The 288358-nt window shown below is 41.2% G+C and overlaps 4 protein-coding genes, 1 long non-coding RNA gene and 1 pseudogene across 10 annotated transcripts; 2 read left to right on the top strand and 4 right to left on the bottom strand.

Annotated features, from left to right (window-relative positions):
• Positions 1 to 99721: 99721 nt before the first annotated feature.
• LOC119254781 (60S ribosomal protein L23-like) lies at positions 99722 to 104201 on the bottom strand (annotated as a pseudogene).
• An 8535-nt stretch (positions 104202 to 112736) lies between these two features.
• Positions 112737 to 115215, top strand: DLX2 (distal-less homeobox 2). The gene is made up of 3 exons (XM_037521852.1): positions 112737 to 113495; positions 113994 to 114178; positions 114647 to 115215. Exons 1-3 carry the CDS (start codon positions 113102 to 113104, stop codon positions 115046 to 115048), a joined length of 981 nt encoding a protein of 326 aa, XP_037377749.1. The 5' UTR covers positions 112737 to 113101; the 3' UTR covers positions 115049 to 115215.
• Positions 115216 to 127301: 12086 nt separating this feature from the next.
• Positions 127302 to 130226, bottom strand: DLX1 (distal-less homeobox 1). Its single transcript, XM_037521851.1, has 3 exons — positions 129696 to 130226; positions 128856 to 129055; positions 127302 to 127724 (listed from the first exon to the last, which is right to left on the bottom strand). Exons 1-3 carry the CDS (start codon positions 130006 to 130008, stop codon positions 127470 to 127472), a joined length of 768 nt encoding a protein of 255 aa, XP_037377748.1. The 5' UTR covers positions 130009 to 130226; the 3' UTR covers positions 127302 to 127469.
• Positions 130227 to 134971: 4745 nt separating this feature from the next.
• On the bottom strand, positions 134972 to 211336 carry METAP1D (methionyl aminopeptidase type 1D, mitochondrial). 4 transcript variants are annotated; one of them, XM_054699856.1, is made up of 11 exons: positions 211231 to 211247; positions 161099 to 161190; positions 152955 to 153112; positions 150822 to 150971; positions 149392 to 149540; positions 148765 to 148807; positions 145150 to 145313; positions 137851 to 137948; positions 136515 to 136562; positions 135560 to 135638; positions 134972 to 135396 (listed from the first exon to the last, which is right to left on the bottom strand). In XM_054699856.1, the coding sequence occupies exons 2-11, from the start codon at positions 161163 to 161165 to the stop codon at positions 135318 to 135320; spliced, it is 1035 nt and encodes a 344-aa protein (XP_054555831.1). In that variant the 5' UTR covers positions 161166 to 161190; positions 211231 to 211247; the 3' UTR covers positions 134972 to 135317. The 4 variants fall into 4 exon arrangements, with proteins under 4 accessions (XP_054555831.1, XP_054555833.1, XP_054555832.1 ...); XM_054699858.1 differs by lacking the exon at positions 211231 to 211247 and adding an exon at positions 158710 to 158834 and having other exon boundaries at positions 161099 to 161138; XM_054699857.1 differs by lacking the exon at positions 161099 to 161190 and having other exon boundaries at positions 211231 to 211336.
• A 15014-nt stretch (positions 211337 to 226350) lies between these two features.
• Positions 226351 to 277817, bottom strand: HAT1 (histone acetyltransferase 1). 3 transcript variants are annotated; one of them, XM_037523536.2, is made up of 11 exons: positions 277744 to 277817; positions 275508 to 275612; positions 264512 to 264587; positions 259332 to 259452; positions 246651 to 246827; positions 246259 to 246380; positions 245654 to 245758; positions 245228 to 245334; positions 239101 to 239252; positions 236545 to 236661; positions 226351 to 226789 (listed from the first exon to the last, which is right to left on the bottom strand). In XM_037523536.2, exons 1-11 carry the CDS (start codon positions 277748 to 277750, stop codon positions 226622 to 226624), a joined length of 1257 nt encoding a protein of 418 aa, XP_037379433.1. In that variant the 5' UTR covers positions 277751 to 277817; the 3' UTR covers positions 226351 to 226621. The 3 variants fall into 3 exon arrangements, with proteins under 3 accessions (XP_037379433.1, XP_037379434.1, XP_037379436.1); XM_037523537.2 differs by lacking the exon at positions 277744 to 277817 and adding an exon at positions 277342 to 277576; XM_037523539.2 differs by lacking the exon at positions 277744 to 277817 and adding an exon at positions 277368 to 277576.
• A 129-nt stretch (positions 277818 to 277946) lies between these two features.
• LOC129146638 (uncharacterized) lies at positions 277947 to 279885 on the top strand. The gene is made up of 3 exons (XR_008553582.1): positions 277947 to 278261; positions 278640 to 278784; positions 279713 to 279885. It is a non-coding gene; the product is annotated as an uncharacterized LOC129146638 (long non-coding RNA).
• The last annotated feature ends 8473 nt before the right edge of the window (positions 279886 to 288358 follow it).

The following is a 288358-nucleotide window of genomic DNA, read 5'->3' as shown; positions in this document are numbered from 1 at the left end:
CTTCCTCTTTATAGTAATTTATATTTTCTCTTAAGTGTCCAAAAGGTATTTCATTTTCACATGTTCACCTACAAGAGTATCTTCTGTACTCTTCTAATTAAAAGGCTTTGTCTCCTGTGCAGGAGTTTTAGAAATCTTAGAACAAGCCCATTCCCAAACCCTGCTCCCAGCAACATGGTCTCCAACCACACCTGCCAGGGAAGTACCCTTCCTTTTAAATTACCCTTCCTTTTAAAATGTGTGTGCCTGGATAAGTTAGAAACTTGATAAGGAAGCTACTCTTGTCATCAAGATTGGGGCCCCTCTGGTGGCACAAGGAGTTAAGATGCAACCTATGAATCTATCTGCAGCCTCTACAGCACGAGGTCAATCCCCAGCCAGGGAGGTACCCACATGGCACAGCAGACCTCTCCTGTCTCACCTGCTGCTCCCCTCTGCAGTGTATTTCAGTCAATCTGCCTGTTCTGTTCCCCACTCTTGTCTCTGGTGAATCCTCTCATCCCCCCCCACCTCTGGCCTGTACCTCAGTTCTTGTATGTATAAATAAATAAATCTTTAAAAAAAAAAAAGAACTTAACAAGATTGTATTATTCAAAAACTGTAATGCTGCAGGGTTCTTGGGAGAGAGGTATAATATTGGTCCTAGCAGCTTTGTTTTTTTATGGAGGGCGAGGTCCTGAAGGAGGCAATGCTGTGGTTATTTTCACTTCCCCCTTTACAGATAATAAAAACAAATTGACTTATTTCTAATGCAAAATTTGTTTTTGCCATTAAGCCAGCATCTCCAAATCCGGTATTTCAGGGAACTACATACAAGAAGGTCAACTGTCATTGTCACATTTGGGACTGTCCATCATCACGGACATCATCACTGACCACCAACCTGGGTTTCTTGTCTCCCCTCCTAGTGATTTACAGGAAGAGTCAGAATTTACAGCAGGAGTTCAAGTTGGGGTCCTTGAGCCTCCTTGACATCACACACCAATTTGTTGTAGGATTAAGGCGAGACTGTATTATTTTTAGGGAAAGAATCCATAACTTTCCTCAGACACTAAAAGGATCAATGATCCGGCCCTGCCTCCAGCCCCAAAAGAAGATTAAGGACCTCTGTTACAGGAGAAAAACATCAAAACAAAAGTTAGTACAAATCTCAGGGAGATGCTGATATTTGAAACTAATGCTGAAATCCAAAACATTTTTCTTTACCACAAGAGCATTCTTTCTTTTAAGAAAATATGTGTATATGTACGTGATCAACAGCATTGCATTTAACTAGTTTGTAATATTTTAAACTGATAAATCTATTGAGAATTTCTGATTATTATTACATCATTAAAATAATGATTTAAGATTTACTTATTTAAAAGGACTTGTATTACAACACCAGAGGATTTTTTCAACCTTCCATTTTTGATGTGTCAGATCATTCGATGTTGAATAATACAATTGAGTGAGAATATTATTTTTGACCCAAAGTCATACTACTAAACAGAAAATATTGAACCGCACAGAAATCATCCTACCCCAAATTCATTTTGACCTTCTATTCCACCGCTATTTTTTAAAGCACTTGCTATATTTAGAAGTGCATTATTTATTACTTGAACTAAAGCAGTAATTTGATTCTGTTAATACAAAGAGAATGCCAAATCAACCAGCTTCCTGAATCAACAAAAATCACGACATCATTAAGAGTTACTTTAAATTTAAAAAGGCAGTTTTTCCTAAGCAAGTGGCTTCTCTGTCTGACCTTCACCTCACTTCCTTTATCCATCTTCTCCTGACATACCAGATGCTTTCATCTCATATATCTGTTACTTCAGGTATTTCCAGTCCTTGACACACCGCCCCACAGAAAAAACTAACTTTGGCAACTGAGTAGCCCTTTCTAGGTTGTAACTTTGAGAGAAAAAAACCTATACTTGGTTTGAGAGGAACTATAAATAGAATGACTTAGCCTTCAGATAGAGATGTTGTTCACATTGATAGCACACACTTCAGAATTCAAGCATTAACTTCCTTCAACACCACTCCTTGAAAAGGGTTACCTAAATTTACTACAAATAAAGGGGCAGAGTTTTCAGCAGGTAGAAATTCTTTTCATTTCTTAAAGGGTTGACTATGGATTTGGTTATTTGGGGTGTGTTTTTTTCCCTTCCATTCTTGCAGAAAAGGAATGTTGAAACTCCCTAAACCTCCCCAACCCTTGTGACCAGAGCAAAGCAGCCACCTGATGGTCAAAGCCAAAAATCTCACTTTTTTTGCTTCCCTTGCAGCTAGGCTTTACACCTATGACCCAAGCTCTGACAGTCAGATGTGCTTTCATAATCCTTCATTCAGGTGAGACCCATATGAGAAAGCCGCTGCGCAGAATCCTTTTCCTAGAAAGGATGGTAGTAGTGGCGCCCAGCTATTAGGGACAACAATGATGTGAGCTGTAATGTACAATCCAGGCCAGCATCAGAGGCCTGTACTGACTCACCCCATGGTGTTGCTCTGAGCATTATTCTGGCTTCCTGACCTCCAAGCCTGATTCTCTAGCTTTCCTGGATTTTTGAGACCATATTAACATTCTTTAATAAAGTCCTCTTTGTAATTATCCTTGACAGATAAAATGCCCACGAAGCCCTGCAGGATGTCTAGGCTCTGCTTTACATTGCATTGGCTGCATTCTCCCCTTCTCAAGGGCCTTTGCCCACCTCCTCCAATAAGTTCAGTTCTTTCCTGCCTCAGGCCTTCTCATGAGTTGTTCCCACAGTTGGGGATGCTCAGTCCTTGCTCTAACCCTGGGTCCCTCTTAAATTCAAAACATAGCTCAAAACAACACACACCTTTCTGGTACCCTATACTCACTCTGCATGATACTTATCACAATTGAAATTAAGTTGGTTAATTAATGTTTTTCTGCCCAAAGAGACTGTAATAATTATAACAATAATTAACATTTATTGAGCTCTTTCCAAATCCTAGGAAGCCTTCTGAGCACTTGATGTGGATGATCTCATTTAGTCCTCACTGCAATGCTGAGGTATTATTATAGCACTGATTTTACAAATGGAGAAAATGAGACTTAGAAGATTTTAATATATCCGAGGTCACTCAAGAAGTATGTTTTAGAGATAGGAAATCTGTCTCTAGTTCACACTCTTAAATCCATTTGTAGCCTCCATAGTAAGTGCCTGCTCCCCAGAAGTGCGACTTATGCTATGGGAGGGTGGGAAGAAAATATTATATTTTCTAGTATTATATATGTATAATCTAATATATGATATATATTTCCCCATATTTATGTATGTGTATCTATTATAGTAGTTATATTTATATTGTGTGGGCATTTTATAAGAAGCATAATGCATTTTATATGATGTACATAATGCATTTTATATGATGTACATATACATAATGATGTATATGATGTACATAATGAAGTGATATGATACACTACATAATATACAAATAAATAAAAACAGTGTAATAGGCTTGAGTTTTGTCCTTTAGAAGTGTTTGGAGAGCACCTCTCTCAGCTCTGTGAAAGTGGGACTTTTGCTCACCACTGTACCCCCAGCAGCTAGCAGAGACCTAACGCCTACGACCAATAACTATGCACTAACTGAACACAAGCAGTTCTAAGAGAAAGCAAGCCCCAGTGTCCCTCTATAAGTTCGGGTGCCCAGTATTGTGTATCTGTGAAGATTTCCTTGCTGACTCCTCAAATTCTGAATCTGAGACCAGTTTTTTTCCTCCATGCTTTTGGATTGCCCTCTTCCAGAAAGAATAATTTTCAGGTGAATAAGAGGCAGCAACAAGCAGCAGCCACTGGGTCAGCTTGTGGTTTCCCAGATTAGTTTGCACTGACCTATCGTCATCGACTGTGAAGCCTGGTGGAAACTGGTGGTGCAAGGTGCAGCATGGGGACATGCAGTGTCGCTGGTGGGAAGTCTGCACGCCCCAGTTCCTCTCTTCACCTCTGCTGACCTCCCACTCAAACTAATTTGAGCAACTCCTGTTCTGCAGTTATAATGAAGGTTCAGAAAGAGTTGGAGAGTGGGGGTGGATGGGGGGGGCAGTCATGCCTGAACGGGAAAGAAAGGTAATCAGACAACAGGACTTTTATCAAAGAGTGAAAGGCACCAACAATTTGAGCACAGGGGCCTTCTTCCTTCTCTGACAAAGCAGTGGTGAAAGTGAAATGCCATTGAATGGATTCTTCCTAAAATAAAAACAAATTAAAATCACCATCTAATGTGGGCGAAAAGATGAAACCAGCCAACCATGTGGGTGTGGGTTTCCCCCAGGGCCCTTGAAAGCACTGTTTTGGACATAGGGTCATACCCTATAAATGTTATTTTTCAGTCATTTCTAGAATTCTACATCAGTCTGTTTCTCAACAGGCACATGGGTTGTTTCTTCTTTAAAAATCTAAGAAATGGGAGGCTGGGTGGGGTGAAGGAGCAGCACAAAGCAGGCTACATAAGCATCAGACCTAGCCACCAGGGAACTTATGAGGTTGGAGGCCTCCAGGACAAGGGAGGAGAGTCCTGTGATGAGGCCAACAGCTGTACTTGTGGTCACAGGTGTGGGCCTGCACGGGGCAGACCCCATGAGGTCTGCTGACCTGTGGAAATCACTCCTGGAGCTAATGATGACTACAGACCAGGCCCCCACTGGCAGACTTGCCATCAGCAACCCCCTGAAACCCAGCCAATGGAGGGATGCAAACAGAGGACAGTCTCAGTCCATTGTGTTGTCTTCTTTAGACAGGAAGCAGCAATTAACTGCTGCACTGTGGAGCTGGGTGTTGATAAAGGCACTCGTGCAGCTGCAGCCCTCCTGTGTGTTCTAGAACAAACAAGCTACCCCTTCCAAGTCTTCTATGTGAAGAGACAACTCTGAAGTTGGCCTCCTCCACAGAGCCACCTGCCACACTCTTGAAGTACATATTTCCTTTATTTAAAACACACAAAATATCATGAAGACCTTCCATATATTTAAAAAGGTATTTTAAAGATATTTCCAAAAAGTTACATAAAATACATCTTAAAGAAATTTTCTCTCCAAATGTGTATTCAACATGCATAATCATCAATGCAGCAATCATTCAGTTAGAGCTTGCTATGAGCCAGATATTGTGCTAATTACATTGTGGGAATGTACAATGTAAAAAAGTACACACACACTCACACACGTCTACAAGAGGTTATCCTGTGAAGTTTGAACTGAAATATTAACCATCTAATCTTGACATCAAATAAATTAATTCATTAACAACCAAAATGATAGTAGGAAAATATCTGTGCTATTGTTGTCTACCCCATGGTTCCCATTCAAGTGTATTCATTTGAATCACTTTAGGAGCTTTTCAAAGTACAAATGCCAAAGTGCCACCTTAGACCCACTAAATCAGAATTTCTGTGAATGGGCCCCTTTGAAAATGCTCCCTAGTCATCTTGAAGTTTTTCACTGATTTAGACAATTGTGGCAGGAGCTGAACAGCTGAGACCCACATGTCATAGTTACCCACATGACACAGTTGGCTCTAAGCCAAATTCGTCATTTTTCATCACAACTAAACACGGTCACATTTAATGAGGAGAGGCTATGTGTGGTGGGGTGGGGGCACTCCCAGCCCAAGGGGGATCCAAAGCATGACAGACAACATGGCCTAGACATCCAGGGCAAGAAAGGACAAGGAGCCCAGGCAGGACACAGGGGCAGTGAGACAGGGAGGCTGCGTCCAGGGTTTCAGCAGGTGCCGCAGAAACAAAATCCATCCCAGGCCCACAGAGTGGCATGGGAAACCACAGACCATGGCCAGACCTTACTCACTAGAAAAAGGTCTCTAGTCTACCACTGGCTCAAGGACCAGTGGGGCAGACCCAATCAATGACATGCCCTAAAAGCCTGTACGTAGGCAAAGCAGGGGCCACCATTTCCCACATTAAACAATTAGATAAAAAAACAAAGGGATATTATTAGTGTCAGGGAAACCCACTTATTTAAAGTTGTTCATTTTTACACCAGAACAGGGTGAACAATAGTGAATGCTTATAAAATATTCCCTGTGGACACTGTTCTAAGTACCTTCAATGAAGGGACTCAGATGCCTACCATTAGATGCCTACTATTACTAGAAGTCCTTAAGTTGGAAGCCATGGTTCTCCATTAAGGCAGCTAAAGAAAGATAGTTTTAAAAAATCTTGTGCTCATCAATAGGATTCCCTGTTTCTGCTCTGGTGGCGTGACCCTGACCTTCCATTCACTGACTATTGGACATTCCAGCCATGCCACAGGTCAGCACCACACATGCCTGGGCCAGTGTTAACAAAGGAGGAGCAGCCCCAATCAAGGCAGCAACTATTGGCAAAGGACTACAAAGCAACTCTCTGCAGCAGAAACAATGTGAGTTCCCAATGTACATTTACATTTTCTAGTAGCCACATAAAACATAATGGGTGAAATTAACATATTTTATTTATCATATCATTAAAACATTATCATTGTAACATATCCATTTCAAAAAATTATTGGTGAACTATTTCGCATCTTTTTTGTTCATACTGTCTTTGAAATCCAGTGGTATTTTTCATTTACAGCACATCTCAATTTGAACTAGCTCTATTTTTCTTTTTTTAATTTTGTTGAGAAATAATTGATAATCACTGATAAATTTAATTATATATATTCAAAGTATACAATTAGCTACATCTCAAGTGCTCAATAGACACATGTGGCCAGTGGCTTCATAACTTTAGAGGAAGGTCAAAACTAGCTACAGGGGTCAATATCTAAAATCATCTCAGTGCTGACTTTGGAGTTCATAAGTTTCTTCTTTCTTCCCCTGATAAAAGTCATCTATAAAGTCCTCATCCTTAAAGATTAGGACTCTGACCCATGGCTTGAATGTCTTCTTTTTCAATCTGCACGATTATTTGGAATACATTCTTTATAGTTTACTAGTTGCTTATGCAGAAGCCTTTTTAAAATTGCCTAAAGCTAGTCCCATCAGGACTTCTTTGTTTGAGTCTTCTGGAATTTGGTGAATCAGGGCCTGTTAACCCTTCCTAGGCCCTTGTGGTACTTCCTACTTGCCCCACAGTCCTACAAAGAGGCCTTCAAGCTGTCCTATGAAGAGGCCCAGCCTGTCAAAAACCCAAGATTGTTGCTTTTGTGTATCCTGAAACCCCTTTGTTCTATTGGTCACACTATTTGCCTTTCTCTGCAATTTTTCTCCGTCTTTCCTGAAGTGCAAAGACCAGGGCAGCACCCCCAGTCCAGCTGTGGATGTTCACGGTGATTACATTAGGGACTTACACCTATTGCAATCATACCTGCCTTTCTCATGTTTCAACTCAGTAAGGAAATTACATCCCAGAAAGTGCCTGGGATCCTTCTTCCTTGGCCTAGTTATTTTTGAAAAACTAATTCTTTAAGAAGGCAAATCTGAATTCTAAAACCTCAGGCTTCAATAAGGAGTGGCCAGTATGACAGTTACTACCATGTACCAACTTGTCTAATATTTTAAACATAATTTGAGTGAGTAATATCCCCTGGGATAGGCCAGAAACTTAGTTCCTTCCCACCCCACCCAAATTTCCAAGGGTCTCAAAACAAGCTGTTTGCTTTAAATGTACTAGAATCTTCAAAGTCAAAACAAAGTGATCAGCAAAATACTTCCCTCCTGCTGCCCTAGCGGGTCTTGATGTAGAGACCTTGGAAGGGCCATTGATGTGAGCCTTAAGGTTTCAGTCTCAGCAGTCAAGTTTCATGCCAGTGCCTGGGAGGGAAAGAACTGTCAGGGTTCTGAGCAGGACTTGAAAAGAAAAACAGGGGATGACAGATGATGAAAAGAGAGAAATGGGAGTGGATGAGAAGGGAAGGGTAGGGGACAATCTCTGGAGTAGCAGGATTTGCACCAGAGAAAATATGGAAGGCAGGCCTTGAAGGGTTCCTTTCTGATGTGGGCTTACTCCCTGCAGATGTCCTTTCTTGTTTAAGTCTTTAAAATACTAAGCATGGAAAAGACAGAGAAGCTGGACAGGGAGAGGGGAAATGAGCTATTCCTCATCAGATTTCACCTCTTAAAAATGCTCCATGCCATTGAGGAATCAGCAATTTGATCTTATCTTTCAGCTCTGGGTCTCTATTTCCCCTTTTTCCCCACCTACTGTGGGGCCCAAGACTTTAATTATAGGGAAGGTGGAGATTTTGCATCTGTCTGGAAAGCAAGTCAGGCATTTTTTTCCTGCTCCTTTTAAATCCTGGGATTTTCCATCATTAGCCATCAAATGAATTCTTAAAGAGTTTCTTGCTAATCCCTGTCTAGTTGATTCTAGATACACACACACACACACACACCATATAGTTTCAGCAGGAGTAAACACCAGGTAGTACTTTATTGATGGCAGAAATTCTGAAACCTTTTATTCAAAGAGAAGGACATTTTGTGGGGTATTTCAAGTGATGAGGAGACAAGAAAGAAGGGAAGCAGTTCTCCGTGGGGACTCAAGGGCTGGGATCAACCATGCAGCTCACAGCCTCCCCTTCCCTAGCTGCTCCATCTGATTCATATTCATGATTCAGGCCATGATTTAAGGAGCTTTGGGGTCTAGGGACCTATCACCCCAGAGGGGTTGCAATAGAAGAATCCGTGGGGTGAGAAAGCAAATCACTTTTAAAAAGATGTTAAAAGAGGTCAGGTGACTTGTCACAAACCTTAAAGGCTCTATTTTCTGGTCAAGAAGTTATTCTTTCACCTTTTAGAGACTATTCACTTAGTCAGCAGGGACCTGATGATTTTAATATAATTTATTTGGCATATTAAATTCTTACCTTAAGGAGATCACCAACATACTTTATGGTTTTTACAGTTTTAAAATGTCCCATGCAGGAGGGTTCCAAGATCAGCAGCAATTGAAAAGTGGGTCATCAGCTTTGGAATGGATGTTTTCAAATGTGGTTACCCATTCTATGAATACTATTCAGACATGAAAAGATTGACATGCAACAATATGGGTGATGCTTGAGAACATCATGCTAAGTGAGGGCGGCTAGGAGGACCAGCTATTGTATATGGTCCCATCTACATGAATTATCCAAAATGGGCAAATCCAGATCGGGAGATGACAGGTAAATGGTTACCATGGGCTAAGGAGAGAGGAGGTGAGGAGTGGCTGCTGATGAACACAAGGCCAATTTTTGAGGTAATCAAAGTGTTTTGGGACTAGGTAACAGGGATGGTAGTACCACACTGTGAATGCACTAAATGTTACTAAGGTAAATTTGATGTCATGTGAAATTTACCACATTTTTTAAAAGAAGCTAATGTTTTTTAAAAAGTTTAAAAAAAGGAAATTTTAAAAAAAACAACCCATGCTCACCATCTTTAGCAGAGAGCTTCATCCCCTTCACTCCTGAGTTCAGCCTGAGATTTTGTGCTTTGTTAAAAAGCTTCCCTGAGTTAATTAACGACCAATTTTTCCCAATCAACCCTAAAAGGGAACTATTTGATTGGATGGGGCCAATGCCTTACAACTGACCTTGGTTTGTGTTAATCATCAAATTCTGCTGCTTCAATGCAAACCCACAGCCGCTTCCCACAAAGGCGAGGGACAGCAGTTGCACAGAGATTTTCTACAAACTAGGGAACAACTGGAAGATTTATTCACCCCAGGAATCTTCCTTCACTGAAACACAAAGGTGGTTGAAAGAACCTGAGCCTTTGCTTGTACTACTCCTTTGTGTAAATAAAAAAAGCATGTATAACCATGGAGCTAGAAACACTGCTAGACGCATAGATGCTTTTCAGGACAGAAATAGAAACTTCTTCCCTGGCGCAAGGGGACATGAGTTGTTATTTGTACTTTTAAAGGCCATTTAAGTTTTCTAAACATGTAATTATATTATTGATAATCTATTTCTATATATTTGCTGTAGAGTAAAGAAAATATCAGGCTTTTCTGCCCTTCCGCCATCAGGATAGATGATGGATCCTTGTCCTGAATGCATGCCTGATGGCGGGCACCTGGAATAGGGTGTGGGCATAGGTAGATGGGATTCAGCTGAGCTAAGACTGTGCTTTTAAGGGCGGCGTCACGGGGGGACGCCAGCAGCCCCAGCCAGCAGCAGCAGAACCTGAAGGAGAAGCCGACACAGAAGCAGAGAATACCAGAGAGCCCAGATAGAGTAAAGACTTGCTGGGGGCTGGGAGGCCTGCCAGCCTCCCAGCCCCCCAGCCAGCACCCCTGCCTGCCATATGCCTGGTGAACCCCAAATAAAAAACCTGCAAAACTACTGAGGACTCTGACTCCTCCTTTACCCGATCTGCATGGGATCAGAAAACCTGCACTGTATCCAGTCCTGCCCTTACAATTGGCGTATGTCGGCAAGATCCATGCAGACGGGTATTGGAGCCCTCCGAAGACCTGGAGGGACTAAGGAGAACAGACTTTGCCTGTGACGACGCTGGAGGCACCATGGCGGTATAGAAGATGGATACGTCCACGAGCTACAGGATGAGACCTGGCGTGAAGGAGACGCCCGAAAGGACCAGCCAACGACACCGGAAAGGACCAGCCAACGACACCGGATAGGACCAGCCAACGACACCGGAAAGGACCAGCCAATGACCCCTGAGGCAGCAGGCCATTGCTGAAGCAGGGAGAGGCCAATGGACTGATAGACTGATGAACTGATGATTTTGGACTGACAATCCCGCCAGAAGGCGGAGGACCTTAGCAGGTTATGTTTATTTTTTGAGAATCTGGGGGTGGCCAGTGGGCCTAGATGGCCAAAAGCAGCCTGTGTATGCCCAGTGGCCAGGTGGAGGAGAAAAGCCAACTAAGGTGGCAAAAGCTGGTACTGATGCTATGAGAAGCCCTAAAGCGGCTGTTAAGCAGCCTGGGTATGCTGAAGCCCTGTGAGTCTCGTAAAATCACCTATGGGTGATGCCCTGCTCATTCTTGAGTGAGGGTGAGGAGCTGAGGAGCCCGTCCTTGGGGGACGGGTGGGGAATGTGGCTTGGGGTGGAGCCCAAGCCAAATGCAAAGTTTGGATCCCCAACCCATGTGCTTGTGCAGTGGGTTGGCTTGAGAGCAGGGGTCTGTGAGTCGCATGGGTGGCCATGAAGGCCGAGTGTTGGAGCGACTGCAGACAGAAACCCTGAGGGTTGGCGATTACCCCCAACAGAATAAAATTGCCAATCCCAGAGCTAGTGCATCCTGGGGGTGGATGCTGTGTGTGCCTTGTACCGAGACTACAGCCAGAGAAGGCCAGGAAGCCTGACGGCTCCTGGTGTGATATAGTAGATGCCGTGAGTGATTCCCCTCCCTCGTATGAGCAGTGCCTTCGGCAGCAGATTTGGTGGCTCATCTGCTGGTACCAATAATTGTCTTTTGCACTAGGTTGGTGCCCTGCCTGGACTTAATTTGTGTTTTGTTGTATTTTGTTATATTTGATGTATTTGCTTTTGTGGGCCATGGCTGCATTGTTTGTTTGCTTAGAAAATTGTATATATGTATAGACTATATGGCAGAAAACCCTGAGGGGGTGGACTGTAGAGTAAAGAAAATATCAGGCTTTTCTGCCCTTCCGCCATCAGGATAGATGATGGATCCTTGTCCTGAATGCATGCCTGATGGCGGGCACCTGGAATAGGGTGTGGGCATAGGTAGATGGGATTCAGCTGAGCTAAGACTGTGCTTTTAAGGGCGGCGTCACGGGGGGACGCCAGCAGCCCCAGCCAGCAGCAGCAGAACCTGAAGGAGAAGCCGACACAGAAGCAGAGAATACCAGAGAGCCCAGATAGAGTAAAGACTTGCTGGGGGCTGGGAGGCCTGCCAGCCTCCCAGCCCCCCAGCCAGCACCCCTGCCTGCCATATGCCTGGTGAACCCCAAATAAAAAACCTGCAAAACTACTGAGGACTCTGACTCCTCCTTTACCCGATCTGCATGGGATCAGAAAACCTGCACTGTATCCAGTCCTGCCCTTACATTTGCATATAAAAAATACACAGATAAAATATTTAAAATGCCAGTTGGATCACTTGACTATCAACTGGATCTCACAAATTTAACTATTAGAAAACAGTCAGCTGAATCCAAACTGAGAAACGTTCTGCAAAACAACTCACTTGGACACTTCAAAAATGCCAGTGTACAAGGAATAAAAAAAAAGGTGCTGAGGAACTATCCCAGATTAAAAGATGTTAAAGAGATCTAGCAATAAATGCAATGCTTGAGGCTCAACTAGATCCTGGATCAGAAAAAAAAAAATTGTTTACAAATTTGATAAAGGACATTATTGGGAAATTTCAACTGGAATTATGTTTTCTTACTAGTACTCTATCAGTACTCAATGTTAAAATTCCTAGATATAATCATTGTAAAAGAATTGCTAGAGAAGACAGAAAAATGGCTTAGGAGATATATGCTGATATGGTGAAGTTTAACATGTCTACAATTAACTCGAGAGTGTGTGTGTGTGTGTGTGGAGAGAGAGAGAGAGAGAGAGAGAGAGAGAGCACACTAGCTTGAGAGAACAAATGTAGACTTCTTTGAATTTGTACCTTATTAGTGGACTTGAAAAGAGAAAAAGAAATTCTGATTTTTATCACACTAGTTGCAGCAACAATTAAAGAACAGGAAGCAGCTGTGTGAAGTTTAAGTCCTGGATTTTCAGTCCAGCTTCCTTTTCCCTTAATTTAATTACAAAACTGACTTTCCCAACAGAATGGCTTGCTCTTCCCAGGGACATCCATGCTTCCGAGGGAATCTAGGGCTGCTTCCACCTCTGCAAGTCATTCTGTGCCCAGGCAGAAACAAATCACTGGGAAAGGCTTTTTCCAAAAGGGCTATATTTTATCAGTCTACCAGATTCCCATTCCTACCCCAGTGATCCTTTCTTCACACACAAGTACACATGTGAACACATAAACACACTTTTTACTGTGCATAACTCTGATATTTCAGGGGCTTGATTAGACCTGCAGTAAATCAGACCTCTTTTGTAATTAACCGCATTTAACAGACATCTCTAGTTCATGGAGCAACCAGTTAGATTCTTTAGTTTTCAAAAAGGTAGGCTAACTTTGAATCTCAGGTTTGCCATTTAGCTGTTGTTTTCATTTGACCAATTACTTAACCTCCCTATGCCTCAATTTCTTCATCTCTAAAATGGAGTGGTAATAATCATTATCTGGTTGCAGAGTTAATAAGATTGTGCATGCATCCTGCCCATACATAGAAAGTACCATATAAATTAGTATAATTACTTAAAAAAAAAAATCTGTTGTTTTGAAGGATCTGACTCTAATGTATGAAAATCAAGGATCATTTTACGAAGTCACCTAAATCACAGAAAAAGGATTATTTAGTGAGGGGTTTAATTTTTCCTGAATGATTCACTATGAGCAAAATCATTGAAAAACAATACTTTTAAAGGGCAAACTTATTACACAATGACACTTCCAAGGTTTATTATTCCTAGTATTTAACTACTTATCTCTTCAATTTTAACACAAAGCTAATCATTAATATTAATATTATCGTATTCTAGAAGTAATTATTTTAAAAGCTTTTGCTGTAATAGCTGAAGCCAACCTGGCTATTCCCGGTACCAAAGAAGGTAAAAGTGTTTATTTTTTAGGACTGACATGAAAGAGATTGATTTTTGATGCCAAGAAATCACTTAGCATTCATGTGACTTCAACTTCACAGCATCTAGGAATATGTTTATCCTCAATCAAAATTCTTACTAGAGGCAAAATGTCAATACCTTCTCTTCTCTTGTGCCTTCCCTAACAAAACCTACAGAGAAGTTAGACAAGGTCACGACCTACTGCTCATCAGCACATTGAGGTCATAAAGTACCCATCAATGAGCTGGTAACCACTTCCAGTCCATTTCTTCTTGGCCTCTCTTGTTTGGTGGGTAGTAGCATACCCACCAGGTATACCAGGAACTCAGTTCCTTAGTTCCTACTAGAGGAACTAAGGCACAGAAGTGGAATGAGAAGGCTGGGATCAGAATAGCCAACAAAATAAAAATTAATGAAGACTCCAAGCTCATGCCCTATTGCCCATCATTCACTGTGTGAAATATGAAGGGTCAGTACAAGGTACTTTCCAAAAAGCCTCTTAACCAAATTTCATCTTGAGGGGTTGGGGAAGGTTGCAATCAGCCCTAAGTTCAGTATAAATGAAGATCAAGAATTTCTTATTTTTAAGCAGTTATCTAATAAACATAGAAAAGTGCAGACAGTGTTTTCAGAGCTTTACAAATGTTAACTAATTCTACCTATGTAATGATCTTATGTTATTTTCCCCATTTACAGATGAGGAAACTAAGGCTCTGAGAGATAAAATACCTTGCCAGAAGTCATGGAATGATCTCTAAAATGCACTATACAGCAAATCCACTTCGGTTACGAAAAAACTTCTAATGCGTGTGATAGAAATTGGCCTAGACAGATACACTGCAATCCTGTCTGTGTTAATTCTGGAGAGAAGAATAATAGGGTGGGAGAGAGAATGAGGACATTCATATTTTGTTCTTTTTACTTCTCTATCATTTGCATATTTTATAATGAGGATATTTCAGGCACTGTGAGTCATCATTTTTTACCTTAGAAAAAGCAAATAAAAGGCCAGTTCTAACAAAGCAACCACAGAAATGGGCTTTCCTTTGAAAGCACGTGGAGCTCTGTCTGTGGTTTATGGCTGCAGCACTTTCCATCAAACCTTCCAGGCAACATTTATTGCCACCTCCCAGGCACCATGCAGGGAGCTGTTGTGTTTGCCATCTCACTGGATCTTCACAGATGCCCATAAGGAGTGGATTCAAGTTTTTATACCATTTTTTTCAAAACATATTGGGAGTGGGAGCTCTTCAACTATAAAAATGGAAAAATGTATGCAGCACTTCCTGTAGCACTTTACGGATAGACCTTTTGCCATTTCATCCTCCTGAAATATAGGGAAGCAGGATGCTCAAAAGTTTATTATCCCCCCATCCATACACATGGAATCTATAGCTCAAAAGGAATAAATGACTCATCCAAGATCACAAACAAATTAGGAGTAAAAACCAGAAACAAGAACTAGGTCTCCTGATTCCCAATTAATATTCTTGCCATCATTCTTGGTCCAACTGGCACAATCCTTTCTACTGTCCTAATGCCAATACTTGGTCACAGAGTGACTGGATATTAGCTCTGGGAAAGACCTCAGGGATCCTCTAATCCAGTGACCCTAAGTACTGATGACTCATTAGAATCACCTGGAGAGCTTTTAAAATATTAAACTGTTAAGAGGCCTGCATCTCATGCCAGACATCTCATGCCAGACCAGTTAAACCAGAATCCATGAGGATTCGAGGTAGGGGTCAGACATCTATACTTTGTAAAGGCCCTTCAGAGAGTCTAATGAGTAGTCAGAACTGAGAACCAACAATTCAGCCTTTAGGCTGGCAAACAAATGTCATTTGAAATGCTAAGTCCAATTCATTGAAAGTAATTTGAGAAGGCTGTCAAAGAAGGAAGTGAGCTGGCATGTGGGCTAGGTAGGAGAAAGCTGTGAGCTATGAGCAGTGAGTGGTATCCACTGTGGGCACAAGAGGGGTGGGTATAGCACAAGGCCTTGTGTGGTTTACTACGGCAACAAAAACTAGTGGTAGAATCAAACCTAAACCTAGGTCTCCTAACATCTACGTCAGCCCTCCATTTGTTAATATAATCCAGAAGCTCCCAAACTGCTCCTGGCCACCAGGAGTGGCCTTATGCTTAACCTGACCATGCTACCACCACACACCAGCCATTCTGGATGCCTACACTCCTCACACAGAGTGTGAGGAGGTCCCTGAAATACACAGAGTCCACAGACACCAAGTGAACACCAGGGACTTCTGGGTAGCAACTGCTCCCATTGCTGCCACCATACAAAGTGACCTTAAAAAAACAGGAAGGTAATGCTGGGGTTGAGAGCTGTGGTCACAGCTTCACTGCATGACTACACCAGAGGAGGGGCTTCAAGAATGCCCAGAAACCAACCAAGCACCTCCTGCCTGCCCCCAGCACATTTGTCTTTCTCTGGCATCCAAATCACTCCCAGTCTTAGAAGCCTCTGTGTGTGTGCATGTGTGTGCATGTGTGAGTGTGTGTGTGTGTGTGTGACTCAGAAATCTGTCATAAAGGCCCCATGAATCACCTACTTCCTGACCAACACTCTGTGGAGACAGCTTCAGGATACACAAAAGCACAGGAAAAGAAGCTTTTGGCCAGGGGTAGGTTATATGCTTTCAGGAAACTGGTTACTCTTAATATATTAAAATACACACACACACACACACACACACACACACACACCTAAGCTAAAAGTCAACAATTTTAGTCTCTTCATTGAGATAATGCTCTTGCTATAATAGGTATTTTAAAAAGTTTTCATAGGAGCAAAATATGCATAACATAAAATCTGCCATTTTAACCATTTTTCAGTGTACAGTCCAGTGACATTAAGTACATTCACATTATGGTGCAACCTTCTATCTCCAGAATTTTGTATCCAATAAGCACCAACTTCCATTCTTTCTTGCTTGCCCTCAGCCCAAGTCACCACCATCCCCACTTTCTGTCTCTCTGAATTTGATTACATTATCCATAATGTTTTACTTTATTAATTGTTATATTTTTTCATGGGAAAAAAGTGTTTGGCTTCTTGGGGTCTAGTTCTTTCAGGATCCCCTAAATATAAATAAAGATGTTCCACTGAGTTTCTATTCCTGTTGGGCAGCTACAGATGGAGAAGCAGAGATTGGGGGAAGGGGTGATCCAATTGAACAAAGTAGTGAGTTTCCAGGCACCAAACCTACCACATTCTGGCTGCTCATACAAAGAGACCCCAGTTCCATAGAACCCAATGCTTCCCACAGGAGGGGTACAGGGACTTTGAAAAGCAACCAGCAAGTGAGCCAAGTCACATCTACAGGGTCTCTATCTTAGCAATTTTTCTAAAAAACCAATGAAAGGAGAGCAGGGTAAGCCATTACCACAATGTCTTTGACCCACACATTTAAGTGGTTGTTTATACTCTACCTCCAAATGCATCAGCAAACCAGCTCTGGCTCTGCAGCCCTCAGCAGGAAGGAGAGGCTGTGCCCACAGGCCTGCAGCAGCTTCCATTCACTGCCCCAGGGATAATCTCACAGAGTTTACTTCCTGCGCCTGTCTGCTGGCCTCAGACTGAGTGTGGATCACCCCTGCTTCCCCCTCAGTGTATAGGCTGTGGAGACTCAGAAAGGTTCACTTCTGATAAACCCTCATGGGGGTTTAGTCTAAGCAAAGGTTCTTAAGGGGGCCATGGACCCCTACCCCATAGCAACCATGACCCAAGAAAGTCAAGAATTTTGAGATTCATGAAATTTTTTTGAGTTCAAGGCAAGGAACCAACCAAGATGAGTAGTGTCAGGAACAAAAACATAACAGGTATAATCTCTACCCTCTAGAGCTTACAACCTGGACTCAGAACCCAGGTCTCCAGTAAGGGAGGCCTCCTGCTGGACATGGCATTCATACCCGCTGTGGGAAGGTGCCTGTGCACTTAGGCCCTTCCAGGCGGGCCAGCATCAGGCAATTTCTAGAGGACCAAAGAGACCATCAGGGCCTCCCCGGTGGCGCAGCGGTAGAGCGCTGGGTTGCGAAGCTGCCCGCAGCCTCCGAGGCGCCGGTTCGATCCCCAGCTGCTCCCCGGCCACCAGAGGAGGGTCCCACATGGCGCGCAAGCCTCTCCTGCCGCCCGCTGCTCCCCTCAGCAGTGTACTTCGGTCCTTCTGCCTGTTCTGCTCCCTGCTCTGGCTCTGGTGAATTCTCTCACCCTCCCGCACTTCTGACTGTACCCAGTGCATGTATAAACAAAACAAACAAACAAATAAATAAATACATAAAAACATGCCTCTATTTAAAAAAAAAAAAAAAGAGAGACCATCAGAGGCCTCGCATGCTGATTCATTTCCACACCTTGTTGAGCTCCACCCACAGAACAATATGCAGACGCATTTCAAGCAGTTCACAGAGTACCGCCCCGCTTACATCCTAAAGCAGCTACAAAGGAAATTAATGCTTTCCCCCAAAGGCTTTTATTTATATAAATGCAGATACAGAATAAATGTCTATCCCAATTTTCTAGTGTACCTTCCTGTATTATAGAGGCTGGAAAGCTAAAATCTGCTTTCTAGATTCCCTGGCAGCTATCTTTCCAGATGCAATTTGGAATCAGACATCCTGGCATCAGGCTTGAATTTAAGAAGTTAAGAAGGGAGAGGGGTTGGTATGAAGTATGCATTCTGCTGACACAGATCACAACTGGAGTCACAGGTCACTGGAGGCAACAGTTATAACCCCCCAAGTTACAATGAAGAGAGTAAGTTTATGCTTGGAAGCAGCATTTCTGGAAGGGGCTTCCTGCTTATGGTAGAAACAGATGCTGCCTTACAGGCAAGTTCTGGGACAGTCCTAGGACTCATCCCTCAGGCGAGTACTTACCTGAAACCTGCTCTATACTGCATCCCTTTCTGTTTCTGTTACCTGCACTGAACCCCATCTGATATATATGGGAAAGTGCTTCTGGAACTACAAACTGCTATGGAAATGTGAGTTACGGTTACTCATCAAGGTCCCAAACGGACCATGGAACTAGCTAATGGCTGTGGAATGTACAGTTCCAGGAAGGGCAGACAAGTAGCCACACTCTTGAGAACAGTGTTCCCAGGGCCAACAGCCATTTTAATCTAGAACCTACACCTGAAACATGGAGGTGTCTCTAAGTGTCATTTTAGAGTCTAATTTCCTTTCTGTAGACTTGTTTTTCCAAACCTGGAAAACAGGAACAGTCTGGAGTTTGCAGTGCACAGCATTTGAAGAGGGTTTTCTATTTTTTTTAACAGACACTTTGCAAACATATTTGTTGTTATTGTTTAAGGCAACCTGGGTTTACAACACTATATGTGTTTTAGGAATACAGGTTCATACTTCTTCAAATATATGTTACCAAACTACACCCACTCCCAAAGTGCCAATGACCCTCCACCGTGGTCCACTGGACTCACCCCACCTCCCCTCCTAGTAATCTCAGTTCTGTTGTTAGAATCCAAGTGTGTTTGTTTTGTTTTGTCTGTTCATATGCTTTGTTTCTTTATATTCCACATGTGAGTGAAATCATACAATATTTGTCTCACTTAAGCTTCCTCAAGTTCCATTCATATTATCAAAAATGGCAAGATTTCACCTTTTTTTTAATAGCTGTACACATGCCAAATCTTGACTTTTGTGAATAGTGCTACGTGGACATAAGGATGCATAATACTTTTTGAATTTGTGTTTTCATATTATTCAGGTAGTTACCTAGAAGTGGAATTGCTGGATGATATGGTAGAGATATTTTTAATTTTTTGAGGCCCACCAAACTGCTTTCCACACAGGTTGCACCCATTGACATTCCCACCAATAGTGTACAAGAGTTCTTTTATCCTGGGGAGGAATTTCCACAATTGAGCATTTCCTAAAATATAGCCAGGAAGGACTGACATTCCTTTATCAGGTGGAAATCTCATGAATCACTCTAAATGGCCCACACAAATCTCTGTGCTGCATCCTCGGTGCTTGCTCACTCTGCAGTCATTCCCAGCCAGGACAGGGAGGGCCAGAGAGGACCAGGGCTTTGCTCACTCCCCTCACAGTTTTCACCACACAGGGCAGACCATCTCTACACCTGGTTCTGCTAAGCCTGGCTGAGGTTATGGGGTGAGTCCCAACAGGATGACAGCATGAAGATCTTGCTTCTTCAGCACATTTTTTTCTCCAGCCGTCCACAAGCTTTGGCTCAGCAACAGAGAGCTCAGCTGGAATGCTCGGGGTGTGGCATCCATGAACCTAAATGGAAAACCTGAAGCACAGCGGCATTGTGGGTGAGACCGAACAAACATCACCTAAAGCAGCCTTGGGGATTCTGATTATTTCTCCATCTCATTTTACTACTTGTTAAAGGCTTGTGGCCATCACCTGCCAGGATGAAAGCAGCTCGGCTAAAGGAGAGGGGCTAAGGGAGACATTAAACTCTGGAGCTATGACTCGAGAAATGCAAGGGGAGAGAGCAAGAATAAATCATCATCAGATAAAACTTCATTTCTTGCTGTCCTATCTGAAAATCAACTTGCATTCCCTGTGAGCAGGAAATGTCCTTTTCTGATGGAACAAGGAGCTCATCTGTGTGCTGGGTGAAGTGGTACTCTGGGAGCAAGGTTTTGAACCCCCTCCTCAGACAGAGCTCAGCGCCCAGCCACCCTTGGGGAAGGGGTGGCTGAGCTGTAGGAAGCATTGCATTCACTGTTTTCACCTAGAGCGGTTCCAATCATATTTGTTTTACATGTTGGGCTTTGAGAATGATTTCCTTTGAAGATTTAATTTGAAAAAAGGGGTACACTGGGGTTTTTTCAAGAGAGAGCAAATTCCTAGAGCTGCGCGGGCATCAGAGGTGGAGTGTGGTTTAGGACTCGAATCTCAGCAGGAACCCTCCCTACTGGCCAGCACTAGGGTGGAAGGAAGTTGGGGGAGGGTGCTCAGGTCACATGTGAGCCACCCCGGGAATTTCAGGACGCAAGAGGGTGAAATCAAAGAGCTGAAGGATCTGCCTCAGTAGATGAAGACAGAGCCTGACAAATACAGTACTGAGGTTACTTTCCAGACAGCCCCAGAGGGTTGTGGCCTGGCCAATGCAGGCAACCAACACAGGATGCAGGGAATGATTTAAGACAAGAATATAAGAAAGGAGGCATGGCAGTACATGGTTAATGCTTTGACTTTGTCTACTTACACAGGCTGAAGTGCTGTCCTGGAGCTGAGGAAGAAAGGAGTCTGGTTCTGGGGTGGGGATGGGAGTGGGGGGTTGGCTAGGGAAGCTACTCAGAGGTGGTAAGCTCTGGCTGGCCCTGCAGGCCAAGAGATGAAAAGCTTCCAGGCACAGCCAATGGCCAGAGCTGAAAACCCTGAGGCAGATACGTGGGAGGCACTTTTAGGAAAAGTTAGAGGCCTTGCCAGCAAATTAGCCTAATCAGGAGTTGCATGTCAGCGATGAAGGATCCAGGGGAAGGGCTCCTACTAGAGCAGCTTCAGAACTACACTGTGCACCAGCATTCCTGGTGCTGAACTGGCTTAACTTCTCGGTGTTTCCATTCTTTGGTTAGCAAAATGAGGACAATGACATTTCCCATTTACCTGTAACTGTAAATTGTCTGAGAAAATTCATGTGCTGATGTCTGGGAAAATGTCTTCAGAGAGCATATAAAGCGTTTATAGTTGGTTTTCTAAAGCAGAACTAAAGTTTTCTGGGCAATAGAATCATAGACATACCCTTTAGAGATGCTCTGTCAAAACTGGGAGCTTTAATCATGAAAAAGTAACTCCACACATTCATACAACTCAAAAAATGTTGTGTACAATTTTCAGGGATTTTTGGAACCTGAAGTTCATCATGGGCCCCTTAATATTCATGGTGCCAGGTGAAGAAACTCCTGTTCAGAGAAACTATCAATGCTTTATAACTTTTTTGCCATTTTACAATGTATGGAAATATCCTGAACTGAATCATCAAAAGTGTCCTCAGTCTTTTTAATTATCAAGGAGTAAGATGAGATCAGAACACACACTTCAGTGGCTTAGATTCCAGCTCTGGAATGTTGTGCGTCTTCAGGTCAGTGATACAAAATGATCCAAGGCAATCTAGCCATTCAACAACCCTTCTAGATAGCTGGGGCCTGCCATCCACTGTGGCCTTTTAGTGAAGGGTGCCAGTGTTCTATTTCCTCCTACAAGAGCCTGCTGCCAGTGTTACATTTCAATGACAGCAAGTCTCAAGAGAGACACAGCGATATTTTTGGCAAACTGGACAGATACAATTACACAGGCAATAAAGGTGGGTGATGTTCCTACAAGACTGTAGGTGCAGGGGCCTCCCTGGTGGCACAAGGGGTTAAGACACAACTTATGAAGCTGTCCACAGCCTCTGCAGCATGAGTTTGATCCCTGGCCAGGGAGGTGACCCACATGGTGCAGCAGACCTCTCCTGTCTCACCTGCTACTCCCCTTAGCAGTGTATTTCAGTCAGTCCTCCTGTTCTGCTCCCCATGCTGTCTCTGGTGAATCCTCTCACCCCCCACACCTCTCGCCTGTACCCCAGTTCTTCTATACATAAATAAATAAATTTTAAAAAAAGACTGTAGGTGCACTTACAAGTAATTTGCATTGATGTTTTACTCAAGGCACCTATGCTATGAAGGTAGGATTGGCCAGTCTTCTTGTGGACCCAGGGACAAAGTCTTCCATTAATGTGGAGGTTCCAGAAGCAAGTGTTGGGCCATTGGGTTTGCCAAGCCTGCTCTGATAACTTGTTCCCACCAGAGCAGAAATGACTGTAGTTTTTCCCTTACAGCCTCTTTATGCCACTCATTTTTCCAATAAAAATCTATTTTCAATATCTCTTACATTAGTCAACAGAAGTGCTAATGATATTTGAAGGTCTTATCCACAGTCACCTAGAGTTTCTGATGGGATGCTTTAAATGTTAACTAACCATGGTGGGTGGAGGATGCAAATTTATCTCACACACACAACTGCATTATGCTGTTAATAATGAAATTATAAAAATAAATTATAGACAATATAACAAGTTACTTGACTTTCTTAGTTTACTCATTTCTATACTAAGAACAAAGTGCCTACCTCACTGTATTTTTTTTGAGAAATAAATGAGATACTAATAATAACACCTAACACTTATGAAGTACCAGTTGTTACCAGGCACACTGCTAAACCCTGTACGTAGATTACCCATTTCATATGTCTCCTTTTTACAAATGATGAAACTGGGGGGCATCCCTGTTGGCCTGGGGTTAAGTTCTCAGTGCTACCACTGTTCCCCTCAGCAGTATATTTCAGTGGATCTGCCTGCTCTGCTCCCCATGTCTCTGGTGAGTCCTCGTACCCCTGTAGCTCTGGCCTGCACCCCAGTTCTTCTACACAAAAATAATTAAAATAAATAAAAATCTTACAATAAAGGAATAATTCTTTTTAAAAAAGATGACTCTGAAGAGTTTAAGTAGCAACTAGATGAAGAAAAAGCATATTTAAAGACCGGGTGTTGTTTGCCAGATAGAAGGTACTTGACAAATGGTAGCTATTAGGTTTATTGTCAAAGTGATGAACTGTTATATTTGCCCCTAGAAATTTGGCTTTGGAACTTGACAAAAAACATTGCATATTTTAAACTTTGACGACCGAAATCAGACCCATAAATATTCTATTGGAGGAGAGGTTTCGCCACTTAATTCTATGATGTTTCCACAGTTGCACCTTAAGCGCCTTCCCACAGTAAATCATCTTTTAATGTTCCCCACACCACCCAATAAACTACAGTTTCTTAATTAAAGTGTAATAAAAAAAAATCATGCCAACAGGACTTCAGGAGCCTGGGTGTGCTGTGTTATGTTGTATTTGCCTCAGGTTTGGCATTGTGGTCTTCTCTGGACTCAGTTTCCTCATGTGCAGACAGGGCATTAATCTGGGTTGTCTGTACTGGTCTTTCCACTTCAACTGTCTAAGACCTACAATGAGCTATTTTTTTTCCTATGCCCTGGTTTTGGTTTTTATTTTAAACCTAACTGGGCTTCAACATATATAACAAAACTGGTTGATCAACTTTCTGGATTCCCTTCATGTAGCTCTATAAATAAGAGTCTTTATTTTTCTCTGAACAGATAGTTCTGCCTTTTGAATTTAACTTACAGATATATAAACAATATTAACTATTAAAGTATAGTTGTACTAGTGTAATAGTAAAAGACTGAATACAACCTAGCTTCCCACCTGTATTAGTTTGCTCAGGCTGTTGTAACAAAGCAACACAGTCTGGGTAATTTAAATAACATATATTTATTTTCTTATGATTCTGGTGGTGGGAAATCTAAGATCAAGAGTAGGCAAGGTTAGTTTTTTATGAGACTTTCTCCTTGACTTCAGATGACCATCTTCTCCCTGGGCCTTCACCTGGTCTTCCCTCTGTGTGTGTTTTTGTTCTAATCACCTCTTTTTACAGGGATACCATTCATATTGGATTAGGCCCACCCCCAACAATGTCATTTAACCTAATTACCTCTTTGAAGACCTTATCTCTAAACAGTCACTTCTGAGGCACTGAGAGTTAGGACTTCAGCCTACCAATTTCAGGGATACACAATTCAATCCATACCAATTTCAACAGAAAAACTGTTAAACAAATAATGCCACATTCACCCAACAACATACCATATTAGCTATTTTAAAATAAGATATCATTAAAGTCCTAAAATTATACATTCCCAAGATACTTATTAAGTAATGAAAAATTTAAGTATAGATTGGTATATAGTATATATGCACCACTCCTGTTTATGTTTAAAATGAGGAGGAAGGGGGCCTCCCTGGTGGCACAAGGGGTTAAGACACAACCTATGAAGCTGTCCACAGCCTCCGCAGCATGAGTTCGATCCCCAGCCAGGGAGCTTACCCACATGGTGCAGCAGACCTCTCCTGTCTCACCTGCTACTCCCCTCAGCAGTGTACTTCAGTCAGTCCTTCTGTTCTGCTCCCCATGCTGTCTCTGGTAAATCCTCTCACCCCCCACACTCTGGCATGTACCCCAGTTCTTGTATGCATAAATAAATAAATCTTTTTTAAAAATTAAAATTAAAATGAGGGGGAAAAGAGCACATGCACATATACATCATTGATGGTTGGTGCAAGGGCTGTCTTTGGAAGTCAAGTGAAAAATAACAAAAAGGAAAAAATAAACCCACCACATTGTCTCCAAAGAAAGATCCTAATGAACTGGGACAAAGGATTGAGAAAGTGATTTGATTTTTCACTTTAAACTTTCAATGTAGGGGCCGCCCTGGTGGCACAGGGAGTTAAAAGCACAGCACTGTAAAGCTATCTGCAGCCTCTGCAGCATGAGTTCTATCCCCAGCCTGCCAGGGAGCTACCCACATGGCACAGCAGACCTCTCCTGTCTTGCCCACTGCTCCCCTCAGCAGTGTATTTCAGTCAGTCTGCCTGTTCTGTTCCCCACTCTGTCTCTGGTGGATCCTCTCACCCACCTTCTCCCCACCCTGCACCTCTGGCCTGTACCCCAATTCTTGTATGCATAATTAAATAAATCTTTAAAAAAATCAAATAAAATAAACAAACTTTCAATGTAAATATATGTTTTGCCATAAATGCACTACCTAGTGTTTGAAAGTAAAAGAAATATGAAAAAGTAATTTAAATGATGGGAAAATTAAGGTTTCAAATGGTGCCTGAGGCACATTTAGGATTTTCCTACAAATTTCAAGCATGTTAAAGGGTTTTAGCTTTATCCTCAAGTACTTCCCCCACCCTTGAGTTATTTCTGCACAAATGCCTCTTCACCCTGTCTGTCTCCATGGCAGCTGACCGATGCTGCCCCTTTGTAGCTCCCATTCTCAGTCTCTCTCTCTCTCTCTCTCTCTCTCTCTCTCTCTCTCTCACACACACACACACACACACACACACCCCACATATATACATCCACAACACACACACACACACACACACTCTCATACTCACACAACAGAAGAGGTGGAACCTTCCAGAATTCTGGAGAACTTTGAGAGGCTTTACCTTGAGAGAGTTCCTGAATGCACCTTGTCAGGTTATTTCCCACTGCCAAGATGAAGGAAAAGGGGAGGCATTGGAAAAGAGAAACCATCACTCCAAATTGAATGGAAATGGAAGCGCTGCAAAGTAAATAGCTGAAAATTTCACAAGTGTCATTCACCATTCACAAAGACTGTTTTTAGACAACATAATAATCCACTACAACATTTATTCTGTCTGCGAGATTATTACAGCACAATTTTATCTTTCCATCTCCTGTGGCATAGTGTGATTTCTTTAGTAGGCATTCTTTGTCTTTCCCAAGTTTTGGGGTCAGACTAATCCAAAGGATGACTTGGGGAAATTGAAGGGGGTTGCTGGCAGCCTGAAAAATCACAAGAAGTTTCATGTGTTCAGCATCCCCCACACAACCTCCAGTGCGGCTGTCTAACCAGCCTTTTCCTTGGCATGACCTAGGCTATTTACTGTGCTCTGTCTCAGGCCTGGAATGTCGCCCCCTCTATCCTTTCCCCTCCCCTCTCTGAAGGTTCTGTTTCTTCCATGAAATCTTGCTTGACCACAGAATTTATATTGTTCTTTCTCTGATTTAAATCCCTAAGGTATAATCCAGTGAGTACTAATCAGCTCCCTACTGTGGCCTATTGTTGGGGTGGAAGGAACAGAGATCTAATCAAATTGATTCATTGGGGAGGAGGATAAAGAAGAATAAATTGGAATAAATATGAGGCAAGGCAGGAGACAGGGATATCACAGGATCTGATACTGAGCCATGCTACAACCCATTCTCCCAAGAACTGAGGCTTCTGGTCTTCTGGATTTGAAGTATCTTCACAGACACTAGTAGCAAAAACTCTCAAGCTTCCCTCTGCTATTACCCTCTATGTGTCGGATTCTTTCTCCGTCTCCACTGATTAGACCTTCTTCACTCTAAGATTCGTTAGTTTTTAACTTCAGCATGTGGGCCATGATTTGACTGGTTAAAGCCTTATAACTGCCATTTAGCAACTTTTCCCCTGCTACTAAAGGGCAGCATGTTTCAGTGCTTTGGACTTCAAATTTCCAAGTAAGAACACCTGTCCAGTTAAACTCTTGGGACCAAGCCATATAGGCCATAGCCTGCCAATGACTTGGTTGATCTTTGGTCATATGACCCTTCACTAGTTTGCAGAAGCTGAGAGAGTGAAAGTCTCTATGTGGCTGGTGACCGGTGATGTGACAGAGGGAGGGGGGGAAAGAGGCATCTACAATTATGCTTGGGGCCTCCCTGGTGGTGCAGAGTTAAGACGCAACCTATAAGGCTGTCCGCAGCCTCTGCAGCACAAGTTCAATCCCCAGCTGACCAGGGAGCAGACCTCTCCTGGCTCACCCACTGTTTCCCTCAGCAGTGTGTTTCAGTCAGTCTGCCTGTTCTGCTCCCCACTCTGTCTCTGGTGAATCTTCTTACCCCCCACACCTCTGGCCTGTACCCCAGTTCTTACATGCATAAATAAATAAATCTTTAAAAAAATAAAATAAAATAAAATTAAGCTTGACCTGTAATTTCTAAAAATGGTTATTTCTGGTAGAAGTTGTAGGCCAATTTCTACATGGGCCGTCTCCATGCCAGAATCAGAGTGGGGATGAAAGCAGAGCAATCTCTTGGAAATCCCTCAAGAACAGCTGAAGGGCCTTTGAAGGAAAGTCCACTTCTGGCAACTGGACAGGAGGGGACTTGTGCCATTACTATTTAAATATAAAATAAGGGCCTCCCCGGTGGCGCAGCGGTTGAGCACTGGGTTGCGAAGCTGCTGGTGACCTCTGCGGCGCCAGTTCTATCCCCGGCTGCTCCCCGGCCACCGGAGGAGGGTCCCACATAGCGCGCGGACCTCTCCTGCCGCCCGCTGCTCCCCTCAGCAGTGTACTTCGGTCCTTCTGCCTGCTCTGCTCCCCGCTCTGGCTCTGGTGAGTTCTCTCACCCTCCTGTGCTTCTGACTGTACCCAGTGCTTGTATAAACAAAACAAACAAACAAATAAATAACCATGCCTCTATAAATAAATAAATAAATAAATAAATATAAAATAAAACATATAATAGGTCACTTTTTGGAGCAGGCATGGGTTAATGAAGCCAGAAACATACAGGCCTGGTTATTCACAATTGACTGAAACATTACCCTTAATGTCATGGAGGCTGTGTTAGTTGGGAGCCTCCAAGAGGCTATATAGTGAAAGGTATATAAAAGAAGATTTCGCTCACACAAATATGAAAGCCAAGAAGTCCCGAAAGCTGGCCTCTACAAGGTGGAGAACCAGAAAAGCCTGTGGTGTAACTTAGTCCTAGTTCAAAGGCCAGAGAACTAAGGGGCCAATCATCTTAGTCATCGACGGAGTTTGAAAGCCCAAAAAGTAGGAGGCAGAAAATCAGTGTCCCAGCACAAGCAAAAAGCAGGTGTTCCCGTCCTTCACCTTTTTGTTCCATTCAGGTCCTCAACAGATTGGCTTTTATCTACAGCCTGGGAGAAGGTGATCTTCTTTATTCAGGTTAACAATTCCAATACCAACTTTAATGGTCAACTTAAAATAGCCTCTCAAATATATCCAAAAGAGATGTTTTGCCAACTGTATGGGCATCCCTTAGCCCAGGCAAGATGACACATGAAATGTACCATCTTGGAGCTCCATTGGGGAAGGAAGGCTGACATGTAAAGAAATGTGTTCCAAAACAGTACAAGGCATTGAAATAGCACAAAAGACAGAGTGAGTAATTGTCTAAGGGAAAGATTCCTCAGGGAAGCAAAGTTGTGACTAACAGGACTAACTCTGGCAGATGAGGAAAGCAAGACATGCAAGGAGGAGGGATGGAGACGGAGAAAGGCATGAAGAGGTGAGTGTAGAACGTTCCAGGTCAGTCATCATAAAATATGAAGTAAGTAGAAACAGGAGTAGAGGCTAGAGGGAGGTTTACAGAGAACAGAGCATGAAGATCTTTTACCTGAAAAGTAGAGTTTGAAAGCAGAGAGGTATATAAAGATGTTCCATTGAGGAAAATTACTATGGCAGAAATATGGAAGCCATATTAGATTGAGGAAAGATTAGAAGCAAGCAGATCAGTTATTTTGCTATTGAAACTTGAGCCAAGGCATTGGTGGGGGAGATAAAAAAGAGAATATGGATCAGGGAGATCAAGAATATAGAATAGACTTGGGGTGAGGAGTGGTAATGTATGTACAATTAACTCTCATGTCCACGGTGTGGAAAACACATATTATGCAGTTAGGTCTACCGTGGTTGTATGTACTGAACATGTATAAGCTTTTTTCCTTGCCACTATTCCCTAAATAATACAGTATAACAACTATACTTACACTATATTTACACTATATTAGGTATTATCAATAATCTAGAGATGATTTAAAGTATACGGAGAGATGTAGCTAAGTTATGTGAAAATATTGCTCTACGTTATATAAAGAACTTGAGTTTTTGTGGGGTCCTGGAACCAATCCCCAAAAAATGCCAAGGGATGACTGTAGTTTGCTACATGTTGAGTTTAAGATTCATCAGGGTTACCCAGGAAGGTATTTCCAATGTAGATTTTTAGACAGATGGTTCTGGAGTTAAGGAGAGAAGTCAGAGCTAGACATAGAAAATGGAAGTCTTGTTCATCTAAGTGAAGGCCAAAACCATGGGTCTGAAGGAAATCACTGAGGATGGAGGACAGGGATCACAGCAGAAGAAATAGGGAGATGGGGGCCTCTCCTGGTGGCGCAGGCGGTTGAGCACAGCGCTGTGAAGCTGTCCGCAGCCTCTGCAGTGCCAATTCAGTCCTGGCTGGCCGGCGAGAATCCCACATGGCACGGCAGACCTCTCCTGTCTCACCCGCTGCTCCCCTCAGCAGTGTATTTCATCAGTCTGCCTGTTCCATTCCCTGCTCTGTCTCTGGTGAATCCTCTCACCATCCCGCACATCTGGCCTGTACCCCAGTTCTTGTATAAATAAATAAATCTTTAAAAAAGAAAAAGAAAAAAAGAAATAGGGAGATGGAATAATGCTGCAATGGATCCTATGGTATCTTGTAACATTTTCTAAATGCTTCTCTCCCAACTCAATTAAACTCTCCATGTTATTTTTTTCCTTTATTGTCACAGTCCCCCACCTCTCTTTTCAGTTTCCCCCTACCCCTTTTTCCAGGCTACTGTGGGCCTTTGTGCAAGATAGTCAAGGACCCACCCTCAAGGCATTTTGCTTGACAAGCCAATATTCAATAAATTAGAAAAAAAAAGGATCCTTTCTTTGGATTGAGGCATCCTCATAGCAATGCAGAACCCAATAGTAAAGCCAGGTTTGATTCACTGGTCTTTTGAGCAATGCACTAAACTACTCAGCTACATAGGGCATTCCTGACCCCATTCATCCAGGTCTACACAACAAGATTCAAAATAAAGCCCATAAGAAGCATTTATAGAAGACTCATTAATGTCTTATGTTCCAAAATGTTTGAAAGCAGCGTTTATTTACTCTCTTTGCACCAGGGTGTGATCTGGCAATTTTTGCTAATGATGACTCTTCAAAACTCCTGCCCCCTCACCCTGGTTCTATTGGGTTGAGAAATAAAAACATCAGGTTAATCTCTCTCACACATTCAGGTCCTCATCTCTGATTCTAGTGAAGAAAGGCCACAGAACCCTCCCTTTCAAAAGATGACAGCTCAGAGATGCCAGCGACTTCATACCCTGTGGCTTTAGTTTGGCCTACTCCCAGCCACATGCCATGCCCACCCCAGGTCCCTTTCAAGCCTTTCTTCAAAGCAACCTCTGTCTTGCCTTTGTTCTCTGTCCTTTGGGGATGGTGTCTTTTTGAAAATTGATTTATATTATTATTGAATATAAGTGAAGCATTCTCTACCTTTGAGATCCAACAGTCACCTTATCTAAATGGATTTATTCATGCCGTGTATTGATGTGGAGTATGCATGTTATAACCCTTCAGGCAAAGTCCATGCTTCTGTAAAGGCTCCACCATGTTTAAAATTACAGTGTAAATAATTAGAGGTTTCATTTCACTGATAATATTAATAATAAATTTCTGATGTGCATTACACTCTCAAATGCCTGAGGTGGTTCTAAAACGGAAAAGATAGATTAGTGGGGACTTCAAAGAAGACAGAACATTGGAATCAGAAAACGCTGAAACTAAAAAAAAGAAAAATGCTGCTCTCAATTACATTGAAAGTATCATAGAAGATATTTGGAAACCAGTTTATTTTATTGGGTAGTCATCCTCACATGTAAATAAAAGAAATTCAACCATCCTCCTGCCAATTAAATTGCTTTCATTTTTCCATGCTCTCTTCTAATATTTGTCAATAGGAATATATAATTTGTTCATAGTTTTAATCATAGAGCCTGACTAATTTCACTAGGTTTTAAACCCTCTGATATGAAATTGATCTCAAGTCAATAAATAGGCATTGAGCATCTACTATTACTTAAATCACAGCCATGGGGAAGGTTGCCAGGCCAGTGTTGCCCTGTAGCTTGTTATCTCTTACACAAGTGTACCAGAGGCCAAAGGAATACAGAATGTGGAGAAGGAAGCTGCTAGGAAGCAATCCCACACTTAGGAGTGGGGAGTCATGGGCTCTGATTCTGTCTCTGTCACTAACCAGCTATGATGTTAGGCAAGTCTGCTTTCCTGATGGCCTCAGCTTCTCATCTACAGAATGAAGGAACTGAACTTGAGCAATGGTTTTTAAATGCTATTCCTGAGAGTACTATGAGAAGATGCTGGGATAAGAAGATGCAGTGGGACTGATCTCTGACCACTTCCCTGATATCAGAGAAGCTCTATCTTTGTTTTTCACACCAGGCCTCTGGGTGCAGCATGTCTAACAACAGGAGAGATCGTGTGCATTCAGGGCTCTCTCAAAGAAGCAAGGACATAGGTTCACCCTAGTTACCAACAATACAAGCTGCCAGAGTTCAGAGGAGCAGAAAGGAAAAGCTTTGTGGAGGAAGCAGAACTTGGGTGGACTTGGTGTAAAGAGGGAAAAAGAAAAATAGGAGAGCATTCTAGGAAAGGTATAGTAACATGTTCAAGCACCCGAAAGACAGGACCCACTTGGGCAGGAGTTGGGGAGGTTGGGGCAGGGGGAGGGAAGCACAGAGGAGAAGGTTGTGGAGTTGGATAGAAATAAGGGCCTGAGTGCCTGAAGACAAGCAGATAAATCAGAGTTGATGGGGGTAGGCTAAGCTATAAGATCTTCTAAAGATTTTTGAGCAAGGGAATGACATGCTGAAATTGGTGCATAAGAAAGATTAGTCTGTCAAGTTTTCACAAAGCAAACATTTCTGATGCTTGTAAGGTGCCTGCAGGCACTGAGAATACAAAGCTGGAAAAAGGCAGCCTGCCCTTGAGGAGCGTGGCAGAGGGGAATGCAAAATGGGTTGAAAGCAGAGAAAAGGAAGAGTTGGGGCTGAATTAAGGAAATGCCAGAAAGGAGAAGGAAGGGATGAGAAAGATGTTGCAAAATAAAAACAAAGAGGGCTTGGTGACTGGCTAAGTAAACTCAAGGAGGACACATAACGAAGGACTACACTTTTTAGTCCTGGATAGTCCTGGAGGGTAGTAGCTTCCTCTTCCTCTCGTGGGGTCACAGCTAGCGCACCTTTCCCAGCCTCCTATGCAGTTGGGTGTACCATGTAATTGACTTCTAATCAAAGACCTTCTGTGAACAGAAGATCTGATCCACAAAACCTCCCACAGGTGCTTCACCAGTCTCCTCCCCAGCCTCCTCCTGAATGAGGAGGGCTCTGAAGAAAGCCTGGATGATTACATGGAGGCTGCCTGGCAAATGGGAACCCACTTGGGCTTTACATGGCTTAAGGTGGTAAGTGACTGACATTCTCCAGCCATTTTATCAGTTAACATTTTATCTGTTAACTTATCCTGAGAATGAAACAATAGCAGTGCCACTTCAACAATAAATACAGAAAGTTGAGATGGTTTTAGAGGATGAGATAATAAATACGTTGTTTCATGTAGGGTCATTTTGCTTTGAAGTAATCTAAGACCTGACCTAAACTAATTTAAGGGGGGATGAAGGAGTTACCGGCAATACTTCTGACTTTAGACATAGCTTAGAAGGAAGTCTTTTTTATAATTATGAGTCTCACTGCAATTGGACCAACTTAGAACAGGTGCCCCACTTGGGAACCAATGAGAAAAGCCAGGGGTGTAGTGTCCCAGGTGTAGGGTGGAGTGGCAAGCTCCGCCCCAGGACTGGGAGAAACATTCAGCTCTAGCCAGAAGGATGGAGAAGATGCATTCCCATAGGGAAGTCAGGGTACAACTACTAAAGAAGTGAAAATGGATGTTGGATATTAAAAAATGGTGGAAATGCGGTACTTTTTGTTTTGGATATATCTAATTAATTGGAATGTCCAGATGGAGAGGACTTCGTAAATGGATTGAAAGATGAAGTTCAACTTTGAAGTCTAGGGTAGACTAGAACTAACTCGATGTGTAGTTTAATCCAGGCTGTATGAATAAGAAATTTCCTTCCTTTTTCTGATTCCCCAAATCAAAGATTGAAGCAGGAGAGAGGAAAGCAATCCTTTTCGGAGTCATCTGATAATATGGCTTCATTGTGCCCTGTGTCTGTCCTTTCTAGGGGGGCTTTATCTGAAAAGTTTAGAAAGCAAGAAATAAATTGAGGGGTGGAACTGAGGAACACAGAAGATAATACATAACTTGTGGAACTTTACTGCAAGTCACACTCCTGTAGTTTCATGTGTGTGTCTGTGTTTTAGGTTGGTTTTTTAGACTCAATCAATGAGGGCTGCCAGGTTGGGCAGCACAACTCTGGGAACCAGCTTTCACTGAGAATTCAGACAACATGAAATGGTGCCCTCTGGAGTTGTCTGCAACATAGCAGAGCTGCTTTCAGGAATTCTTCAGGTCAGAAAAGTCTTTACTAGACATGGAGAACCCTACTTCCATAGTTAGGAACATTCTAAAGCCTCCCTCACATTTTTTGTAATATGGCTCATCTTACATCAGGTATTTACTTACTATATCCTCTTACTTCTGGATCTTACTCACTGTATCCTCTTGATATTTCCTGCCCCCACAACTTCCCCCTTCGTTTGAGTCTGCCATCTTGGTTCTACTCTCTGTGACTGCCTATAAAAATTTTACTTACACCAAACATCCTCTGAGTTTAAGAACTTTCTTAAGGATTTAAGGTTGTTACTGAGGATGTAAGAATTACATTACATACTAGACAGCAAACAAGCTGATAAAAAAAATCTCCATTATTCTATTCTTCCCACAAACTCTTTTCGAAACCCGAAGCTACTATTTGACTTTCTCCTATAAATCTTTTTCTGCTCCAGTCTTTCAATATCTTCTATATAGTTTCTTTATATTAGAAAAATGTCATCTAGATTGTTAGGGTTTTTTTTTCATTTTTTAAAATTATGTTTATTGAGGTAACATTGGTTACTTCAATTTTGGTTACCTCAACACGGGTTACAATACACAGGTATGTTTTAGGGGTGTTATGGCTTCAAAAATAAGTCTTGAAAATAAGTTATATAACTCTTCCAACTTTGGTCTTTTTTTCAATATTGTTTTGACTATTCTAGATCCTTTGGAGTTCTATTTTCAATTTGTCAGCTTTAAAAATGTGAAGAAAAATAAACAGAATAACCAAAAACATGTTGTGAAATAACATCTTAGCAAAATCAAGGTTCCAATCTATGACTATTATACATGTCTCTCCATTTATTAAGATCTTTTAAAATGTCTTCAAACAGCATTTTGTAGTTTTCAGTGTTCAAGTTATACACATATTTTTCTGAACTTAACCCCAAATGTTTCATATTTTATGCTGTTATAAATGGTGCTTAATAAATTCTACTTCCACTTGCTCACAGACATCATATAGAAATATAATTGATTTTTATGTTATCTTGTATCTTGTATGCTTGCAAAATAGGATACAAAATACTATAATGACTTTGGACTGTTTGACAACTTCTTATAAAGTCAAACATACACTTGCCATATGACCTACAAGTTTCACTTTTAGGAAATGGAGACAGAAACATGCTCACGAAGATGGGTATGCAAATGTTTATAGTGGCTTTACTCACAATAGCCAAACTGAAAATAATATGTGTCCATCAACGGTGAATGGGTAAACAAATTGCAATATATCCATACCAAAGAATACTACCCACCAACAAAAAGGAACTAACTAGTAGTACATCCAACAAGAAGGAATAATCTCATGGATGAATTCCAAACTGAGTGTAAGAAGTCAGACAAAAGAGTGAATATTATATGATTCCATTTATATAGAACTCTAGAAACTACAAATTTAATATATAAAGATAGGGAAGGAGGGAGCAAAGTTGGGCAGTCACAACGTGGTATGGTGTGATTCTATACCTCTAAATCATATACAGGGTTGTAAACCAGTGTCACCTCAATTACATATATACGCACACAGACAAAGTAGATAAATGCTCTCCTGGAACAAGGGTTAGGGGGAAAGATGACTGTGAAAGGGTACAAGGGAACATTTTAGAAAGACAAAAGTTATGTGTGTTGATAATGATAAATAATGTTGCTTACACTTATCAAAACTCAGAGAATTGTGCTTCAAATTGAATGCATCTATTGTATATACATTTTACTTCTTAATGAGAAACTGAAACTTCTCGGGCTATCTTTTAGAAATCTTGAAGCATCATGCACCAAGAAAGAATTGAACTTCAAGAATATAACAGATAGGACAGAAAACAAGGAAGATTTCTTAAATTTCACTTGATTCTTAGCCTCTAGACTCTGTGCTGTCCAATAGAATGTACAATACATTAGCTACCGGTCATATGGGCTATTAAGCACTTTTGTGTGGCTGGTACAACTGAGAAACCAAATATTACATTTTATTTCATTTAAGTTATAATTCAAATTTAAACAGCCACGTGGAGCTGGTGGCACTGTGTTAGAGCAGAGGGAAAGGAACTGTGTCTCCTATGTCTCTATTCTCCTGTAATCTAATCTTGGGCCTGCTGATAGCTGTTTAATAATGGTGGGAAAAGAAAAAAGCAAAATAAGACCCAGGCAGCTCTCTTGCCTGCTTGTGACTGTGCAGATGCCTCTCTTTTTCTTTCTCTTTTTCCTAATAAACCTGTGCAGAGTGAGAGAGCGAGAGAGATAGAGAGCGAGAGAGAGAAAGAGAGAGAGAGACAGAGACAGAGACAGAGACAGAGATTCAAATAACCCAATCTATTCACTATAGCTGTGCCCAGAAATATAGAGAACAAAAATCCCAGACTTGGTCCCTTTGGTTCCTTTTCTGTTAAAATGAGGGTTTTATACACCACAGACTTCACACTGTAGTTGTGAGACTAAAATGAGAAAATGCAAGTAAGACTAACTTCAACTGCATAATGTGCAAATGGAAGATGCTGGCTGCATTAGCAATGTGGTGGCCACATCTGGCGCCACCCTGTGATTTTAAACTGAAGGATCAAGAAGGTCAGCTTAGGGCCTCCCGGAACCACAGCAAGAGACTGACTCTACACCTTGGTCCCGTTTTAGCTTTGACATGCTAATACTGCAATCTCCGAGGAGCATAAACCACCTGCGCCTCATAAACCTTTTGATTTACTTGCACACGTGCGACCTTCCCTATCCTGCGGCCACTTTACCAGTATTGATCTCTGATTGCAAGGGAGCACGCTTTGCAACCGCGTAGGAAATGATCATTGCTGCTGCGGTGGTGGTCTGCAAGGATAAAGGAGGTGGCGCTCACTGCCGGCAAATGAAAGAGAATCCCACAGTGAATCTCAGTCTCCAGCGAATCCAGGAATACAACCTGGAGTCCTCGTTTGCACTCTCCTCGGTTCAGAAGTTGTGCAGCTATCTCCAGTAACTGCTCGCTCCTCCCTCCGCGGCTGTCTTTTTGTCTTTGAAAGCCGGAGACCGACAATGGATTATTATCTGTGCATGCAGGTGTTGTTGAAGAGACCAATTTGTGAACAATGGCCCTTCCCACGTTGTCCAAACATAAAGATTGCTCCGCAGCTGTTATTTGCAGAACCTGTCACCGTTCGCGACGCTGCCACTGAGCCACCAGCTGTCCCGGAGCGCGCTTCGCCCGACGCCGCCCACCGCTGACAGCGCCGGCCCGGCCCTCCACTCCCGGGTGCCCGCCGCGGGGTGAAATGCCCCGGCGCCTGGCGCTTCGCGCTGTCCCGCTCCGCCCAGCAGACACAGCCAGCCTGGCCTGGTCTTGGCTTTGCCGGAGCAAGCTGGCAGTCTCCAAAGTTCTCTCCCCCAGATGCTCCCTTTCCATCCCATATTCACTGAGGAGTGAATCTCCAGAGGAGTTGCCTGTCGTGTCTGATACACACAAGCTTAAAGAACAGATATTCATTTGGACACGATTTTAAAGATGTGACTCAGATGTCAAGTGCAGATCTCCTTGCTCTGTAAGATTTGGGTAAAATTTGGACATAATTTGAGCCCCTCAATTCTGCGGTCTCAGAAGGTCCAAAGACCTGCCCCAGAGTCCGCTCAGCCCTAGAGTGTCTGGGGTCTTGCCACTCCATCCTTGTTTAGTTCTTCAAGGCAGCCCTTTCACTGGTTCCCAAAATAAATCTGCAAGCATGCAACAGAAAATTGAAAGATTTTCTCTGGGAAGGAGGGGATTCCTACAAGAAGAAAAGACACATCTTAAGGGGCGTGTTCAGCCATTCTCTCCATTCACTTCCCATTCCTACATTATGTTTCAACCTAGAGAGCTCCAAGTGCCCCTCACCCTGTTACACACACTGCGGCTCACCAATCTCCAGGCCCTTCCCCCGAGCATCACTACCCAGCTTCTGCCAAGGACCTTCCAATGCCAGGGCCCACGCTCCTTCGAGGAAGAAGCACTGTTTTCTTCCTCTGGTACAAAGACCTTCAGTTCCCGCTGGTATCCTGCTGGCGTCAGCATGTCTGCTGGACTGCCTATTTCTGAAAAAGTTCACTGGCCTCTGTTTTCTCATGTTGGGACGATTCACACTCAGAGACAGCAACCTAACCAAGACGCAGAATTTCATAATAGCATTCAGCCCTGAACTTCTAATAGCCATCTGATAAACAGCAGTTGCTGAATCTTGCAAGATGCAGCAGCCATGTTTGCTGGATAATATGACATGTTTATTCAGGCTAAATTCAAACAGTCTTAATCTTTTCTAAATCCTAATTGGTGACTTCATTTAAGTCTGTCTTGTGCAAAATTATAGAAATGAGCATATAAATATTATGCTCATGTAGGTTGCAATCATATCAATAGCTTACAGTAAAGAATATTTTAAGTCTGAGCTGAAAATGTTTTCTAAATTTATTCAAGCCAATTTCTAAGACCTCTGTAATCTCACGAATGGAGCCATAAAGGAAACTAAATAATTCCAGACCTCTTCATCACCCCACCCCATTACCATACTAATGATAATGCACTCTAAAGTGACCAGTCATGTACTCTGCAAAGTAACCTTAGGCCTACATTCCTAATTTGTAGTTAAATAAGAGGTGTATTAAAAGTCTAAAATATTCTATCATTCCTTCTCCTTTTACTTTCAACCAAGAAAGAAGACAAAGACCAATCCAAAAAAAAAAATGCTTCTTAAGTCCTGGGTTTATATAACATCTCATGGCTTGTTTTGGAATTTTAGTAAGGGTCTAAAGGGGAAAAAATGATTTAAAAGAAATTGTAAATTCACAAAGAGAACACTGAGAATTCAAGAAATTTCTCTGAGAATTATGTCCATCACCCTGTTATTCTGCAACCCGAAGGCAGCCATGCAGATTCACACTGGAGAGGAGATGAGCTTGAGGAATGAAAGGCAATCACATCTGATTCACATTGGTCCTCACTTTTGTGGTGTGTGGCCATTTCAAACAGGAACAAACCTGCGCCTGCAGGAAGGTTGTAGGCTGGCTAAGCGGCTCTTGATGAGCACGTCTTAGAGGTGGGGTTACACTGTCCCTGAGGCTGGGGAGGAGCGCAGCCCTGTGCATGTTAATAGGCTGGGTGGAAGAAGGCAAACCTCTTACCTCAGCACCACATTAGGCTGGGGAAATAAATACAAACTGGACACCATGCAAATATTTATCTTTGGGGACCTCCGAGAGACCTCTGAGAGACCTCTGGGAGAAGGAAAATAAATCTCTACATATGTTTACTCATAACAATTTCCAACTGGACCATCTAAATACAAGTCCAACATTTCATTAAGCAGACTACTTCAACAGCCACTGAGCCGTGTGAATACATTATCAATAAAGGCACAGACCCCCTTTTCAGGATGGATGGAGGCATAATGTTTTAATACATAATGTCCATCTCCCAAACTGATCCCTTTTCTGAGAGTCCAGAAAAAAGGAAGTTTGCTGAAGGATTTTATTTTCTTTTTCAATGGAGTTGTTTGTGGAGGGACTCCCATTATTATGGAATATATACCCATTTTATCAGTTTTGGGAAAACAGACATTTGAAAGAAAGGGGAAAGACTTGGATAAAGGATCTGGTATACTTTGTGCTCACCCTTGATGTACCCAAGAACAATGCTATGATTAGTGAGTCCAAGAACATTCACTGAACATGATAAAAAATGACTTCCACAGGGTCTGCTTCCTCATCTGGCTGGAAGAACAAAGCTAATGTTTTATGATGAGTTTGACTACAAGAAGGAAAACAGGGTGACCTCAGAGCATCCTACCCAACAAGGGGCCAGGGGAAGCTGAGAAAGCACTCACTTTTGGACAAGGTTCCCCAAAGGAATACACACACACACACACACACACACAAACACACACACAAAGCTTCCATACAATGTCTTGGTATAAAGAGAACAAGGAACTTACTCTCCAGGCTAAAGATTCTCCCACGTCATTAGTCACCCTTCCCTCCACCTCCTCCCAAGTCTTGCTGGCAACTGGGCTGGGCAATGACTCAGGAAGGCGGGCAGTGGGGAGAAGCTAGTTCACCCCAACAACTTAAAAAAAATTACTGAGATTCTTTCAAGTATAATTAACTCATAAACTTACTAGTCACCTGGAAAAAGAAGAAGGGGGTCAATGAGGGGTGCAGGCATGTGTTTGAGGCAGCATGGGAGAGGGGTGACATTTGGAGAACAGTTAGTGGAGAAATGACAGCCCCTGTTTTCATGAAAAAGGCTCTTGTAAATCAGGAAGCAGCATTCGGATAACCTCTGCATTTCTCCATCAGTCAATGTGCTGTGTGGGGCTCTTCTGAGCTCAGCAAAACCCTCACATCACTGACAAAACCGAGACCTGTTAGCACCAAATGTTACCCACAAGAGGAGGAAGTTCGCAGCATTGTGGAAAGTAGCTAGCTCTCTAGCAGAAAAGGACAGTTGGAAGCAATAGGGTAAATCCCAGGCCTGAATCCACAGTGAGAGCTGAGCACCTGGACACATCAAAGTCAGGCAGAGGAAAAATGCCACATTCTGCATCTTCAAGACTGAAAGAAATCTCCTTCTATATGGTGGACCAATATTTTTGTGTTCATATTATAATCAGCACATAAAAACCATAAATATTACATCTCATATTCTTACTGTTTTTCAGTTTACAAAAGGTGTCATTCACATTATTTGAGTCCTCCCAAGCACCAAGCACTACATTCCTATCCCTACTAGGGAAACTGAGTCCCCAAATGGTAAATGACTGGCTCCAGGCTGAGGAGCTATTAACTAACAGAAATAGGCACCTCACTCCCAATCTGGGGCTGCTCAACAGGAGAGACTTCTAGGACAAATCTTTCTTGTCTGTGTTCTTCTCCGAGTAGGATATCTAACTGACCATCTGAGAGATGACACAGGGCCAAGGAAAACTCCACCTCAAACCACCAGATTGTGTGTGTGTGGGGGGGGGGTAGCAGCTGTAACTGTTCTCTCTTTCTTGTCTTTGTGCATAAGGCAAAATGTCTCTGCCCTTAATCTCCACTACTCAGAAAGCAGGACAACAGCCTGTTCTTGCTAACCCCATTATAATCACATCGTAGAAAAACCTCAATATTTGCCACCCTCACGCCTGCCTGTCCCTTCGTGTCACAATTGGCTGCTCATACCAACTACCATGCCATGATTACCCCACAACAACACCCAAAGTGGAACCTGAGAGAGGAGAAGAGCCTCAGACCCTCAGCTCTCAATCATACTCATGCCCCAGACTACAGCACTCCCATTAGCATGATTTGCAATGACTTATTAACCAAACCCCACTGCTTCTGGCTCTTATTCAGGCCCAAATACAAAAGGAATGAGTAAAAGCTGTTTTCTCTGCAGCAGTATCTCACTTCCTTGGCAGGTGGCAGAGGGTGATATATGGAGTGCCTGGCATCTCCTCCCCCTCTTTGGAAAGGAATTCAGCACACACCACCCCTGTCAGCCAACCCACCAGCCAGCTGACTCTCCAGGACGCTGTGGCAGGCGAACAAGCAAGGCTCGCCTCAGCTGCCAGGTAGGGGAGAACAGGCTTGCGGAGGCCGGAGGCTGGGTGGGGCTGTGGTGCTCTGTCCTCTCCTGGGGCCTGTTCCCCCACAGCCACAGCCTGTATGGCTCACCTTCTATGCTCCAGCTCTCAAAGGAAGCGTCCCCCATCCATCTGTGTAATCAATAACATTAAAATGTCACTGGAACTTTCTCTTAATGTCCTTTCTAAAAAGCCTACCGGTTTCATTAAAGCTGCCCTTGATTGCAATACACACATCAGCACATTCCAATAGGCACATAGCTATCCTCATATATTACTCGAGAATCTTCTTCCAAATGCTGAAAGCTTAGCATGTCTTCTATATTTGCTGTCTTTGTGTTTTAAGGACTCTCTGGGCTTTCTACAGGGAAAGGCTGCTCACGCGTGGCCTCCCAGGCAGTCTGTTGGGGATGGAACTGTCTGACACTGGCTTTACAAGCAGGCACACGGTGTTCACTTAGATTTATTGTTAATGTGAAAAAATTTAGAGTAGAAGCTTATGAAATCATGAGCCCTAAGATCCTGCCTCCACCAGGAAAATGCAGTAGATCAGCTATTGATTATGGTGCCAAGAAACCCAGAGTCCTTCTAGAAGGAGCCCAGGAGGTCAGCCAGCCAGCTTTCAGCTGTCAAAAGGAAGTATGTATTACAGCCTATTGCCATGACATAAAGCAAGATTTAAGAGGGAAGATCCTTCTGACAAACATGGGTGGCATGGGGTATGATGTGGCAATGAGCACTGCCATTAGTCTAGCACTTGCCAAATAACGCACACTATCTGAAAACCTTGACTGTGTTAACTCATTTAACCCTCACTACAACCTTGTGAGGTAAATATCACTACCAGCCCCACTTCAGAGATGAGGAAATGGGCCCCAGATCCAATAACTAGCAAGCAGCAGTCCCAGGTTTTGAGCCCAGGTCCATGTAACAGTAAAGTTTCCTTGCTCTTACAGCCAACCATTTCCCAATTATACTAACCTTCACAGTGGATTTCTGATTTCATTCCCTGTTAGCAGGCTTCAAAATAAGAAGGCATTTTTGGTGCTGCTCCTTGGTAGGAAGCATGAGTTTCCCAGGCCGGGACTGTAGGATAAACTGCACCAGCAGATGAGTCTATGCCAGGCCACTTAGGCAGCTGGTCAAAGGTAGTGTACTTGGTCCTCTGAGAAGGAGCTGGTTTAAGAAGAGGATACACGAAACCCCCACCCTACCCCCAAATATTCTCCTTTAGCAATGAGGATGGAATGCAGGGGTGCTCTTAACCAGGTGATCGGCTCCTTTCTGGTTCCAAATACTTTTCTGCTACTCAGCTGATTTCTTTTTTTTAAAAGATTTATTTATTTATTATTTATACAAGCACTGGGTACAGTCAGAAGCGCAGGAGGGTGAGAGAATTCACCAGAGCCAGAGCGGGGAGCAGAGCAGGCAGAAGGACCGAAGTACACTGCTGAGGGGAGCAGCGGGCGGCAGGAGAGGTCTGCGCGTCATGTGGGACCCTCCTCTGGTGGCCGGGGAACAGCCGGGGATCGAACCGGTGCTGCAGAGGCTGCGGGCAGCTTCGCAACCCCGCGCTCAACCGCTGCGCCACTGGGGAGGTCCATCAGCTGATTTCTTGGGGTGGGCGCTCTTCCGTGTCACTTGGCTGTCACTAACCACCAGGAAATGAGCCCTCCTTTCCTCCCAGCATTTGCTATTCACTCCATCTCAGGTTACCAGGTTTGGTGGAAGTACAATTGCCAGATTGAGCAAAAAACAAACAAAATAAGACACCACCCCCCCAGTTAAATTTGAAATTCAGATAAACCATAATTTTTTAGTGTATATCCCATGCGATATTTATGAATACTTATTCAAAAATTTTTTGATTGTTTGTCTAAAATTCAGATTTAATCAGGGTCCACTATTTTAATTGACAATCTTACGTGTGCTCCCAATATAGAACTACTCTCTCAAAAAATAAGCATGCCAGTAAGGGTCAGAAACTACCACACAGATAGCAGTTGGGATATGCTGAGCCATCTAGGCCCTGATTTAAGACCCAGAGAATCTCTACTGTATTCAAGCCAGTAGCCCTCCCTGGAGGCTTGATGAGATTATCTTCCCAACAGGAGCAGCCTGAGCTAAGCAGATCCGATTCTTGTAGACCCCAAGAAAAGTAAGAGAGTCAATGTTAAGACTGATCTCTTTGGTTGCAAATGCAGAGCTGTATGTGGGTAAGTTCCTCTGCTAGAGACAGGGAAACCCCTTCCCTCTCCCACCTGCAGCATATTCTTAACAAAGTAGCTAAGATTTCTCCAGCTGAAACTCCTCTTTCACCAAGATCTGCTTGGGGGAGCAGATGGGAAGAATGGCAGTGACGTAGCCAAAAAAAATTATACTGGATGCCAGAGCAAGTTCACACTAGCAAATGCCAGCTCTGTCCAATGTTTTCATTTGTCAAGTGCAAGCATGTTGCTGAAATCAAGATGCCATTTCAAAACAAGATTCTGAGAGAACAGTGGGTTTCACTGGCATGGAATTCTTTCCCTTCTCTGCTCTACAGAGAAACAAAGGTCAACCTTTCCATATCACGGTCTATGGAAAAGCCTGCTTCCTTCTCTCTGAGAAATTAAGGACCCAACTTACCAGGAGAGCAGCCCTCACCAAGTTTCTGAAACTGAAATTTTCTATGACCTACCTGACGCTGATCCCTAAATCATCTGTACCACACACCCACAAAGCTGAAATCCAGATTTGTTAAAACTTTGGACCAACAGCCTGAAGCTGGCTTTCTCTAGGCAAGTCAAAACCCCCGGGCTACCCATATCTGTAAAAGGCAGTCTCCTCCAGATTCCGAACCTCTTGGTTCAGTGTATGTGAGCTCCAGGCCTGGGGAAAGATCAGGGTGACCTGTGATCTTGTCTAACCTTGGGGCAGTTACAGTTACACCTGTCTGAGTCCAAAATCTGTGATGAGTGGGGGAGCCTGTCCCTAAGAGAAGCCAAATGAGAACATCCAAGAGGATGTTTCACTTGAAAAAGCATACTTAACAGTATGCCATTTCATATTTGGAAATCTATTTTTTGTTTGTGCAATACAAACTACAGAAAAGCAAGCACAAACCTTTCTTGAAATTTGCAGGGACCAAATTTTCATATTTGGTAGTAACGAGAATAGCTAATATTTGAAAGTTACTTACCATGGCATTATGCTAGATACTTTACATGCATGATTTTGTTTATTCCTCAGCTGTTCCATGAGGTGGAACATTGCTATTGCCATTCACCCCCTTGCCAGGTAGGGAGACCCAGGCACATCCCAGAAGGGGACAGAGCTGTGGCTTGAATCTAAGCACTCTGACCAAAGTCAAACCCTCCCCCATCCCACCGCACCATGATCCAAGGATGAGAACCACCATGTAGGCCAAGCTCATGTTCAGCCACGGCCTCAGACTCCATGATTTTTGTCCCCAGCAACCTCCTAAAACTATACTAGCAATTAGAAAAAACAACTATAAAACCAAAGTTATTACCTTGTTCTTTTCCTACAGTGTTGTAGACTGCACAGGTGCTGGAGGGTATCAATAGGAGAATGTTAACTAAAAAGTATTTGCTGACATGGCTCTTTCTCGGTAAATCTTTAACAAAAAAGAAAACATCCAGAGAAGTCTAGAAAAAAATCAAGTTTGGCTGAAAATCACCAGCCACTAAAAGAAATCAGAATGTGATAGTTTTAGATCTGTGCCCTGAGTGAAGGAGGCACTAAACTAATGTTGTTCTGTTAAATTGGAGTAACTTTATAAAGAAGTTTAATTTCTCTCTCCCTACCCAGAACCTTTAAAGTGAACCTTGAAATGTTGTTTGTTTACTAGACAGACATGAAATGAATTCTGCCATGATGAAGTAGTTGCCATGCTATAATTGAGAAATTATAATTTATTTGGGAAATCTATATATTTTAAAAGGTAAATACGTGGGTATTAGTTTTCTATTGTGTAACAAATTACCACAGACGTATTCTCTCACAGTTCTAAAGGCCGAGAGTGGCTGGGTTTCTGCTCAGATCTCACTGGACTGATATCAAGGTATCATCCTGGACTGAGATTTTCATGTGGAGCTTACGGGCCTTTTCCAAATTCATTCAGATTGTTGGCAGAATTTGTCTCCTTGCAGTTTTAACAATGGGATCTCTGTATCCCCCGTGATTGCAGGCAAGCTGCTCTCAGCTGGGAGAGATCACCTCCATTCCCTGCTACACAGCCTCCACCTTCAAGCCAGCAATAGCATGCAGGGAGTGTTCTTCTTGTCCTGAAATATCTGTCCTCTGGAACTGGTCAGAGAAAGCTCACCTCATGATGTTAAGTCCACCAGGATAATTTCCTTTTTGTTTTATCATGTAACTTAATCACGGTATCTCATTGTAGTCACAGGTTCTGCCCATACTTAAGGAGAGGAAATCAGATGAGCTGGTGGGTCATGGGGAGAAGCTGGGATGGAGGGGGTGTCATCTTTGAATTCTTCCTGCCACAATATGTATCTATTTATGTAAAAAAAAAAAAGTTTTCTCAACCATTGCTGGCCCCTCTAGGGGTCATTGGGACATAGGATACTTAACATCATGAAGTGGTAAAAGAAGAACTCTCCTGGACAAATTACCCATAGGATACTCACTGAGAAACACTCAATTAAATGAAACAGAAAGAACTTTAAATTTTGGTGGAATGCCAGAGCCCTTGTTTGAGTAACAAAAGATCAATTAAAGACTGTTGTAGTTCCTCTTTTTTACTGATAGATTCCTCCCCATTCCCCAGCCAAGCCGAAGAGAAATTAAATGGATGGAAACTAAATGATATTTAGTTTCATGAAAGTGAAAGTCCAGTGACTCCCCCAAAAAGGGCTAGGCCCATTACTAAAAGAGGCAATTCTCTTTCCTTAATGTGATTTCAAACTAATCAATATTTACTTACCACTCTCATCTTCCATTAATGTCTACCCTTGGTAGATGTTTAAACTGAAAATGTCAACCAATGCAGGAACCAGCTGTCTACTGTTTCCAAAGGTGTCTATACTAAGTGAAATTTTGATTTTGAGTTTCATCTTTGTGGCTTAGCAAACTGAGGTTGGGAATGGGAGGAAGGGCACCATTATGTTAGAATGAGACAAACTCACTAAGAAAAATTGAAAATTGATAGGATAACAGTTGCCCCCAAAGTCCTGATTGAACAGGTGGGCTAAACCATGGATTGCTGAGCCCTGTTCCAGCATCCTGCCCAAACAATTTAGCTCACAGGATGACCAAATGCACCACACTAGACAAAACGCATTAGATCCATTAGATCCTGACTAATGATTATCTTACAATTAATCAAGAGGAAGGGCCTCCCTGGTGGCGCAAGGGGTTAAGCACCACACTATGAAGTGATTCCACAACCTCTGCAGCACACGTTCAATCCCTGGCCGGCCAGGGAGCAACCCACACAGAGAAATAGACCTCTTCTATCTCGCCCGCTACTCCCCTCAGCAGTGTATTTCAGTCAATCTGCCTGTTCTGTTCCCCACTCTGTCTCTGGTGAATCCCCCCACACCTCTGGCCTGTACCCCAGCTCTTGTATGTATAAATAAATAAATCTTTAAAAAAAAAAAAAAAGAGGAAAAGCCAAGAACCCCACAAGTGCAGTTGGATTATGACCCATTTGCGCTGCCCAGGCATAGCCCAACCCAAACAAGCCATGATGCAGCTCTCCTCTGCCCTGCTTGGGGGACCTAAACCTTTAATATCTCCTTCTAACTCCCCTGAAAGAGCCAGGCTAAATTCTCCTCTCCGGCACTGGTTCCCTTATGCTGGAGTCTCTAGTAAAACCTTACCAGTTCACCCAAAACTCTCTAGTGAATTCTTTTTCCTAGAGGGTCTCCGGACCCACACATATGTGGGAGTCTGTAACAAAAGGAGAGGAATTTGGGAATATAGGAAGGTGAGGGCAGGAGAGCAAAGTCCTTCCCACCTGGAGATTATCAAGAATTTGAGTAGGGTCTGAAGGATGAGAGAAGGTTTGCATTTTTGAGATAAGGCAAGGAGAAGTTTGGCAATACAGAGGAGAGCAGCTAGACCTGTAAGCTACTCTCCTCTGAATTGCCAAGCATCTCCCTGCCTTATCTCAAAAATGCAAACCTTCACATTCCAATAAAAATTTTTAAAAAGAGGGGAAAAAGGTATTGTGAACTTGAGTATGTACTCCTTTAAAAAAAAGAAACTCGAGCATGTTTGTAGACATGGGGAAATACTGCAAGAAGGATTCAGTGAAGAAGGAAAGAACAAAGATGCAGAGTACAGATCCAAGAGACAGAGGGCCACGCAGGGTCCCAGAGAGGCAGGAAGGGGTGGGATGTAAGATGAAATGGGAAGTCTTCACTGTGAACTTCTGCTTCTGTGATATGAGAGAGAAGAAAGAATAGTAAAAGTACAGACATCCTGCGGTGGGTAGGAAGCAAGAGTTAGGTCACGTGGCTCAGTCTCAGTGCGTGAAAGGCAAGTGCTCGGCCAGTGAGAGTTAAAGTGAAGAACACTTAGAAAGGGCCCAATATTTCTTGTAAATATAGCTATCCTGCCACGAGGAAAAAAGCTTTGGGAAATAATATGAGAAGTTAAAAAGGGCAAAAGCATCCATAACCAAGGAAGGCAGCTATAATTTACTGAGTTATTAGTATTAAAACCATGGCATTTAACCAAAAGGAAATGGAAATGGAGCAGAAGTGTTTTTAAAGCTCATGGGAAAGAGATGTGCAAGGAAGCCAATGGTCCAAAAGTTTCTGAAAGAGAGGCCCAGGATGCTGACTGCTCTACCTGTTTCTGGGAGGAAAATGTGTCTCCACAATTGAAGACGTGAGGGGTGGAGGGGAAATCTCCACCATAACCTGATGGGAGCAAAGCAAGTTCTGCTTACCCAATATTGCTTTGTCTGTAACCAATCAGGTGTGATAAGAAGAGTCATTGACCAATAAGTCAGCTCAATAAATAGTGAGGTCCACATTTAGAAGGAAATGATAGGATTTTTAGTGAAAATCTAGCTGCTTATTTTCTTATAAAAAGGAACAATTTTGTAATATACCAAGGCAATCTTAACTGAGTAAGGGGTCTGCGGATATACTGCAAAATGAAATCCGGTTTTCCTAAGTAAGTAGCCATAGCACAAGGAGGGTAAATACTTTACCTACTTCTGCTCAACAGTGATGTTCTGTCTCCATTTGTGTAAAGAGAACTTACAACTCTACCACTCCTTAAACAAACTTGGCCTAAATCCTTCAGATCTACTTGACAAACTAAGTTGTATTGCAGCTTGAGAATGGGGCTTTAGTTCTTACATTTTTTTAACAGATCAAAGACCCATTGGATATAATTGATTTCAGTCAGATGTGTGCTATTATTCAGTGAGAACTGGTGAGTCAAGATGACATTTATGCAAATGAATGGGGAATTTTTTGATGTACCAATTTTAAGGGGAAAAGTTATGTATGTACACCGTTGTCACATTGCATATTTTAAGTAACCAACAAGAGTTTGACATATTATCTACATTTCAAGTGTGTTATATCAAACTATGTAAAAGGAATGATGAGTAATTTGAGAAAGGTGCTGAGATTTGGCAAAGTCTGACAGTATTAAAGGCAACCGAGAAAGGGAACGAGATACACATCGTTTTAATAGATTCCATTTCTCAGGTTATCTAAGCAAAATCCAGGCCAGCTTTTCACAAAATCCTACCTAACATATGTCACAATGAAGGGTTGGCTGGCAGGCCTCTAACATACCCTAGAGAAATGTATTATGATTCAGGAATATTAAGGAAATGTACTATTCAGCAAGAATTCCATAGCTCTTCTTTAGATTAGAAAATTGAGCATGTTCAAGGCCATTAAGGATAGCTCCGAGCAAAACAAAAGTGAATCCTGGAACCCATGGGCTTAGAGACATGCCCCTCCTTCCAAACAAGATAGATTAAAAAAAAAGAAAAGTATTATTTTCTGTTGTACTTCAGCCCAGGAGCAAACGGTGGTGTGCTCTGTTTCATCCCTGCCACTCCATGTTTCATTAGGTGGTAGGAAGAGCAGAGCCACCTGGAGGCCAGCAGTGCGGGGGCACAGAGAGACTGCATGGGGGCAAAGGATAACAGTGCCCAGCAGAGCAGGAGCGGCCTGACCAACCATCCTGTGTGCCCAGGATGAAACGATCTCCTGGGGTGTGAGACTTTCAGCGCTAAAACCAGAGGAATCCCAGGCAAACTAGGATGCCGGTCACTTTAGCTGGAAGAGGGGAACCTGCAGGAGGGGGTCCTGGAAGGAACTGAGAGGGTCAAGGATATGACACAAGGATTTACCCCCCAAGATGTGCAGAGAACCAGGGTTTATTGTACCTTGCTTGATCCTTAGGAGATCTATACCACAGTTTGGTTCCCTAAGGGAGTGTCCTCACCTCTTCTCGCTGCCCTTGCCCATGTGCATTTCAAGAACGAAACAGTACATACACGCACTGGATAGCTTTAGGATAAATATATTTACAAGTTAGAAAATAAAAGAGTATGTTATAGGGTAACTACAAGTAAGGGAAGGTAAAAGGAACAAGCATTTCATTTCCTAGGCTCTGACTCAATTTTATTTTGATTAAAAAAATAATGTTTCTGGGCCTTCCCGGTGGCGCAGCGGTTGAGCGCTGGGTTGCGAAGCTGCCCGCGGCCTCTGCGGCCCTGGTTCGATCCCCGGCTGTTCCCCGGCCACCAGAGGAGGGTCCCACATGGCGCGCAGACCTCTCCTGCCGCCCGTTGCTCCCCTCAGCAGTGGACTTCGGTCCTTCTGCCTGCTCTGCTCCCCGCTCTGACTCTGGTGAATTCTCTCACCCTCCCGCGCTTCTGACTGTACCCACTGCTTGTATAAATAAATAATAAAAATAAATCTAATAAATACATAAATAAATCTTTAAAAAAATAATGTTTCTAATTATAAAAGTAATAATCCTCATTATAGGAGGGAAAACCAGTATACAAAAAAGGGGAGGAAAAGAATGTTCTACTCAGAAACAACCGCTCTTAACACCCAGGTTGATAAGACTTTGCAAGATGACCTGTGATCTTCAACCGTAGTAGCACAGTAGAATAACCTGGTAGGCTTTTTTAAAATAATAGAGCCTGGGAGACACCCCCAGAAATTTGATTTCATTGGCTTGGAGAGATCTGATTTCATTGGTCCAATATCGGTATTTCTTAAAGGTTCCCCCAGGGATTCTAAGATTTAGGGAAAGTTGTGAACCTCTAAGCCTTTTCAAATGTGTGACTCCTCCCCATTCACACCAACATGTATACACAAACATATGCACATACATTGTTTACATCATACCTGGCTCACTATTTTATTTCCTGTGCTTCACACTCAACAGTATATTATAAATGGCTTCCTGTGTCAACAAATCAATTGTGTAACACTTCATGCAATGGCGTGGTATTCCAATGTGTCTTAATTGATCCAATAAATTCCTACTATGGAATATTTTTATTATTTCCAATTTTTACTATCATGCCTGCATTGGGAATAATATTAAAGTTCTGGACTCCGGAGTTGGACTGCTTTAGTTTGAATCCCTGATTAGCTGAGGGTAATCTCCAACAAGTCTCTTATCCTATCGGTACCTCAGATTACGCACCTGTTAAGTGGGTAGTGATGCCAACATTTTAAATGAGATAATACATAAACAATACAAACCATGAGCTTAAAAAGCATTAGCTGGGGCCTCCCTCGTGGTGCAGGCAGTTGAATACAGTGCAGTGAAGCTGTCCGCAGCCTCTGCAGTGCCAGTTCAATCCCCGGCTGCCGGCGAGGGTCCCACATGGCGCGCAGACCTCTCCTGTCTCACCCACTGCTCCCCTCGGCAGTGTATTTCATCAGTCTGCCTGTTCTGTTCCCCACTCTGTCTCTGGTGAATCCTCTCACCCTCCCGCACATCTGGACTGTACCCCGGCTCTTGTATAAATAAAATAATAATAATAAATAATAATAATAATAAAGCATTAGCTATCTTGGGCCTCCCTGGTGGCGCAGCGGTAGAGTGCTGGGTTGCAAAGCTGCCCGCAGCCTCTGCAGTGCCGGTTCGATCCCCGGCTGCTCCCCGGCCACCAGAGGAGGGTCCCGCATGGCGCGCAGACCTCTCCTGCCGCCCGCTGCTCCCCTCAGCAGTGTACTTCGGTCCTTCTGCCTGCTCTGCTCCCCACTCTGACTCTGGTGAATTCTCTCACCCTTCCACGCTTCTGACTGTGCCCAGTGCTTGTATAAATAAATAAATAAATCTTTTTTAAAAATAAATTAATTTAATTTAATTAAATTTAAAAAAAAAAGCATTAGCTATCTTATGACAATTAATCTTTGCCCACTTTACAAATTATTTTCTTAGGATAAATACCCAGAAGTTGAATTTTGTGTCTAGCAAGAGCACATTTTTGAAGGTTGAAATATAATTATTAGGCCACACTTCTACAAAGTATAACTTGAGAGTCATGCAATTACCAGGGTATCTACTCTAGGAGTAAAAGATGACTTCGACCCTTTTTTCAACCCCTTACTCATGTCGCACCAGTTTAATGCCTTAAGTTCTTTATTCAGTTTTGATGTATAAATGTGCAGAATGGTCTGAAAATTTTGAAAATAAGGCATAACAGTCCCCGAAGAACTGCATTTGAAAAAGATGATCTCTGTAATTTGTATATAATTTATCTCCTAATAGCCTGGCCAAAAAAAAACAAAAAAAATGAGGTAACTCAGGGAAAAAAGAAAACATGGCACAAAACAGTCCGAAAAAATACTTAAGGGGAAAAATATCTTACTATTTGAAAAAGAGGGAATTAGCTATACTGGGAGATTATGAGATGGTCATTAGTTTCAAGCCTGAGCTTCCTAGCAACAAAAGTAAAAATAAAAACATTTCTGTCCCATTCCAGAATAAATGGGAGACACATACGTTTATCTAGAAATAAATAACTGTCTTCCTTGCACTAAATTCTTAGAATTACCACCACGAATTTTCTTATGTAAAAGCTACCAAGTAACATAACAAACAACGTAATTTGGCCAAAATTTGTTGACTGTGTTAAACTTTTTCATGTGACCATTTCTTATACAGACCTTTGAGAAAAAACAAGTGCATAGATTTGGTTACATTTTGATGATTTTTGGCTCCAGCATATACCACATATGTTGTTATTGGTGATCCTAAGTTTGGTGTTTCTCAAGTGTGAACTAAAGTGTGGTGTTAAAGTTGTTTACCCAAGTAGCACTGATGATGGTGCTCTATAGACCATTGTTTGAGATCCACTGAGGTTCCCTGTCCTCTTATCTTTCAAATACTAGGTGATTGTCCACTGCCTCAATTCAACAGAGATTTCTATGACAGAAGTCAGGCAGCAATCAACTCAAGGATATACTCTCTTTTGTTGCCTGAAAATCAGCATTCTGCAGGGCCGCTTGGAGAAAGAACCATTAAATTCGATCAACTAAGCTGAAAAGTTAGCCATCAGTAATAGAAATACTCTGATGGTTAATTTTATGTGTCAAGTCGACTAGGCCAGGAGTGCTCAGCCAGTTGATCAAGCATTGTTCTGGGTGTGTCTGTGAGGGTATTTTTCGGTAAGAATAAAATTTGAATCACATTGATTAAAGCAGGTTGCTCTTCCTATTGTGGGTGAGCCACATCCAATCAGTTGAGGGCTCAAACAGAACAAAAAATCTCTCCTCCTGGCTGCCTTGAGCACGGGCATCATTTTAGACATTTGCTTTTAGACTCAAACTGAAGCATCATCCACTCCTGGATCGCTAGCCTGCCAGCATTTGGACTGGACTACACCATTACCCTCCTGGGTCTCCAGCTTGCCCACTTGTCAGCCTCCATAATCATGTGAGCCAATTCCTTACAATAAATCCTTCTCTGTCTATATATATCCTATTGGTTCTATTTCTCTGGAGAACCTGACTAATGCAAAAACTAATGAGCCTTTCTTGGATTTTCACACAGACTGAGCCCAGAGGTAGTATGGGGAAATTCTCATTAATAAACCTTCGTGATCCATCCACCTCCAGTCAAAGGTTTCTATGGCAACCTGAGTTCCAAAGCAAGGCCCAGGCCACATTTTCACAAACTGCAGCTAGATGAGTGGAAATAAGTAACCCCTTGTGATCAACCAAGAATAATAAAAGACTAACACCAGTGCCTGAGTTGAATTAATTTACCAAGATTTAGGACTATGGGATGCTGAGCACACCCATTTCCTCTACCTCGGAGATCACCTAATATCTTGAGGTCAAAGCAACATTTTCACACCATTCTCATTGTTTTATACATGAAAACATTTCTTTTTTTTCCTTCTTTGTAATTCCAACTCATCCTGAGAGGTCAGAGTATTGTGTTTAAAGTATGAGCCCTGCAGCCTTACATTTTGAGTCCATGTTCCTCATCCGCTGACTGTGATGACCTTGGACAAGTTACTTAACCTGTAGAAACCTCCGTTTACTCATCTGTTCACTAGAATTCTAACCTGTATCTGTCAGGAGCTAACCAATAAAACAGAAACTACTTTAAAGTATTTAACAATAGAAAGAACTTAACAGAGGGAATTATTTCTACAGATGAAGGGGAAGCTGGATAGAAAGGAAGCCACTGCTGACCCTGGGGTGGAAGACAAAGAAGGGGGATAAATAATGGAAGTCCAGGGTCACCTGAGGAAGCTGGGTCTCTGAGGCCTTGTCTGGCAGCTGCTGAGGTAGTTGTGTGGGTGGGGGAGGGGATTCCCTGGTCCCTCCCGTCCCCTCACTCTTCAGTACTACCGGGACCTTCCAGTGGGCATACCAACCAGATGCAGCCTGGAAAACACACCTTACAAACTGGCCCTCCTGGCACGCAGCAGGAACTTTATCTGAGGGCCAGCAGAGACTGCAAGGATTATATGATACACATGTAAAGTCCCTGGTTTGCCGTAGATGGCAGGTCCCTTAAGTTGTGTATTTTAAATTGGGACTCTCACATCTTATTCGCATTTTCCTCATCCCCTTCAACAAATTTTCCACTCCTCATGGCTTCTCATTGTCCTCCTACTCTCTCATCACCCAGTTCTTTCCTCCCACTTCCTCGCCCACACTCAACAGCAGACAGCAAGTTGGCTGGCCTCCCAATGAGACTACAGACTCGATGCAATCCAAGGGACGGTCGTTTCATGTTTTAGCTGCCAATGACGTCTTCCTCTCCTAGAGCCTAATCTCATGCTCCACACACCAGTTTGCAAAGGCAGAGTCACATGTCAAAAATGACACCAAGGTAATCAAGGCTGTGGGACATGTTGGCCCTTTATCCTAAAATTCTCCCTCTGCCCGGACCCAGAATCTCATTAGACCATGCCATTTGCCAACATCACCTCTTCTGGCTGGGTCTACTCATCTGAAGTAGGAGCACCTGGAAAGAGATGACCTTTAAACTGCCTCCCACTCCTAGCATCCTACTATACTTCCAGGGTTTGCATTTGCATAAGGCCAGATTCTGGTCTAGTCTCTACCCACCAGTGTTACACTTACCAAAATTTATTGAGTCCTGATACAGAGTGGTTTTCAGTTAACTGAAGAGGAATTTAATAACAAAAACCCCCCAAGGCTTAGTAGCAGCACAGAGTACAATGTTCTCAACCTTCCTAGAATTATTTGTGTTCCAAATAATTCAAAATTATAAAGAGAAATTAGGGCAAGAAAAATTGCACAAGGTCTATATGAAACTTTTATGCCAATTTATAATATTCCTAGTCACAAAACCCTTGCATATTTTTCTTTTATATCTCTTCCCCAGGGTATATTAAAGAATCATTCCCCTGACATTGTCCTTAATAGTTGGAATTCAAACATGAACTGAGTCCATCGGCTTGGCCACCACGTACCAGTCTTGTTAAGTTCAACTAGCAAGCAGCTGGCCAAAAACTTCACTTTTTCCTTTGTACCAAATTTGGTTGAAGTCCGGACAGGGTTTTAGACATCTTAACTAGCCCTGTTCATCTGTGGTTCTCAAAAAGTGGATTTCCAAACCAGAAGCATCAGCATCCCCTGAGAATCCATTAGAAATGCAAGTTCTCAGGTCCCTCCCAGGCTCTACAGAAACACAAACTGTGGAGGGTGGGGTTCAGCCTCACCTATCAGGTCTCAGAAGCAGCGTGCTAGAAGGAAAAAAACAGATTGGTTTAAATGAAAAATATCACTGGTCTTTTTTTCTAATGACCTGAAATTGAATTTAAATCCCATATCTCCCCACAATCTGAAATCTATAGTCTTTATAAGGTCTGTTTTATTCAGGACTCATTGTACTGGAGAAGCCTTTTATTATTTAAGGGAGGGTAATTTCAAGCAAGAATACAATGAAAATTAGAATGCTTCTGCTATTGTCCTGTCAAAATGAACAAATTCCCCTCTACCAAACTGTCATTTTATGTTTGGGGGTGGTATGTGGAAGCTATATCCCTTTCCAAGCATGTCACACTTTTGCTGGTAAATGCTTGTTTCCTGTAATTGGGTGAACGTGCATAAGCACCCTTCTGTACCCACCAAGAAAAAGCAGGTACCCACACGGCTGTGGAGCCACATCTCCTTACTCTTTATTTCAACCTCTAAAAGCTCCCCACCTTCTCAAAGTAGAGGGGAGTTCAGGTAAAGAATTCTCCAGAATGACAAAAAGCACTTTCTCTTCACTCTTTTATTGTTCTGTTAGATTTGAAACCCTTTTGCCCTGAGAACAATACGAGGCAGACTGACTTCATGTTGCTTCTTTCCACTGTGCTTTCTCCGACCCCGCGAATAATAGGCCGCCATTTTAACATCAGAGAACCTGTAGCTGCGTGAATCCAAGTTTAATGTAAGTCAGGCCTGTGAGTGCCATTCCTCCAGCTTTGGCTGGCCGTCTCTAAGAGGTTTAATTTAAGTAAAGCAATGTGGCTCTCCAGCTAAAAGGCCCAGGGAGCAGGAAATGGACACCCACATCAATAGAATGCTAACCCCCCCAGGGGGTGCCACCCAAAAGGTAATTTGGGAAATTTAGGAAGTCAGAGGAGATGAATAAATAAGAGAAGAACCAGCCACTTTCCTTTTTATGAAAACTGTGATTGTAGGCTGTAATCTTCTCATCTCTAATGAAATGGAGCAATGGGGGAGTTTTAAATATGTGGTAGTGTTAAATAACCCATAACTAAATGCATGGGCAACATCAAAAATATATGTTTCAGAAGGAAATACAATGAGGGCCTAGAAGTTTGATGTAAGGTTTATTCTAAATACAACTCCCTAAAGAAAACTCTTTTTAAAAATCTCCTCTAGCACTAAACCAGAAATATACTATATGGTTCTAAGCAGTGGTCCCAGTGATATGTAACCAGCTATAATTCTCTATAGCCTCAAGTGAAATGAAGATTTGCTGGTTAGCTTGATAATTAGATCATTCTAGACAGTCAATCTGGGCAAATTACGTCCCAAAATTAATGCTTCTCCTTGTAATTATCTTATGTCTGTCTACAACCATCAAATTAACCAAATAATTGCTGAGTCTCTAACATGATATGCAGACCAGTTGCAAAACATCTACTGGGGTCTTTCCTTCTTTTGCTCTTTCTCGGTCCTCCATACATGTCTATTTACCCTCCTTTCCTTTTCCCTTCTAAAGTTACTTGGGCTAATAGGGGAAGATAGACCACATGGGCTTATGTTTTTATGGAAGAATTTATTTGCAATCCTCCAAACCTGGCTTCTGTTTCAACTGGTACTCACTTCTAATGGCATCAAGAATTCCACCAAAAATGCTCATCTTTGAAAGAATGCCAAGAACAGAAAGAGGTTGAGACTAGCACACACCTTGTGCTGAGTGATGTACAGTCATCAAAATGTTGTTTCATAGCCATTAATCTCATCCATTGCCCATGAGCCAGCAGTTATTTTATGTGCATGAAAACTGTGTTTTCAAGTGACTCCTGGTCCTAAATGCTCTGACATGTGGAATGTATTTCTATGAGTCAAATATCAAGGAAGGTGTAGTTCTGATTCTCATTACATGAGGGTAGAAGACAGAAGGACTCTGCAGCAGGATGGGAATGGACAGATGTATCTGAGCTTGGTCTCTGTATTTGTGAGGATTATGGCTCTAAACTAGAGCCTCCTGATGATAGTGTTGACCTTCTCTCCTGACTTCCACAATGCCAGAGAAAATGAAGAATAAGGATACCTCCTGGTAAAACTAAAAGGTACAGCAATCACGGAACAAAGAGACCCTAGATGGCCTTGATTCTAGATTAGCAATTCCAACCTTTTGGACATGAGATTGGCTTTATTTCAGAATATCCATACCCACACACATTTTGAGTTATGGTATTCCAGAATTGAGAAAATTCCCAACACTACCTTCAAAATCCCTAGAGACAAGGAGTTCGGTACATTAAGTAAGAATCTTAACCTTAATGAGACTAAGGCTTCATAGGGTACTGTCTTGGCCAGTTTTCATAGATTGGGGGATTGTTCCAGAGCAGTAAGCTTAAAGCCTCAAAAGTCAGCTTAATGTAACTATTGAGGCCCAAGGGAAACTCTTCACTCTGTCCAAACTCTGACAACACTGATTGTCATCTTAGAGCTAATTACTGAATTAAAATGAGTAAAACATGTCCTATGACTACATACTTGCATGTTCCAACCAGGAAATCTCTCTACTATATAGAGGTTTTGTGTTTTTTTTTTTAATGAACGTGGAATTTTGCAAAACAATAGACATTTGATAATGTTATGATACATATTATATGAAATTAAGGGTGGGGTAGCTCTAATGCACAGAACAAAGAGAAAGGATGTGGTTCTAAAATGTAAAGGTAATTGACAGCTCAAGGAGAGAAATTTCTCAAAATACAAGGAATAAGGCCCAGAGGAGAGAGAAGTACTTTTATCTGGGGCAAAAGAAATGGAATACTTTAGGGCAAACTGAAAACCAGCCCCCTAAAACATCCCTCAAAGATGTAGAAATAAGAGCTTCGCTGGTGGTGCAGGGATTAAAGTCTCAATGTTATCAAGCTATCACCAGCCACTGCACCATGAGTTCAATCCCTGGCCAGGGAGCTGACCCATATGGCACAGCAGACCTCTCCTGTCTCAACGACTGAGGGGTGAAATACACCCCTCAGCAGTGTATTTCAGTCAATCTGCCTGTTCTGCTTCCCACTCTACCTCTGGGGAATCCTCACACCACCACCACCACCCCTGTCCCTCTGGTCTACACCCCAGTTCTTATATGCATAAAGAAATAAAAATAAATCTTAAAAAAAAAAGATGTAGAAATAAGAAAGCCAGTCAAGAGGATTCACATAGTTAAGAGAGCTAAGAAAACTATTTTTTTTCAGTAGGCCTTTGATTATGACAAAGCAATTTGTTATAAAAACAGAAAAATTCTGGGCCTCCCCTGGTGGCACAGCGGTTGAGTGCTGGGCTGTGAAGCTGCCCGCAGCCTCTGCAGCACAGGTTCGATCCCCAGCCGCTGGTGTGGGTCCCACATGGCGCGCAGACCTCTCCTGCCATGCCCACTGCTCCCTTCAGCAGTGTATTTCATCAGTCTGCCTGTTCTGTTCCCCACTCTGGCTCTGGTGAATTCTCTCACCCTCCCGCGCTTCTGACTGTACCTGGTGCTTGTATAAATAAATAAATAAATCTTAAAAAAAAAAAAAAAAAAGATTTATTTATTTATTTATACAAGCACCGGGTACAGTCAGAAGCGCGGGAGGGTGAGAGAATTCACCAGAGCCAGAGCGGAGAGCAGAACAGGCAGAAGGATCAAAGTACACTGCTGAGGGGAGCAGCAGGCAGCAGGAGAGGTCTGCACGCCATGTGGGACCCTCGCCCAGCGGCCGGGGATCGAACCGGCACTGCAGAGGCTGCAGGCAGCTTCGCAACACAACCGCTCAACCGCTGCGCCACCGGGGAGGCCCTAAATAAATAAATCTTAAAAAAAAAAAAAAAAAAGAACAGAAAAATTAACCCAAACTGGCTGAAAACAATAAAGTTGATTTTTTTGGTTCATACAACCAAAAATCAGAGTTGATTTGATTCAGTGATTCCGCCACTTGATGAAGAATACACATTCTGCCCTTTTCTCTGTTATGTGGAGAAGCTCAATTAGGCCTGTCAAGCACAGTGCAAACATGAAGCCTTTCCACCTGCCTTGGCCTTTTCACATGGTAACTGGGTTCCCAAAGGGAATAGCCCAAGCTTGAGTATTCAGAGAGACCCAGGAGAAAGCTGCAAAGCTTCAAAGTCCCAGAATGTCATTTCTACCACATTCACTTGGTGAAGAAAGTTACTAGGCCAGCTTAGATTTAAGGAGGTGGGAAGTAGACTCCACCCCTTGAGAAAAAGAGAAGCATGTGTGTACAGGAGGGAAGGAACGTTGGGGATGCCATACCACAACATGAAATGATTGCATACTACAGAGGCAACCCCCTGTTCAGAAACCCCTCGTTAGCTGTCACTGTGTGCTGAAGACCAAACTCCTGGTCTCTGACACCCTCTACCTCTTTCAATTTGCTTTTCCAGTTTCCTCTTCCACTGTTTTCAGTCAGTTATTATTACCTAGACCAATCCGATGTTTTTCTGCCTCTGTGCTTTTGCTTAAGACATTCTCTTTTCTGTAGTCCTTCCCCATTCACTTCTGAACCAAATCTCATCTCCCTAAGGCCCAACTCAAACTTCCTGCCCCTGACCTGACAACCCCAGACTCAGATGATTTCAGACCTCTCCAAACTCCTCCCACACCACCAAAAAGGACTTTCTCACGGGGCACTCATAGGGTGATACAGCAGCTTATGGCAGGGTACAGGAGAGAGAATGGACAACAAAGGGCAGGTGTTTGTTTTTTAATATTTTATTTTATATAATTCTTACATCATTTTTCATTTTTGCATAATGTATTCATTTTCATTTTGGTTATATTCCCCATACAATAGCACCCCCCACTTATTTTGTCTTTAGTCCTTCCTCTCCCCGCTCCTCCCCCCCATAGTGTGTCTCTGGTTTTTAGTTGCTTGTTGATTTTGATTTTTACTTTGTATTAATTAGTCCTTTTCCTGGTCCCTTATTTAGGTTTTCTAAATTCCTGCTATGAGTGAGACCATCCAGTATTTTTCTTTTTCTTTCTGGCTTATTTCGCTGAGCATGATCCCTTCCAGCTCCATCCATGTTGCTGCAAACTGCATGTGTTTATCTTTTTTGATAGCTGACAAAGGGCAGATTTTTGCTCCTCTTTTGTTTTAATTTTTTTACATCAAATATTTGATTTAAAAATATTAATCAAGTGCTAATAGAAATTCATTAGAGAGATTGACAAAGACTAGACTAATCTCCAAGTTTTCATAAAGAAAAAGTTTACTAAAAATCCTCTCCAGGGGCCTCCCTGGTGGCGCAGCAGGTTGAGCGCAGTGCTGTGAAGCTGTCCGCAGCCTCTGCAGCATGGGTTCAATTCCCGGCCAACAAGGGAGATACCCACATGGCTTGGCAGACTTCTCCTGTCGGTCTGCTGCTTCCCTCAGCAGTGTATTTCGGTCCGTCTGCCTGTTCTGCTCCCTGCTCTGTCTCTGGTGAATCCTCTCACCCTCCCATGCCTCTGGCCTGTATACCAACTCTTGTATAAATTAATAAATCTAAAAAAAAAATACCTCTCCAAATGAGAAGTGCTGCTCTGCATGCTGCCCTGTCAGCAGTACACGCTTTCCTCTGCTTTATCATTGTCTTACTTCAGTGTTTGCTCTGAAATGGCTTAGCAAAAATGAGGGATAGGATTGGGAGTTTCAGGAAACTGAGAGTTCTCCAGACACGCCCTGCAACCTGTAGGAATATTTGACAGTTGTGTCATAAAAGTTGAAAGTCATGTTTAACCCTGACCCTGGGATTGCCAGCTTTTATGAGCAGGGAAAGAAAGAACACATCAGATATATATCAGAGCAAGGCCACTTCCCCCTCTAGGCTATTTCACAATGTATAGCCTTGAAAATTGCCATCCCAGAAGAGAAAATCTGCTCTTTCCTTTGACTGTTTTTCACAACATTAGCTCTATAAATAGATCCTTCTGCTACCTCAGCCTCTGCTCAACACTGGCTTCCTTAAGTTAAAAAACAAAGCAAAAAAGAGATGCAAGGGAACGGCCTGAGCAAGGAGGATCTTCAAGTCTTCTTCCAGCCTTCACACCGGTGCACACATCCCTAGGAAGAAAGTCTATTTGTCAATGTGGAGAGAAAAAGAATCCCATGGCCTCCTGTGGATTAACAACCTGAGTGGGGGGCATCCCTGGTGGCGCAAGGGGGTAAGCACAGCAATGTGAAGCTGTCCGCAGCCTCTGCAGCACAAGTTCCATCCTGGCTGGCCAGGGAACTACCCACATGGTGCAGCAGACCTCTCTTGTCTCACCCGCTGCTCCCCTCAGCAGTGTATTTCAATCTGCCTGTTCTGTTCCCCACTCTGTCTCTGGTGGATCCTCTCACCCCCCACACCTCTGGCCTGTACCCCAGTTCTTGTATGCATAAATAAATAAATCTTTAAAAAAAAAATAACAACCTGAGTGGGAACACCTCTCTCCTTCTAACCAGAATCCCTCTTGGTGTGTCTAGAAATGGTCTGCCTACTCTTCATGAGCCCCACTGAAGGGAACATGCTGCCATAACCCATGTTTCTTCTCCGGCGTACCTGGTTAGAAAACAGGAACCTGCCTTTGGAAGGTAGTGTGGGAGATAATTGTAAATGAAAAGATCCCTATTATCTGTAAATCTGTTCCAGTGGTGTTACCTCTGGAAAGAGAATTAGGTAAAGAAATAATAATCACATAGCAAGTATCAAATAGCCTTTGTAAAGAAATAAAATATTTTATAAATAACATTAACTGAAAGTATGTCATTTTGTAAATAAAATATGCCAATTCTATGTTAAAAAAAAAAAAAGAAATAATGATGAAAAGGGATCCCTGAATATTTTCCCCTGTGGCTATCTTAAGGAAGCATTCCTGCAAGTGAATACTGTGAAAGATACAATTTCTTCTTGTGCTAATCCATTTCCCATTCAAGATGTTGCCTAAGACATCAAACTACAAAGACAACCGCCCACAAAGCTCCCATTTAGGGAGCAGGGAGAGGGACAGGAGTGGATAAGCACAGCTGGCTATAAGTCAGGGTGCTGGCCTATCTTCAGCAATTTAAATCCTTCCTATTGCTGTGGAAAGAGAGAGGACAGACAGCTACAGCACTTCCTAGAGTCGAAATACTTCACTGGAAGAATGGATCCAAGCTTACTTTCAGGGCAGGGTTACAAGGTCACACTGCCCTCATCCATTAACCTCCATGCCCCAACCCACTAGCACATGTTTACTGAGGTGGGAATTTCAGGGAGAGTGGAGTTATGATGACCCAAGCAGCTGCCAGCTGAGTGCACGGCTATTATATGGTTGTCTAGACTTTTAGCCCTAGGAGTTATGATGAAACAGATGGACAGAACTCACAGAATCCCTTACCAACAAGCTCCTCTAAGGGAATTCTATTTGTTAAAAAAACATTTCAAATGCCAAAATGGAATATTAATTGGGACTAGAAGAGTCAAGTGATTTCAACAAAGTCACTTTGTGGCTCCTGACAACTGCATGACTTTCTGATCCCATGTATTCTAGGCCTCATTGAAAACGTGACTTTGGAACAAAAGCTCAAAATGAGTGAGTGAGAGGTGCTTGGGTGGTAGATTACCAGACAAAGGAAATGGCCAGGCTAAGCTGTCACAAGTAGATTTTACTTTCCCACCCTCTAGAACATCACCCCTGCCAAAGACCAGGATGAACCAGATGGAGGGAGACCAGAGCAGACCAGAGGAAGGCCCTGAGTTATACTCCTTCCATCTTGGGAATGACAGGGAGAGGGGCACCTGGTTGTCCCAGAGCTTGGACTCCTTCCCTTTCCATGAGTAAGCCCTTCCCTTCCTCCCTGAGTAAGCCACCTACTTCTGCCGCCCAGACCTCCTCCCTGTCCCAACTCAAAGATCCCATTTCTCACTGGACCTCTCCAGATGCATGTCCCACAAGCACTTGGAGTTCATACTTTCCATGTGGATCTCAGTATCTTTACCCCAAAGCCTTTCCATCTTCTAGGTTTGGAAGTCTACCCTATTGCCCGAGTCAGAACCTGAGGGTCATACTTGATTCTTCAGTCATCCCCTTCCTCGTCACTTTTATCTGACAGGTTGCACTGTCCTATTAAATTTATCTGCATTATAGTTCCAGCATCCCTCCTCTTCTCTATTTCCTTTCCATTATCTTACCTCAGACATTGATCCCAACCTAATCAGTCTCTGGCCTGTCCAAAATGGTCTTTCTAAAAGCAGACCTGGGCCTCCCTGGTGGTGCAAGGGATAAGACACAGGACACAGGCTATGAAGCAGTCCACAGCCTCTGCAGCACGAGTTCAATTCCCCAGCACCCAGGGAGCAACCCACATCGCGCAGCAGACCTCTCCTGACTCACCTGCTGCTCCCCTCAGCAGTGTATTTCAGTCTGCCTGTTCTGTTCCCCACTCTGTCTCTGGTGGATCCTCTCACCTCTCTCATCTCTGGCCTGTACCCCAGCTCTTGTATGCATAAATAAATAAATCCTTTTTTTAAAAAAAATGAATAAAAAATAAAAGCAGACCTGATCATATCTCTCCTTTGCCTAAAATTCCCCAATGGCTATCCACAGAACAGGATCCTGACTCCATAAGATGATATTTATGGCTGTTGTTTTCCCTTAGTCTCATCTCTGACCATTATCTCCTTAAACCCTGCGGCAGCTGTCCCCACATACCACTGCTGACTCTCAACCCTGCCGGCCTCTCTATCATCACTTTCTTTTGCATGTGCTTGTCCCTGTATCTGGAATACCTTTCACGCCCTTGTTTGGCTCATTTTCATTTGTTCTCAGCTGGAACATCACCTCCTGTGAGAGATCCTCTGTCCTCCCAGGGTCTGTTAATGCCTCCCTTTGTTGTACATCATCATGTACTGTGGTCTTTCCCATCAGAGGTGCATAACTCTGAATTATAATGCTCCTCCCTCCCTCACTAATCTTTGAACTCATTTAAGACAACAGCGATTTAGCCCTGTTGAAATGCAGAGAAGAGTCCCAAGGCACATCAGTTCTGTGGGTGGGATTTGGGCAGGAAACCAGAGAACTTCAGCTTAGAGTATGAGCTGTGGCCTCTGTAGTAAGATGAATGAGACTGGGTGCGACACAATTTTATTAAAAGGTACAGAGTGTCAGAAAAAAGCTAGGCAGAGAAAGGGATGTTACAAGTCCTAGATAGAGTGAGGAAGCAACATCGGCTATTTAAAATATCTTCATTTATGGGAAGTGTTAATTACCTCCAATGGAGCACAAAATCATTTTTTATTCTTTGAGTATATATCTGTTTAATGTGTCATAATTGAATCTAACTACAGCAGCAAACTCTACATGTCCAGGTGGATCTTCACTGTTTATTGGACATGCTAAAACATTTTGTACTCAAAGCTTTCAAAAATCAGAGGTAAGATGTAACACTCAGGAGCAGAGGAAAGCTGACCCCTTGATTTACACAGAGACAAGACCATGACTATGCTCATTGAATTCAACTGTCTTAGTCATAAGCCAGCTGCGACTGAATTCTACCCCTTTCCTGACATCTTACATTACATCCTTTCCTTATATCTTTGCACGACCCAGGCCACTCCAATCCCATCTCCCAGTTGTTATCTATAAATGAAACCAAACCAAACTGTGACCCGAATCAAGATTCTGTACTGTTTTAGAGAAGCAAAGAAGTGAGAGACATGTTATAAAACCTAAAGTTATGTTCTATTTCAAAAGAAAAAAAAAATTGTGACCAACACTTTCCTTTTGTGAATAAGTTCTGAAACTCAAATAGTATAACAGCCAGGCAAATACACTTCCACATGCTAACCAATTTGAAACAAGATTTCTTTTGGAAACACTAATAAGTCATCTTCATACTAAGAAAGAAGATTTATGGGGATGTGGGCTTGTGGAGGTGGGTAAACATATTTATTGTAGGGAATAGAAATGTAACCTTAATCTAATGCACACATTTTCTAGTTGGCCTTCCCTGCACACCTAATGGTTGATTTTTTTTTTAAAGATTTATGTATGCATACAAGAACTGGGGTATACATCCTCCCCTGGTGGTGCAGTGGTTGAGCACTGGGTTGCGAGGCTGCCCACAGCCTCTGTAGCGCCAGTTCGATCCCCAGTCACCAGCAAGGGGCCCACCAAAAAAAAAAAAGAAAAAAAGAACTGGGGTATAGACCAGAGGTGCGGGGGGTGAAAGGATTCACCAGAAACAGAGTGGGGAGCAGAACAGGCAGACTGACCGAAATACACGGCTGAGGGGAGCATCGGGCGAGTCAGGAGAGGTCTGCTGCACCATGTGGGTTCACCTCCCTGGTCAGGGATTGAACTTGTGTTGCAATGGCTGCAATAGCTTCATCGTACTGTGCCTTAACCCCTTGCATCACCACCAGGGAGGCCCTATTCATTGATTTTCTGCTTTAAAATAAAGAATGTCTTCCAACTGGATAGGAACTTAATAACTTACCTTGCTTCTCCTGGTAGTGAAGATAGATCTGCAATGACCCATTGCCACATTCTGTTGCTATTCTTGGGATCATGTACGATTTAAGGCTCATGTATGAAACAGGCTTTTCCTATATGTAACTAACCAGCTAATGTAGAAATCAAATCCGTGAGTTTCAATTTATAGATACTAGAAAATTAATTCTATATTTAGCAGCACACTATGGATTATACCAGCCTAGACAGTACTTCTAAACTGATGAACTAATCCACAACTATTTATTACTGAGCATCCCCCATGTTCCATACACTGTGCTAGTAACATCTTTGCCTCACAGTGATGTCTAGAATTTGAAACCAACAAGATCAATTAATGTACATTAATTGATTTTATGTAAAAGTTGCACACTCAGAAGAACTTTAATTCACTGTAGATTCCTATCCTGCAAGAGATCCTTCCTGACCCTCCAGGCTGGGGGAGGCATCCTTCTTCTGAACTGCCCTCTGTGTGTATTTCTATCACTGGGCATTGTTTTGTAGTTCTCTTTCTGTGCCTGCCTCTAAATTTAAACATGAAATCCCTAAGTGCAAGAGATTCTGCTGGCAAATTTTCATAACTGCACCTAAAACAGTGCTCCACATGGCAAGTAATTGTGTGTTTTGGTTGAAAATATGGAAAAAAAGCAAATGAATGGAAAGAAACCACACCACAAGGTGGGACTTGAGTCAAATTTCAAGGTTAAGACTTATCCAGACCAGAGCAGTGACTCAGATGGATCAGGTACTGCTCCTGCGCTCTGTGATGCCTATTCCATCCATCCTGATTCATGGAGAACTACCTGTGTCAAGAACTGTGCTCAGTATGTCATGATAAACAAAAGATGGACTACCTGCCTTGGGAAACCTACGAACTAACAGTGCTCTTGGAACAACACCATCCCATGCCTGGTCTTTGGAAATGTCATGTTTTATGGACCTATCTAATTCTGTCGTGTTCCAGGAAAATACAACCAACAGAAAACAGTGATATTTTATATAGAGGCAACGTAATATTATAATCTTAAAAGCATATCATGAAAAAAACAGTAAATTTAACCTAACAACCAGGTTCCATTTTTCCCCATTAAATTTCATTTACAAGGTGTTCATATTAATTGTCCTTTAAATAACAAGAGATATCAAAGAATTAAACTTGAGGATGGCAAGCTTTCATTTGAAAGAATGAGTCCATTTTTCTGTGACCTGAGAATTGACCATCACAGTTTAACTTTAGTGGAAAAATACCACAGTGTTCTATACATAGTCCATTATTTTTGAGTAATTGCTCTGTACATAATTTCTGATAGTTGTCACCATTAAGGTGCATACTCAAATGCTAAAAGGTGGCACCTACTGGCAGAATATCATACTGCAGCTCAGTTCTATCAGACATTAACACACCAAAAGAATCTCAACAGAAACACGTGTTAGTGTAATATTGTGCTTTTCCCCAACATCCAAATCTTCTTCCTAATTGGGGAGGAGCCTTCATTGTAAGATGGCCCAACTTCTATTCTTGGAGCTAAACTGAATAGGTCCTCCCCTTTCTAATCCTGGGCTTAGTCAATTAGACAGGAACACCAGTGATTTTGAATCCTAAATAAGAGACCCAGGGAGAAGGGATAGGTAGGTTAGGGTTATAGCAGTGGCAGAATCCAGCAGTGGTTCCTGAGTCCAGTAGCAAGAACAGAGGTCCTGATAGATTATTTCTGTCTTCCCTTAGTGCTGTCAATTAGACCATCTGCTTTCCCAAACTTCCTGTCAATCCTGGAAACTATCCAATATCTTTCCAACAAATTATTTTTTCACTTAAGGTAGCCAGGTTAACTTTCTACTGCTTAGAACCAAGAATTCTGGCTGATGCTAATATACATACATAACAATATACATACATCATCATAATAATGTACACAATAGTAACATACAACATTTATTGAGTACATTTTATGTGTCAAGCATTGTACTAAGCCCCAAACATGCATTATCTCCTTTAGTCCTGCCTCAGAAAAACCCTATGAGGTTGGAATAGAGGAAGAAATGGAGGCAAAAGTACAATTTAACTTACCCAAGTCACACAAGTAGCTTGACAGAGCCAGGATACAAGTCAGCCAGTTTGACACTAGAACTAAGTCCCATAATCATTTGACTGCTTCACAAAAGAAGTAATTCCGAGATTTTTAAATGTAAGAAATTGGAAGATAAGACTGAGACATGTTTTAAAATGCCCAGGTATTGTAAGCTAAAAACTTGCACAGAGGAATTCTTCAAAGGAAGAGGGAAAACGAAATACCAATTTGAGATTAAGTTAATTTTACCATGAAGCTTACATGCCCATCTCTTGCACAGAGACTCTTCCAATGTCCTCCATTTTGTATTTAGAAATGTGTGTTCTTTTTCTACCTGATACATGATTTAGACTCCACAAACCTGGATCCATATCTGGGTGAGACCATGAATTTTTCAGATTAGAGGCTCACTTTCTAGTTCTACTTTGAAAACCAAACAGAAGGCCTTTACAGAGACACAGATCTACAAAATATGGCTAAAAATACAGGCAAACTTTGATGCCACACCCACTCTCCATGCCCCAAGGGGGGAAAAAAAAGAGAGCTAGGGGTTATTTCTCACCACTACAGATAGGGTTCAGTGCACACTCAGGGCCCCATACTTCAAAAAAAGTTGGCCATCTTTTCCTAGAACAAAAGGAAAGACAAAACATCTGTGCATCCAGCAGGTACAACAGCAACAGGCAGGACTGAGTGTGAGTTCCTCTGTCTCAGGCCCAGACAGTCAGCAAACTTCCTTATATTAGAACATGCTGGATATGGTCCCAACACTGAAGAGGAAGAAGGGAGACTAGAGGATCCTGTTATTATTTTAAGACTTGATAATTTGTTAATCATGAATATTTTGTATTAATTTTTGGTTTTTTTAATTGCATTAAAATAGTACTTAAGGGCCTCCCTGGTGGTGCAGAGGTTAAAGGCAGTGCTATCAAGCTATTGCCAGCCATTGCGGCACAAGTTCAACTCTCCAGCTGGCCAGGAAAGTGACCCACATGGCGCAGCAGACCTCTCCTGTCTTGCCCTCTGCTCACTTCAGCAGTGTATTTCAGTGGCTCTGCCTGCTCTGCTCCCCACTCTGTCTCTAGTGAATCCTCTCACCTCCCTCCCCACACCTCTGAGTTTTGGGGAACCCCTTTAAATTTTGCACCCTAAGTGAGTGCATCACTTGCCTTACCCTCCTTTTGACTGCTAGGCATATAGAGAATGACCACCTATGCAAAAGCTGGGTGTTCTCCCTGAAATGGCAATAACTCATCCAGTCATTGGCTATATATCCAAGATGGCATTGCCACCTTAATTCAAAATGCTCTACTGTAATCTGAATGCATCATCCATCTTTGTATCTAAGTCTTAATTGGCTTTATTAATTTAAGGGATAGGCAAAGAAACCAAATCTCATTACTAAGTAATATTTTTTTAAAGATTTATTTATGCATTCAAGAGCTGGGTTACAGGCCAGATATGCAGGGGGGTGAGAGGATTCACCAGAGACAGAGTCATCACTAGGTAATATTTGTTTAGAAGGTTCTTGGCCATGGGGAAGGATTGTCCTACCAAGGCAAATAAGGTGTAAGCCAAAGATTCTTCACCCTGGCTACACAATAATATCACTTGGGAAGTTTTCTAAAGGCTAATGCCAGAGTCCTGCCTCCAGATACTCTGATTTAATTGGTCTGAAGTGATACCCAGGCAGGCTTTTTAGAAGAACTTTATTGAGGTATAATTTACATACCATAAAATTCCCCATTATAAGTACAATTTTAGTAAATATATATTGTTAGGTAATGACCTTCCCTCTACCAGAAAGTGCCCCAGTGCCAGGTTTCAGTCGTCCCTGTTCTCACCCCAGCCCCAAGCACCATTGGTCTGCTTCCAGGGTCTATAAATCTCCCCAGGAAGTGTGCGGCTGTGGTAAAGAACTGCCATGCTAGATACCAGAAGGCAGAATGCTCTCCTTAGCCCTGCCTCACGAAATTTGAAATTTTCTGTTAGAATTTTTCCCCATGGAGAAATAAATCTCTAATTTCGTGTCAGAAATTAGAGGGGATAGACTGTTTTGTGACATGTAGCCTGTGGCCAACTTTACTGAAAAACCATTGTGTGAAAGATGGCTGTGTGTATGTCTACGCCCATAATAAGTATAAAATGGCACATTTTGACACAGGCCTCTGATACAGAGTTCTTTTGTTTTGCGGTAAAATGAAAAACCCACTGTGCTCTCTTCAAAGTCATATTCATTGCCTTAAAAATTAACAAAGGAACATTTACTGCACACTGAAAAATTATAAGGATTATAAAACTAGTGTCTATAAATGTTCAAATGTCCACAGGGGAAAGATTCTAAGGAAGTACAAAGTATCTTTATGATCAGATTGCACAAACATGGGTACTTGCACTAATGCAAGAAAATCCTAGGAAAAAAATCACTGACAGGTTATGGTGCGGAGTTGATGTCCTACTGTCATTTTAGGCATGCAGGGCAAGCAAGCACTTGTAAAGGAGTGAGCTAGAAGAACAGGAATGGACTTGAAAGAATTCACAGAAATGCCAGCCCCAGAGGTCTATAAATGCATGTGAGTAAACCACAGCCAGAGGCTACAGGGTGAGTCAATGCTTTCTCAACATAAGCAGTTCTCCTGCCTTCGCTGGCCAGTACCGGGAACCGCAGACAGTACTAGCTATCAACATAGGCAGTACGTGGGAAAAGTTATGGGGTGCAGTTGGAACATGACCCCACCCAGACCGCTCCCTAAAATTGCAAAGCTTTAAAACAGCACCCCTAGCCAAGGAGGTGCTGTCTAGGGCTAGGCCTCTGAAGTTCTCCAGTAATAAGTTTGCCAGAAGTCAAGAAAGTGACCTCTGAGGGAAATAGGCTCATAACTATGGTTAAAGAAAGTTTGGACTTTAGTTCAAAATCATGCTTTCTCTTTATTTAGATTTTAAATTTCCAACATCTATTGAGATAATGGGAGATTAATATTAAGTTATTTCCTCCTCTAATAGTCAATTTTGAATTCTTAGTCCACAGGAAAATCTCAAATGATTTTGAAAAAAAAAATCACCTGAGAAGACTGGTATGCTACCACCTACCTCCCCCATGCCAAATCACTAGAAATGAAAGAAAATAATTTGAAATAAACAGATGAGAAACAGTGAAGGTAAGCAAAGAAGGCAGCTGGTGTGCTCAGAAATAATGAGCCATCCCTGACAGACACAGACCAATGGAATTAGATTAATGAACCAAACATACAAGAGAGGAAAGTTGTGGGATGGTTCCTAATATTGGAAGCCTGTGTGGATGAGGGGGGTCTAGACGACCACCAGAAGTGGCTGGGTCTTTACAGTTGGAAGGGCCAGGGAGGTGGTTATACCACAAACACACACACACACACACCCCACATCAACTGAGCAGCAGCAAGTCCTAGAGGTGTTTTTGCGCAGAAAATCAAAGTAATGCTTCTAACAGTTGGCCTCATTCAGGAGTAGAAGGATCTTGACCAGAAGACTCCAGTGACGCACTATATACAGGCCCACAGTCTACTGCCCCACCTCCAGAGGAGAGCACATTCTCAGACAACCATCTGAGCCTCTCAAATCACAAATTAACATATAATAACAAACCACCAAACACTTGAGGAAAACCCTTACCATGACAGAGAGAGATAAATTCAAGTGAGAGAAGAGCTAACCCTCAAAAAAAAGTCTTAAAAAACCCAGTAGGTGGGCTAAGTAACTTAGAAAGCTGACAGGTGGGTATAGAAATTCTCCCAAAAAGAATAACAGGATAAAGAAAAGTATGATAGAGACATGGAGGACACATCCAGAAGACAGGGAATTTAGAGAGGAATCTCTCAAAGAAACAATAGAAGAACATTTCCTAGAGCTAAGAAAAGCAAAATTATACTTGGGATGAAAGGATCAAGCTGGATATAGTGTGGTAAAATTTCATAATATGTAAAAACAAAGTATCTAAAATTAACTAGAATAAAATTAACATGACTTCCTGTTGGCAAAACCAGATTCAGCAATCAGTGGAAGGGGTGACACCAGCAGAAAAGGTAGAGTAAGGATCTCTGAAAATCTTCTCCATAAAATCAATGATAATATTGGGAAAAAATGTGAAAATCAACCTTTTCAGAACCCTGGAAATTAACCAAAGATTTGTAATAATCTGGAAAGTGTTTATGTAAAAAATTTATGACTCTCAGTAATAACAAAAACTTTTATGGCATTTTAATTTGCCTTAGTGCCATCTCTATCTCTGGCCCCCTGGTAGTCTTGAAAACCAATATTCCCACAACTACAGTAAAACACAGCAGCCAAGTATTAGACTCTGAAGGGCACAGAACAAGGTTGGGTCCCTTCAAAGTCCAATTCACAGACAGCTGTCATTATTTGACTTATCTACCAGTTCCCTAGAAAAACCATTGACAAGTCTCGTCTTTATTTGGACAATCCAAGATCACACCTATACACATAGTCTTTTCCCCACAGCACACCTGTCAAGAACAATCAGTGATAATTATTTAATATCACAGTTATCTGAAGCAATGATTATAGTTAGGGTAAATAACAAAACAAGTGGAACAAAACATTAAAAGGAAAAACCTGCTGAATGAAATATATGCAGGGGGTTTTGAGAAGCTCCAATATATACCTGGCAATCTAGAAGGTCACATGTGCATAGAGCTGTGCACATGTCCAGAAAAGACATGTCCAGAAAAGAAAACACCCTAAGTTCTTACCTCTGGCTGACCTTCAGTCTCTGCGTAAGCAGAAAGTAAAGGCTGAGTCAGAAATATAAAATACTTATCTGAGCATTGAAGGCATAAACCAACACTCACAACTATCATTCTACTTTATGCCTCTTTGATTTAACTATCTCATCTAAGTGAAATCGTATATTGTGTCTGGCCTATTTCACTTAGTATTATGTCTTCAAGATTCACTATGTGGCCAAATGTATCAGAATTTTACTCTTTTTAAAGACTGAATAATATTCTATTGTATGTATACATCGTTTGGGTTGTTTCCCCTTTTTTGGTTAATTAGTGAATGATGCTGATAATGAACATTGATGTACAAATAGCTGAGTTCTTACTTCCAATTCTTTTAGGTATCCATCCAGGATCAGATGGTAATTCTATGTTTAATTTTTTAAGAAACCACCATATTATTTTCCACAGGGATTGCACCATTTTACATTCCCAGAAGCAACGTATAAGAGTTCCAGTTTCTCAACATCACTGTCTATATTTATTTTCTACTTTTAAAAAATAATAATAACCATCCTACTTATGTGGCAGTGTTTCACTGATTTTTATTTTCATTTCCCAAATGATTAGTGATATTGAGTAGTTTTTCAGACCATTATTGGCCATCTGTGTATCATTTTTGGAGAATAGTTTCTCCATGTCTTTTGTGCATTTTTGAATTGGTTTGGTTGGTTTTTATTGTTGTTGAGTTGTAGGAGTTTTTTATATATCCTAGATACTGATCCCTTATCAGAAATATCATTTTCTTTCATTCTGGAGGTTGCTTTATCCCCGTGTTGGCAGTGTCCTTTGGTGCACAAAATTTTAATTTTGATGAAGTACAATTTATCCAGTTTTTCTTTTGTTGCCTATGTTCTTTGTGATATATCTAACAAATCATTTCCAAATATAATGCCATGAAAATTTCCTCCTATGTTTTCTTCTAAAAGTTTAGTTTTAGCTCATTTTTTAGGTCTTTGATTTTGATTTAATTTTTTTTTTTTTACTTTCTCTTTTTTTTTTTTTTGTTGAGGTAACATTGGTTTAAAAATTGTATGTGGGGCCTCCCTGGTGGCGCAGGGGATTGAGCACAGCGCTGTGAAGCTATCCGCAGCCTCTGCAGTGCTGGTTTGATCCCCCGCCGGCCTCAGGGCAACCCACATGGCGAGCAGACCTTGCCTATCTCGCCCACTGCTCCCCTCAACAGTGTATTTCGTCAGTCTGCCTGTTCTGCTCCCTGCTCTGTCTCTGGTGGATCCTCTCACCCTCCAGCGCATCTGGACTGTACCCCGGCTCTTGTACAAATAAAATAAATCTTAAAAAAATAATTGTATGTGACTCAGAAGCACAGGATCATACCACCTCAGATGCAAGTCCTCACACCACAACCACCACCAAGCCACCCCTGTGTGTGGGCCATATTTTCTTACCTCATGATTTTTTTGTTAAAATGAGCAATTTAAATAATTTAACGTGACAACTCTGGTAATCAGAGCTTTACTCCTCCTTCCTTGGGTTTGTTGTTGCTATTCATTTAGTGATTTCTCTGAATTTAAATTCTATGAAGTCTGTATCTCTTATCTGTTAGCTTAGTGGCCAAATAATTGGGCAGAGATTTCCTTAAATCAATTCCCTATCCTTTACTGTAACATATGACAGGCAAAGGATCTTCAATAAGAAACCACTCATATGTCATTGGAAACCATGGTGGCCAGACAATGGGGTGACATATTTAAACCTTTACATATCATATATTTAGCCTTTGCTCATTATTTGAAGTGAAATAAGCCAGATGAAATGTATGATTCTACTTATATGATGTAGTCAAATTTATAGAGACAGAAAATAGAGTCATGGTTGCCAGCCAATGAGAGGAGGAGGGAATGGGAAGATAGGGTTTAGCAGGTACAGATTTTAAGTTTGGGAAAATGAAAACATTCTGGAGATGGTTGATGGTGATGGCTATACAACATGAATGCCACTAAACAGTACACGTAAAGTGGCTAAAATGTTGTGTATATTTTACGACAATATAAAAGGCTATATTCTCTTAACTAGTAATTGCAATTTTCAGATTCTATCTTAAGGAAAGATTAACTTGTCAGAATGAAAACTAAATGTCAAGCAAGGGCCTCCCAGGTGGCACAGGGGTTAAAGACAGTACTATCAAGCTGTCGCCTGCCATTGCAGCACGAGTTCAATTCCCCAGAGCCCAGGGAGCTGGCCCACATGGCGCAGCAGTCCTCTCCTGTCTGGTCTGCTGCTCCCCTCAGCAGTGTATTTCAGTTTTCCTGCCTGTTCTGCTCTCCACTCCGTCACTGGTGAATCATCTCACCACCCACTGCCCCCACACTTCTGGCCTACACCCCAGCTCTTATATGCATAAATATATAAATCTTTAAAATAAATAAATAAATGTCAAGGAATGGGGTGGAATTTCAAGTAAGCCATGACATTTCTCACAGACTATTAAGCAATAATTGAAGTGTTAACAAAGTATCTCACTGATGTAGAAAAATGCTCTCAATGTCAAGCTGAGTTAGGAAGATACACACAGAATGTGTGTGTGTGTGTGTGTGTGTGTATGTAGAGATCGAGAGAGCATGCGCGAGACAGAATATTCTAAGTGATTTTTAATCTTGCAGATAAAATTAGGACAATTTTTATTTTCTTTACACTTCTTTGTGTCGTTCTAATTTTCTTCAATGAGGATATATTTTATTCAGAGGAAAAGCTTCTTACTTATAAGTTCTGAAAAGAATAAATGAAAGGAAACTCCCTAAGCCATAATGGGATTCCTAAAAGAAATGGATACAAGGAAGTCAATTAGGAGAGAGCTGTCATAAATGAAAATTGGTCACCGAACAGAAGTCACAAAACTTTGCTGGCAGTCTTGGAAAATAGGAGAAATCCTGAACCTTTCCACTTAGGAATAGGACATGAATTCTCCTGTGTCGTTAGATGTAGCTTCCTAACTATATATCAGAGACGGAGTTGGCTTTGTGGGAACTTAAAACCCCACATTAAGAGGTTGGACTGTCCTCAGAAGATGATAAAAAGCCAAAGATGACCTTTGTGGCATGTTTTAAATATACCTGCCATCATCCAGGGAAGAGGAGGAGGTTATATCCCAGGATAGAAAACCTAAGGAATAAATGTCTGCTTTAACCAAGGCCTCAAGGCTGCCATTTACATTTGTGTCAAGAAATAAAACAAACAGAACCTTTTCAAAGCACATTCCTGTACCCCAAACTAACACCCACGTGAGCCTCTCTGAGTTCTTTGTGCTCCAGCCACCCTAGGGAGGTAAAATAGTGCCATTGTACTTGTAATTGCAGGTTCTTCCTTATGTTGGAGAGAAGCTCAGGAGGGTTTCCAGGGTCCAAAAATATATCGTGGCAAGATGGGGATTGTGCCCAACCCCTTGCATGGCAAGATGCTATTTCCTGGGGTCTTTTTATGTTTCTTTTTTTCCCCCTGACTTTAGAATTTACAAAACAATTTAGACTTACATTCAACCTGTCCGTATGCATTTACTTCCCCTAGGATCTGATAGTTTTAAGGTCTATTAGGCAACTAAAGGAGGAAAAAGTGTCCATTTAAAAATATAAATACATATTTTGTAAATGTTAAAAGCATCACCAGAACTCACACCAACAAAGAGCAAAACACAGTGATGCAAAAGAGATACCAGTGATTTCATTATGAAACGAATCCAAATCCTCACAGCGGATCTTGCATTAAATGATATTTTCAACAATCATACTGAGTACCTAATACAGGCCAAGCATCATACTAGTTGTTAAGAATACAGAGCTTTCTGAGCCTTGTGGCAGAAGTAGGATCCTCTGGTACAGAAGAGATAAAGCTTACCTATCCCAGCAGCTCTAAGACAAGGTCTCTGAGAACATCCAGAGTCTAGTGAGGGAGACACTCTGGTGCATGCAGCAAAGCTAAGGAACCACCTCATGCTCCATCAGAGCTGTGTTTAGAAGGATAAAATATTCAGAGGCAAAGCCTTTGGGAGAGCAAAGAGAGGCAGCAGCAAAAGTGTGAGGAAAAGCAAGATGAATGAGATACCTTATGGTCTTAAACTCTGTCTCCTAGGTCATCATAACACTACAGTCATCCATTGGTCAAAAGACTCCAGGAGCTGGGACATTTTGCTTATTTGCCTTAGTGTTGCCCTTTTGGCCTATCCTGATCACTGTCCCTCCAACCCATGTTGCCTTTAGAATAGTCATGCATGGTAATTAAGTGGCAGGAAACAGATATTGGGGGGTTACATCTGATAAGAGCATTTCCAAAACAGATAAAACGGGTAATGGACCATAACCCAGAAATACCTGCTGATGCGTGCAGCTAAAGGACACTAAGGAGGCCGGAGAAAAGATGCTACCCTGTAGGGCCTCCCTGGCGGCGCAAGGGGTTAAGCACCGCACTATGAAGCAATCGCAGTCTCTACAACATGAGTTTGATTCCCGGCCGGCCAGGGAGCATGAATAGGACATGAATTCTCCTGTATCTTTAGATGTAGCTTCCTAGCTATATATCAGAGACGGAGTTGGCTTTGTGGGACCTTAAGCAACCCACATGTTGCAGCAGACCTATCCTGTCTAGCCCGCTGCTCCCCTCAGCAGTGTACTTCGGTCGATCTGCCTGTTCTGTTCCCTTCTCTGTCTCTGGTGAATGCTTTCACCCCATACACCTCTGGCCTGTACCCCAGTTCTTGTATGCATAAATAAATAAATCTTTTTTAAACAAAACAAAAAAAGATGCTACCCTGTAATGCTGACAATCCTGTGAAATTAGCATCTATCCCCTGTGTATGCCTACAAGCTGGAGAAGAGGTCATTACGCCCTTGCAATTCTCTCAGACACTTGCCAAACCACTCACAATGGGACTTCTTCCTGCTTAACCACAGGAAGGGCAGTGGGTGAGGTGGTAATAGGACCAGATTATGACTCTAACTTAGCCCTGGAAAACCTTGCTCTCTCTGGGAAATCCCTGATGACATTGCTGCTTCTACCAGCAATCGGCAATGCCTGGCCCTACTCTTAGTCACAGGTCCTCCAGCCATGCCAGGTTTCCTGCAGTCAGGACAGACCAAAGAGTCATGATTTGTAAAGCACCTTAAAACCCTCTGGTGAAGGGATGGGTTACACATACATACACAGACTATGGAAAACTAGACAACTGATAAAGAGAATGAAGGACAAAGGAAGATTTCCAAGATACAGAACTAGGTGAAGAAAGCAAATTACAGCGCAGACATACAGAATCATCCCATTTGTTTACATAAGATATACATATATTCTTGCAGATATATGGTACATTTCTAGAATGATAAAGAAGAAATTACCCTATATCAAGGAATAGGAGAGACAGAGGGAGTTTCACTTTTATTTTATATCTTCTTGTGCTACTTTCATCATATAAAAAAATAGATTAAAGGCCTCGCTGGTGGCACAAGGGGTTAAGACACAACCTATGAAGCTATCGGCAGCCACTGCAGCATGAGTTCGATCCCCGGCCAAGGAATTACCCACATGGCACAGCAGACCTCTCCTGTCTTGCCCCTGCTCCCCTCATCAGTGTATTTCAGTCAATCTGCCTGTTCTATTCCCCTCTCCATCTCTGGGGAATACTCTCACCCCACACACACACACACATACACCCCTATGGCCTGTACCCCAGTTCTTGTATGCATAAATAAATAAATCTTTTAAAAAAGTTTAAAAACTTCTTCCAAATTATGTGATGAAAGAGGCCAAGGGGAACTTTATAAATATAATCTCTCTGTGTTAACTAAAGCTAAAAAAAAAAGTTATCCTCTTACTTTGATCTCTCTAGCCTAACATATGCCTGTATTGATGCATCTTTGTTAAACTTAACTGCGGTGCAGCTTCTATCCAGTGGAGCTTAAACGTAATAGTGAAATCAAATTAAATGGGAGCATATAATGTTATATTTATGAAGAGAGACATAGCATGTCTAAACACTGAACAAATAATGTAACTAATAGAGTCACACTTCATCCAAAGCCCTCTGGAGTGGACATCTGTTGTTTTGGTCTGTTTAGCATCATTTTGCCTTTTGCCTGGAAACAGTACAACCATCCTCCTCTGACTCCATGGGACTGAGTTAAGGTTCTTAATCATGGTACCCCAATCTTCTCTCTACAAAAGAAGTAGGCTCACAATCCTGGCTTACCCATGAGAATATCCTATTCTTCTGGCCACACCATCTGTTCAGGAATAGGCAAGTGTCCTAAGCTGGACCAACAGGAATCTTCCCTAAGATTTGACATGTAGACACTAAAAGAGAAATGTTATCTCTTGTCCTCTGGAATCCTGAACTGCAAAGACCAAAGCTTGAATAAAGCCCAGGTAGTCAACAGAGCTTAAAGACGGAGGGTGAGGAACAAAGCTGATGACATCATTTCAATTCATGGATTCAGCCATGTCTGAAGCCAGTCACCCCTTCTGACGTGCCACTTTATGAATCAATAGATTCCCCCTTGTGATTTAAGTTAGATTTTGTTGGGTTTTTCCCCTGGTAACCCAAAGGGTTCTTGCTAATTAGTATTACCATCTCCTCGACTAGGAGAAGTTTAACAACCCACTTCATAACTATGACAATCAATCAGTCACACTCAAGATTCAAGTCTATATTCTAATATTCTGGTTGTCATTGGTAGGTGGGATATCCTATTTATTCTTCAGGAAAAGGAGGTACAAGAAACTCTCTATATGGAATTTCCCCCAAGGTCATACAATTCATCAGAAGCCAAGTCCAGAGTAAAAATAATTTCCAAGACCTTTTCTTTTATGAAAAAAAATGCTTTATTATATGTCAAAAGGCAAGGAGACAACAATTCACATAATCTCCTAAGGGAAGGAAAAGGGAGGTGGATTTTGTCCTGATGTCTTAGTCCTAGGGACAGAAAGAACAAAAACAAGCCAATCTCAGATTCCTCAAATTCCCTGCTAGTTGAGCTTTATCAAACTAATCTTGATGATTTCTTGTCCAAAAAGATCCTCAACAACTGGGTGTCTATAGAAGATATACAGAATCCTAGTAAGTGTTTTAACTACACTTATCTTTAATTCAATTAGGTAAAAGACTCCAACATTTTCACAATGTTTATCTAAAGCATTATTTTATAGTGTAAATGAAAGGCAGAGTGAATAGAGTCCACAAAGTTCTGCTTTTTCAATGCAAAGTAAAATTAAAGTCTGACGAGTAGCTGAGGCAAAAACCCAGCATAAAATAGATTAAATTCTCTGTAGTACGAAAATGGTAGAAACGAAAGGAAACTCATAAAAGGACCTTTTCAGTGCAGATGATAAAACTAGGAGACTATGTGCATGCAAAGTTGAGATTTTCTCTGTAGCCAAACATTGGACACAGTCACAATTCTACAAAAGTCTGCCCCATCAGAAATTCTGTAATCACAGCTAGTTAAGGCTAATTCTCCACCCCCCACCACATGATGTTAAAGAAAGGCTGTATAATTCAGAAAATGGGCAAGAAACAATCCAACATGAATCCTATGGCATCATGTGCAGCTAAGGCATGAGTCCAAGAATCAAGATCCCTGAGTTTCAACTTCCTCGCTGGTAAATGAAGGGATTGGACAAGATGGTCTCTGACATCCTTTCCAGATGCACAAATGACACCTCTTATAATTTCTCACTCTGAGCCTCAGAGATTTTATGTATTTTTTTTTTTTTTTTTTTATAGAGGCAATTTATTTGTTTGCATACATGCACTTACAGTCAGAAGCGCGGGAGGGTGAGAGAATTCACCAGAGCCAGAGCGGGGAGCAGAGCAGGCAGAAGGACCGAAGTACACTGCTGAGGGAGCAGCGCAGGAGAGGTCTGCACGCCATGTGGGACAGCAGCCAGGGATCGAACCGGCGCCATTCGCAACCCAGCGCTCAACCGCTGCGCCAAGGCCCGATTTTATGTATTTTTTAAAAAGGAAAATTTTCATTTTCAGCCTATCAGGCAGGCACTGCTATATGAAAACTATATGGAACTGGGTTGGTGACTTGCCTTGTCTGTTGACTATTCACATCTGGGAACATAAATAGCTCCCAGAAAGATATTAAATGAAGGCACAGAATCTGTGGAGTCCTGGCACATAATATCCAGAGATTAACTGAATCTATGCAAAAAGGTAGTTAGGGACAGGCAGGCGTCCCTAGTACTTTGTTCACATACTAAGTGAGATGACAAGAAAGAGAGATACATTTTATCACTACTTGCTTACATCTATGAAATTTTTTATTTTTTTTATTTTCATTTATTTGTGCATACAAGAACTGGGGTGTAGGCCAGAGGTACAGGGGGGTGAGAGGATTCTCCAGAAACAGAGTAGGGAGCAGAACAGGCGGATCTACTGAAATATACTGAGTGGATGGTGATAGCTTGATAAGCGCTGAGACTTAACCCTGCACCACCAGGGAAGCCCCATAAAAATCATGTTTAGAAGAATATTTACTACCCTGAGAAAATTCCCATAGAATATTCCATATTTTTGTCAGTTATAAAGTATAAACAATAAAAATTTATATAACATATTACATATACATCTATCATTGTTTATATTAGAATTATAGATGACTTTCTTTTCTTTTTATCGTTATACATTTTTTATAATTTGAAAATATATAATCTTTGAAAACGTGGGGGATATGTTATTTTTTAAAAGACAAACTAGTTGCTTCACTTCAAATCATATATTTTCCCATAGAAAAATAATAATATTCCCTCCCTTCTCTTCTAGTACACAGTAAGTTTTTCAAATTACCTGGGTCTCTTTGGTGTCTCTACTCCAGTAAAACCTAGAAGCATTTGGATGCAATATTTGGGTCAGAAAGTTCTCACTAAACAAAACAGAAAACCCAACAGCTACGAAATAAAATACCAACACATTTGACTCTATAATTATTAAACTGTATGAATGGTAAAACTTATAAATGAGGGCCTCCCTGGTGGCACAAGAGGTTAAGACGCAACCTATAAAGCTATCCGCAGCCACTGCAGCACGAGTTCGATCCCTGGACAGGGAGATACCCACATGGCACAGCAGACCTCTCTTGTCTCGCCCACTGCTCCCCTAAGCAGTGTGTTTCAGTCAATCCACCTGTTTTGCTCCCATTCTGTCTCTGGTGAATCCTCTCACTTCCCCCTGCCCCCCCCCACCTCTGGCCTACACCCCAGCTCTTGTATACATAAATAAAATAAATCTTTAAAAAAAAAAGAACCTATAGGGCCTCCCCAGTGGCACAGCGGTGGAGCGCTGGGTTGCGAAGCTGCCCGCAGCCTCTGCAGCGCTGATTTGATCCCCGGCTGCTCCCCGGCCACCAGAGGAGGGTCCCGCATGGCGCGCAGACCTCTCCTGCCTCCGCTGCTCCCCTCAGCAGTGTACTTCGGACCTTCTGCCTGCTCTGCTCCCCGCTCTGGCTCTGGTGAATTCTCTCATCCTCCCACGCCTCTGACTGTACCCAGTGCTTATATAAATAAATAAATCTTAAAAAAAAAAAAAGAAAGAAAAAAAAAGAACCTATAAATGAAGTCAAAAGACTGGGCAGATATGATAGCCAAAGAAAAAACTTATTTAATATATAAAAAGCATTTATAATATGTAAGGAAAAAATTCAACAACCCAAAAGAAGTAGGCAAAAGGCATGATCCATCTGCTTATATTATTCAAGTAGCTGTATCCATGTGAAAAAGAACAAACCTCACTCAAAATTTAAAAGGTGCAAATTTATTTTTTTATTTTTTAAGACTTTTTTTTTAAAGATTTATTTTTATTTATTTATACAAGCACTGGGTACAGTCAGAAGAGTGGGAGGGTGAGAGAATTTACCAGAGCCAGAAGGGGGAGCAGAGCAGGCAGAAGGACCGAAGTACACTGCTGGGGGGAGCAGCGGGCGGCAGGAGAGGTCTGCGCGCCATGTGGGACCCTCCAACGGGGGCCGGGGATCAGCCAGGGAAGCAGCCGGGGATCGAACCGGCGCTGCAGAAGCTGTGGGAAGCTTCGCAACCCAGCGCTCAACCGCTGCGCCACCGGGGAGGCGCTAAAAGGTGTAAATTTAAACAATGACATGACACTTTTTAGTCTTTCACATTGGCAAATAACTTCAAAAGCTCAAAGTAGGGGATGGGGTATGATTTCCTACTACCTTTAATTGGCAATATTAATAAAATAAAGAACATGAATATTCTATGAAAATCCCACTTCTAGGAATTTATCATATAGACATATATAGCCCAAGACACATAAACATGATGTTCACTGAGACATTATAACAGTAAAAGACTGGAAATAGGCTTGACATCCTTCAGTGGAAGACTGACTGAATAATTAGGATGTGCTACATAACATAACATCAGGCAAACATTCTTTATCAATGCCAGAAACTGGGCCTCCCTGGTGGCACAAGGTGTTAAGTCTCAGCACTGTGACGCTATCTGCAGCTGCTGCAGCACCAGTTGGATCCCCAGTCAGGGAGCTAAACCACATGGTGCCGCAGACCTCTCCTGTCCAGCCAGCTGCTCCCCTCAGCAGTGTGTTTCAGTAGATCTGCCTGTTCTGCTCCCCACTCTGGGGAATTCTCTCACCCTTCCCTCAGCATCCCAGCTCTTGTATGCATAAATAAATAAATAGATAAATAAAACAAATCATTAACAATAAAATAAAAAGCCAGAAATCCAACAGCACTGATGTGAGGTCATCTCCAAAATTTGAAGAGGGAGAGGGAGACAGTGCAGTGAAAGAGGCTTAGGATCCAGGGAGGCTTCCATTTGAATGTTCTACCATATGCACCGGTTATTTTACCATTTTTTAAACTAGCTAATTAATTTATATAAATATTAAACAAGGGAGGGCAGTGAGAGGATCCATGGTACTTTGAGCTCCGCTGTCAGGAGGAAGGAGAGTCCACATCTCACCCAAGCAATGAGCACCCGAGAAAAGTCAAATGCTGAGGGAAGAAGCAAGAGGGACTTTTTAAAAAATATTATTATTATTATTATTATTATTAAAAGGTAATAATAAAAAGAAAAAGATAAAAAGAAAAAGCAATGTAAGGAGAGCTTACAGTCCACCAGTGAGATGGCTACCCAGAAAGAGTGTGGCCGCGCAGGAGAACCACCCGCTTCCCTAACCACGACTGGGCACCCCCTGGCCCTCTATCATCGGGGACCATTTGTTTGTGCCATTCGAGGGGGCGACATTGAGTTGAGACCCCCGACTCCCCGGAGAAGGGATGGCCGGAACTCGCGCCAAATTCACCCCCTTTCCCGAGAGTGGCGCGGGCCGGCGGCGAGGGCGGTGCGCACCAACCCTTGGGCTATGCTGTGACTTGGCTGCGGTTCAGAAAAGTGCTTGAGCAGGCCCGGCCCCCCGCGCCCCGCGGCGCCGCAGCAGCTACTTCCCCGCGCCGCCCGCCACCTCCGCGGGGGCTGGACCGGCCGCCGCTCCGAGCGCCCCTGTCGGACCCGGGCGCGCATTCGTGGGGCCACAGTGCGCCCCAGCGGGCCGCGTGGAAACTGCGCCCGACGGCCACCGCGGCCACCCTGCTAGGAGAGGGCAAGACCCAGAGTCACCTCCTGCCACCTGCTCAAGTCTGCAAGGAAAAGTTGAGTGGAAGCAGCCTCCTCCCTCCTTTATCAACGTCGATCTGTCTGCCAAGTCAGAGTTGCCAAACGTCCCAGGTCTGTCTGGCACTTCTTATAGTGCACGTGAAAATCCACAGGTTGGATTGAGAGACTGGAAGGGTTTTATTCAGAATTCCAGACTACTGGTCCAGTGATTGCTTTCTATCAGAAGGATGACTAACGAGCTAGTAAAACCTGTAGATAACAGGCGTATAAGCAGGCTCCACCAAAATGCTGCTCCTTTCTGATGTCAGCATCTGCGTAAGTGGAAGTGTCCCTTTGCTCCTTGTCAAGGCCCATGTGACTGTCTCTCCACTAGAATTAGATTTGCATATCACCCACCTCACTAGACCCTCCCTGAGTCAGAGAGCAAGTCTTTTTTTTTTTTTTAAAGATGTATTTATTTATTTATTTATTTATACAAGCACTGGGTACAGTCAGAAGCGCGGGAGGGTGAGAGAATTCACCAGAGCCGGAGCGGGGAGCAGAGCAGGCAGAAGGACCAAGTACACTGCTGAGGGGAGCAGCGGGCGGCAGGAGAGGTCTGTGCGCCATGTGGGACCCTCCTCCGGTGGCCGGGGAGCGGCCGGGGAACAGCCGGGGATCGAACCGGCGCTGCAGAGGCTGCGACAGCCGGGGATCGAACCGGCGCTGCAGAGGCTGCGGGCAGCTTCGCAACCCAGCGCTCAACCGCTGTGCCACCCGGGAGGCCCCAGAGAGCAAGTATTAGTCATTGGTGTCAGGAGCAGTGGAAGTGCCACGAACCCTGCAGATCTTGGGAACAAGAAAGAAAACAGAAGCTATGTCCCAGCAGCCTCACTGACTCCCCAATGTATTTGTCACTTAAACAGTTTGTTGAACACCAGATTGTCCTAAATTATGTTGAGCCTTAATCCATCAAAACATTTCTCAATAGAGGCCCCTAACACATTAGCAAGGCCGTATTAATATGATATAACTTGAATATCAAGGTCAATCTGAATATATAGTGATCCCACAATTTACAAGGGGAAAAAAATCTCTTAAAAACAAAATTGATATTTTGGGTTGTTGGGGGGAATGTTAGTTTGTTTATTTGTTTTTGACAACTTGCAAGTATGTTTCAACTATAGAAAAGAGGTTGATGCCTATGAATAGAATTGAATTCATTTAATGACACATAAAAGTTAAAATCACATATGTGATGTAATAAAGTAATTTTAAAATATGGTCTTTTTTCCATTCTTGCATTTTATCAAGCAATTTTATTTCTATAGCTCCAACAATCCAAGAGGCACTTCTTTGTTTAATTTATTTTTTTATATTCCCCATACAATTGCACCCCCCCTTATTTTGTCCCCAATCCCTTCTTTCCCCACCCCCCATAGTATGACCAAAAGGCACTTCTTAACTGTGTTAAGTAACACAGTCACTTTTATTTACATACAGTATTTTTTGAATCCATGAACACTTTTAATCTCAAACCATAATTATATAAATTTAGGGTTTTTTAAATTGTGCTATAGGTTTCTACTTGTAATTTCTTCAACATATTCACCAGCTATATTTTTAATCATTGCTTATTTACATCTATACCCAATAATTGCACCGAGAGATCATACTCTGCATCAGTAAGGGTCTCTCTGGCAACTACAGCAACTGTGTTGACTGTACAAGAGATTTATATCAGATATCAAATAACTTTCAGAATCACTGAAGGGAGATGGGGGCGTAGTAGGCTTTAGCAAGAAAGACTCTAGGCTGCGCTTCCAAGAATAATTCCAAAGCCACAACAGAGGACTGGCCAGAGACGAAGAAGCCACAGGTAATCTGACCCTGCTGCTACCACTGCACCTTGGAACTAACTCCTTGCCCCTCCCAGCACTATCATCAGGAAGCTGCCCGCTGAGTGCTGGTGCTGGTGCTGCTGCTGCTGCTGCTGCTGCTATATTCCACCTCTGCTGCCTTCCACAAAAATAGTGTGTGCCTCGTTCTGAAGTCAAATTTTACAAGTGAACCTGAGTGTTTGGAACCTAAAGTGCATCTAAAATTCTTCCTGCAAACAATCTAGCAAACAAAATTAAGCTTTCCAGTTTCTTCAACACCAAAAGACAAATCACAAGATTAGACTAGAAGATGAGCAAGCTACTCCATAGCATCTGCTTCATATTCCTAAGAATAATTATTAATTTTGTGTTGTAATATTTGCCCTCTCCTTTTTCAAAACAATTCCAACAGATTATCTGCATCTGCAAGTAAACCTAGCATTGATTGAAGTTGTTTCCATATCAGCTCTTCCCCATATAGTACTTTAGTTTTTCAAAACTAAAGCAACTGAGAAAATGGCCTGAAATATGAGATCTTGAAAGCCTTAAATATAAAGAAACTTCATATCATGTTACATATCTTATAGATCCATCCCCATCTTATATATCCCAGAGGGATCATTTGAAAGAAAACCTTGTCTCATATTTGGGTATACACAGTCGTTGTTCCATGAGAAGTTTTTTTAAAATAGAGTTTTATGAGCAGAAAGATGAGTTTCTGAGAGCTGCCCCCCCAAATTGCCACACACTGGGGACAATCATGGAATTACGGTTTTGGTTACACTAAAGAAAAGTGTCACATTATCTGCAACTTTCAAATGTTAACTATTGGGGGATCTTGATAAAGGAAATACAGGTGTTAATTCTATCATCCTTTCAACTTTTCCTGTAGATTTGAAATTATTCAACTAAAATGCAGAGGTGGGAAAAAAAAAATAAAAAAATAAAATGCAGAGGTGGGGACTTGAATATGGTCTCTGTGCTTTTTTTCCCCTCTCCTTCATGATCCTGGATGGCAAAGCATTCCCATGTCTTTATAAATTTCCTTTTATTTCAAGTGCCTTTTATTCTGACCCTCCAGAAGGATTTGAAGCTGCACACACACCTGTTCTAAGCAAAGCATTGTTTCCACTGCTTGAAACTGAGCAGCAAGGGTCTTCTTCGCAGCTGTATCACTGGCACCATTTTTCTGCTTCAGCACCTCACATGTTTGTCATTTTCTCATGGATGTGTGCAGATTTAGGAATCTGTTACTCTCTTTGTGACTTAAAGATGAATCATTCTCTTACTATAGAGGAAAAGATAACATCATCTGACTTCCTCATTATTGTGTAGCAGGAGGGTCCACACCCAGAATCCTCTGCTGTGATCACTAGCAGCCTCCAGTAGTGGTGACTGAAGATTATAACACCAAGGAGTACTGGAAACACCGCTAGACTAAAAATGAAGTTCCATGGGAAAGTCATTTCATGTCTCGGGGCTTCAGTTCTTTCCTTAGTGAAAAGAGTGAGCTGAGTGACTATTTTTAAAGCTCTCTTTAAGCTCTAACAGTTTCTCCTTCAAGTCCCTGCTTTCTGAGACATATCTATCACTGTAGTCCAGAGGCAAAGCCAGGGGTAAGCCATCTCTTGTAAGAACAGTCCTCAAATTCTGGGATGCTCCCTTGGTGAAGTAGCACCCGTAGCTCTTGCTGCAAAACAGAAACATTTTTTAAAGCCCTAGCCCACCAAGGCAGGCACCTGGCCTTTACTTACCTTCCTTCTGCAAACAAATGTGTCAGTTGGCAACTTGCAAAGGCTCAGAAGGAAAATTAATTCCATATGTACTTTTAGCCTTCACTATAAAGAGAGCATCAAAGGGATACTCTGTGTGGTATATGGTTATCCTCTTCCTTTCTCTGTAAAGCTGAACTCTGTTAGCTATAGAACCCCTTGGAAAATTCTGACAGGGCAGAATTTGATGGCAAAGATGATGGAAGATGTGGTCAGAAATTGTAGAGGAAATCAGGAAACTTTCATCCAGGGTGTGACCAGAACAGATAAAGAAGATGAAAAGTGTAAGACAGTGGTAATAAATGGGGAAAAAATGTTAGAAAAATATTGTACTGGAGACTTATTTATTTCCACATTAAGTTTAACATCCTTATGCTAAAATGGCATTTTCTATCCTATTTACGTTCACAATAAATAACGATGCAAAAATATTTAAACTATGTCTTCCCCTGCAAACCATTCAAGTCAAGCAGCAGTCCACACTCGGTGATAGCCTCCAACCAATGGAGTTCAGATCTGACAAGCATGAAACCCAAAAGTAGGCCTGCCTTACCTCTAGGGGTCACAGAGCCCCAGTCTTTCCAGTGACACAGGCAAGACTACATGTAAATGAAGTAACAAGAAAAGAAAATATTTTTCTTTTAAAGGAAAGAACCCAATACTCAGGGAGCTCTGGCCTCTCTGAGAGCTGAGGTGATTTATGGTGTCCCTATTTGCATGTTTTCTTAATTAAATCAGATTTTTCATTCATTGCTTATACAACAAATTTGCTACAGTCAGTGGATTTGTGTTTTAAAAAAAAAGTTTGGGTACTTTAGAGAACCAAGAGGGGTCTCAGGGAGATCTATCTCCGAAGTCCCAGGTAAAGGATGTTTCTCTGGGGTAATTATTGTGAGTTGTACTTATGTAAATAATTCGTTGTGTTTATTTTTCTATCATCCATCTCTCCATTCAAATGTAAATTCCGGAAAGATAGGAAACATATCTGTGTTTTTAACCAATGAATCCCCAAACCGGAGCACAGTGTAAGCACAGGTGTGTGGTTAATGAGGGAAGATTACATATAACATTGTATTTGGGGGCCTCCCCGGTGGCGCAGCGGTTGAGCGTTGGGTTGCGAAGCTGCCCGCGGCCTCTGCGGCGCCGGTTCAATCCCCGGCTGCTCCCCGGCCACCAGAGGAGGGTCCCACATGGCGCGCAGACCTCTCCTGCCGCCCGCTGCTCCCCTCAGCAGTGTACTTGGGTCCTTCTGCCTGCTCTGCTCCCCGCTCCGGCTCTGGTGAATTCTCTCACCCTCCCGCGCTTCTGACTGTACCCAGTGCATGTATAAACAAAACAAACAACCAAACAAATAAATAAATAAAACATGCCTCTAATTAAAAAAAAAAAAAAAAAAAAAAAATTTGGCCAGGGGCAGGGGGAGGCCCGAGGGCATGGTATGCATGGTGTGGGTCTCCATTTATTCATCTTTCTTATAACTCTCAACAGATTTTTACGTTTTCTTTATACAACTCCCACAGCATAATTCTCACAATGTTTATTCTAGCATATTTTGTGAGTTTTATTTGTCTTTTTTAAATGTACTCTTTCTTTATATTTTGAAACCCATCAACCCTGGCATGTAGGAAAGCTTTTGATTTGAGTATATCTATCCTGCTTGCAGCCAAAACACTAAACTCTTATTAATACTAATAGTTGGGGTTCCTTTTGCTTGGTTCCCTTAGCATGCTAGGTATAAAATTATATCATCTGCAAATAACAAAATTTTGTCTTTTCCTTTCCAATGAACTAAATCTTGTTTCTATTTCATCTTTAATTGCACTAGCTACAAAGTAGGAAAGACATCAAATGATAATGGTAGTGGTGGGTGTTCTATAATCCACTCATAGCACTAATGAGGAGGCCTCTGGTGTTTCTTCATTCTGATTTTCACAACTAGAGCCCAGCAATCTCTCATGTGCTCACTTCCTTTCCCTTTATTCTTATTACAGGCCACTTAAAATAATCCTAATGTAATAATGTAAGTTAATAACACCAGAGTGTTTGACGCTCAAAGAAGTTTCCTTTCTGTCCCTAAGCCACAATGTGAGAACATTTTCCTTTGCCTCTGTTAAATACACATGCATGCAAGCAGGCACCCACGCACCCAACGCAAAGCAGATGTAGCCTGTCCAAACCATGCCACCCCTGGGACTCAGGGACTGCGAAGGGTAGTGGAGAAACACTGATGTCTCCAGGGCTCAAGCATACCCACAGCACTTGTGCTAGGGCGTATCTGAAGCTCTGAGAACATCAAGAGCTAGCACCCCTGGCAAAACATATGCCAATGGTGAGGCCTGGCAGTGCTATAATAGTAAATGGATAGTAACTGTGTGTTCGTCCTAATCAGCATAAGAAGTAAACAGCAGATTGCAATGATATAAAAAGAATTACTTCTGCTCCTGCCCCAATGACTGGCAGATTCTAGTTCTTTTCCTGACCCACCCACCCATCTGTGCTTGAGCAAATTATTTTTTTTGTCTTTCCTATTTAATTCAAAGCAAGTTGAGACTGGAAATGATTTTGGAGCCCATGCAGAGACACTGCCCTTCTATGGTCTCCGAGTTTCTCCACTCTTGTACACCTCTCCTCCTTTTTAGAACTAAGCTTCTCCATTAGCTGTCTCCAGGTCGTGAAGACCATGGACACAAATACAGGGAAATGTGCCCTCAGATTCAATGACACAAAGACCTAAGTGTATGACCTGGGCAAGGAGTTCTCTAGAGAACCACACCCTCCTGAGCACACCATTCAAGATTTGGTGCTGTCAGAGCCGGCACAGGGGAAGATTGGTGTCATTTCCACTGAGCTGGGACCCCAAAACTCCTCCCAAGGTTTCTCTTGGATTTTCACAGCTATGGCAGCAAGATAAGATATATGCCCATACTATCTCCTTCACCATGAGGAGGAGAGTTGGCAGGCAGATGACAATAGCAAGTTCTATTTCTCTTTCAGCTAGCCTTTGGCACTGGCTCTATTGTTACCGTCAGCCCCAGTCTATGTTCATATTATTCAGAATTTCCCTTTCTCCTCCTTAGTCCCCTCCATGATTAGATACCTTGGTCTAGTAAGGGGAGGCACAATTAGGGGCAAAAAGGAGGCTGCCTTTGTTTTCCCCCCAGCTCCTGCCCTGTCCTCTCACTCCTCAGTGTAAGTCTGCAACAAATGACTGGCCCGAGCTATCCTGCAGAACCAACCCTAACCGCAGCTTTTCTAATGCTTGCCCCCAATTCTATGTTGCATTCCCTGGTTGGCTTCATTCCAGTTCCCATTCCTAACCAGTGCTTTCCCTGAATCCCAGCCCAGCAATGGATAAGGGTGCACGTGTGCACACACACACACACATTTGATCTTTTTAGCAATCCTCTGAGATAGGCACTGTTACTAGTCCCCTTTCACAGATGAGAAAACTGAGATTCCAGGTTAGGTGAGTTGCCCAAGGTAACATAGCTCTAACTAGCAGAGCGGAGATTTGAACCCAGGATCTTCAGTACTAACCTCTAAGCTTGTACCAACCTAAAGCTTTTAGGTCACTGTTCTCAATCCAGTCTCAATCCTACCGCCAAATTCTCCAGATCTGATGGCAGTCAGAGGCCCTTGATGATGAAACTGAGTCCCAAAGTCAGAAGACAAAACTGTCTCCCACAGCCTGTTCTGCTCCCTACTCTGTCTCTGGTGAATCCTCTCACTCCCCACACCTCTGGCTTATACCCCAGTTCTTGTATGCATAAATAAATAAATCTTTGAAAAAAATAGAAAATAGAAGAATAACAAGATTGCTGAGAAGAGAAATTGCCTAGCACATGGAGTGTTAGGTATTAACTTAGAAAGCTCATGGTAGAAGAATGGTCTACTCAGTAAGGGGGCGGGGAATAGACCATATGCAGATGTGTAAAAATGGAGAGACTTGGTCTGGTAACTGACTGTTACTGAGGAATTATTATAAATATATGAGGTGATCCCATGTCCATCTCTGCTCATCTGAGCAATGTTTTTCACTTGAGTAGCCAAGATTAAAGAAAAATATAAATTAAGCTCAAGAAAGTCAGAAATGATCCAAGGTTTCTAATCAGTTCTAGAGCAAGACCTGGACCCCTGAACCTGGTGTGCATTCTTTTTCCTTGATCTGTTGTTGTAGAAACTTGTGAAATCCTGGACATTCTAAAGACCATCAGTAAATGACTGGTTAAATCCATTATGGTTTGTCTATATTCTGAAATACTATGTAGCTACTGAAAAGAATACACTATGTCCACATGTGCCAACAAGAGGAAATGTACAGGATTCCTTGCTAGGTTCAAAAACAAGTATGTATAAAGTGATCCCACTTTTAAAGAAATTACATGAATAAATATGTATTGTATAATTGTGCTTTTTGTTCATCCATTTGACAAATATTTATGGAGAATCTTCTATATATCAAGCACTAGCACAAAAATCCCTGCCTGTATGGAACTTACACTCCGGTGGGGGAGATGAACAATAAACAAGAGAAATAAGCAAAAGGTACCATGTACAAAGTGCTCAAGATAAAAAGAAATCAGGGAGGGGGCATTGCAATATTCCATACCACCATCCAGTCCAGGAGACCTCTTGGAGAGATACTGAGTAAAGAATGAAGCAAAGTGAAAGAGGCAGTTAGGATCCTCTCTGGAGGAAGAGCATTCGACTACAGCAAGCAAAGCCTCTTTCATATGCAAACCAGTCAACTTCAGAGAGTATACTCTAACTAGCTCTTATCTAACTCACAAGACAAAGCCACTATTTCCCTGTCCTAAATTATTCCCAGGGTAAGGTACCAAGCAAAGATCCACAACCTCTATGCCCCAAGGCCCAATGGAATTATTCAAACTAACCCATTCTATCTTTTAAATATATTTTATTTTATATATTTTTATATTATTTTTCATTTTTGCACAATGTATGCATTTTCATCTTGGTTATAGTCCCCATACAATTCCCATCACCCTTATTTTGACCATAATCCCTCCTACACCACCCCCTCTGCAGTGTGTCTCTGGCTTAATAGTTGCTTGTTGATTCTGATTTTTACTTTATTATAATTAGTCTTTTTCCTGGTCCCTTATTTAGGATTTCTAATTTCCTGCTATGAGTGAGACCATCTGGTATTTTTCTTTGTCTTTCTGGCTTATTTCGCTGAGCATGATCCCTTCCAGTGCCATCCATGTTGCTGCAAATTGCATGAGTTTATCTTTTTTGATTGCTGAGTAATATTCCATTGTGTATATGTACCACATCTTCTTGATCCAGTCATCTATTTGTGGGCATTTGGGTTGACAAATTAACCCATTCTAAATAGTTTTCTCTGCTTTGCCTTGGTTTTTCTCAGAAACCCCAATAAAAGCTGTTGCCTCATGTTCCCCCTCACTCCTGTCTTCTGTCTCCTGACCATCATGGAGCTTCCCGGGGTCTGTGACACAGTGTTAAATCTTTAGTCTATGGTTGGCATCTCCATGCTGTCATTCAATCATCCCTGTAGAAACTAAATCCTAGGTATAAATTTAGAATATGCTAAATCCCAGGGATTTCCATGTAGAGAGGAAAAGACACCGTTTTGTTTTGTTTTTCATTTTAACTGTTGAATTAACTCATTCTCCAACTCATTCAGACTTCAGTCTACACCCTTGATAAGGAGGAAACGAAGACCACTGAAAATCATGAAGTGACAAAACTGCAAATTTGAAGTTTCTCCCATGACTTAGCAGACAGTCTGTCTCTACTACAAAAAAAAAATCACATCTCCCTCCTGCCACTCTTACTATGCATAGGGAAGCCTTAGAAACATAGAACACCAAAGGCTGCATGTGGTTTGGATTTAATATGTCTGTGGGCAAAGCCAGGAGGATGGGAGTTTCAACTAGACCTGAAAAGGGGTGGATCACAGAAGAGCACCTGTTACAGCCTCAAGCTTTTATAGAGCAGGGATTGAGGTGCTAATAAAATTGTCAGAGTGGAGACAGAGGGTGTGTGTGTGTGTGTGTGTGTGTGTGTGAGAGAGAGAGAGAGAGAGAGAGAGAGAGAGAGAGAGAGAGAGAGAGAGAGAGAGAGATTTGAAGCAGACATCACTAGAAACTTTAAGAGAACCTAAAAGTTGATGCAAATATAAGTCAGAGATAGTGAGTAAATGGGTGATTTGCAAGTGTTTTGAAAGAGCAGCCCTAAAATGAAAATTTTAAGTTCACATAGGGTAGGGATCTACAAATTTTCTAAAAGGCCAGATAGTAATATTCCCCATAATGTATCTGTCACATCAACCCTTCTGCCATGACAGCACAAAAGCAGCCACGGACTAACTCTAAACGAACCAGTGGCTGTGTTCCAATAAAACTCTATTAACTGACACTAAATTTCAATTTCACAGAATTTTCATGTATCACAAAGTTTATTCATCTTTTGGGTTTGTTTGTTTTTTTCAACCAGGTGAAGATGTAAAAACAATTCCTAGTTCACAAACTGCAGTTTGTCAATCCCTCCCTCTGGGAATGGAGTTCAGAAAGTTATAAAGACAGATCTTAGGAGAAAAAAAAAAGTTGGGCTTTGTTCTTGGTCTGAGAATACCTGTTGGTGTGGGAAATTTTTGCAAAATGCCTTCACAAGGATCTCATATAACTCATTTCTCCTCAATCCCGAGTTCATCATGGTATATCCAATCCTTGTACTCTCCCGCTGACTCACCCAAAAGGGTGCTAACCCTTTTTCTCAGGTTGCTGGGTTCTTATTGTGTGTTAGCAGGTGCCCTTCTGTGATCCACCCCTTTCCAGGTCTGGTTCAAACTCCCATCCTCCTTCAGCCTAAGCCAAGGGAAACATCTGCATGGGCTTCTCTAGGAGCCATAAGAGCATTTCTTAGAGTTAGGATCCAGAAAAGGCCTTAAAATAATCTGATCAAACTTCTACATGTTATAGATAAAGAAACAGAATGTCAGAGAGGGTAAGTGATCTGCCCAAGGTCACCTTGGTCACCTTTTTTTTGCAGCTCATTAAAAGCAGGTGTGAGGGCCTCCCTGTGGCAAAAAGGGTTAAGCGTCAGCACTACGAAGCTAGCCTCAGCCACTGCAACACAAGTTCGATCCCCGTCCAGGAGATGACCCACATGGCGCAGCAGACCTCTCCTGACTCACCTGCTGCTCCCCTCAGCAGTGTATTTCAGTCAATCCACCTGTTCTGTTCCCCACTCTGTCTCTGGTGAATTCTCTCACCCCCAACACCTCTGGCCTGTACCCCAGCTCTTGTATGCATAAATAAATAAATCTTTTTTTTAAAAAAAAAGCAGGCATGGAATTAAAAGTCACTTTTGCAATTTCTTCTTTTCCACTCCACTGCCTTCATTTATACTTTGAGCAAAAAATTATAGCAGTTGCTCTGGAGTTGGGGGAGGAGCAGATACTGTAAAAAATAAACACTTTTCTAAAAGGAACATAAAACATAATCAAAATGTCATTGCCACACCCACAGAAAATTTTTATAATGCCAGTCCCAACCTTGAGGCAAAGAGGAAGAAACTAGAGCTTAAGAAGGGAAAGGATGCTGAGAAGTATTTGCATGGGATCCTCAGCACACTCCCTCTCCAAGCATTATCTGCACACTAATAATAACAATATCATTCACACATAAATATTCTACAGTAGTTCTCAAAGTGTGGTCCAGGAACCCAGAGGGGTGCCAAGACCTTTTCAGAGGTTCCATGAAGTCAAAACATTTTCATAGTAAAACTAAGACATTGCTTGCCTTTTTAAACTTGTAGTCTCATTTTCTGCCCTCTTGTATCTGAGCAAGCATCTTCTTCTCCTTTCATTTTCCTAGCAAACCTATACTTTTAAAATCAAAAAAAAAAAAAAAACAAAATAATTGCTCAGTCCCTCAGAAATGTACAGCAAAGTCTTCCAGAAGCTACAGTAAGTAACAGACTGAATGCCAAAAGCAGATCTAAGTATACAGGTTGTTTCCATCAAGCAAGACACTAAAAAGATTTGCAAACATATAAAACAATCTCACTGTTTTTATTTGTTTTGGGACACACTTTTTCTGACATATATATTATTTGCAATAATGTCTATGTGATTTACTAATTTTAATAAATTAATAAATACAGTTTTTAATGTTTTAATTTCTATAATCAATATCAATCGATAAATAGGTGGTTTTTATCTTATTGTGGCTCCTCCATAATTTCAAATGCAAAGAAATCCTGACCAAAAATTTTGAGAACCCAAAACCTACAGATTTTCAGCTGTTTTACTCACACACACAAAGAAAAATTAATTTGAAAGTGTAACTGAGTTTATAGGAGTCCTTTGTCATTATGTATTTTCATAATTAAATGAGGATAAAAGTGTAATTAATATCACATGGTTTAACATGGCATTTATCACCCAGAAGTAAAATTTGTATCATCACAGGAATAGAAAAATATGTAAGATAGGAAAACTCTATTGGATAATAATCTAGTTTATTGAATGACAAGAAAAAGGGTGAGGAAACTAGAAAATAAGAGACTCAATAGATCTAAAAACCAGATGTAATACAAGATATAATGTGTGTCTGTCTCCTTGAGATCCTGATTCTAACAAATCATAACAGTCTTTATGAAACTAGATACCGAGAAAAAATTTTATGATACTAAAGAATTGTTCATTTTATTTGTATTGTGTTTTGTTTTTTTTTTTAAACACTCTTCTTGTAGGGATACATGTGGATGTATTTTTTTTTATTTTTTAAATAAATTTTATTTTTATATTCCCCAAACAATTGCAATCCCCTTATTTTGACCCCAATCCCTCCCCTCCCCACCCCCCACACCCCATAGAGTGTCTCTTGTTCATAGATGTTTGTTGATTTTGATATTTTCTTTCTTATAGTTATTCTTTTCCCTGGTCCCTTATTTAAGTTTTCTAGATTCCTGCTATGAGTGAGACCACCCGGTATTTTTCTTTTTCTTTCTGGCTTATTTCGCTGAGCATGATCCCTTCCAGCGCCATCCATGTTGCTGCAAATTGCATGTGTTTATCTTTTTTGAATGCTGAGTAATATTCCATGGTGCATATGTACCACATCTTCTTGATCCAGTCATCTATTTTTGGGCATTTGGGTTGTTTCCAAAGCTTAGCTATTGTAAACAGTGCTGCTATAAACATAGGGGTGCAGGTGCTCTTTGGAATGGATGTTTCTGTGTCCTTTGGGTAAATACCTAGGAGTGGAATTGCTGGATCATATGGAAGCTCTATGTTTAGTAGGTCCAGAAATCTCCATACAGCTCTCCACAGTGGTTGGACCAGTTTGCACTCATGTGGATGTATTTTTTTAAAGATTTATTTATTTATGCACACAAGAACTGGGGTACAGGCCAGAAGTGTGGGGGCTGGGGGCGGGGATAAGAGACAGAGTGGAGAACAGAACAGGCAGACTGACTGAAATACACTGCTGAGAGGAGCAGTGGGTGAGACAGGAGAGGTCTGCTGCACCATGTGGGTAGCTCCTTGGCAGGCTGGAGATCGAACTCATGCTGTAGAGACTGCGGATAGCTTCATAGTGCTGTGCTTAATCCCTTGCACCACCAGGGAGAACCACATGTGGATGTAGTCATGGATGAAATCATTTGGTGTCTCAGAGTTCCTTCAAAATAATCCAGTAGGAAGAGGAATGAGAGGGGTATGTAGTTATATTTAGAAAAGTCCACAAGAAAAATTACGTTCCTAAATAGGCTGTCGTGCTAAAAAAAATGGGAAGCCTCTTCCTTCACTCATTCTTGCTCTTGCCCTCTCTAAATCAACACATCATATAATTTGAGTGCAGGGAATTTAAAAGAGGTCCTCCTTTATAACCAGAACATCAGATGAGAGAAAAACAACAACAACAACAACAGAGAACAAAAATCATACCCTAAAAGTGACCACAACTCTGCAGAAAGCAGATATTTAAAAGCTCTCAAGAATGTAGACTGGCCCAGCCCCCATGGAAAGCTTTGTGGCAGGTCCTCAAAACACTAAAAATGGATCTGCCATATGACCCAAAACTTTCATTCCCAGGCTATCTACCCAAAGAATACAAAAGCAGGAATTCAAAAGGAAACCCTCACTCCAGTAGTGTTTATTGCAGCACTATTTAGAGCAACCAAGATATGGAAGCAACCTAAATGCCCCAAATTAGATGTATGGATCAAAAAGATGTGGTATATAAACACAATGGAATACTACTCAGAGATCAAAAATGATAAACTCATGCCATTTGTGGCAACATGGCTGGAAACAGAAGGGATTATACAAAGCAAAGTCAGTCAGAAGGAGAAAGATAAATACCAGATTATTTCACTTACATGTAGAATATACAGAAACCAAACAAAAGGTCAGACAAAGACAAACCTTGAAGCTAACCATAGATATGAGGTATCTACAAGGAGAGGGAGGAGGTACGGTGGAAACAGGAGAGAGAAGAGCACATTGGACTATGATTAAGGTTACTAGAAGTGGGGATTTGGTGAGGTGGGTGCAAAGGGGAAAAGGAGGATTCAATGGATGATTATTGGGGTGGGTGTGATAAAATAACATACATTTGTAGAGGTGTAAACCTATACCCCTAACACATATACTGTGATGTAAATCAACATTACCTCAATAAATAAAACTTAGCAACCACAACCAAAAAAAAAGAAAAAAAAAAACACAAATTGGCCTCTTGCTTTGAACACAACAGGGCCTGTGAAAGAAACTTTAAATCTTATTCTGCCTACTCCAACACACCTGCTTGGGTATCTACCAGTGTCTTACCAATCTACAGGTTCACTGATCTCCCTCAGAGAGGTACCATGTTATCTTGGGTAAACAGAAGCACCTGGAGCAAGAACAATGATGAAAGTGGACCATTTTACTTGACCCTGAGCCCACCTGCATTGATTGATCTCTTAGTGCAGACAGTTTTTAATGACAAATATTGGCAGATGCATACTGAAGAATGACTTACTTTACCTTTTATTTCTCTATATTGATCACATTTCAAAAATTTATTGTGCAAATGCACACCACAACTTTGGAAAACAGTTTGGAACTATTTTACTGAAGTATAAGATACACATGTCCTATGTGACCCAGCAATTCCATTATTACATACACACCCAACAGAAATGCCTGTTTTTATACCAGGAGATATGCATAAGAATATTCCTAAAGCAATGAAGACAATCCAATATTAGTAATAAAATAGATAACTTATGACATAGTTACCTACAATAGTGAGCATGAGCAAACTATAGCTGCAGTGGCTGTGATTATTGGGGTGGGTATGATAAAATACAATACATTTGTAGAGGTGTAAACCTATACCCCTAATACATATACTGTGATGTAAATCAACTTTACCTCAATAGATACAACTTAGCAACCACACACACAAAAAAAAAAAAACCCCGGCAAATGGGCCTCTTGCTTCATAGGTTGTGTCTTATCCCCTTGCACCACCAGGGAGGCCCCATAGTTGGAGTTTTATGCCCTTTTTTTTGCTATGTGTTATCTTTCACAATTAATAAAGATTTAATATAAATAAATCAGCTTAGTTTTATGTAACTATAGAATTCCTTCCGAAATAGTTAGACTTATAATAAGTAAATTTATACAACTTGGGTTTTTTGGGGGGCAAATGATTTTTTAATAAGTTCTTTTTTACAAATACATATAAGAATCATGCAATGCTGCCAGCATTGGAGGCAATCCTGGGCCTTAATTCTGAATATTATTTTGCAAGTGGTCCAGTGATGGCAGAACATTTTGTCTCACCTTTATTTACTATGACTCCAGCATTATGGTCAAAATAAAGAAATACACCATCTTTTCTCCAATACGATTTTCATGGTTGAAAATCAACCATGCTAGATGTAATTACCACTGCTAGATGTAACTTTTTTCTGAACTCTGGTTTGCCTTTCTTTCTTTTTTTAGATTTATTTATTTATGTATACAAGAGCTGAGGTACAGGCCAGAGGTGTGGGGGGTGAGAGGATTCACCAGAGACAGAGCGGGGAACACAACAGGCAGATTAACCAATGTACACTGCTGAGGGGAGCAGCGGGCAAGTCAGGAGAGGTTTGCTGCGCCATGTGGGTCATCTCCCTGCCTGGGAATCGAACTTGTGCTGCAGTGGCTGCAGATAGCTTCATAGGTTGTGTCTTAACCCCTTGCGCCACCAGGGAGGCCCCCCTGGTTTGCCTTTCTTAACTGTGGCCATCACCATGTCACCCATACCAGCAGCAGAGTCTATTCAGTCATCCTTTTACACCCTTTGCCAAGATGATGTACAGATTCTTGTCTCTTGTGTTATCAGCACAGCTGATCAAAGCTCCTTCTAGAAGACTCACGGAAATCCAGAATTTCACACCAGAGGACGCACCACGTTCTGGCTTCCACTTCTTGAATGCACAAGAAGGACAGAAAGGAAGTAGGTACAAAGGCATATGAACTTTTAAGCCCCAATACACTTTGATTTTTGCATGAATATATCAATAGAAAATGGAAGCTATCAATAGAAAATGGAAAGTTCTCATGTTAACTCTCAGGTCTGTTGATTTAAATACCAATGATCTGTAAAATAAGCATGTTGAACACACTATTCCAAAATAGTGCCATTTGGGTTCTCAAATATTCCAGGAACAAAGAAAATGACTTGGGGGCCTCCCCGGTGGCGCAGCGGTTGAGCGCTGGCTTGCGAAGCTGCCCGCGGCCTCTGCGGCGCCGGTCGATCCCCGGCTGCTCCCCGGCCACCGGAGGAGGGTCCCACATGGCACGCAGACCTCTCCTGCCGCCCGCTGCTCCCCTCAGCAGTGTACTTCGGTCCTTCTGCCTGCTCTGCTCTCCGCTCTGGCTCTGGTGAATTCTCTCACCCTCCCGCGCTTCTGACTGTAAACAAACAAATAAAGAAAGAAAGAAAGAAAACATGCCTCTATATAAAAAAAAAATAAATAAAAAAAAAATAAAAAAAAAGAAAATGACTTGGAAAAAAGTACTATATTTCTAACTAATGTTTACTTTGCATCTTCTCCATTTTGCTAGACCTCATAGCAGTTCAGCTAATGTTTCCAGGCACTGAAGAGCAATTTGAAAGATTTGCCATATTCTTGGAACACTATAAAACTAGTGCTCTGGAGATCATAGTCTAAAAAATTGACTCACACAAATTTCAATATGCAAATGCATGCTTTAAAATTAAGCCTCATTAAAATACACTTACCAGTTTAAGTGGAGGCTGATTTTGTAACCACATTTGGAATTTAGATTCATACTACTTTAAAACAAATGCTATGTAAACATGAAGATTAAGTAATCAAATGATTCTTTGCCCTCCTTCTACAACACTTTTCACTTGGAACGACTGATGTACTTCAAAATATAAACCCTCAAAATATCCCAGTGAGGAAATGTAGTCCCTCACCTTTGAAAATACACTTTAACTCTGTTGAAAGTTGACTTTCTTGATGTCGTGAAGATCACTGGTACAGGGAAATCTTAAAAAGGCCCTCAGCAGCTTATCCCAGAAACCTTTCCCAGATCTTCTGCATTCTCCCTTTCTTGTCTGCCAACCCTAAGAGGTTGGCCTGCAATCTCAGAGCTGTTCTCTGCTTTCCTATAGTCTCCCCAATAGCCTCTTCATTGCTGCTCTATTTGGGGAAAGGACAGCATGTGATAGACAAAAGACAAGGACCAAGAGCATTCATCCACCATGTAACAGTTCACGCCCATGGAGAACCTGAGAGGAAAATGTTGTTATAGCCTAATTTTACAAAGAAATCTTCCTGACTTTAAGTGGAGCCCTGCCTCTCTGTAGATGTGGTGTCTAAAACCTGTTCCACTCAGTGGTTTAGAGTTAGGACTTACGGTCAGATAGTCCTACCTGGAGTTTTAGGTCAGACACTTCCAAACTGGCCTCAAATGGATTACTTAACTGCTCTTGCTTCAGTTTTCCAGTCAAAGTTCAAAATAAATGATAACAATTATCATCATTTTCTTCTCAGGTGCTAATTTCTGGTGTGAGCTTCTTTTCTCAATTTTTTTCTTTGCCTAAAGATCACCTGGGAGAACTTTTTAAATGCAGATTTCTCCTGCTCTTTCCCAGGGTCTGTTGAGTCAGGTACAGAAAGCAATATTTCAATGTTTTAGTAAAAGTCCTAGAGAGTCTGATGCAAAGTTTTGGGAAATAACAATGAAATATTTCTATTCTCTGTTGTTTTGCTCCTTTGAACTAAAAAGTTCATTAGATCTGTATATATATTTGTTTCTCTCAGGAAAACTCTGGTTCTAAGAACTTCAAGTCTTTTTTCTAAAACAGATGTCTCTCTCCAAAGCTGTCTTCTAACTGGTAACTTTCAAATGTTTCTGACATAGTCACAATTAGAAATACATTTTACATAGCAACTAACATGTATATATTTACTTATATATATAATTTTCACTTAAAACCCTCACTATGCACATTTCTGTTTTCATTGTTTTTTTTAATTTTTAAATGCTAGACACAACTCTCTAATTTCATTTTACAACCTAATAATGAGTTGCAATCGATAAAGACCAGGACTAAAATAACTCTGATATTGGAATTAGCACATAAGTATTTTAAAGGACCTATTTTAACCATGTTCAAAGACATTTTTTAAAATGTTCATAGTGAATAAACAAATAGAAAATCTAAGCGAAGGAACAAAAACTGCAAAATGGAACCAAATGGAAATCCTTTATGAAACAAGATGGCACTTAAAGGGAAGATTGAGATAGCAGAAGAAAACATCAGTAAGCTAGAAATTATTCAGTTTGAAAAAGACAGAGGAAAGAAAGTGAAAAGAAGAGTCTCAGAGACAGTATCAAGCAATCGAAAATACATATAACTGGAACCCCAAATTGATTAAAAAGAGAGAAGGGAGCCCCAAGATAACCCCCAATTTGATAAAAGACATAAATTTACAGATTCAAGAAGCTAAGCAAAACTCAAGCAGGAGAAAGAAAAACACACACTTAGGCCCATCACAGTCAAACTGCTGAAAATCAAAGAGAAAGAGAAGGATTTCCAAAGCTGTCAGAGAAAAATGACTCATAACTATAAAAAATTGATACCTTTTATACCCAACATACTATGCAAAAATGGTGACGGCCCAAAGACAATGATTCAAAACCTTTAAAGTACCTAAAGAGTCAAAAACTTTCAACTTAAAATTCTATATCCTTCAAGCAAAATATATATGAAAGCAAAATAAAGATTTTTCTGATAAATGACAACTAAAAGAACTCATCACCAACAGAACAACAATGCAAAAAATGTTAAAGGTAGATGAAGCAGGGCCTCCCTGGTGGTGCAAGAAGTTAAGACCCAACCTATGAAGCTATTCACAGCCACCACAGCACGAGTTCGATCCCCGGCCAAGGAGCTACACACATGGTGCAGCAGATCTCTTCTGACTCACCTGCTGCTCCTCTCAGCAGTGTATTTCAGTCAATCCGCCTGTTCAGTTCCCCACTTTGTCTCTGGTGGATCCTCTCACCCCCCACACCAATGGCCTGTACCCCAGCTCTTGTATGCATAAATAAATAAATATTTTTTTAAAAAAAAAAGCAGGTGTGAAATTAAAAGTCACTTTTACAATTTCTTCTGTTTCCACTCCACTGCCTTCATGTACAGTTCTTGTATGCATAAATAAATAAATCTTTAAAAAAAAAGGTAGATGAGGGAAAATGATATCAGAATGAAGTTCAGAACTTCAGGGGAAAATAGAGTGCCAGGACAGTAAATATGTAGATAAATATGAAAGAATATCTTTTTTTCTCTTAATTTATGTAAATACATATGCTACCTCAAGTAAAGCTATAATAAAGTATCTGGCATTTGTAACATACTTATATTAATATATAGCATAAAACAGGATGCAATAAATTTTTTCTATAAGAAGCTAAAAAGAAATATTTTATTTATTTTTTAAAGGAAATATTTTAGAGGTGTGGTAATACACATCTTGAAGAGGTATGATTCTTTATCTCTGAATCGTAAACAGTATTGTAAACCAATGTTATCTCAATTTAAAAAAAAAAGAAAAAAGTATAAAGGGTTAGAATATTTTTTAAAAGAGGAAATGTTTAAGACTCTATGTCATATGGTATGGGTTGCAACTACTCAACTTTGCCATCATAACATGAAAGCCATCATAGACAACACATAAATGGAAGGGTTTACCTTTGTTACACTAAAACAAAACATGGTTTAGGGCAAGACTTGTGGCCCCGGCATAAAAGATTAGATGTAAATGACACTGTATGGATACAAATTTTTTACATTTTATGTTAAGTGGTACCATAACTCTAAGTAGACCCTAAAATCTTAAATTAAGCATGTATATTGTAATACCTAAAGCAATTATTCAAACAAAACTGCAAAACATATTAAGTAAAAATCCAATACAGAAAAAAATGGAATTCTAAAATATACCTAAGTGAATTAAGAGAAAACAGAGGAGGAACAGAGAACAACAAAAAAAATAAAAATGATATCCATACAAAAGAAATAGCAAAGTGATAGAACTAAATCCAAATCTATCAAAATATCAATGTATATTAAATATAAGTGAATCAAACAAACACACCAATTAAAAAGCAGAGGGGCCTCCTCGGTGGTGCAGCAGTTGAGCGCTGGGTTGCGAAGCTGCCCGCAGTCTCTGCAGCGCGGGTTCGATCCCCGGCTGCTCCCCGGCCACCAGAGGAGGGTCCCACATGGCGCGCAGACCTCTCCTGCCGCCCGCTGCTCCCCTCAGCAGTGTACTTTGGTCCTTCTGCCTGCTCTGCTCCCCGCTCTGGCTCTGGTGAATTCTCTCACCCTCCCATGCTTCTGACTGTACCCAGTGCTTGTATAAATAATAAATAAATAAATCTTAAAAAAAAAAAAAAGCAGAGATTATCAGACTCAATAGAAAAGCAAGATCCACCTATGTATATGCTTTCTATAGACAAATTTAAGCCTATTAACAACATAGTACCTCTCAGCCCCAAACTCATCTTTCATTAAAGATTTGTCATCTAGCACAACTCTAAACTTTGTGGATAATGAGCACTAGAGAGACATTCCAGGAAAAAAAGGATGTTCTTTCCTGGCCTCAGGGTAGTCACTCACCACACACCTATACAGCACTACCAGCTTCTTCAATGCCCAACTCTTGTAGTACACAATGGTCAGAAGTGCCCAGCAGCCAGCAGCTTCTCTAGCACCCCATGAGCAGTTTCATAACAGAAACCATCTCTGCATGGGTAACTTTCCTCAGCACCCTAGGAAGGCAAGTTTCTGGTAAGTTCCAGGGGGTAAATTTTTAGCAAGCTCTGTCCATGCAACACCATAGTGTCTCTTTATCATTCTGTCAGCCATGGCGCTACCCTCTCCTATCAGGAGTGGCTTTCATTTGTGATCCATTCATTCCCCAGAATGCAACCACACTGTTTCAACTAACTGCAAAGGAGGCTAGGAAATGAGAGTCTGTCTGTGCTCCCAAAAAGATCCATAAATGGGAAAAGAGGCCTCTCTGGTGGCACAAGGGGTTAAGATGCAACTTATGAAGCTGTTTGCAACCTCTGCAACACAAGTTCAATCCCCGACCAGCCAGGGAACAACCCACATTGTGCAGCAGACCTCTCCTGACTCGCCCGCTGCTCCCCTCAGCAGTGTACTTCAGTCAATCTGCCTGTTATGTTCCCCACTCTGTCTCTAGTGAATCCTCTCACCACCACCCCCATGACTCTGGCCTGTACCCCAGCTCTTGTATGCATAAATAAATAAATCTTTAAAAAAAAAAACCAATGTAGGGGGCCCTCCCCTGGTGGCGCAGGCGGTTGAGCACCACACTGTGAAGCTGTCCACAGCCTCTGCAGTGCTGGTTCAATCCCTCAATCCCGGACTGCTGGCGAGGGTCCCACATGGTGCAGCAGACCTCCCCTGTCACGCCCGCTGCTCCCCTCAGCAGTGTATTTCATCAGTCTACCTGTTCTGTTCCCCGCTCTGTCTCTGGTGAATCCTCTTGCCCTCCCACACATCTGGACTGTACCCTGGTTCTTGTATAAATAAATAAATAAATCTTTAAAAAATAATAATAATTTAGGGAAAAAGCAGTTGCCTATTCCACCATTATCTATCACTTGTCAATAGAATGAAGTTTTATTCTGATTAAATACTAAATTGAGGCACAGAGATGTTAAATAATTTCCCCAAGGTTACACAGCTTGCAAATGGCCAAGTCAGGATTTGAACCCAGAGTTTATACTTTTAACCATGCCAATACATTTTTATACTGATTCTCTGATAACCACTATGTATAAATTTGTGGTTATAATATTTTAATTAACAATATTTCCTTTTATTTAAAAAAGATGCAAGGAACAGTAGATATAGCTACCCAGAGGGACAATCAGTTCCCTGTGAATAACTTCCAGGGTTCCTCCCTCACCCACTACTTCAATTTCAGAGAGGTGAGCAGAAGCAGCCTGGCTATGCCACGCAGGGAAGCTGCCGAAGCACAGTAGAACTCTATCCAGCTTGCTGAGTGACAATAGTGCAGTGCATTGGGCTTTGGAGTGGTGTTAGTACCCCTCCTAAATTCAGTGCTGCAGAAAGCCCCACGTTACCTTCATCTACAGTGCCTGACCACTTCCCAACATATGAGGACCATCTACTGCCTCCTCCAGGATCCATGCCAAATCCCCCACCTGCTCTGGTTCACTGGGGTGAGGAAGCTGTGTCTGCCTTCAGCTCAATTACCTGCAAAAGGCTTCTTTACTAACTAGAGAAAAGATGAACCAGGTCTCACTCATAGCAGGAGTCTAGAAAACCTAAATAAGAGACCAGGAAAAAGAATAACTATAAGAAAGAAAAAATCAAAATCAACAAACAACTATGAACCAGATATACACTATGGGGGGGGGCAGGGAAAGGAGAGATTGGGGTCAAAATAAGGGGGTTGCAATTGTATGGGGAATATAAAAATAAAGTTTAAAAAAATGGATTTGGGGGAACTTGAGAAAAAAAAAAAGATAAACCAATACCCTTACCTCTTTCTCTTAAAACCTGCAGAGCCTAGGCTAGAGAACACCAAGCTCTGAGGTAAACAGGGCAACAGATCAGAAAACCTGGAAGATGTATTCCCAGGCAATAATCCCATGAGGAAAACAGTGTTAATAGTAATCACATTCTACAGATGAAAACAATGAAGAACAGAAAAATTAAGCCCTTTTCCCAAGACCACACAGTAACAGCAATGGTTCAACCCAGTAAAATTTGGCTCCCAGAATCCACCTGTCAACACATCCTCTCTGCATCCAGAAGAGGTGGCACAACTCTTTAGTGCCCAGTGGCACTAAAGTTTCCTTCTAAGTTCTTCTGTGCCTTCCCAGCCCCCATACCTGGAGTATAAAAAGATTTCAAGGCTAAGGCCAAGCTCCCCACCTGCACCCCCTCCAGCTCACAGCAGAGCCCTGTCAGCAAATAGAGGCCAAGAATTTAGGGGATATAAAGGTGAGAGATTTTCTTTCAGGTTTGAGAACAAACCTTGCTAAGAGTCATTTGCTTTGCATGCCTGTCACCATGCAACTGAGGTGCAGGTGAAAGTGCAAAGTGAACATCCCAGTGATCTGAGTAGCTTCAATTTGGGGGGTGGGGGGTGGGGATGGGGTTGTAACTTGTGGAAGTGGTATTGTTTTCATGACCTGGACACCGAGACCTGGCAGCTTTTAGCTGTGAAAGGAGCCATGTCCCACTGATGCTTGCTGACCTATGCTGAGTACCCGGGCAAGTGAACTGGGACTCCACACCAGGACAATGCCTCAAATCCTCGGGAACCCCTAACCCCTCACTGGGAGTTCTAGCTCTCACTGGTCGGCTACCCTAGCTTCCGCTCTCCTCGCTTTAAACACTGAGTGAGCAATAAATTGAAAAGGGCGTAACAAGGATCAGGAAAACCTAGAAGGCAAACAGTGAACTTCTGCCTGAAAGTTCTAGATCCAGCACTGTGAGCCTCCAGCGAAAAGGTCATAGCTGGGAATGTAGCATAGCCGCCCATTGTCTTTCAAGCCACTCGAGTTGACTCACATTCCAGCACAGTAGTTAATCCTTGGTGGAATCTCAATAGGGACAAACACTTGTCCTGAGCTCAGGTTTGCCTATGGGGCATTTGTTGTTTTGTTTTGTTTTGCTTTGTTTTGCTTTGTTTTGTTTTGTTTTGTTTTGTTTTGTTTTGTTTTGTTTTGTGGGGCACGGGTAGGGAGTGGGGGCAGAGGAAGGGCTGGGTGCCTGAGGGGAGAGGCTCCTGCCTACCTACCCCCCACCTCCCCTGACCCTATAGTCTGTTGGAGATCTAGGAGGGGTCAAACTAGGAATCCTTTCTGTGCAGTGCCTGAAAGCCTGCTAGTCTCCCAAGACACCTCTCCTTTAAGTTCCCTCCTGGGGGAGGAGGTGATCTCCCACCCACCTATGCCACTGTGCTGGCAACACCTAGAGGGGGGGCGTTGGTATGTTGCCTAGTTCTCCAGTGTTCCACATGTCAGAAACCTAACAGAGAGGCAGCAGTAGTTTGTTTCTGTGGTTCAAAATTGAGTTCCAGTCCTAACTAACTCTGCTGTGTTTTCCTAAAACAAGTGATGTTATCTCTCTAAGCCTTGGTTTCCCCAATGTGGATGGTCAGTGAGGTGTTAGTGAGATAAAGATAAAGGGAGTGAGATAAAAAGGTAAAGGGCTTGGCAGAACTCCTGAGGCTCAATAATGCCACATAAATAAATGCTGGTACCACTAATAGTCATCTCAATATACCTGCTTTGCCCACTGGATTGTAAACTAGGGAGAAAAGGAACCACCAGCACCTGGCACAGTGCCTGGTGTGGTGGCTGAGAGGACAGTGACTGAGTAAATTCAGGTAGGGGAGTGGAGTAGAGTTAGGTAGGGACCAGTAAATAATCAAAAATCTGAGACAGTCTGAGCTGCAGGCAAAAAGAGGGGTGAGGATGCCACTGGGGGCTGCCAGAGCACAGAGACAGACCACTCTCGCGCAGACTCTTCCTGCAATCTCAGGTCCCTGGGCCCGACTCACAGCCAAAGAGATTTCTGGAGGTTCTGTCCCATGGGTCCGTTTTCATTTTGTCTTCTCACCGAGTCTATGGGGGCGGGGGTTGAGGGGTGGGGCAGAGATGGGACCCTAAATTGTAGACCCTGGAGTCAGAGATCCGGCCTGCCTGAGGGCCAAATGGTGTGGGAGGAGCTGACCACATCCCGGGTCTCTAGAGGCCGCGTTAGGGGTGAGCGGGTATAAACCTTGCCCGAAAGGATCGAGCCAATGAAGAAGGGAGCATGGTCAGGCTGGTCTGGAAAAGGTGGAGACTAAAACACGGGGACTAACACACGAGACACTAAAGCCTCTCGGGCCAGTGGCCCAGAAACCCGTGTTCCGAGCCCTTAGACGAGAGAGTGCCGAGGAGGATACTGGGCGGTCCTGAGGCCGCGCGGGTAAGCCCTGCCAGAGCAGGAGCCTGTTCCCGCTGCGGCGAAAGGTACCGGCGGCCTCCCGGCGCTTCCCGGCCATGGGGGCCCACGCTCCCGCACCAGGGCACTCCCGACCGGCTTTCTGGCTGGTGCAGCACAATGCTCCATAAGAGGCAATGCGCTTGGCGCCAGGATGCTCGGCAATCTTGACCTTGGCCAGCAGTGAGGCAGGAGGCTGAAAGCAAGCCAGGGATCGCCAACCTGTTTCTCAAGAGCGCTCGCTGTCTGCCGGAGACCCGCAGCAGGTCAACCGAGCACCCTGCGGACTGCACCGTGGCAAGAGAGAAAGGCAGCCTGGCAAACCCGGAGGGGTTCCTACCGCAGGGAAGTCGTTTCTGTCCCACAGTCTCAGAGTCAGTCTCTGCTATGGGAATGATTCCGTCCCTGCCTGGCAAGGGTTTATAGTGACTCTCACATGAGAGGACACAGTGAGGCTCTGTGACCAGATAGGATGCCTGAAGGACATCCCGGTGGACACCGGATCCAAGGCAGAGATGTCCCAGCAATGGGGGTGGAACGTACAAGACCTGAATGGAGACACTGAGTTCCCCCTTCACCTCCCATCCTTCCCCAGGTCCCTGAAGAGTGAAAAAATCCCAGGGGAGAGAAAAAAACAGAAATCTGAGGATAGTTCCTGAGACTGAAAAGGAAGTTCTAGCCCTCCAAACTCTGTCTGAGCTCTTCTCACCGCTCTCACATCACTGTGGAGAGGAAGCATACTACCTTGTTGGGACTGTGGATGAAAGTGTCAATTCAGTTCTCTACTGTCTTCCTGACTTTAAGTCAAAATGAGGGTATCATTTGGATATTGTGATGGAATAATCCGATAATTTGGACCAACTGAGATTGTGTGGAGATTCCGAATTCAGATCTCAAATCTTTATTTGATTCTCCTAATGCAGTTTTCCTCGCTCTCTCTCTTGCTCATGGCTTGCTAAGTCTTTACACACACACACACATAGACTTGTTTTCCAGTTAAAGGAGAACTCAAGTCATATTTCCTTTCAGGAGGATGCTATTTTTCAGATGTCAGCTGACCTGGGCTTTAGGCTATTAATAGAGGTTCTCACCGGTAATAAAATACAACAGACTTGCCACGATGAAAAAGTCTGGAAGACATGCTTAGGGGTGGGAACAAAAGAGCAGAGAGAAGACAAGATTATGGCAATTAGATCTTTCATATTTCATTTTCAGGGGAGGAAAAGTGTCTATATTGGGTCAAAACAGCTATCACTGTGGTGACAGAAAGATTTGGAATTTATTGTCGAGACACCAAAAGGCAGTCTTGATTTAATATCAAGAGGTTATTTTTTAAAGATTTATTTATTTATGCATACAAGAGTTGGGGTACAGTCCAGAGATGTGGGGGGTCAGAGGATTCACCAGAGACAGAGCAGGGAACAGAACAGGCAGACTGATTGAGACACACTGCTGAGAGGAGCAGCTGAGGGGAGCAGTGGGTGAGGCAGGAGAGCTCTGCCTCACCATGTGGGTTGCTCTCTGGCTGGCTGGGACTGGGATCAAACTGGTGCTGCAGAGGTTGCAGGTTGCCTCATAGGGCGGTGTGTAACCCCTTGGGCCACCAGGGAGGCCCTCAAGAGGTTATTTTTGTAACTGGAGCCCACAAAGTAGTAGGCAAAGCACAGGAAAGACATAATGCAGTCCCAGAGGCTCACCTCCCAAAGCCTTTCTAACAAACTCACCTTTCTCCATCCAAGGGCCTTCCTTAACCTAAAGGAAGGAATTTAATGATGATTACCTTCCTCATTATTCCGCAGAGGGTGAGCTGTGTGGATGCTGGAGTTTTAATTACACACTTGCTTTTTCTGGGGAAGAGGACCAAAGATCATATTTTTCAAAGTATCAACTTGTTTTCTATTAGGCAGTTGTTGTAACAAGTTCTTTCAGCGACATGTTATGTCTTTAGGAAGGGATGTTTCAGATGGCACGCACTAGCACAATTTTGTGGCTTTTAATTACTATTTTGTTCTTTTAGGGGGGTTCAGAGGCTGGCGCCTCTGGCGTATTTAGACTGTCTACCCGGCCCGCCGCAACCTCGTACACTTCCACCAGGTGGCACCACAAGGCAGGCCCTGCCGCAGAAACAGCCAACTTGAGTGGAGTTAAGACGAGGGTCCCCCCCAACTCCCGCCCCTGTTTCCCAACTACCAGCAAATAGAAATAAAGTGACTTAAAGCCACTTGCGCTTTAAAAGAAGAAGAAAGTGCAGTGATATGGCCGAACAGGATACTAAATGGCAAAACTGTAAAATGGAGTTAAGTGCACGAAAGAAAACTATTTGTTTCTGAAAGTTTAGCAAATTTGGTGAACCTGAGTATTGTCCCAACTCCTTGTTCAAGTCCTCGAATTTAGAGTTAAAATGAACTTCGAAGGTTATCCAATCAGTCTGGTCTAGCTTTCCTGCTACAGAAGAAATCCCTGGAATCACTTTTCGGGTGTCAGTTAGCCATCAAACATACATAATTACTCAGAGTCTTGGCGTGTCAAGAAAACGTATTATTATCAATAATACCCGTGAGTTTATATAGCTTTTCAAGTAACAAGGGAAATCGTTTAAATATTATCCAGCTAATTGTACTAATATCCCTGTGGGTTGGTTAAGAAGCAAGTATTATTATACGTGGTTTATGGATAATTTAAATCAATTGACCATGCCTAGTGCCGGCTGGCTGGCGAAAGAAAGTGCCAGAAGCTTCGAAGAAAAGCAGAGTTAGACCTGGCCTGACTCTTGGTACCGCTTTATTTTGATGAATGTTCCAAAGCTGACCTCAGAGATGAAGGTACGAATCACTGGAACCGGTTGGCACTTGTGCACAGAATAAAACGGGACACCCTATTTCTTCTCCTCGGAAGCCAAGTACCAGTCTCAGTCCTCAAGCCTTCAGTACCCTCGTCGCCGACCCCCCGGACTCCCCACTCTCACCCAGGCCGCCCCTCTGTCCCTGGCCTCGCGCTCTCTTGCAGCAGCGCGTGTCCGCACCCGCCGCCGCCAGCCCCGCCACCCCGCGGGGCGGCCGGGGGTTCCGGGGCGCTACTAGCCGGGTGGCCCGGCCCGTGCGATTGGCTGTTGCTAGGTGACGTGGCCTGCGCTCACGTGACGCGAGTTAAATACCCACCCGGCGGGAGCCCGCCCAGCAGACAATCGTAAAGCCGCTCGGGGCCGCTCACCTGCTCCCGCCTCCCGGCGCCCCGGCCCGGCCCGGCCCCGCCACCCCTGGCCCCGCCACCGCGCGCCCCCGCCCGCGCCCGCGCCCGCGCCGGCGAGCAGCCGAGCAGGCGGAGAGGCGGAGAGAGGATGCGGCCGGCCGCGGCGGTCCCGAGCGGTGCACGGTGATCGCCTCCCCCGGAGGAGGAGTTGCCTAGACCGTTGCCACATTTCTTGTTTTCCTCCCCCGCCCCCCGTAATTACATTGGCTGCTGGAGGGCACTGGGAGAGACGGAGGAGGCGCCTCGCTTCCCCCTCGCGCCCGCCACCCCGGCTCTTTCCCGTCCCGGGCCAGGATGACTGGAGTCTTTGACAGTCTGGTGGCTGATATGCACTCGACCCAGATCACGGCCTCCAGCACTTACCACCAGCACCAGCAGCCCCCGAGCGGCGGCGGCGCTGGCTCCGGGGGCAGCAGCGGCAGCAGCCTCCACAAGCCCCAGGAATCGCCCACCCTCCCGGTGTCCACAGCGACCGACAGCAGCTACTACACCAACCAGCAGCACCCGGCGGGCGGCGGCGGCGGTGGGGGCTCGCCCTACGCGCACATGGGTTCCTACCAGTACCACGCCGGCGGCCTCAACAACGTCCCCTATTCTGCCAAGAGCGGCTACGACCTGGGCTACACGGCCGCCTACACCTCCTACGCGCCCTACGGAACCAGTGCGTCCCCGGCCAACAACGAACCTGGTATGCACAACGCTGGCGTCCTGCGTGCCAAGTCGGTCGAGTTACCACGATGGGTGGGATAAAAATGTTTGGGGCGGAGACCTGTTCCGAGTCCTGGCCTTCTGCTGCCTACTCCCCGCCCGCCCCGCGCCCTTCGCCCCGCTCAACCCTCCAATCTGCGGAGGGCCATCGGGGACTGCCCAGGTGCTCAGCGGGCGGACGGGGTGGTCTCCGGGATCGAGCGGGCTCAAGGTGCAGGCCTCATGGTAACCCCATTTCTTTGGCACCTGCTCGCCCTTCTCTCCGGTAGGCGCCTTTCTTCCCCTTACCTGGAGGGTCCCGCGCCGGAGTTCGGGGCCGCGCGGGTCGGTGCGCGCGAAGATGCGCCTGAGCGCTGCGCAGTCTCCAGGAACCCGCCTCCGGGTTCAGGCCAAGCCCCTCACCCGGCCCTCCCGGCGGCTGGCGGGAGCTCTTGGGCACCCCAGGTTGCGCGATGCTCACGATTCCGTTTCATTGCAGAGAAAGAGGACCTGGAGCCTGAAATCCGGATAGTGAACGGAAAGCCAAAGAAAGTCCGCAAACCCCGCACCATCTACTCCAGTTTTCAGCTGGCGGCTCTTCAGCGGCGTTTCCAAAAGACTCAGTATTTGGCACTGCCCGAAAGAGCCGAGTTGGCGGCTTCGCTGGGCCTCACCCAGACTCAGGTGAGGGCCCAGCGGTCTGGGTGGCAGGGGAGACGGAGTGGGGTGCTGGCTTGGAAGCAGGCGGGTTCAGGACAGTATGCTTAAAGTATTTCGGAGGTAACTTTAAGGAGAGGTTCGTGCCTTGGGCGGCCTAAATACCTAGGCCTGAAGCTGAAGTGCTCCAGGAACTGACGCTCTGTGAGGGAAGGAAAGAACCGGGGTGGGCAGAAATCGGTACCACGTTGTCTTTGCGCGCGCTTCTGATTAAGCGGGTAAAATGGCTGGCCCGCCGGACCCCCTCTCACTGTCACCAGCAGCCTCGGGCTTTTTGAGCTTACTTCCCCGCGGAGCGGGAACCCTCGGCGCCTCTGCGGCCCGGCACGTGACCGGCTTTCCAGCCCCGGGTGCTCGGAGCCCGCCTCTCGCCTGCGGCCCGTCTGCGCCCGCGCCGCGGTCCCTCCGCTAACGCTTAGGTTCTTTTCCACAAAGGTCAAAATCTGGTTCCAGAACCGCCGCTCCAAGTTCAAGAAGATGTGGAAAAGCGGTGAGATCCCCTCGGAGCAGCACCCCGGGGCCAGCGCCTCGCCACCCTGCGCGTCGCCGCCGGTCTCGGCGCCGGCTTCCTGGGACTTCGGCGCGCCCGCGCGCATGGGGGGCGGCGGCCCGGGCAGCGGCGGCAGCGGCGCGGGCAGCTCGGGCTCCAGCCCCAGCAGCGCGGCCTCGGCTTTCCTGGGCAACTACCCCTGGTACCACCAGGCCTCCGGCTCCGCCTCGCACCTGCAGGCCGCCGCGCCGCTGCTGCACCCCACGCAGACCCCGCAGCCGCACCACCACCACCACCACCACCACGGCGGCGGGGGAGCCCCGGTGAGCGCGGGGACGATTTTCTAACCCCGGGGAGCCGGCGCCAGAGACTGAGCGAGCAGAGACCAGTTCTGGTCCGCGCAGGCCCCCAGAGCCAGAGGGTCCCTCCGGCCCGGCGGCTGACGCCCCCCACCCCGCCCGGAGGTGGCGGCCACCACGCGCGCCCCGGGCCCGGCCCCCTCCGCGCCCACCGAGCGGCTGGGAACCCGGAGCGTCTTCTGGCTCCACGGGCACCTCTCCGAGGAGGCTTCTTGCCGCAGGCCACCCTCCGAGGCCGCGTTTCCGACCTGAGCCCCGGCCTCTCGCGCTCCGAGCGAGTTGCTCAGACTTGCCTCCCCGCCCCGCCCCGCCCTCCCGCCTGGCGAGGCCGTCCGGCGCCTTCCTAGCCCGGGGCCGCTAGCCCAGACCCGGGGAAGAACGCCTCCCCCGCCCGCCGGGCCTCCCGGGCTCTCAGAGGCTCCTTTCTCCTCGCCCGCCCCCAGGCCCCGCTCCAGTCCGCTAGGGTTCCTGACCTCGGGTCCAGGCTGCCCGCCCTCCCCGCGCGCCCCCGTGACCCGGGCGGCCCGCCGCTTTTTTTCTGCCCTGCTGTCTCCAGCCCCCCGGCGCCCCCTCCCGCCCCCTCCCTCGTCTCCCCCAGGAACGCTCCCTTAGCGCTCTGCTCATCCATCACCAGTGGAGTTTTTTTATTTTTATTTTTTTAAAAGTTTAGGTGCCTTTGCGGATGACCTCATTTTGATGTTGGGAAAAATGATTTTTTAATATGTGGACACTGCAAAAAATGTGTTTAAATTATCTTTTTTAAAACCTATTCAGGATTATTAGCCTGGACTTCGACATAGAGTTTGTAAATAAAGGTGTCTGTGCAGATTTTCCCACTGATTTATTTGTATAAAATACTCATCTTTTCAGACATTTTTGTAAACCCCCACTTGTGAAAACTGCGGTTTTGCAGTGACCTCAGCAACCCCTCCGTTTTATTTTTCCTTTGAAAAATTTTCTCAGTTAAACTAAGCTACTGATTTGGATTTGTTTTATCTTATCCTAAAGTCTTTGTTCCTGAAAGGTATTTTGGGGTTATTTATTATGAAAACAACATGCTCTTAATGTTGATTTTACAATATGAAGAGATTATTTAAATAAATTATTGTTTTCATTGGATGTGTGCGCTTTCTCCTTGGTGTCTCGCCCGGGAAGCTGGAGCCGCTGCCCAGGCGGGGAACCTGGTTAGCCGAGAGGGACTTTTGCGTCTTTCAGAGGCAGCGAGGCCAGTGAGGTGAAGCAGGCAAGCGCGGGCTCACTCCTCGCCGGGCCTCTGCGGAGGATTCACGCTCTGCCCACACCCTAGTCCCTCGTGGGTTTCGCCAGCTCGCTGAGCTGTGACTCACTCAACGCCCGGCGGCTGCAGCCTCCGCCAGCCCGACCCCTCCGGCGCCGGCGCCAGGGCCCCGCGCCTAGGCTGTCTCTGCCGCCCCCGCTCCCTCGCGGCCGGTCAGGCAGTGCGTCTATGCCGCCGCCGCGGACCGGCTGCAGTTTGGGTCCGAGCGCTGCCTCAGCCCCGGGTCAGACCCCTGCATTGGACCTTCCCCTCTGTTTGCCCCGCAGCCCTTGGGGGCTGGCTGAGCCAAGAACTCTGTGAGTCACCCGGTACCCTCGGGAGATATGGTTGGTTCCTCAGGAATGCAGAGCGACCCTGGCACACAGGGATGCCACAAGGCTAGCATATACACAACCACACACTGTGACTCTCACAGTCACATCTATACTATCACACACAGTCACACACTCATGCTTCCAAACATTCACACAGTGATATGCATTCTAACAATCATACACTTACATTGCGTTACTCTTAACACTTGCACATAAAACAAATCCATGCACCCTCACTATTCATACACACTGATATGCAAACTCACATGCATTCATGCACACTTACACACGCACACCTAGATTGATGCCCATTGCTGCCAGAGCTATAGATAGCCTTTCGCCTCATATTCTCCAAGCGCAAAGGTCCACATTTAGCTCTACTTTCCACCTTGGGTCTCATCCAACTGGCTGTTAGGTTTGGAAATGACCCTACTTTCTGGCATTCCATGGAAAGGCCACCAGTAAGTGGTTAATCCAGGCCTGAACTAAAATTTCCCTTGCTTTGAAAGCACTGGGACCTATAGTTGGGAGTTTTCTGGCCTCAATCACTGGCTGTGTGACTTTGGGCTCTCCACTTAACCTCTCTGTGCTGTTTTCAGATCTATAAGACAAGAGAAATAACAGCTATCTCAGACTTGTTGTGAGTTGTTTAATGAGGCACTGATGTAACACTGTGCCTGGGACATGGCAGACATTAAATTTTTGCTATTAGTAGTGTATTGTTGTATCCCCCCCAAAAGGAAGGTGTTGCTTTTGCCTGCTATTACAAGGTCCAAAGTTACCCAAAGTCCTTTCCAACTTCACCTTGTAAGGAAAAGCAGCATTCCTGGGTTGGGAGAGCTCCTATTTGGGAGAAATATCTCAGCCATTCCTTCTGGAGAGGTCGTTGGAGCAAACCAGAGTCCTGATTGCCAAATCCAGGCCTCTTTTCCTGTTAGATGGTTATTGAAGCCATCCTTGCTGTGTGTCTTTAACTCACTTCTGCAGGGGGAAAAAACGGACAAGAGGTGGAGGTGACTTTCTAGGCTCAGTGGCATCAGCCTGAGAATTCTGACTTTCCTGAGAAGATTGTTTTGGAGGCTGCTCCAGGTCTGGTTTACAACAGAGCATGGTCCAGGGTGTTGGGTGTCCCGGGGAATGCACACAGTCTACACAATCCAGTGTCCATTTACATTTATGCCTTGTCCCTATCTGGAGAGGCCTGGGTTGGCGCTATCCAATCCTTTGACACCCACAATCCTGTTGGCCCTAAGCAGCCACTGTTTAGCAGACCCCCAATTCTTCCCCCCACTTCCAAATTCCGTGGTTTTCTCCGAGTGCCAGTAGCTGGTGCCAGTCTTCCATCTGCGGTTGACTGTCCGCCCCTCCTTTGCGCGCATTCCCCTCCCCCTCCTGAAACCAGCGAGGAGAGACGGGGCAGTAAATTGGCTGGTGTCGAGGATCTGCAGCAGACAAGATGATTAAGAGGCCTACGCCGGAGCGCCCGGGGCAGGGAATGTCAGCCCAAGTTGAAATCACGCAACAGGCCTTGGCATGAGCAAGCATGGGAGCCGGGAGGGAGGGCGGGCGGCCCCAGCTCCGGGGTGGGCCTCAGCCCCACAGACTCTCCGGAGTCACCGAACCTGGCACCCGGCGGCGGCTGGGTCGGGCCGGCCACGGCGCGTCTTTGCCTGGGAAGCCGGCGAAGCAGAGGGCAGGAGGGTACATGGGCCAGAGGAAGGGGGCGTTTCCGCAGAGGAGTAGGGCACAGAGAAGGGAAAGGGAGGGTTCGCCCGGGTCCTCGAAGTGAGGGGGCGGGGAGGCGGAGGGGTGAGCAAGGGAAAAAACAAAGCTGGGCTGCAGGGGGCGGGGGCCGACTCCAGCCCCGCCGCGGGCGACGAGCTGGCAAGCCTTTCTCACAGCCTCGCGGCCCTCCCGGAGCTGCGGAACCCTGTGATCCACCCGCCCCTGCGCAGACGGTCTCCCCCCCGCATCCAACTGCTCTCCCCTAGGCGCGCATGAAAAATGGAAATGGGAAACAGCGATCTCGGTTTTCTACACTGGGAAACCAGTCGCGCTCGGAACACACATAAATCTTCATTGTAATCCCCTTCCATTAGCTCTCGTGAAATATCAGGCCAGAGACAGGGTTTGACAAACGCTGGGATGCAGGAGGGGGGCAGCCGAGGAGTGAGAGGCGCTCGGCCTTCTCGGCTCCTAGCGCTAGCGGTGATGATGCTCGGAACTCAAGCAGGGCGCAGGCAAAAAGTTCCAACGCCAGATACTGGCAACCCCTGCACTCCCGCGCCCCCTGCTTCCAGCTCTCCCTCCCCCGCACCTGCCCCCCTTGCGCGCGGGGGGCAGCAGGCCGCCCCGCCCCCGGGACCCCGCGAGGCGTGGACTCACACGGACACCCCCAGTGCGCTGCCCCGAATTCCCGCAGCCCACTCCGCGGCCTGGGCGGGCGGACAAGAAAGGGAAGGCATCCCCTGCCTAATCAGCGCCGCAGCAATGTGGGACCGTTTAGGAGGTTTCCCCTTGGCCTTCTTTCAGGATTACTTCGGAAAATTGTGAATATCCGTCCTGTGGAAGGATTTCCGAGACTGGTGGGGCGAGTTTGGGGGAAGTATCAAGTTTGATGGCGACTGCGAGAGCGCGGGAAGACTGAAGCTTTGTTTACAAACAGTTTATGGGGAAGAAGGGTAAAGAGGAACGCAGCCTTGATCGAATAATCCCCGTGACAAGACTTCGCCAAGGAGAACGAAGTTGGTAAACAGAAAGTCCCCTTGCCTTTCAGAACTAGTCGTCCCCACGGATAATAAAACCCAGGAGCAATTCTTCCGCTCCGAACCTCGCCCCTCCCCATCGCGGTCCCAAGCACTCGCTCAAAAGTCACCAACCCGCTTCTTTTCCTCCAAGGAACAGCGACCACCAGCGGTTTAGACCTATTTAGGGTCAGACCTCTTTGAGAATGAGGCTACAGAGTCATTCTTCCCCCTGAAATCTAGGTCCTTTTGCATTCTGCATTGGGGTCCCGGGTCCTAGAGGCCAGTGGATGAAGCGCCAGCCAAGCGTCAGGAATTGCGCGCGCCGGAGACTGTCGGGTTAGAGTCTCCGGGGACTGGCTGGGTCTCACAGGGTCGTGACTCCCAAAACAGCCTCAGAGACATCTCCCCCCACCCGGTCCTTCCTCCCTACCTGGGCTCTGCCCCCGCGAACCTCAGCCGCTGCCCCGCCCTCTCCTCCCCAAACACTCCAGCTCCAGCGGAGGCCGAGGCCCCACTGCTCTCCAAGGCCCCCCGGGCGGGAGTTCCCCTTGCGGGGACGGTTTTGGCAGTGATTGCCACATTACAAGATGTTACATTCCGCCCCGGGGCCTGGGGCCTGGCGGGGCGGGGGAGACAGTGTGCTTCACGGAAAGAAAGAGCGAGCAGGTCTCGGAGCAGCAGCCACTTGGCGCCTCCACGTGAGAACTCCAGCACAGTCTCCAGAGAGACCTTTCTTCTCCCTGTGGCCTCCTGCTCCGGCTGCTGCTCGCCCTCCAGTACCCGCCCCACAGCAAACACTGCCATGTCACAGTTTGGGGGCTGCGCGGCCGTGCTCCCGCGAGTCTCAGGAGACCCATTTTGGGAATCCCAGGAGTTGTGGTGCCCCCGGCCGTGTCCCCAGTGGGGTCGCGCCCGTGCTAGGCAGGCGGGTGTGGGTAGCCGGGGGCGAGGGTGGAGCGCAGCACTGGGGAGGGTAGAGAACAGCTCCGCGAGACGGGCGGGGGCTTTGGGACAGAGGGTTGCAATTTGGGGGAAGAAGAGGCGTGGGGGAGCCAGGGCCTGGCCTCGAAATCCTCTAGGGTGATCCAGGAGGGCCGACTCGGCCCCCGCTGAGCCAACATGGCGGGCTTTCCACACTCCCGCGCCTCCATCCTTTCTGTGGTCCTGGTGCCTCGGACACCCTACAAGTGAAATGTTTGCTCCCGGAACAATAGGAACTTCTGGCCCAGGAACCCCGACCCAATTCCCAGCAGCTCGCAGCAGCCGCCAGGCTCCCGGCGGCTACTCGAGGCGGGAGCAGCCGCGCGGCCCCCTCCTCCGGGGCAGCCCCCGCCCCGCCCCATCCCTGCGCGGCTCCAGCCTCGGCTTCTTAAAGTCGCAGGGTGTCTCAGTGCCCGAGCAAGCGCCGCCCAAGTGGGGAGTGCGGGTTTCCGTGCCGGGGGGGGGGGGGGCGGTGTGGGGGGCTATCTCCAGGCGGTGAGGACCCAGGAAGAGCCCAAGCGTTTGCGGGGCGGACCCAGAGGACACGCAGCTCCTTCCCTCCTCTTCCTAAAGCCTCCAAATAACAGCCTGGCGGTCACCCGCGCGGGTTGGCCGCTAGCACTCTCTTGGGGTGTTCGCCGCCCCACATCCACGCCACTGACGGCTGCTCCCTCACCCCGCTGTCACCCGCCCCCTGGGCCCCGCCGGGCCCGCAGATTCCTGGGCCCTGCCTCGCTGCCCTTTGGAAGGGGGTTGCAAGAATCCGGGAGTGGGGCCAAGAGAAGGAGGGGAGAACTAGAAAGGAAAAGAGGTGTCGGGAGTAGGGGCTGGGGGGGCCTGGGGGTGGGGAAGGCGGGTAGGGATCGGCTCAGTCACTTTCTTGCTCACTTGCAGCATTTAGGGTTGGGACCTGGAGTCTCCCAGGCGTCCAAACCCAGGAAAGCAGGCAAGCTGGGAAAGGGATTCTCTGCTCGACGTGTTCACGGGGAGGACAGTGAAAATTTGCCTTGGGTGGCCAATTTTCTTATTTGCCCCTATTAAAAGAAAAAGCCCAAGAAATTCAATTAAAGCCACCCTGGCCAAGGCGCTATTTGAGGCATGAATGTCTCCCCTAAAGCTGCAGCAATCATGTGGCATTAGACACTTCCGGAATCCTATAGCCAACCTGAAAAATCCCAGACCCCCTTTTTCCCTAATTTTTGCTCTGATCTGTAATTTTATCCACATTTGCACTAGTTTGAGCATTCTGGCTCTCCCATCTGAAAGCCTGCAATTACTATATAATTCTTCGCAATTTCAGATGTCCTAATATGGACTGTAATTTTTGCGCAAGACAATTTCCTGCTATTTCAAGCATCAACATTGTCAAAGTTGTATGTACATAATAAATGGGAATATCAATGCATAGTTTTTAGCATAACATCTTGACTCCTCGATAATTATATCCGTTCGGAGCCTACGCAGAATTAGCCTGAATTGCATGGTAACTGCTGCTGCTTTAAAATTTTTAAAAATTACTCATAATTTTCCCAAAGATTACCAAGATCTCGAGTGCACAATGTCATCAGCGTAATGAAGAGTAAACATTTATGCTAATAATCTGCAATTTTTTTCATCAGCTATAAAGACAGAGGCTATATAGCCGAAAATTTCAGTCCTATTCTGCAAGCGCTGCGCTGCAAAAAAGCCTGCCGCTCTCGGAGGCGCCTGGTCCTGGGGACCTCTTTCCACTCTTTACTCTCAGGATAGGAGGATGGGGCTGGGGGATTCTTTTCGGCTTTCTGACTTGTTTTGGTCTAGTTTGGTCGGTTTTGTGTTTCCTATTTTTCCTTTTTTCCCTGTTTTTTTTTTCTTTTCTTTTTTTTTTTTTTTTTGCCATTTTTTTTTTCCTGTCATTCTCCCAGCCAAAAGCCGCCTTCGACCCTTTTGATTTGATGTAGCAAAGATTGTGTCCAGATTATCTGAAATTGACACTGAAGAAGGTAAGGGTGGAAACCGGTTTCATTTTTCAGAGGGTTGGAAGGCTGCGCTGCGCCCGCCGCGGCGGCTCCCGCTCCGGGAGTAGGGGTGGGGGAGTGATTATGTATGCACCAGCTAATTCTTCCATCAAAACTTCTTGTCAGCGATGTCAGGATTATTTTTTTTCCTTTTTATAAAAACACTTGATGTTTCAGGAAGTGTTAATCCCTGAAGGTTGGGGGATGAGGGAGGGGGTAGGGAAGGAGAGGGTGGGGGTGACATGTTTCTTGAGCCTGGGGAAGGCACCCTTTAGCACCGTTCGCCTGTCTACATCGGGATTTGTTGTGGAACTGGGCACCGAAAGAGGGTTTCTTTGAGTCACAGGAAAGAGAGACCCTTAACCTCTATACTGCATTTGTGGAAGGTCCCTATGGCCTTGAGAGAAGAGCAGGAAAGTTCGCTTTAGCTTGTGGTTTCAGGATGTTTAATCCAGGCAGCGGGATGACATGAAAAAAATGAGAATTCTGAAATCAGTTTCAAAAGACACAGAATGAAAAAGATGGACAGAAGGATAAAAATATATTGGGGGTGGGGTGAGGCTAGATTGTTTCTTCTCAATTTTTGTAGGGATCAAGTATCTCAAGTCCTGTTTTCCAGGACCCAGACCTACCTTTCCTTATGTGACAAAAATTGATCATTTTTTAAGGGGAGAGACTTAGTCAATTTACACATCTAATGACTCTAAGACGAAATTCATACATCTCTATATCTAGGTGGGGGAGGAGTTTTAAAACTTTTTGTAGCTCTGAAGATGGGTATAGAATAGGGAAGGTTGAGGAACTGTCTGACCCAGCCCAGGTGCAGATCCCCAAGAAAGAAAGAAAAATAAAACATAATGATCAGCAAAGGATAAACAATAAACGTTTCCAATTTTATATATATTTTTAAATTTTGCCTAAATTTAGGAGCTGGGTTCTTCCACAGTTAGGCTACTACTCTCAAGACCATTCAGTCTCAGGTTTATGAAAATCAAGACCAGTGAGGAGGGGGCTGGGGATTGTTGCTTCTACCCCTCCACCCCCCATCCTTACCCCTTTTAGAGCGGGTATGTGTGAGAGAAGATATTAAAGAGGTATCTGTTGTTTGGCAATTTTGCTAAGTCTGTCTTCATTACTTCGACGCTATGCATTTGCTAATTTGGAGGCCCAGCCATTGACAAGCTTGCTCCATACACCTGCAAGCAATTTGCCGACTCCGGTACGGGGAGAATTGCAGAGATGGCAGCTCGCACCTATTTGATTTTTTTTTTTTCCCTTTTCTCAATGCACAGCAAATTTGGCTTTCAGTGCGTTATCTCTTTTGTTAATGCAAAAAGATTCCCTGGGCGAAAAAATTGCTCATAATTACCAGAGAGATGGGGAAACTGCATTAGAATAAATAAACCTGAAATTACTGTAATTATGTTGTGTTTGATGGGCCCGGCTTGTAATCAAGAAGAGAATACAGTGAAATGATGCTGACCCTCTTGGGTTTGCAGCTGTACGCGCACTTTGGGGTCTTTTTTTGCAGAAAAGAGTCATTTTGATAATCATTAAGCTGTGTGTAACCTATTTCAGAAGTGTTTTAAAATGAGGTTCACATTTTTCGAACAAGGGAAAAAATCCCAAAATTGCATTTTGCCATTACAGACTCATACATAAGGAAAGGTTGTGTTTTCTAAGTGACAATTGTTAAGACATAATATTCGAAATCAGTATTTAATCATTATAATGAGGTATTGTTTAAATATAACCACCTTTAGATTATTCATAGTTTAATTAATATACTCATTATGAAAATCTTTGAATCGGATATTTGATGAACTACTTGTCAGTAACAAGGCAGCATTAATTAGGCCTATATTGAGATTAACATTTTTTTAAAGTACAACTGCTTATAATTATAATAGAGCCTAACTAAAGACCGCCTTCGTTGAGCTAAAACTAATAATTTCTCTATTTGAACTGTTAGCAAGAGATTATTAAATTAGTATAAGCTAATATCTCAAAGTATTAAAATTCGCTTGACCAAACAGATTTTGCCTTTGGCTTCAGGCACTGGGGCTCTGGCTGCCCTCTGGGGTACCCGAGCCTGAGAGCAATGCTAGTCTTTGCCAAAACTTCGTCCGCTAGCAAAGTCACACCTTGCAAGGGAAACCCAGTCCAGAAAGATCCCTGCGGTGCGTGGGAGCCCAGTCTGGGAAATCAGGTTCTTCTCTCAACTTTGAGGCCATTTCTTCCGCCCTGTATCCTGGTCTCCGAGGTCTGATCGCCCCTATTTGTGCTCTAAATTCTGGGGACCTGCGGGAGACGCAAAGCCCCAGTCCCAGAAGGGACTCGAGGTCCCTGACTCTATACACCCACTACCTCCCCTTCTCTCTTCATCACCCCCTCCTCCTCCACGTCTCCTCCCCTTCTCAAAGGGCGTCGGAAGAGCCTGGCGCATCTGATCTTTCACCAGCACCAATTGAAAAATGGGTGCTTGTCACAACACAGATCACTGCCTTCTGCGCTCCGCTCCCCACCGCGCGCTGCAAGAGCCCCCCAAAGGCGGAGGGCCAGCCCCCGCTGGGAAGCAGTGCCTGAAGGCGGGTACGAGGGAAGCGGGAATCGTTTAAAGACGTCGGTCGGGGGCCAAAGCCTCCCCGGGCTTCCTCAGCTCAGCAGCAGGATCTGGGGGTGAGGTTGAGCTAAGGCGCGGGGTGGAGGTGGGAGACGACGAGCTTCCGGGGTAAACTGATCAGAGCTTTCCGCTGCAGATGGCCCCTTAATGACTTGGCCTAGGGACCAGGCCTCAGGTCTTTCGGGCTGTGGTAGGGTACGCTTATCTTTGACTTGCCGAGCTCTCGGATTCCAAGGAGTGAACCGCAGCTCTCCCGCCCCACTCTTGGCATCTCCATTTCTCCAAGGCTAAGAGAAAAGCCTGACTTCATTAGGAGGGGAAAGGGCCTCTCTTTGTAGTTGGGGCCCCGGTGGGGTGGGATTGGCTGTGGAGGGGCTCAGAAGGCACTTGGGGACTGTCCCCGGGAGCTCGCTGATTGATGGGGGGGGGGTATTTGACAGACGTGCCCTTCCTGCCCGTTTCCGGCGTCTGGCCTAGTCTTTTCCGCGTCCGGATCCAGTGCCCTCAAGGCAAACAGAAGAGGGCCAAAGTCCTGTGTCTCCACTTCTAGGCTTCCAGGCTTCTCACAAGATGACTGGATTTGGTGGTGGTGGTGGGGGGGGGGGGGGTTTCAAATCTCCCAGGTCGGCTGCCTCAGAGCTCAGCTTTCATCTCCTCTCAGTCTGCCTTCACAACCCCTTTAGTTCCTGAGCTCTGGTTTTGCCAAGTCGCACCTGTTCCTGATCCTCTTTCCCAGAGACCCTTGTCAGACATTCTCTCCCACCCTTCTAACCCAGGTAGAGATCAGAACCCTTGGATGTCAGGAGCAAGGCAAGAGGAATGGTCCCAGCATCAGGGTGGCATACTAGGCATCAGGTCCCTTATCCTGGTATGTCTGGACCCAGGAGTCACTGTCTTGCTTTATCCGTTCCCAGAGATAGGTGCTTGGCTGGCCCCCAGCACCCTCTCACACAGCACACCAAAGAGCAGCTCTTTCTCGAAACCATAATTTTACTGTTTCAAAGAAACTTTATAACTTATTTACAAAGTTCTTTTTTTCCCAAGATACAAAGCAATAAGTTAACATTCTCAATATAAAACTAAACTTTGACATAGAGAACACAAAACACGGTTGATTTCAATTGATCACATTTTCCAAATTTCACAAGTAAAATGTCAAGATTCTCATTTCACAAAGCATCAGGTTTTACAGCCACACACAACAGAACGAAAAAAAAAAAAAGCTAAGCTTGTGCAACATGTTTACAGAACAATAATAATAATAATTAATAACAACAATAATATGTACAGCGATTTGATCCTGCACTGGAGACTGTGATTTCAGGGCAGTGACTGGCATAATTCTGTGGCCAAGCCTTTGGGGATTGTTGTAAAGCTGCTTTTGTCTTACTTTTAAGTCCACTGGCGTTAGGGCACTCACTCACGCCTGCCTGTTCTCTCTCCCATCAGTTCTCTCTCTCTCTCTCTCTCTCTCTCTCTTCTCCCCAAGGAGTAAATTATGATTTTCCTTCTTGTTCTGGCAAAGCGAGGACGCATCTTCTTGAGATGAGAAAATTGTGTTGGCTTCATTTCTCTTTTTCTTTTCAAAATAATACGGGACACGTAAAAAAAAATGCAATCACTCGGCTCCAACCTCTCCATACCAGCGAAGTACAAAAGTTACTCTATCAGTTAAAAACCACCAGGTCCTCATTCGTTTTCCGGGGTGCGTTTAAAGTGATTGGTACGTTCAGACAAGGCGCTCCGCACGTCCCACAGACCCGCAAACGGGTCAACATTCAGCCTCGGGCAAGTCCTTTTCTCAATAAATAAAACCCCCTCCCTCCAATATCCCCCAATTATCGAAGGCTCTACACAGATGGTTAGGCAGGCCCAGAAGGTCCAAAAGGACAAAATGTCATGTCCCAGTATCAGCAACTTGGCAGCCCCTAGGCCCATGTCCCCCTCCGACTGGGTGACTTTTTGCAGAGGCCGTAGAGCGCAGACAGCGGACAGGCGAGGACCTCGACTTCATCAGCGCACAGATACAGAGCGAAAGGAGACAAGAGACGAACAGGACAGAAAAGAGCGTTTGCTTTTTCTACAGTTTTTGTTTGTTTTTTCCTGATAGTCCCACAGGCTGAGGGGCGGCGGGCGGGCTCCGCGGGCTCAGCGCCCCGCTCGCGCTGACTCCCCGGCCGCACCGCGCCCCGAGGCCGCTCTCCGCCGTGACCACGCCGCGGGGTCGGGTCTGGGTGAGGGCACGGGCGCCAGGGAAGTCGCCAGAGCTGACCGCCGCTGGACTCTGTGGAGGCGATGGGCGTCTTGCCTTCACTGTCCCTTCTTCTTTCCCTCTGCGCCCTCCTCCTCCCGGGCCCAGGGCGTGTAGACGGGGTTGGATGGACCTGGAGACGGGAGGGGCCCGGGCCAGGGGAGACAGGAAGAAGATGGGCTGGTTCGGGCGGGCAACCTCACATAAGTTGGGGTTGCTGCATAGCTTCTTGGTGTGCCGAGGGGTACCATGACGTGTAGCTGGGGATGTAGGAGCCCGCGCTGCCGCCTGAGCCCTTCGCGGATGAAGAGTTGGGGTTCCAGCCCGGCGGCACCGGCGGGGAGCCGGCGGACAGGGCCCGGCCGTTGGCCAGCGCGCCACCCTCCAGAGCCGCCCCGCCCTGCTTCATCAGCTTCTTGAACTTGGAGCGCTTGTTCTGGAACCAGATCTTGACCTGCAAGAACGGACAACAACGTGACTCGGGCTGGGTCCATTGTGTCCACTGTGGTGGTGGTGGGGGGAGAACAGGGTCGTGAAACAGCGGAGAAAAGATCCCCACTCCCCTCTGCCCTCCAGGACCCGAGAGCTTTTTTTCTGGACGAAAGAGCAGCACCACTATTCTTAAGAACCGAAGGCTGGGAGGCCCGGCCGCCCGAGGTGAGCAGAGGCAGCTCCCTGGGAGCCAGGGGGGCGTGGTGGTGAGGTGTGAGCAGCGATCCAGGCCTTCGCCTGTCAGGGACTCGGCCGGACCTCGACAGTCTGCAGCCATCGGGGGCAGTCGCAGCGCCTGCCCAACATTGAGTCATCAAGTCCAATAAGAACATCAATAAAATAATCAAGTGGAGGAAAGGAATGGAGGGAATTGACTTGCAACGGGACATTCCTCTTTGCGCCATCCTTTCTGCCCTGGAGTGAGTTTGGGGCTGGCTGAGGATGTCACAGGACTTTTGTTAAACTTTTCATCTGGATAAAGCAATCTTTCCTTAGCGTGTGTTTGCTCTCCCCAGCTGTGCTCCACATCCCGGCCCAGACGTTGGAAACCCGCGCCCGTCCTGGTCAGAACGCCCCGGGCTTCCAGGAATCTTAGAGAAATCCGGGAAGGAAGGTCTGGTTTCTCCTTCAGGGTCTGGGGCTTGGGCGGTGAGAGGGCCGGGGGAAGCATCCCGCGCCCCACGCGCGGACGCAGTCGGGGAGAGGGAGGAGGGACCAGAGGCCCCGGCTCCAGCCCAGGCCAGGAGTGATTAGTCACACACTTTAAAGGCAAAGAAGGGATTAAGTCCCGCGTCCATTGTTCCAGTAGTTCGGGCACGTGTGACCTCAGAGTCTCCAAACAAAACATCTAGGGAAACCCTTCCTGCGCCCTAATCAGATTGTCTAGCGCCGGAGGGCCGCGCGGCAGGCCAAGCCGGGTACAGAGTGCAGGACAGAATCAGAGCAGAGAGCAGAGAAGAACGAGGGAGAAAGGAGACACACTCTAACACACACACACACACACCCCGAAGGGAAAAAAAAGAGAGAGAGAGACGCCCCGGAGTCCAGGCCGGCCGCGGTGAGCCTGCGAGGCGGAGCGGCAGCTGCCAGGTACCTGCGTCTGCGTGAGTCCCAAGGAGGCCGCGAGCTCCGCCCTCTCCGGCAGTGCTAGGTACTGAGTTTGCTGGAACCTCCGGTTCAAAGCCTGCAACTGCAAACTGGAATAAATCGTCCTGGGTTTTCGGATCTTTTTCCCTTTGCCATTAAAGCGAACTTCACCACCTTCCACCACGGTGCTCTTCTCAGAGTCAGCCCCTGGAGGGACAGCAGAAGCGGGGCCGTTGTTAATGCGAGGGACAGCTTTGAGTGAGGGAAGCCGAGGGCGAGTGGCTCCCCAGGGGTGGAAGAGGCAGAGCCAGGAAAGAGAAAGCCCTCAAGAAACTCCGAAAGCCAGCAAAGGACTCCCACCAAGTCCCAAGGCCCGACCTGGGCCGCTGCAGGCGGACTGGGGCAGTTCCCAGGCGCGCAGCTCCTGCCTTTGCAGAGAAAGTTTGCTATTTTTGCAGGCGGTAGTTGAGGTTTAATTACCCTTAATTGCATACATTGTTTATAGCGCTACGCAATAAATAATTACCGAGACTAATACGTGCACATGTGGGTTTCTGTTTTCAGCCCGGCATTGTGTGTTCCGCGCACGGAGCCTCCCAGAGGCTCACCCAGTACCAGGGGACTCTCTCGGCTTTATCCTTTGCTGGATAGTTGCGAGTTGGTGGAATTTTTTTTTTTTATTTCTTTGCTATGCAAGGATCCATAGATTGATACCCGAAACCTCCACTGTTCTGGCGCCCTCCCCACCCCCATTCCATCTCTCTCTCTCTCTCTCTCTCTCTCTCTCTCTCCCTCTCTCCCTCCTCTTCCCTTCGTACCTCTTCCTCTCCCTGGCAGGCACACGTACCTGGGTCCTCCAGGCGACTCTGGGCGAGGCTGGCGCTGCCCGGATAGGACTGCACCGAACTGATGTAGGGGCTGGACGCGTGGCTGCTGACCGAGTTGACGTAGGGGTAGCCCAGCGGTCGGGAGAAGGACGAGGCCGAGCTGTAGGCGCCGTCGGGCTGCGAATGGCCCGCCGAGTGTAAACAGTGCATGGAGTAGTGCCCGTGGGACATGGGAGAAGGAGACATTTGCTGGTTGGGCGGCCCAAACTCCATGAACACCGCCTTGCCCGACACGGGGCTGTTGAGACTTTCTGGCATGGTGGTCATGGTCATCTCTTCTCGCGGGGGCTGAGTGTGGGTCTCTCTCTCTCTCGCCTCTGCTTCCCTTCCTCTGCTTCCCTTTTGGGGGTCTCTGTGTTTCTCAGGACAGGAAGGAACCCAATTTAAGCGGAACAGGGGTTTTCACTTTCCATTCATAAGAAAATGGAGTTTGTCTCTTTGAAAAGTCTAAGCATGATGCTGCCGAGCTCCCCAAACTCGCTTCAAAGCTTTGACTCAGCCAAGGTCATAAATATTCATGAGCTGGCGGAGCTGATTGGTCCGCTGTCTTGCATAATCACCGGGGATTGGTCCGAGCCGCTCCGGCTCCGCTGGACTAGAGCGGGCGAGGCGGCCGGGCCTCGGGAGAGACGCGTCCTCGCTTCCCGGCCGGGGCTCCCCTGCAACAGAGCGCGCCGAGGGGGCGCACAATGGACCGCGGCGCCCGCGCCGAGACTCGGCGGCCCGCGCTTCTTCAGCCTCCCGCCCTCCCGACGCGCCCGCCGTACTTACCAGAAACCCGCCGGCGGTTCCGCGCCGCCAGCCCCCTTAGTGTCCCCACCCTCCGCCCGCCCCAAGCCCGGGACCGGGGTGCCGCTCCCCGCCGCCGCCGGCGGGTCGTGCGCTCAGCTAGGGCGACTCTGGAGCCGGGCCGCGGCCTCCGCAATACCCGGTGGCGCGATGGGGGAGGCGCCCGCAGCAGCCAGGGGCGCGCCGGGCTCCCGGCGTGCTGCGCCCGGGGCAGCGCGCCTGCCCGCGCCTCGGGTCAGGGTCGGCTCTGCCGCGGCTCCGGGGGTGGGTTTGGGGCCCTCGGGGCGAACTCACTCACTCGGCCGCCGCGCCGCCGCCGCCGCTCCCTGGGGCCCGCTCGCATTGCTCCAGGCCCAGGTGGCCACTCTAGCTCGAGGCTGCACCGGTCTGATTAAAGCAGCGAACGCGGAGAGCCAGGAGCCCGCGCTTCTCCTCCCAGGAAAGGCGGCCGCACCGCCCCCTCCCCCCAACACACACCCCCTCTTTCCCTCCCAGCCTTCCTGCGCCTCCCCTCCCTTCCCACTCGCTCGGCGCCCTGCGCCCGGGGCTCATTCGCCCCGAGGGTGCCGCCCCGAGCGGAGCCTAGAAGTCGACGGGTTCGGTTCTGCCACGACGGAAGATTCAGGTGGTCATTTGCCGACCTCCTGCGCTCTGGAGAAGGGGCCCGGGGGCCAGGAGTCCTGGGGACTGCGCCCCGCGGCCACCCCGGGCTAGTGGGCGGCCTGCACGTCTGTGTGTGGACAAGTCCCTCAGGGTCGCCCAGGTGCCTTCTCAGCTCCAGTGGTCAAGGCGGGCACCACTGGACCCGAGGGCAGGGCTCCCCGAGAGGCAGCCGCCGAGCCTCCTGCCTTCCCGGGCGCACGGCACCGGGACGCGCACAAAGCCCGCAGCCGCGGCCGCCCTGGCGAGGCGTGGCGCGCACCACGCTGGCTGCAAGGGGCTGTTGGTTCCCTATCCCGCCAGCCCCACGGTGAATCCCAAATTACTTTGTTAGGTAATTAGAAAGTGTTGATAATTATTTCTTTCATAATTTAGCTGTGTGACGGGAACGGGGAAATGATCTTGTGAAAGTTCACACGTGCAGATGTATTAGTTACTGATTCATTTGATTAAATGGTAGTCTCAAGTGCTCGGATCCGCAGCTGAAGGCGCCCCATTAGCATAACACTGATGTTTAATTTTCATACGCATAATTAGCCATATATTTAACACTAATAGCAACATGCAGCCTTTCAGCGTTAAACAGCTCGGGATTTGATCTGGCCTGAGCTGAACCTTCGCCGATGCACCTTCCCCTGTCTGGAGTGCGCAATGATCACAGGACAAACCTCTGTAATCAAGCACATTTTGGCAGAGGGAACACCAATAAAAATGAACATTCAAAACAAATTACATCGGTGCTGTCGTTACAGATATTAGTGGAAGGGGCTTCTCTCTCCCTCTCTCTCTCTCTCCCTCTCTCTCTCTCTCTCTTTTTTAACTTCTGCAGCAGCTGCTGCCGCCCGCGGAATTCCTCTCCTTTGGTTTAAGGGCACGATGTTGGGGGTAGAAATATTTCAGGCAACGTGGTTGGAGCAAAAAGAAAAACAAAAGCAAACAACAACAACCAATCCTCCAAACCAGTAATGGGTTTGCCAACGTTTAAGATTTTTTTTTTTCTTAATCACCGAACCACACGGTGAGGCTTTGTAGCAACAACCAGCTAATGACTGCTCCAGCAGACAGCTCCCGAAGCCAGCCGCTCGACTCCTCTTGACTTCCATGTTGCACTTGTGCTTCTAATTGCTCCTTCCTAGCGCCTGTTTTGGGGGTGTGGAGCGCGGTGCACCCTGCACAGCCGCACGGATGCTGCCGGGGCGCCTGGTCTCCCGCGCTCGCCTCGCGGGCCCTGCCCACGTAAGTGATCCCGGCGGCTGGTGCAGGGTGGGTGTCGGGGCCGAAGAAGCGGGGCTGAACTACTCCCAGGTCTCCGAGCAACGCTGAGGAAACCCGACGGCGGGCAGCCCTGGGACGATTTATTCCGAGAAGTGCAGGGTGGGGGAAGGGGATAGGGCGGCCGAAGGTGGAATACTGTCTCCAGAGCTTTCTATCCGTCCTCGTTTGGAGCGGTAGCCAAGGCTTTCGCAGCGCAGGGGCCGGAGAGTGGGTGCGTGAGGAGCAGAGACTGGCTCCAGGGAACAAAGGACCCGCACGCGCCCCCTCGGGGAAACGGTTTCAAAGTCTTGCTTATTTTAGAATGAAGTATGTGTGGGCGAGGGAGTGTCTACGCTCCGGAATTGTTTCTTAGCCCCAGAGAAACAGGCCCGGGGAGGGGCGGTTGAGCCAGGGCCCTCGGGCGCCGAGACACCCAGGCTAGACTAGAACCTCTATGTGAGATCTTATCTCTGAGTCCAGAGTGGGTCTCCCACCCCCACCTCCCGCCCCGTCCCTCATAGCTCAAACGACACCTGTTCTCAAACGCGGGTTTGCTTAGATCTTTGCCTGTCCTAACACTGAGAGGAAACAAACTCTCCCATTTATCCAGAGTCCCGGATTCCCAGTAGAACCTGTTGAAGCCACCGCAGGACCAGACTCCTGGTGGTGTTAGCTGTAGCCACGGGTGGCTGGAATACGGCCCTGGGTGAGATTGGGGGCCCGTTCCGCTGGTGTGGGGGAGCCGGGCAACATAGCAAGTCATTTTAAATATGCTTTCTAATTTCCACTTCAAAGCATGTTAAAGGGAGTTGGTTCTAATTCAAGGTCTTAGCTATGGAACTGCTGTGTATTGACTGGTGTGGGTATATATACTTACATATAGATGTATAATGTGTACACTTAAGTTTAGTCACTTTAACAAATGGGATTATAACCCTGGCCCATAAATTATTTCCCCTAAGAATAATTGCTGCATAAGCAGTGTGTTATCCCAGTGGTTGGTAAAATCCTTGAGTCCTACTAAAATTATTCTTGGGGGACATCTGAGTACAGTGATCTGTTAAGAGAAGGGGATAATCATTGCCAATGGATTTCTCTAGGAGAGAAGTGAAGTCACTCTCTGGCTCACCTCTCCCAAAGCCACCTGGGCCTTGCTACTCTTTAGAGAAACCCAGTCGTTGTCCTGCAGTAGGCTCGGTTTCTAGACCTTTGCTTGGCCAGATCTCCAACATGCCAAAAGTTTTTCTGTGAAACTTGTAAATCTTCAACTCCTCCCTCCTCTTTTCCAGCACTCAGATCCACTAGAATCAGAATGACCTTTGTCCAAATTCCACAACCGTGGATGTAGAGAAAGGGAGCCAGAGGGGCTGCAGATCATCTAAGAGAATCCCAAGTTCAGGGGAAAACCAGAACTAACCACTTTTCCAAGAGCACTCACTGAACTTGCTTTCCTATCTCCTGTTTCTGAATATCACAAAGACATGCTAGTTCTCAGGTCCTGGAAGCACAGGTCATGACAGCACAGGTAGCCACATTTCCGAGGAGCTAACTAGTCCAAGCTTTATTTAGTAGAAGGCAACTTTGTAAAACCCGCTTCAGTAGAAACTTTAGAAAAAACATTGACCCAGACACCTTCCCTGGACTTGTTTGTAAAACCTTGCCCAGAGGGGAATTTTTTCCTAGGTGGCCTGTTAGCCGCCCAAGCCCTCTCCACTCCTGAACAGAGGTTCTGTGAACAGGTCCTGAGGGGCATGTGCAAGGTAGGGAAGGTATTCAGGAACAGGAATAGGAATTGGGAAACAGAGAATGTGGGCTACTGAGTTTCCTGCTTCTGAAGCAGGTGGAGATGCCGGCGTGCCAAAGGCACTCACTAACTGCAATCCCAGCCATCTAAGTAAGCTCTTGCCTTCCTTCATATTTCTCCTCTTGCTGGGATCCTCTGGGTCTCCAGCCACAATTGCCAGTCCAAAAATGGGAGAGGTCTACTTAAGGGCGAGATCCACCCTACACTGTTCCCATCTGAGTAGGTGGGGCTGGTGTCTCTATTTCCAGGGCAACAGTCTAGCAGCCTGTGTGGGGGGGAGGGTCTCTCAAAAGTTTGCTGAGTTGGCTGGGCAGGGCAGGGTGCCCACTGGGGAGGAGGTGCCAAAGTGGACGGGGAAAGTCTGTTTTTAGATTGATAAACACTTGCAAAAGGGCCAGGGCCGGGATCCATTGAGGCAAGGCCATGTTTGGAAGGAGACATTCCATTCTGGGGTTAATCTTTTCATCGCAGAACAAGAAGGGGAAAGAACCAGAAGAGCTGAGGGACGACTGGACTCTGGGAGTGCCCTTGGGGTGGCCAGTGTGCGATCCACAAGGGCAGACTTTTTTAAATTCTCAGCTAACAGCGGGGTTTTTCTTTTAGCTTGTGCATGCGAAGAAAAGTTCGGGAACTCAAAAATTAATCACCTGCCCCCCCCCCCCCGCCCCATTTCTCCCCAACTGTCAGAGACGAAAAAAAAAACAGAGCAGACACAGTGGGTTTAAGAGGTGAAAGCTTTTTACTTGGGCAGAGTCAAGACAAGGGAAAGAGAAAATCCTGTTACTCTAGGAATCCCTCGTCTTCCAAACGAGGGCGTCCCCACTGCCCTTTCACACGCACGTCCAGCCCTGGGAAGCAGAGTCAGCAGCCAGGATCGTCTCCCAGGTCGCGCGACCCCGGCAGGGCTTTCGATCCCAGATCTCAACTACCCTCAAATTCCAGCGCGTTTTTTCCAGGGCGCGCCTGGGTGCTGAGTAGAGCACTGCGCAGCCTGGCTTTCGCCTGTGTTTTTAAAAAAAGTTCTTCAGGTGAATTCCAGCAAATCTGAGGGGGAAGGCGCCCTTCAGGTCGATGCTCAAGCCTCGTGGGGCAGTTTGGTCAGGATCTGCGCTCCCTGCGACGTGATGAGAACCGTGTGCTCAAACTGGGCAGACCTGAAACACACCCGCCGCCGCAGTGAGGACGCACGCAAGCGCCCGCCAGCCCCGGAGCCGCCGCTCACCGGCGAGGCCGGCCAAATCTTCCCTTCCCTTACAATTTATTTTATTTTACTTTATTCCCCTTACAATTAAACGCAATAGGGCGGAAAGCAAACACCTTTGATTGTCCAGGGAGATGACAGTCCATGCATCTTCCAGGACTTTAAACTCAGGGGATCCCTCGGTTATGATTGGCTCTGTAAGAGGGAAAATAGTTATCAGATTCTTGTCAAGCATTGTTTCAGCTGATGATCAAAAAAAGAGAGGAAGACGGTTCTCTCCCTTCCTTCCAAGTGCTTCCCCCGCGGGTTCATGTTGTCATCTCGAAGGGTTGATAATTGATGTTGCTTACATAGTATACTACAAACTAAACAGTAGGAAGAGGAAACACTATGGCATTCAAAAATGTATGAAGTTGCCTAGTTCGTAATTTTTTAAAAAAGGGCATTTTAATCAAGCTTTAATTAGGACCCTGTGGATAATAACTACCCAAACACCAGTCCCTTTTATAAATACCAGTCAGTTTAAAAAAAATATTTGAATTTTTAAAACCTGTTCAAAATGTGCATTAATCAGCAAATAACAATTTTCTTATTTTACTCTAATTGCTTCTCTATTAAGTTCCACAGTAAGAAATAAGATACCTTGGGGGTCTTAGGTGATTGGAATTTGGAGGTGACACCAATTACATGATCAGCCAGGAATGGCCTGCCAGGGAACACATGCCACTTGCTGACAGGGAGCAAGGGACAATAATCGCTTCTAGTTACTGGGTGTTAATGAAAAAAAAAAAAAAAAAAAACCCACAAAAACAAAACAAAAAACCAAACATGACATTATGCTGGTAACAGAATTAGAGGTTGGATGGCTGCCGTCTCCTAAATGTGTCAGTAAGTATCTGATTTAGGAAGATGAGGCTAGAGGATATTATTTAATCAGATTTACTATGCATCTGAATTATTTCATTACACTGATTGGCTTTATTAGTCCTTTACGGGACTGCCTGGCCTAGGCCAAAGCTGCTGCTTCCGCCCGGGAGCCACAGCTCTCTGCAGAGGAGACCCAGCACTGACCTATGGTAAACGCCATGCCCTCCTCCATGAGTAGATTGCTGTCATTTGCTGCAAAACAAATAAAAAAACATTGGGTAGGGGGATTGGGAAACCAAGAGATGATCAGAGACCAACAGAAGTACAGAAGGTTGGGTTGCTCAAAAAAAACTTGATCTTTTTTCCCCCCCCTTTTTAGTGGAGAAGGGTGGTGGTTTCTAGAATCCTGGTTGGGAGATACCACCCAGTGTTGAACAGTGTTCCTGGACCTCAGCCTTTCCATTTTCTGCACTTGGCATCAAGGCCTAGCAGAGGCAGACTGGATGTTTAAAACACCTGTCTAGCTTGCCCCCAACCCTGTCCTCTGGCTACTTACTGGGAGATCTTGGGTCTTAGCTGGGTTCTGGGTTTTATCCCCCAACTCCCATCCCAATGAGATGTCTTGGGGGAACTGATAAAAACGGAGGTAAGCATAGGGAATAAGGATAGGAGTGACTTCAAGTAACTGCAAGTGTTGGTGCTGAATGTAACATAAGCCAGAGAGGCCCTTTCTGCATTCTATCTGGACCTGTTCTGAGATGCCTCAGATGGGGTTCCTTAGTCCAAAGGAAGCTCTCACTTACTGGGTAGCTAGGGATGTCCCAGGGGATGCAGTAGTTACTCTAGGGACTACTCCCATTACAAGCACACAGGTCAAGCCTCAGGACTTTCATTCAGTGCACTCCCCCTTGGGGGCACTTCAAAACATCCAGGCTGCCCCAGAATCTGCCTCCTACTCTAACTTGAGCTGGGGGGGGCCCTCCCTCCATTTCTGGCCCACTGCTTCTTTCTCACTGTAGGGCACACACTCAGGCAGTGAAAAGCAGGATATTCTGGGGAAGGAACACAAGGGTGGGTATAATCTAGAAATCACTAAAGAGTACATGCTGCTAAATAAATCAGCTGTCAACGCTGTGTAGGATGTAATGAAGTTTAACCACAACAGTCAGTGGTTAGAAAAGGGGGTAGTAAAAGAAAAACAGAAAACAGTCATGTGAATGCCACTGGGACACTGATGCAGTGGCGTTTTGTTTTGTTTCAGTAACTTTTTCTGGACAAATATCGTTTGTGCCTTCTAGCTATGCACCCTTCAGAAGACAAAAAGCAAAATAAATCTATTTGGGGATTGAAACTGCTGAGCTCTAATCCAGTAACATATTAATTGATGTGCTGGTTAGGATTATGTTTACACCCCTTTTCCATACATACACATATACACACAAAAAACTATAATGTGGATTCAAAGTTAGAAGAGCTTCAGGAATAAAACTGCCTTATCCTGATTCTATTCAACAAACCATTAAATAGAATGGTTTCTTACCATGATGCCAAATTTCTGGATGTCCATGAAAGTAAGATCCTATCCCATGTCCCACAAAATGTGGGCAGACTTGCAAACCATTCTGATGAGTTATGTGGCTTTAAAAGTAACCAAAAAAAAATAGTTAATTAAATTAGATAAGTTTTTAATGTTTGCTTAGATAAAACAAAATCACTTTAACATAATCTCAAAAAAATACTAGTTATATTTAGAGTGAGATGATAGCACTAATAGGTTTTCATTATTCTAGAATAACCTGAATTTTTGCCATTACTTATAACAATAACAACTCCTTTAGGATAAGTGAAGGAAAAAAAGGGGTAGATATCTAACAGTAGTTTGCTTCATTTACCTTAGTACTGTTTTCAAACAAGGCACTTTTAGACAACAAATGAGGGTGCATACACACATATACATCGAGATCTAGCCATGACACATGTGAACATAAGGCAGGCATAAAAAAGTCAAGTCTGGTTTGGATGGGGTTCCACACCGACACTTTGAAAATTACTACTCATTTTTAAATCAAATAGAAAAAAAAAATTTCAATCTAGAAATGTGACTTCATGCTTCTGAAGTTTCCTTATTCTAGTTTATTTCAAAACATCCATTTTACAAATAGGAACACTTACACAAAGGTCCAAATCTGCTTTGTCAATGTTCTTGAAATACTCCAAAACAGGGGCCTCCCTGGAGGCGCAAGGGGTTAAGATGCAACCTATAAAGCTGTCCACAAACTCTGCAGCACAAGTTCGATCCCCAGCTGGCCAGGGAGCAACCCACATGGCACAGCAGACCTCTCCTGACTCGCCCACTGCTCCCCTCGGCAGTGTATTTCAGTCATTCCTCCTGTTCTGCTCCCCACTCTGTCTCTGATGAATCCTCTCACACACACCCTCCCCCCACCTCTGGCCTGTACTCCAGTTCTTGTATGCACAAATAAATCTTAAAAAAAAAAAAAGAAATATTCCAAAACTTAGTGTTCATTTGGGATTTCCACTCAAGACTCATGCCATTAGCAAAATTCACGAAGAATGCCTTTTAATGACGGTGATGCTTCAGAGAAGCTAGAATTCTGATTCCTAATGCTTCATTAGTTACTTCTGTGTGCAAAAGTTTTGGTTTTCTTCCAGTCTATAAAAATGAAATCTGGCACATAGAATACAGCCCTAAAATTTTCACCCACAAGGTTTAGAGTTGTTTTTGAAATCAGTCGAACACACTTATTTCTGGCAACACCACAAGATAAGAACATATACACATTAATAATTTTCATGTGGATGAAGGACAAAGTGCCTTAATCATAACAATGGATTGGAATTGGTAAATTCTTTTTTTTTTTTTTTTAAAGAGGCATGTATTTATTTATTTATTTATTTATTATTTATTTATTCATTTGTTTGTACATGCACTGGGTACAGTCAGAAGCGCGGGAGGGTGAGAGAATTCACCAGAGCCAGAGTGGGGAGCAGAGCAGGCAGAAGGACCGAAGTACACTGCTGAGGGGAGCAGCGGGCGGCAGGAGAGGCCTGCGCGCCATGTGGGACCCTCCTCTGGTGGCCGGGGAGCAGCCGGGGATCGAACCAGCTCCACAGAGGCTGCGGGCAGCTTCGCAACCCAGCACCCAACCGCTGCGCCACCGGGGAGGCCCCAGGAATTGGTAAATTCTTAACAAAACCAACATTCCTAGAACCCAAACTAAGGTTTTACTAAGGTTTTAACAGATCCTAGAGTTACTTTAATGTGAACACAAAGTTTTTTAGTCAGCATTTTTATACGTATCTGTGTCAAAAAACTTTCTTAAAACATAATTAATGTTCATCTCCAGATTTGTAAGGTATCTTCACTTAGGCCAGGATGTGACTATAAATCACAGATGGGCATCTTATCATTCAGATTTAATTTCCATGGAACTGATAGTGCAGAAGTAGGTAACCTATGCATGTATTGAGGACAGATCGATAAGTCAGTGTTTTTATCTTTTAAGGTGTATTTTCTGGTTATTTCTCTGCGTCTTTGCACTTTGGGCAGGAGAGCTAAGAACTCTTTCAGGGAGTTTCTATTTGTACTACAGCAATTTCTATTAAAAAAATAGAAACGGTGGATGGAGAATGCATAGAAGGTAGAAGAGAAATTATTAAATAATATATAACCTAGGTTTTTTTTTTTTACAAGAATGGGTTCTACCTAAATCTATATTCATTCAATTCCTACAATCTTCAATGATTTTAAAAGTATTTATTCTCTTATTTTCTTTTCTTTAAAAAAAAAAATCTGATTGGCAGGCATCACAGTTACATTTTAAATGTGTGTTACAATGGCAATCTCCATTTTAATTTTCGATGAGAGGAGAGGAAGAAAGCCCACTCTGAAAAAACACTTGGGGTACCCTCCTACCTTCACACCTCTCATTCCTCTTCATAAAAGCATCTGTGCAGTTACTAGGTGGCTAAAGATATCTGTGTACATTCTCCTATAACAATGTTCTGCCTGGATCCCGCTAGAACTTCTGGTTACAGGAGAGTCATAGTATGTACGTCATGGATGCCAAGGTCAGAGGCTCTCATAACCAGATAGAAGAAAAAAATAGGACATATTTTCCTCAGTTCCTTGCCTAAGTACCCATTTCAATGTTTGGGTCCCAGAAGCTAAGTATATACATATATATATATATTGGTATTTTCATTTTGGATTGGTAGTTTTTAACTCATACTTACTTGGGTAAAATCTCACTAATATACCTAGTTACTATTTAAAAGTATGCCTTTTCTACTATTTAAGAATGCATGGAAAACACAAGATTATTTACCAGATTCTAAAGAATTCTAAAGATTCTTTTGTAACACAAAAGCCAAGTATAGGTAAACCCCAGGGCTGTTTGGGAAGGTGGAATCTGTGTGCTTCTCTTGAGGGGTGTTTTAGGGAAAATGGAAACATCTGTGGGGGGGTGGGTATGGGTGCCCAAGACCTGTTCCCAGTACCAGACACTACAGGGCCACAACCATTTCTGAATACAAGGGTCTTCTTGCCCTGGACATTTCACAGATGAAATAGTTATTTATTTTTTTTTTTTTTTGCTGAAATTTACTAAAAAGAACTCTCCTGGTATTAGCCGCTCTGTTCTGATTTTCTCTAACTAAAAATCCTCTAAACCAGTTCAGCACTTATCCATGAGTCTGAGCACATTTATGATTTGAACTCCTTTATCAGAAATATTTGGGGAGGTAGAAGAGAGGACTGGAGTAAGAAGGTGTACAAAGGTGATTTATAAAGTAACTTTAAAAGTATGCTGTATTATTACAGTTTGTTTCAGTTATCGTTTATGGTTGAAAGAGAAATCTCTCAAAAGGAATTTCATCTTGTGACCATTTTGTCCCCTTAATTCCTTTTCATGAGAGAGTTTTCCTCAAAGTATTGTATAGCTAAATTAAAATTCTAAATACACTTCAACTACATGTTATGACTAAAAATACATTCCCCAAGAGGGCAGAGAAGTACTATATTTAAGTACATACTCTTCTAAAGAAATAAAAATCACATGGAAATTATTTTATGAGCTTTTTTACATGAATCCTATAAAAAGCACTAATTTCCAAATGTTCACAACTTTAATTAAAGAATCTCAAGTGGTACCTGATGTTCTAAGTTATGGAATTTTACTTTAATATTTCCAGTTCTTTCAGCAATAGTCTTTAAATGAAGGAATGCACAAACACAGGGATTCCTTCTAATGACAAGGAATGTTTAAGTACAATTAGTAATATTTTTGAAAGCCAACAACTGTTTTCCAAAAGAGTGGTATCTCTTTTTGTTTCAAACTGGATCACAAATTACTGTATTTTTCTTACAATAGTGCTGAACTTTTATTTGAGGTTTTCTGTCTCTGAAAAGCAGACATGATGGATTGAAATAAAAGATAATTTATTGCAATGCTTACTTTCATGTGCAGAGAGAAGCAGTGTAATTGTAATTTACAGTAGCTGTCAAGAAAAATCCATCACAGATGACATTAAAATGACTTATTTTGCCTGAGCCACTTATTGTTTAAATGTGCATAATCTAATAGAGATTATTTTTTTAAATCTGCTTTATATTATTCTAAATTAATATCAAAATATATACTTATGAATTAAACATTAAAAACCATTTATTGATACTTTCATCATGCTACAACTATAAGTTTAAATTATTTTTGATTGAACTGTCACATATTTGTGAAGCCTGAATCACAATATTCTATGTTCAGATCCTATCCACCATAATTACCAAAATACTAATTTAGAAATACTTTAATGCAAATGGATGTAAACCAAGTGTAATAACTGCACCTTAAAGATTACTAGCCATCCCTCATGAAGCAAAAGGGCACACAGAGAACTCTTTTCATTAAACTATTTTAGCCAATACTACTTCAGCCATATCTTCCTATCCTTTAGGTTCAAGAGAAAATTTGAAAATTTACTATAAAGATCACTAGGCTTTTCGTAACACAGTACTAATAAAGGATGCCTGAGTACGCCTTTCAAGTCTGTCAGCAAAGGGAGACTACGCAAAAGATGGTGAACATGTTAAAGGAGACGGAGTTGAAAGATGTTTGTAAACCTTCAGTCTGTAATGATTTCAAGTATTTTAGTCTTAAAGGTGGAGATTGTTTGTTTATTTGCTCCCTTGAGATTTTGCCTGAATAAGAAAAGGCTAAATAATAGATGTCCAGAAACACTGCCTGAACACATCAGCACAATTGTTCAAATCGGGCCAGTTTCCTCCCCAGTGGCAGACAAAAACCATCTAAATAATGAAATGTATTAGGGTAAAAGTAAAAAAGTTCATTGTCTATTATTTTTCACATAGTTTTGTAAGTGCAGTTGTTGGGACTGATCTGGTTTTCAAAGAGGCTTGTACATGCAAATTCATACTCAGAAAACTGACCTTTGCATCCAGATAGCTAAAATCCAATGTCACTTTCAATTCTACTCTTCTTCTTCTTCTTTTTTTTTTTTATGTAGCTAGAATTAATGTAGTGAATATGTAATGAAATGCATTATCCTGCATGGAGATTTATCAGATTTTCCGACTGAATGCTATGCTTTGCTAGTACTAGCTGGAGTTCACCTGCATGTTGGTGTGGCGTGTGGCTCTTTTTTGTAAAGAGTTAAGTCGTACACAAAAAAAGGGAACAAAGGTCAGCACCCAGCCGCCACTTGAATGTGAGATTTTTCTTTTTATTCCCCTTGATGTATACTAGGCTCTGTGTTATTAGTCTTAATGATGGAAAATTGTAGTGTTGATACAAATCTTTTTTTCAAAGTAGTAGGCGGGAGCTCCATTTGTTAGTAAGTTTTTTTGTGACTAAAAGCCATGGACAGTACATTTATGTAGCAGTAAAAGGCCTAGATGCTCTTTCCATAGCAGAGCTAATTATTCCTACTGTGACCTTACTGATCTAGCCTGTTCCTAGTACATCTCATCTGCACGCCTGTTCCTCTGTGTAGATGGTGTCAGAGAATATGAAAAACCCTATAATGAAACCATTTTCATGATGGAGAAAGGCTACTGGAGTTGCACTTGCTACAAAGAGGCTCAATTATATGAGTAATTGTGATAATTTTCTACATTCATAGCCTTCAATGGGGAAAAAAGAATGAGAGCCACAAAGGAAAATTACTTTAACAAGAAAGTACAGAGAGTAAAAATGGAAGAAGAGACAAAAAGGGGAAAAAATAACCAGAAAAAAAGTTTAAAAAATAGATCTGGAGGGAGGAATAGCGAGACAGGGAGAACAACAGAAATGCTCAAAAGCCCATGTGCAGCTGTGTTGCACAATTAAATTGAATTTTTTTTTCTGCAGTTGATGAATGTGACTACTGCAAATGTGCCTCTGTAGTTAGCTATCATTTGTTGTTCCGTGACAGGAAAAGGATAATTACCTCTCAGAGAGAATCAAAGGCTGACATGCCCTTTAGACACAGCCATGAATGCAGAGCTCGATAGAATGCTTGAATAAGAATCTAGTGTTCTCTGCCCCCTTCTACTGAAGAATAAATTTTGTTAAAATGCAAGAGCACCACCAGTAAATTTGTTGAACCCTAGGTGTTCAAAAATATGAGGTACATCTATCGACTCATCCCATTTGCAAAAATAAAACTGCATTTTGAATTCATTTCTATTATATTCATGGACAGTAAGATAGTGAGATATGCATTAAATTTCTTTTCCCAGTAGGGGTCTGATTCAACATTTCCTATGAAAGAACAGAGAGACACTATCCTTTTTTCCCAGGCTAGTTAGCCTATAATTTAAAACTGTCAAAAACACAATTTTGTTCAAAGTCTTCAATAAAAGCTTCTCGGATATAACCCAAAGAGATTTTACTAAAGTTTGATTCAGACACTGTTACAATATTTTTAAAGCCATAAATACATTTAACTGATATTTTACTGCCTTTTTCTCAAAGTATTTGAAGGCTTACGAAGAAAAAAGGCAGCATCTTTTCAAGGTGACTAAGCCTTCCATCCTTTAGGCAAATGGGAAGTATTCAGGTTCATATTAATAAGGACAGTACTTTAAAAGGTACTGATGTGATCATCTTTAACAAAATGCATTACCTTTAAATGAAAACACATATTCTGCATGTATCCTGCAAAACTGTTATGGGGAAGAAAGATCTAAAAGTAGATAACAGATTGCAAAGAGAAGTCTTGAATTCAGGAAATACACATACACTCAAAAAGCTAGCATAGAATACTATGTGGAAAATAAACAATGGTTTACAGAAAAAGGGAACCAGACAAAAAAAGGACAGATGAGCCTTAGAGGCTGTTTGCTAATCTATTTATTTGAAAGGTTAAGCTTGCTTGGGCTAACTAACACTTTTTACCTTTGTGTCACAGGAAAAGTTTCACCTCATCCCTTTACAAATTTCACTTTTTTCCTGTCTCATTACCACAGGGTTGGGATATTTAGCCCCTTCTTAGGTGCTTTCTTTCATGACTGGGGTGATTTTGAATAAAGGGACACTATATGGACCAACATGTCAAGCTAAAACTAAAGCAGTCATATAGATATTGCTTGTAAGTTTCTTTGCTGACTCTGGTACTCTGGTATAATTCATTTTCTAAAAACCTTTTTTTTTTTTTTTTAAACCCAGGGAACAACATTACAGCCTGGCAGTTCACATACTGATAGCAGACTGAAATGATGGTTCTGAATCATAAAACATGTCATCAACTTTATACCAAGCCACCAATAACCTTTGTACCATTTGCCAACCCTCCCTTTACTTGTCAGTGTAAGGCTTACCTGATTGTGTTTCCAATTACAGAGAAGGGGGCCCCTGCTCTGCAAGCTGCAATTGCTTCATCTCTACACCTCCTGGCCACCTCCACTAACTTTTGGCCACATTCATCCACATTGCCCACCAAAAATGTTTCAGAGGTGTCTCCATGGTAGCCATTGTAATATACCTAAACACAGACCGAAATTTTAACACATCCTTGTTTAAAAATCTTCTCTCTTGAAATATACATTGTATTCACTTATGTACTTAGTAAATTTATGTGTTTCACTTTTCCAGAATTAGCATCTAGGACTAGATATACCAAAACCTTGCAGGAATTAAAAAGATGACACCATATAATGAAAATGCAAAAATTTTAAATAGAGGCAGGAGTATGGCCATTTCAGGTTTATCATAGTAATGCTATTGTGACATTTTGACTCCTCACTTTATTTCTGAGAAGACAAAATTATATATGCAAAACTAGTGACCAAAAACATTGGCCCACAACTACCACAGAAAGTTTGGAGAATCTTTAAGTATTTAACATAAAAGTTTCTTCAATGTTATGAAGATACTGACCTTTAATTTACCAATTCTATACTTGGAGGTGATAGATAATGACTAGAAGAAATAAAATAGCCATATCAGTATTCTAATAAACAGTAGGAGAATTTAGTTCCAAGAACTGAAGTGGCTCAATATGAGAATGAAGTATGACACAGAAAAATCCTGTCCAGAAGTAAAAACTTAATCAAATACTCCAGAGAGCAGAATGTTAACAGATAACACTACACATAAATTTTTGAAATATAGAATTTGCTAGAATATAACAAAACAGGTTTAAGAATAAAATTACAAAAAATATAATTGCATCAGTCTTCAGTGATTCAGTAGGTCCTGTAGACACCAGATTCATTATAAAAATTAATGATTACTAAACACTGTAATAAATGTAGAAGGCAGAGAAGACTGATATTGATCCTTTGATACAAGGAATTGGCTGTTTTGCATAAATTTGTCCTATGTAATTATTCTTCACATTTAGAAACTTATAAAAAGATATTCATTGAGTTTTCTTTTTTAATAATAATGTCTTAAGTTTGTATATAATACGCATTAAAAAATTACTCTCCTATATTCTATAAAGGAAGCACGAAAAAAGTCTTTATTAACTGTCTTTATTAAATATTCAGAAATTGAGGCACAAACAAGGAACCTAAGGTCAGTGGTAGAAGACAAAGGTAGATCCAGATTAGTACCATGGTTACTGGCTTCTAACCAGGTGTTTTCTTTGCTACATCAGATTACCTTAATTGCTTCATAACAATGCTTTATGCATCTGTTCCCATTGGCAATCCAAGAAAGTACAAGTTTCAATTTTATATATTCAATATATAACATCTGTAATATGAGTAATTAGTAAAAAAATTGTAACTGAATATTTCTATTTCTATAACAGTTAAGTAAAATGAATTTTTAAAATCTTTATTTGCTTGTTTACATTACTTTTTGCTAGCTTTCATAATAACTGGAAAGGCTCAATATATATGAAAATACAATACTTTTCAAAGTCTACGCAAGTATCTGTAATCACAGTTTGTAAACACAAACTATTCTTGTTTTGTACTTCAATTATTCAACAACGTATTTGTTGAGCACCTACTATGGGCATCACATTGTCCATTTTTAAATTTTTTTTAAAGATTTATTTATTTATGCATACAAGAACTGGGGTACAGGCCAGAGGTGTGGGGGGTGAGAGGATTCACCAGAGACAGAGTGGGGAGCAGAACAGGCAGACTGACTGAAATACACTGCTGAGGGGAGTAGCGGGCAAGGCAGGAGACGTCTGCTGCACCATGTGGGTAGCTCCATGGGCGGAGATCAAACTCATGCTGCAGTGGCTGCAGATAACTTCGTAGGCTGCGTCTTAAGCCTTTGTGCCACCAGGAAGTGCATTTTTAACATCTAATTTTCAATGGTAAATAAGTCTGCTTTCTTGTGATATGATGATAGATTCAAATAACTATAAAGTGCAGTGAGTATTTTCTGATAAAAGTACAGGACCTCTTAAATGGACTCCTTCACTTAGTATTTCACTTTGCTGTATGAGTTTTGCAATTGTGAAACCATTTGGAATTGCTTATTAAAAGTCTTCAGGAAATCGTTTCTCAGCCTTTTGGCTAAGATCAAGTGTAAAAGCCTTCAGGAAACTGAAAAGAGGCATGGGATAGTCTTTGGACACATTGAATATTTGAGGGGAGAACATACTGCTCTCATTCAAAGCAGCAATATTTTATTAGGCAGTGATTAGGTGAGATAATAAATGTAAAACTCCCAAACCAAGTATAACCCAAAAGAAAAATACATCATTAAAAATATTTTATTTCAGGCAAACTTTATTAAATACCTCCTTCTACGTAATTCTAAGTTGAAAAGATACCGACAGAATATATGTGAGACAAACGTTCAAGTATTCTCAGTAGGGCAGAGTGGCAAAGGAAAGAGTACCAGCAATAAAACAATCTTTGGCTATATCCTCACACAAATTGATATGAAGATAAAAGGTGGCATTAATTTCAACAACTAAAAATCTGACTGAATTCAACTACCGGATGCCAATTTCTCCCTTATTTATACTGCTACCAAAGTTTCACACTCTGTATATAAAATAACTATTAAAAAATATTTTCTCATTAATATAAACTGTACACCTAGAACACTGTCTACCTCACCTACTCATCACGTTTAAATTATATTTATTTAAAATGTATTAGTTAGCAGATGTATAGAAATTACTTACAATCTAGATAATCCAAGCATACCATTATAAAATTTCTTAGTAAAATAATTGCCAAGAACAAATAGATGAAATCTGAGAATAATGAAAGGCTAAGACAAGGAGAAAGGATTACAACTCGTACAATTTGAAGTTCCTATGTTAAATCACTTAGCATTATTATGTAAAATAAAGGTTATTAGCCATTGATGAAAACTTAAGCTCAGGGAGAAAACCACTCTGCTTGTAGGTTTCGAGTTCAAGGCTCTCTCTATCAGAAATGGAACACGACGTTACCTTCAGGGATTTTAATAAATCTAAGGAACACTGCTAGTAAAAGAGTTGCTGTCCAAATAGACTGACACACACAGGCCAATGTAGCCCCTAATGACAGAGTAAGATAATGACAGGCCCCACTCAAAATCAGCAGGAAGAGGAAGATCAATCTTGGCAGAGTGAAGGAAAAATGCTGGCTTTCTTTGCGTTAGCTCATCTCATACATATCTAGCTTCAGCAGCTGCCCAGTGCTGTGGTGCTCTGCATTAACTACACAGTGGATCAATAACAATTACACCTTCTCAAAAACATGACACATAGCAGGATTGGGTTGACATTTCACTTAGGCCAACATTGATCTCAGTGCATCTGATTCCAGCCCTAAATTCAAGTCAGGCCTGGGTTTACTTGGAATAAACACAGAGTTAAAGACAAAAAAGGAAACCAGCTGCTTGCGTCTGGGGCTAGAAGTAAACAGCACTTCCATCGGTGCAGTTCACATTTTCAATCCACTCTTCTTCCTGTTGCTACCAGCAATTCTGAAGTTGATCAAAGACTATTTTTTATATAATTTACTCACCGTGACATCAATGTTGATAATATCTCCATCCTGAAGAGGTCGACTGAAACATAAACAGAAAAAAAAAAAAAAAATGGTGATAGATCTTAATACGAGGAATATAAAAATAAATGCCTAATGACTACTATCACAAACCCAATGAGTCACAATGATAATTTGGAGTGGAGGAGGAATAAATTGAGTAACTCTATCTAATTTTTAACTTATGTTAGTCACATCAAATTTTACAAGACATGTATGATATGAGCAATATTGCTATTGTATAAAAGTCTTTAAATCATGTACTTACTAGTTAACTTTAATTGTGCAAAGAGTCAAAATAATAGTTGAGAACAAGTATTTACCTATATTTGGATTTTTACTATTTATATGATGAAAGTCTAAGAAGACAAAATAAATATTTAATGCACAGCCACTTTTTGATTATATACTCTTTAGCAAACATTAAATGGTGGTTTTATGTCTACTTAGAAGCAAAATACCTCAAAATTTTTGTTTTACTAGAATCAGCTTCAGAAGTGTGCAGGTGGGTTTCAATTAAACTACAGTGTCATTCAACATATGTTCTAGATCTTAGCTGCATGTTTGAATTTCCAAAGGAACAATATGTTATTAAGCAATGAATACCTGTCAGGAATACCATGACATAGCACGTTGTTTACAGAGGTACAAACAGATTTTGGAAAACCTCCATAGCCTAGAGGTGAGGGATAGGCATCATGACTGATGATTTCCTGATGAACAAGAGCATCTATTTCTTCAGTTGTCATGTCAACCTAAAATATTAATAAAGAAGTTGTGCCGTGACAGTTGAAGACATTTCCTGTACTTACAATGCCGCTAGTTATAGCACTTCCAGATAAAACTTTATAAAGATTATCACTGTGATAATCTTGTCATAGAACAATTTAATTAATTATGATTAACATTAAAACACTAGACTGTACCTTTTGGACAATCATTTGGGCATAGGATGGTGTTATGGACTGTTAGGAAATGGAAATTTTAAATATTAATCGTTAAATCATCTGTGAGTCCTTTTTAGCCTGAAGATTTTTTAAAAGTATATTTTCCTAGGCAATTCCTTTCTCATCCTCAACAGTGTCATGGGCTACATGTAGCATGTAAATAAACACTCAAAAGAATCTTTGGTTTAAATCATAAAGCTTGAAAAGTAGGTCGACCTACACTTTTTTACTTCACTGAAACATTACATGGCTTTTTCAGTAATGGCACTGAGATTATGGATCTCTGATATATTTTATAGATTGGTTTTAATTACTTTTGATTTTGTTCATGCCTAAATAAATATTTTTAAAAAAAAAATATTTTCCCTTACTAGAAGGCATCCAATTGCTCCCAAACTAAAAGAAACCAAGTTCTGTGAGCACATAAAGAAATCACCACTAAATCATATCTCATCAATAAAGTTCCAAAACAAAAATTTAATTAAAAATTTACTCAGCAACTTCTGTTATTTTATATTTGTTTTGTGCTCAGTTATATTGATAAAACAAGCTTATTACACAGATGATATCTTAAGTGATTTCACCTTTGTGTCTCACTTCCAAAAATTTGCCCACCTTTTGGAAACTACAGGCCTATATTTTCTTTTATGATCCTTATGTACCAGAGTGTTTGGTTATTCTGGAAACTAAATCTTGCTATATTACGTATCATTTGGTCTTATCTTTCTTTGCTGGGCTAATGTGAAGAAAAGGAGACAAAGGGTGAGATAGAGCAACTCCTCAGGCACACAGAAATAATGTGGGGGATAAAAGCAGAAACTACAGGTAGACTAAGGGGGCAAAAGTCAAAGCCACTTGCCATTGGATAGTCTGTTTCAGCTCAAAATATCTCTAAATTTCTGCTACTTAAAATTAAATTTCTATTTTAACTTATCACTTAGATAAACACAAAAAATAAGGTCTCTTTCCCTCATCCCAAGGCTCTACTTAATTTTTTAACCAATTAGATATGTACAAAAGAAGAGTTAAAGCAAAAAGGAGAAAACAAAAAAGAGTATGTTGTCCTTCTGAGGCTTGGTGAGACACCACCTTTAAACTCTTCCCAGCCAGGAGGAGGACATGCCGAGCCAGCTGACAAGCCTGACGAAGCCCTTGAATCTGATCTTCATTCTTAACTTCTATGCTGTCTCCCCAGCCGGGTACAATGCCTGTCGTCACATAGTCTGGCTTCTTTATGTGCTTGAGGAAAAAGGATTGAAAACGAAGATCAGAACCCAGCCCACGACAATGGGATCATTTTTTTCGGACACAGCCTCCTGCTTCATGGAGCTCTGCCCTTCCTGCCGGAGCACCGACCTCCGAAGCCAGCACAACAGACCCTCCAGGCTGCCCCCAGTTCCTTCCCCTGCCCTTTTGAACTTAACATTGCCTGTGAGTGCTGCCTCTGGATGGTCTGTTAACCTTACCATGCTTTGAGTCAAATTGGACTGAAGTAGAGTTCTGGTCAAAACAAACAGTAGTTTTCTTTTTCTTCTTCCTCCCAACCGTTAGAAGCATATTGCCATTGATGAAAAATAACACCAAATTGCCAAATGGTTAATTAAGAGCACTTTCATCTTCTTTACACAAAGATAAAATATATGCAAAGGGTAGTTTACAATACCCTTTCAGAATGAATACATGTAACAGGCTTACATGCCTGTTACACTTTTCTTATACTTTGCAACTTTGTACCCAAACTAAGAGGCCTGAAGAACAAAACAGCTTTCCTTTTCTTTTCTTTTTCTCAAGTACATAAAAAAACACCTAGAACATTTTCATTATTTGTCAAAAGCAAACACGAACACCCCCCACCCCACAATTCAATACATTCAACACTGAGCACCCTTGTAGAATTCTCCACCACTTACTTAAATCCATGGGCGGTATTCAGAAAATAAATACTATCTCACACACAGAGCTTCTTTCAGTCCCAAGGTTTTGTACAGCTCTTTACAAGCTATTTATAGAAACTGCTACATAAGCATTGTTGAACAGTACCCAGTAAGGCTACACCGCAGTTGGGGACAGGAAGCTGAGGGAGATAACACTATTCAATTGACATCACAGCAACTCTGGAAGGGCTGAGGTTGGGGCTCTGCACTTTGTGAAGTGCAAAATTTAAGGACCTTCACTTATTCTCATGTCCTGATGGGCCTTTCAGACACAGGTAGTACCATTGCCTGGTTGCCACAGCGGAGGTCCAGGTGAGCCTCTTTTTCCTATAGCTTCACCCCAGTGCTCATAAAGGCTCACCTGGTCTCCCCCACAGACTCTGTGCTCTTGTCTCCACTCTGCGTTGTGACCTGGTCAGGTTATAACTATAGGCAGAAAGGCTGCTGGGTTGCCACTAAAATTCTAAAACAATACATTTACCTCTCAGGAGGTTTCTTTTTCTTTCATACTAAGGAAATATCAGGAAGATGTCATGGCCTATATCCTGAGTTATAGCCACAAAAATGGACTATTCACCTTCAAGGAGTATAATATACTTAGTGTTGGCTCACTGTAAGAAAAAATGCATAAAAGAGGGAAAGCTGGTGATTTCTATGACAAATCTATTTCTTTCAGCTATTTTCGTTCTTCCTAAATGACCCACACACCTCCTTTATACTGCATTTTGAAAAATGGATAGATTGTCTTTCCACAGAATTGTAATCTCTGAAAAAAAAAATCAAGAAGGCTCTGAGAAAAGACATTTTATTTAATTTACTTCAAAGGACAATTCAAAGACAGCAGCATTAATAATGTGGAAAATGTAAGAACAGGTTTTAGACATTTTAGAAAAAATGTCTAGTATATGAGTTTCAATTAATCTTTATTGAATGATCACAATTTTATAGTCAATTTTTTCTGAAAAGTTAGGAAACTACATACAAGTAGTTTTATCCTCCTGTTAGAAATTCCATATAAAAATTTCATGATAGAAATTTCTTGAAATTCTAAATATTGAAATTCTAAATAAGCTAAGGAGTTGTAAGCTCAGCACATTATTATAAAAAATTAGCATTTTAGAACTGCAGGATGTTAAAACTTGCTAAATTACAATTTTAAATCACAAACCAAGTTTAAAAATTACAATTCAAATGGCTCAGAAATCAAAGCTGCAAAAACATTTGATCGCTTCTGCAGTTAACCTTTATCTTGGCTGGAAAAAACAGCAGATAATAGGCAATACAGTACCTTAGGGACTGGATGAGCTGAAGAAACTGCAGCCGGCAAAACTATACTGTGTGAAATATCTCTTTGTCTCCGGAAAAAGAAATTTCTTCTTTGTTGACTGCTTGACTGCTTGTGTAAGTAGACATGATTGAGTGGTGAAAAGAAAATTCTATGATAACCTATAAGCAGAAATAGATATATTTTAAGTAAAAAAAAAAATCTAACTGCTACATTTTAAGATGTTGATTGTTGTGTATTAAATCATTATTCTAATCTTTTATTGACTCAAAAAAGAAAAGACCCAAATAGAAAGGAAAACAGTGGTATTCTGAGTTCTAGTACAATAGTAGCACAGCATATTTATTAGCTAATACTATGTTTACATAAAGGTTTGACAATGAAAAACTCTACTCTAATGGGAAACAAACATATAGAAACATCTGCTAAGCACTAGGTCTATAAAAAGAATTTCAGCTATATAGTACCTTGTGCAGCAATGTCCAAGATGACCCTGGATTTGGGGCACTATTTGGGTGGCTTTATATTATTTAAAGCCGTTTTCCTTTCAAGAATCATGGACAAATTGCCAGCTGCACTTTTTGCCCTCGATAGGATTACTACTTTGTGTTAAGTTCACATGCAGTGAGGCATTATACCGAAATTCATTGTGATGAATGCTCAAGTAAGATAAAGATTAAACAGCAAAAATGTGGGGCATAATCCTGAAAGAAGATGAACATACATACCCATCACAGGAATTTAGAAATATCTATGAAAAATTTAAATGCATGTATCCTTCAACACTGCAATTCATCTCCTAAGGCTTTACCTTGCATATATTATGCAATGGTGGAAGTACGAAGATGTATTTTCACTGCTGCATTGCAGTTTATTTTTTTTAAGATTTATTTATTTATGCATGCAAGAACTGGGGTGCAGGCCAGACGTGCGAGGATTCACCAGAGACAGAGTGGGAGCAGAACAGGCAGACTGACGGAAATACACTGCTGAGGGGAGCAGCAGGTGAGACAGGGGAGGTCTGCTGTGCCATGTGTGTAGCTCCCTGGCCAGCCTGGGATCAAACATGTGCTGCAGAGGCTGCTGATAGCTTCACAGTGCTGTGCTTAATCCCTTGTGCCACCAGGGAGGCCCTCACTGCAGCATTGCTTGTGGTACAAAAAAAGGGAAATAGGGCCTCCCCGGTGGCGCAGCGGTTGAGCGCTGGGTTGCGAAGCTGCCCGCGGCCTCTGCGGCGCCAGTTCGATCCCCAGCTGCTCCCCGGCTGTTCCCCGGCTGCTCCCTGGCCACAGGAGGAGGGTCCCACATAGCATGCAGACCTCTCCTGCCGCCCGCTGCTCCCCTCAGCAGTGAACTTCGGTCCTTCTGCCTGCTCTGCTCCCCGCTCTGGCTCTAGTGAATTCTCACACCTTCCCACGCTTCTGACTGTACCCAGTGCATGTATAAACAAAACAAACAAACAAACAAATAAATAAATAAAACATGCCTAAAAAAAAAAAGGGAAATAATCTAAACACCCATCAATTGGGGATTGATTAAATATATTATGGCACAGCTACACACAGAAACTATGAAACTTTTAGAGAATGAACAAAGTCATCTCTGTGTTTGATATGGAAAGAGGTAGCAATGCATAGTTAAGGAAAAAACAAGTGCTAAACATTATAATAAAAATCCCAATAATACAATAAGACTTTATGCACTTAAATAAGCTTGTACATGCCTGTACATTTTCTAAAAATTGATATTCATCATCAGTGATTATTTTGGGAGCATGTGATTGAGGTTGCGGGTGGGAAAGCTTGGGATTCATTTTATTTTATTTATTTTTAAATTTTTTTTTAAAGATTTATTTATTTATACAAGCACTGGGGTACAGGCCAGAGGTGCGGGAGGGTGAGAGAATTTACCAGAGACAGTGCAGGAAGCAGAACAGGCAGAAGGACCGAAGTACACTGCTGAGAGGAGCAGTGGGCGAGACAGGAGAGGTCTGCCGCGCCATGTGGGAATCTCCCTGGCCAGCCAGGAATCGAACCAGCACTGCAGAGGCTGTGGACAGCACTGCAGAGGCTGTGCTCAACCCACTGCACCACCGGGGAGGCCCTTGGGATTCATTTTATTGTCTTCCATGCTACTAAACTTTTAAAACCATCCATTTACAAAGATTTATTTATTTATGCATACAAGAACTGAGGTACAGACCAGAGGTGTGAAGGGTGAGAGGATTCACCAGAGACAGAGTGGGGAACAGAACAGACAGACTGAAATACACTGATGAAGGGAGCAGGGGGCGAGACAGGAAAGGTCTGCTGCTCCATGTGGGTAGCTCCCTGGCCAGCCGGGGATGGAACTCATGCTGCAGAGGTTGCGGATAGCTTTATGTGCTGTGCTTAACCCCTTGCGCTAGCAGGGAGGCCCTACATTAATTTTATAATTAAAACAATAGTTTAAAAAATCCCCATCATGCTTTAACTGTCAGGGGACAGCAAAATACAGCCTAGAAGGCCAAATCTGGCTTGCTGCCTATTTTTATATAACTCATGACCTAAAAATGATTTTACATTTATAAATGGTTGAAAAAAATAAACAAAAAACGTACCTTGCAACATATGAAATTAAATAAAATTTAAACTTCAGTGCCCACAAATAAAGATTTATGGGAACATAGGTACATGTTCACTTACAATGATCTATGACTACTTTTGAGCTACAGTGGCAGACTAGTTGTGACAGAAACTACCGGATTATAAAGCCTAAAATATTTGCTACCTGGTCCTTTATAGAAAAAGTTTGCGGGGCCTCCCCTGGTGGTGCAGCGGTTGGAGCGCTGGGTTGCGAGGCTGCCCGCAGCCTCTGCAGCGCTGGTTTGATCCCTGGCCACCGGGGAGGGTCTCACATGGTGCGCAGACCTCTCCTGCTGCCCGCTGCTTCCCTCAGCAATGTATTTCGTCAGTCTGGCTGCTCTGCTCCCGGCTCTGGCTCTGGTGAATTCTCTCACCCTCCCGCGCTTCTGACTGTACCCAGTGCTTGTAAAAATAAATAAAAATATATTAAAAAAAAAAAAAAAAAAAAGAAAAAGTTTGCTGACTCCTGGTCTAGAGCACAGGTTTTCCCGATGTGGTACCCGGACTGCTAAGCAGTATCAGCATCACAAGGGGAAAAGATGCCAGTTCTGGGCCTCCCTAGTGGTGCAGGGGTTAAAGACACAGCACTATCAGGCTATCAAGCTATCACCAGCCACTGCAGCACAAGTTAGATCCAGCAACCGACATGGTGCAGCAGAGCTCTCCTGCCTTTCCCGCTGCTCCCCTCAGCAGTGTATTTCAGTAGATCTGCCTGTTCTGCTCCCTACTCTGTCTCTGGTGAATCCCCCACACCTCTGGTCTACATGCCAGTTCTTGTATGTATAAATAAATAAATCTTAAAAAAAAAAAAAGATGCCAGTTCTCCAGCCCCTCAATTTGCTGACTCCATCTCTGGGATGAGGCTAGAACTCATGCTTTAACAAGCCTTCAGGGTGATGCTGATGCATGCTGAAAGTTAAGAATTACTACCTAGAGTCACCTTTCAGCTGTGAAACATAATAGGACACCAACTACAGGTGACAACTGACTCCAAACTCAAGATTTCAAGTGAGTTGGAAAAAGCTACTGAAGCAAAACCCCAGTGGTCAGTGATTCAGTGTCATCAACTTTCACTCATTTATGTTCATCCATAAAATTGAATGTGATATTGTTGAATCAAACTTACAAAAGTGTTTTGGGGATTATTTTAGACAATTCCAAACACCAGACAAAATACTGGCAGTAACATCACTTCTTTAAAAAACTTTTTGCTTGATAGAAGCAGGTACATAGTCCCTAAAAGGTGTAAGGTCTGATATTTCCTTAAAGACAATGCCAGCAGCCCTAGGATTGTCAATTGGCATATGAGGGAGAGGGCACACACCAGCTGTTCCTCTCCTAGGGAAAGCAGGTAGTTGGGAAGCAGAAGCCTGAACTTTTGTCTTGTGTCTCAGTTCTGCCACTTATTAGCTGTGTGGCCCTGAGCAAGTTTTTTCCTTTGAGTATTAGGTGAGAATTAATCAGAATAAAGTATGTGAAAGTGTCTTGCATTTTAGTAGAGGACCAGTGAATAATATTTTCTTCAAGAATACTCAAAAAGTAAAATGAGAAGAAAACATGGGCTCCACTATACCTTCTAATGCTGGGTATAGTGTCAATTACTGTACTAGGCATTCCACATATGTTAGCTCATTAATCCGTCATGAGATTGTGAACTGCTATCTTTCCATTCCACAGTTGAAGACACTGAGGCACACAGAGCTAAGTCATTTCTCTAGGGACACACAGTGCCAAAGCTGAGGGAGAGCAGGTCAAGTTGCATCCACAGAGTATATTACTTCTCTCGCACGCATGAGGGAAAAAAATGAGCTAACAACACATGACCCAGAAAATGTCAAAGGCATTATAAAACTATTCAAAGTTACCACTGTTGCTAAGTCATTTCCCCCAAAATGGTGATGGGTTCATCTAATCCAACCACTCTCTCAAGCAAAATTCCCTTTGTTGACTGAACCATAAGGTGACTGACACAAGTTGGTTGGGCAAACAGTGGCTATGGAATGGAAAATCGAGGTCGCAGCTAAAGCAAAGACTCAGGTGGAATCTGTCCATGACTCAGGCCCCTAGCTGTATTTCTAGGAAGGACCACAAACACAACACAAGCTGACAAGTGTTTACCTTCTGAGGAAAGTATGTATCATAGTTCTTTTAATTGATACCACAAATAGAAGTAATAATAATTGTGGTTAACATTTAATAGCCACTTCCTTTGATTAAGCACAGAGCTAAGTGCTCTACATATATAATTCCTTACCAACTCTGGTGGGTAGGCAGGCAGTTGTTGACATCACACTATTTTACAGATGAGGAACGAAGGCTTGGATTTCTGATGGAATGGCCCCAGCTCAAATCTTCTGAATCCAAATCCAGAACTGTGCTTGCCACTCTCAGCAGTGTGGAGGGGTTCTAGCATTTAGCAAGCTTTGCTACAGAATGCTTTCGGGTTTTGTTTTTTGTTTTTTTTTTAGGGATTGGGTTTTAAGGGAATTTTTGTTTTTCTCTTTAATTATGAAAAAAATATGGGCTCAGCCAACATTTAGAATGAAGGTCCTTTTCATGAAAATTCTTAGAAGTGATCTATTTTGGTAGTAGATACAGGATGAACTGACAGACAGATCTGTTACCAAAACTTCTGAGCGCCACTACACCATTACCTTGGCATAGTGGTGCTTTCCTCACCACAGGCTATTGTAAGCATTAGCTGAGATGACATACATATGTAAACCATTTTTAAAAAGTAGATGCTCCAAAAATGTTAATTTCTTTTCTTTCTAAACTCTTTGTTTTTTTTTTTTTTTTTATATAGAGGCATGCTTTATTTATTTGTTTGCTGGTTTCTTTGTTTGTTTTGTTTATACATGCACTGGGTACAGTCAGAAGCGCGGGAGGGTGAGAGAATTCACGAGAGCCAGAGCGGGGAGCAGAGCAGGCAGAAGGACCGAAGTACACTGCTGAGGGGAGCAGCGGGCGGCAGGAGAGGTCTGCGCGCCATGTGGGACCCTCCTCCGGTGGCCGGGGAGCAGCCGGGGATCGAACTGGCGCCGCAGAGGCCGCGCGCAGCTTCGCAACCCAGCGCTCAACCGCTGCGCCACCGGGGAGGCCCAACTTTTCTTTCTAAACTCTTTGATGTTTACCTGTGGGTCTCTAAATTTATTTATTCTTTCATTTGACAACCATTTGCTGAACTCCTCCTATAGGCCATATTCTGGATGCAGCACCAACAAGTTGACAAAGTCCTTGCTCTCAAGGAGCTTGGGTTCTGTGGTGGTATGTAGACAAGAAATACATTAGATTACAGCACATGGTGATATGCATGATTTTAAAAAAGGGTCAGAGTGACAAAGCTATGGATGGCATCTTGGAATTAAGGTTCTATTCCTGATCCTACCCACAGCTAACTATGTGACCTGGAACACTGAGCTTATGGGTGCCACACTCTCTACTGAGCTCTGTGATGATCCAGAAGGCTTTTAGTAAACTGAGCATGTTGAGCTATATAATCTTTATGGTCCCTTTCAGCTTGACATTTGTGCCTTCATTCAGTAGCATTGGTTGTCATGCTATATCCCAGTCAAAGGGATGCTGTAGACTGATCAATTTGGGACTTGTGAAGTTTATTTCAATGCAGCTGATTACATGAAAGAGATAATCTTTATCAGTATTATCAGGTCCAAGTACACAGTCATTACAGGGGGAATCTTTTCTTTGTAGTTAAACTTGAGGCATGAAGTCATCAGGACTCTACTAGGATATCTGGATGAGGCTTTTGAGACATTTACTTCAGGAATGAACTGTGTTGCCAATGTACCTGTCCTGCCACGCATGACTCAAATATGAGGGACACCGCCTGAACAAATCCAATCTGTTGACAATTACGGTTCTGCAGCGTTCTCTGCAATTCCACTTTAATGAAATACTTTTTTAAAATTGAAGCGAAATCTTTTCTTTCAATCTGATAAAAGACACCCTATAAATGTTGTTACAAGGTTACAGGGTAAGGTGCCATACCACCTTTACTCCACTAACTATATACATTACAAAGAAGAAAAAAAAAAACTCGTGTTTTCATAGGTGAAATAAAGATGTGGGCTTAAGTCAATGGTTGGCTTTAGAAGATAACAGTGCTCCAATTAACATGCCAAAGAAAAGGTGGGGGGGGGGAAATCCTTAACTTTGTTTGTCAGGTTGCAATTAATAAACAGTAATTAACAAATTCTCTAAATGCAGAGTGAACAAAATTAAGTTCCCCAGTCCCAATTATATTCAGGGACATAGAAAGGAAAACCAAACTACAATATCTGATATAGATCATTCTAGAAAGAAGTGTTGCGTTTCCTATATTTTCCCTTCTTCTATAAATACACTTAAAACAAATAAAAAACATTGCAGATAACCTTATTATAACTTCATTTAACTTCCAACTTGTTCCTGCAGATGCTACAGCTAATTTGGGGTAAGAAGTCCATCATGAGAGGCAGGGACACCAGCCAGGTTCCCATCATCCACAGGGTTAGTCTCTCCATCTTCTGGGTACCATCATTCATGCAGGGCCCACAGCCAACACCCTCTCTTATTAAAACTTCTTTTTGGAAACAAGGTTCGGATGTGTACTAATTATTGCAAAGGGCAAGTGGAATGATCTGACATATAGGAGATACCAGTAGGAAATCATCAGAAACCTCAGCAACGAGGAAAGTCCCAGGTCAGCAAGGAGCTGCTCTGGACAAATTTGATTTTAAAAGACACGAGCATAAAGAGTGTTGTTACTGATGGCTATGTACCAGAAACTCCACATAAGGTTTCCTTAGGTAGTAAATCTATGTTATTTGTAATAAACACTAGAATATTATAACATTTATTTTTATCAAAGGTAACACTAAGGATTCTTTTCAGTGTTACAAATATTCTATCAGCTCCTAGTTTGAGCTGAACGTCAAAAATGATAGACAACCACTTCTTTCACTTCAAAGAAGAGCACACTGCTCACACTTGTACCTTTCTTGAAATTGCTACATGTCCTCTGGATCCCAAGGCACATTTGTCCTATTTCATATTTGCATTTGCAATGTAAATCTAGGTTAGGGTTTTAAATATTTTCATATTTAGTAATACATCGATTTCTAAAAGCTGCGTTTTGTTTCCCTTTACAGATTAAGCCTGAAAGGTAGGATTACAGAATTCAAGTATGATGGAGGGAGGAATGCATTTTAAATAACTAATGTTGCTGTGCACAACATGCCCTGTATTTATTGGCCTCTTACTCAGGGTCCATTTTAATTGTTATCTGCTCATGCATTCTATACCACATAATGAATCGCTTCCATTTCACCCACTGAGCCTTGGGATTTTATGTGCACCTTTACTAATGACCCTTAATTAAGCCGATTTTACCCTTGAAAATGTGTTTTCTTTTGGTCAACAAGTATTTTTAAGGGAGAGGTCTGAATGAACTTTCAAAGAGACATTTAAAATGATTATTATTTTAAGCAGTTGTAAAACTGAACAAAATATATTTGTACTCACGTGTTGGCTCCAAGCACCTATATTTTTTATTGTATGTTTCTAGGGCAGCACTTTCACTCTGCAGCATGCCAACAATCCTTGGTTATGTTACCCTGCAGAGGTATCAAATATCTGGGTGGAAAACAACACAGTAAAGTAGCCTGGTACTACTTTCCATTAGCCAACAATGTCAACCAGTGATCATATGTAATTTCCAAGACACTGTGTAAAACATCTTACTGAATATATTTTTTCATAATGATCAGCAAATGCCAAAGCCTAATAACAAAACTATTATTTATAGCATATCAAGATCTAATTGATTTTACAAATGGAGGCAATTATTTTGGATGAAGGGTGGTATGCCTGCCAGATTCAAATGATTTATGATTATGAGGAGTGTAAACAGCAATGTTTTGCTAACTCATTTTCAAATGACTCATATTCATTGATGATTTTAACTTTAAACCAAGTGGTTTACTTAAATAATATATTTTATAAAAAGTAACTTTCTATGTGACAGCAATCTGAGATTTTTTTTTAACTGTTTAGAAATATTGCTTCCTATGTAGTCCGGAAAGGCTGTGTCATAGAAACACATTTTCAAAGTGCAATTTAGAACCACAGAAAGATCACACTCCAAAAATTCCAACTAACTTCTCAGGGTAGACTAGCTTTGACAGTACTGTGGGCCTCAAGTCCAAAAGAGAACTCTGCAAATGCACCTTGACCTAACCCTGAGTGTCTGCTTGATAGGTTTCATAACTTGCATAAACACTGCAAAAAGAACATTAAATAGCCTGTATCACTCAATAAAACTCTCATTGATCATTATAATCTCAAACTAAGATAACTGTTTCAAAAGTAAACGAGAAAGATTTAAGGTTCCTTCCCATTTCAAGAAGAAGACTATAAAATAGAAAAGAAGCTCTAATTTCACAAGAAATAACCTGTGCATTTGTTATAGAAGGGAAAAAACTACACAGCTAGGGGAATGCCCCAGGCTGACGCGGATACTGATTGGGCAAAACTAAAGGACAAGGGCCCTTGAAACTAAACAAAAGCAAATTCATTCTGTTGACAGATGTTGATTACATCAAAGCAACAAGTAACTCCCTGGTTCCCAATTTTTCCAATTTTTCAAAACAATTAAATACCTCTCTACAGTCTACACAATAGGGACAAAGAAAGCATTTATATCAATCATAATAAAGATTATTAACTTGTTTTTTAAAAGTTTAAGTCAGTTGAACAGCATTCTGGTGTGTTTTTAACTATGGGCTTCTCCAAACAGTGCTTTATTCATTCCCGTGGACATGTCTGGGGAGCCACGCTGGCCATGCCATCGGCCCCTTCCTTCCAGGGGTTAACTGCTCTGGCTGCCAAATAAAATACAGAGCGAGTCATGTAATTATGGAGACAGTCAAAGGGCAGGCTCTATTTTGAAATCTATTTGCACAGACAAGGTCTTCCAATTGAGCTTTCAGGAAACAAGCTGGTAAAGAGCCTGTATCTCCCCAGATGCTTTCCACACTTTTTCTCCAATTCAGGAAATCATGGATATGGACACCATACACCATTGCTTCCTGGATTTCAAGCTAAGATGCCATTACAAGAACAGTGGATCTGTTCCACAAAATTATAACCCCGCCCCCGCTCCAATTAATAGCATTTGGCAACAGACTCTGGATGATAAAGCTACTCTGTTATTAAACAACATTTTTTTAGGAGGATGTAGGTCCACCTGATATGCAGGTGTTGGAAAACAGGTCATTTTCTTTAATTCTCATAATAAAACAAGAGTCAAGCCTAAAATATACTGGTATAATGCTTGTCTGAAATAAAGTTTCTACTGGACATCCAACAGTATTGCCCTTTAAATTATTTATAGCTAAAATAGTAAAAAGGATTCTACATAAATAAAAAATGTATAAAAACTTCATATAAAATTTTATTTATTAAAAATTTATATAAAGGACCTCCCAGGAAGTGCAGCAGGTTGAGTGCGCACTGTGAAGCTGCCCGCAGCCTCTGCAGTGTGGGTTCGATTCCCAGCCCAGCCAGGGAGAAACCCACATGGCATGGCAGACCTGTCCTTCTTGTCTCTCCTGCTGCTCCCCTCAGCAGTGCATTTCGGTCTGTCTGCCTGTTCTGCTCCCTTCTCTGTCTCTGGTGAATCCTCTCAACCGCCTCAGCTCTGGCATGTACCCCAGTTCTTGTATGCATAAAATGAATAAATCTTTTAAAAATTATATAAAAATTAAAATTTGTAAAAAGTCGTAACACATCTTTATGCCAGAAAATAAAAGTTTACCTTAATTGCTGAAAGCTCTAAGTTTGCCATTTCTGTGACATGGCATCATTCTCAAATTAAAACAGCATTGGGCTACTACTACTAATAAAACTAAGCACTCAAATGAAGGTAGGCTAGGTACTTGTCTAGGATGTCAGAACTCATCAGCAAGCCATAAATCAAAGCTTCTCCAGAAGATAAGCTGGGAAATCAGCCACAGTTAGAGCACCACTGGGGAAAGGAAGAGTGGCAGCCCCAGGGCACCCTCTCCCAATAATAACAACATTCAAAAATGATGCCCAGGTTACACAAAACATGACCTTCCCCAAGGCTCCACCAGGAAGTTGGCTCCATGCTACATGCCTCCTCCTTTTCAAAAATTGATCAGTAGCAACTGACAGAGCATAACATCAACAAGTTTGGGAATGGTTTAGAAAAGTATTTCATCTTGCTTCTTTACAAAATCTAAATTGGATAGTATGTGACTTAAGCATTAATGTGTAACAGTAGCACCTGGGATTCAAGCAAAAAGTATTCTTGGGGGACAAAAACACCCCAACCTACTTGAGAAACTCAGAGTAGTAAATATATGTACTTAATAAAGTAGACTCATGCTTGTGGGCTTAGGAAAAAAATGTATTTAGGCTAGCCCAACCACAGCTGTGGAAGAGATGTCAAATATTACGTTAAGAACTCAAAATTGGGCCTCCCTGGTGGCACAAGGGGCTAAGCACCACACTACGAAGCAACCCATGGCCTCTGCAGCACGAGTTCGATCCCCAGCCAGCCTGGGAGCAACCCACATAGGGCAGTAGACCTCTCCTGATTAGCCCGCTGCTCCCCTCAGCAGTGTACTCCAGTATATCTGCCTGTTCTGTTCCCCACTCTGTCTATGGTGAATCCTCTCACCCCCTGCATCTCTGGCCTGTACCACAGCTCTTGTATGCATAAATAAATAAATCTTTAAAAAAAAAAAAAAAAAAAGACTGGTCCAAAAAAAAAAAAAAACCTCAAAGTTTAAGGCTACGAGAAGATCATTTGGTGAATAAGTACAAGTTACACAGAGATGATTAATTTATAAAACACAAAAGGGCTTTTATATAAAATGTCCCATTTTAAGATAAAAAGTGTTTCCTTCAAAATTTAAATCTAAATTCATCTTTATAATCATAAAATATTGAGTCACACTGAAATAGTATATACTTAGAAAGTCCCATTGTCTCTCAACTAAAGTTTAGAGAAAAGCTGCTTTTTAGCACTTCAACAATACATATACTCAGGCAACTTCCTGGACAAAGAAATACTGTATCCTTCCGAGGGGAAATAAAGGAACTGTTTATTAGGGCCATGGTTGAAATGTAATAATTCATTCTAGTGAGCCCTGTGAAAAATGTCATCAAAATATCATTTTCTTTGCTGGATTTTCTGGATGCTGTACTATCACTTAAAACAGAATAAAAGACAAGCTCTGATGAGAGTGAAAGTACAACATGAAGACGAACAAAAAGCAAAGGTTCCATCAAAATAACAGGAAAGAGTTTCACAGTCCTGATACCCAGGGAATGTACCTTCCAGTTTAGCACAGAACATCTGGCAAACTTCAACCTTCCAAAGTCTCTTACCAGAAACATTCCTGTTATCTCACACACTTTGGTTAAAGAAGAGGAAAGTAGAAAAAAAAATATTTAAGCATACAAATAAGACTCAGAAAGAGCAATTTCACAGAAATCACATATAGAGTTAGTTTTAGAGAAAGTCCATATAAAAATATCATATATTAAAGAAATTTTGATACAGTAAGTCCTTTAATTCTTAATAAAAAAGACTTCATAAATACTACCATTATGTAAAAAAACATTTAACTATAAACCCTATGGTGGCATTTTGACAATTGTGGGAATTTTATTTCTGCCCTGTAACCAGGCAATAAGAATTATAGAGAGGGAGGAGAGAGATCAATAATCACAGTCTAAAATGAGAAAAGTAAAACTCTAAGAAAACAAGTTTCTGCTGTTGGGATTACACACACTCAAGACAAAAGAAGCCAAGACCACTCACTCAACAAGGAGTTATTTTCACAAGAAAAATAAAGAGAAAAAACCCAGTAGTCTCTCTAGTAAAAGAAGAGATTCCAAATTGTCTGAAGACAGTTTTTTTGTAATGATGTAGTCATGTCATTACACATAATTTTTATTGAATTCAACTGCAAAGAATTAGTTGACCATGTGAAGAAATAAACACTCCATAGCTTTAAGGATCAAGGCAAAATGTACAATGCGTTAAAATGTACAGGCTTAAAAGGGCACTCCCATAGAAGTTTGCTTAAAATCTTTTTTTTTTTCAGCTATGGATGCTGAAAAATTTATAAAACACAACAGTATATAAAATATTAAAAATTAAAAACCACCAGCACCATTAACAAAATGAGTACCCTTCATCGACATAAAGCAGGTAATGTCTCATATCTGAAAACACATTATAACTTGAAAACCATATCTAAGATTATTCACACTTGGAATAACAAATTCATCATTTCATTTTTTCATGTCTAGATTAAAGCCTTCAATATCGCCATAAAATTGAAATATTTGAGGGCCTCCCCTGGTGGTGCAGGTGGTTGAGCACAGTGCTGTGAAGCTGTCCATAGTCTCTGCAGCACAGGTTCCATCCCGGCCAGCCAGCAAGAATCCCACATGGCGCGGCAGACTTCTCCTGTCTCGCCCATTGCTCCCCTCAGCAGTGTATTACAGTCAGTCTGCCTGTTCTGTTCCCTGCTCTGTCTCTGGTGAATCCTCTCACCCTCCTGGGCATCTGGCCTGTATCCCGGTTCTTGTATGCATGAATAAATAAATCTTAAAAAAAAATTGAAATATTTGACGTGTGCAATATTTGAAACAAGCTTATTGTCTAATGTGAAGTATGCTGAGCACTTTTTAAATTATACTTTTTAAAAAAAGATTTATTTATGTGTACAAGAGCTGGGGTACAGGCCAGAGGTGTGGGGGGGTGAGATGATTCAGCAGAGACAGAGTGGGGAGCAGAAAAGGCAGAGCTACTGAAATACACTGCTGTGGGGAGCAGCAGGTGAGACAGGAGAAATCTGCTGCGCCAGGTGAGTAGCTCCCTGGCTTGGGATCGAACTCGTGATGCAGTGGCTGCAGTGTGCTTCATAGTCCTAAGACTTAACCCCTTGCACCACCAGGGAGATCCCTTGAATTATACTTCTATCAGAGTTGTTACAAAAAGAAAAAACACCCCCAAGATATCTAAATAATAGCCAAAACAGATAAAAAGAAGGAAAGTTTGGAATTTAAAACATCTTATATTTTCCTTGTGAATGTATGATGGGATTTTTTTCCCTCCAAATGCTACAGCTTCCTAATTATATTCACTTGAGTTTTTGTTTAGATTGGTTTTCCTACTCTGAGTACTGGCTGGTTTACTTGAATGAGTTAGTTAACTCTCTAAGCCTTAGTTTCCTTATCTGTTAACAGGAATAAGAATACCTTCCTTACATTGTTGCTTTATTGTATAAAAAAGGTATGGAAAGTGGGAAAGGGGAGACACTTGATAAATGGTAATTATGATCATTGGTTGTCTGACTGTGGGAGGAGGTCACTCTATAATGGACTGATCATTAGGTAGAAATCAGCCTGAATTTCAAAATGTGCTTGGGATAATACACAAATTAAGTATGGCAAAGTATTCATGAAATCCTACCTGGGGTCCCAGAGCTGCTACTGAAAAACCATGTTGGGCCTCCCTGGTGGTACCAGGGGTTAAGACCCAGCACTATGAAGCTATCCACAGCAGCCACTGCAGCACAAGTTCGATCCCTGGCCAGGGAGGTGGCCTACATGGCGCAGCAGACAGCTCCTGTCTCACCTGCTGCTCCCCTCAGCAGTGTCTTTCAGTAGATCTACCTATTCTGCTCCCCACTCTGTCTCTGGTGAACCCTCTCAACCACCGCATCTCTGGCCTCACTCCAGCTTTTGTATGCATAAATAAACAAATCTTTTAAAAAAATAATTAAAAACCATGTTATCCAAAGCCTCTCCTGCCTTCATCACAGGTACACCCTGACCATTCAATGAAACTGCAGATGTACAAACACTTGACAAGCTAGACAACATCTTATGATTGTAGTGCACTGAGAGAAGACTTAAACTCAGTAGGCTGAGTTATGCTCCACCTAATTTTGACCTTTTTCTTACAGTTCTTGGTGGGACCTTGCTAGAATCTGATGGCTATTGGTGAGGTTTAAAGAAAATCTCTTCTTCCATTCAGAGGCCTAATAGACTCCAGCTTTCCTCAAGAATTACAGCCTTCAAACACATTAGTATATAAAACAGTTTTTATATCTGTGCAAAGGGTGGGATGGGAGAATTGTTGGAGAAAGACTCCACTGGGTTGTGAAGACATTCCCTGTAACATTGTCACAAACAATTTTAACAGTTAAACAATTTTAAGAGTTAGATCAGAATGCTGCTGTTTTTTTCTGTTACTAGTGTTCAATGTCAAAAAATGGTTGTCTTTAGTAACCTCTGTAACTTAAACTTTATAAGAATCAAAACATATATTTTTTAAGATTTATTTATTTATGCATACAAGAGCTGGGGTATAGGCAGAGATGCGGAGGTGAGAGGATTCACCAGAGACAGAGTGGGGAATAGAACAGGCAGACTGACTGAAATACACTGCTGAGGGAAGCAGCGGGTGAGACAGGAGAGGTCTGCTTTGCCATGTGGGTTTCTCTCTGGCCGGCTGGGGATCGAACTCGTGTTGCAGAGGCTGCAGATTGCTTCATAATGCAGTGCTTAACCTCTTGCGCCACCAGGGAGGCCCAGAATCAAAACATATTTGTCTCAGTTTGCAACTATTTAATAGAAATATTCCCAAGCAGGGGGTCTCCCTGGTGGTGCAGCGGGTTGAACACAGCGCTGTGAAGCTGTCTGCAGCTTCTGCAGCACCAGTTCGATTCCCCGCCGGCCAGGGAGATTCCCACATGGCACGGCAGACTTCTCCTGTCTTGCCCGCTGCTCCCCTCAGCAGTGTATTTCGGTCCTTCTGCCTGTTCTGCAACCTGCTCTGTCTCTGGTGAATTCTCTCACCCTCCCGCACCTCTGGCTAGTACCCCAGTGCTTGTATAAATAAATAAATCTTAAAAAAAAAAAACTAAAAAAAAAAAAAATTCCCAAGTGTACTAAATCCCATTGTTTAAATGTCCAAGGAGTCTCCTTTGAATAAAAATTCCTGTTTACTAAACAGTGCTACAGGAAGAACTTATTTACATTTCAAGCACTACCAACATATATCATTTATGACAAAAAAGGCAAGCACTCCCTAAGAAATGCTCAATCACTGTCAATCACAAACACTAAAATATACATAAACCAAAGCAAGCTGTGTGAACTGTATTAAATTCAGCTAAACACAGAATTATCAAGAGAACAAACAAAAAAACAAATAATTATCAGTGACTCACAGACCCATTTACACAATACACAAAATAACTTGGAAAGGTGTAACCATGGAAACCTGATAGCCTAAATTCAGTGCCTTTAACTTTTGCATTTATTTAAACACTGTGCAAATTGTGTCCTTGCAAAATTTAAATATTTCAAAAACAGTCAAAGCTTATCTTTGTTATCTGATCATTGATCAAACTAGCTTCTACTATAAATTAGCTATCTTAATCAGGGACCAATTTAATTAAACCATAATAAAAATGTCAAACAATTTTCCCCTATTTTTCAGCAAACTGTTATTTTACAACCACTGATTAACAATTGGAAAAATCTCAACAATATATATAATAAACTCCAAATTTATTGTATAAATTGTACTCAAATAATATTAAAACATGCTTTGACATAAAGACTTTTCTTAAACTCATACTGTTACATGTAACCATCCCCACTTCCTCTAATTAACTACTAAAGCAGAAATGCTATTAGTTGTTTCACTTTATAGGTGATTTTTCACTGACAATTACCATTTGAATGGTTTAATATTTAATGCTATAGTTAGTCCTAATGGCTTATATTTTATTTCATAAACTACATGAGTAAAATATTATTTTGTAGTTCACTGGCTCCCACACTTAAGATGTAATGTTCAGTGTGTGTTTCATTATGTAGATGAGCAATAGATGTTGTTTGACATGATTTAAATGGGTCAACAGTATTTTCCTAGTCACATTAATCATTCAGACAGCCTGAATGAAAAAAAAAAGCCCTTGAAAACTAAAACTAGAGAATCTATTCATACAAATGACACTTACCATTGGCAGGTTATCTAGGATGTGGTTAAAAGAGAAGGAAGAGTTACAGACTTTGAACACATGTTGCATTATTTATTCAGAAACCACTTCAAGACCCTAGCTCTATTTTCAGAATCCAAGTGAACACCCACAGGGACAGATTTTTAAGACACCAAACTAATTTTTTTTTTAAGCATTAGATGGAAATCTATGAAAACTTTTTTACTAAAGAAACAATAAAATTTGGGGAGCCTGGCTCCAAATGAGGCTGGGCCCCAAGAGTAGGATCAGATGTATGTTATCCATAAAAATATACAGCAGCATAGATAAGGGCACAGCCCTCACTACAATGAGTCCGTTTTCATCAGCTGAGGGCTCTTAGGAAAAGACAAAGCAGAACCAGTCGTGAGAAACAACCGCAAATCACTTTGCTCCAGTCCTCAGTTAAAAGAATCTAGTGAAGGAACATGGAAAGCCACAGACATGAACTCACTAAGAGCAACTCCAATTTCCTTTTCCTTTCAGCGTCATGACTGACCTTTACATTGGTACTGATGGAGGAATGATGTGCTCCGCATGGCTACCAAATGTGCCAGAATACTATTCTAGACAACCATACCATCACTTCACCTGTTCCATACGAACTAGGTGTTTCCTAAACACAAGTGCCGAAGAGACACAATCACTTCCCTCACCACTGAATCTCTTTCCTGGGTCTTTGGCAGCTGTGAACTAGACAGTGTCTAGTTTTACTTTTTCATTCTGAACCCACTTCCCAAAAGTTTATCTCCTGAGCAGATGTGCCCTGACCTCCTTCAAACACACAGCATGAGCCAGAGTTCAAGCCCAATTTTTGTTTCGTTTTCTTTTTTTTTTTTTTAAGATTTATTTATTTATACAAGCACTGGGTATAGTCAGAAGCGCGGGAGGGTGAGAGAATTCACCAGAGCCAGAGCAGGGAGCAGAATAGGCAGACTGATGAAATACACTGCTGAGGGGAGCAGTGGGCGGCAGGAGAGGTCTGCACGCCATGTGGGACCCTCGCTCAGCAGCCGGGGATTGAACTGGCGCCGCAGAGACTGCAGCCAGCTTCACAGCTCAGCGCTCAACCACTGCACCACCAGGGGAGGCCCCTCGTTTTCTTTTTTGATTATGACAATGGTACATGTATGGTATTAAATTAAAATATTTTATTAAAATAAGCTATTTCATAAAATTTTTTTTATAAAAAATGAAAAGGCTTAAAAAGTTAAGAACAGTTAAGAAGCATCCTAAAATGATCAGTTAACATTCACCAAACATATTTTAGAATATTTTTCTGTGCATCAATGACTATATTACTATATTTTATAGTATATTAATTTATCATATTTTATATATATTCTGTTTGTATATGTCATTTTATTAAACTGCTTTATTGAAAGCAAGTAATTTCTTTGCCTTTAACGAAAATGTACATGGTCTTTTTCTTTAGTGGTTTCATAGTATTCCCTTATGTGGATGGGTCACATAGCTATGATGAGAGTCTAGATGGGTTGTTTTTTGCCTTGCATAATACACATTTTATGGTACAGAGGCACATGTAACACATGTAACCAATTATGCATTTTAGTTTAAATCCACAGAAGTGGAATTCTTGGGTTAAAAAAATGTATAAAATTTTTATGTTACTGCAAAGCTGCTCTCCACAAGATAGCAATTTATATTCCCAGTGTGCCTATTTCCCTACATCCTCACCAATACCATTAATGTTAAAATCCTTGTCGATCTTGATCCAGTCATCTATTTTTGGGCATTTGGGTTGTTTCCATAGCTTAGCTATTGTAAATAGTGCTGCAGTACATATATACAATGGAATATTACTCAGCAATCAAAAAAGATAAACTCATACAATTTGCAGCAACATGGATGGAGCTGGAAGGGATCATGTTCAGTGAAATAAGCCAGAAAGAAAAAGAAAAATACTGGATGGTCTCACTCTTAGCAGGAATTTAGAAAACCTAAATAAGGGACCAGGAAAAAGACTAATTATAATAAAGTAAAAATCAAAATTAACAAGCAACTATAAACAAGAGACACTGGGGGGGGCAAGGAGGGAGTAGGATCAAAACAAGGGGGGGTGGGAATTGTATGGGGACTATAACCAAGATGAAAATGCATACATTGTGCAAAAATGAAAAATGATGTAAAAATATATAAAATTTAAAAATAATAATAAATAATAAATAAATGAAAAACAATGTTGTAACTTAAAAAAATCCTTATCAATCTTACAAGTAAAAAATGGTATCTCACTTTTATTTTTATTCAGATGGTACTTAGGTTGAAGGTCTCTTTATATTTTTTTGTGAAATCTTCTAAAATTTAGAACTTCATTAGTTGTTTTCTACTTGACATATTTTAGAGTACTCAGTGAACTAGAAACATTAAACATTTGGGGACTATATTATTTCAAATATTTTTTTCAGTTTTCCATTTGCATTTCAACCTTGTTTAAAGTATTTCTGGCCACAGTTAGGTTTACATTGAATTTATGGCCTTATCAAAGGAGAATGACTCTTTAACATATCTAGGTGTCTTATTTAAGACAAGAGATGTTTTTACATTTACTACAGTCTTCTTTGATATCCCTCAATAGAGATCTGATATTTCTTCATATAGGTCCTATACATTTCTTATTATTTGCTTATTCCTAGGTATTTTATATTCTTGGTTTCTATTATAAATGAATTTTTCCATTATATTTTATGCCTAAATATAGGATAGTAATTCATTTTTGCATAATATTCAACTGATTTTTATTTAAAAACAAGTTTTAAAAATTGAAACACTATTCAAGTGCCATATTTCATGCACCATACTATATGTGTGTGTATATATATGTATAAATAAATCAAATATATACAGACTCACCCCGTTTCTTAACTTCCCTGTTCCCACCCCTCCATCAGGATTACCCTCCATGTTCCTAAATATGAAGTATTGACTGGGTAGGCTAAATGCAGTAGATGTACCAGTAAATTGAAAGCACCCCCCAAAAAAGCGGGAGAAGGATTTAATATTGAAAATACCCCCAAAGTAATAACCCAGTCATGGGAGGGTTAGGTGGGGAAAGTTAGAACATTTTTAGACTTACAATTTATACTTATGATTTTAATTTTACAGTATAGTCTTGTTTTCATTTTGATTTATGTGTCTGGGTTGGGTTGGGACAACCATTATCTTTTTTTTAGTGCTCTGGTTCCTGTTCTGATTCAGCTCTTACATAACTATAACTGTTATAGGCACATGAATGTCTGAGAGTACTGAGCAAACAGTTACAAACTTTCCCTAATCTTAGAACAGTGAGAGAGAACAAGAACTTTACATAAATATAAATTTATGGGCCTCCCCGGTGGTGCAGTGAGTTGAGCACAGCGCTGTGAAGCTGTCCGCAGCCTCTGCATGCGGGTTCAATTCCTGGACAGCCAGGGAGATTCCCACATGGCGTGGCAGACCTCTCCTGTCTCTCCCACTGCTCCCCTCAGCAGTGCTTTCGGTCTGTCTGCCTGTTCTGCTCCCTGCTCTGTCTCTGGTGAATCCTCTCACCCTCCTGTGCCTCTGGCCTGTACCCCAGCTCTTGTGCAAAAATAAATAAGTCTTTAAAAATAAATAAATATAAATTTATAATTAATCTTCCAGCCTTCTGAACAAGGCCTCTGTGCAGCACTAGTTGCTAGAGTCCTCTGGTATTCAGTTGATTTCCTTCTGGGAAGTGTAAATTGTAGAAGGGGGGATAGAGGATACTCTATTGTTCCCTTACAACAAATGCTCTCCTTATGTATTTTCCATCATGAGTTTCAGAATACTACTCCCAAGCCTACCTACAAGTTTGAAAAATCACAATGCCATCCAGCTGACAGAAACAAATGACCATTTTTTTCCTATTAAAAATATCGGATCCATAGTAATAGTATGGAGGATTATATCCTTTTATCTACATTTCAAATTTTCTCTTTTTTTAAAGATTTATTTATGCATACAAGAACTTGGGTACAGGCCAGAGGTGTGAGGGGTGAGAGGATTCACCAGAGACAGAGTGGGGAGCAGAACAAGCAGATTGACTGAGCAGCAGGCGAGACAGGAGAGGTCTGCTGTGCCATGTGGGTAGTTCCCTGGCTGGGGATCAAGCTCATGCTGCAGTGGCTGCATATACCTTCATAGGTTGTGTCTCAACCTCTTGCGCCACCAGGGAAGCCCTACTTTTGAAATTTTCAATGACAGAAAGTTTAAGGATTTGATCCAGCACTGAAAGAAAAAACCAAAAATAACACCATGAAAACATTAGCTTTCCTACGGCATTCTAAGTATAGGAAATGAGTTACTTTAAATTGGGGATGCTGTCTACATAAGAAAAAAACAGGGGCCTCCCTGGTGGTGCAGGGGTTAAAGACAGAATGCTATCTTCAAAAAAAGTAAACACATGCAATTTGCAGCAACATGGATGGAGCTGGAAGGGATCATGCTCAGTGAAATAAGCCAGAAAGAAAAAGAAAAATACCGGATGGTCTCACTCATAGCAGGAATCTAGAAAACTTAAATAAGGGACCAGGAAAAAGAACAACTATAAGAAAGAAAATATCAAAATCAACAAACAACTATGAACCAGAGACACTCTATGGGGGGTGGGGGGGCAGGGAAAGGAGGGATTGGGGTCAAAATAAGGGGGTTGTAATTGTATGGGGAATATAAAAATAAAATTTAAAGAAAAAAAGAAAAAAAAAAAGACAATGCTATCAAGCTATCACCAGCCACTGGTTCACAAGTTTGAGAGTTCGATCCCCTTCCGCTGGGGAGACAAGCCACATGGCACAGCAGACCTCTCCTGTCTTGCTTGCCTGCTGCTCCCCTCAGCAGAGTATTTCAGTAGATCTGCCTGTCCTGCTCCCCACTCTGTCTCTGGTGAATCCTCTCTCTCTCTCTCAAATACACACACACACACACACACACACATACACACACCCCTCCCCCCCACACCTCTGGCCTACAGCCCAGTTGTTGTACACATAAATAAATAAATCTTTAAAAAAAAGAAAAATAAAAAACCAAAGCATTTAAAGTCAGTATCTACCTGCAATAACATACAACAGTTTTTCCTGGGTTGTGAGCTAGACACAGCCCACGACTAGAGTTTCTTTATGGTGGACGCCACACAGTCACACGTTTCTAATTTTCAGTTCACAGCCACACCTGCTTCTTGGGAAAATCCTGAGACTCCTCATGTACTATGCAAACTCCAGAGATACACAAGAGATGACAGATCTGGACGCTTGTTTCTGAGTGCAGGGTGATGTGATCGCTGACTGGGTTCTGAAAAGTGTATGGACTTGGCCATTATGCTGACATACAGAGGCAGGAAGTCTTCATGGAGACTTCATGGAAGTGAGGGAATTTCTAGTTCTGCTTTTATGTTATAAAACCTCAAGCATAACCAAATCCATCCTGCTTTCAACTTCACTGCCACAACTAGATGAAGCTGACCTCACTGAGCAATCTGAAAGACAGCAATATTTCAGTTTGGTGATTGCTAACTGCAGACCTCATAAATATTATGTAACTCTAGTCTTTTTGCCTGTAGCCAACCAGCCTGACTGCAATTTTCAGCGACTAGTGGCAAACTGACATGGAGAATTTATGAGTTCGGTCATATTAGTAATGCACATTTCCTTTTGAATTATTCCAGCCTGTAGCCTGAAGCAGATTATAATTATCATTCCTTTTGCCACGCAAGTCTGAAGATCTACAAGTGGTTCAGGTGGCTACATTAATGTGTTTCAGGTAGACTAGTAACTAAAAGCCCATATTGACTAATGAAAAACAGATGAGTTATTTATATTCTAGAAATTCCAAAGTATCTTAAGTTTAGTCCAGTCCCAGTGTGTCCATAGAAAATTATTTTCATTTTAGAGATTTTTTTGCTTTACTATTAAAGACAACAAACAATGCGTATTGTACAGATCGCTCGGAGCAGAGGACTGAGGAATTCAGTGAACTATACTTCCCGTAAAACCTGTACCCTCCCTATAGCCACGATCCTTGTTTGGCTTCCGCGTCTTCCAACTTCTAGAGCAAGTCAAAGGAATCAAGTCTGTTTTGAGATTGAAGGAATGCCTCTTACCTGACCCTTAGCACCACAATGAGCATCTCAAGCTCCAGTAAATAGTGACAGAGGAAACATGGTGGCTCTTGAGGACACCTCTCACTCTACCCAGAGTTCACCAATGTGGGTAGGAGGCATAGTTAATCACTGTTCAGAGTCTGATGGTGCCCATAGTGCTGCACTGCCTAGCTCTAGTTCTGGCTCTAAGATTTACAAGTCATCAATTTTCAGCAAGTTACTTAAACATTCTGTACCTTAATTTCTTTTCTGGTTAAGAAATGGAAAACAGGGACTCCCTGGTGGTGCAAGGGGTTAAGCACCACACTATGAAGCAATCCACAGACTATGAAGCAATCCACAGTCTCTGCAGCATGAATTCGATCCCCAGCTGGCCAGGGAGCAACCCACATGGTGCAGCAGACCTCTCCTGACTCACCCGCTGCTCCCCTCAGCAGTGTACTTCGGTCAATCTGCCTGTTCTGTTCCCCACAGTCTCTGGTGAATCCTTTCATCTCCCGCACCTCTAGCCTGTACCCCAGCTCTTGTATGCATAAATAAATAAATCTTAAAAAAAAAAGAAAAGAAAAGAAATGGAAAACAGAACCTCTTAGTGGCCTAGGGGTTAAGTCTCAGTGCTATCACCACTAAGGCCTGAGTTGGATCCCAGCCAGGAAGCTACCCACATGGCACAGCAGACCTCTCCTATATTGCCTGCTGCTCCCCTTAGCAGTGCATTTCAGTAGATCTGACTATTCTGCTCCTCACTCTGTCTCTGGTGAATCCTCTTACCCCCCACCCCCACACCTCTGGCTACATCTCAAATCTTGTATAAATAAGTAAGTAAATAAGTAAAGAAAGAAAGAAAGAAAGAAAGAAAAATTAACAGTTGTTGTAAGGATTAATATGTAGTAAGTACTTATCAAAATGGTGCCTGGCACATAGCAATCAATGAGTGACTCAATATAGATTCTATATCACTACAAATGAAAGGGCTACAAAAATGCTCTCTCCTTTTTAAAAACTATACTATTTTTTTTCTGGATTCCAGAGTAGTAATTAGGAAGATGTAATTTGACAAGTAGACATTAATGCCTAGAAACAATTTATGTACCTCTGAAATATTCCTATATACACACATTCCTCAAAAAAACTTAAGACTTTTAAATTACAAGTACATATGAGTAACATACAACAGTAAACTTACTTTATATATATATTGTTTTTACCAGTACTATATTAAAAGAAAAGAAATCGTTTTAAAAGTAGATACAAGTACAGGTGAAGATGTGGGGCAATAAGATTTCTCATATGCTGGGCCTCCCTGGTGACGCAGCAGTTGAGCACTGGGTTGCGAAGCTGCCCGCAGCCTCTGCAGTGCCGGTTCGATCCCCCGCTGCTCCCTGGCCACTGGAGGAGGGTCCCACCAGAGGAGGGTCCCACATGGCGCGCAGACCTCTCCTGCCGCCAGCTGCTCCCCTCAGCAGTGTACTTCAGTCTTTCTGCCTGCTCTGCTCCCTGCTCCGGCTCTGGTGAATTCTCTCACCCTCCCGTGCTTCTGATTGTACCCAGTGCTTGTACAAATAGATAAATAAATAAATCTTTAAAAAAAAAAAAGAAAGAAATGCATATAGAGATGCACCTAAAAGCCACGCACAGATTGTTTGTAAAAGAAAAAAAATCAGGTGCCTCTCTGGTGGCACAAGGGGTTAAGTCTTAGCACTATGAAGCTATCTGCAGCCACTATAGCACTAGTTGGATCCCAGGCGGGGGGAGCTGACCCACATGGCACAGCAGACCTCTCCTGTCTTACATGCTGCTCCCTTCAGCAGTGTATTTCAGTAGATCTGCCTGCTCCCCACTCTGTCTATGGTGAATTCTCTCACGCCCTGCACCTCTGGCATACACCTTAGCTGTTGTATACATAACTAAATCTTTAAAAAAAAAAAGAAAAAAATCAAAACAATCCAATGTTTATCAATAATAGAATGGATATATTATGATAAATTCACAAAATGGAAGATTACCAAAATGAATGAACCATGGCTACAAACAACAATGTGAATGAATCTGTAAAATAGAAATCAAACTAATAAAGCCAGGCACATAAAAAAAGGGGTAGCTACTCTATGGTTCTATTTATGAACAATTGTTTTCCTTCAAAACCATGACAAACTGAATCCCACTGTCTAGGAATCTATACCTGGAGTAAAACTAAAGGAAAGCAAGGAAGTGAACATGATTAAAGTAAGGGTTGGGGGAGACAGAAAACATGTGGACTTGGAAGGACTTTCTAAGGTGCAGGCAGTGTTTCTCTCTCTCTCTATTTTTTTAAAGATTTATTTATTTATGCATACAAGAACTGGGCTACAGGTCAGAGATGAGGGGTGAGAGGATTCACCAGAGACAGAGTGGGGAATAGAACAGGCAGACTGACTGAAATACACTGCTGAGGGAAGTAGGGGGAAAGTCAGGAGAGGTCTGCTGCGCCATGTGGGTTGCTCCCTGGCCGGCTGGGGATCAAACTAGTGCTGCAGAGGGTGTGGTTAGCTCCACAGGTGGTGTCTTAACCCCTTGCTCCACCAGGGAGGCCCCTCTCTCTCTTTTTAACTGGCATAGTAGGTATATAGGTGTTCATAATCACTCATTATATTGTACATGTGTTTTACTCATGTTTCTCTCTATATATAATATTTCACAATTGTGCTAAAACAGAGGGAAAAGAAGAGGAAAAGAGGAAAGAAAGGAAGAAAGCATGAAAGGCAGGACAGGAAGAAGGAAGGGCAGGAGGGGAAAAACCAGAACTAGAAAATACATTCAAAAAAAAGAGAGGGAGCTTTCTAACAATCAGGTTTCTGTAAACTATGATGAAAAAGTGATTTAAAATATTTATTAACATGATATATTAATAATGTTTCCAAAATAAATCAGAAACAATTGACAATTCTTCATATACAGAAAACATTAATAGTATTGTTGTGCCTCCCCGGTGGCGCAGCGGTTGAGCGCTGGGTTGCGAAGCTGCCTGCAGCCTCTGCAGCGCCGGTTCGATCCCCAGCTACTGGCGGGGGTCCCACATGGCACGCAGATCTTTCCTGCCACCCGCTGCTCCCCTCAGCAGTGTACCTCATCAGTCTGCCTGCTCTGCTCCCTGCTCTGGCTCTGGTGAATTCTCTCACCCTCCCGCGCTTCTGACTGTACCTAGTGTTTGTATAAATAAATAAATAAATCTTTAAAAAAATATATTGTTGTCTATACTACATTTCATTATCTAGGCTATAGGAAATGTGTATCTGAAAATTTTTACATGAATTATTGTACTTTCTCTGTTACTACAAATGATTTAATAAATGCTTTTGATGGCCATGTAACTATGTTCTTGTTCTAGAGCTTCTTTTTTTTTAAGGCACATATTTTATTTATTTGTTTATTTATTTGTTTGTTTGTTTATACATGCACTGGGTACAGTCAGAAGCACAGGAGGGTGAGAGAATTCACCAGAGCCAGAGCGGGGAGCAGAGCAGGCGTCAGGGGAGGTCTGCACGCCATGTGGGACCCTCCGCCGGTGGCCGGAGAGCAGCTGGGGATCGAACCAGCGCTGCAGAGGCCGAGGGGAGCTTCGCAACCCAGCGCTCAACCGCTGCGCCACCGGGGAGGCCCCCTGTTCTAGAGCTTCTTAATTGATGTAATGTTCATGAGACAACTATACTACTTGCTGAAGCAGGAAAAGCTGCTAAATTTTTTAGCAGGAAAATTGCTTCCTTTCAGAAACTTTATAGTAATATTAATAATAAAAGAGTTAACACATTTATAGCAATTTACAAAGCAACTTCATACATATTATTTAATTTGGTCCAGCAACCTGTTTACCATAAATAGAGACGATATCCTTATACTTATTTCATAGGCAAAATCCCCTGAGACTCAAGGTGGTTAGGAATTTGCCTAACATCACAGATATTATATATGTGCTGCCGAAGCGAGCACACATCACAGATATTATAAAAGGCAGATGTGGGTTTCAAACCTACACCTATCTACTTTTTTATATTTATTTTTTTCTTATTTTTAAAAAATTTTATATATTTTTTACATCATTTTTCATTTTGCACAATGTATGCATTTTCATCTTGGTTATAGTCCCCATACAATTCCCAGCCCCCTTGTTTTGATCCTACTCCCTTCTCTGCCCCCTGTGGTGTGTCTATGGTTTATAGCTGCTTATTAATTTTGATTTTTACTTTATTATAATTAGTCTTTTCCCTCGTCCCTTATTTCGGTTTTCTAAATTCCTGTTAGGAGTGAGACCATCTGGTCTTTTTCTTTTTCTTTCTGGCTTATTTCGCTGAGCATGATCCCTTCCAGCTCCATCTATGTTACTGCAAATTGCATGAGTTTATCTTTTTTGATAGCTGAGTAATATTCCACTGTGTATATGTACCACATCTTTTTTTTTTTTTTTTTAAAGGTTTCTTTCTTTCTTTCTTTCTTTGTTTTATACAAGCACTGGGTACAGTCAGAAGCGCGGGAGGGTGAGAGAATTCACCAGAGCCAGAGTGGGGAGCAGAGCAGGCAGAAAGACCGAAGTACACTGCTGAGAGGAGCAGCGGGCGGGAGGAGAGGTCTGCGCGCCATGTGGGACCCTCCTCCAGTGTCCCGGGAGCAGCCGGGGATCAAACTGGCACTGCAGAGGCTGCGGGCAGCTTCGCAACCCAGCGCTCAACCGCTGTGCCACCGGGGAGGCCCTGTACCACATCTTCTTGATCCAGTCATCTATTTTGGGGCATTTGGGTTGTTTCCATAGGTTAGCTATTGTAAATAGTGCTGCAATAAACATAGAGGTACAGATGCCTTTTGGAATTAATGTTTCTGTGTCCTTTGGGTAAATACCTAGGACTATACCTATTTTTTTAACTTTTTATTTATTGGAAATTTCAAACATACACAAAAGTAGACAGATTAGCATAGCAAAATTCCATGCAGCCATGATCCAGGGTTAATAATTGTCTACTCATGCTGATCCTGTTTCATCTATAACTATCCTCCCTTCTCACTAAATTATTTTGAAGTCATTCCCAGATATCGTATAGTATCATGTGTAAATATTTCAGTATATATTTCTAAAAGATGAGAACTCTTCTTAATGATTTAATAATATAAACTTATTGTACCTTAAAAAAGTAACAGTAATTAATTAAGGTCATCAAATAATTGGATAGACTTTAGATACTCTTTGCAAGTATACTGTGTATGTGTATATATATATACACACACACACAGACATACATGTGCTACATCTGCAGTATATATATTTATGTGTGATATAATTTTTAATTTTAAACAGACGATTTATTAAAATATAATATAAATAAGGTCTATCGAATAGCATGTGATTGACATATCTCTTATGCCTGTTTTAATCAATTCCTCTTTCCTCTTTTTTTCTTTGTAATGTACTCGTTAAAGAAATGAATTAGTTTGGCCCTAGCATTTCCCACATTCTGGAATTCACTAGCTGTAGCTCAGTGTGTTTTTTTAACTTGTGTCTTTGTCCCTCATATTTCTTATAGACTGGTATTAAACCTAGGGAATTGTTTCAATTCAAATTCAGGTTTTATGGTAAGACTACGTAATGGGGGGTGGTATGCTTTGACAGCTGTCTTTCTTTTTGTGATGTTAGCAACCATTGGTGGTTTCTGCCTAGACCCATTATTTCATTTGAGGTTTGACAAGCGATGATATTTTATGAGTCCTTCATTCACAAGCAGAGATAACTTCTATAAGGGAAAACTTTCTTTTACCAAGCTATTTGGTTAATCCAAGGTTCAATTCTAACAGGAAATCAAGCAAAAGATTTGATTCTTTGCATTTAGTATTCAGAATAGCGAGTTAAAAACCTAGAGCTTTGAACAACAAATTTAGTGCTTAGCAATTAGTTAAAATTTCTATCTACAATATTATCTATTTCTGTGTAAATGATTTCTTACATTAAAGACTGAGTCAGTGAAAATTTCACTATGAGGTAAGAAATTTACTGGTCAGAGTTTCAGTAAGACAGAAGCATTTTACTAATTTTGCTATTTTTTACTAATTTTTATTGTAAAAACATTATTCACCCAGACTTACAATAACACATATCTTCTCCCTTCCTTTCTTCTCACACTTTCACTTTGAGGGTGGGATGGGGCTGGGAGGTTAGAGGTAACAAGACAAGACTGCAAATTAAAAGAGGAAAATGTACTCCAAGTGAATTTTTCTTTAAGAAAGAAACCCAAAACCAAAAGAAAACAGGTAAAATTAGCTATTGAAATTATGGCCATGTGAATCATGCTCCCCACATCTGGCAGCACTTAGCTCCCCGAGGGTATGCTTGGTGCCCCCAGGGCACCGTTACACATGTTTGACCAGCCGGGCAACAACAAAGGACACAGTGGCTATAAAAAGAGGCAGCAGGTAACCATCAGGCCGGTCAAATGGCCGAGGCACTTTGACAAAACACACAATGAAGCAACTGGTTATTCCCATGGCTGAGAAGTCAACGAGGGAGAGCTTTATTTTAGGATTCAGATTCCACAATGAGCCTCTTTAAGTCACTAGGTTACTTCCTTGTTTTAATCAGGTCCACAAATCCTCCCTTTTTTTCAGACACTCAGTGAAAAACATGGGAGAAAAGCTTTATAAAGCCACCTTGTGCTCTTGCCAAAAGCCCATTATGAGAGTGCAGCTAGAATGTTTTCTGGACTGTACCCCGAGATGGTAGAGGAAGTGAAGGTGCCAAGTTATTCTGCACACAATTTGGCTTTACGTTCCAAAAAAGACAGAAGTGTTCATGAATGACTTTCCATCTTATATCCTTTCTACAGCTGAGATGAGTACAGAACCTAGACGGACATTTCAAGCCCAAAACCCTCTTCTGGAGCCCTTGGCAGGGGACTGTCTCTCTTCTCTCCCACTAAGATTCCCCTTCTTCCTCTTCTCCTCTTTAAGACTGCTATTCAATAAACACATACCAACTTGTTCCTTCTAATCCAATCTCAGCAAGATACAGGAACAACAACTCCTATTAAACTAAGTCCTTACAGAGATAACTCTTTTAACCCAAAGGAGAAATAGTTGGAAATTTAGGTTTCATGCAGGCTGGAGGGGAGATATTTTGGGGACAGTGTACCTTTCCAATGATCAATTATACCACTGTTAATAATATGTTTCATAAATATGAAGCTCTGGGGGGAAAAACTATAAATCTCTCCCCTTCCGGTGAAATATTTCTGAATTACACATTGTTTTAAATGATGAGCAAGTACTTAAACTATTTCTGTATTGTCATTCAGTATTTACTCCTCAAAACAATTTCTTATTTGCAACAGGAAGATTTTTGATGTATGATACACACATATGCACACGCATATATATATATATATATATATATAGTGGGTATTACAGAATTCAGACATCTTTTGACAAAAGGATCACATATCATAAATATTCGGAGTAGTTAAATATATCTTCATTTTAAATATAAAAGAAAGTTAAATGGAAGATTTTATTAAATACCAGATAATTTCACTGATATGTGGACTATAAAAAACAAAACAAAACAGGGGCCTCCCCGGTGGCGCAGCGGTTGAGCACTGGGTTGCGAAGCTGCCCGCAGCCTCTGCAGTGCCGGTTGGATCCCCAGCTGCAACCCGGACAACGGAGGAGGGTCCCACATGGCGCGCAGACCTCTCCTGCCGCCCGCTGCTCCCCTCAGCAGTGTACCTCCGTCCAGTGTACCTCCCCTCAGCAGTGTACCTCTGCTCCCTGCTCTGGCTCTGGTGAATTCTCTCACCCTCCCGCGCTTCTGACTGTACCCAGTGGTTGTATAAATAAATAAATCTTTAAAAAAAAAAAAGAAATTAAGCAGCTGAAAATATTTAAAACAAAACAAAACAAAACAAAGGAATACACAAAACTAAACCAACGCAAACTCTGAAAATATAAGTGTAGAATTGAGGCTACCACATTCTCAGCAACGTGGATAGAGCTAGAAGGAATTATGCTCAGTGAAATAAGCCAGAAGGAAAAAGAAAATATCGGATGGTTTCACTTATAGCAGGGATATAGGGGAACAAAATAAGACATCAGTGTAAAAAAATAGTAACAGTACAAAACACAACAAAGCAGAAACAGACAATTATAAATCAGAGACATCCTGCAGGGGAGGAGGAGGGAGAGAGATCAGAGGGAGGGAAGCAGGAGCACAGGGGACTGAGGTGAAAGTGCAGGGGTGCACTGGTGAAGGAAACTCTATGGGGATTGCACCTGAGGGGGTGGGGGGAAGCAAATATTGTTTTAAACTGAACAATGATGTAAAAAATAAAAAAGTTAAAAAAATAAAATACTTAAAAAGATATATGCCAAATAAATAACGTCAAGATTAAAAAAAAAAAAAAAAAGAATTGAGGCTACCAGAGTGGGGGTGGAGAATAGGGAGCAAAGTAGGAAAGAGAGTCAGTGGTGGAGGATTATGGACATCTGAAGAGATAAGAACCCAAATCATTGGCTGTGTTGTCAACCAACATTAACTCAGTAACAAAAAATACAAAAAGAAAAGAAACAAGAGTTTCTTGCTAATTGATGTTGTTTCAGTGTCTCCAATTTAAGATAAAAGGACTTGATGACTGCTTTACTATTGCCCATGACTTTATTTTTATTTATTTATTTATTTATTTTTTTGTGAGACCGTTGTCGGCGGCCGGGGAAAGAACCAGCGCTGCGGAGGCTGCGGGCAGCCTCGCAGCCCAGCGCTCAACCACTGCGCCACCAGGGGAGGCCCTGCCCATGACTTTATTACAAAACTAGAACCATATCGAGGACTAGAACTTAGAAAGGTACCTTCAAATGCTGAAGGCTGGGGCCAGGGCTTTCGGTTAAGCATGAAGCCCAGGGTTTTGTCTGTATTGTGATAGCAATTTTGGGTCACACATCTTCCGACTCCTTTGCTTATTGCCTGCTTTTGTTGGTTTTTACCTCAACAGTATGTCTCTTTTTAATGTAGGCTTAACAATGAATTAAGTGAAGGTAAGTTTGACTCATGAGTTTGAGGCAGTTGTTTTTGTGGGTCCTGGCTTTTGCATTCACCTGCGCTATTGGAAAAGGTTCACTTGTCACAGGAGCCTATACCATGGGGAACTAAAGGACAAGAAACATAATCCCTATCTCTTCTTTACTGTAAATATACCATTTCTCCTATTCAAGTTTTTCTTAGCTTTTATAAGTAGGCAAGGGCTTTTAGGTATATATTTTCACGAAAACTAAATACATTTTAAAAATAAATAAGTACATATGTAATTACTGACAACAGAAAACTATACTTTTAAAGGGGACATGTCCTCTGCATTTATGGACCATCTCCTGGTTTGCTGTTGCTTGACCATGTGCTTCCTATTTGAGCCCTTACTCTTCAATTTCCCATCTTTGTCCCCCCCATGCTGTATCTAGAACACTAAAAATGGCCTATAAAGTTGCTTTTACAACAAACACAGGATTAAAGTAATATACCAATCATGATAAGTTTATGAGAATATCATGGACTAAGACTGAACACATTTTTATTGTTCTTAAATTACTGAAGTGAATTGGTTTCTATAATAGACATTAAAAACCAGTACCTTACTAACATTTTTAGCCCAAAGAAACTGATTTTCCACCAGTTTCAAATCTTACGTATCTAAATCTATTTGTTGAGAACTTCACACAGCAAAACAAACTTATTTTTCTTTATAAATCTTCCTTTCAGAGGTGCCCATATTACTGGGCAATGAAAAAGCAAGTTGTAGATCACATATAGCAAGATATCCTTAAAAACATACATACATGGAGGTCTCCACGGGTATGGGGAAAGATTAGATGAGAATAACTACTAAGTTTTCCTGCTTTAAATCCTTCAATGTTTGTCAGATGCCTTTAGAACACAATTCCAATTTCTCAGTCTACGAGGCCCTGCCTGGCCTGTCCTCTGCCTACCTCTCTGGCCTCCTCACACTCCCTTCTTCCTGTCACTCACTGCCCACCAGCCACAGGGGCCCCTGTCTGTTCTTTGGACATGCTAAGTCCTTTCTCTTCATTTGCTCTTTCACCAGCTCCTCACATCACTGGCTCATTCACCAGGCCTCAGCACAAGTGTCATCATCAGGGAGGCCTTCTGGGACCACTTTCTCTAAAGTGGTCTCCCCACATACTCATTCCCTCTTAACTTTATCTCCTTCAAAGCATTATACCACTTTGCTGTTTGTCTAATTGTGTTTTACTATCTTCCCTATCAGAATGCCAACGTCATAAGGTCTAAGCTCCAGGACCTATCAAAAAAGTTGCTGGGAACCACCTCTTCTCTTTCTTTTGGTCTCTTCGGCCTGGTAAAATTTTTATTACTTTGCACTTGGATTTTCTTCTTTCAGAGTCTAACTTTTCACAATAGATTTCATTTTCTCTCATAAGAACTCTCCACTTAACTAACCATACTGGGTATAAAATATAGTTAATGCATCTGCTACCTGAAAAGCTGGTGATGAGAAAACTTCATGCAAACATCAATGCAAATTACATTTGTAGATAAAATTAAAATGAAGAATATGATTTTTTGAAATTATATTGTAAGTTAGAGTAGAAAATCAAATAACATACATACATAAGTATATATGTATAAAATCATATACATAATATATAGGCACAAAGCCAAATATGTACACAAACATATGTAAATATATATATATTTGATTATCTGTAATTACAAGATGATACCTGATAGTTAAATCTAGACACAAAGACATACGGTTTTATGTGTTCTGTTGGGACTTTATCGCCTAACAGGGCTGCTCAGTTTCTGCCATACAACTGGTAATCAGCACATGCTTGTTCAATGAAGGAACGAACCCATTCATTCCCAATTCCTCAAGTGATTTTAGCACACCCAACCTCCTTCTTCTAGACGCCTTCACATAGCTTTAAAGGAGACAGGGGTATAGGGAACCAATGTGGTTATTGCTATAAACAATAACTGCCTGCCCTGTTCCAGAAATCACGTTTATTTTCAGGACAAAATAAATACAGGTATTAAAAACCCATTGCTTGGGGACACTGGTGCGAATTTAGTAAATCTGACTCACTTGTACTTACTCTGGGTCCCAAACTTTCTCTTTAATTGTATGGTCATCTGTTCATCTATACATGTCTCAGGAACTGATATAAATGTTGGAAGCACTAGAACAAATTTTAAAGATGGCTATATTGAGGAGATGAAACTAAGATATGAAAGCTAGAAAGCCTTTCAGTTTTCTATAGTAAACACAATGTCTAAGTAGGCATCTATAGGTCCACTGCAAAAACTTGAGAAGTTTAACATAGAAAAGGAAAAATCCATGATGAGAAAAAAGGTTCTTGAAAGAATCTCAGCAATGATCATCAATGGCTGTTAACGTAACAGAGAGACCACCAGATATGGACCACCACATGTGTCTCCTGATGGACACTCTCCATGATAACTTTCTTGCCAAATACCTGAGCTTTGATCCAGTCAAATTTCAGGACAGAAGTGACAGATTTTACAGGAAATACAGGGGTAAGGAAAAAGGTAAATGACATTATGGGCATCCAATCAGGAAATCTAAACTGAGAAACTCTTCAGAATAAATGACCTCATTTCTTCAACAAATAAATCACAAGGGACAAAAAGGGGGGAAGGAGGACCTATAGATTAAAAGATTAAAGAGGCACGTCAATCAAATGTAATGAGTAGATTCTGTTTGGTTCCTGAATCCAACAAATTAAATATGTATATTTGAAAAAAAATGAAGCAATCAAGGAAATCTAGAAGCAGACATATTTGATACTAGGAATTATTTTCAAATTTTTGTAAAGTTTAATCATGGTATATGTTTAGAGTACTTATATTTTAACATATTAGATTAGCTTACTAAAATATTTATGGATGTAATTATATAGCTAAGATTTGCTTCCAATAATAATCTGTGGAAGAGGGGTGCAGGGAGTAGATAAGGGTAGAAGTGAATCAAGATTGAAGTTAAATGAGGACCTACGAAAGTTCATCATGCTATTCTCTCTAGTGTATGTTTAAATATTCCCATAAGAAAAGTGTGTGTGTATGTGTGTGTGTGTGTGTGTGTATGTATATATATATATATATATGGGGGGTGGCGGGGGAGAGAGAGAGAGAGAGAGAGAGAGAATATCAGTTTACATAGTAGCCACCCAAAACACATCTACACCAGTTTTTCACCTGGTCCAATAATTGCATCAGTGTCTATTTAAATGCAGATTCTTGAGCTCTGTCGCAGACCAACTCATTCAGAAAACCCAGGTGTGGAAGCCTAAATCTCTATTTTAACAAACTAAATGATTTCACACACACTGAAGTTTCTTACATAAATGATTCTTACAAATGCTAACATTTGAGAACACTGACTGAGAATTTTGTGTCATTTTATTTCTCACTTTCCAAGGGAGAAAATCAAAGGATAGAGATAAATTAACTGGCCAGAGTTCACTTTGAGACCCTGAAGGAATTGAGGTCTTTGAACCTCTCAGATCTTGACTTTCTAGTTTGTTCAAGCACCAACTGAACAACACAGACTCATTTAAAAATATATTGTCATTAGCTTTAAAAGTTTGCTTCAAATTCCACCAGAACCAATTTACCCTTTTGACCCTTCGAGATTAAAACACACACACACAACATAAGTATCACAGGGGTCCCTTATAAGGTATCTTTAAAAAGAGGGCTCTCTCAGGATGTAAGAGATAGCTTGGCATTGTGATAAAAGTAGAGGTGTGCATGGCCAAATCCCTGGGATTTGGCTGAAAACCGAAAGTCCAATTTCATTTGATAGGGCTGCGGTATAAGGTATATAGCAGGGGGGTCACCAGCTTGCTACTGGTGAAGATCATGTGTCAGGAGGCCATGTCCTTTTCCATGGTTAGGGTTCTGGGAGGCCAACTTTTATCTGTGCAGAAGAGGTCATTTGTTGGGCTGCATGGTTTGGGTTTCTCAGAACTCTTCTTGTTTGTAAAGGCACCCTTGGCTTCCATGCTTGGTAATGGCCTTTCACATGGTAACCAGAGAAAGTATGAAGTGGGTACATTTTTCTATTTATCTAAATGGCTACATTCACACCCCTCCCCCTTTTGGTATTAATCCAAGTGTTTTGATTTTGAGTTAGAGAAAGGTAGAATTAAAAACAGTAGGCACACAGATCCTTTAATGGACAAAAAAAACCCTCCAGTATCTCCATTTTCCCTAAACATTATAAAAATTTTCAAACAAAAATATGTTCAAAGAATTTTTCATAAACAGTCATATTTCCTAGATTCTACAATTAACATTTTATTACATTTGCTCTACAGCACATTTCTAAACATTCCACTTGCCATTTTTTGGGGAGGGGAGATATATTTCAAAGTTTCAAAGATCAGTACCCCTCTCCCCCACAATCCAATATGCCTATTTTTTTTAAAGCTGTATTTCATTTATTTATGCATACAAGAGCTGGCATGTAGGTCAGAGGTGAAGGAGGGAAGAGAAGATTCACCAGAGACAGAGAGGGGAGCAGAATAGGCAGATCTACTGAAATGCACTGCTGAGGGGAGCAGTAGGCAAGACAGGAGAGGTTTGATGCTGCGCCATGTGGGTCAGCTCCCTGGCTGGGGATTGAACTGATGCAGCAGTGGCTGCAGATAGCTTCACAGTGCAGATAGCTTCATATTGAAGATAGCTTCATAGACTTAATCCCTTGTGCCACCAGGGAGGCCCTCATCCCAATATGCCTATTATTAATCAAACTTTAATATATGTTTAGAGTTCTTTTTACTGTATTTTGAGGTAAAATTTACATACTCTTAGATGCACAAATCTTAAGCACATCACTTGATAAGTTCTGAAAAAATGTACACAGTGGTATAACCAAACATCTATCAAGACACACCTATTACCAACACACCAGGAAGTTTCCTTCCCCGTAATTCCCACCCTCACCCAGTAAGTACAGAAATATGTGATCTGATGCTTCCACATCATCTGCTGAGGTCATTACTGACATTACTATAACACTTCTGACATTATTGTAACACTTCCCAAGTAGGATAACTTTGTTCAGAGAGACATTAATTATTTTCCTTAGGTCATATGAACATGACATGAGAACAAAAACCTCAGACCCTAAACAGTCAATTTCATGATTTGCCTACTTAACAATATCCAAAAAATTCATTTCAAAGCTTCTAAATTAAATTGAAATTGAATTCATGACTTCTGACTTCCAAGCAAATAGACAATTTTTCCGTAACCTTTTATCAAGGTAAAGCTACAGGAATAGCAAGGATAGAGGAAAAAAAAATCATAAATGCATTAAAAAAGAGACTAAAAATAATTCACATAGGAAATGCAATTAAGTTTAATTACATTGAATGCTAAAACTCCCCCTGCAATCATAAAAACAAATGTTGGAAATATATTCTAATGAAAGGAAAAGCCCCTACTATATTACATAGCTAAAAAGAATCTATTTGCTTAACATTTGAATTTTTATTATTACTCTAAATTTAATAGATTTCAAAATTTAATGATTCTATTCTTTCTACTATTTTCTATTCATGCAGACAGTAATATTACAAAGATATTCTTAGTATATCTGAAAACTACCAATAAACAGCATCTTTCTTGTTATTTGTTTAATAACTGCTGTCATTCTTTTTGTAAGCAGCAATCACAAGATGTCAAACAAATTCTGCCTTGACTGTGGGTACTGATAGATGTCACTGTTTGTTTTTATTAAAAACAAAAAATCTTCCCTGCATTAATTACCAACATTGGAGAAGTGGGGGCATGGCAAGGATGCTCACCAGCCTCTGGGCAAGCAGAGATGCAGCACAGAAAACCACAGAGCAAGAGTGAATACCGGAACATATTTTTCTTTCACTCCCTCAGGGACCAAAGGACTCAAAGTCTTAGATTCCTTTAAAGGAAAAAGTAGGAGCATGCAAGGGGGAGGGTGGGATCATGTTTATCAGTCACAACAGTTCATCTGGGCCTGGATCCAGGTAGTCTGCATGTCTAAATTTGATGAAATATAGGCGCCACCAGGTAACAGTAGTGGTCAGGGAGCTTGCCAGAAACCTGTAACTCAAAACTGAAAAATGAAATTAAAAGACTTCTTTGGCTAAGCAATTTCTTTCTTCAGGATGCAATAATTGCAAACTACAAAGCTAAAAGAACAGACAATTCTTTGTGTGTTTCAGAATTTCTTCTTTCTAATGCCATGTAACAACTGGGCCAGAAAAATAGACACAAACATTTTCAAACTTGCATTTCAATACCTAACCGAACTGTTGAGGCAGGACTTCCCTATCTTCCTTCTTTCTTCTTTCCCTTCACCACACTCTGCACTGGGGAGGGGGAGGGAGAGGGGCCTGCTGAGGCCTGCGGAGGTCTTGGTGTATCCGGAGGGCAGGTACAGGGGGCAATGGTGGTGGAGCAGACGCCTGACCCTGTCCTGTCAATAAATCTTAACCCCGACCTGCTAGGTCCCTGAGCTGGCTATTCTCCGTCTAGCCTCTTTCCTAATTGCTCTAAAAATGACTCTTCATTTAAAAGTACCTTTGTGTAAATACCCCACAGGAACTGACAGTCATCAGAATTACCATACAGTTCTAGTTTTTAAGAAGTGCAAGAGAGGTCTTTCATTGCAGTAGGACTTTGAAAACAATTTTAACTGCTGTGCAAAACAATACTCATCACTCTTTTAGCTTGCTCTGCAGGTGACATTAATTTGACTTTTAAGACTGTTTGCAGTGAAACATTAGATCTTTTGATTAAGTTATTTGAAAGTAGAGATGGATAAGTGATTTTCCCCACAGAACAAACCTGTTTCTCTTATTCCTAAGCATCCCACAAAGGTGAAGAAAAAGCCCTGTACTTCTTCATGCCATTGATGAGGGCTTCCCTATAAATTTCAAAAGAACTGATACTTTTTGCCTAAATGTGAAAATCCAAACAAACAAAAAAGTAAAATGGGTAAGTGGGGAGATAAGAAAAGAGGTTTTGGAATAAAGGGTTTTTTTGTTTTGTTTTTAAGACTTATTTATTTATGCATACAAGAACTGGTGTATAAGGGGAGTGGGTGAGAGGATTCACCAGAGACAGAGTGGGGAGCAGCACAGGCAGATCTACTGAAATACACTGCTGAGGGGAGCAGTTGGGGAGACAGGAGAGGTCTGCTGTACCATGTGGGTTGCTCCCAGGCTGGTGGGGGATCAAACTCGTGCTGCAGTGGCTGGTAACAACTTAATAGAGCTGTCTTTAACCCTTGCACTACCAGGGAGGCCTGGTTCTTTTTTTTTTTTTTTTTTTAATAATACAATTAAACCACCTTGCAGATTAGTATAAAACACAAACATTACTGGTTTGTGTCTGAATTCTTTTTTTCCTTTTTCTTTATTGTAGTAAGAAATTTTTAACATAGTCTATTTAGGACTCCTTGGAAGCAATTCCCTAAATTATTTCCTTCTTACAGACATAATGGGAAAACCAGTTATTCTCCACTTTATAAAGAAAATCAGACTAGAATCTTGAAAATTCCAAGCTCTTTTATGATTGGGTACAGGTTAAATTCTGCTTTTTTAAAACAGGGCTTGCATAAATAGTTTACACTAACTATTATCTCCACTAATTTATTACTAAATCTGGACAAAGTTAAATGACAGTCCTCTTCCTTGTTCCATTTTACCTCATAGTACTTATCACCTTCTGAAATATTTTGTGCTTCACTTACTGTATTTGTTTACTGCGTATCAACGCAAACTCCTTGAGGGTTGGGATTTTTGTTTGTTTTGTTCATTGACACTCCAAATGACTAGCATAGTGTCCGCACACAGCAAGCCCTCAGGATATGGTCTTAGAATTAATAAATAAATTAAATTAAATAAGCAAACACTTTTAAATGAAAGAGGAATTTATCTTTTTTTTTTAAAGATTTATTCATTTATTTATTTATACAAGCACTGGGTACAGTCAGAAGCGCGGGAGGGTGAGAGAATTCACCAGAGCCAGAGAGGGGAGCAGAGCAGGCAGAGGGACCAAAGTACACTGCTGAGGGGAGCAGCGGGCGGCAGGAGAGGTCTGCGTGCCATGTGGGACCCTCCTCTGGTGGCCGGGGAGCAGCCAGGGATCGAACAGGTGCTGCAGAGGCTGCAGAGGCTGCGGGCAGCTTTGCAACCCAGCGCTCAACCGCTGCACCACCGGGGAGGCCCTAGAGGAATTTATCTTATACCTACTTATCTACCTTGTCCTACATTATCAGTATAGTAAGCTATTTTATTGTGGGCATGAAAGAAGAGAGTTTTTTAAAAAGTTTTTTAGAAATGAACAGCCCCAAAACTTTCCCTCCTCCCCACAGGGCTGCAGTTGATCTTAGAAACTACTTAAAAATTGAGGTCTGAGAATGTCCCAAGGAGCTTGCTGTATATGCAGATTTCCAGGCCCTGTTCCATACCTACTGTCTGAGAATCCCTATATTCAAGTAATTTATTGTCTAGAAGGAAAAAATAAACAGATTAAACCAACAGTTACAATATAGGACTAGAGGAAATGTCAGGAGGCTGTTGGAAGCAAGTGATGGTGTAACAGGGTGGTCCCCAGGAAAAGAGAAGCTGGAGAGGAGACTAGAGAAGGAAGGAAGCAGGTGGGCCTCCCCTGGTGGTGCAGCGGTTGAGCGCTGGGTTGCAAGGCTGCCCGCAGCCTCTGCAGCGCCAGTTCGATCCCCGACCACCGGAGAGGATCCCACAAAAACAAAAAACAAAACAAACAAACAAACCACATTTGAGAAGGAAGGAAGCAGGATGAAGAGCAAGAAGGAGACCTGGAGGAGGCACATGGAACAGAGAGACACATGAAGAAGCTTTGCTTGCTCCTTGGTGTTGGACTGATTGAAACAGATGTGGGTGAGAGAAATATGGGGAGGTTAACAGTGGCAGCTTTTATCTTGGTTTTGTTCCTTTTGGCCCAGATATGCTGGGCCCCTCCTGCCCTTTTCCTGTGGGTCCCCACCAGAAGCCTTAGACTGGTGGCAGGCTTTTGGGCCTCAGTGGCCCTGCTTTGGGCCAACCCTGTTTGGCTGGGCATTTACCCTCAAGGGGATGGGTAACTTTGGGTGCTTGATTTGGAAATTATATTCTTTGATGCACACTAATTGTATTAAAGTTCCTTTCCATTAAAGGTCTTATATACTGGAGTATGTTTTATCTTGATGTGGCAGATGGCAGAACCTATTTAGAACGGGCAGGTTTGGGGGTTCTGGAGTGCCCCTCTCCCTGCCCTGTAACAGTGGTGCACATAAATTAAAGTGTACTTGAGTTGAATTTTATTTATTTTTAAAAATATTTATTTATTTATGCATACAAGAATTGGGGTCCAGGCCAGAGATGCAGGGGGTGAGAGGATTCACCAGAGACAGAGTGGGGAGCAGAGCAGGCAGACTGACTGAAATACACTGCTGAGGGGAGCAGCGTGCAAGTCAGGAGAGGTCTGCTGCACCATGTGGGTATTTCCCTGGCATGGGATCGAACTTATGCTTCAATGGCTGTGGATAGCTTCATGGTGCGGTGCTGAACCCACTGTGCCAGGAGGGAGGCCTTGAGTTGAATTTTAAAGAATGTACAGAAATGCAATGCTAGATTAAGAGCAGTGGTGATATATGTATCTCACCCAGGAGCACTCTTTGTAAAGGCTACAGATGCACTGGCTTGAGGAAAGAATGTCCATCACAAGATTAGAGATGTAAACCGACAGCCAAAATACGAAAAGTTTTATGGTCTAAAGTAAAGATTTTACATTTTATGTTAAAAATTTTTGGAAGATGTTAGAGACTCTTGAGCAAAGAAAGGCGATGATCATATTTAAATTTTAGAAATATCCGGAGGACGAATACATGAGGGTAGGCTGGGGTGAGGGACAGATCTGAGGGGGGTAGATAAAAAAGAAGGCTATTATAGTACAGAAGGGGACAAGTATGTGGGTCTGAGTGGGAAGTCACTCAGGAGGCAGGATCTACAGTAGCTAGAAGCAGCTGTGTGTGGGATGAGTAAGACGGGGAAGTCTAGGAATTGGTTACCCCTTTCCCCAGGTTTCTGGCCTAGGACCCAGGAAGAATGCTGGAGTTATTAACCATAACACAGTAAAGAGGAGAAAGAGCAGACTTTTCAGGCAAAGATGATGAGCTTCATTTTGGATATGCTGACATTGCAGAATGGGGTGAGATACATATATCACCACTGCTCTTCATCTAGCATTGCACAGTGGGAATGAGCATACCCTACAGTTAAAACTACAAATTTGGGGGATTGAATGGGGCTCAGATATTGTTCCACAAGCCCTTTAGGTGATTCTAATGCAAGCTAAAGTTTAGAATCACTGGGACAACCTAATCTCTAGCGTCAGGGGACAGTTTTGGGGACTATAAAAAAAAATAGTTGATGGATGGAAGGGCAGACAGAGTGATGGGCAGGGAGATCAGAAAGGTATGGCAACTGAAGCCATAGGCTGCCAAACTGCCTAATGTCACATAGTAAATTACATCCAGACATGAAGCTACTGCTTCTCATATAGTTTTATGTTGCTAACTCTGAACTATCCAGACCCATCTCTAAAGTGAGTCACTTTTTTCTGATAAAGATTTCTAATACAATTTATCTTATTTTTGTATCTTAATATAACAATATCTTTCATAGCCTGACTACCATTCATTATTAGAGTATTTACTTCCTTTTGTTTTTCACTACCACGCTACTGTTTGTTTATTTTCTTATATCATTGTTAATTTTTGGACAGTATTTGATTTCTCCTCTCAGGTGTCGTCCCTGTAGTTCTCCCACCACCACAGCACCTGTGATCCATCACCACAACCCCTGGTAGAGAGTCCCTACATTCTCATAAGTTTGTCAATAGCCATGGAGTCAAGGAGATCACTTTTACCATCTGTGACATAAAAGTCCCTTATTTCCTAGGTGCTCATATTTTCTAATAGCCTTTTATTTTTTGTCTCTGCTTTCTTAATCGTCACATTAGATTATCTTCCTTCATTGTTAATAAGCAGACACACGTTGACAACATTCAATTCCATCTACTAGCCTGAATCTTCTCATTCCAAACCTCATATCAATGGCAACTGCACCTCCCCCATGAGACACTTCTTAACTAGTAATAACATCAGGACCATTCATAGGCTCTTTTCTCTTCAATGATGGGGGAAAGGAGTTATTTGTAGTTAGAATCTCAATTAAAGTTCTAATTTTCCCTTAGAGTTTTTTAGATTCCCTTCAATTACTACCTTGTCTTGTCTTGGGTTAATATTAAAAGGTTTTTTCCTTATGGCCAAGTAATGATGCCACTCTTGGCAAGATGACTATTTCACTCATTTAGCAGATAGTTATTTAGTTCTTGTCCTTTAAAAAAAGTTTTATACTTACCATGAGGGGTGCATAGGAATTACTCATATATATCTCCTGCCCTAGTAGACTTGACAAGCAGAACAACTAGTGGTTTGCAATGATTGTAGAAGAAATGATGGACTCCCCGTCCATTCCAACCTCCTCCTAAGTTGTCTTCTATATTATACAGACTGGATCATTAAAAATTATATCTCCCACATTCCTCTACATCTGGGTTCTGCATCTGAATTTCACTCTACCGATTAGATACATTCATGAGATATTTGAAGACAGTAGTGTGTTGGAGTACTTGTTCCTGCTGCTTCTATTCTTTTTTTTCTGCTCATTAGCATAGCTGTGGAAGTGGTAGGTTTTTCACTACATGACATACACCTCAGTAACATCTTTAAAGACACATCACCCAAAGCAGCAATAGCAAAGGCAAAGATAAACAGCTGGGGCTACATCAAATTAAAGAGCTTCTGTACAGCAAGAGACACCCCACTGACTGGGAGAAAATTTTTGCACACAATACAATGATAAAGGACTGATCACAAAAATCTACAAAGAGCTGATGAGACTCAACAAAAACAAAGTAAACAACCCAGTCAAAAAGTAGGCAGAAGAACTAAAAAGAAACTTCTCCAAAGAGGAAATGCAAATGGCCAACAAGCATATGAAAAAAATATTCACCATCACTTGTAATCAGGGAAATGCAAATCAAAACTACAATGAGATACCATCTTACACCAGTGAGAATGGCGCATATTAAAAAAATTAGCAACATTGTCCTCCCCGGTGGCGCAGTGGTTGAGCACTGGGTTGCGAAGCTGCCCGCAGCCTCTGCAGCGCTGGTTCGATCCCCGGCTGCTCCCCGGCCACCAGAGGAGGGTCCCACATGGCGCGCAGACCTCTCCTGCCGCCCGCTGCTCCCCTCAGCAGTGTACTTCGGTCCTTCTGCCTGCTCTGCTCCCTGCCCTGGCTCAGGTGAATTCTCTCACCCTCCCGTGCTTCTGACTGTACCCAGTGCTTGTATAAATAAATAAATAAATCTTTAAAAAAAAAAATTAGCAACAACAAATGTTGGTGGGGATGTGGAGAAAAAGGAACTTTCCTGCACTGCTAGCGGGAGCGCAAAATGGTCCAACCACTGTGGAGAGCTGTGTGGAGATTCCTCAATCTGCTAAAGATGGAGCTTCCATATGATCCAGCAATTCCACTCCTAGATATTTACCCAAAGGACACAGAAACATTAATTCAAAAGGACACCTGCACCCCTATGTTTATAGCAGCACAATTTACAATAGCTAAGCTTTGGAAAGAACCTAAATGCCCAAAAATAGATGACTGGATCAAGAAGATGTGGTACATTAAAACAATGGAATATTACTCAGCAATCAAAAAAGATAAACTCATGCAATTTGCAGCAACATGGATGGCGCTGAAAGTGATCATGGTCAGTGAAATAAGCCAGAAAGAAAAAGAAAAATACCGGATGGTCTCACTCATAGCAGGAATTTAGAAAACCTAAATAAGGGATGAGGAAAAAGACTAATTATAATAAAATCAAAATCAACAAGCAATATAAACCAGAGACACTATGGGGCAGGGGAAGGGGGGAGAAAGGAGTAGGATCAAAACAAGGGGGGTGGGAATTGTATGGGGACTATAACCAAGATGAAAATACATACATTGTACAAAAACGAAACATGATGTAAAAAATATATAAAGGGGCTTCCCTGGTGGCACAGGCAGTTGAGCGCAGTGCTGTGAAACTGTTTGCAGCCTCTGCAGTGGCGGTTCGACCCCCGCTGTCTGTGGAGATACCCACATGGGGAGCAGACCTCTCCTGTCTCACCAGCTGCTCCCCTCAGCAGTGTATTTCAATCAGTCTGCCTGTTCTGTTCCCCGCTCTGTCTTCGGTGAATCCTCTCACCCTGCCACACATCTGGCCTGTATTCCGGTTCTTATATAAATAAACCTTTAAAAAATATACATATATAAAATTTAAAAAATTAAAACAAACAAACAAACAAACAAACAAACAAAAAGAAGTGGTAGGTTTTTCTCAGGAACACTAGTGTCTCATGTCAGCTTCATATTGAGAAGTGGTCAGAAGTGGTGGCAACTGAGTTTCCCAAAGTAGGCCAATTCTATCTGCTCTGCTTGTGGGCTAGTTCAGGAGCTGTTCTAGAAACTGTTCTTGCAGTCACAGCCTACAAGCTGTTTCTTTAACCTCCCTACAATTAGAAAACACCCAATGGACATATTATAGGCACTTCTGCTTAAAATAGCTGTAGTAACTTCAGTTTCCTGCAATTTAACTCCAACTGGTGGGGTTCTAATAATACTGGTAGGAGAATGGAAGAGAGAATGAAAAGAGAAGCAGAGAGACAAAGCACAATGATGAGGAAAGACCAAGAGAGGGTCTACAGAGAAGGTGGTGGCTGAAATAGTTCTTGATATACAGATAGGATTTTGACCGAAATGAAGGAAAAAGTGTATGATGCTGAGGGTTAATGAATGAATAAAGGTATAGAATTATAAAAGCCCAGAATACATAAGGATTGAGTAGTCTGGTGTTTGCTAAAGCACTGAGTTATTTATTTGGAGGTAATAACAGTATAAAGCATTTATATTTAATTCAGCAAATTATTACAGTTTTTTGAGTAACCAATATCAGAAATTACTCTTTAAGGAAATTATAAGGGTAGAATGGATTGGAGAGGAGATTCAGGATATGATTCAGTTAAAAGCTAACACAAGAGGCCAGATGAGAAGCAAAGGATTAAAACTCTGTGGTAATTTAGGCAATGTAAAAAAAAAAAAAAAAAAAGGGGCAAATAAAAGAGATTGCAGAGGTATAACTGGTTTTGGATTTACTGAATGTGAAATAGCAGCAGTACCTTCTGTGAAGGTGTTTAGGATACATTTGGAAATGCAGAGTTGATGCTGAGAATCAACGATAATGAATCTGGAAAGACTTTATAGCTTATTTAAAATCTACCTCGTTAACATACTTCATAGTCCTATGGTCTGGATCTGACTACCTCTTATACCTCATCATGTTAAATCTGGCCTTTGCCCCAGGACTCTCATGGTCTATCTGCTTCATACAGAATAAGCCTTCTTTATCTTAGCTCCACTTTACCCTTATATCTAGAGAAATCTGATGCTACCAGTTGAGTTCTGGGAATCCTCCCTGCTCTCTACCCCCTGAACAGGATTCCATTTTTTGGTTCCACTAAATTATTTACCTTCCATTGTCTGCTTCTGAGCTTCCAGACTTCTTCCCCTCCCTTCTACAGCCTTTTCTCTTGTTCCCTCTGATCTGATAGCTTCAACCCTTCAACTACAAGAGAAACAGTAAAAATAGATGCATGTTCAGTTCACCATCCTATTGACTTCTGAAATGAATTTTGGTGTTTCTTGGCCAGAAACATTACCTATATGGTTTGAATTTTGTTCTATTTTACTTCAAGTTTATAAATTCTTTTGTGGCAGTAACCTCTAATTTTCAATCCTTTTTCTTTACTCACTGACAACTGTTGAATGGTTCAGATTCTTACCACTTCTGATATGATGAAAAGTTTTTCTGTAAAACATCCTTTTATTTTTCTGTCAAATCCTGTTAATCTCTGAAGACTGATTTACCTATGAACCACATTTTGTTCATATTCCTAATTTTCTCTTCCTTTAATTCTCTTTCTCTTACCCTAATACTTTATATCTGATAATTTCCTGTCAGAAATCTCTCAAGCACTTACCTTGCATGGGGCTTCAATAATGAAAAAGGTTCAGTCCTTGCCTTCAGGGAACTTACAGTCTAGTGAAGCCTACAAAGGTCTAAAGGAATGTGTCTCTCTTATAGAAGAAGGCACGGACCAATCAGATCAGAGAAAACAGAGAGACTGTAGGTGGGGAGGGAGAAGATTAGAAGCTAAAAAAGCAGATGATGGGAGCTAAATAACACTAGAACCAAGAAAACTGAATCCTGTTCAGAGTAAAACAGAATTGTTAAGGGTGGTGTACTATGCTGAATATAGGGGATTATGTGATAACTACAAACTTGGGTGCTGAGATCCATTCCCCACTACTCAGCCTTCCCATTTAGCTTCCAGATTGTTAGTGGTCAGACCTTTACCTCTCAGACAGGAGATACGTAGAACCTGCTCTGGGTACTCTGAACAGACTAGGAAAAAAGACCTAATGGCACAAAAGATTCCCCAAGATAATCAGATCACCCCAGAGCTCAGAGCTGAACCACAGCTACCTGTGCCCCACCCCTTGCTCAGTTTCCACTCTGTTTGTCTTGTTTTTCTTTTCTTTTTATTTTGAAGTAATTTTAGACTTACAGAAAATGGTACAAAGGAAAACAAAAGCACAGTAAGTACCTATATACCCTTCATCTAGTTTATCCTATTGCTAACATTTTACATAACCACAGTTTTATCATAAAATCCAGGAAATTAACATTAGGACATTACCATTAACTAAAGTGTAGATATTTTTTTAATTTTACCAGTTTTTCCATTTATAATTTTTCTTTTCCAGGATCCAATACAATATTTCACAATGCAATGAACAATTGTCTTCTTATTCTTCTATAATCTTGTGACAGTTCCTAAGTCTTTCCTGGGCTTTCATGTCCACTAAGCTTTTAAAATTCCCCCTTCTTTTATAGACACAAACAACCATGGATTTCTAGATATCTCAGACAATCTCTTGCATAAAAGGTAAAAATACCAAATCAAAAACCAAAAGCTAAACAAACAAAAAAACTCAAAGGAAACAGACACTAAGAGAAGAACATATCCAGAAAACTATTAATAATAAACTCAACAAAAATATTGCAAGCATGAAACAAAAACAGGATATTAAAAAGAAACCTTTCAGGGAATAAGACAGAATCTTGGAAATTAAAACTATGACAACAGAAATGAAAATCTCAACTGAAGGGGCAGAATATAAACTTGAAGAACTCTTCCAGAAAGAAGAGCAAAATGGGCCTCCCCAGTGGCACAGCGGTTGAGCGCTAGGTTGCGAAGCTGCCTGCAGCCTCTGCAGCACTGGTTCAATCCCCGGCTGCTCCCGGCCACTGGCCACTGGAGGAGGGTCCCACATGGCACGCAGACCTCTCCTGCCACCCACTGCTCCCCTCAGCAGTGCACTTCAGTCCTTCTGTCTGCTCTGCTCCCCGCTCTGGCTCTGGTGAATTCTCTCACCCTCCCGCGCTTCTGACTGTACCCAGTGCTTGTATGAATGAATGAATGAATGAATGAACAAACAAATAAATAAATAAATCTTAAAAAAGAAAAGAAATGGAAAAAAAAAGAAAAAAAAAAGAAGAGCAAAATGACAGAGTCCACAGGGAATCTGGGAAGTAAATGAACAGTCACACAAATGGAGATACTATTTTAAAACATGATATACATTATACAGAAGAACCATCACTCTGACAGAATCTAATGGGGCTGGGGGGAAGTCAAGCAAGTCAGGAAATCCCAAGAACAAGCAGGAATTAGGGAGATGAAGAGCCGTTCAAGCACAGGGAACATCATGTACAAAGACCCCAAAGAGGAGAGGGCTGGGAAAAAGAGAGCCCCTGAATAGTAGTAGTAATGTTATAGGACAGGGAGAGGGGCAGCCCAAACCCCGCAAACCTGCTTATTCTAAATGGGTTCTGCCATCCGCCGCATCAACACAAAACATAGGAGACTTTAATGGGAAGGAACTTTAATAAAACTAGGAAACAATACAGGTAAGGCAAAGAGTCTAGTTTCTAAATGAAGCACCCAAAGTTACCCGTCCCCTCGTGGGTAAAAGTCCATCCATATGGGATCGGCCCAGAACAAGGCCCCAAAGCCTGCTACAAGTCTAAAGCATCTTCCAGTGGGGACCCACAGCAAAGGGTCACAAACAACCGGACAAGCCCGGAAGGAAAAGAGCAAAATCAACATCAAGATAAAAGCTGCCATTGTCACCTCCCCACAGGTCTCACCCACATCTGTGTCACCCAGTCCACGACCAAAAGACAAGCGCAGTTTCTTCACGTGTCTCTAGGCTCCATGCGCCTCCTCCAGGTCTCCTGGCTCCATCCTGCTTCCTTCCTCAGTCTCTTCTGCAGCTTCTCCTCTTGCTGCTCAGCTCCACCCTCCCTTGGGTGGGGCAGGGAACCTCCCCCTTTCCTGGGGACCACCCTGTTGCAGTAAGTGGGGGGGGGGTAAGGTAATTGAAGATTTGGAGGTGATAAGATCAGTGTGCTTAGAAGATCAGGATGTTCGTGGTTACTACAATGGGAAGCCAAGGAAGGGTTTCAAGGGGGAGTGAAATGATCCAACATGATTTTTAAAAGGCTGCTTGACAGCAGTGTAGAAATGAATTGGAGGAAGTAGTTTAATATAACAGACTCACTCATAAATGTATCATAATTTGGTCATTTCTCTATTTTATTGGCTATTTAGGGTATCCCATTTCTCTGCTAATAATATAAGCAACAGGATAATACATGTCCTTGAAACAAAATTTTTCCAGTATCCCTGATTATTTTCTTAATACAGATTTCTAAAAGTTAAATTAAATAAATAGTAAAGAATTGGCTGCAATAAGGACAGTAAAATAATTGCCTAAGACTCACAAGAGAAAACTGAGCCTGTGGTAATGAAACTACTTTGTCTATTGCTATAAAACTGTTCAGTAAAGTCCACTGATCTTACTGGCCTTATAACCTATACCAGGTGGAAGAACGTCTGCTATAAAGAATGATAATTTCTTGTGTTTTAATCAACTGTTAAGACATATAGTAAAGAATCTATAGAAAATATGAAGACAAATTTTGCCTTAAAAAATTAAGCCTTAAAAATTTGAGGATAAGGGGGCCTCCCCGGTGGCGCAGGTGTTGAGCGCCGTGCTGCAAAGCTGTCTGCAGCATCTGCAGCACCGGTTCGATTCCCCGCCGGCCAGGGAGATTCCCACATTGGGGGGGGCAGACCTCTCCTGTCTCCCCCGCTGCTCCCCTCAGCAGTGTACTTCAGTCCTTCTGCCTGTTCTGCTTCCTGCACTGTCTCTGGTGAATTCTTTCACCCTCCCATGCTTCTGATCTGTACCCCAGTTTTTGTATAAATGACTAAATAAATCCTTAAAAAATAAATTGAGGATAAGGTACAAAATTTTCTGGGTCTTTTTAAAAGTTGTCTTTAAAAGACAAAGATTTTAATCACTAAACATGAAAAAAGTCTACTTTGCAAAATGGTTATCTTTCCATATATTCAGTTAAATGCTATCAACAGATTACTTGCTTAAAAAAAAGAAAAGAAAAAACATCTGTGTGGGGCCTCCCTGGTGGCTCAGGGGTTAAAGACACAGCGCTATCAGCTATCCACAGCCATTGCAGCAGGAGTTGGATCCCCGGCCAGGGAGCAGACCCATATGGCGCAGCAGACCTCTCCTCTCACCCACTGCACCCCTCAGCAGTGTATTTCAGTAGATCCACCTGTTCTGCTCCCCACTCTGTCTCTGTTGAATCCTCTCACCCCCGACCCGCACATCTCTGACCTACACCCCAGTTCTTGTATGCATAAATAAATAAACATTTTTAAAAAAACCGTCTGAGTGTAGAAATCAGCCAATTTTTACAAATAGCCAGCACTCAGTCATTGAAGTTCATACTGTCCAACTTCTTGTTCGGGAGGAGTTGCATTTAAAGCAATCTATGCTAGCAAGCTGGCTGTGCTTCTGAATCAAACTACTATACATTTGGGACAGCCTAAAATTATCTCAATTACCATAATCTTCTAAGGATGTGTCTATTTGTGGTTTAACTATTTTAAAACAATACATTTTTTCTTATGTAATTATTCACAAATCTGAACAAAATGCCTCATCAGGCTTCAGTGTTTCCCGATGTTGGTGGTCACCTTGTGCCCAGAAGAGCTGCTTTTGCTCTCCACTTCTCTTTTCTTTCATACACAAATTTACCTCTTTTGTTCCTTATCACAGCAACTGGCATCATCAAACTCAAGCTCCTTACCTCTTAACCTAGCTTTTCCCACTCACATATCTCTTTGTATATATACCTCCTTGCCCTCAAGTTCTTTCGTATTTATTTTCTCCTCCTCTGATGTGATCCTTTCCCCCTCTCACTCCCACAGGCCTTTGTTCTCACTTGAATCTTCCCATAGACTCTTGGGCCCTCTCACTTCTCTCACACACTCCAACAATCCCTGTCCTGGATCTTGGTTCAGGGAAGGACTGTTGGTCAGGAAATATGCTAAGATGGCTGAGGAGATAATTGGAGCAAGGGAGTGGGTGCAGATGCATGGATGCTGAGCCTGAGGAGACCAGGTGGCCAGCTAGGGTTTCCCAGGCCTCGGTGGCAGGAGGGGGTAGGCCTGAACTAAAGGATAGGGCTGTCAAAGCAGGGCACAGAGGCCAGGTCCTGCTGCTCAACAGCCGGACTGCACACACATAAACTACTCAGAAAGGAGCTGTGGCCAGGCTGGGGGCTGAGAGTTGCCAGTTGGACCTATTGACCTAGACAACCAATTAAGGCATATTCAAGGTCTACTGAACAGAAGTCTTTTAAACTAGGCTAAATCTCTGTGAAACATTGCTAATTTTTTTCTCCTCAGACTTTCTAGACTTAAGCCATAAGAGCTGGAAGACCAATCTGATATGGGCACTGGAAAATATGACACACTGAACATTAGAGTGAATATAATTTTGGAAACAAACCAGGTATTTGATGAACACTGAGGGATCTAGTAGGTATGCTTGATGAGAAAGTGTACTAGGAAGGAATTTAAGATCAAGGTCAGGAATGATTAATATGCATGCAGGAAGTCATCAACATTGAAGCATAAGCAATATGAATCTCATTAAATCTTCAATCGCTTCCTATTGCCTGAAGGAATTGGTAGTCTAATGATTAAAGCAATAACATTAAAGTAGAAAATGGCATTAGAAAATTAATCTGACCCTCATAAAAGAAGCAGGCACAACATACTAATCTACCTAAGTCAACTTTCTAAGACTGTTCTTAGCAGCTATGAGTTTTCTCTATAGTATAATTAATCTCCTTGTCCCCTGAGTTAGAAGGCTTTGCTGAAGTGACTGGTGACAGAGATGTTAAGGGCTTTCCTTTTTTTTAATGCAGGTAACTGATCATCTTTCACATGCCCCCACGGGGCCTTCGTACTGCTATCTAGCTGTCTGTCTCCCACTTATTCACTGTATCACCGGAGCACAGCACTTCCCCACACCCCAGCCTTCTCCAGCCATGTTTTACTCTCTTTTTTGACTGTAGCGCCGCTGTGCTAGCAATGCCCTGAAGACCAGCTATTCACAGAGCATAAAGTTGGGGAGAAATGAAGAAGAGCTGTCAGAAAGGAGCTGTCTTCTAGAACATCACTTCCTAGAGAAGCTGGTTTTCAGCAGTAACAGCCAGTTGGCAGAGAGTACTCGAGGGTGCTCTTTTCACTCCAACCTATTTCTGTTTGATCCTATAGGAAAATAATAATCTTACTGATGACAGAGACAGTATATGAGGCCCCAAATTCAGAGTCGTCACAATACTACGAAGGGCAAATAAGAAGGTAATATAGAGAGATAAAAGAATCTGAAAAATTAATTTTCCTAATTTAATGTTTCAATAATTAATAAGCTTTCCCTTGTGGATGTGGTAGAAATATTTTTAAATCACAGTCATATGACTAGAAGGCCTCCTTAGGAAAAAAATCATTTTAGAAAAGACGACTCTTTCTACTTAAATGGTGAGTTCATGGGTAACTTTTACTTTCTTCTTTTACATTTCTATAATACCTTAATAATACCACTGTGAATAGATTAAGGGCTTATTATGTGTCCAGCACTGGGCTAAGAACTGTTGTGGTAGCCAGCTTTTGACATGGTCCCCAGTGACCTAGCCTCCTGGCACTCACTCCCTGGTCAGTCACAGTGTACTGGTGGCAGAAGAGGATGTGGCAGAAGTGATGGAAAGTCACTTCTGAGATTGGGTTATAAAAGATACGGCTTCTGTCATAGCACAGAACTCTGTTTCTCTGTCTTGGTTCATTGGTTTGGGAAGAAGCAGGCCACCCTGTTGTGAGCAGTCCTCTGGAGAGACAGGTGGCAAGAAGCTAAAGTCTCCACAAGGAACTGAGGCCAGCCAAGATCCATGAGAGTTAACATGGAAGCAGGTCCTTCAGCTTCAGTCAAGTTGTGGGATGACTGCAGCGCCCGCCAAGAACTCAACTACAACCTAAGCCAGAGGCACCCAGCTAAGCCACATGGCTTCCTGGCCCTCAGAAACTGCTATAATGAGCATCTGTTGTTTGGGGTAATTTATTACACAGAAGTAACTAATATAGCTGTACTGCCATTATTTCTTTTAATCCTCATAATAGGTCGGTAGGTTATGTACTCATCTCACCCCCCTTTTACAAAGGAAGAAAGTTTAGACTGGTTAACTAACATGTGTAGGGTTCTACACCTAGTAAAGCAGCCTGATTTGAAAACCAACATTTTTAGCACCGTTATACAGCCTTCCTTATACTCCTGTAATCAGAAAATACATTGTAAAGATATTTTCAGTCCTAGAAAAATAAATTTCCAATTTTGCCCTTATGTCCACACAAAACTTATACCCCAATGTCCACAGCAGCATTATTCTTACAGTCAAAAAGTGGAAATAACCTAAAATTATCAACATATGGTAAATGGAAAAACAAAATGTGACATATCCACAGAATATTATTCAGCAATAAGAAGGAATGAAGGAATGATTCAGGCTACCATATAAGCTACATGAAATAAGCCAGTTGCAAAAGACCACAAATACATGTATGATTCCGTGTATTTGAAATGTCCAGAATAGGCAAATGTATAGAGCTAGAAAGCAGATCAGATATTAACTAAGGCTAGTGGGGACAGGAGGATTGGAGAGTGACAGAAGTGATGATTGCACAACTCCATGACTACATTAAACACCACTGAATTTTACAGTTTAAAGAGATAAGTTGAACAGTGTGTGAATTATTTTTCAATAAAAATTTTTTTCTGAAGAGGAAAAAACCTTCCACACTTATCTATGGCCACCATCAACTGCCACTTTTCATTCATTCCTTTCCCTGCTAAAGTTTTGGTCCACGTCACTATGATCTCCCAGTGGTCAAAATCTTTTTTTTTTTTAAAGATTTATTTATTTATACAAGCACTGGGTACAGTCAGAGGCGCGGGAGAGTGAGAGAATTCACCAGAGCCAGAGCGGGGAGCAGAGCAGGCAGAAGGACCGAAGTACACTGCTGAGAGGGACAGCAGGCGGCAGGAGAGGTCTACGCGCCATGTGGGACCCTCACCCGGTGGCTGGAGATCGAACCGGCGCTGCAGAGGCTGCGGGCAGCTTCGCAACCCAGCACTCAACCACTGCGCCACTGGGGAGGCCCATCAGTGGTCAAAATCTTGACTGAATTATCCCAAAACCTTCTCCTGAACCTTTTTTCCTGACTAGATTCTGCCAATTACTTTTTTACTTTGATGACTGTTCTCCTTCCTTTGGTCACTTTCTAATCTAATTGCTTCTCCTTATACCATTTCTCCTTTTCCATGCTGCATTTTTTGCTCTAGTTCAGGTTCTATCACTTTGTTTCTACAACCACCTCCTAAATGACTGAATGGCTTTCCCTCTCCAGTATCTCAAGAATACCAACAGCAGCAGATTAAAACAGACATACCATTTCACTTAACTATCAAAAACCTTCAGCAGTCTTTTGCTCCCTATAAGATAAACCCTGAGCTGGCCTTCAAGATTCTCCACGATCTGGCCCTAAAATGTATTAATAATCTTCATGTCCTATATTTCTTCATGTCCTATGTTTCCCCAGGAGAAACTCTCAGCTCCAGCCAAAGCCTCTGTTGAAGAAACATCTACACGTATCTAACAAAATCTGATTTTCCCACCACCTCTTATCTCTTTAGGAATATCCCCTCACTCCATTCCACAGTCTCACTGCTGATCACCTTACTCATCCTTCAAGTACTTACTATGTGCAGACACTGTGCTCCAGGCTTTAGGGAGACAAAGAGGAAGAAGGTAAGATCCTTGCCTGTAAGAAGCTCCCACTCTAGGAGGGAAGATAGAGATGTAAAAAAAAAAAAAAACAAACACTTCTGAGGTAAGTTGTTTTTTTGGTGTTTTTTTTGTTTTGTTGTTTTTTTTGACATAGGAGAATGGGCTATAGGCCAGAGTGCGGGGGGTGGTGGGGGGAGTGTGTGTGTGAGAGGATTTACCTGAAACAGAGTGGGGAGCAGAACAGGTAGATTTATGAAATATACTGCTAGGGGGAACAGCGGGCAAGACAGGGAAGGTCTGCTGTGCCAGAAGTGGGTTAGCTCCCTGGCCGGGACCAAGCTCTTGCTGTAGGGGTGACAGTGCTGAGACGTAACCCCTAGGCCACCAGGGAGGCCCCTGAGATAAGTTTGTATGATTTGCTACAGGATGATACTGGTTGTAATAAAGGTATGCCATAATTGCCATGTAAGCAGAGTGTTTGGCTTGGGCAGCGGCAAAAAAGTTTCAAAGGAGATAAGGCATTAAAGTGTGGTTTTAAAGGATGAATGCATTGCTTGGTGAAAAAGGACACTGCAGGCAGAATGATTATAGAGGCACACAATAATAAACCTTAGCAGAGACAAGAGGATAGTAAACTGCTAGAAGCTGAAAAGGTAAACTGAGACCAGACTGAGATGAAGTTGTCCTTCCATGCTAAGGGAGTCTGACTGTATCTCAACAATGAGAATGGAGATTCTTTATCATGAAATATCATATCTGAATTTTATTTTTTTTTAAGTAGTTTATTTATTTATTTATTTATTTATTTATTTATTTATTTATTTATACAAGCACTGGGTACAGTCAGAAGCGCGGGAGGGTAAGAGAATTCACCAGAGCCAGAGCGGAGAGCAGAACAGGCAGAGTGACTAAGTACACTGCTGAGGGGAGCAGCGGGCAGCAGGAGAGGTCTGCACGCCATGTGGGATCCTCGCCTGGCAGCCGGGGATCAAACTGGTGCTACAGAAGCTGCGGGCAGCTTCGCAGCCCAGCCCTCAACCACTGCACCACCGGGGAGGCCCCATATCTGAATTTTAGAAAGATAACTTTGGTTGTGCGGATGATCAACTGATGTGGAGACCAGTTACAAGGATCCTGTCTAGCTGAGGGATGGAGATGATTTGTACCCAAACTGCAGAAAACTAGAGTGATCCAAGAAAATGGCATTTGCTGACTTCCCTTTTCCGGATCACTACATCTCTTCTTGATGGCCCATTTTTCCTCCCTTTTCTCATCAGAAGATCCCCTTTTTAGCTGTTTCACACAATGAGAGATAGGTTATAGGAACCAATAACCTGACCTGGCTTCCCTATAGCACTACCATCTGAAATATAAGTGCCAAAAATTATAAAACCTTCAAAGAAACCACATATGTATGTATGTGGTGTGTCTGTGTGTGTTTGGACTCCTGTAACTTGACTATCTCCCCAGATCCTTTTCAACCATTACCTGCAGCACACAAAAAAGAAGTCTAAACACCATTATTTTTTGACAAAAGAAGAAAGAGAAAAGTAACTTGATTAGTAAGTATTCCTGACTGGGGCCCAAATCTTAAGAAATGTAAATTGGTGCTCTTTTCACAAGGCAACTCTCTCATGTTGATCTCCACTCTTCCAAACAGTCCAAAATGCTGCCAATATCACCTTCCCTTTGCACCTCTCACCTCAAATCTTCCTGTGTCTCCTTACTTGACTCCACTAACACTGAAATACCAACCTCCTACACACACACACACACCCCCCCAACCATACTTGTCCTTGCTCACCCAAACTGTACACCTATTTCCTATGGAGAGGCCATGCCATGCAGTAGAGAAATGAAAACTTAAAAAAAAAAAAAAAAATCATGTTCAAACGCCCATTCTAACCTCCCACCATCTGTGTTTCCATTGTCATATTACCCAGTCTCTGCCTCATTTTTCTCATCTGCAAACAGGGAATAATGCCTATCTTGGCTTTTGTTTGTTTGTTTTTTTTTTTTGTGGGACCCTCGCCAGTGGCCGGGGAACGAACCAGCACTGCAGAGGCTGCGGGCAGCTTTGCAGGCCAGCGCTCAACCGCTGCGCCACCAGGGGAGGCCCCTATCTTGGCTTTTAAAAGGTAGTTAACATATGTAAAAGTGCTTAACACAGTATCACCTACTTAAAAGGCACATAATATGCGGTAACTATTTACTATGAAAATAATATCTACCTCAAAGGACATGCCTGATATCTGAGTCCCTCAAAATATTTAGTTCACCTCTTCCCCCATCTTTGAAACAGCTTTCTAGTTCTTTCCAACAAAGATTCAGAAACTAGTTCAAATCCAACAAAGATTACTCTAATTCAGTTGCAAAAGTATAGTGTACATTTACTAAAATCTCACCATTCAACCAAAAAAAGCAACCCACATATAATTTCTCTTTTTCTTAACTTTAAGAAACTGGTGACGAACAATCACATTTTCAAGTTCCCCAAAAGACGGCTTGTACCCTGCCAAGAGATACAACACATACTCGTTGCCTTCTCTGTGGCAACTGGGTGTCCAGGCGCATTTCAGAGGTTCTGAGGGTTTATTGCTTTGCAGTCGGAATGAATAAGTTTGGTACACAGCAGTGGGGAAAGAAAACTTAAGACAAAGTCTCCTAAAACTCAAGGAGTGGCTGGGAATAGATGCTAGGCAGTGACGTGGTCGTGGCGAGTAACGAGTGAACAAATGTGCGTCTTCCTGCGGGGTCTCAATTGTGTCACCGTGAGTGCCGGCGCAGTGGCCGCGGCACCGACAGAACTCTCTTGCGCGCCGGGACGTCTGAGGGCGGGCGCGTATATCCCTTGGAACCCCGATGCGTAAGGAGTGGGCGACGGTGCAAACCCCCGCGCGGCTGTCCTCCTGTTGCTTACCTCTGCGGACGAGCAGGTGGACACCGCTGGGCGCCGCCATGTTGGCGTCGGTCACGTGGCCAGGAGCGCCGGCCCCCACCCCGCCCGCCAGAGCCGTCCAGTCGCAGCCCTGCCGAAAACCCGCGGCGCCGGGACCGCCCGAGGGAAGCGCGCGTGCGCGCCGGGGGCGGACTGCGGGAGCCCTGGCGGCGGAGCGGCCCCGGCGCCCGGGCCAGCGAGGGAATCCTCGGTTGGCTCCGGCTGCGAGAGACCCGCTCCAGCCGCAGCTCGCGCGCTCGCTCGGAGTCCCCGCGTCCAGGTGCGATGGAAGAAGCCTGTCAGGTAAGTGTGGCATCCAATATTTGTAGCATCAACATTTTGGTGCATGGAAACGTGAAGTTAGGAGGAAAAAAATAAAGCACAATCTAGCGTTCAACATAGCACTTTGCATCGTCTGCCACTTTGTTGTAAATGATTTCCCTAGATACAGATGGAACGTAAAATTTGGTTCAAAGTCACTAGTTGCCCCTTTGCTGTCCCAGAATCTACATTACTCAGCAGACTCCAGACAAGACAGAATCTGTGTGCCGCCGCAGAATCTATTTTAGGTACCCCAGTGGGTGTATCCAGGGGACTTCTCCCCAAGGACAACTCCCGGCCGGCGGTATTAACTGGAGTCTTAGTTTTAAATTTGACGTTTGAGAACGGGAGGATGACGTCTGCCACCTGCTCTGCCAAAAGATGAAACAGACATAAGGCCAATTATGAGTCAAGGGAACTGATGTCTTCCTCGTGATGACAGTGCCCATTTTTACCAAATTTCCTATTCCTCTTACTCTGCGTTTTGGGGTAGATTTCCATTTTCTTGGTAGCCTGGTTTCCGGCGAAGCATCCGAAACTCAAGAAATGTCTGGTGAAGGAATTGAACTCTCCATGGAACGAGCCAAACCAAGAATGTAATAGTGTCCCAGATTTTAAATGCAGGAAAGCTGTGTAAGGATTAGGGCTAATGTGAGATGTCTCCTAATTAATTTTCAGTTTTTAATTTACACACTGAAAAATACAGACAATTCAGAAATGAGTAACGGGAAAAGCACAAGTCCCCTGCCTCATTCACTGTATGTATCATAGTTCCACTCTGCAGCCAACCGATGTGTGCATTACCCCGACTTTTACAGGTAAATATGCATAAATATTTTATTTAAATATTGCATACTTACTGTTACTGGCAGCTTTTAATACTTCTAATGTCAGGAAGATGGGCATAAAAGAAGCCAAATCAAGGATGGACTATCATTTGTGCAAGTTTATGTAATCTTCATTTCTAGCTCAGCCTAGATATCCACACTTGTTGCTGAACTATGAGGATTTCTTCACTGGATTCCACTACAGAAGTGCTACCTGAGTTCTCACTGTATTTCCTTTTCTTTTTCCTTTCAGTTACAGGGGAATTGTTGCTGCCAGGTATTGCATACTTACTGTTACAACTTGCTTATCGCACTCATCATAAACATCAAATCTTAGAACACTTAGCCCTAGTTCGTTCTTTTTATTGACTTCACAGTCCTGATATTTTTACATTGAACGAGTTAATTAGAGGATACATGCCCTACTTCTTGGAGACCCAGTCTTGTATGCTTTTGGGTCACCTTGAAAGAGAATTATTAATGTTTTCCACTGAGGTAAATAAGATGTATAGGGAATGAAATGTATTCCCACAGGTGATGTCTAGCTTCAACTTTTTCAAAGTCAGGTTAATTCCAGGGAGGTGTTTAAATGTGGTCAGTCTGTCTGCTCTGTAACTGAAGCCAAGAAGCTGAGTGCAGCAAAGGAGCCTGATAGTTAGTGCGGCACAGTCTCAGGAAGTGTGCAGAAAAAGAAAACTAGAAGTCCCTAGCAAAGTGTCAGAAGACATTAAGCCCAATTTTAAATACATCTGATATAGAACACATGGTCATGTAATTCAGCTCAGTGAAAACAAATGCTCAACTTAATTCCCCTGTAACTGAAAGGAAAAAGAAAAGGAAATACAGTGAGAACTCAGGTAGCACTTCTGTAGTGGAATCCAGTGAAGAAATCCTCATAGTTCAGCAACAAGTGTGGATATCTAGGCTGAGCTAGAAATGAAGATTACATAAACTTGCACAAATGATAGTCCATCCTTGATTTGGCTTCTTTTATGACCATCTTCCTGACATTAGAAATATTAAAAGCTGCCAGCATGTGTTCTCCAAATGATCATTTTATGAGGTGTATATGCACACTGACCTACAGGATAAAGGGCTGACCACTGACACATCTAAGATCCCTTGTGATTCTAACATTCTGTGATCTGGATATTGAGGACATTAGAATGCTTCCTTTTAGATGAGTAATCACTATGTGTCTCTTCTTTAACTCACTTCTGGCCTTCCTCCCACCTGTAAAATGAAGGTTAATTATATTGTGATTTGAACTCCCATCACATTCAGATTTTGTACTTAATTCTTGAATAAAATGTTGAATAATTTTTCAAAATCAGGGCTTGAGAAATAAAGGATGACTTTTTCTTCTTATTATTCTGTTCACTTCCCGTGTTCAAAAATTCATTCTTGAATGTCAAAATATTTTTCTTAATTTGATTAGTTATTGTTTTAGAGGTCTTTTAAAAAGTCATGTTTTATTAACGTCTTTTAAAATTTGTTAATCTCTTATATAAGAAATAAATTAGAAATAAATTCTTATAATCATTTTTAAGTTTTTCTTTCCTCTTTAGTATATTTAATGATAGATAGTTTAGTGTAGACTTACACCATATAACTTTTCCCATATTTATAGTTTGTGAAAAATTAAAAAATTACATTGGTTTTCTATAATGTATATAGTGAAATTTGTAATTCAAATTCACATTTTTAAAGTGCTCTAGATGACTATGGACATGAAGTAAATTCCTTTAAAAATAAATTTTGTTTTTTAGTACATATTCCTTTAATTTGTTTCACAAGTTTAGAAAATACGTAATAGGATTATTTGCAATGCAGAACACTTAAAAACGAAGACTATAAAGACTTAGGTACTTACATATCTGTAGGATAAAAGTGTTATATATGAAAACACTGTAAAATGAACTGAAATAACATGTAGCCTACTGGCACCACTCAGATTCTGTAGAGGGAAACTGGTGACCTGGGACCTGCCCAGATCAGTGGGCTTGTTACCTGGATAGCACCTTCATTCTCCCTTCCTGATCCTTCTCAGTGTTGCAATCTGAATCAGAAAAATTAGCCTTTGATCCTGAAATTAGGATCATTTTACCTTATGGCTTGAGAGTATTTCCAATCCTATCCTCTAATTATCTAATTTTAGTGTGAGGGAATATTTTTATGCAGTTACATTTTTTAAGTCAAATAAACATTCTTTCCAGGAACTCGGTGTTCTCCGCAAACATACTCTGTGTACACATGGACTTGCCTGTAAAGTGAGGGCCAACTTCGAGTGATTATATATATGTTCAGGCAGAAAGTTTCCAGAGTGTGCTTTTAGCCAACTTGCTAGCAGAATACCAATCATTACAGTCAATAATGGAAATGTTACTCAGTAATCTAGTGTACCCTTAGAGAAAATGTGTAAATTCTCCATGGTTTTGAGGAAAAGTAATGCCAATGGTGAAAGAGAAATTTAGTGGGTTTCTCTTCGCTATTGCACCTAGTTTTCTTGGTCTTTCACCATGCCAAGAGAGAGCCGGGGCAGGGAAGACAACTTGTTAGGTGACCCTCCTGCCTCTGTCATTTTTAATTTTTCTAATGCTGTTTTCTTAGTCATAATTATTAAGAGTGGAACTAACTCCTACCCCTTTCTAATGCGTGATTACTAATTTGAGATTAGATGACCCTCCTTGAGACCCTCTTACATTAAACTTGTAAAAATTTCAAGGATCTATAACCATTTCTACATCTAATCCAAAGGGGCCCCAAATAGCATGCTGCATTCTCCTCAGCAGTCTGTCAGCGTAAGCAGAATAGATGGGACCAGAGAGATCCAGCTTCATCGTAGGGTGCGGGGGGAAACATTGTCCCAGGTGAGTTGTTGATCTCAGGTACAGTTTGGCCAGCATTCATTTCAAACTAGTTCATCCTCTTGGCTTAGTGTAGGAGGTTATAAGCAATGATTATGCATCACCATAATAGCCTATCCTGCTATAGGCCGATATCCCAGCCTATCCAGTATTAGAACAGCAGCCCACCTGCTGGGATCATGGGAGGGAAGAGTAGAGGGAAGAGGTGGTAGTCCTAGTTTCCCATGCATTGATGCATTTGAGTTCTCTGAGAAACTGCTTGCTTTAGTCAGAGTTGGTTCTTGCAACTGCACAATTTTGAAGTATAAGGCTTCCCTGATCACGTCTCTTAGAACTGACTCTGAGGGAAGATGGGTTAAAGCAGAAAATGTGTATATTCATCCTGTGAAATCTAAATAGAAATGTATGCTACTAGCCACTCTCATGTACTCTCAAATTAGTAATTCCTGGAAAAGTGGCACCTGCTTATCCTCCTTTGGAGAATGAAGAATTCCATTCAGAGTGAGGAAGGAAAGAAGTTTACAAGAGAATTTAGCAATCAATTAGTCAATCAATAAATACATAGGTGCTTACTCTAGACTCCAAGATAATATTTTTGTTCTCATGAAATGAATTGGAAAGTTGAGATTTATAAGATTTCCATAAAGAAAGACCAAACTAGATGCTCAAGGCTATAAGCCCCAGAGGATTAACACCAGGGTTACAGACTCTGGCTATCCCTGACAGCCAAAACCAGCCAAAAATACAGACTATAAGTTCCCAGGAAATTATCTCTATTTACTTCCCTTCATATCTTACAAAGATGAAGGTGAGAAATAAAACTAGCAACAACAAATGTTGGCGAGGTTGTGGAGAAAAAGGAACTCTCCTGCACTGTTGGTGGGAGTGCAAACTGGTCCAACCACTATGGAGAGCTGTGTGGAGATTTCTTGACCTACTAAACATAGAGCTTCCATATGATCCAGCAATTCCACTGCTAGGTATTTACCCAAAGGGCACAGAAACATCAATTCCAAAGAGCACCTGCACCCCTATGTTTATAGCAGCACTGTTTACAATAGCTAAGCTTTGGAAACAACCCAAATGCCCAAAAATAGATGACTGGATCAAGAAGATGTGGTACATATACACCATGGAATATTACTCAGCATTCAAAAAAGATAAACATGCAATTTGCAGCAACATGGATGGAGCTGGAAGGGATTATGTTCAGCGAAATAAGCCAGAAAGAAAAAAATACTGGATGGTCTCACTCATAGCAGGAATCTAGAGAACTTAAATAAGGGACCAGGAAAAAGAATAACTATAAGAAAGAAAATATCAAAATCAACAAACAACTATGAACCAGAGACACTCTTTGGGGGTTGGGGGGCGGGGAAAGAAGGGCTTGGGGTCAAAATAAGGGGGTTGTAATTGTAAGGGGAATATAAAAATAAAATTTAAATAATAAAAAAATTTTAAAAAAAGATGAAGGTGAGAGAAGGGAAATCATACTTCCTTTGGCATCTCTGATCCATACTTGTAAAACAAAAGAAAATGCTTTTGATCTCCTTGGTGGAATATTTTTAAATCCCTGTTTTGGCTTTTCTATTAAAAACATTTTTAAAAATTCTGAAATGTATAATATAAAGTTTCTATATTATTATATATTATAAATAATGTTTTATATAATATACAAATACATGATAAATAATAATATAATTATATTATTAATATTATTATTAGAGAAGTCTCCCAGAAAAGCTGTTAAAGAGTTATTCATCCAGATTTTTTTCTACACACATACCACTTTTCTGGACTTCCTTTGGGAAGACACTTATTTTTACCATGACCAGCCCCACATATACATGGAATAAATGGTTACATGATCCATAGCAAAAGGATAGCAGTGCACAACATTACCTATGCCTTTATTCCATTTCTTTTCCTTTTGCCTTTACTCTGCACTTGTTTCTCTTCTTTTATGCTTTCCTCCCTCCTATAGGATCACTTACTTTGCTGTTTTTATTCTTTCCCTCCTGAAGTGATGGTACATTCCTGGTTTTCTTCTCATATATTCTTATGTTTGCTTGTGAGTCTGTGTTTGCTGTTTAATGCTTAGTGTGTTGAGTAAACATAGATAGTTTTGTTGGACCTGTTAATATAGACAGCAGTTTGACCGTTAATATCAGAGGTTGAAAATATTTGTGATTTTAGTCTTTCCTCCCTAAAATCATGAAGCAGTGTACTCCTTGGTCAGCTAACCATTATGCAAAATACACTGCAGTAAGAATCTCCAAAGTGGAATTATGAAATAACAGGGGGTTTAATAATAGAAAAAAAAACTAGCTCTATGTCCCTTTTCCCCCTTCTATTCTCCGCCTCCATTACCCAAACTGGCTGACAAAATAAGCAGTAGTGCATTTCTTAACTTCTGATCGCCTCTCACTCAACCAATTCTATATTCAAGACTGAAACTGTTAAAACAAACAAGAGGGCAGATGCTGCCTCGACCTCTCTTCCCACTGAACTGAACTCCCCTGTACTCACCCCATCCACTTTAACCCAGAGAATAACCTGTCTGGAGCACATTCTCCTCATCTGAAGTACGCACAAACATCACTGCTTTTTTTTTTTTTTTTTTGGCTTGATAAAGGATAAAGGAAGAAAAGCAGCAGCTGCTGTAAGAGCAGACAGCAAACAAGCCTCACTGTGGTGGCCCCACAGCATTCACAAAGGGGGATTCAGAGAGCTAGGTAAACAAACTGTACAGCCCAAGACTCCACACAGATTCACCTGCCTAAATTATTAATTGAAAAAAAACTTAAGAACTGTCCAGGTGAACTGAGAATCTACTCAAAGCATATTTTTCAACTGGGCTTTTGTTAAGTTGGAAGAGACAATACAGTTAAAAAACTGGAAAGGGCTTCAGAGATCACCTAATCCAACTCTAACACCACCCCTTCCAATTTATGATAAAGATAGTGAGGCGCAGAAAATTCATTGGCGAGACAAGTCATCCCTTTTTCAGCCTGTATACATCATAACACTGGAAGTAGGTTTTTTCTTTTTTTAAGATACATTGATTTATGCATACAAGAACTGGGGTACAGGCCAGAGGTGTGGGGGTGAGAGGACTCACCAGAGACAGAGCAGGGAACAGAACAGGCAGATTGGCTGAAATATACTGCTGAGGGGAGCAGCGGGCAAGTCAGGAGAGGTCTGCCATGCCATGTGGGTTGCTCCTTGGCTGGCTGGGATCGAACTGGTGCTGCGGATATCTTCAAAGGTTGCATCTTAACTCCTTGCGCCACCAAGGAGACCCTAAAATACAGTTTTTAAAAAACATTTATAAGACATTTGTCATAGCAACTTACATACTTGAGCTCTTCAGATATGCATAAGGGGTGGCATTACACTTTTATTGCATTATATTTCCCCACAGAGTTTGTGGAAAGCCTCCAAATTTGGACATGAAATTTTTCGAAGCTTTTGGTTTTCAAATTTTTCAAAGCTTTATTAAAATTTAAATTGTATTATTTTTTGAGGTAATGTTGGTTTACAACATCGCATGTGATTTAGGGGTATAGGTTCATAGCTCTTTAGATGCATTACACTTTTATTGCATTATATTTCCCCACAGAGTTTGTGGAAAGCCTCCAAATTTGGACATGAAATTTTTCAAAGCTTTGGTTTTACATTCAGTGTTTGTAGAGTCGTAGAACCGAGGTGTCAAAAAGTGGAGACAATTTGCTTTTGGTAGCAATTTCCCTAGATTGGTCCTTTTGCCAAATAAAGTGCATGGTTAAACTATAATTTCTTTGAGAATCAGTTTCCAAAGAAAAGGACTTTTGCTCCTTTTTTTTTTTTTTTTTTTTTTTTTAATAAAAGAAAGCTCTTTACAATCTTTTGGCAATTTTTGCTTCATGGAAGTCAGATGGAGCACAGTCTGTTTGAAGATGCCACTTAATCTAGTTTAGGTAAACTCGGTTTACAGCTTTATTTTATTTGATAATAATATGGTGCTTCAGTTGCTGAAAAATATATAATTTATATGTAACATATAATATGGTAATATTATTTAAAATTTTCTATCAAGGTTACAATGTGGTTTTAAAAACCGTGCAATTATATATAGCAAGGTTTACAGCAAAAAGCAGGTTCTCATCCTAACTTTGGTAGTATGATCCCAGACTCAACCACTTTGCTTTATTAAAATTTAAATTGTATTATTTTTTGAGGTAATGTTGGTTTACAACATCGCATGTGATTTAGGGGTATAGGTTCATAGCTCTTTAGATGCATGTTACCACAACATATCCATTGCTAAAGTACCCATAATTCTCCACCATTGTCTGGCCCTCTTTGCCTTTGCTCCCATCCCCCACCCTCCCTCTGGTAGTCTCAGCTCTACAAGGACACAACCACTTTGACCTGTTTTTGTTTGCAGATACTGCTCAAAGTCTGCCAACTATGGTTCATTATATTTGCACTCTTTCTTGTACATTACCCCCCACCTCTACTCCCCCACCTCACCCCTACCCCCGCCCAGGAGTTCATAATTTCCTATTCTAATTTGGACTATTTTTTAGATGTGTAATTCAGTTGCCACTCTCAGATTTCTTTTCATTGGAATCAGGTTAGTTTTACTATTTTACTCATCTTACATGCACTTTGATTTCACTCTCCTGCTAAAGTAGGTCTACAAGTAACTTCATCAGAAAGTGTGAGATAAATATTTTCGTGTCTTGGATTTCCAAAACCACCTTTATTTTACTCTTGTACTTGTTTTGATAGAGGACTCTAGATTCAAATAATTTTTTATAACCTTGTCACATTGTTCCCTTCTCTCTTTAGCATGAAGTTTGGCTTGCTAGTAAGAAGTCTAATGCTACTTGAATTCCCCCTCATCTGTCAGGTTCCATTTTCCCCTCTGAAAGCACCTAGGGTCTTTATTTGATGTTCAGTGTTCTGAAATTATTTTAATAATTAAGTCTACATGTATATCTTTGTAATTAGTGGTTTAGGTAAGTGGTTAAGAACTTGAGTCACAATGCCTAGGCTAAAATTATAGTTCTGCCACTGACTAGCTGTGTAACTTGGGTAAAATTACCTCCTTAGGCCTCACTTGAGCATTATCATGTGCCTGTGAGAATTGAGATGGTGTAATTGTTTATGTAAATATAAATGCTTAGCAGCTGGTAAGTGCTCAATAAATGTTAGTGATCATTTAATCTTACTCAACCTCCAGTGAACTCTTCCAATTTGAAGATTCATTTCTTCAACTCTGGGGAATTAGCCCCCTTTTTTTGGCAGTGTTCTGTTTGCTTTGCTTTTCTGAAACAAAATAAGTTGGTTATCATATTTCCCAAACTGACCCTCTGTTTTATCTTTTTGATATTCTGAGAAGTTTCTTTATACACTAACTTTCTGCTGCTTGAATTAGAACAGTTATTTTAGATTTCTAAGAGCTCTTATTAACCGATTCATCCTTTTTCATGGTGTTTTTTTCACATATACAATCTTTTCCAGTTTTTATTTTGAAAATTTAGAAAGATAAAAAGAATTATACAGTGAGCACCTGTATATACCTTCCACTTAGATTCAATAATTTAAAAAACTCTCACAAATGCTTGCTTGCTTTCTGTTTATATACACATCTATGTATGTATGCATGTATGTATGTAAAGGTAGCCTACCCACACAAATGTACTTTTATTCCAGACCATTTAAATGTAATTAGCATATTTCATGACTGCTCCTAAATATTTCAGGATGTGACTCTTAGAAATAAACACATTCTCTTATACAGTTACAACCTTATTATTGTAACTATGAAAATTAACAAAATTCCATAATATTTAAGCATCCAAATAGACATTTGTAGAGTCTCAAATGTGTGCAAAATGGCAAAACCCCCTGAAATGTAAAACACCCATACTCTTTCATTCAGCAACTCCATCACTGTCTTGCATACATACTCCCATATTTACAGAGTGTATACACAGGGATAGTCACTGCAACATTGCTTATAAGAGCTAATGTTAGGAAACAAGCTAAATGTCCATTACTGTAGGATTGGGTCACACACACTGAAATCAAACAGCTATTAGAAATGAAGTTGAGAGATCCAACAGTTTTTACAAATGAAGTTTTCTAATGTGAATAAAAGTGAGTTAAATTTAACTGGAGAAGATTCTACATATTCTGTTAAAACAAAAAATTAGATATTTGCAGTTAACGGAAGGATAGAGAAACTAGTGAAAGTAATCACCTCTGGAGAAGTGAATTCAGTGACTAAGGGGAAGGGAAAACAACTTCTTATCGAATACTCTTTTGAATTTTGTACTCTGTACATGATACATAATAAAAAAGGTGCTTAACATCAATGAACATTTAATCTCATGGAGAAGTGGTTTTCAACCAAGGGTGACTTTTGCCTCTCGGGGACATATTAGTGTTGAGACATGTTTGTCATAACTGGAGTGGGGATAGTGCTACTGGTGTCTAGTGGATAGAAGCAGGGGTGCTGTTAACCAGCCAACAATACACAGGTCAGCCCCATACAACAAAGTGTTCTCCTTGCCCAAAACATCCGGACCCAAATAGTGCTGAGTTTGGGAAGGCTTGCTATAGAGCAATTCTTCTGAATGTTAAAATTTGGGAAGAGAGAAATAAGATTAAAGGAAAGTCAAGTGCATGTGCCTAAGCATTCAACTCACTTTGCCTTTATTTCTGTGAAGGGAGATGGTTGGATAATCCAGTATACTTGATTTGCCTGGATTTTGGTGCAGTTTGGTACATTATCAAGTTTCTCCAACCTTAGTTCATGCTAATAATTTTAACTGCTGTAAATTTAATACACTAAATATGAAGTCAACTGAAGTCTAACTGTGGGTATATTGCCCATGTATGCACAGCACATGTACAACAGCATGCATTCTATATTGTTGGAAAATACTGGAAACCTAATAGGAGACTGGTGGAGTAAATTAGGGTATATCCATACAATGGAATATCATGCAGTCATTAAACAAGACAGTGCTAATGATCTCCAAGATTAAGTTTAAATGCAAGCTTTTATGTGGGAAGTTACCATGTACACATATATGTGACATATATATATAAGCACACACACATTTTTATATCTTATGCATATATCTCTGAAAGACATGCAAGATCAGCAGCAGCAGTTTCTGGAGTTTTTGGAGAAAATTTTCACTATGCCATTTTGCATTTTTGTATTACGTGCATACTACTTATTGAAAATGCCCTATGTACATATAGACAGTTCTGCCTAAGTCAATGGGTAAATGCACAGTATAACCCACTGTAACAATACAAGCAGAATGATATGCATTATCATAAAGATGTTAAAGAATTTGGAAAATAAAAAGTAGATATTGAACAAGTCAAAGGAAGCGAGGAATTTCTTTTTTTTTTTTTTTTTTAAATAGAGGCATGTTTTATTTATTTATTTATTTGTTTGTTTGTTTGGTTTATACATGCACTGGGTACAGTCAGAAGCGCGGGAGGGTGAGAGAATTCACCAGAGCCAGAGCGGGGAGCAGAGCAGGCAGAAGGACCCAAGTACACTGCTGAGGGGAGCAGCGGGCGGCAGGAGAGGTCTGCGCGCCATGTGGGACCCTCCTCCGGTGGCCGGGGAGCAGCCGGGGATCGAGCCGGCGGGGCGCCGCAGAGGCCGCGGGCAGCTTCGCAACCCAGCGCTCAACCGCTGCGCCACCGGGGAGGCCCGCGAGGAATTTCAATACTTCAATTGGGACACTACTAACTTATTACAATCAAACATCCTTTTCCCAATACCTTCTTCTCTAACATATCTAGAGGGCAGTGGGTTATTTCTGGTGACTAGGGCAAAGGTCATGCAAATGAGGTATTTTTCAGGTGATGGATAAAAAGCTCCTCTTATAAAGAGGAACTTTCAGGGCGTCCCCGGTGGCGCAGCGGTTAAGCGCTGGGTTGTGAAGCTGCCCGCAGCCTCTGCAGTGCCAGTTGGATCCCTGGCTGCTCCCCGGCCACTGGAGGAGGGTTCCGCATGGCGCGCAGACCTCTCCTGCAGCCTGCTGCTCCCCACAGCAGTGTACCTTGGTCCTTCTGCCTGGTCTGCTCCCTGGTCTGGCTCTGGTGAATTCTCTCACCCTCCCGTGCTTCTGACTGTACCCAGTGCTTGTATAAATAAATAAATAAATCTTTAAAAAAGAGGAACTTTTAGTGGGTGGGCTCTACCCACTAAGACTTGGCTGACCTCCATGATGGATGATGAGATGGAGCCATGGAAGTCAGAAGTTCTGGCTTTGCGACTAATTCATAGTAAGTGAACCTCTCAATCTATTGTCTATAAAGTGTAGATCCAAAAAGACAAAATTTAAAAAAGTGGACAATCCATATGAGGGAAAATATTTCATAAAAACATGAAAAATAGGGACCTCCCCGGTGGCGCAGCAGTTGAGCGCTGGGTTGCGAAGCTGCCCACAGCCTCTGCAGTGCCGGTTCGATACCTGGCTGCTCCACGGCCACCGGAGAAGGGTCCCACATGGTGCGCAGACCTCTCCTGCCGCCTGCTCTGCTCCCCGCTCTGGCTCTGGTGAATTCTCTCACCCTCCTGCGCTTCTGACTGTACCCAGTGCTTGTATAATAAAATAAAAATAAAATAAAATAAATCTTAAAAAAAAAATGAAAAATACTTAGCCTTAGTAAAACGGAATATAAATTGGTGATTTTGTACCTACTGAACCAACAAAATGAACATCTAGTGCCATGAAATGCTGTTAAAACCAGTATACACAAGCCAGTCTAGAAAATATGGCATGTTCATGTAATAGCCATACATTCCTACCCTTTGACTCAGTAACTGCATTTCCCAGAAATGTATCTTAAATGATCACAGAATAAAATATATATAAAGACACTGATTCATTTGAATATTGTCTGTAACAAAATGTTGAAATGGACACATCAATGTGAGGTACTGTACACCTATGAAAACCATTTTGACCCTAGAAATGTTTTTCAAAAATAAAGTATATGTTCAGTGTATACACTGAGATAATACAAAAATATAATTTAGAAGAATTATGGCTATATTAATTATTGCTTGATATTGTTAAATTGGCTTTTAAATTCTAAGAAAAATCTTAAAAATCAATTTAAGGAATTAAACCAATTGATCTCTAAGGTCTGTGATTCTAATTATTATCTGATACGGTGTTCAGTGCTTTGCTATTAGCTTTTCTCTACTAGGCAAGGATGTGGTAATGGATCAAACTTCAGAATAGATAATGCTCTGGAACAGCAAGATGGGGCATCATATAGTGGTTTTTTTCCCTCTCATACAAACTCACATATAAACTATCAATTTTGTGTGATTTATAAAAATGGCTTACTTTAGACATTACCCCATATCTATACCTACATCTGAATACAAGACTGAGAAGATATAAAAAGGATAAACATAGATCTCAGAACAGGGAAATCATTCTAGTACAACCTCATTTTACAGATGAAAAATTGATGCTCAGAAAGGTGTTTTCTCAAACACGTTGAGAAAATGCAATTTGGAGAGGATGAGAAAAATAAATTAAGGATGTGGTGGGGGGGGGAGGATAAAAAAGAAGGGTAAAAGCAACAAGTAAATATAGTTCATGTATATTTGGATGATAAATGGCACCAAGTTTACCATATTAGGGACGGAAAGTGGCCACTAAGCCGTAAAGGGCGGCTGTGTTGGATTTCACACACGGTCCTACCCATCTGTCCTATTTAATTACCATACATAGGATGTGCACCTAAGTCCAAATGAAGGTAGAGCCTTTTAAGTCCCAAAGATTAATACTAAACCAGATCTTTATTCACAAACTGAACATGGAACATTGTCAAAAAAAAAAAAATAGACAAATTGGTGTCATATTGGCTTTTTCTGGTTTCCACATAAAAAGTATCTTGAAAGATTATTAAGATTATACTTCCCCTCCCCCTTAGAGTTCATCTTTAGGTATCAATTGTGAGTTTTCAATAAAAACTTTAAAAATTATTAGCTAATTCAAATGGAAAACAAATGGCTTTCATAGCTTCAGAAAGGATTTTAAATGAAGTTCACTTTATCTGTAACAAATTATGTACATACATACATATACACACTCTCAGAAATCAAGTCTTATCTGTATATAAGCTTCTGAGATGAGATGGTTTGAGATTTTTGAAACACTCATTTAGAATGAGGGGAGGCCTAGTACCACTGGTATGCTGGCACTCATATTATTTTGTCCCCAGAGGGTACCAATTATTTTGTTTCTATGTTTAACAGGTTTTACTGATGAAAAGCTGACCAAGGACAAGCTAGTGCTTGTCCAAATTGGGATTTTACCTTAAGCATTAACAAATCAGATTTTAAAAGTAAAGTTTAACTTACATTCTCTTTTTAATGTTATAAAATACCTGATTTACTGCCACACATTATAAATAGCAAGCTTTTACTTTTAATAATTTTATATCAAGCAATTTATACTCTACTTCTATAAAAATAAAATATATTAAGCAATTTATTATTACTTTGGTTTTTTTCTTGTTGGACTTCAACCATCTTGGTAACCTTAGCGCAAATTATAACAAGGATATATATATATATTTTTTTTTGAGGAATGTATATATATACATGTGTGTGTATATATATACACACATTCCTTATTGTACACAGATATATTTCAATAATAGTAAAGTGGATTTTTGTCTTACATTATTATTTATGAAATGTTTATGCTCATTTCTAAATTACCTTAATAATACTGATGCCAAACATTTACATTTTAGGTTGTATTTAGTTTAACTTCTCTCTTGCCCATCTTGTCGCCAATAAGCAGTTAATAGGTAATTTAAAACAAAACGAACAAAACCTATACCAGAAGCATTTCCTATTTAGAAAAATCATATAGGAAAAACAAGATTACAAGAAAGAAGTATTTAAAAAGTCATAAAATATCAGGGGCAAAGTATGAGAGGAATGATAAAAGCTTAAAATCTAAGGTTTTATAAAACAGACTGGAAAAGTTTATCATAAGTATTTAAGAATCATATCACACATTAACATATCACAACTAAGCATTTATTATACTGTTTAAGAAGGAAAGCAATTGCAGTGGTGTTTCAGAAGCTATATCTTTTTTAAAATGTTATATATGCGTATAGACTCTAAACATTATTTTAAAATATACAATCTCTCCAAAAGAAAATATTCAACTAAAGATTAGATAACTTTTAATGTAACTAAATTGTTACAAGATTTTAAAATTAAAGTCATCATTAGATTTTTCATAACACAATGTACAGAAATTTGCAAACTTCCTGTACAGAGCAGTATAATCTTTACTCTTGAGCAAGGCGTTCAATAACACGTCGGTAATCTTCCACGAGTTCCTGAAAGCTTTCTTCCAGCTGTTCATGTTGCATGCTTATTTCTATTTGGTTCATCTGGTTTGTCAGTTCTTCTGGTCTGAGACATTTTCTCATTTTAGCAAGATCTCTCTGCTTTTTCTAAGCAACAAATACAATTATTGGTTAGACTAAGAAAGCTGATACATTTTACATTCTTACAATTTTAAGTCATTAATGTTAAAAATAATAATAGACTAGGCCCAAATCTGTCTCATACAGTTTTCCTCAAGGAAGCCTGAACATAATGTTAAGTATGAAGGAGTTAACCAAAAGACCTGGTATACGTATCAATTAATGGTAAATATAGAGGTGTAATTAATAGCCCCCTCTCCAAAGCATAATAGTGTATAGTCACTCAAATATTACTTTAATAAATGTATTTTTTTAAAGATTTATTTATTTATGCATAGAAGAGCTGGGGTGCAGGGCAGAGGTGCGGGGGGTGAGAGGATTAACCACAGAGTGGGGAGCAGAACAGGCGGATCTACTGAAATACACTGCTGAGGGGAGCAGAGGGCAAGACAGGAGAGGTCTGCTGTGCCACATGGGTCACCTCCCTGGCTGGGATCAAACTCATGCAGCAGTGGCTACGGATAGCTTCATAGTGCTGCGACTTACCCACTTGCACCACCAGGGAGGCCCTAAATAAACCACTTGCACCACCAGGGAGGCCCTAAATAAAATGTATTAACTGAGGAAAGACAACTAAAATGAAGTGCTATTATGCTTCATTTCAATATTCAGTCAATCAATTTTTAATTCTAAGCTGGATTTTCCCTGCCAATATGCTCACTTCTAGTTTCCTTACCCAGGGATATTTTTATGGATCATACATTTTTTTTAAAAGATTTTTATTTATTTATACAAGAACTAGGGTACAGGTCAGAGGTGCGGGAGGGTAAGAGAATTCACCAGAGACAGAGCAGGGAGCAGAACAGGCAGATGGACCTAAGACACTGCTAAGGGGAGCAGCGGGTGAAGCAGGAGAGGTCTGCCATGCCATGTGGGTTTCTCCCTGGCCGGCTGGGAATGAACCCTTGCTTGAGAGGCTGCGGACAGCTTTGCAGTGCGACGCTCAACCTGCTGAGCCACCAGGGAGGCCCGAACATACATTAATTTTAACATGAACTGATGGATGAATTTCAGAAAGATAAACCAAAAATGGTCACACTTATTTATTAGCGCATATTAAGTATTAAGCTTCAGACTACATTATATTATTAAACACTTCCTATTTTACTAAGATGGAGTTTGCAATGAGGAGCTTGCAATGAAGAGTCCAAATTTTAAGCTGGACATTGCGGCAGAACAATACTGTTAGTAATAGTGAAGGGACTAAATGACCGAGTTAGCAATTACTGTAAGAGTTCAAGTGAGAGATGATGAATACTTAGATTAAGTCAGTAACAGCAGAGATGGAGGAGGGGACGGGGCAGATTTAGTGGAGAAAATATTGGATGATGTGGAGAAGGAAGAATGAAGACAGATTCCAAGGTTCCTGGGTGGGTGGCAACAACACTGCACTATATGAAAATCTTATACATTTCAGATAAGCCATTCTAGAATATTATATCAATCCTCTTTTATTAGAGCACATAATAAAGAGCTAATCTTACATAGAGATACGAAATCACATATATTAACTCATGTAATCCTAACAACTCTATGAGATAGGTATTATAATTTTCTTAAATTGATAGAGGGAAAATAAGGAATATAAGAGTTTAATAACTTGTAGTAAACTGAGAAGACAGGATTTAAACCCTAAAGGTTTGATTTGAAGTCTTTATTCTTAGTCCCTACATTTAACTGCCTTTCAGAAGACAAAAACAAAAACCCTAAAAACTAATAAAATATCCCTTAGGGGGCCTCCCTGGTGGCGCAAGGGGTTAAGATGCAACTCTATGAAGCTATCAGTAGCCCACCACAAGTCTGATCCCTGGCCAGGGAGCTACCCACATGGTACAGCAGACCACTCCTGTCTTGCCCACTGCTTCCCTCAGCAGTGTATTTCAGTAGATCTGCCTGTTCTGTTTCCCACTCTGTCTCTGGTGAATGCATTTACCCCCCACACCTTTGGCCTGTACCGCAGTCCTTGTATGCATAAATAAATAAATCTTTAAAAAATCCCTTAAAAAGGAACTGTAATAATTTTAGATTATTGAGCAAAATGTCATGATTACTCCTTAAAAAGCTCAAAATCAGGCTATATTTATAATCACAAATATTTCTAAAACAAGGCAACAAAGTTTGGAGGTAAGTCCTTACTGAATTAAGTTATTACACTACAAAAAAGATTAGACCTAAATTCATGGGGCGAAGTAAATGAGACTACTATAATCAGAAAGAAAAATCATTAATCACATTGATATAAAATGAACCCTAAAGCACTGTTTTTCAAACTTGAATGTGCACACAGATCACCTGGAGATTTTGTTAAAATGCAGGTTCTGATTCAGTAGGTAGGGATGGGGTGAGATCTGCATTTCCAGCAAGTTTCCAGGTGCTGTTAATATTGTTGATCTACTGACCACTGACCACACTGAACATTAGTCCTAGGGAACTGATGGGAAGTCAGATGTATTGCTTCTAAGGCCTGGAAGGATGGACAGTGTAGTCTTACTCTTTGATCATGTAGATGATAAATGCTTTTGTGCTCTAAGTTAATTATCCTGCCAAGAGGCATGGCTACCCTATGGAAGAGAATCTTACTTGAGGAAATAGCTCAGGAACTAAAGGATCATGCATTAAAAATTATTGTGCTATGTGACAGGAATATAAGCTATTTTTTTCTAAATTACTAGTAATTTACCTAGTTCCCAGGTATTCTGTGTGCACATTTAAGTCTGAGAAGCTGTTCTTTAGAGGGGTATATATAAATATTATATACTATTTTTTTTATTTTTTAAAAGATTTATTTATGCATATAAGAACTGGGGTACAGGCCAGAGGTGGGGGGGGGATCACCAGAGACAGAGTAGGCAACAGAACAGGCAGACTGACTGAAATACACTGCTGAGGGGAGCAGCAGGCGAGGCAGGTCTGCTGCGCCATGTGGGTCACCTCCCTGGCTGGGGATCGAACTCAGATGCATTAGTTGCGGATTGCTTCATGGTACTAAGACCTAACCCCTAACAGCACCAGGGAGGCCCCTATAGAATACATTTTTAAAAAATAACTTTAAAAAGGGCTTCCTTGGTGGCTAGGGGTTAAATCTCAGCACTATCACCACCTCGACCTGAGTTTGATTCTTGTCCAGGGAGCTAACCCACATGGCACAGCATACCTCTCCTGTCTCACCGCTGCTCCCCTTAGCTATGTATTTCAGTAAAATCTGCTTGCTCTGCTTCCCACTCGTTTCTGGTGAATCCTCTCACCAACCCCCCCACCTCTGGCCTATATCCCAATTCTTATACACATACAAAGATAAATCAATCTCTTTAAAAAAGAAAAAAACAAACTTTTTAAAAAAAAAAACCTCAAAAACCCAGATTTGGGCCTCTCTGGTGGTGCAAGGGGTTAAGTTTCAGCACTATGAAGCTATCGGCAGCCACTGCAGCATGAGCTGGATCCCTGGGCAGGGAGCTGGCATAGCAGACCTCTTGTCTTGCTGGCTGCTACCCTCAGCAATGTATTTCAGTAGATCCTGGTCTACTCCCCACTCTGTCTATGATGAATCCTCTCACCACCCCCTGACCCCTGCACCGCTGGCCTACACCTCAGCTCTTGTATGTGTAAATAAAATAAAGTTAAAACAAAATAACCCCAGATTTGGGGAACACCCATATCTAGCAAGTGACATTGGAAATAGAAATGAAATCCTGAAAGGTAGAACTCCTTAAGGTTGTAATGGACATTCTATTGGCTTCAAAATAGTCAGCCCCTCCAAATTAAAAAAAAAAAAAATTTTAATTTCTTCATAGGCAAGGGCTATTGATAATTTTTAATGCAGACAAATTAAGATAATAATGTCAATTTATTAATATAAACATTTGGCTTATGAATCCATTTCAGAAAATAACCTTTTATTCTTGCCTAGTTTCACATATTCCAAAAGCATTTTCAAATATAATTTCAAAAATGCTATGCTGCTAAGGGCTCCGTGCCTTAATTTCCATCTGCTGAAATAGTTTCTTTTGGGAAGTACAGAAATAATGTTCTTTTTTAAGAATTTAAAAATGACATGGAGATATATGAATTCCAATGACTTCACCAAAAACATCTTTAATTATATGTACACTGTATTGTATTTCTTTCTGTTCAGTTTCTCTCTGTGGAGGTATTTCCATTCTATGGAAGAGGAGCCTAATACCCAAATGTTAATAAACTGTAAAAGCCATACAATTTGTTAAAGAACCTCAAAACTGGGTTTCCTGATTCCAAATCCAATAATATTAAAACAATGATTCTAAATTTTATATCTTTAAATGAATTATGAATTTAAAATATGCCTGTGAAACAATATAGACGCTTTAATGCTAAAACCAAGCAGCTGCATTAAATTTTAGCCAAATTGTTCAGATTTATGTTTTCGTGAAGACCTGAAAATTACTTCTGTACTAGATATAGTTTCTTTTTATGTTTTAAAAAATGAGTCCATGGGGCCTCCCCGTTGGCGCAGTGGGTTGAGCGTAGTGCTGTGAAGCTTTATGCTGCCTCTGCAGGGCAGGTTCAATTCCTGGCTGGCCAGGGAGATACCCACAAGGCATGGCAGACCTCTCCTGTCTCACCCACTGCTCCCCTCAACAGTGCTTTTGGTCTGTCTGCCTCTTCTGCTCCCAACTCTGGTGAATCCTCTCACCCTCCCGTGCCTCTGGCCTGTACCCCAGCTCTTGTATAAATAAAATAAATCTTTTAAAACAAAAAGAGTCCAGGGCCTCCCCTGGTGGCGCAGTGGTTGAGCACTGGGCTGTAAAGCTGCCGCAGCCTCTGCAGTGCCGGTTCAATCCCCGGCCGCTGGCAAGGGTCCTACATGGCGCGAAGACCTCTCCTGCCGTGCCCGCTGCCTCAGCAGTGTATTTCGTCAGTCTGCCTGTTCTGCTCCCTGCTCTGGCTCTGGTGAATTCTCTCACCATCCCGCGCTTCTGACTATACCCAGTGCTTATATAAATACATACATACATACATACATACATACATACATACATACATACATAAATAAATAAATCTTAAAAAAAATTTTAAAAATGAGTCCAATGAATACAGGCTATTTTTATCTCTTTTGGCACTGATACAAATTAATTATCTGTATTTAAAGAACTTTTTAAAGCAAAGTACAAGTAACTTCAATTTCTAACTAATTTCTTAATGGGAGAGCATGTTTAAGCTGATATGTAAACTTGATACCTCAAATAAATGAAGCACGGAATTGGTGAGCTTTACTGTCACTAAATAAAAATTACTTCATACCTCAGTAGTGTAGTCCTAGGTATTTACCCAAAGGACACAGAAACATTAATTTCAAAGGGCACCTGTACCTCTATGTTTATTGCAGCACTATTTACAATAGCTAAGCTATGGAAACAACCCAAATGCCCCAAAATAGATGACTGGATCAAGAAGATGTGGTACAGGGCCTCCCCGGTGGCGCAGCAGTTGAGCGCTGGGTTGCGAAGCTGCCCGCAGCCTCTGCAGAGCCAGTTCAATCCCCGACTGCTCCCGGCCACTTGAGGAGGGTCCCACATGGCACACAGACCTCTCCTGCTGCCCGCTGCTCCCCTCAGCAGTGTACCTCGGTCCTTCTGCCTGCTCTGCTCCCCGCTCTGGCTCTGGTGAATTCTCTCACACTCCCACGCTTCTGACTGTACCCAGTGCTTGTATAAATAAATAAATAAATCTTTTAAAAAATAAAAATAAAAATAAAAATGGTCTTATTACCTAAAGCAATATGCAAATTCAATGCAATCCCTATCAAAATCCCAACAGCATTTTTCACAGAAATAGAATGAAAAATCAAATTTGGAATTACCAAAGATGCCAAACAGCCAAGACGATCTCACTACAAAGAAATAGTAATCAAAACAATCTGGTACTGGAATAATACAAAGATTAATGAATTTTAGAACCAAGAAATAAACCCACGTTATGTACAGACAACTAATTTATAACAGAGGAGCAAGAGTATACAATGGAATAAGGAAAATCTCTTCAAATGGTGTTGAAAAAACTGGGCAGCTACAAGCAAAAGAATTAAGCTAGACGACTTTCTTTTACCACACAGAAAATATGATTCCAAATAGATTAAAAACTTATAAGATCTGAAACCAAAAAATACATAGAAGAAAACAAAAGCAATAAAACCTCCTTCACATCAGTCTTAGAGATGTTTTCGGGTATTTGACTCCAATAGCAAGGGAAACAAAAGCAAAAATAAACAATGGGAGTATATCAAACTAAGAAGCTCTGCAAAGCTAAAGAAACAATCATTAAAATGAAAAGGCATCCTACTGAATGGAGAAGGTATTTGCAAACCATATATCCAACAAAGGGTTAACATCCAAAATATATAAAGAACTTCTGCAAATCAGCAACAAAAACCAGCACTATTAAAAATGGGTGAAGTATCTGAATAGACACCTCTCCAAAGGTGACATATATATAGGGCCAACAGTTATAAGAAACAATGTTCATCATCTCTTATTATTAGGCAAATGCATGTCAAAACAATGAGATGTCACTTCACACTTGTGAGAAAGGCTATTATCCAAAAAATAAAAAACAAGGGTGAGCAAGGATGTGAAGAAAACGGAATCCTTGTGCACTGTTGGTGGGAATCTAAATTGGAAAGCAGTATGGAGATTGCTCAAAAAATTAAAAATACAGGGCCTCCCCTGGTGGCGCAGTGGTTGAGCGCTGGGTTGCAAAGCTGCCTGCGGCCTCTGCAGCACCGGTTCGATCCCCAGCTGCCATGAGGGTCCCACATGGCGCGACAGACCTCTCCTGCCGAAGCCACTGCTCCCCTCAGCAGTGTATTTCATCACTCTGCCTGTTCTGCTTCCTGCTCTGGCTCTGGTGAATTCTCTCACCCTCCCGTGCTTCTGACTGTACCCAGTGCTTGTATAAATAAATTAATTAATTAAAAATTAAAAATACAAATACCCAATGATCCAGCTATCTCACTTTTGGGTATTTGCCATAAGAATGTGAAAATAGGGCCTCCCCGGTGGCGCAGCGGTTGAGCGCTGGGTTGCAAAGCTGCCCGCAGCCTCTGCAGCGCCAGTTCGATCCCCGGCTGCTCCCCGGCCACTGGAGGAGGGTCCCACATGGCGCGCAGACCTCTCCTGCCGCCCGCTGCTCCCCTCAGCAGTGTACTTCGGTCCTTCTGCCTCCTCTGCTCCCTGCTCTGGCTCTGGTGAATTCTCTCACCCTCCCGCGCTTCTGACTGTACCCAGTGCTTGTATAAATAAATAAATAAATCTAAAAAAAAAAAAAAGAATGTGAAAATACTAATGCAAAGAGATATATGCACCACCATTTCATTGTAGCATTATTCACAATACCCAAGAGTTGGAAACAACCTAAATGCCCATCGGTGGGTGATAGGATAAAGAACATGTGTTGTGAATACACAGTATCAATAGAATACTATTCAGCTATAAAAATAAGATGAGGGCCTACCTGGTGGCGCAAAGGGTTAAGACGCAACCTATGAAGCTATCTGCAGCCACTGCAGCACGAGTTTGATCCCTCAGCCAGCCAGGGAGCTGCCCACATGGCGCAGCAGACCTCTCCTGCCTTGCCCACTGCTCCCCTCAGCAGTGTATTTCGGTCAGTCTGCCTGTTCTGTTCCCCACTGTCTCTGGAGAATCCTCTCACCCCTCCCCACACCTCTGGCCTGTACCCCAGTTCTTGTATGCATAAATAAATAAATCTTTTAAAAAAAAGATGAAATCTTGCCATTTACAACAATATGAACGGACTGGAGTGCATTATGTTAAGTGAAATAAGATGAGGAAGAAACTATATGATTTCACTCATATGTGAAAGATAAACGAAACAAGGGCATCCCTGGTGGCGCAGGGGTTAAAGACACTATCAAGCTATTGGCAGGCACTGCAGTATGAGTTCGATTCCCTGGCCAGGGAGCTAACCCACATAGTGCAACAGACCTCTCCTGTCTCAGCCACTGCTCCCCTCAGCAGTGTATTTCAGTCAGTCTCCCTGTTCTGTTCCCCGCTCTGTCTCTGGTGAATCCTCTCACTCTGCCATACTTCTGGCCTACACTCTATTGTTCTTATATGCATAAATAAGTATTTTTTTAAAAATGAAATGAATAAACAAAACAAAAATAAACTTGAACTATAAGAACAAAACAGTGGTTATAGAAGGGAAGGGGGAAAAGGGCTGGGTAAGTCAGGTAAAAGAGTTTAACTGTATGTTGAGGAATAAAAACTAGACCTGGGAATGGTGAACATAATGGAGTATATACAAATGTTGATTTATAATGCAGTATATTTGAAACCTATATAATTATATAAACCAGTGTTACTTCAATAAAAGTATTCTAAAATGTAGCAACCATGTTAGGTGCTTGATAATGATTTGTTGAATAAATTAACAAATATTCTTCCCCATCAGCTCACTGTCCAGCTGCAACTATCATAGCAAGTCCTGTGCACACATGTTGGCATGGACATTATCTACTTGATAATGACCAAATGATGATGATGCCAAATCTGATCTGGAAGGGGAAATTTTCTAGTTAGAGGAAAATAAAGGGGATTTTAGAGAGGGAGAGGGGAAAGGGAAAGCAGAATGAAGGTTGAAAAAAGGAGGGTAAAGAACACTTAAGTTGCAACCTCACCTATGGTAAATTATAGAAGTCACAAATGACAATCAAGGCTATATTTAAAAAGAAGAAGAAAAGACTGAATACACATGAAAAATGGGAAAACAAGAGAAGAGGAAAAAACAAACAAGGTAATTTTTCAGGGAAAAACCCAGATTTTCAAAAGATGCATACAATTTATTTATTTATTTATTTATTTATTTATTTATTTATTTATTTATTTATTTAAAGATTCATTCATTTATTTATTTATCCAAGCACTGGGTATAGTCAGAAGTGCGGGAGGGTGAGAGAATTCACCAGAGCCAGAGCGGGTAGCAGAGCAGGCAGAAGGACCTAAGTACATTGCTGAGAGGAGCAGTGGGCGGCAAGAGAGGTCTGCGCACCATGCGGGACCCTCCTCCGGTGGCCGGGGAGCAGCCAGGGATCGAACTGGCGCTGCAGAGGCTGTGGGCAGCTTTGCAACCCAGCGCTCAACCGCTGCGCCACCGGGGAGGCCCAGATCCATACAATTTAAAGGAAAAACTAACCACGGCAGACTATCCTTGGGGTTAGTTTTTATTTTTTTAAAGTTTTTTTTTTTTTTTTTTTTAAGATTTATTTATTTATACAAGCACTGGGTACAGTCAGAAACGCAGGAGGGTGAGAGAATTCACCAGAGCCAGAGCGGGGAGCAGAGCAGGCAGAAGGACCGAAGTACGCTGCTGAGGGGAGCAGCGGGTGGCAAGAGAGGTCTGCGCACCATGTGGAACCCTCCTCCGGTGGCCGGGGAGCAGCCGGGGATCAAACCAGTGTTGCAGAGGCTGCGGACAGCTTCGCAACCCAGCACTCAACCGCTAGCCACCGGGGAGGCCCTGGGGTTAGTTTTTAAATTAATGAAAACAGATTTATAGCTTAGATTAGAAAATGATAACAGTGATAATCCTTACAACTAACTGGAAGAATATCTTCACTTTTGTAAAAGTTATTTAGCAGTGATTTGGCCTTCCCATGCACTGGCATTTGCTCACCTTCATATTTTAAAGAGTAACAACAACTTAACACTTAAGACTATTGAATGTCCTACCTTATATGGGCTAATTAGTCTTCTTTTAATATCTAGTCGATAGCTTCTGTATTGTTCAGCATCACTCATGTCAGTTACCAGTAGTCGAAGAATTTCATAAACACGTCTAGCATGTTGCTAATGAATGAAACAACAAAATGACCATTTTCAAATTATAAAACAGTGACACTTTCAAAACCCCCCCCACAATATTAAGTAACTGTCATGGGCTAGGAATTGTATTAAGTACCAGACAACAAGCAATAAAATATAGTCTGCCCTCAATTAGCTGGTAGTCTAGTGGATAACAAATGGCTGAATTATGATTAATGATAGAACTCTGCAGGGGATGTTATGGTAGCAAAGCCTGGGAGTTAGGGAAATGTTAGGGTTCCTGGGGGAATAAAATCTGGGTTGAACCTTAAAGGGAAGGGATTATGCATTCTAGAAAGAGGAGAGAGCACTGTGTGAATGTGAATATATTTGAGTGTCTGTATATGCATGTATACATGTGTGTGTGGTACAGAGTAGTTTGATATTGTCAGAGCATAAAATAAGGAGTACGAGTACCGTGAGAATGACATAAGAGCAGAGAGCCTTATAAACTGAGTTTAAGAGCTGGGATTTTATCTTATTAGGTGCCAATTTAAATAAAGGTATGAGTCAAGTGCACAGATTTGAGTTTTAAGTAAAGCGTTTTCTCAGCTACACAGAAATAAATGGTAGCAAAAAAGAAGGACAGGTAGACTGCTTAGGAAGCTGAGCTATTAAATCAGGCAGAAAATGAGAAGGGTATACCAGAAGAAGAATGCTAAGGGAGCAAGGATTCTACAAATAGAAAAGAGAAAAGGTTGGTTGTGGAGAAGGGTGTAAAATGATAGTTTTTCACAGGTAAGAGAGATTTAGGAGTCAGGAGAATACAGACAGTTAAGGAAATTCTAGTCTAAGGGTATTTAAGCAATATTAGTATATAGACAAGAATTAAAACCACAAGGTTGGTTAAGATCACCCAGGAAAAGCATACACAGTGAAAAGAGGGTACAGCTAAGAACCCTGTAGTGTAGTGACAAATAAAAGGACAGATAGAGGACAAAGAAAAAAGTCAGAGAAATAATAGAACCAGGATGCTTTGGTTTCACTGAAGTCAGAGGAATATCCTAAAGTTTTTTGTTCATGTTATTTCACTTACATATTTATTGGGGAAAGGAGGAGAGTTCAGTTATATCTGGGTAGATTAGGAAGATGATATTTGAACTTTCTGGAGCTAAGCCTGAAATAAATGAGTACTATCTGTCCAGAAGAAGATGGAGAAATAGAAGCGGTATCAGGACGAAGAGAATAGTATATGTAAAGGAAAGCAAAAGGAACAAAGATATGTCAAGAGGTTGAGTAAAACCAGAGCAAATAGGAAAATGGTAGGAAGTGGAAGTTATTTAGCAAGGTAACCAGGGTCCAGATTATGATGGGCTCGGTATGTCATGCTAAGGAGCTAAGTTCCTTTAAGGAAAAAACATGATATTTAAAAATAATGTGAATTACTTCTCGGCCTTTTGGCTAAGATCAAGTGTAGAAATAATGTGTTCATATTCCCGTTCTCTTAAAAGCTCAGCTGTTAAATAAATTCTCATAATAAATTCTCATTTAATAAATAAAAGTACAATATAATCTGGAAATATAAATTATCTCTAAAATATGTATTTTATCTTAAAGTCATGAAAGAGACTATGCAAAGTTTTATTTCAAATTGAGTTGTTTATTAAAGGTCAGTAACAAGTAAACCTTTGGTATATAGTTTTGGAATTAAGAAGCAAAATCAGATTATAGAGATTTAGGTGAGATTTTCCTGGTAGAATGAGTAGGATGAAAAGAAATGATGAAGAACTTTGGGAAGAATTATATTTACGGAACATACAGAAGAGTAGAAGCCAGTGAAAGTATCTCAAAACAGATGATCACAGTGATGAATGCAACACGAGGCATTTTTGAAGCCTAGGAGGTGTACTTATCAAATGCTAGTGTTTATTATTGGAATACCATTTATCTCACATACTTTCATAATTCAAATCCTACCCTTTGCTTCAAGGTTTAGATCACATGAAATACTCTTTCATTCCCTTGCGAGCGTTAATGAATTAACCTCCTTTGAACTCCCATGTTTTTTTCTGCACCTAATTTAAGATATTTACTGCTTTACAAATCAAACACAGACATAAAGTAAAAATTGTTTTACTCCAACCCTTCTCCCACCAGTCAGTCTCTAGGGTATTAACTGCTTTACCAGTTTAAATAAACATTTTCTTAAAAATAAATATAAGATCCTACAATTCATCTTTGTTCTGCTAGTTGTATTTAATATAGCCACAAAATCTATTAGGTAACTAAATCGCCCTAAGCCAGAGAACAAGTGGTAGAGTCAGATTTGAACACAGGCAATATGATTTCAGAACCTGGACTCTTAACCATTGCTACTCCTCGTGTATGTATTCTTAATGAACTTAACAGTGTTTTAAGTTATGTAATTTAAGTGAGAAAAAAAGTTCAAATTTAAAATGTTTTCCTTCTACAAAATAAAAATACCTTATTTATTTTGAATTTCTGTTGTGCCTCTATTGCCATATCTTCATTGAATCCTTGCATTAACTTTTCCCGGGAAAAACAGGGCAAGTCTTGACAAAGCTTCACAAGCACAAAATCTCTTAACTTCACATAGCTTTTAGAAGGATCTTCCGCTAAAGAAATAAGCAGAATAACATTTCCATTACCCAACATAATTTCTTCATCATTTGCAATCTCAATATACATTGTTAGGTTACAAAGGTAAATATTTTAAAAAGACGTATACCTATACAAAAGTGTGAAAGGATTATACAATATATAGTATATATATTGTATGTACAGTGTGAAAGAATTATTCCTTATAAATCAAATAAAAGCATTATTATCTTTGCCAAATAAAATTATAGTTGCAGTTTGTATACAAAGACATTAATATTATTTGTGAAATTAGAGTTAACCCTTTCAAATATAAAACTTTTGATTACAGTTATATTTTCAATTAAAGTAGTTATATAGGGGGCCTCCCCGGTGGCGCAGTGGTTGAGCGCTGGGTTGCGAAGCTGCCCGTGGCCTCTGCGGCGCCGGTTCAATCCCCAGCTGTTCCCCGGCCACCGGAGGAGGGTCCAGCATGGCCCGCAGACCTCTCCTGCCACCCGCTGCTCCCCTCAGCAGTGTACTTCGGTCCTTCTGCCTGCTCTGCTCACTGCTCTGGCTCTGGTGAATTCTCTCACCCTCCCGCGCTTCTGACTGTACTCAGTGCATGTATAAACAAAAAACAAACAAATAAATAAATAAAACATGCCTCTATTAAAAAATAAATAAATAAAATAAAGTAGTTATATAGGGCCTCCCTGGTGGCGCAGGTGTTAAAGAGAGCGCTATCAAGCTATGGCAGCCAGTGCAGCACGAGTTCGATCCCCAGCTGGCCAGGGCCAGGGAGCTAACCCACATGACACAGCAGACCTCTCCTGCCATGCCCCCTGCTCCCCTCAGCAGTGTATTTCAATAGATCTGCCTGTCATGTTCTCCACTCTGTCTCTGGTGAATCCTCTCACCTCCCATTCCTCTGACCTATACCCCAGTTCTGTTATGCATAAATAAATAAATCTTTTTTTTAAAAAAAGTAATCATATAAACGAGATTCAAGTTTAGAAAATCAATTCCAAAAGGAAGTATTTTCTCATAGATAAGAGTTCCCAGAGCTCAATTTATAACTTTTCGTTTTATCTAAGAATCATTATAATCTGCTAGACTTCTTTTAGCCAGTTTTTTAAAAAAAGCAATCTTTTTAATTTAGAAAATGAGAATATGATTTTGATACTTTCTTCACTGCTTATGAATAGCATAGATCTTCCTTTATGTTGTCTGTTATCTATGTGAAACTAACGAGAGGACAAAGAAAACATCAAAACTTGATGGGTAAAAAGATACTACACAGAGAACATGACTTTGAGGTCCACTTCTATCATTCATAGCTGCAGAACCTTGAACAAGTCACCTTACTTCTCTAAGCACTTGTTTTTCTGATCAGCAGATGGCTTGAAACAAAGAACATTTAAGTCTGAGCTAGGTCATGGATCATAAGACTTATAACATCAATATTTTACCAATTATTCAATGCAGTCCCTATCAAAATACCAGCTGGGGTTTTATTGCAGTTATTGCAGAAATAAACAAATATTCTAAAATTGTATGGAAATTCATGTAATCAAGAACAAAATTCCCTACCCCATTCATAACCACCTGACCACAGCCAGTACCCATTTTTAATCCCACCCACTGATCATCTCAAGAAACTTTTGTTTATTCTGCAGCACCTAGGAAAACATGGTCCACAAATGCAACTTATGTATTTGGCAGATTTACTTTGATATTCTCATAGAAAAAAAAAAGCCAACTCAGTAAACTAATCAAGCTACAGTAAACTAATGAAGATAGTGTGTAAGAAGAGACCTATATATAAATCAATTAAAGACCAGAACAAATCTTTACATTTATGGTCAACATATTTTCAACAAAGGTTGACCAAGGCAATTCAGTAAGAGAGAGGATAGTCTTTACAAAATATGATGCCGGGACAACAGCATAACCACATATAAAAAGATGAATTTAGAAATTTATCTCACATCAGACATTAAGATTAAATCATAGACACCTCAATGTAAGAGAATGGGGATGGAGACTCACTACAAATGGACATGAGATTTTTTATAATGGAAATATTCTAAAACAGGCAGTTCTGTAGTGATAACTGCAAAACTGAACAGATGTACTAAATATCACTGAACTGTAAAACAAAATGGGTGAACTTTATGGTATAGAAATTATAACAGTAAAATTGCTTTAATTATATAATTACTAAGTATAAACTTTTAAGCAAGCATTTCTTTATTTATTTTTAAAGATTTATTTATTTGTGCATACAAGAGCTGGGGTGCAGGCCAGAGGTCCAGGGGGGTGAGAGGATTCACCAGAGACAAAGTGGGGAGCAGAACAGGCAGACTGACTGAAATACACTGCCAAGGGGAGCAGCAGGCAAGACAGAAGAGGTCTGCTGTACCATGTGGGTCAGCTCCTTGGTAGGGGATCGTTGAACTCATGCTGCAGTGGCCCCTGCAAGCATTTCTTTAAACAGATGTTTAAAAGTACTACCAGATGAGGGAAAGCTTGTCAGTTTTTCTAAGTATACCTTTTTCTAAACTGGTCTACAAAAAGAAATGTTTTCTTAGTTCAGTTTAACAAAACTTAGTAAAAGTTTAAATAACTAATATAACCTCAGAGAAGTTTAGAAAAAAATCATCAAGAAAAAAATTACAACCAAGAAAATAAAAAAATTTGTCACTGTCATATGTGAAATTTTCACATAAAGTGAAAAAAATGAAAAAAATTTTCATTTAGCTATATAGATGTGTATATGTGTGTGTGTGTATGTATATGTATCTTTCAATGAAATGCCATTATTTTACATCCTTGTTAATTTTTTCACAATACAGGACTTGTCCCCTCAGGTGTAGTCACCATAGTTCTCCTACCACCACAGCACCCATAATTCTCCATGATAGTCCATTGTGCTCTTCCCTCCCTGTTTTCTCCTTCTTCCTCCCGCTTTCCTGCTGGGTGGCTCACATTTGTGGTGAGTTTTCAAATTTAGCTTTAAATAAGCTGCTGGACATTGAAAATATTGTTGGCAGCTTTATAAAGGGGCAAAGTCACCACTCAATCTTTAAGTATTTTAATTGTCTCAGCCTGAAAAAGAACTTAAAATGGTGTCATCCAATATTTGTGACATCTGTCCATTCTTTTCTTTCTATGCTGTAAGGATAAGCATTGCACTTACAAGATAAAATCTGCTGGGATATAAATTTACAATGATAGGTGATATCAAAATTGAGTGTTTCCTCATATTAAATGTATCTAACAACATAAACATTCTGAAGAGAAATAAGATAGCATAAATAAGCTCAGTATAAAAAATCTACATATATTCTAAAAAGCTATGTAACATATTCCAGAACAATAAGGGACATTTAAAGGACATATATAATTAGCATTAAATATACTGCTGATAGATTTAGTAATACTGAGATATATATATATATATATATATATATATATATATATATATATATATATGTATGCTGGCCTAAGATCAGTTTCTATTGCCAAATCCAACTCTTCTAGAAGAAACAATGCTTGAGTCTATTAATTAATTGAGATGTATTCAAATGCTACATATCTTAAGATACTGACATCCTCAAAAAGAAGATGGTACATGATATAAAGAACTGTCTTCCAGTATTTTACTTTAAAGACAAGTACTAAAAAAAAGGAAAACTGTTGGCAATTACACCACAAAAACATATCCTTTAACCTAGGCCTCAATGGGAAGTTTTAATTATTACTATATCTGACTATATGTCAAGTAAGCAAAAGGTCATCTCACTAAATACATCCAAGATTGCAAAGGAACATCAAATGTCTATGAAAGGGCAACAAAATTTAAAAATACATAAAAAATAAATGGAGAAATAGAAGACTAAAATAACTAAAGAGTGGGAAATTCTATAATTTTTAGAGATATGAAAAGCTAAGAGAAATACTGAAGAAAGCTGATAAGGCATTTTCAGTAATTTATAATCCTGAGATGTTAATGTTAATGCTGAAAATAAAGGTCAATACCCAGTTCTCAAATCCAGAGTCCTTTAGTATGTTTAGCCTTTTCTTTTTAGAGACTTCAGTTTGCAATGAATAGACACTAACATTATTGATGACTCTTCACTAAGATTTAAGAAATAAAATTCTTTATCTGCTAATTGGTACTATGTATCAAGGACCTTACTGGCTGGAGTAGACAGAAGAAAGTGGCTAAGAGGCTTCATAGAAACAACCCCTGCTGGCACATTACCCACTAGAGAAGACAAAGACTACTTATATGAACTCTAAATCTCCAGATTCAATTCACCAGAAAAAAGTTGCTTCATGTAGTACTAAGTCCAAGCTCTATAAGTAAACAAAAGCTACACAATTTTCAGTTTAACTGAAAAGAAGTGATATCATTTGCATTGTTTTTATAATTTTATAAATCACTAAATTAGTGAAGTTATCACAAACACTTTGTAACTTGACAGTACTAACTTTAAGGACAACTTCTTTATCTCCTGAGTTTCTAAACCATTTGACAGTAGCAGGAAAGTCAGATGAAAAGATAATTCAACTCCAAACCATGAAACTCCCCTTTAAAGACAACACAACATGTTTTCCCTCCAATTTATTAAACTACAGGATTAGTTCAAAATCTGGTTTGGGTAATTTTATTTATCCTAAGCAAGCAAAACCACTACACTCTGAAAAGGAAGAAACCACTAACCTGCCTACTAGCCTATTCATATTATTAGCCCCAAGTTCATTATTTTGGGGTTTTGGTATCTTTAAACAAATTGATAAAATGAAACTGCAAAACAGTACTTTTTACAACAAGTTAAACATGTATTAAGTATTGCAGTTTTGAAGACATATTAAAACTCTTATAGAATAAAATTTAATCTCTAATTTGGTAGTTAATATCTGGCATTTTAAAAAAGGTGTCTTTCAATTTAATCAGTAAACTTTAGGAATAATAAATTCAAAATAGGCAGAAAAAAATGACAATATAAATATCTCGGGCCACTGTTCTTTGGTAGTTCACAAGTTTTTATATAGTATTATCTGTAATTCCTGAAGTGACTTCTCCATTTAAAGAGTAGTCTCTTTCCTTTACCTGAGCATCCCATTCATATTACTTTTATGGATAATTCATACTAAAAGATGTTTCTAAAACAAATAGATCTATATTTCTTTTTTTTTTTTTATAGAGGCATGTTTTTTTTATTTATTTATTTATTATATTTGTTTGTTTTGTTTATACATGCACTGGGTACAGTCAGAAGCGCGGGAGGGTGAGAGAATTCACCAGAGCCAGAGCGGGGAGCAGAGCAGGCAGAAGGGCTGAAGTACACTGCTGAGGGGAGCAGCGGGTGGCAGGAGAGGTCTGCGCACCATGTGGGATCCTCCTCCGGTGGCCGGGGAGCAGCCGGGGATCGAACCGGCGCCGCAGAGGCTGCGGGCAGCTTCGCAACCCAGCGCTCAACCGCTGCGCCACCGGGGAGGCCCTAGATCTATATTTCATCTTAGAAACTACTGACACGAAGGCATGACTTTTAGGACTATAAAACACATGCTTCAATAAATGTGTATTCTACTCAGGAACTACTTACTTTGGTTATTTTTTGTCAGTAAAGTCCAGAATGTTCTGCTACTTTTTGCAAATAGAGCACTAGTAGTCTCTCAGCAATAAAACTATTTGCCAAATAAACTGAGGAAATAAGTTACATTTGCTAGATAGTAATGTCTGGCAAAGTCTTCCCAGTATATATCCAGTTCACTATCTTCAATTTCTTCACTTAATAAGCACTTTACACTTAGAAATACAATCCAATCCCACAAAGACTTAGGATATAAAATATAGCTTTAAGCCATCTTTAGATTGTTCCAAAAAGGGCGCAGAATTCAGAATGCTGTTTATAGAATAGTTATTTCAGAAAAACAAAATCTACCAGGTAAGAAGAGAGTTTTAGAAAATTTCTTTCAGTAACAACCAAAACTTACATACCTGTAATATCAAGAACAGAAGGAGATGCAATGTAGTATCTATGAACTGTTTCAAGAAGTTGAGCACCATGGCCTTGACCTTGAAATGGAGTCAATATCAGCATCTGACTACAATAAAGAAGTTATTTTAAAATTAAAATATCATAATATGACTAGCTTAAAAACTGCAAATCACTATAGTATTATGAACATTTTAAAGCTTTTTTTTTTTTTTCCAATCAACCTTCAAGAAATCCAAAAAATTTTGAGATACTCAGAATTGGTTTAATCTTCCACTTTCAAAGGGAACAATGAAATAAATTAGTACATAGTAAATGAATAATGGTGATTTTTTAAACAAATCAACACTATTATAACAAGTATTGGAAACTTCAGCAGTTCCTTCTTCTGAAATAAAAGACAAGGCACGTGTTATACTGCCAATTACCTTACACGTGGCCGGGTTTTGTCTGGGTACACATAGTAATTATAGACTGTCATGTAGCCTACGGTCGCAAAGAGCGTAGCTCCATCCTTATTATACTTCTCAAATCTGCAGATAAAACAGAAAGCCAAGCAGGTCAATTACAGTCGCGCTCCCATGCAGTGTCCATTTTCTTTTCCATTCTCTGACTGAATTTTCAGTGTCAGCAAGCTACTCTGTGAGGGCCCAATGGGTACACCTGCTATGTTCTGAATGTACAATTCACTTAATTGGTGTGCAGCAACTTGGATAAATCAGACCTCTTTACATCACTTCAGTGCACTTGCCTATTATAAAGATGAATAGGTGGCAAGTAAAAGAAAACACAGGCAAAGCTCATTTTACTGTTTAAGCCTACATTCAGGACCCTAACGGACAACAGCATTTAATTCAGCTCTATTCTCAAGGTCCCCCAAAGCATAATGAAGGAAAACTCAAGCCTCATAAACAATAGTTTTTCTTTCCTGGGAAAAATATCATTATACTGTCCCAATAATTGGGCTGCCACAATTAAAATGCTGGCTTTGTGGAGGTAATAAGGTCTACTGTTGCTTTAGAACTGTACTTACACTAGAAAGTAGTGCCATCTTTCATCATCCACGTCAATAAAGCTAGCAGTTTCAATAAACCACATCAAAAAGGTCTGAAGCCTTTCATGATATTCTCGAAAGCCTCTACATGTCATGTCAGCCTAGGGAAAAAGCCAGGAAAAGTCAGGTGAAAAGTATCACAGAGGTAAGTTGAAAGTCTGTAACACACAAAACTATCCTGTGGGAAAATGTTTAGAAACCTCAGATTAAGATGTGTACATACATACACATACAAAATAGATCTGTTTTTAATGCTGACAAAAACTTGTTTCCTTAAGTTAGAATAAATCACTGAAAATAATACAACGAAATATAAAAGCTTTAAGCAAAGGGAGCAATTTTACCCAAGAAATTTTTAGATTTATCTGTACCTTGTATATCTGAAAGGTAAAATTTTCTCCTGTTGGGCTGAGAACAGAGTATGTATGGAGTAAGGTTCCAAATGGCTTGAAATCCACTTCCTTTTCCAGCAAAGAAAGAAAATCGATCGTGTTTGTGCAAAATCCAGGTGGAATGATTTGTCTAATTTTGCTCTCAACATCATCTGCCTAAGAAATAGATGTTAAAGAACATAAGAAGAAAAAAAAAACTTTGACTATTAGTTGAATATATTTAATTTCTTTGAAGTAGACAAATCCCTGAAAAATCATCACTTCACTTTGTAGTTAAGAAGGAACTGAGAAAAGATGAGTTTCATGTATAAAACACACTGCTACACAAATCTGAGATACGCATAAGTTAATACATTATAGAAATGAAAAAAGGAGGCAGGTAGCCTGAAATCAAGTATAACAGTAAAGGCAATGTTACTGAAATTTCTAAAATAATGCAGAAAATGCTGACTATATCTCTTAAGGACAATCAGAACTGGCAAAAACAAAAGGGTGCTTATTATATTTTATGTGTCAAAAAGACCGTACTATCCAAGACATGAAAGCATTAGTGATGTGAGGCTAGAGTCTGATCAAATGAATAATAGCCTCACAATGAATAAGGAAACAGGTCATAACTTCCTCATACACCTTAAAATTAAGATGATAACTTAAAAAATGTACCCACTTAGGAAATACATAAATTACATGAATGGATGTATTATCTAGTCATCCTTATAACTGTGACACAGTTTATATATTGGATTTGTGAGAGTAAAGAGAGACAAGCCTGGACAACAAAATTAAACTCAAAGATTAAAATTACCCTTGTTAAACAACCTCGATGAATGTTAAAACTATCAGCTGAACAGACTTCATAATCCTTTTCAAAACCCCAAAAGACCACTTGATTGAATACATTTACTACTTCTCTTTAACCATGAATATTTGATGAAGTCTTACAATAAAGTATTACTGCTTCTCACCAGGCAATAAAACTTAATGAATTGGTCTCAACTTAACAAAACCTTATCCCTCAATACAGTCCCTAAAAGCCTGACATTACATTCAACAAAATGAGCTTGCATTCTATTCGAACTTTCTCCTGAACAATGAGGCCAGGTTTTTACTTAATGGAGTTTGCCGTGAGTTCAGCTGTAATGTTTGTATTGTATCTATTTCCACAAGGACTGACACAAGAACACTTTGTGTTAACTTACTAAGCAGCTCTTTCATACCGTTTACATGCATGATGGGTATTAGTTCTAAACCAAGACCCTTGCTACTTAGCATTCAAAACAGGGAAATTAAGATGCTTAGGACAAAATATACTACAAAAGGCTAATACAACATGCTACTAATTCCTGTCCTTTCAACCATCTTTTAACTAAGTAGAAGCAATGCACCTGCAGATGAATAGCACTTTATTATCATTCAGTTACATTTTAGAATAGAGAACTAAGGATGGAGTTTATCACAAACAAGTTTAATTTTCAATGCTCTGGTACCACCAACATTTATATATAACTTGTTTATAGCTATATAAAAAAGAGCTATTACTTAAAACATAGCTCTTTTTGCCCAAAAGCTTATTTCTAATATGTATATCAGTCCTTGCAATCCATTCACCATGAAGATCAAATAAAATGCATTTGATAGGACTATTTTTGCTTATTTTAAAAATACTATTTGATAAATATTTTTCCTTGAAACTACTATCTAATGTGAAGAGACCATCTTAAGCATATTTTACAGAATCTGTACAATTTCAACAATTAAAAGAGGAAATTGTAATAATAAAGAACAGTTTTAATAGAACTGTTGTGTGGCAAATAAAATTCAAAGTAGTAATGGGTAAAGCAGTGTAATTTTAGTTCAAGTTTTTTAAAAAGGCAAGAAAAAGGCAAGAACATTATTTTTAAATAAAAAGATTTAAAATCTATCAGCTTAAAAAAACACTTCAAGACATTTACAGTGTATATAATTTTAACCTTTAAAAACTTTCCCTATGTCTTGCCTTCTCCACAAGGCATTGCAAAACATGATCAAATAACTTCACATATCTTGCATTAAATGTACTTCAAAGATTTCTTAGAAACTGTAAGTTTCAGGTCTTCAGAAGTAGCAGTTCTGGTAAAAGAGCAACCCAAAAGTTTGAGCTGAACACTTGAAAGAAAGCAAATGTTTAAATTTTAGCCTTCAAAGGATACCTTTACTGTAATAAGTACCTTCAAATATTTTGTTCCGAGCAACTTTACATATTACTTTTAAGAACTTTTACAAGGGAGTGGAAGGCTAAATTTTAAAACAAAGAATTTGTTCTATATAAATGGTAGAGAAAATATCTATTTGGTATATTATATAACATACCCAACTTAAAACCAATTAGTACTGTACTTCAAACCTAGAATTCAGAACTTTGCTTCACTGAAGGAAAAATGTTGCTTTTCTCTATTAAATGGGTTCTTCTTTAAGAAAAAAAAAAAGATCCTATAACTACCATGTCTTAGAGTTTGCACTTTTTTCTAAAAGAATAAATATATTTTCTTTTTTAAGAGTTATTTATTTATGCATACAAGAGCTGGGGTGTAAGCCAGAGGAGCAGAGAGGTGAGAGGATTCACCGGAGACAGAGTGGGGAGCGGAACAGGCAGATCTATTGAAATACACTGCTGAGTGAGCGTGAGACAGGAGAGGTCAGGTGTGCCATGTGGGTTAGCTCCCTGGTGAGGGATCGAACTCATGCTGCAGTGGCTGATAGCTTGATAGTGCTGAGACTTGACCCCTTGCGCCACCCATTCAGTTAAATACTGTGTTCATTTTTCATACTGGATTACTGGCCAGGAAATAAAATCATCACCAGAGAAAAACCAATCTAACCTTTTTTAATTTAAGGTAGGATTAAAGATTGACTGAAACCTTTTAGTTCCAAAGCTTGTGGTTGAAGTTTGAATTAGATATCTGAAGATGACTGAAAAATTTCCTACAGTCAAGAGTATTATTCCAAATGTCAATTAAAATTATATGTCTATATAGTTATAGACAGGATAAGAAATTAAGCTGATAATTCAAGAATCCAGAATACATGATGTATACTGACATACCTTGAAAATGCTGTCCTAACATATGGCAATTTCTTTTTTAAAAAGAAAGGTAAACATAACTATCCTATGTCAGGTGAGTCATGATGAAATGTTTTAGATTATATACTTGTCTCACTATGGTGGCTTCAACGTCCAATGTTCTATACTTGGTTACATATGAAGACATTGCTATGAGGCAATTTTTGCTTTTCCTCATCACTGCATAAAGCAATGTGTCTGAGAATAACTTGGTATTCTGCTATAATATAAATATGTTCTAACTTATATTTGTATTTATACACATTTGAAAACCAAATTACCTCCTTAGTGTCTTATCGTAAATAGCACCATTTGTCTAAATTTGTCTATGGTGAGTTATTTTTGAAGAAGCAATTTTAAAATCATGTTAAGTAGGTGGTACATGATGTCCTTTACTTGGCTAGCATGGCAGAGACGTAGTATTAAAAATAATTCTAAAAATACCTGATATGCTACAAAAATAAGCAAAAAAATTCCATGTCTACGTAATCTGCTAAATCTTACATTTTCTGACAATATTCAAGCTGTACCAATTTGAGTATTGGTAGAGAAAATAACAGCGTGAACCTTTCACTGCTGGAAAAGTAAGTTTTATATTTACTGGATTAGTGTCTTGCTAACTTGCTCACAAACAAAATTCTATATGTAAAAAAAATCTCAGTATGTAATTTTTAAAGCTTAAATTCAATGCATTTATATTCATAAAAACAGTACTCATTAAGAACATGGTCACAATTATCAAAAAAGAGTAGTGAAATACTACTAGTTTACTGAAAATTATTTTTCATTTTTTTAAGATTAAATTTTTAAAAGTTCAGAGTATTTTTCTATAAGAAGCTATGGAATCCAGGAAAATTTTAAAATCTGTTCTCATCTACTTTCAAATTCAATCCATAACAATGGGAGACAAGATAGATGATTGAAATTCACATGTAATACAAACCTTATGTACTTCAACTTTCTCTACCCAAACTACCCAGAAATGCTAGCAATTAGCAAAACTGAACATTAATTACAAATCTTTACATTAAAAAAATAATGACATTACCTCGAAGAGGGCAGGAGGTATTGGTAAAAGGTCAGGGACAACATAAGATGAACTATCAGCGTCTGAATGATCTAGTTTATTGTACTTAAAAATTCAGAATTATGTTGCCTTTAAAGATGATGGCTAGTAGAGATGTTTTATAGGCATCTTAATTGTTACTAAATTTTTTAGGTGCAATTGGAGAATTCAACTTAGAAAAGAATGAGTGATGAAAGAATGTGATGGAAAAATTCTAATAAGCAAACTAATTCTAAGCAGATTTGCTGAAGCTTCTGATCACTCAAAAACAGTTATTTTGTCATACACCAAAAGAACACTACAAAGCATAGCCTACAAAACTCAAATATGACATATGATAGTCTCAAATCTAATACATCTGAAACAAAAATCTTGATTTTTTTCACCCTTTATCATCTACTTTTCCAGTCTTTCCTATGTTCGTATCACCACTAATGCTTAAGCAGTGAGGTCATCCTTGCTCAACTTTCCTTATTCATCACATTTAATTCAACAGCAAACCCTACAGGACTGTCTCCAAAATATCTCAATCAAACAAATAATACAGTATTCATTGCCTATAACTCTACAATGTCCTTTCACTCTTGCTGCCTACAGTGTGTTCTCTGTAACAACTACGAATCGTCTTATAAAAATGTAAACGATATCATATGAATCCCAACTACTTAAAACATCTAAGGCTATCAACCATCTTACCCCACAAGCTAGAGCTTCTAGTTCTTCCACCCCTTTCAACTATTTACTCTCTCTCCATCACCATGATTTAATGACAGTGAACTTTCTGTACTACAAAAACACAGTACTCTCAGTTCAGGGCCTTTTGCATATGCTGGTCCTTTTGTTTACTGAATTCTTCCCTCTGATTATGGTTGGCTCTTCTTCATTCAGGAAACTAATGAAATGTTTCTTCATAACCCTGTCTGACTCTAATTTGTTTATTATTTGCTTACTGACTCTTCCTCTTGACTAGAATAAAGCTCATGAGAACATGGATACTGTTGGCAACTATATCCCTGGCATGAAGAACACAGAAAGCATTGTGAAATGAACATTCTCACTGCAAACTGAAGAGTCAAGTCCATTCCCCCGACATCTACTATCCATTATTTTTCAATAAGGGAGGGGGAAAGTCTTCAACATGTAATTTAAATAAATGATCTTCAACCAGGAAATAAATAAATAATCCTACAAAAAAACGTAACAGAAGATTGATTCTTCACTTCTAACATAGTACTTCTAAATGGAAAAAGCTGGTGTTAAAGAATGGAACAATTATAAGGCAATGCAAATATGTAGTTATTTTCACTGCACATAGTATTTGAAAGATTTATCAATAACTAAATCAACAGTTTCTTTGGAAGATATCAATTCAGCACTATCAGGTAGAACTTTAAAAAAAAAAAAAAGACCCTTAAGTAACAGTGAATTTTATACAACAAAAGGAAAAACACTATCTATAATTTTAATAAGACTATCCGGCCGAGCTTGGGCTTAGGGAATTTAACAATCTAATAAGAGATTTGATTATGAAAAAAATCCCATTTTAATAAACCCATGTTAAATGCTAGTTTATCTAAAATTATCTTTTCAAACATCAAATTACCACAACTATAATTTCACTCAGAATCACTTTTATATCTGTACTTTTATATACAAGCCACTGATTAAAACAAATATTAACTGTAGTTATATATTATTTCTCTGACAAACTTAGTCTGTTTCTAAAAGGGTTGGGATCTGGGAACAAAATGAAATTGGTACTCAAAATATTTAATAAGACACTGAAGTTGAATATCAAATATAAGAGACTCAGACCTCCTTCATGCTATATATAATTCATTCTACAATTGCATGAAGCTTACCAATTTGGTATTTTTACCTACACAAGGAGACTGCTTATAAGAGGTAAGCACCCCACAACAGCAGCAGTAAATTGGTAGATAATAGCATAGACTTACGGGAGTGGAAAAAAAATAAATACACATTGAAAAAACAGAAATCAAAACTAACAAATACAGAAGCTGGGGTGCATTTAGAACAGGTCATAAACAGTCCTAACATCTTTAAATAGTTTATACTGCACATACTTCGACTAAGTAATCATTTCCAAATACAATCTGGATAATTTATTAGTTGTGTGACTTTGGGCAATCCCTTTACAATAAAATAAAACAAATAATAAAAAGTACCAAGTCAACCAGTCCAAGTAATCAGAGGAAGTTGCACAAAAAGATAATGGAGCATAAGGTTGGTAAAAGATGGAAAGTTAAAGATTAGAGTTCAGTTTTAAAGCTTGGAAAAGTTTGTTTCATTGTTAATGCTTTAGGAACTGCTACTTCTAGAGAACAAAGTTAAGATATTCAGTATGTAGTAATACATAAGACTTTATTTCCTACATTTTTTTCTGCCTAGTTGTGTGTAACACAGTACTATTAATGATGACAGATTATTAACTTGCTGGAATATAAATCCACAGAACAAGAGATTTTACTACAACAATGCAATTTCCACTTTTCTAAATGTATTTGGTGACAAAAATGCATTTAATAAAAAAATCAACTATGTGAAGTAATTCTTGATGAAAGGTTTCAATGTCTTTAAAATAGGAGAAAATATGTGCACTTCATATATCTTAAGAGGGGCTAACATCCAAGATCTACAAAGAACTCACACAACTCCAAAAAAAGAAAGAAGGAAAGAAAACAACCCAATCAAAAAATGGGCAGAAGAACTAAAAAGACATTCTCAAGGAAAATAACATACAATTGGCCAATAGGTTACATAAAAAAAAGTTCATTATCACTTATGATCAGGGAAATGCGTATAAAAACCACATGAGATATCACCTTACATCACAGATTAGATACTGTTATGTATATGGATTTATTTCTGGGTTTTCAATTCTATTCCTCTGGTCCATTATCTTTTTTTATGCCAACACCATATTGTTTTTATTATTGATTTGATAGAATGACCTCTGATTTAAAAAAAAAAAAAAAGAAGTATTGGTGAGGATATGGAGAAAAGGGAACCCTAGTAAACTGTGGTGAGAGTTTAGACTGGTCCAGCTCCTATGGGAAACAGTACAGAGGTTTCTCAAAATAATAAAGTAGATCTCCCTAATGACAGGCAAGAAAAGAAAATTAAAAACAAAAATCCCTGAACATCAAAGCAAAAATCTTCAACAAAATACTGGCAAATCAAATTCACAGTATGTCACAAGGATTATACACCAAGATGAACTGGGATTTATCTTGGTGTTGCAAGGACAGTTTTGTATATGCAAAACAATCATGTGATATATCATATCAACACAAGTAAAGATAAAAATCACGTGTTGAAGTCTCAGTGCTATCATGCTACTGCCAGCCACTGCAACATGAGTTCGATCCCAGGCCAGGGAAATATCCCATATGGTGCAGCAGATCTCTCCTGTCTCTCACCCTGCTCACCTCAGCAGTGTATTTCAGTAGATCTGCCTGCTCTGCTCCCCACTTTGTCTCTGGTAAATCCTTTCACCCCTGCACCTATGGCCTACACCCCAATTCTTGTATGCATAAATAAAAATAAATCTTAAAAAAAATCATGACAATATGACAAAATCATATGACAATATCAATAGATGCAGAGAAAGTATTTGATAAGACTCAGTAACAATTTACAATAAAAACTCCAAACAAGAAGGGAAAAGGAAGAACCTACCTCAGTATATAATAAAGGACATATCACAAACCAACAGTCAATATAATAATGATGCAAAAATGCAAGCATTCTCTTTAAGACTAAGAACCAAACAAGGATGCTCACTGTCACTACTTCTGTTTAAGTTAGTATTAGAGATTTTGGCCAGACCTTTCAGACAAAAACAGGAAATAACCAGAATTCAAGTTGGAAAAAAAGAAATGAAACCATCAGTATTTGCAAGTAATATAGTACATACAGAAGTTCCTAAAGACTCCATCAAAAAGTTATTATAAACAAGAGATGAATACAGCGAAGAGGCAGGTAGCAAAATCAACACACAAAAATCCACAGCCTTTTAATATACAAATGATGAAAAAAGCAAAAGGTATTAAGAAAAAAGGGCCTCCCCAGTGGCGCAGTGGTTGAGCGCTGGGTTGCGAACCTGCCCGCAGACTCTGCAGCGCCGGTTCAATCCCCGGCTGCTCCCTGCCACCGGAGGAGGGTCCCACATGGCGCGCAGACCTCTCCTGCCACCCGCTGCTCCCCTCAGCAGTGTATCTCGGTCCTTCTGCCTGCTCTGCTCCCCGCTCTGGCTCTGGTGAATTCTCTCACCCTCCCGCGCTTCTGACTGTACCCAGTGCTTGTATAAATAAATAAAAATAAATTAAAAAAAAAAAAATCTTTAAAAAAAAAAAAACCAAAAACCCAGAATAAATTCTAAAAAAAAAGAAAATGACTGTATTTATAATTGCATCCAAAGGAATTAAATACCTTGGAAATAACCTAAGGAGCTGAAAGACCTACACAATGAGAACCTCAAGATGTTATTAAAGGATTTAGAATGTGACATAAGGAGATGGAAGGAAATTTCATGCTTACAGACAAGAAGAATCAATATAATCAAAATGAACACTCTGTCTAAAATGATACATAAATTTAATGCAACCCCCACCAAAATAACAGCAATATTTTTCAAAGAAATTGTACCAAAAAATACTGAAATTTATATGGAACCACAAAAGGTCTCAAATTGCAAAAGCAGCCTTCAGAAAAAAGGAGCAAAACAGAGGTGTCACAGTACCTGATTTCAAATTCTACTATAAAACAACAGTAATAACAACAACACAGTATTGGCACAAAAATAGATACATGGATCAGCAGAACAGAATTGAAAACCCAGAAATAAATGCATGTACATAACAGTACCTAATTTATGATAAGCAGCTGTGACCATCCAATGGGGATAGGACAGTCTCTTTAAGAAATGGTGCCAGGAAAACTGGAAATACATACGTGAAAGAAGTTGTTGGGTAACTCGCGAACTCCATAGACAAAAACAAACTCCAAATGGATTAAAGACTTAGATATAAGACCCACAACAATAAAGTGTATAGAAAAAACACTGGCAATATATTCCATGACATCAATGATAAAGATATTTTTGGTGACTTGAGTCGTATAGCAAGGGAAATAAAAACAAACAATTGGAATTACTTCAAGTTAAAAAGTTTTTATACAGTGAAAGAAAATACACAATAATTAAAAAGATACTATTAAATAGGAGAAAAATTTCAAATAATATTGGATTGTCAGAAAAGTCATGATGCATTTTTTCATAGAAAACAGAAAAAAATACATCATGACTTTACTGACAACCCAATATATAGTTGATAAGGGATTAGCATCCAAAATAAGTTTAAAAAAAAACCAAACTCACACAATTCAACAAAAAAAAAAAAGAAGGAGCCCAATGAATAAATGGGCAACAGATCTGAGATACTAACAGACAATTCCCCAAAAAGGATATCCTGAAGGGCACCTATACATGTGAAAAAAATGCTCATCGTCACTTCCAGTACGAAAGCTGCAGGTTAAAACCACAATGAAATACCATCTCATGCCCTTCAGAATGGCACATATTAAAAAGATTCCTAACAAGAAACACTGGAAAGGATGGAGAGAAAGAGGAAACCTATTATATCATTGCTAGGAATGTAAACTGGTGCAACTATTATGGAAAACAATCTGGATTCACCTTAAAAGCCTGAACTATCAGACAACCTAGCAATCCCACTCTTGAGCATATATCCAAAGACTATAAAACCATCAATACAAAAATCCATACATTCCACGATGTTCATAGTAGTATTATTTACAATAGGACATGGAAGCAACCCAAATAGACTACTGGATCAAAAAGATTGGTAATATCTACACTATATAAGTTTTAAAAAGAATGACATGTAATCATTTTCAATAAAATGGATGGAGCTTGAGAAAATTATTTGTAGTATATTGAGGCTGGGCCTCCCCAGTGGCGCAGCGGTTGAGCGCTGGGTTGCGAAGCTGCCTGCAGCCTGTGCAGTGCCGGTTCAATCCCCAGCTGCTCCCCAGCCACCAGAGGAGGGTCCCACATGGCGAGCAGACCTCTCCTGCCGCCCGCTGCTCCCCTCAGCAGTGTACCTCGGTCCTTCTGCCTGCTCTGCTCCCTGCTCTGGCTCTGGTGAATTCTCGCACCCTCCCGCGCTTCTGACTATACCCAGTGCTTGTATAAATAAATAAATTAAAAAAAAAATAAAGATAAAGAGGCTGCAGGCAGTTTTGCAACCCAGCGCTCAACCACTGCATCACCGGGGAGACCCTAAATAAATAAATCTTAAAAAGAAAAAAAAAAATATTCGACATTTATATAGCAGGCAATTCAATAAGGCAAAACACTTGCAAAAATCTGGACATCAGGGTCTCCCTGGTGGCGGTGGCGCAGCAGGTTGAGTGCAGTGCCGCAGGTTTGATTCCCGGCCAGCCAGGGAAATACCCACATGGCGCCGCAAGCGTCTCCTGCCTTGCCTGCTGCTACCCTCAGCAGTGCACTTCGGTCCTTCTGCCTGCTCTGGTCCCCGCTCTGTCTCTGGTGAATTCTCTCACCCTCCAGGGCCTCTGGCCTATACCTCAGTTCTTGTATAAATAAAAATAAATCTTTTAAAAACAAATCTGGACATCAAAAACACTGTGAGGTTAAAGAGAATGGGGAGGGAAAGCAACAAGGGGATATGGGACATAGGGATGGCAGTGAGGAAAAAAATAAATTAACAAAATCAAAATACATCTACCACATAATTCTGTCATTCAATTTCTAGCATTCCCAAAGAATGCAAAAAGACTAATTCAAAGAGACAATATGCACTATGTTCACTGCAGTACTACCTATACTAAGTAAGGCATGGAAACAACCTAAGTGTCCAAAAACTGATGAATGGATAAAGATGATGTGGCATAGACACACAATGAAATACTACTTAGCTATAAAAAAACCACGAACTCTCGCCATTTGCAACAATATGGATGGAACCTGAGGGGATAACAATAAGCAAAGTCAATTGGAAGAACAAGTGCCAGATAATTTCACTCATGTGAATAAAAAGAAACAAAACAAAGGAACAGATAATACTAAACCAAAACAAACCCTAGAAATCTGACTGTAAATTGAGGCTATGGGGTTTGTGAGTGTGTGTGTGTGGCAGGGGGAGCAGAGAGCAAAGGGCAGGAGGAGGAGGCCCAATGGACTATGGGTGCCTCGGTAGTGGGTGTTGTATGATAACATACAATATACATCTGAAGAGGAGTGAAACTACGTGTCAGAACCATATAGTGTGGTAAACCGTTACCACATACTCTAAAAAATACAATTAAAAAAAAAAAAAAAGAGGAGGGCCTCCCCAGTGGCGCAGCGGTTGAGCGCTGGGTTGCGAAGCTGCCCACGGCCTCTGCGGCGCCGGTTCGATCCCCGGCTGCTCCCCAGCCACCGGAGGAGGGTCCCACATGGCGAGCAGACCTCTCCTGCCGCCCGCTGCTCCCCTCAGCAGTGTACTTCGGTCCTTCTGCCTGCTCTGCTCCCTGCTCTGGCTCTGGTGAATTCTCTCACTCTCCTGCGCTTCTGACTGTACCCAGTGCATGTATAAACAAAAACCAAACAAACAAACAAATAAAAATAAAACATGCCTCTATAAAAAAAAAAAAAAAAAAGAGGGGCTTCCCTGGTGGCTAAAGGGGTTAAGATGCAACCTATGAAGCTATCAGCAGCCGCTGCAGCACAGGTTCGATCCCCGGCCAAGAAGCTACCCACATGGCGCAGCAGACCTCTCCTGACTCACCCACTGCTCCCCTCAGCAGTGTACTCCGGTCAATCTGCCTGTTCTGTTCCCCACTCTGTCTCTGGTGAATCCTCTCACCCCCCACACCTCTGGCCTGTACCCCAGCTCTTGTATGCATAAATAAATAAATCTTAAAAAAAAAAAAAGATAGGGCCTCCCTGGTGGTGCAGGCGGCTGAGCGCAGTGCTGCGAAACTGTTCGCAGCCTCTGTAGTGCCAGTTCGATCCCCGCTGGCCAAGGAGATACCCACATGGCGAGCACACCTCTCCTGTCTCGCCTGCTACTCCCCTCAGCAGTGTATTTCATCAATCTGCCTATTCTGTTTCCCGCTCTGTCTCTGGTCAATCCTCTCACCCTCCTGCGCTTCTGGCCGGTGCCCCGGTTCTTGCATAAATAAATAAAATCTTAAAAAAAAAAAAAGATAGATACTTGGCAAAATGAATATAAAAGCAAAACCAAAAATACTCACATAATAAACCTCAGCATGAAACACTAAAATATACACATAAACCAGGAAAATATCAGGAATTTTATTTAAGAAAATCAGTTTATATATTAGGATGGTTTTTGAGTTAGCATTTTAATTTCTTCCCTACCTGCAGCAGATTTTTGAGAATAAAGGGTTTTGAAAGAACAAATTAAATTTTTTCTGTTCTTACCTCTACACAGTCAAAGTTTTCATCAACTTTAGAAGCATATTCAACACGGAACATTGTTGACAAACTACCAGCAATGTAGTATAACAGGATCTTCAGACCCTTGTAACCAAAGGCAGTTTCTCTGAAAGGGGAGAAAACAGCAATAATCTCAGACCGCAAAACAAATCTTTGCAAAATCATTACAAAATATTAACCCCTGCATACAAAAAGGTTTAACTTGTAGTTTTGAGATTTTAAATTAAACTCATTAAAAAAATGAGTTGTGGGCCTTCCTGGTGGCGCAAGGGGTTAAGCACAGCACTATGAAGCAATCTGCAGCCTCTGTAGCAGGAGTTTGATCCCCAGATGGCCAGGGAGCAACCCACAGGGCGCAGCAGACCTCTCCTGACTCGCCCACTGCTCCCCTCAGCAGTGTATTTCATTCAGTTTGCCTGCTCTGTTCTCCACTCTGTCTCTGGTGGATCCTCTCACCCCCCGCACCTCTGGCCTATACCCCAGCTCTTGCATGCACAAATAAATAAATCTTTTAAAAATATATATAGTTGTAATAAAGCTATGCCTCAGTTTCCTTCATTTCTTTAAAAATATTTATTTATTTATTTATACAAGAACCAGGGTATGGGCCAGATGCGCAGGAATGTGAAAGGATTCACCAGATAGAGCAGGGAACAGAACAGGCAGACTTGACAAAATAAACTGCTGAGGGGAGTAGCGGGCGCGACAGGAGAGGTCTGCTGTGGGATACTCGCCAGCCAGCAAGGCCGGGATCGAACACGCGCTGCAGAGGCTGCTGACAGCTTCACAGTGCTGCGCTCAACCACCTGCGCCACCAGGGAAGGCCCTCAGTTTCCTTCATTTATAAAGTGAGAAAGAATGAAATACTTACCTCAGATATGTTGTTTGGGTTAAAAGAGCAAGGTCATACATGTAAAGGCCTTTATAACACTGCCTGGTACACTATACAATTACTCAATAATAAACCATACAACTGCTACTGTTGCTGCTGCTGTAATTACTAGAAGATATCACAAATCAGAGACAAGTAATGTTAAAATGGGCCCAAGCTAGGAAGGCAGCTAAGAAATAGCCTTGGCTCAGTCTTTCCAACTTACTACTCACTTTCATCACCAACATTTAGAGCTGCTAAAAGTGGTGATAGGTACCTGTCTAGTTACAACGCTCTATGAACTCAGAAAGCAGATCTGGAGCTACTATTTTTCCAACCCTTCCCCCTGCTATCTATTCACTGCTATTCCTTTAATAGCTTAAAAAGAGATTTCTAAAAAGTGAGTATTACAATATCCAGAACTGGTAAATTTATGAAGACAGAAAGCAGATTAATGATTGCTTATGACTGAGGATGGTGAGGGGAAAAAGAGAGCAACAGCTAATTAGTAACGGGGATTCTGGTGAGAGATGAAATTGTTCTCAAATAGTGGTAATGATTGCAAAATTCTGAATCTACTAAAAACCAATGAATTGGACGCCTCCCTAGTGCTCTAGGGGTTAAGTCTCAGCCCTGTCACCTCTACAGCCTGAGTTCGATCCCAGGCCTGGGAGCTAACCCACATGATGTAGCAGACCTCTCCTGTGTCACCTGCTGCTCCGGTTAACAGTGTATTTCAGTAGACCCACCTGTTCTGCTCCCCAGTTTGTCTCTGGTGAATCCTCTCACCCACCACACCTCTGGCCTACACCCCAGTTCTTCTATGCATAAAATAATCTTTAAAAATAAATAACGAGGGCCTTCCCTGGTGGTGCTGCGGTTGAGCACTGGACTGCGAGGCTGCCCGCAGCCTCTGAAGTGCCGGTTTGTTCCCCGGCCGCCGGCGAGGGTCCCACAAAAAAAAATAAAATAACTAAATAAATAAACACCAATGAATTGTGCACTTTAAATAAACTACTATTTAGTTACTAAATAGTTACTACTGTATCATAAATTAAATCTCAATAAAGCTTTTTGTAAAATACAAATTCTGAAAGAAGAGTGCCGGAAAGATGCAGTATCATTTTCAGGTATTTGCTCTGCTGCCATAAAATACGAGTAGTGTTCATTTCAGGACTCTGAAAGTTATGTACATTATAAAAGAGAGGCAGGGACTCCCTTGTGGCCTAGGGGTTAAATCTCAGGGCTATCACAGCTATAGCCTGAATTCAATCCCCAGCCAGGGAGCTGACCCACATATGGCACTGCAGACCTCTCCTCTCTCGCTCACTGCTCCCCTTAGCAGTGTATTTCAGTAGATCTGCCTGTTCTGCTCCTCACTCTGTCTCTGGTGAATCCTCTCACCTCCCCCCATACCTTTGACCTACACTCCAGCTCTTGTATGTATAAATAAAATAAATCTTAAAAAAAAAAACCACCACATGAAGAGATTAAAATAAAATAAATATCTCCTCAAAGGTAGAAGTCCAAAGAGAAAACATTAATTTTTTTATACTAAAATAAAAACTGCTTTAATATATAGGCGAAAATTATTGCCTCAAAAATAAAGGCACAAATCAATATAATAAAATATAATTATATTTAAAAGCCAAAAAAATACTCCTCTGATATATTAATGAGAAATTATAAGTAAATTTCTTCCATAAAGAGATTTGTCAAGTTAAAGCTCATTAAATCAGTTAAACATTAAAGCTCATTAAATCATTAAAACATTGTTGACATACTGTACAAGGAAAGCAGCCATGAAGGGAAATAATTCTACATATCAACTGTCTAAATACCCTTTCCTACTATAATCAACCAGAGGTCCCACAGAAAATAGCTACTAAAGAACTAAAAGAGAAAATACAAGATGAACCATAACATCTTACTGCATTAGAAAGAGAGGTATCCCCAAAATATATCAAAAGGACTCAAAAGACAGTGAAAGAGTAGCCACTTATTGAATCTACAATAATCTGAGCATCAGCATTAATCAGCTCACTGAATTAGAAAAGAATCCTTGAATTTCTGATATAAACAAATAAATATATAAAGGGAAAAAGAAAAACTCTTCTTTAAAGTAGAATGCGAGGGCCTCCCCGGTGGCGCAGCGGTTGAGCGCTGGGTTGCGAAGCTCCCCGCGACCTCCACGGCGCTGGTTCAATCCCCGGCTGCTCCCCGGCCACCGGAGGAGGGTCCCACATGGCACGCAGACCTCTCCTGCCGCCCGCTGCTCCCCTCAGCAGTGTGCTTCGGGTCCTTCTGCCTGCTCTGCTCCCCGCTCTGGCTCTGGTGAATTTTCTCACCCTCCCGCACTTCTGACTGTACCCAGTGCATGTATAAACAAACAAACAAACAAATAAATAAATAAATAAAATACGTGCCTCTTTAAAAAAAAATAAAATAAATAAAGTAGAATGCCAACCAATAAATGTAGAAGGCCTGACACAGAAAATTACCATGTTACAATCACAGTAAAATTACTGTAAAATAAATTACAGTAATTTCTCACCAATCACAGTAAAATAAATTTACTGATAATTTCTCATTAACATCAAGCAAGAATCAATGGATTTAAAACTACTAAGTAAAAGTTTGATGCGAAAAAGGATATTTTCAGTCTCAAAAGTATCTTCCCAGATTACATATAAATTATATATACATTACAGATTACATATAAATTACAAAGGGAAAATATAAATCCTATAGCAGAGAAACCTGGCAGACTCCTCTAAACTAAGAGAGCAACAATGGGACAACCTAGTATCATGAATTTTCAGATGTGATACACCAGAAGGATATATGCAACTTCTGTAATGGCACTAAAAAAATATATATTCGCTGAACTTAGTGATAAAGAAACAAACTAATACATGATGTTGGTTTATAAAATGAGTCTATATTCTATAAAAATAGCAAGGCAACATCATTAAAAAATAAAAGCTGAGGAACTGTTTCAAATTAAAGGAGACTAAAAAGATATGATTGCTAAATGCAGTATGTGATTTTAGACTGGATCAAGGACAGGGAAAAAGTTTTATAAAGAACTACTGAAATTTGGGCCTCCCCGGTGGCGCAGCGGTTGAGCGCTGGGTTGCAAAGCTGCCCGCAGCCTCTGCAGGGCCAATTCGATCCCCGACTACTCCCCGGCCACAGGAGGAGGGTCCCGCATGGCGCGCAGACCTCTCCTGCCGCCCGCTGCTCCCCTCAGCAGTGTACTTCGGTCCTTCTGCCTGCTCTGCTCCCCGCTCTGGCTCTGGTGAATTCTCTCACCCTCCCGTGCTTCTGACTATACCCAGTGCATGTATAAACAAGCAAACAAATAAAATAAATAAATAAAAACATGCCTCTATTTAAAAAAAAAAAAAAAGGAAAAAAAAAAGAACTACTGAAATTCAGTTCTCAAAATTTGAAATATGAACCATATATTAGAAAATAATACTGTATCAATGTTAAATTTCCTGAGGTTTGATAATTATACTATGATGACTGTCCTTGTTTTTAGGAAATGTATACTGAATAATTTAGGAGTGGGGATCAAGACATATTTGCAAGTGCTTTCAAATGGTTCAACAAACAACAACATTGTCAACATATTTAAAAAGAGAGACTGATAAAGCAAATATAACTAAATGTTAACAACTGTTAATCTAGATAAAGAATACACAGTTTATAGTACTATTCTTGAAACAATGCAAAATGGAAATTTTAAGTAAAAAGGTAACTATTCTAATAATGTAATAAAAGTATAGGAAATTAAAGAATTGTGTTGAATATCCCAAGATATATTTTCAAAGTTGCTTTTAAAAAATAAATTTTCCTAAGTTGCTTTTTTATTTGTCACAGAATTAACAACTTGAGCTTTCTAGCTAACAGGAGCATATTCTGTTCCAGAAGTAGCAAAGTGGTAGGGAAAAAAATAGTAGTTATCAATAGGGGTTCTATGATACTGCCTGAATCTGAACTTCAGCATCCATATGTCCTTAAGCAATTATCCAGTCCCACCAATCTATAAAGTAGCAAATGATACACCATCACTAAGACTGTTGTGATGAAAGGTATTATGTAGATTGGTGTCTCTATCAAAAAGACCATTCAATATAAATTTAAAATTAAATCAAATGAAAAACAAAAGTAAAAAAATAAACTATGATTTCTAGATCTTAAAGAAAAAATGGATTTGTTTCCATACTAAATTACTAAGCATCTCTTTCACTATAAAAATCAGTAAACATCTTACTAAGTTACTTACTCATCCCCAAAAAGCTGATGGGTATATTCAGGAAAGAAAGTTCTAATGTCATTCTCAAGATCTTCAGGAAAACGAACTGTTTAAAAGAATAAGAAATATAGATATTAGAAGATATTAAAGGTAACAGATATTTTCAATTCAAAAATTTCACTATAACTAGGATACAGCCAACATTTTTCCTACTTAAAATGTCACATTTCCATTATATGATTTACACTAATCTCATGAGACAAGTGAGCAATGAACTAGATATCACTAAGTACTTCATCATCAAAACCCTACTGATTTTATGAACTAGGAAAGTAGGTATGGCAGAGGCATCTGACAGTTTTTCTTCCATATGTTTATACAAAATGCAGAGGAAAAGAAAGCACAAAATTGAAAAAGATATTTTGAAATAGGAAAAGCTACACCAGGCCTCCCTGGTTGCTCATGGAGTTAAGCGTTAGAACTATGAAGCTATCTGCAGCCACTGCACCAGGAGTTCAATCCCCAGTCAGGGAGGTGACCCACATGTTATTTTTATTTACAGTTATTATGATACTGTCATTATTAGGTATTTTCCCAATATAATTTATCTTATGAAGAAAAATTTTACCAAAAAAAATCCCTATGCAGGGCCTCCCCTGGTGGCGCAGGCGGTTGAGCGCAGCGCTGTGAAGCTGTCAGCAGCCTCTGCAGCGCCAGTTCGATCCCTGCCGGCCGGTGAGTGTCCCACATGGCGTGGCAGACCTCTCCTGTCATGCCTGCTGCTCCCCTCAGCAGTGCATTTTGTCAGTCTGCCTGTTCTGTTCCCAGCTCTGTCTCTGGTGAATCTTCTCACCCTCCCTCGCATCTGGCCTGTACCCCGGTTCTTGTATAAACAAACAAACAAACAAACAAGTAAATAAACAAATAAATATCCCTATGCAATTGATGAACAGGCAAGTAACTTGTAGGTGAAAACTTTCTAATACTGTCCTCACCCAACAGGTCATTCTCAGGGTGCCAAATTATTATCTAGCAGATTTTCATTAAAAAAAAAAAGGATTTTCAGGGGCCTCCCTGGGGGCACAGCAGGTTGATCGCGGCCCTGTGAAGCTGTCCACAGCCTCTGCAGCACAGGTTTGATACCCAGCTGGCCAGGGAGCAACCCACATGGCGCGGCTGACCTCTCTTGCCTCTCCCACTGCTCCCTTCAGCAGTGTATTTCAGTACATACACCTGTTCTGCTCCCCACTCTGTCTCTGCTGAATTCTCTCACCCTCCTTCACCTCTGGCCTGTACCCCAGTTCTTGTAGAAATAAATCTTGAAAAAAAAGGGATTTTTCAGAAGGAAAGATATCTTTTCTCTGTAGAGATTTGCAGTAACACACCTCTCCCAAGTAATCTAATTCAGAACCACACCCTGTTGTATAGACAGCACTATGTTCCTTCTAGTTCAATGAACATCATCTGTGACGTTATCATACCAAAAATGTTTATCCTAGATCTAATCCATCTTTTTTTTTTTAGATTTATTTATTTATGCATACAAGAGCTGGGGTGCAGGCCAGAGATGCGGGGGGTGAGAAGATTCACCAGAGACAGAGTGGGAAGAGAACAGGCAGACTGACTGAAATAAACTACTAAGGGGAGCAGTGGACAAGACAGAAGAGGTCTGCCTCGCCATGTGGGTTGCTCCCTGGCCGGCTGGGGATCAAACTCATGCTGCTAAGCCTGCGGATTGCTTCATAGTGCAGTGCTTTAACCCCTTGCGCCACCAGGGAGGCCCTAATCCATCTTTCTATCTTCAGATTTACAGAAAATAGGGAGGATACAGGAACAAGTTAAATATTACCAAAAGGAAACAGACAAATATAGAATGTAGATTTGTGTAATAATTCTACACAATAACTTTACTCTTTCCAAATAAATCAATGTCCTAGAGGGGAAAAGTTCCATATAGAGAAGGGACTGTTCTGGTTTAAGAGAGGAAAGAAATATTACAACCAAATATAATCACAATCCTTGATTTGTTCTGGCTGAAATGATTTGTTTTTTAAAGCTACTGAAGGTTTTTGAGGACAACCAGGAAAACCGGAAGACTACATGATATCAAAGAATTACCACTAAAGATTTTAGGTGTGGTTCTAGCATTATGGTCATAAATGTGAATGTTCATATTAGACCTATGCTATGAGGGAAAAATGTCAGGATATTCAGAAACATACTTTCAAATAACTCAGCAAAAATACACATATATTAAAGCAAATATGGCAAAATGTCAATTGTTGAATTTAGGAATTAGATGGGTGAATACTGTTATTCTCTCAACTTTTTTATTTTTAAAGATTTATTTACTTTTGCATAGAATTGGTGTGTAGACCAGAGGTGGGGGGGTGTGTGAGAGGATTCGTCAGAGACCAAGTGGGGAGCAGAATGGGCACATCTACTGAAATACAATGCTAAGGGGAGCAGCAGTCGAAACAGGAGAGGTCTGCTGTGCCATGTGGGTAGCTCCCTGATCTTGGAGATCAAAATCAGGCTGCTCCAGTGGGCTATCATGGTGGTAGTGCTAAGACTTAACCCCCCACTCTATCTCTGGTGAAACCTCATGCCCCCCACCCCGCAACCTCTGGCCAGTCCCCCAGCTCTTGTATGCATAAATACTGTTAAAAAAAATTGATGAACATTAATTAACCCAGCCACTACATTTCTTGATCCCTCCTCTAAAAATCTTCACTTCATTGTATTTTTAGCCTCTTAATCTCATAACATATACTTATTTATCATTACCAATAACCATACCCCCCTTAATCTGTTCAAATATTGTACAATCTTAGCACTATCTCTTCCTAGTTCACTCCCTGTAATACCTAATTCTAACAATTCTTCAAACCCTACCAGGACTTACAATGCATTAAACATCACATTTTCACAGTCCTTCCCCTCCTTCCTATCCCCTTTCCAGTGTAGAATTCCATGACCAATAATTACCACTCCTTTGTAAACATTCTCAACTCCTTTGCTTCCATCTTCATCATATTAGTCTGCTAAAACCCCAACTCTAGTTAACTCTGACTATATGCCAACTCTTTGCCTCGCCTTTGCATTGGATGTGGTTGACCACACATTCTATTCATGAGTACTAACTTAAAAGTGTGAGCACTAATGCTATCTGACAATAGTAGCATAGTTCTCAAGTCCTCTCACCCCCTTGTTTTTGACAAGATAACTATTTCCTCAAATCTTCAATAACAACTAGGAAACAGAAGCATTCAGAAGAGAACCTGTACAGACTGATACCTCTACACTTTCTAATTTTTTTGCAATCACTATCACATACTCTGTCTTCTTGCAATGGTAGAAAAATGTTCCAAACTTCTAAGACTTACATGTCCACAGATAGGTAAGATCCTTTCCCCTCTCATATTCTCAAGTATATCACTCCACAAAGATTACCCTTCCAACTCATGTATCAATTTTCCCCTTTTATGACAAACCAAAGGCAACCACATACCAAATACGCTGTTATTTCTTCCATGCTTAAGAAACTTTCAACTTAGGGGCTTCCCTGGTGGCACCAGGGGTTAAGCATCAGTATTATGAAGAAATCTGCAGCTACTTGCAGCACAAGTTCGATCCCTGGCCAGGGAGCTGACACACATGGCGCAGCAGACCTCTCCTGTCTTGCCCGCTGCTCCCCTCAGCAGTGTATTTCAGTGGATCTGCCTGTTCTGCTCCCCACCTTGTCTCTGATGAATCCTCTTACCCACCCCCCACCGCATACTAGCCTATACCCCAGTTCTTGTATGCATAAATAAATAAATCTTTAAAAAAAAAAAAGAAACTCTCAATTTAATATTCATCTGACAAAGCAGACTTCAATACAAGGCAACATGAAGAATTAGAGGAGACAGAGAGAAAGAAAAATCTACATTCTACATGACCACGGATAATGAGAACGTTTTATAATGATTAAAAGGCAAACACACCAAGAAGACACAAGTCTAAATCTGTGTGCACCTAATATTAGAGCTTGAAAATACAGAAAGCATAATTTGATACTAAATAAATCAACAAGTTCACAATTACACTGAAGATTTCAACAGTTTTCTCTTAACTGTCTTAAAAAGACAGAAATCAATAAAAATATAGAAGACTTGAACATTAAGCCAATTAACATTATAGACACTGTACAAAATACAGAATATAAATTATTTTCCAGTGCATTTGGGATATTCACCAAAACATGCAATATATATAAAGTACAGGTTTTAAAGCTGGGCTATATAAAACAAGTCTCAATAAATTTAAAATGACTGAAATAATCTGGTGAAATCAGTAACAGTTGCTGGTAAAGCTCCAAATATTTAGAAATTAAGCAACACTTTTCTGTATAATCAATAGATCAAAGAAGAAATTACAAGGGAGATTAGAAAATATTTTCAATTGAATAATAAAGAATTGGTGCAATATCACAAAATCAGTAGAGGTAAATTTTAATGCTAGCATTAAAAAGGCAAAGTTTAAAATCAGTTATGTAAAGATCTACCTAAAAAGGGGGGGCTTTTTAAAGAGAAAATTATTATTTATTATTTAAATAATAAATAATTATACAGTAATTATCATTTAAAGAAATGATTGCACACTTAGTCTTAAAATTTTGCACACTTAGTCTTTAAATAATAATAAAGACTAAGTGTGCAAAATTTTAAAAAGATAATAAGAAAAGCAATTATTAAAAATATTGGTAAGACTAATAAACTCAAGAGCCTCTCTGGTAGCCTGGAGGTTAAGTCTCAGGGCTTCCATTGTGATGGCCTATCACAGCTGCCTGAGTTCAATCCCAGGCCAGAGAGCTAACCCACATGGCACAGCAAACCTCTCCTGTCTTGCCTGTTGCTCCCCTCAGCAGTGTATTTCAGTAGATCTGCCTGATCTGCTCCCCACTCTGTCTCTGGTGAATCCTCTCCACCTCTCCATGCCCCACTCCAGACCTCTGGCCTATACCTCAATTCTTCTATGCAAAATAAATAAAATAAATAAAAATCTTTATAAAGAAAAAAAGACTGATAAACTCATTCACTAAAAAGGTAATAGAGGAGTATTATGAAGAATATTCTGTCAAGAAAGTTAGATGAACATTTTGTCAAGTCCAAATATTTGTCTAAATATTTGGGGCTTTACCAGCTACTGTTACTGATTTCACCAGATTATTTCAGTCATTTTAAATTTAAAATGGGCAAATTCCTTTAAAAAAGACAAAATTACCTAAGCTAAGGAGCCAAAGTTCTGTCTATTGAGAGGGTCTACTCTCCTTAATGTTAGTGCAGCAACACTGAGCTCACCCGGCATCTAGATCTTGGCTTCAAATACCTTTTTTCACATGATCCTGGAACAAGGTGTTCCAGAAAGCAATCAAAGCATGAAGTAATAAAAGAATGAGGAGGACACATAAAAAAGACAATTGAATTGCGCTCCCACTGGCCAAGACAGGACAATTTCAGCACCAAAGTAATGACAGTAGTAATGACAGGCTATAATCCATTAAGTACAATAGGAAAGAGTTTTATGTCCTTTGGATACATGCCATGGGTGGGACTGCTGGTCCATTTTCAGTTTAAGGTAAATTTAGATTGATTTCCAAAATGGGTGTACCAGTTTACATTCCCACCAACAGTGTAACAAGGTTTCTTCTTTCTCCATATCCTCTCTAGCACTTCTTGGGGGTGATTTTAATATGTCCCATTTTCATGGATATGAGGTATTCCACTATGATTTTGACCTGCATCTCCCTATTTAAAGTGATGATGCACACTTTCCCATGTGTTTAATGGCCTTCTAAGTATCTTCTCTGATAAGTTGTCTGTTTAGATCTGCTGCCATTTATTAATTGGGTTTATTTGTTTCTCTGTTAAACTGCATACATTTTTTAAATTCTATACATTAATCTCTTGACAGTTATATAATATATATTTTTTTCTATTCAGTAACATGTCTTTTTTAACTATTTATATTTTCTTTTGCTATGTAAAATCTTTTTAATTTGTGGTAATCCTGACTGCTTATTTTTGCTTTTATTTTTCTTGCCAAAGGGGCCAAATCTCCAAAAATATCTTTAGCACTAATGCAATAGAATATATAGCCCATGTTTCCTTCTATATATTTTATTGTTGCAGACTTATATCCAAATCCTTAATCCATTTGAATTAATGTTTGGCATGGATTAGTAATCCAACTTCCATTTTTTTACATGTGGCTTTCCAGTCTTGTTTTTTTTAAGATTTATTTTATTTATTTATTTGTTTGTTTGTTTGTTTATACAAGCACTGGGTACAGTCAGAAGCGCGGGAGGGCGAGAGAATTCACCAGAGCCAGAGCGGGTAGCAGAGCAAGCAGAAGGACCGAAGTACACTGCTGAGGGGAGCAGCGGGCGGCAGGAGAGGTCTGCGTGCCATGTGGGACCCTCCTCCGGTGGCCGGGGAGCAGCCAGGGATCGAACTGGCGCTGCAGAGGCTGCGGGCAGCTTCCCAACCCAGCGCTCAACCGCTGCGCCACCTGGGAGGCCCATCCAGTCTTGACATAAGTGATTTTGTTATACACAAGTTATTATTTTTTTAAAAAAACAACAAAAGTCTTTTTGGAACTTGACAAAATGTTCATCTAAAAGAATAAACATTGGAGAAAATGTAGGAAAATACTGAAAAAGTAATGAGTGGGAACAAATCACACCCTATCTTAATCACAAAATTTATTATAGCTAACAGCCAGGGAGAAAAAAAAGGCCCAAAAGAACCTAAGAATACACGGTTCTTTAGTGTGATAAAAGCTAAGTTTTTTTTTTTTTTTTAGAGGCATGTTTTTTTTTATTTATTTATTTGTTTGTTTGTTTGTTTATACATGCACTGGGTACAGTCAGAAGCGCGGAGGGTGAGAGGATTCACCAGAGCCAGAGCGGGGAGCAGAGCAGGCAGAAGGACCGAAGTACACTGCTGAGGGGAGCAGCGGGCGGCAGGAGAGGTCTGCGCACCATGTGGGACCTCCTCCGGTGGCCGGGAGCAGCCGGGATCGAACCGGCGCTGCAGAGGCAGCGGGCAGCTTCGCAACCCAGCGCTCAACCGCTGCGCCACCAGGGAGGCCCTAAAAGCTAAGTTTTTTATCATTGAAAGACATCAAATTGGCAGGTGGATAATGGGCTAACTCATCTGGTGAAGCATAAAGCTGGATTGGTTTAAGTTTTTTTTAAACACAAAAAATACTAAAACAAACTATAAATTTCTTTATAATCTTAGAAAGAGGAGGACCTTTTTATAAGACATAATTAAAACTCATAAAAGAAAAACAAATTGCTCTAGATAAAAATTTTCAAGTTCAATGTAACAAAGTCACAAAAGTCAAATCTAGGAAAAAGTATTGGCAATATACGACCCAAAAAAAGGGCTAATTCTCTTAAAATATAAAGGATATACTTCTCTGATAAAAATTTTTAACTTCCAAAAAACAGTCAAAACAAAATGACAAGTGTTGGCAAGGACATGGAGAAAATGGAACTTTTGTGATTGTTAGTGAAATGTAAAATGGTGCAGCCACTATGGAAAATGACATGGTGATTCTTAAAAAAAAAATTAAAAATTAATTACCATATGAGCTAGCAATCCCACTTATGTGCATATATATATCCAAAAGAATTCAAAGCAGAATCTTGAATATCTATTTGCACACTCCTCCAATAGGCTCATAACAGCAACAGCCAATCCAAGTATCTATTAACCTGGAACCAATCCAAGTATCTATTAACCTGGGAATGGAGAAACAAAATATGGGGGATGCATGCAATCAAATATTATTCAGTCTTAAAAGTTAAGAAATTCTGTCACATATAAAATGGATGAATTTTGAGGATACTATGATGCGTGAAATTTCAGTCACAAAAAGACAAACACTATGATTTCACTGAATTATCTAAAGTAATCAAATTCTAGAAATAGAAAATAAAATGATGGTCACGTGGAGGAGACAGAGAGTTGTTTAGGGAGTACAGAATTTCAGTTTTACAAGTTGAAAACATTCTAAAAATCCCTTACACAATAATGTGTATATGTTCAACACTACAGAACTATACACTTAAAAATAGTAAAAATACTAAGTTATTTTTTCCTACAATTAAATAAAAAGTCTATTTCAAGAACCAATTCATGTAAGGCATAAAAATGACCAAAAAGAGAAAAGAAAAACTGATGAATCTCTCTAATCATTAAACAAAATGCAAAATGCACCTTTTCCCAGTCAAAGGAGCAGGGTTTTGCTTTATAATGATAATATGTGATACCGACAAAGATAAAGGTAAAAATGCAATCACAAAAAATTCTGGATTAAGTATGGGTACTTTTTTGGAAGGCAATTTGGCAAAAGTTACGAAAGTAGAATATGTTCCTCTCCTTTTGACCTAGCATAAATGTTCTCAAACAGGGGCATTACTCACCCCTGCCGGGGAGATTTGGCTGTGTCAGGAGACAGTTTGGTTGTAGGAGAACGTTACTGACATTTAGGAGTACAGACCAGGGATGCTGCTAAACATCCTACATTGCTTAGGACAGCACCCTACAACAAAGAATTATCTAATCCAAAAATGTCAATAGTGTTGAAGTTGAGAAACTGATCTACTATTTCAATTTCTAGATACACAGTCTATTGAACAAGTTGGTAAAAGATACACACAGGATATTTATCAGAGAACTATTTTTAACACCAAAAGGTGAAGCAACCTAAAAATCCCCAATAGAGAACACTTAATAAGTTATGATACAGTCATACTGCTATGAAAGAATTTCAATTTAAGGTGGAAATGGAGACTATAAAATGGAAAATCTCACACATGTGCCCTCAAGAAAATAGGAAAAGAACTGAGAGACTGATCTCCCATAAATCAATGATTTACAGACAACTTTTCCCAAAGGCATAAATAGATGATGCAGGTTGGGTTGGTCTCATAACATGAGCTAGACGGGGCTAGTTTTGTCTGCTCCGGGAATTTTCAGGGCTGGTCTCCGTTGGTTTCATACTGAACTCTTCCCTATTTACATTGCCTGACCATAAATACAGCCTATCCCACAGTTTACCTAGAGCCTAATACTTTGAATGTCCTGAATGCAATTGCTCTTATATTCCCAAATAAACTCATTTTTGACAATTTTGAATGTGCCTCAGTTATCTCTTTATTTAACACTTTATTACATAAGTTAAAAGAATAAAGTAGGTCTATATGGAGTTAGAGGGAATGATAGTTAATACAGTAAGGTAAATAACAAAATAGTCTCAAAACAGGACCCTTGTTTTAGGAAAATCAATACACGCATAAGATAAAAATCTAGCTCAGTATAACCTTTGCAGTGAGAGTTCAGGGGACCATTACCTTCTTTGTCACCTTCTCTGTATTTCTAATATACTTGTTTTAAGTGCATTGTTTTAAAAAATAATAGTAGCTGGGCCTCTCTGGTGGCGCAAGGGGTTAAGTCACACGCTATGAAGCTATCGGTAGCCCCAGAGAGCTAAACCTACATGATGCAGCCAACCACTCCTGTCTTACCCTCTGCTCCCCTCAGCAGCGTATTTCAGTCAATCTGCCTGTTCTGTTTCCCACTCTGTCTCTGGTGAATCCTCTCACCCCCTGCACCTCTGGCCTGTACCCCAGTTCTTATATGAATACATAAATAAATAAATATTTAAAAAAAATAGTAACATTTAGTAAGATTGCCTATAATGTCACTGTTTAAGCACTTTATTAGCATTTAATCTCACATTTAATTTTTACAATCACCAAGAAATATTATTACATATTATTACATATAATTACATTTAAAGATGAGGAAGCTGGGCCTCCCTGGTGGCGCAAGGGGTTAAGCACTGCACTATGACGCAATCTGCAGCCTCTGCAGCACAAGTTCGATCCTGGGCTGGCCAGGGAACAATCCACATGGCAAAGCAGACCTCTCCTGTCTCGCCTGCTGCTACCCTCAGCAGTGTATTTCAGTCAATCTGTCTGTTCTGTTCCCCACTCTTTCTCTCACCCCCCCGTATCTCTGGCCTGTACCCTAGCTCTTGTATGCATAAATAAATAAACCTTTGAAAAATAAAATAAAGATGAGGAAGCTGAAGCAAGAAACGTGATGGGATCAGGATTCATGAGCATGTAATTATTATTTAAACTGTTTTATTGAAGCATACTTTACAAACCATAATATGCACTAGTTTTAACTGTGTAAGTCAATGATTTTTAGTAAATTTAGAATTATGCAACCACTGCCGCAATCTAATTTTAAAACATTGCCATCATCCCTCAAGAAATCTGCCCATGTACAACCACACTCAGCCCCAGGCAACCAGTAATCCATTTTTTAGCTCCATGTAATTGTGTTTTCTAAACATTTTCATTGTGTATAAATGAACTCATACAACATGTGGAGGGTTTCATCTGGTTTGTTTCACTTAGGATGTTTTTGAATTTCATCTGTCTCATAATAAATGTCAGCTCTCCATTCCTTTTCATTATCAAATAATATTTCATCATGTATGTATATACATATACATGCATGTACACATACACACAACTGGTACATGTACCAGCTGACAGAATGCAGTTGTCTTCATTTGGGGCTATTGTGAAAAATGTTATGAACATTCATGTACAGGTTTTTGTATCAATATGCATTTTTATTTTCTAGGTGTAGACTCATTGGGTCATACAGTAAATTTAGACTCAGCAACATTTGTTGTTTATTATTTTTATAAGCAAAAAAGGGAAGGCAGAGGCTATAACCTTTGCCACAGTGTACTTCTTATAGGTAAACTCTGCCACCTCTCAAACACGTATCCACTCAATGACATAAATCAAGAGTAAAAGTCATGTTTTATAAGTACAGAACACCATACATTTACATAAACTACTCTTACATATGATTCTACTTTAAATTTATAAAGATTATACATACACAAACAGTACATATATACTATCACTTAGAAATGGCATACATACCTAATTTTAGTTCAATTGCTGTGTTAGTGTTACATTTGTACTCTGCCAATTTCTTCTCCACTGCACTCTTGTATTCAACCAAAAATTTCTCCATAGCACCAAATCCTAAGAGAAAAGGCTTTTTAAAGATCTGCTGGAAGTGGTTGAAATAGTCAAACTTACAGTAGGGTTCTTATTCAAAATGAATTAAAATAAGATTCAAAACAATCCAACAGATCACAAGTACAGTTCACTTTTCATATACTCCACATAAATGTACTGAGTAAATGCCTCATTACAAACCACAAAAGTCATCACTTTTGAGAGACTTAGAAGTAGGCCTGCTTTACATAAATGAGTAAACCTGAAAACTAACCTCACAGATTGACTTTTCCAAATATTTAATACTAATATAAAATTACCTGGTAGGATGTATAGCTAAGTAGCCTTTTCAAAAGAAAAATAAAAAGGATGCCACTGTTCCACTAAGAAACAAATTGAAAATATTCTTTCATAATTACAACAGCATTTTATTTCTACCACTGGAAAAATTCTACATATAAAATATTAAAAAACCATCCGCTGATAATGCATATTTTATCTCAGGACGAATAACAAGAACTGTTAACTATGGTCACCTCTAAGCTAAGAGAGAAGGAATGGGTACTAGGGACAGGAGTGGGGACAGAAAATTTTTCCGTATTAAAATTATTTTTTACCTTGTGAGTGTAAAGTCAAAATATGGGCGAGGGGAATGACCAAATGGTTTTACTGTATGTGGCTACCATACATAATTACCAATGGAATTAGTCATATATCAAGAGAAACTTCCAAGTAAAGATGACAGTGAAACTCCTGACAACATGAGCACAAATATTAGTAAAAATTCGGGGGGAGGGGATCATGAGCAGAAACAAAAGGGGTATTGGGATACCATAAATTTAATAAGTGCTTAAAGCACAGGGGAATGGGAAACACAAGTTGTATAGATTAATGGTCTGGAGTCACAATTCTCAGATTCAAATACAGGTGTCACCATTTATTTACCAGACTTGTGAAATGGAGCTACTATTGATTCTCTGACCACAGCATACAAAATTGAGACAAAAGAATCTATCTCAAGAAACTTATGTATAATACAAGCAATCAAATTTAACTTGTGAAATTATACTTTAGTTTAATCCCCACAATGCTATAAATAGGTATCATCTGTCCAACTTCATATTCAAAATCAAAAGTCTAGAAAGAGGTTTAGTTGTTTAAAGGCATTCAACAACCAAGTGGTGAAGCTAAGATTCATTTTAGGTGTAAATTCTTATTATATGTACATTTTACAAAATATGTGTTTTCTCCCACCCCCGCCCTTTTACGGTACCAGAGTATTCCCAAGATCCTACAGTCATAGAGCTTGTCTATGCAATACATCCATAAAAATGTAATCAGACTACTATGAAGACACTGGCAAAAGATAAAGTAGAAACCATCCATCAGTTCAAAAGATACGCAACTGGGGCGGGGGGGGGGGGATATACCCAAAGCGTCTTCATACACATTCAAAAGAATAGCAATGACAAATTTAATATTGTAAAATGAAGAGAACTCAGTAAAGAAAAGGGCAGAATAGAATGAACACAAGAGAATTATATTATAGTAGACATACTCTGAAAGTTTAGATGAAGAAAGGATGCGAGAATCGATTTTTTCAAGGGAAATCTAAACAGAGCCAAGGAATGTTCAAGAGTGAGAGAGTAAGGAGAAGATTACGAAGTCAGTGAGAGTAAGTGGCAGTCCCAGCGCAGGGCCAGCCAGCAAGGCGCTAGCTCCGAGGTGCCTGTAGCGGAAGGTGGAGGGAAACCTGGAGGAGGAGGATCCGAGCATTACAATCAGCTGGCGGGAAGTAGACAGAAGCAGTGTAGCTGAGGCAGTGTCGGGCAAGATGAAGGCGACGAGAAGCAAGCTTCCTGGCACCTGGCACCTTACAAGCCCAAACTGCGACGCTTCCCCCAGCCTCTCCGGCCCTCGCCAAGGGCCGAATCCCTCGCAAAAGGCGCAGAACCCCCGGCAGTTGGGGGCGGGGGCGCGAACCACGGCGGACAAGGAGCTGGATTCGGAGTTCGGGGCTCCCAGGCTGGAGCAGGCCTTCCAGAACCCAGGCTACGGCCGGAAAGTTCCAGGCGGGCACTGTCACCACCGTCTCGACGTTCTTTCCCCGACCTGCCCGCCCCCTCCCCTCGGTAAACTTTTCCCGGGAACTTACCCGCCATTTCCGAGCTGCGAGCACCAGCGGCTGAGGAAGGACGAATCAACCGGCGCGCTCCCTGGCCGGAAGTGAGCGCACTGACTGACGCATTTCCCCCGCCCACCCCTGGGCTGCGGTTGGCCAATGAGAGGAGGAGCTCGAGGCGCGGGGCGGCGGAAGCGCCTCAAGAGGTGGGGCCAGCGCGGCCGGGTAGGCTCGGGCTGTGGTCTGGGCTCCGCCGGTGCCGTCGGCGGCTTTGTAGGCCCGAGCGGGAGCGGGAGGCCGCCAATGCGGTTTTGTGTACCGCGACGCGCGGTGGCCGGGAGAGTGTCATTGGAATTGCTTTGAATGTTATAGATCTTGTATGCTGGTTCCTCTCCTGACCCTCAGCCGTGTCTTGGAAACTGGTGGAAAAACTTTCCCCTTAGCCTTGAGAGTAGATCTAAACTCCTGGTTTTACGTAGGTAAAATGTAGGGACTGAGTTGCAACTACGGAGGAATATTCACTTCTTATTTTATTGGCTTCTGTTTTTGCTGTAAGTGCTTTTCAAACATCACATACCCTGCTTTCACTCTCAGGGATCCTTGACAGTGATTCAGGCAACCATTTAGTGCACTGAAATTGTTACCTCTAATCCTTCAAATGACCTAATAACAGCCCCACGGGTCTAAGGGCTATGACTTGAACTGCATTACCGGATGCTACCTGATTTGGATCCTAGGGCTTTTTAGTATTGAGTAGTTGTAACTGCCCCAGCCGATAAAACATTATTTAGGTGTCCGCACACTCCCAGTGTTGTCTATACTCTAGAATATCTTGTCTCAAGAAACGTTAATAGGTTTTACGATGACGAGCTAGAGCTAAAGTGAACCTTTAGGATGATATCTAGAACTAATATGCCTCCTCATTTTAGGGATGAGGAAAGGAAAGCCCAGAAAAAAGGAATTGCTCAGCTCACACTCTATACAGTATGTGCAAGAGCCCAGTTCTCCTCTCCAGATATTCAACCAAGTATTTTTTCCAACTACATTGAGATGCCCTCCTGAAGATCAGAAAAGGTATTGAGAATGCTTAGATCCTTTTTCTCTTAACCTTAATGAAACACAAGAAATTACCTTGGTAATAATGTTAATATTGAAATCAATGCTACTAATAACATCATGGATCAAAAAAGGAAAACTTAGGGCCCCCCTGGTAACGCAAGGGGTTAAGACGCAGCCTGTGAAGCAGTCCACAGCCTTTGCAGGGCAGAGTCCCCAGCCGGCCAGGGAGCAACCCACATGGCACAGCAGACCTTTCCTTACTCACCTGCTGCTCCCCTCAGTAGTGTGTTTCAGTCGGTCTGCCTGTTCTGCTCCCCTGTTCTGCTCTGCTCTGTCTCTGGTGAATCCTTTTACCGCCCCCCACCCCCGCCCTCTTCTGGCCCATACCCCAGCTCTTGTATGCATAAATAAATAAATCTTTTAAAAAAAAAGTAAAACCTTTTTTATTAAATAATCGTTTTTTTCAAAATGGCAAGACATTTCTTTCCAAAGCCGTTTTATCTGTACATCAGCCAGTAGTTGACCCACAACTATGATCCTTTTAATATGAGATAAAGAGGAATTTGTCTTAACTGCAGCAAATATAAAACAGATTGGGTCTATGACTTTTTGATTATTAGTAGAGAAAAAATAAGATAAAGCCTTTATATGATAAATATGAATAAGTACTAAGATGAATATGAATAATATGAAACCTATAGGTCATGGGACTAGCATTTAACTTGATCTGCTTGCAGAACTGAGGTTACAGTTTTGAATTTCCTTGTCTTAGAACTGTTCCCACATATTTGTTAAAATATCACAGATTGTATGTGTAGGTGCAGTTTAAGTGATACAAGGATAATTTCTTTCAGAAAGGAAATGGTAAATTTATCAAAAAGGAAGAGCTATTTTGTAGGGTTTTCCTCTTCTATTTAAATTTGTATTTTATTTTGTTCTAAAGGAGATTGAGGAAGTGAATATTATCACCTTGGGAAAAAAGCTCTACAAGAGGGATATGCTGTCCTGATGTATATGGAAGAGACAGCTTAGTAGTGTGGAAAGTTCAGCGTTCTATTTGCCTCAGTTCTGTTACTTCATGATTGTGTGACCTTGTTTCATCTATTAAGTAGATAATAAATCCAGTGACCACAATGTGTTGTTGTGAAAACAATTATTTATGAAAGAGGCTGGTAAACTTTAAAATTCTATGTTAATATGGATGGTATTAGTATGATATTCAGTCTACATTAAAATATCTGGAGAAGGTATTTTTTTTCGCCAGAGAAAAAGGCTGTATTACACTGTTAGGAATGAACTAGCATTACAATGGCAGGTATGTTTGATACAGGTTTAAATGCATATGGACTTGTAAATTTTGTCATCCTGCCTTGAAAACCTCCAGAAAAAAAAAAATTTTTAACACATTATTAAAAAAATGGTCATGGGGGCCTCCCTGGTGGCCTAGGGTTTAAGTCTCAGGACTATCACCACGTAGCCTGAGTTCAATCCTGGACCAGGAAGCTAACCTATATGGCACAGCAGACCTTTCCTGTCTTGCCTGATGCTCCCCTTAGCAGTGTATTTCAGTGGATCTACCTGTTCTACTGCCCGCTCTGTCTCTGGTGAATCCTCTTATCCCCTGTACCTCTGGCCTACCCCAGTTCTTATATGTATAAATAAATAAAAATAAAATCTTTTTTAGAAAATATCTGAAATGTTGAAAAGTTAAAATAACATTGCATTATATCATATAAGTTTCAGATGTGCATGGTTGCAACAGCTATAATTGAAAGGAGCTAGTCTCTGGTGGTTTTTATGCTATGTAGGCCAAGTATATTGTCCATTGGGGTCATGTATAGTTGCTATTTAAAAACAAAAAGAGGACCTCCCTGGTGGTGCAGGGGTTAAAGACAGTGCTATCAAGCAGTTGACAGCCACTATAGGGTGAGTTTGATCTTGGCCTACCCTGCCAGGGAGCAACCCACATGGCACAGCAGACCTCCCCTGTCTTGCGTATGGCTCCCCTCAACAGTGTATTTTAGCAGATCTACCTGTTCTGCTCCCCACTCTGTCTCTGGTGAATTCTCTCACTCCCCACACCTCTGACCTGTACCCCAGCTCCTGCAGGCATAAATCATAATAAATAAATCTTTAATAAATAAATTAAAAAAAAAAGATTTCTACCAGCAACTTACCAGGAATGAATTAAGAAGAGGTTGGTGCATTTCTAGGTATGAGATTAATAATTCCAGGAGATTCTTACCCTTTCCTAAAATATTCCAATGTGAGAGGAAGACTTCACAAATTAGAGTCCTCATACAGATATTACCAACACCATGCTATAGAAACTGGAGTTAGAGATAGAATAGGGGTAGATGATTTCACATCAGGTGGGCCTAAAAGAATCTTCCCGAGAAGGCTCAAAGACATGTTCTCTGAAATATCTGCACTATTAACAATTATATGTATGGACTCCCTGCAAACTGGAATGATTGCAGATAATGGGAAAAGTCAAGTATAATACTCAGTTTTTAATGGAAAGGGGAGGAACTGGGAGATCACACTCTGTTTAGTTTTCTTCTTTGAGCTACTGTGGCATTAATCTTTCAAAAACAAAAATAACCAAACTTCCCCTCCCCCCAAAAAAAGACCATAATTTATAAGTCCACAGAAGGTGGTCAATTATCCATCATTCAACATGGATTTTTGAAAAGCAATCTTACTAAATAAACTTATTTATACATCTTAAATAAATGGCAAAAAGAAGTATAATAGTAGGTTTGGTTAGTTACACAGTCTTTGCTGACTGTATGCAAAACTGCGATTTACAGAAAATTAAGTTATCTGCTCCAGGCTTTGTTTAATGGATTCAGATTACTCAGAATTGTACTTTCCATGTACATACAATTTTCAGTTCTTACTTATTCACTTAACTTTGTTATAAACTACTTACTAGCTACTTTTACTTTTGTGTGATCAAGTTACTAAGGAACCTGACGTTGGTCGGAATATAAACAAAAAATGTTTTTTTTTTTTCTGTAGTCAATGCTTCCAGTGTATTCTTTTTAATACCTTTCCTTCAAACCCCCTTTCACATAACAACTCTCTGGAAGATTCCTTAGTTTTCTGATCTTTTAAATTATCAAAGTCTAGCTTAGCCTATGTTAAAATTTTCAGTGTTTTATAACATTTTCCACTGTTGGTCAGACTTGTAGCCACTGATGAATAGCCACAGGAATCTGTAAAATAAAGTCAGTTTTTCACACGTTCTCCCTCTCCAAACCCTTAAAGACTGGCCTTGGCAAAGTGTCTAATTCTAGGATATTTCTCCCTCCTTCCTTTTCAAGGCTAACTCCTCTGTTTGGAGAATTAAATTAGGAATAGAAGACAAATCAGTCTTGCTACTTAACTACTTTGTTTTCATCATCTCTGCTTCTTTAGCTGACATTGACAGCCATCAGTGGTCTTACATGCATTCTTAATTTCTTTGGTGAGCTGACACAGGGTCTCCACATTGTACCAATTCCCTGACAAGCGGGGAAACTGGCTCCTTGCTTCTATTGTTTCCTTTATCATAGACCTACTTATTTAACTTCTCCTCTTGTTCATAGAGCTGTGCATTCTGGCTACAGGAGATCCTCTTTTTACTTCCAATGTTCTGATATTTCATAATGTGCCTTGGTATTGAAACTTTTTCACTCATTGTTCTGAGTACACAGAGAACTTTGAAACTCAAAAACTCATTTTTATATGAAAATCATATTTATTTCTTTGATAATTTATTCCCCCTCATTTTAAATCTATTTTCTCTGGAATGCCTACTAGTCAGTTATTGGGCTCATAGACTAGTTCTTAAATACTTAAATCTTTTTCCTCCCTTTCTATGTGTATTGCTTTCTGAGAATTATTTCTTTACAAAATGTTAATTACAATCCTTTACTAATTTTTAAATTATCATTTACTAGCTGTATAACCCTGGAAAAGTTGCTTATGGGTGTTTCAGTTTCTTCATCTTTAGACTAGAGATAATAACCTGAAACAACCTACCTCAGAGAGTGTTTTGAAGACAGATTCTCTTAAAGTACTTAGAATATTGTGGGACAATAACAAGTATTCAGTAATATTAATTAGTAGTGACTATCAGTATCTTATCAATTAGGCTAGCTTTAGTGATCTTTGGGCCACTTACAAGATGATTTCTGACCTATAGAACTGATGACCAGATCTTGGATATTGGTGACTTCACCGCATTAGGTCTTTTTTTTTTTTTCTGTTAAAGATTTATTTATTTATGCATACAAGAACTGGAGTACAGTCCAGAGATGCGGGAGGTAAGAGGATTCACCAGAGACAGAGTGGGGAACAGAACAGGCAGACTGACTGAAATACACTGCTGAGGGGAGCAGCAGGTGAGACAGGAGAGGTCTGTTGCACCACGTGGGTCATTTCCCTGCTGGGGGATGGAACTCCTGGTGCAGTGGCTGCAGATAGCTTCATAGTGCTGATGCTTAAGCCCTTGAGCCACCAAGGAGACCCCACATTAGGTCTTCTTTTGAAGACCTCATAACTAGTCTCCTGCCTCTATCTCATCATGCCCTTCAAATTCAGTAGTTTTTAAATCTCCTCATCCAATTTTGTCTATCTGTGCTTGCATGTCTATGTTTTCATTTTACTTTATTTCATTTTACTTTAACATAAGTTTTTATTCTTTTTTTTCCAGTAGAACTTACAAAGATTTTAATTTCCAAGTCTCTTTTGAGAAGCAAAATTAATGCAATGCATATCAGAACATTAATTAACAAAATTAGCAAATCAAAATTATTCTGTTATATTACTTAACCCATTTATTATAAGCTAGCAATTTTGAAATGGTGGAGATTCTACTGATCTTTCAATTTTTTCAGACTTCTGATGGCCAACTTTCCTGTGACAGCAGAGGTGGGGTTATAGGCCCAAGTACCCCAATTGCTATTTGATGCAGGAACTACAATGTCAGATTCCCACAATTCACCTCTTCATCTTGGTTTTGGCACAGAAGGAACAAGTGTACTTGGCAACACAAATTGGGTGACTTCCATTTTCTTCACCATTTTCCTGAGGGAGGCATCATAATGGATCCCAAATTCGCCAATGACCCTGACATTCTTGGTGCATTTGGCGAAGAAGCCACAAGCTAGTTCTGAGCCAGAGAGAGCTGTTTTTATTCATTAGCAAGCATTTTTATTGATCACTGCTATGCATCTAGCCCTGTGCTAATTGCTAGCTAATTGCTAGGGATACCAAAACTATATGCACAGAGTGGGGCATTCCCCAGGTGGAGAAAGGGCACTAGGTTTGTTTTTTTGGATATTCTTGAACTCTGGCATAAAGGAGAGATAAATTGGAGTAGATGTGTAGTAAAATATTCCCAGCAAAGGAATTAGCTCAAAGATTTGAAAATACTAAAAAAAAAAAAAAAGATTCTAAAATACTTATGCCTAAAGAAACATGCATAAGATATAAGATAAAATAAAAGGAAAAGACAGATCAGAAAGCTTTTGCTTGACTTCACTAAGGAGTGTGGATTTTATAATGATGTCAGTAGAGAGAAACTGAAGATGGAGAAGTAACAAAATTTAATTTCTCTCTGTCTTACCTGGAACACTTGACAGCACTGTGGAGAATGTATTGGAAGATAGTGACAGGAGGCAGAAAGTGGAGAACTGGAGACTTGGAGAGCAATGGAAAGGTTATTATAATCAAAGAATAGAAATTAAGGAACTGGGTGGCTCCTTGCATGTGAGGGCAAGGAAGAGCCTTGATACTAAACTTTCTAACTTGAGCAACTAAGACAATAGTAATGGCCTTCACTTAGGGAATGTAAGAAAACTTATGATTAGTGGTAGAGAAATTAGCTAGGAATATTCAATAAACAATTAGTACCTTCATAGCTAATGTCAGGCACTGAGATAAGTGTTAGTTGGGGGTGTAGAGGAAAAAAGCAAGGATATACTGATAAGACACACTCCAGAAAGAACAAGAGAAGTGGTGAATCCAGTTTACATTGGTGTGATCCAGTTTACACTGATTTTTTCTTTTCTTAATCCTGTATTGCTCACATTTATCACACAATTAAGCATCTTAATATATACATTATACTAATGGTTTTGCTTAAGTTTTGTCTTCCCAACATATTATAAGATTTCTAGGCCTCCCTGGAGGTGCAGGGGTTTGATCCTGGGCCAAGCAGGGAGCTAACCCACATGGCAAGGCAGACCTTTCCTGTCTAGCTGCTCCCCGCAGCAGTGTATTTCAGCAGATCTGTCCGTTATGCTCCCCACTCTGTCTCTGGTGAATCCTCTCACACCCCACACCTCTGGCCTACACCCCAGACCTTGTATACATAAGTAAATAAATCTTTTAAAAAAATAAGACTTTTATAGAGAAGGATAATTGTTTCCTTCCTATTTCCTACTAAAGATATAAATAATAAGGCACACCCTATGTCAAGAGATGAATTAGAACTTCATAATTATGTATAATTCTATAATGAAATGCCCTCTATCCCTCTAAGGTAATGTCATATGTTTAAGTAAAGGGGGATTTGCCCCACCTGCCACTGTGACCCATATCCATCATTACCATGGGTTACTCTCATTTTGCTTCCTTTCACCTAGAACGCTGAACCTACGTCTTTGATAAAATGATGTTGCTGCTACTGCCACATGGATTTCAGTGAAGGGGTGAAATGAGGAAGGCTATGCTTCCTACTACTGAACGTTAATTTTCTTCCATATCATAAACACAAAACTTGTTTACATATAATGCTTTATTGAAGGATTGGTGATGATCAAAGGAACATTATTGCTGACTCCCTATTTTACTCTCCATTTCCATTCTAAAGTATCCAGAAAACTTATCAATCAATCAAGGGTTATAGATGAGCAAAATGAGCAAACAGTGACTGTCTGGGACTACAGAAGAGACCATGTAGGTCTGTTACTCCATAATTTATTACCCATGCTGACTTTGACCAAAGCCAGGGAAGAAATAGCAGATCAGCATTACCCAGAGGCTTCCTCAAAAGTGCAGGTGATAGTTGACTGCTTTTATATATGTTTATTTTTATTCCAAACATACACATAAACAATACCAGAAGAGGGGGTAGATTGGATAGTACTTTCATAGCAAGATCCGCTTGCACTTCCCCGAATCCAAGGTTAAGAACTCCCTAATACTCTGGAGAACCTCCCCTCATTTGAGAGGGGAAAAAATTCCAGGCATCTTGGATCTTGTAGTTTGATGATTTACACATGAATGGGCACTCTCTTTCCAGCCTTCTGAACTAATTTGGGTAGGATTCTAAATATTGTTCACAACTCACACACTAAGTGCACTTAAGCAGGAGAATTCCAGAATCAGCTTCCAGATTCCAAATCTGGTAGCTTCCAAGAGTTCTGTCAGTATCTTATGCAAATGAACTTTCACATTTTTCCTCTAGTTTTTCCTGTGGGTAACTATTAGACCAAACAAACATACAAACATAACTCCCAGGGAGATTTAATTACTGTCTAAATCCATGTAAAGGAAAACATGTTTGTTTCCTCCATGCAATAATGTTTTCACAGATTCCCCTGTTCAAAATATATTATTTTCAGTTTTTTTTCCCCTAAGTCTACAACAATGCAGAGATTTATCAATGTTTAAGAAACAAGTCCCAATACAATTTCTAGCTAAACCATGGAATAACACACCTGAAGTCATACTTAGTATCACAAACCCCAGCATAATTTTCCCAATATTTTATTATAAAGATTTCAAATATATAGGAAAGCTGGATTTGTACAATGATTTTCCTCCAGTTAGCTACTAAATTCTCAATCTCTCTAAACACTGCCCTTTTTCCCTCACTTCCTCTATCTTTCCATCCATTCATCTATCCATCAAACTTTTTATTCCTTTGATGCATTTCAAGGTAAAATTAAAATACCAACTTTTCTCCTTAATACTTAATATAATTTCTTAGTGTTCAATATTTTTTCTTTCGAAAAAACTTTTATTTTTGAGGAAATATTTATGTACAATGTTATGTGTTTACATTAAATATACTTTCACTAAGTTTTAAAAAAATGCTTGCACTTGTAACCTAAACCCTTAGCAAGACATAGACAGTTACCTTATGTCTCTTTCCAATCAGTTCCTCTGCTGATTTTTCCATCATAGATTAATTTTGTTTGTTCTAAAACATTACATGACTGTAATCATACAGTATGTGCTCTTTTGTTCTGTATGATTTCTTGTAGGCATTCTAGCATGACACTCTACAAGAGTCATCCAATAGTTTATTAATAGTTTGCTCTTTTTTATTGTGAATAGATCATAGTTTATTTTTCCATTCTCCTACTGATAGACATCTGGGCTCTCTCCAGTTTTTTACTTTTATGAATAAAGTAGTCTTGAATGTTCTTGTACCAGTCTTTTTATTGACATATATTTTCATTTCTCTTGGGTAAAACCAAAAGATGGAATTGCTGGATCATAGTGTAGTTGTATGTTTAGTTTTATAAGAGCTTCTAGATCTTTCCCCAAAGTGATTGTACCATTTTTTTTTAAAGATATATTTATTTATGATAATAAGAACTGGGGTACAGGCCAGAGATGTGGGAGGTGAGAGGATCCACCAGAGACTGAGTGGGGAACAGAACAGTTAGATAGACTGATGTAGACTGCTGAGGGGAGCAGCGGGCGAGTCAGGAGAGGTCTGCGGCACCATGTGGTTTGCTCCCTGGCCAGCCAGGATGGAACTTGTGCTGCAGAGGCTGCAAAAATTTTCGGCTAGGAGCTCTAACTCATATGTGTTTATATTCCTTCATTCTATAGCACATACTTTTAATAACTTTGTGCATTTTGTTATTATACTTCATAGATGAAAAATCTAGCAAAATTCACATTTAGGGTAGCTGAGCTCTTCGATCTACTTCTCCCATGGCAGTCTTATTATTTTGTTATAAATTATATTAATTGGGCCTCCCTGGTGGCGCAGCGGTTGAGCGCTGGGTTGTGAAGCTGCCTGCAGCCTCTTCAGCACCGGTTCGATCCCTGGCTGCTCCCCGGCCACCAGAGGAGGGTCCCACATGGCGCGCAGACCTCTCCTGCCGCCCGCTGCTCCCCTCAGCAGTGTACCTCGGTCCTTCTCCCTGCTCTGCTCCCTGCTCTGGCTCTGGTGAATTCTCTCACCCTCCCGTGCTTCTTACTGTACCCAGTGCTTGTATAAATAAATAAATAAATCTTTAAAAAAAATTATATTATTTTCACTGCAACTAGATTGGTGCCAGTGAAACCCTTGAACTTGCTCAAATATCAGATATACTTTTCAAGAAGATTTTCATTGCAGCTTCATGTCTATACTTTTGAATTATTGTGGTAGGCTTTCTTTAACTGTAATTTTTTCTTCCTCTCTAAGAGTGGTCAGTCTGACCCTAAGTGTTCACCTCAACGATATGGATTGGGTTAATACCAACATTTTTAAAGGAAAGTAATCCCTTCATTTTAAATAAATGCCTTTCTTTCCCTTAAGTACTTTTATTCAAATCGAGAGACTTTGGGTTACTGAATTGACACCCTTCTC

The sequence above is a fragment of the Talpa occidentalis genome, unplaced genomic scaffold (genome assembly GCF_014898055.3).
Source record: "Talpa occidentalis isolate TD23 unplaced genomic scaffold, MPIMG_talOcc4v2.1 talOcc4.3, whole genome shotgun sequence".
In the NCBI taxonomy this organism is placed as follows: domain Eukaryota; kingdom Metazoa; phylum Chordata; class Mammalia; order Eulipotyphla; family Talpidae; genus Talpa; species Talpa occidentalis.
The sequence above is the reverse complement of the archived record's forward strand: the minus strand, read 5'-3'. Positions and strand labels throughout refer to the sequence as shown.

What these genes read in the sequence shown, in the direction of transcription:
- METAP1D (XM_054699856.1), bottom strand. Translation starts at nt 161,165, where the DNA reads ATGCTGCAGAGTGAAAGTGCTGCCCTAGAAACATACAATAAAAAATAT. An exon ending in CAGCTCATCCAGTCCCTAAG is followed by an intron (nt 150,972 to 152,954) that starts GTACTGTATTGC and finishes TTTTTCCTCAAG; the next exon opens with CACATAAAGAAGCCAGACTA. An exon ending in TGTCATGGTATTCCTGACAG is followed by an intron (nt 148,808 to 149,391) that starts GTATTCATTGCT and finishes TTTATGTTTCAG; the next exon opens with TCGACCTCTTCAGGATGGAG.
- DLX2 (XM_037521852.1), top strand. Translation starts at nt 113,102, where the DNA reads ATGACTGGAGTCTTTGACAGTCTGGTGGCTGATATGCACTCGACCCAG. An exon ending in CCCGGCCAACAACGAACCTG is followed by an intron (nt 113,496 to 113,993) that starts GTATGCACAACG and finishes GTTTCATTGCAG; the next exon opens with AGAAAGAGGACCTGGAGCCT. An exon ending in TGGGCCTCACCCAGACTCAG is followed by an intron (nt 114,179 to 114,646) that starts GTGAGGGCCCAG and finishes TTTTCCACAAAG; the next exon opens with GTCAAAATCTGGTTCCAGAA.
- HAT1 (XM_037523536.2), bottom strand. An exon ending in AAAACTTTGACTGTGTAGAG is followed by an intron (nt 246,828 to 259,331) that starts GTAAGAACAGAA and finishes TCTATTTCTTAG; the next exon opens with GCAGATGATGTTGAGAGCAA. An exon ending in AGATGGCACTACTTTCTAGT is followed by an intron (nt 245,759 to 246,258) that starts GTAAGTACAGTT and finishes TTTTATCTGCAG; the next exon opens with ATTTGAGAAGTATAATAAGG.
- DLX1 (XM_037521851.1), bottom strand. Translation starts at nt 130,008, where the DNA reads ATGACCATGACCACCATGCCAGAAAGTCTCAACAGCCCCGTGTCGGGC. An exon ending in GAGTCGCCTGGAGGACCCAG is followed by an intron (nt 129,056 to 129,695) that starts GTACGTGTGCCT and finishes CTGTCCCTCCAG; the next exon opens with GGGCTGACTCTGAGAAGAGC. An exon ending in TGGGACTCACGCAGACGCAG is followed by an intron (nt 127,725 to 128,855) that starts GTACCTGGCAGC and finishes CCGTTCTTGCAG; the next exon opens with GTCAAGATCTGGTTCCAGAA.